The 251402-nt window shown below is 37.2% G+C and overlaps 2 protein-coding genes and 1 pseudogene across 4 annotated transcripts; 2 read left to right on the top strand and 1 right to left on the bottom strand.

Annotated features, from left to right (window-relative positions):
• The first annotated feature begins 43110 nt into the window (after positions 1-43110).
• LOC127788095 (putative receptor protein kinase ZmPK1) lies at positions 43111-51342 on the top strand (annotated as a pseudogene).
• An 18239-nt stretch (positions 51343-69581) lies between these two features.
• On the bottom strand, positions 69582-195083 carry LOC127787935 (DNA-directed RNA polymerase III subunit 2). Of its 3 annotated transcripts, none has more exons than XM_052316019.1 (39): positions 194731-195083; positions 194536-194629; positions 194242-194323; positions 193501-193622; positions 193032-193124; positions 187091-187166; positions 186881-186971; positions 186730-186782; positions 176147-176211; positions 175209-175314; positions 175001-175111; positions 173168-173227; positions 166942-166980; positions 166778-166828; positions 166544-166642; positions 164510-164569; positions 164327-164419; positions 144102-144203; positions 143900-144010; positions 143655-143771; positions 140242-140358; positions 140082-140162; positions 136681-136785; positions 136507-136587; positions 136270-136401; positions 136121-136165; positions 134876-134953; positions 134669-134808; positions 134441-134531; positions 131099-131226; positions 130881-131016; positions 130654-130784; positions 113943-114068; positions 113808-113863; positions 101500-101570; positions 74069-74153; positions 73881-73984; positions 71295-71423; positions 69582-69867 (listed from the first exon to the last, which is right to left on the bottom strand). In XM_052316019.1, exons 2-39 carry the CDS (start codon positions 194580-194582, stop codon positions 69817-69819), a joined length of 3465 nt encoding a protein of 1154 aa, XP_052171979.1. In that variant the 5' UTR covers positions 194583-194629; positions 194731-195083; the 3' UTR covers positions 69582-69816. The 3 variants fall into 3 exon arrangements, with proteins under 3 accessions (XP_052171979.1, XP_052171977.1, XP_052171980.1); XM_052316017.1 differs by having other exon boundaries at positions 194760-195083; XM_052316020.1 differs by lacking the exons at positions 143655-143771; positions 143900-144010; positions 144102-144203 and having other exon boundaries at positions 194760-195083.
• On the top strand, positions 83018-86734 carry LOC127787936 (uncharacterized). The gene is made up of 2 exons (XM_052316021.1): positions 83018-84916; positions 85006-86734. The coding sequence occupies exons 1-2, from the start codon at positions 83878-83880 to the stop codon at positions 85827-85829; spliced, it is 1863 nt and encodes a 620-aa protein (XP_052171981.1). The 5' UTR covers positions 83018-83877; the 3' UTR covers positions 85830-86734.
• Positions 195084-251402: the final 56319 nt, after the last annotated feature.

Genomic DNA, 251402 nt, shown 5'->3' with positions numbered 1-251402 from the left:
TTAGCTAGATTATGGGAGATACGCCTATAGGTCTCACATTGAAGTTTCATGTAATTAGTAAAAATTATTAATTTGTGCAGCGGCAGAGCAAAGAGGTGGGAATCTGCTATTAAAAGGCAAGCTCTAAACCCCCTCTGTAAACCCTACAATTTTTGTGTAAGTCCCTGTTGTTTCTTGTATATTCTTGCCGTCGACTATTGGCCACCTGCAAGCGCGTCTATAATCGCCCAAATCTCCTCTACAAGCCTTTGATGATCATCGTCAGTCGACTTGCCTTCACCGATCTTCTTCTTCGCTTTGGCAGCCGATCCATCAGCACCTTCATCATCGATCTCCGACCACCATTGACCCATCTTGCTCTTGGTCAGCCATTGAAGCAACAACCAAGTTTGTTACCCAGATCTTGGCCCATCTCACCCAGATCTCAATCTGGATCTGGTCCGACCTAATTGACCCTCTTCAGATCTATCAACCTAGTTTCAGATTTGATTTTTGTCTAGATTTGGCCCAAATTCAATATTTTTTGGTTTGTTTTAATTAGGTTTCTTATTTAAGTTATTTGATATTATTTGCAGATATTTAATGGCTATGTTGAAATACGATATTCTTCTATTAGATCGGAATATCATATTTCGCTATAGCAGATTAAGATGCATGTAATTTTAGCACAAATAGATTTAGACGATGCATTTTTGGGTTTTGAAAAAATTTCACAATCATGGAGCATTGAGGAAAAACAATGTAAGGATCGTAAGTCCTTATCTCATATACATCTGCATTTATCGAATCAAATTTTGTAAGATGTTTTGAAAGAAAAAATTGCTGCTATTCTATGGTTGAAACTAGAACAGTTGTGTATGACGAAGAGCTTTATAATACCCGAAAATTTTGTAAATAAGTGTTTTGGTGGAAATATGAAATTTTGTGGAAAATGGATATCAAAATACCATGAATAAGTGACCGAATCAACTACAAGGAGTACTCTGGAGCTTATATTTCTAAGGAAAAGAATATGTGGTTGACGAGTTCCTGAGCTAAGATTTATGGCATAGAGACAAATTGGATTAGAGATAGTTTTTGGTATAGTTATGATTCAAGCTAAGAAACAGAATAATGGTAAAGGACTGCCGGGAAGTCGATGAAACCCTGAGAGGATTTAAGTTTTGCCTAAGGAACAACCTTAAAGTGGCTTTGGGGTAAAAAAAAAAAGGGATTCACGATCAAAACGTGATTTCAAAACATGATTTTTGCATACTTTTCAGCCTAAATGTAATTTTTGAATCTTAGCTAAAAGTGGTAAAAAGAAACTTGGGGGATAAAATGTGAAAGAGAAAATTCTAAGGTTCATTGTGGAATATTCAAGAACTCAAGTGGTTGCATGGAAAGGCCTAAATGAAGTTTAGAAATTTAAGGAGGCCCAAACGTAATTTTAAAGAAAATAGCCATGGCCGCCGCTGGCCACCATTACCACCACCGATCAGGCTCCTGCCATGATCGAGAGTGTCGTTTTAGGGTCCAGAATGGGCCCCAGGGCATGGTGGATCAATTGGGATGTGTATGGGTCGAGTATGATTGTGATTTGTTGGAGGGATGGTGAAGTACAGCTGTGAGTCACCGAAAAATCAGGAGAGGGGTGTTCGAGGCAAATTACAACGATTTGAGATGATTAAAGGGCATATCAGAGCATTAAAGGCTTTGATTTAACAACGAATGGCTCAACATGGCTAAAAATCAAGTATAAATAGGGGTTAGAAATGGCTGAAAATTTTAAAAATTAAACTCGAGAATCCGAGAGTTTGAGAAAAAATTGAAGGAGAAGGATAAGAGGCTTTTGTTCCCCAAGTCTAAGGGGCCATTTCTGGGGAATTTGGGAGGTTTTCAAGTTCATTTGAATAGGTTTCGAGTGGGTTGTTTGAGTTGGTCTAAAATTAACCAAATCGAGGCACCTCCGATGATGTTTTTAGGCCAAGCATTGTGCTATTGAGACTGACTTAAAGAGTACTTCAATATAATGGGATCAGATTATTGATCGGAGCCTCGTCGGTGATCGAAAAAAGATTGAAGACGATCGGAAAGTTGAGCGAGTGTAGTACACGCACAGGCAAGCCACGCGGGGGCGCGTGAGGGCGCAATAATTTCTTAATTTTTTTAAATAATTTTAGAAAAATATTTTATGAATTATGATGGAGAAAAGTTTTGAAAAAAATCTTGAGGATGTATTTATTTTAGAATTATTGAGGGAAAAATATGAAGAAAATAAGGAGAAATCATGAGAATTTTATGAAAAAATAGATGTTGATATGATTATTTGAGGCCTGACATGAAAATCGAGGTTGGCATGAGAATTGAGGTGTTCTGAATTATAGTTAAGGTGAGTGTTCGCCTCTATAACTTGGTTTATTGTGAGAGTTTCTTCTTCAACTTGGTTTATTTTGGGTGGTTTGACCCTATACTTGATTTGATTTCATGCAAATGGTTTAACTTGTGAATGGTTGGTTTTATGTAGGAGGTTCATCCCAAAATGTTTCATATATGTGCATTGAATTTCGTGCGTTAAAATACATACATTGAAATGTTGATTTTATATGATGCATGTTATGTGTTGCGACATTGACATGTTTATGTGTTGTCCATGTGGGATGTGGGATGTCAACCTAGGATGTAGCCCTTGAGTCATAGCATTAGGGATGCGTGCCAAGGAGTACTAATGCCCACTTGTGGCAAGCCTAAGAGTGAACACCACCCCAGATCTGGCTCAAGTGGCAGGGCTTAGAGTGGACACCACCCCATGTTCCTTTGAGTGATAACATTATTTTCGAGGTGGACGTTGATTCCAGGGATAGTGCTGATATGATCTTCTTGTGGCCAGGGATGTGTTGAGATCCGGAATGATTTTGAGTAGGAACATAATGCTTGACACAGTAGTGGAGTGATACCTGGGTTCATGCATTGATGTTACCCCTCTTAAGCAGGATTGTGTTATACCAATGTGTCGATGTGGCTATGTTGCCTTTACATAGAATGCTATTTTCCCGTGATATGGGTTAAGCGTTGTATGGGATTCTCTTGGACTGGGACTTGTCAGGATATGTCAATTGTTCATGGTCTTGCTTATATTCACAAAAAATTTCTAAACTCTCACTTAGATGATTCAACATCTAATTTAGACTATGTCATTGGAATATTCAAACATTCCAAGTGAAAGTAATGACGCTAAGGGAAAAGAGGTATTCGAGATTGTAACATCCCACATCGAGTGATAGGAAGGACCGGAAAAACTTACTCTGATGAGTCTATGATTAGTGGTTAATTTTGTAAAAATTTTGTTATAATTATACCCTTCTTTTGATCTTAAAAATGGCTTAAATTAGATATTAATATATATTTTATGGTTATATGCAAGTTTAAATTGAAAGATGAATGAAATGAAGTTCTAAAGTACATAATAAGAATAATATATAAAATTATATATAATACATATACATCATTATATGCATGCATGTAATATATATAATATAATCTAATATATATGTGCCATGTGTAATACATATATATAATATATAATTTATTAATAACATTAAATTATTATTTTTTTGTAGCCATGAAGACTTCAAGTCCATGAAGAATTCAAGTCTATGAAGAATTAAGGCCCAATTTGAGCAACCCATGGAAGATATTATTTGGAGAATGCCCAAGGATTATTTTTAATCCTAATGAAGATTAAAAACCAATTTATAGAAATCTATTTTTATTTTTTTATGTGAGAGCTTTATTAGGTGTGTTTTTTAGCTAAAATCCATTTAACTATTAGGTGGATATTATAGCTAAAATTCATTTAACTTTATGAGTGCTTTATTAGGTATGTATTTTAGCTAAAATCCATTTAATATTAGGTGTGTATTATAGCTAAAATCCATTTAACTTTAAGCGTGTGAGTGCCCATTAGATATAATTATGTCTAATTGAATAATTGAAATTATGTGGTTTGTATTGCATTTTGTGGCCTATAAATAGCTACTTGATTGCATTTGTAAGTGTAATTATTATTCTTGAATCAAAGTATAGTTATTTCCTTAGAATTCTCTTTTTGAGAATTGCTTTTGTTCTTACTTTTTTTCTCTCTTATTTTCTCTTGTGATCTTACTTCCATCATTTTTTCTTTTAAATTCTTATATCATTTATTGTTACTTTATTATTCACCGCCTAAATGCCCGGTTAATTTATGCCTTTAAATTTATGTAATTTTAATTATTGTCTTTTAATTATCCACCGCCTAAATGAACGGTTAGTTTATGCCTTTAAATTTCTGTAATTTTAATTCTTGTCATTTAATTGTTCACCGCCTAAATGGACGATTAGTTTCTACTATTTTAATTCCCGTCATTTAAATTCTGTTATTCAAATTATGTCATTTAAATTCTTGTCAATTAATTTTCAAATGGAGATGAGTAGCTAAATCTAATCTTGGGTTAAGGCAAGGACAGTGTCCAACGCCAATAATTCCCAAAGAAAGCTGCGCTTTAAATGAGTAACATTAATTTAAATTTCAGTATGAGTGTGTCTTAATTATTAAGAAATCACTAGGTTTGGATTGGAGCGTAAGCCTAACTTAGAGCTTTCATGCCATGTATGAGAGTTACTAGAACTGGAAACGCTATCATACCCAAACCCGGATGATTAATTTAGTTATTTTGTATATTAATTGTAATTGAATTTATGGTAGTTGCTTAAATTAGAATCCCACATATCATGTATGGGGATTGCTTAAAGTAGAACTATCATCATCTCTAATTGCATTTAATAACAAACCCTCATATCTGAAATTAAATTAATATTGCTAATCTTTTATGCTAAAATTTGGGAATCAACAGGTTAGTACTGAAATTGTCTTAACTCGAGCACTATCCAAATTCATATTTTTACGTTTAATGTTTATTTCAATTTCTTCCTTACTTTATTTTCTAGTATCTGTTGTCTAAAAAATAAAACCATAAAAAAAACCTTGTTGCCAATTTGTCCAAATGTGTGTGCGTGTGTGTGACATTCTTTTTCTTTTGCCATAAATAAATCTCTCAGTGGATGATCTGAATTCATCTAGAAAATATAAATTTAAATTTGGACTACAACTGCACTTGTACACTGGCGAGTATAAACCTCTCACCAAAATAAAAAAAAATATAAAAGTTTTATTATGATTTGTTTTTATTGTGTTTTAATTGCAGGGTGAGAGTGCAGTTAAATTTTGATGCCCCTAGGACATCAAAACTCATCATCAAAAGTGAAAGTCAGGAGCAGGACATAGGAGTGACTGTCTTAAGGAATGGAGAAATAATTGAGAAACTTGATGCCCCTAGGACAGTACACCCTTTGGTGCAAGAAGAGAGAGTGGTTGATCATAGTGAGGTAGATGTCAATGAAGTCTTGGAGGAAGAAAAAGACCAAAATGATGTGAGAAAAGAAGAAACCTGGGAGGAAGAAGAGGATAAAATTCGAGATCCAAAATGTGAAGATGTCATAAGTTTATCCACATTTAAGCCTAAATTTCTATCTTTTAGGCTAGTCGATATTATTGGAGATCAAATTAAACTAAACATGTGTAAGGTGTTTATGCAAATTAATGTATCGTACTCTGATGTAATAAAACCAACACCGCCAGATGATATATTTTCAAAATATGTATGTGCATTCATGAGAAAAATCAATTTACATAATTTTGAAAATAACCTTAAAAGTGGTGTAGTGAATGAGAGATATTATACGATTAGGTGGGCAACCACTCATTTGATCCTTAACTGGAAAAAAAAAAAAAAAACTCTAAAAAAAAGAATAAAATAAAAATATAATAATTTTTTTTTTAAAGAAGTATATATATACATATAAGTTGTTTCTTTTCTGCATTACTTAAATAGTGTTTCTCTGTGTGCAGTCTAAATAAAATTCTTGCATACGAGTTTATGCATTGAAGACCGCCAAGTATGCCTATCTTTTATCCTTTTATTGCCAATTGAGGATAATGCGCAATTCAAGTTAAGGGGTAAGGTGTACTTAAGAATTGATTTATTGGTGTTTGAAATTGATCCGTTGTGCAAATAATTTTGTTTGACTTGATAATATTGTCTTGTGTGGTATATATGATTTTATAGGGCCCCTAAATAATAATAATAATAATAATAAAATTAAAAAATTAAAAAAAAAATAGAGAGAAGAGGGAGACAGAATTGACGCTGGTAGTAGTCATTTTTCTCGGGCAGTGCAATCACATTGCCCTAAAGAAAAAGGCACACTGCCAAATGTTGAAAAAGGAGGCGTAGCGTTGAAAAAAAAAAGGCACATTGCCAAATGTTGAAAAATGAGACGCTAGAGGACGCCAAACCTGACGGTGCAATTATGGCATATCTCGAGCCGTGTGTAGAATAGTGATGCCCATTGCTCTATAAGAGACTCCATATCTGTATGAGGCAAGTCACCATTCTTAAGCTCAATCTTTTCTCCTTTGTGTTATTCTCCGATCAGGTACTCTTATCTCTTTTGTAAAGTTTATAGTTCTTTACTTTCTTCTTAGTATAGTTTTTTTTTTTTTTTTTAAAAAAATGGATCTTTATCTCTCAAAAATTCACAAGTACTATCCATCTCTCCCGCAGAATGATTTGAAAAAAATTTATGCTGCTAGGTGTGAAAGACTTAGCCTGTTGATGCGTAATAACATCCATGAAGATATTCGTTGGCTGATCGAAGCAAACGTTCGATTAGCTGGTGAAACTTCGCCTAGTTTTAAGCATTTTCCAGGCTTAGGGAAGAGTAGTTTTGCGAAGAAAAGAAGAGCGAAAAGAGTGAATGGTTGTTACAAATGTGCTCGATGGACCTGTAACACACAATGTAAATCTGTGGGGTTTACGTCCATAAATCGAGAAGATAAAATTAGTTTCATAAAGGATGGACTGAGTAAGGAGTCTTTGGATGATATCCGATTGACTCTTGAGACGCATCCATGTGGAATAGTGCAATGAGAACTTCTTGCTTTATGGACCCAGTTCAGAAGTGACCACCAACGTTATAGTCTTGGGAATCTGACTAAAAACGACCTTGTTTGCCAATCTATAAAAAAATTGGATGGGAAGCTTATCCCCACTTCATAGAAAGTGTTTAAGCCGTTTCTGGACGTAAAACCAGAGGAAGATGTGAGCCACAATCACAACTACTTATACATATGCATGATTTTTGTTTGTATTTATTTCTTGTTAAATTGTTGTATAGCTACTTTTGATCGCCAAACTTCTTTTCAGGACATACAAAAGGAACAAACATGGAAGGCCAGTTAGTTCGTCGAATCAATACCGTATGCGTACTTTGTGGCTCTCAACTTGGGAGCGATATTTGTTACGCACTTGCAGTGAGCGAACTTGGTAAAAAATTAGGAGAGAAAAAAATTAATTTGGTATATGGAGGGGGAAGTCGTGGATTGAATGGTTATGTTTCATAAGCTGTACATCTTGGAAATTCATTTGTGGTAGGTGTAATGCCAATCCCTTTAGCTGAACCACATATTTCCGGGATTACACGCGGTCAACTTATAGAAACGACTTCTATGTCTGAGCGAATGGCTTGTAAGATTTATCAGTCAGATGCCTTCATTGCTTTACCAGGAGGTTTTGGAACACTTGAAGAAATCTTTTGTATAATCTCCTGGGCCAAGAGTAATCTCCATATCAAATCCATTGGACTTTTAAATGTTAACCATTTTTTCGATGGGTTACTCTCTTTTCTTGATCAGGCTGTGGACCAACAGTTCATTTCTCGTTCAGCAAGAAAGATTCTCATTTCTACATCCACCATTGATAAGCTGCTAGAGAAATTACATGCTTATGTTCCACAGTACGATCCTCATGAGCCTTGGATAGACTGGTCTAAGGCAATTAGTAACAAGCGCCAAAGGGGTCCGATTAATTTAGATTTATCACTATGAGAAATGCTCTTTATTAAGATGGCCGAGTAAGGAGTACTTTTTGTACTCTTGAGACGCATCTAGTTATTGTACAACTTGCAGGATTTTTCTTGGTTGTGTTCTTAAAAAAAAAAAAAAAAAAAAAAAACTTTGGAATGTTGTTAGCAAAGTCTTTGATAAGATGGCTGAGTAAGGAGTATTTTTTGTACTCTTGAGATGCATCTAGTTATTGTACAACTTGCAGGATTTTTCTTGGTTGTGTTCTTAAAAAAAAAAAAAACTGTGGAATGTTGTTGGGCAAAGTCTTTGATAAGATGGCTGAGTAAGGAGTACTTTTTGTACTCTTGAGACGCATTTTTTTTATCTTATGACTTGCATCAATTTTTATTTTGGTATGAAAATATAAATATATATATGGTGTGCTCATTTGTTGTTTAAGTTTTAGCAGTTCACAACAAATCTATGGACTTGTGGAGTTACAAGTATTCCTAACAACCCTAATTTATTACTGCAATTCAAGTTGGGGGGTGTAAGGTCTAGTTATGAATTATCTGGTTCATATTTAACTGTGAGTTTGCTATTGCTAGTTTGTAGTCTTGTGTGAATTGATTATCTTTATCCGCTCTTAATAAAAAAAAAAATTGTGTTTTAAATAACGCTATTCCTAAAGTTTTGAATTTATGCACTGATAGCCGGTTAAGTTTGCAATATGAAACATGAATGCATTGATTTCTTATTCGAAAACGTATATGCATTAGAATAAGTAATTTGCATTCATTTAGGTTTCAAAATTTAAAAATTGGTTATCAGTCATAAAGTCAAAAGGTAACAGTAATTAGCTAATTAGTACATTGTATTATCCCTCAACAGAAGTGGAGACTATTACCCAAGTAAGTGTTTGAGCCTAATAACCGTTAATTCTGAGTGAAATAACACTTACTCTAAATATGCTCTCTTGTTTATCTTATCTTTTCAATGGCTTCAAAATATCAATTCGCTTTGAATGTCTAGTATGATAGCGGATGAATTTGACTGGTTTCAAACTCCGACTTAGATGACTGAGAAGCATGATAGGGGGATCAATTTCTTTCATTTTGAGCCTATTAAACCTTTTTCTTTCTTTAAATCAACCTCTCTTGTTAGCCCATTTGAGCCATTTGTAGTACAACTTCTTTCGTTACCCTTGTTTAACCCATAACCATATGAATTTTATCCAACCTGGTGTGATTTTGGGAATTAGTTTGTCTAGCTATTTTCATATTAAAACCAAAAAAAAAAAAGAGAAAAAAATTAAAAAAAAAAAGAGAAATTCTCTTAGCTATTCAGCACAATTGTTTCAAAATAAATGCTGAAAAAAAAGAAAAGAAAAGAAAAAAAAATCCCTACACACCATTTACACACTCTACATTTTCTTTGACAACCCGTATTAATCTCATAGCCCCATTACAACCCAATCTGGTCCCTCTTGATACTATAAATCATGTGATCTCAGCATTCGAGTTTGGAGTAGGGAATCATGTTTAAATTCAGAAGTTACTCGTCTAGAGCATTATTCCAATCATGAAGCTATGTCAATTTCCTTGTTCTTTCATGAAAATACGTTCCTTGTATTTGGGATAGTACCGAGTTTTGAACTTGTTCTGTATTTACTCTTATAACGGTGCACCCCCTTGTGTGTACACCTGAGGAATCCTTTTTATTGGAAAGAAAATCCATAGTGAGATTTGAAGTCAAAACTTCGAGGGAGTAAGTCTGTGTGTTGGTTATCCTAATTGCTATTCCTGAGATTGTATGACCTTTAACCGAAAATCTGATTTAGAATGCTAAATTATTTATTCGATTTTATGCATTTTGGTTTCGAATTTGAAATTTTTACATTCATATAGTTATTGTGAATAAAGTTTGGCAGGTGTATAATCTAATTGCTAAGGGACTAGCAATGTTCAAGTTGGGGGGTATGATTAGTGGTTAATTTTGTAAAAATTTTGTTATAATTATACCATTCTTTTGATCTTAAAAATGGCTTAAATTAGATATTAATATATATTTTATGGTTATATGCAAGTTTAAATTGAAAGATGAATGAAATGAAGTTCTAAAGTAAATAATAATAATATATAAAATTATATATAATACATATACATCATTATATGCATGCATGTAATATATATATAATATAATCTAATATATATATATGTGCCATGTGTAATACATATATATAATATATAATTTATTAATAACATTAAATTATTATTTTTTTGTAGCCATGAAAGACTTCAAGTCCATGAAGAATTCAAGCCCATGAAGAATTAAGGCCCAATTTGAGCAACCCATGGAAGATATTATTTGGAGAAGGCCCAAGAATTATTTTTAATCCTAATGAAGATTAAAAACTAATTTATAGAAATCTATTTTTATTTTTTTATGTGAGAGCTTTATTAGGTGTGTTTTTTAGCTAAAATCCATTTAACTATTAGGTGGATATTATAGCTAAAATTCATTTAACTTTATGAGTGCTTTATTAGGTATGTATTTTAGCTAAAATCTATTTAATATTAGGTGTGTATTATAGCTAAAATCCATTTAACTTTAAGGGTGTGAGTGCCCATTAGATATAATTATGTCTAATTGAATAATTGAAATTGTGTGGTTTGTATTGCATCTTGTGGCCTATAAATAGCTCACTTGATTGCATTTGTAAGTGTGATTATTATTCTTGAATCAAAGTATAGTTATTTCCTTAGAATTCTCTCTTTGAGAATTGCTTTTGTTCTTACTTCTTTTCTCTCTTATTTTCTCTTGTGATCTTACTTCCATCATTTTTTCTTTTAAATTCTTATGTCATTTATTGTTACTTTATTATTCACCGCCTAAATGCCCGGTTAATTTATGCCTTTAAATTTATGTAATTTTAATTATTGTCTTTTAATTATCCACTGCCTAAATGGACGGTTAGTTTATGCCTTTAAATTTCTGTAATTTTAATTCTTGTCATTTAATTGTTCACCGCCTAAATGGACGGTTAGTTTCTACTATTTTAATTCCCGTCATTTAAATTTTGTTATTCAAATTATGTCATTTAAATTCTTGTCAATTAATTTTCAAATAGAGATGAGTAGCTAAATCTAATCTTGGGTTAAGGCAAGGACAGTGTCCAACGCCAATAATTCCCAAAGAAAGCTGCGCTTTAAATGAGTAACATTAATTTAAATTTCAGTATGAGTGTGTCTTAATTATTAAGAAATCACTAGGTTTGGATTGGAGCGTAAGCCTAACTTAGAGCTTTCATGCCATGTATGAGAGTTACTAGAACTGGAAACGCTATCATACCCAAACCCGGATGATTAATTTAGTTGTTTTATATATTAATTGTAATTGAATTTATGGTAGTTGCTTAAATTAGAATCCCGTATATCATGTATGAGAATTGCTTAAAGTAGAACTATCATCATCTCTAATTGCATTTAATAACAAACCCTCATATCTGAAATTAAATTAATATTGCTAATCTTTTATGCTAAAATTTGGGAATCAACGGGTTGGTACTTAAATTGTCTTAACTCGAGCACTATCTAAATTCATATTTTTACGTTTAATGTTTATTTCAATTTCTTCCTTACTTTATTTTCTAGTATCTGTTGTTTAAAAAATAAAACCATAAAAAAAACCTTGTTGCCAATTTGTCCAAATGTGTGTGCGTGTGTGTGACATTCTTTTTCTTTTGCCATAAATAAATCTCTCAGTGGACGACCTGGATTCATCCAGAAAATATAAATTTAAATTTGGACTACAACTGCACTCATACACTAACGAGTATAAACCTCTCACCAAAATAAAAAAAAAATATAAAAGTTTTATTATGATTTGTTTTTATTGTGTTTTAATTGCAGGGTGATAGTGCAGTCAGTCTACCCGAACTTCCCAGGGGGTCACCCAACTTTGAACTTCCCCAACTCAAGCACGGTTAATCCCAGAGTTCTTTGCCTGCATTCAGCCCAAAAGATATCCAGTTGGTGTTGTTTCCTTCTTTACTTATCCTCGATATATACTACCCGTCTTTGGGCTCTCGGGATATTATTACATTCTCCCCCCTTGAGCACATGACGTCCTCGTCATGCGACCTTACAATCGGTTCCAGATCTCCCCCATTTGCATGGCCGATGTGGGATTCGCCTAAGATGCCTACACTCACCCTCCTTAGGGACTCAGCGTCATCGCTGAGGCTTGCCCCACCACCGTGCTTAGAGGCTCGGGGGTCGGCTCTGATACCACTTGTAACATCCCGCATTGAATGATAGGAAGGACTGGAGCAACTTACTCTGATGGGTCTACACGAACTTCCCAGGGGGTCACCCATCCTTGAACTTCCCCAACTCAAACACGCTTAACCCTGGAGTTCTTTGCTTGCATTCAGCCCAAAAGGTATCCAGCTGGTGTTGTTTCCTTCCTTACTTATCCTCGATATATACTACCCCTCTCTGGGCTATTGGGGTATTACATTCTCCCCCCTTAAGCACATGACATCCTCGTCATGCGACCTTACAATTGGTCCCAGATCTCCCCCCTTTGCATGGTTGATGTAGGATTCGCCTAAGATGCCTACACTATTCTGATAGGTCTACGCGAACTTCCCAGGGGGTCACCCATCCTTGAGCTATCCTAGCTCAAGCACGCTTAACCCGAGAGTTCCTATCGCTCGATGCGGGATGTTAGAGAGATGTAGACGTCATTTACATATTAGATCTTTAATAGGTCTTTTGACTATGTTGAGATATTCGGTTGATATGTATATTATTTTGATGATGTCATGTTTGTTGTTTTACTTTTGTATACTTAGTTTTGATGATGAAAAATAATATTTTATTTAATCCCTAAGTTATGTATCAAGGTTGTGGTTTTCAACATAAATCAATTTCAGTATCAAGTATTACTTTGTGAGAATGAAAACTAAATGAATTTCAAGTATTGAGATTTTAAAGTCATATTTTTCTAAGTCTAGAAGGTTAGCACCTTATAAGGAGACATATATGAAAATGTTTTCTTTTTAGAAAACTAACTCCTAGTATTTCAATAGCTAACATTCATTAGTGATAAAATGATTTTTAACGAATTTTTCAAGAAATAGAAAGTGTATATCTTGGAGGTGGTAAAATCACAAAATCCTAAATTTGTACTAAAACCCAAATTCTACTTTCTTATTCTTATGGATTTTGATTTTCTAGATATTTTTATTAAATCCTGATATACCCTGCAAACTTGGAGAATCACAAGAGCTAAAAAAGTCGTGAGACATAGACATGAAGCCCAAAAGCCCAATGGGTCGTAGGAGATCAAGGAAACAAGTCGAAGGAGCAAGAGGTCGAGCCGAGACCAAGTAGGGAGGACCCACTCGGTTATGCTGAGTGGGTACGACACTACTTTTGTTTTTCAGGCATAACTCTCTCATACGAGGTCTGATTGAGCAGATTCAAAGTCTTATGGAAAGATAAGAGAATTATCTACAATTTCATGTTTTGAGTTTTGAGAGATTCATACTTCATCAAGGCTAAAATTAGGCTCAAAGTTAATGCACCTGCACTATTAAGGCTCAGAGTCAAGTATTGAAGGAAAATGGATCCAAACTAAGACAAAAGGGAAAAGGAAGGCATGAACGAGTGGCCCCCCACTCGGTCATAACCGAGTGGCCCCTCACTCGGTCATGGGGAGACCAATTTTCTCTCACTTTTCATAACCCATTCAGTTATGTCAAGTGGGTACGACACTACTTTGATTTTTCGGCCATAACTTTCTCATATGAGCTTTGATTGAGGTGATTCAAAGTCCTATGGAAATATAAGAGAATTATCTACAACTTTCATGTTTTGATCTTTAAGAGATTCGAGCTAAATCAAGGTGTAAATCGCACATGAAGTTGAGGTACGGGAACCACTCAAAATTGAGCCAAGGAAAAGGGCAAACGAAGGCATGACCGAGTGGCCCCCCACTCGGTCATGGTCGAGTGGGCTTGGGCTAATCTCTCCTTTTTTCCCTCTCGGATGGGCCGTGAAATCATCAAAACGGGCCACGAGATTCTCGCCCTGATTGTCACACGTCTCCTCTCTCCTCCGCTATAAATAGGAGACCATGCCTTCATCACAAGGTACAGACTTTTGGGCTCCTCAACACAATTCCATATTTTTGGCTCTCGAGAACTTAGGCATCAGAGGGTTTGCGCGGGGACCCCTACCCGTGCCTTAATGTTGCTCTCATTTTACAGGTCACTCGGTTATGAGGCTACTCGGTTATGGAGGGCCACTCGGTTATGAGGGCCACTCGGTTATTGGAGGCCACTCGGTTATCTCAGGCCACCCGGTTATCTCAGGTCACCCGATTATCTCAGGCCACCCAGTTATCTCAGGTCACCCGGTTATCTTAGGTCACCTGATCATTAGACCCTCAGCGCGCCTTGGTGACGAGACCCTCGGCGCACCTTAGTGACGAGACCCTCAGCTCACCTTGGTCATGAGACCTTCAACTCACCTTGGTCATGAGACCCTCAGCGCGCCTTGGTGACGAGACCCTCAGCGCGCCTTGGTGACGAGACTCTTAGCGCGCCTTGGTCATGAGACCCTTAACACACGTGCATGTTGGAGACAAGATTCTACTCTCATCACACCTTGGCGACAAGACTCTCGAGACACTTGACTCTCAAAACCCTCAAGACTCGCAAGTCTCTAGAAACTCTCGTGGTCAACCACGCACCTTACATTCTCCCATGTAAAAAAAATAAAAATAAATTGTTGTATTTTGGCAACAACAATCGGCGCCGTCTGTGGGTAACGCAAGACAAAAAGTCAACTTAAGAATGACAAACACCCGTGGACACCGACGAACTCTCTTTCAAAACGTAAAAACACGTCTACCACCACGGAACTCTCAACAACAGGGAGCACCTCCACCCCCTCATAATGCTCAACCCCAAGAAGGTAATCGCTTCGTTTCCCCAAGCTAGCAGGTGGGGAACCAATTAGTCCCACCTCCACTTAACATCGGCTCAAGGCCACTTCCCGTTGATCAAGCTGGGACTTCACGACAGCCACCACGTACAGTCCTGTGGGAAAAGTATGAAGCATTGAGACAACAACATGTTGAGGGCATGCAAGCACTTTGAGACATGGCTGGTATACTCCAAGGTATGATGCCTAGAGGGACGTTGCCCGATACCTTGAAAAAGTTTATGCCACCGCCTGAGCCTCAGCTCGAGGTGGGAGCTAATTCCTATCAAGAGGCCACTCTCGATTCTCATTCCCTATCTACTCCTTATTAGGAGGATAGATCACCACCACCAAGGAAGAATCCTCGCGCCACGCCCCGAAGAAATGAGAGCCCACGAAAGGAAAATCGAGTTAGAAGCCCCCAAAGGCGGAGGTACCATGAAATTGGAGCTAGCATGCCAACAAGACCTGATAACCAAACAACAGCAAGTATACGAGATGACATGAAACGGGTAGTGAAAGAAGTACTTGAACGAAAGAAATTGATCCCAGCCACAGAGGAGCAACAAAGCAGAAAATGTTCATTTACTACAGATTTATTGGAGAAGCCACTGCCTAGAAAATTCATAATGCCTCAAATCACTTCCTATTCCAACAAGGATGATCCCTATGATCACATTCAAAACTATGAGTTGTTAATGATATTGCACGGATTGGACAATGACATAATGTGCTGAGCCTTCTCCTTAACTCTACAAGGGCATGCCTGAACATGGTTCAACAGTTTACCTAAGGCCTCTATCTCTTCATTCGGTCAGCTCAGAACAGAATTTGCTAAGGTATTTACGAATAATAGTTGAAGAAAAAAGGATGCCATATACTTGCTCAGTATTTGAAAAGGGAACAAAGAAATTCTGCGTCAGTATGTAGATAGATTTCGGAATGCCACCCTCGAAGTTCATGATTTACCAATTGTAATGGCAGTGTCTGCTATGTTACAAGGAACACGGTTAACTTCCCTACAAGAATCATTATCTTTGAACCCACCAACATCCCTAGCAGATTTGTTTGCTAGAGCAAATAAATACGTGCACCATACGAAAGTTATGAGAGCTATAGGTGGGAATCAGGACAGAGAGCGAAAAAGAAAGGAACGTGATGTTGAAGAAGACTCTAGACGGGTTAGGGGATCAGATGTACCTCGACCCCAGTTCCACCATTACACAAGACTTCTTCAACCTCAATCGACCATACTTGTAGCCATCGATGGGTTAGGTCTCATTAAACTCCCAAAAAAGGTTAACCATCCCATGGGGAAGAATAGAGAAGAATATTGCAGGTATCACAGAAATCGTGGTCATTCCATTGACCAATGGAAGGAGTTGAGAGATCAAATTGAGATGCTAGTTCATGAAGAACACCTTCGAAGGTATGTATAAGTCAAAGACAGGGAGCCTCGAAGAGGAGAAGATAGACAGGAAGAATGGGAGAGATCAAATCAGAGACATTAAGAGAGAGGAAGGGATTACGGAGAGAATCCATCTCTAGACAATGAACCAGTTCTTGAGCCCATACATGTCATCTCGGGCGATGAAACTATGGCAAGGCACTCCTCCTATTCCACCAAGACGAGCCACGAAAGGACATGCCCTTACAAGAAGGCAGTCAGCCACCATTAATGCCCTCAAAGAGAAAATTGGAAGTAAAATTTAGACACATCCAAGAGAGCCTATGTTAAAGATCGAAAAACTAAACTGTTTGAAATTTTGCTTGACCCGTGTATTTCGAGATCAGAGGCAACAATAAGACCAAAAATGAAATAGTGGATGTACTCACTTATTTCAAAAAATGTTAGCATTTTAATTACACATTGCTTTATGAAAGTTTGTTCGCTACGCTCTGCTTACAGGAAATAAAAACAAACTCAAGCTCGTTGCCCCGCTCACAGCCTGGAAACGAGGGAAAAATAAATTCAAGCATGTTGCCCCGCTCACAGCTCGGCAACGAGGTAAAAGTACACTTAAGCCCATTGCCCCGCTCACGGCCCAGCAATGAGGGAAAAATAAATTTAAGCCTGTTGCCCTGCTCACAGCTCGGCAACAAGGTAAAAGTACACTCAAGCCCATTGCCCTGCTCATGACCCGACAATGAGGTAAAAGTATAGTTGTATAGTCAAACCCATTGCCCTGTTCATAGCTTGACAATAAGGTAAATGTACATTCAAACCCATTGCCCCGCTCACGGCCCGGCAATGAGGTAAAAGTACATTCAAACCAGTTATCTCGCTCATGGCCCGACAATGAGGTAAAAGTATATTCAAACCCGTTGTCCCACTCATGGCCCGACAATAAGGTAAAAGTACATTTAAACCCGTTGTCCCGCTCATAGCTCGGCAACGAGGTAAAAGTACATTCAAGCTCATTGCCCTGCTCATAGTCCAGTAACGAGGTAAAAGTACATTCAAGCTCATTGCCTCGCTTATAGCCCAGCAACGAGGTAAAAAATACATTCAAACCTGTTGCCCCGCTCATAGCCCGACAACGAGGTAAAAATACATTCAAGCCCATTGTCCCGCTTATAGCCCGACAACAAGGTAAAAGTACATTCAAACCCATTGCCCGCTCATAGCTCAACAATGAGGTAAAAGTATAATGAACCCGTTGCCCCACTCATAGCCCGGCAACGAGGTAAAAGTACATTCAAGCCTGTTGTCTCGCTCATAGCCCAGTAACAAGGTAAAATTACATTCAAGCCCGTTGTCCTGCTTACAGCCCGACAATGAGGTAGAAGTACATTCAAACTCGTTGTCCAGCTCATAGCCCGACAACGAGGTAAAAGTACATTCAAGCCCGTTACCCTGCTCATAGCCCAACAACGAGGTAAAAAATACATTCAAGCCCGTTGCCCCGCTCATAGCCCGGCAACGAGGTAAAAATACATTCAAGCCCGTTGTCCCGCTTATAGCCCGTCAACGGGTAAAAGTACATTCAAACCCATTGCCCCGCTCATAGCCCGGCAATGAGATAAACTTATAATCAGCCCGTTGCCCCGCTTATAGCTCGGCAATGAGGTAAAAGTACATTCAAGCCCATTATCCTGCTTACAGCCCGACAATGAGGGAAAAAACCAACGCGACCCCGTTGTCTTGCTTATGGCCTGACAACAAGAGGAAAAAATAAATTCAAGCCCATTGTCCTGCCCAATGCCCGACAACGAGGGAAAAATGAAGTCAAGCCCATTGTCTTACTCACTGCCCGACAATAAGTGAAAAGAAAGTGAAAAACTATTGTCCTACACACAACACCAAAATTAGGAGCAGAATCAAACTCATTGTTCGGTGCATAGTTCAATATCTATGGAAAGCAAACTTACTAGTATATCTACCTCATACTTCTGCAAAGGAATTGAAAATCCTTAGAGCCCATAAATTTAAAAGCATGGTGTGCAAACAAGCTTGAGAGGATGTGTTAAAGATGAAGCAGCTAAAAGAGAAGTAATGTTCAAAAGTTTACAGGACAAGATACTCTTTCACCCGGAGCTCCCAGCTAAAAGAGTAGGGAGCAATTGATATGCCCTGCAAACTTGGAGAATCACAAGACCTAAAAGAGTCACGAGACATGGACATAAAGCCCAAAGGCCCAATGGGTTGTAGGAGATCAAGGAAACAAGCCGAAGAAGCAAGAGGTCGAGCCGAGACCAAGAGGGGAGGACCCACTCGGTTATGCTGAGTGGGTAAGACACTGCTTTGGTTTTTCAAGCATAACTCTCTCTCCTCCGCTATAAATAGAAAACCATGCCTTCATCACAAGGTACACACTTTTGGGTTCCTCAACACAATTCCATATTTTTGGCTCTCGAGAACTAACTTAGGCATCGGAGGGTTTGCGCGGGGGCCCCCACCCGCGCCCTAACGTTGGTCTCATTTTGCAGGTCACTCAGTTATGAGGCCACTCGGTTATGGAGGGCCACTCGGTTATGAGGGCCACTCAGTTATTGGAGGCCACTTGGTTATCTCAAGCCACCGGGTTATCTTAGGTCACCCGATTATCTCAGGCCACCCGGTTATCTTAGGTCATCCGGTTATCTCAGGTCACTCGGTTATCTCAGGTCACCCATTTATCTCAGGTCACCTGGTTATCTCAGGTCAGTCGGTTATCTCAGGTCACCTGATCATTAGACCCTAAGCGCGCCTTAGTCACGAGACCCTCGGCGCGCCTTAGTCACGAGACCCTCAGCTCACCTTGGTGACGAGACCCTCATCTCACCTTGGTCACGAGACCCTCAGCTTACCTTGGTCACGAGACCCTTAGCGTGCCTTGGTGACGAGACCCTCAGCGTGCTTTGGTCACGAGACCCTTAGCGCGCCTTGGTCACGAGACCCTCAACGCACGTGCACGTTGGAGACGAGATTCTACTCTCATCGCACCTTGGCGACAAGACTCTCGAGACACTTGACTCTCAGAACCCTCAAGACTGGAAAGTCTCTAGAAACTCTCGTGGTCAACCATGCACGTTACATTCTCCCATGTAAAAAAAAAAAAAAAATAGATTATTGTATTTTGGCAACAACAAATCCAAATAGGGGGTACTTTCTTATTTATATTTATGTATTAAAGTAAATGGAAGGTAAAATATAAATTAAAGAAATGTAAATATGTTTTAATGTTTTCAAGCTTCATTCTGTTGACTATCTTCTTCATCTGTCAACTATGTACTTCAATCTGTCGACTATACCCATAAATAGTCGACTATGTTCCTAAGGATAGTTGACTATGCTTGATGTTCTGTCGACTATGTATGACTTTTATCGACTATATTCTACTATGTCGACTATTATGCAAAGATAGTCGACTATGATTTTTCTTCTGTCGACTATGTATGTATATGATATTCAAAATTTTCTTCATATTTTCGAATGTGTCGACTATGTGAATGTGATAGTCAACTATGAATAGTTTTTGTTAGACAATAGTCAACTATGCTTTATTGTCTGTCGACTATGCCTTGTTTTATTTATGAATCTTTCGACTATCTATTGTCTTCTGTCGACTATCTCTTTTCGTAGAAAGCTTCCAACAGCTAGTTTTTCAAATCCCAACGGTCACAAACGGCTACATTTCTCTTTAATCTTTTGGGAAGCCTATATATACAACTCAAGGAGGATCAAGAGACGACTAATGGAAGGGAATGAAATAATTTGAGCTTACTGTTACTCTCGTTTGTATTTACAGTGATTGTGCTTCATTTTTTTCTCTCTTCAAGGCTTTGATTTTAACTTGTATTAATTTATTCAAGCCTTGTTTTCATTTTGAGAGAACTTATAACTAAGAGTGTCAACTCTTAGCTTCTCGTTTACATTTGTATCACTCTTATTTTCCTAGCTTGTGCTAGAGGACTTGCTCGTTGAAGCAAGGGGTGTATTACCTAGCTGGATGCTTGAGGGCTTGCTTGTATAAGCAAGAAGTTTGTAATTTCCTAGTCTTGGACTGGAGGGCCTACTCGGTTAAGTAGGAGGTTTTAGTGGATTGTTTGAAAAATCCTTAGTGAGGAGTTAAGGTAGTGGATTAGGCTTGGATTAAGCCGAATCACTATAAATTCTTGAGTTTTCTTGTGCTTACGCTCTTTAATCTATTTATCTTTCCAAGCATTTCATTATTCCTCACTTGGTTCACATTTTTATCTTTGTAAACTTGCATCTGTCATTTTATATGCTTCACGTTTTAAATCCTAAAACCTCAGTTTGTATCAAAAAGTTTTTCAAGTTCAATTAAGTTTTTAAAATAACTAATTCACTCCCCCTCTTATGTGTGCCATAGCACCTCTTGTTCTAACAATGTTGAATATTGATATAGTTACTTGGTTATAAATAAGAAATTGACGGTTATGTACCATTGAGGTTTCGATCTTGCTTCTGCATATATGATCATTACTTATCTTAGCTTATTTATTTTTAAGTTTGATATGCTGAGAAGGTAAAATGGGATTATTGGGAACAATTATGTTTAGTGTATGTTGAAAAAAAAATATCCAAAATCCCTGGTTAACACACGCTTGGGAAAAGTGGGGTGTTACAAGCTTAACCAGTAATTTATATCTCAAGCAAAGGCTATATTCTCATTGAATGGCTGGAGGTACGTTAATCGAAAGCCATTTAACCATTTTTAAAGAAATTGTTTCTGATTTGAAAAGTATAGAGGTTAAGTATGATAATGAGAATTTAGGTTTGATTTTGTTATGTTTTCTATCGGCCTCGTATTCAACTTTTAGAGACACCATACTTTATAGTCGTGATACTCTCACCCTAGATAAAGTTTATGATGTTTTGTTCTCAAAAAAAAAAAATTGATAAGCAATTATTGGGAAATTTTGAAAATCAAGGAGAGGGAGATGCTTTTCTAATAAGCAATTGCTAATTAGAGGGAGAACACAAGATATAAATTCTGGTGATTGAGGGAAAAGTAGATCCAAGTTTAGAAACAAAGAAAAAACTTGTAATTACTATAAGAAAAAAGAACACATAAAGAATGAGTGTTATAAATTGTAGAACAAACTTAAGAGATATGAATCTAACAAGAAAGGGAAACAACTAGAAACTTTTGGTGAAATCAATGTTGTTGAAGATAACAATAATGATATGGAACTTATGGTGGTATCTAATAAGGTTATTAAACTTAGTGAAGATTGGATTCTTGACATAGCATGCACGTTTCATATGTCTCCTAATAAAGATTAGTTTTCGACATATAAAACTTTGAATTCTGGTGATGTATTGATGGATAATAATTATTGTAACGCCCCGCCTCTTCAGGGCGTCGTGTCTCATATATGCTAGGATTTATATATATATATATATATACGAATTATGCTAAAATCCTCAACATATCATATAAGAATAACACTCCCAAGATAGAACTAAGGAAATGAAATACTTAAACATAAGCGGAAGCAAGATCAGAACCTTAAGAAGCCTCAAAAAGCATAACATGTATAAGTTCATACATATTGTTCGCCCAATATAATATTATAATAATAGTTTAAAAACTGTACGATAATAGGTACAAACTAAAATACAAGGTCATCTGATACAGGGTCTTGGCCTTGGCATAGGGCCCACAAAACCTCCATCATACTCATGCATTGATCACCCATTTTCCTTTTTGGCTGCTAATCTCGCCTGGAACGTGGAATATTCTAGGGACAGATGCCCAACATTAGAAGATGAATCTTTTAAGAGAGGATTAAAATAATCATGAATGAGTGATGCATGGACATGAACAAACATATACCCTAGTATAACTTCTCTGGCCCACCAACCTGGCACGGAACCCTAGGCAGAATCCCAACCTACTTTTTGGATAATCCTAACGTTGTTTCATCAATTACTCTTGAAAAATTACGGCTACACTATCAGGGCAACATCCCATCCCGACACAAGTATAGATATGCCAATAATATCATGTCAATGAAATATCACGAATAACGATACAACGATACATGCACATGTATGACAAAAGACATATAACTTAGCCACTTTCGTGACTATCACGCTCAACATAGGCAATTCATATCATATATAAGCTTTTGGGGAAAACCACTCACCTCTTTCTCAAAGTTCAGAACATCTCGAAAAATGTGCACTGCCTCGATTTTCGTGCCAAACCTAAAAATTTGCACAAATCACTTCACAACAAGCCCAAAGCACCATATCCATTATATTTATTCAAATAATCATTAAAACCCATTTTGTCATAATTTTCTTGCATTTTTTTCTATTTTCTTTATATTTTTCTTCTCTAATATTCAAAAATAAATACCTACTCAATTATTTTTCCACCAAAAATTATAAAATATTTTTCTAAGAAATTTAAAAAAAATCAGAAATTACCTGAGCCTCATGCTCCCGCATGCGCCTGCATGTGAAACTAAGAGTAAGATTGGCCCATGATCTTCACGTGCCAGTTGTCTGGATTTTGATGCCATTTTTCTGTACTCCTTTAGTCGATCCTAGTGGTACCCTCTATGGCTTGAAATGATGACTGGAGGTACCCCAACTGGGGGTTTAAAGTTTTGGCCAAACCCACTGCCTCGCTTTCTGGCGAGGCTTCGAAACCTTACCAAATCTACACGAAAACCCTCCAAATTTTCAAAAAATGATCCTTAGCAACTCAAGAACAAAATCCCCTTATCCTTACCTCTCAATTCATCCCAAAATGAGAGTAATTTGAGTCCCAACCTTTGAAAACCCTCAGCCAAACTTCATCTATTTATAGCCAAAATCGAGCTTTTAACCGCTAATGGTTGTCTATATCAGGGTCCCTAGCACCTCCAGTTTTCCTAGATGAGTCCAAAAACCTCGATCAAAGCCCCAAAATTTTGATCATAGTAGTTCAAATTTTTTGGCCACTTTCGGTCAAAAGTTAGCCATTTTCGTCGATAACAAGGCCGATTGTCGGCCTAGGCCTAGCCCTAAGGTCCCTTATCCCACTTCCTCGAGTCTCTCGTGGTCAAATTTGGTGATGGGATGTGTGGCCGAAAGCTTGGTCAGCCATGGCTACCCAATCTTTCAAAAATGTCACTTTTGTCCCCCCTCAAGATTAAAATTTCCATTTCAACCCTTTCTATGAAGCCCCTAATCTTTTCATCACTTCCATTGAGACGCTCACGTTCTAAAATTCTCATTTGACCCCTGAAGTTTTAAAAACAACGTCATTTCTGTTGAGTTCTAACCTAGTCAAGAGGGGGGGTGAATTGACACCTTTTAAAAACTTTAATGCAAAAATTATGCACGTATATATATGAGAAAACAAATTTAATATAAACCAAAATTGTAGTTGAGAGTACGGGAGCACTTAAATACTAGATGGATAATATGATATCCTCCAGCTGTGTTAGTATGTGCTTAGATCCAATATACTCTTCAAATTACAACTTGGTGAAAAACATGTGATTTGAATGCACACATTAACAAGACTTTAAATAAACCAAATGGAATATTGAATGAGTACAAAGAATGATCAATTAAAGCAAATCAGAATATAATAGCTAACAAGAATGTAGGCCTTAGGATTTGGCCACACAAAAACAAAAACAAACAAGTATAATCAAGCAAGAGTAAGTAAAGAGTGAAGAGAAGAAGGACACAGCGATTTATAGTGGTTCGGCCCTTATGGCTTACATCCACTACCTAAGGATTCCCTTCCTTAGGATTTTCAATCAAATCCACTATATGAAACTTTTCTTACAACCACCAAAGCCTTCACTTGGCTTCACCACCACCAAACTATTTCTAGAGTCTCACACTCACTAGTTTGGATTTTGTACGCTCTTTACAAGATAGTAGAGATTGAGAAATAGGGTTCTCTCAAAAATAATACAATGAAGTGTAGAGAACTCTCTTAGTTTTCTCTCAAGAAGATAGAGGAAAAGAAAGACTTAGAGAGAATGAAAATCTTGGCCAATGATGTAGAGAATAATAGGGCTTCCAAAAGTTGTTCCAAAGGCTTCAAGAGATCCTTTTATATAGTGTTAGAGTTGGCTTTCCTTGATCAATCTCAGCCCTCCATGTGTCAAGTCTTCAAGCCAATCTTAGCCCTTCGTTTTGAATTTTTGATTTACCTTCTATAATCAGCTAACTTGATTGATCTTCAAGACCTTTGACTTTTGTAGATCTCCAATCAGCCTTGAATGAGCAAATCAATTCCAATAATGCATGGCTGATTTCAAGGATTAAAAATATCATCCAAACCCTTCATAATTCTTGCAAAATCGAAATTAAATAACAAATGATCAATTCTGACTTCTAGTTGATCTTCAAACTCCTTTGATTGTGCAATTGGCCCCTTAGCTTCCATAACAAGCATAGCTAATTTGAAATTCGAATTTAAACCTCCAAATGGTGTAAAATCCTTCCAAATATTCTCAGATAATGAAGCAAATTTGTCCAATAATGAAGATATCAATTATAACTTCAAAGGCAAGGAATTGATCAAGTTTCCATACTAAAAATGTTGACAACAAGAAGAGAATCAATTTGTGTAGCTGAATATATGCAAGATATCCTTAGAATATTCTCCCATAATGAAGATATCAATTAGCTATAATGAGGATATCAATTAGTCATAATGAGTAGGATAATTGATTCCATGATTTGAGTAGAGGATCCTTTTAATGAGATAGAATCAGCAATAAAGGAAAGTAATATCATTCAAGGTTTAATGATTTTATTCATGTGAATTTAATGATTTTTGCAGGAAAGAATGAATTCTAAGGCATTTAAAAGTTTCAAGTACGCCATAACAAAATGGTGTAGCTGAGTGGATGAACAAAATCTTAATGAAAAAGGTACGATGTATGCTATCTAATTCTGATTTATCTAAGTCTTTTTGGGCCGAGGCTGCTTATGTGGTATGTTTTCTAGTTAATCGATCTCCTTCATTCTCTATTGATAAGAAAACTCCAGAAGATTTATGGTCAAGTACTCCTGCGAATTATTCTGATCTCAAAATTTTTGGATGTCCTGCATTTATTCATGTTGATAATGGAAAATAAGAACCAAGGTCTAAATGGTGTCTCTTCCTTGGTTATAAATTTGGTGTTAAAGGGTATAAGTTATGGGATCCAGAAGCATCTAAAGTTGTGATTAGCAGAGATGTTATTTTTAATGAAATTGTTATGGTTTATGGTTCTTCTGCATAAGAATCTAACTCTATAGTGATATTTTACTCTTGTGTTTAGTTTTGATGATGAAAAATTTCAAATGTATTTTTTTCTCAATCAAAGCATATGGTTTGGAAACAAAAATCAATTTCAAAGTGCTTTGATCTATGATCTTTTATATTAGTTGGAGATTAGCATAAACAAGTTTTACGATCTAAAAAGAATCTCCTTGAAATCGTTGGTCAAAACAATTCTAAGGCAAAAGACCAACTAGAACATGTTTTTGAAAGTGTGTTCATTTTAGAAAACTATCTCTTGGTATTTTGATATCTAATATCTCTTGGAAATGAAATGGTTTTGATAAATGTCTATATGAATGGTTTTTGATAAATGTCTATATGAAAATCAATTTCTACTATGTGGATTATATGAATGAGAAAATGAATTTTTAGTATATAAGCTTTGAAGCAAGATATGAAAACTTATAGAAGAAATATTGAGTATGGTTGAGAGTGATTTGAAAAACTTGCTTGTTGAGAGTGATTTGTTTCAAAATATACTTTTGATAATCTCAACTTGCTTTCAAGATAATCAAAATGAGGTTTTAAAAGAATCGAATAAGGATGTATTGAAAATTCAAGTTTTTCTAAAGAATAGTCGACTATCAGGTTCATTCTGTTGACTATGCTTCAAAATAGTCGACTATTTTTGATGTTCTGTCGACTATTTAAGCATTTGTCGACTATTTTAGCATTGGTCGACTATCGAGTAAAAATAGTCGACTATGCCTTTTGATCTGTCGACTATTTTTGTTCATAAGTTTCAAAAATTTCTTCATATCTCAGCATCTGTCGACTATTGGAATGTGTCTGTCGATTATTGAAATTTTGTGTTATAAAATAGTCGACTATTCGTTTTGTCTGTCGACTATTTCTTGCTTTAGTTATAAAAATAGTCAACTATATATTTCTTCTATCGACTATTTCTTTTTGCAGAAAGTTCCAACGGCTATTTTTTCAAATCCCAACGGCTCCAAACGGCTATATTTCTCTTCAACTTCGTGGGACACTTATATATACATGTCATAGATGATCAAGAGAAGGCTAATGGACGGGAACGAATTGAATTGAGCTTACATTTTACACTCGTTTCTATTTACTTTCACTGTGCTTCAATTTTCTCTCTTCAAGGCTGTGATCTTAATTTGTTTACATTCATTTAAGCCTTGTATTATTTTTGAGAGACATTGTAACTAAGAGATTCATCTCTTAGATTCTCTCCAACTATATATTTCTTGTTTTCCTAGCTTGGATAGCTAGAGGGCCCATTTGAGTGGGAGGTTTTGTAATTCCTAGTCTCGGACTAGAGGACCTACTTGGTTTAAGTAGGGGGTTTTAGTGGATGGTTTGAAAAATCCTTAGTGAGGAGCTAAGGTAGTGGATTAGGCTTGGGTTAAGCCGAACCACTATAAATCTTGGTGTTCTTGTGTGCTTGTGTTCTTTAAATCATCTTTATCTTTCCAAGCATTCCTCACTTGATTCACATTTGTCATTTTATATGCTTCACGTTTTAAATCTTTAAAACTTCAACCTGTATTAAAAGTTTTTCAAGTTCTATCAATTAAGTTTTTAAAATAACCAATTCACCCCCCTCTTGGTGTGTGCCATAGCATCTCCCGTTCTAACAATTGGTATCAGAGCCTAACTCCCTGTTTCAAGGTTTAACAACCTGAGGAGAGATCCATGGCTCTTAAGGAAGGGTATCCTACTAATGTGGCACCTTATTTTGATGGCTCATTTTATGATTTTTGGAGAAAAAGAATCTGTATTTACTTGCAATCCATTGATTTTAATCTGTGGTATATTGTAGATAAAGGATTCGTTTCAAAACCAAAATGCATTTGGAGTGAAGATGATAAAAATCATTTTGTTTTAAATATCAAAGCCATGAAAATTTTGCATCAAGCTTTGCATGAAAATATTTATGCAAAAATTTCTTAGTGCACTAATGCCAAAGATATTTTGAATACTTTTGATTCAATTTATCTTACTAAGAAATGTTGTGAGCATGTTGATGAAAATTTACAGGATAAAAATCACTTGAATCATCAACAAAGAGAGGAAGAAGAAAGCTCAAATCCCATCCCGTGCTTCATAGCTCAAAAAGAAGAAGAGGTAACCTCTACTTCTACTGTCAATTTTGATGATTGTCGTGATAGTGAAAATGATCATGAGTCTAGTTCTTCGTATGCTTATAATGATAACAATGAGAATGATTTTTCAAATGAAGAGTTATTGAATGCTTTTAATGATTTACATGCCAACTTTGAAAAACTATGTTTGAAAAACAAAACTCTTCAAGATCAATTAGACTTGTTGTCAAATGAATTGGAAGCTTTAAAATCTAAAAATGAATATTTGCTTGCTTCCAATAATGAACTATCAATGAAAAATGATTTGAATGAAAATCAATTGAAATCTCCTAATGTTCCTTTAAATGAGAAACCTATTTCAAATAGGAAGATTTCAAATTCTTGTGATCATGTTAAAGGTGTTAAAAACTTTCATAATCAAAGAGCAAATTTCAAAAGCTCATCTATACACATCTTTCATGATATTAAATGTTTTCATTGTAACAAGTTAGGCCACATTGTATCTAGTTGTCCTTTTAGGAGGAAATCATCTAGTGGTCCTAAAATGAAATGGATTCCTAAGGGAACTAAAGTATCTAATACTTCCTATATTAAACCCCAAGGATCCAAGTATGTTTTGAAACCTAAAAATGATCATTTTAAGAGAAATGTGCATAAGGATAAAAGGAAAATGAATTTCAAACGAAAACCCTTTGCTACACATCCTAGTCATTGGTATCATTTTGAACATAAAGGTTTCATAACAAAACATCCACATAAGCTAAAACAAGTTTGGGTTCCTAAGGAGGAGCTCTATGCTAACATGGGTGAACCCAAGGTGGTTTGGGCACCAAAAGCTTGTGGATAGTGTTTATATAGGTTGCTTGACATCCAAATGAACTTTAAAGAGAAATCTTTATGGATGGATCAAGCATGAAGGAAGGAGGAAGTGGACAAGAAGATCACTCCTCATTTTGCCAACCAAGTGTAAGAAAGATTTTATTAATCAAAATCTTGGTGGTATGCTTCTATCCCTTAACTCCCTATGCTTATTAGTTTTTGATAAAAATGAATGATATGCTTGCACTCTATTATGTTTTGATATGTGCATTGAGTGAGGGAAGAACGAAGTTTGTTGATATATGCTAGAAATACTTTCTTGATAAATGCTCCTATGCATAACCTAGCTAGCATAAGTCAATTATGTGATAAAGATATAAAGTATGCTTTAATGATAATTCATGTGAAAATATCTTGTCACAAATAAAATGAAGATCATAGAAAATAGGATAGAATTTGTGCATAGACTTATTCTTGTCTAGTATAAGAGAAATGCCTAGTATAATTCATATCTCAAATATTTATCTATGGCATAATAGACTAAGTCATGCAAATATGAATATGCTTCTATAATCTATCCAAACATGATCTTGTTGAGAAAGTGCCTAAAGCTTGAATATGAAAAACATTTGTGAGGCATCCATAAAAGGCTAATAATAAGTATATCATTTAAGCCTTCAAATAAAATCTCAACCTCTGGGTCTCTAATCTCAATCTATTTAGATCTTATTGGACCTATGAGAACCCAAAAGCCTAAATTGAAAAACATTTTATCCGTGTCATTGTAGATGACTATTCTAGGTAACTTGGGAAATATGTCTTGTATCTAAAAGTGAAATATTTAGCCCATTTGAAATATTTTCAAAAGATAAAAGTATGTGTATTTCAAAAATTAGAAAGTGAACATGGGGATATTTTGAAATGAACAATTCAAGCACTATTGTGATAAAAATGGTATTGACCATAATTTTCTAGTGCTAGAACAAAATGAGGTAGTTGAAAAGAAAGATAGATCTTTACAATAAATGGCTAGAATTGTGCTATGTGATAAAATTCCTTTTTTGTCTAAGCCATTAACACCTCATGCTATATGTTGAATAGGATTTCTATAAAGCCTATCTTAAAGAAAACCCATATAAGTTATAATTGATGATATTCGTGTTGAAGCTCCTAAACCTATAAGAAGAATGATCTCAATATGAAAAATTCTCATTAGATCAAAAGGGATTCATAGATCCCATCTTAAAGAAAACCCCTATGAGTTATATAGAGAAAGGAAACCAAATATTCTATATTTTCATATTTTTGGTAGTACATGTTTTATCCTTAACAGTGGTAAAAACTCTTTAGGAAAGATTTGATGTTTAAAGTGATGAAAGAATTTTCTTAAGATATTCTACTCAAAGTAAAGCATATAGAGTATTTAATTATAGAACTCTAATAGTAGAAGAATCTATTCTAGTTATAGTTAATTATGTGAGGGTTGAAGTTCCAAAACCCAAAGAAGGTGGTGATAAAGAATTAGGATAAAGATCTGAAAATTTCTCATTAGATCAAGGGAATCAAATCTATCAAATGATATTTTGTTTAAATGCCTAATGAAGAAAATGTAGCTCATGAAAAGAGAAAATTATCATTTTTAAGAGAGAAAATATGTAGCTTGTCATTGATCGGGGCTGTCGAACACCAATAGATTAGATGAATAAGAATTTTGATTTGCAGCAAGGGTGCAACCCTAAGTCGTCTCCCAACAAACCTCAAGCGTATCTGTCAAAACAAGGCTAAACGGGGGGGGGGGGGGGGGGGAAGTTTTTGATAAAAAATAGAAAACTAAACAAGCAATAACACAAGAAATCAAGATGCAATCAATTGCAAACCAACCTTCTATCCCAGTTTTCATCGCCTTCTCAATAAACCAATTGTTTAGTTTCAATTCTCAAATCAAAAACCAGAATAATCCTTTAACAACCGCCAAAGATTGGAAAGAAAACCAATAAACAGATTTCAGAAACCTCTTAGTTCGATTTATCAGTTTTGATTCCCCTTATTGCACAGATTCGAGACTGATTGTTCTTGCTTTTAGTTAAAGCCTCAACCGAGCACAAAAACCTTGGATTCTCAAACAAAGACAATGCATGCATTCATCCAACCGGCATCAACACATACACAGATTTAAGAGAGAACAGAAACAAGAGAACAACAAAGTTAAAACTAAAAAATGATTTCCATTAAAACCAAAGACTCAAACCGGGAACAAGGATGGTATTGCAACTGATTACAGAACCTTAGCCCTCCATCTTGACAAGAACAATGGGGAGAATGAAAGCTGGCTACTGTTCACGCCCTCTCCAAGAATGCTCTCCAAATCCTCCACTTAAGGTGCTTAAGTAGGGCTTAAGGAGGAAACCCTAGGTTACTGCCACTTCACAGCCGATTTCGGATAGGTTAGAGCGCGTTATGGGCTTAGGCCTCTTCATAAGAATTGTAGATCAGGAAGATTAGATTAATTTGGGATTTTGAATCACTTGATTTGGATATCGGACGCCCAAGATATGTCCCTTTTAAGGAATCAGCATCTGTGCAGCTTTCCTAATTTGACCCAACTTCCTAGCCCCGACTTTGAAGTGCTGTTTGAAGGCCCAAACGAACTCGGATTTGGACAAACAATACCTTTCTAGAAAGACCTAGAAGTCCTCTACAATATCTCTGAAGACATCATCTTCATTCTGGAACTTTATCTTGGCCAAAATACTGAAGGAAGTGCAGGAGGTTAAATCTGCTAAAATTGCCCTTACTTCTCTTTCTCCAATTTCCAAGATATCTCATTGCCATCAAGACGTTTTCATGCCCCATCTCATGCTCCCATAGTCCTAAACCTGGAAAAATAAAGTAAAATAGTGTGAAGCCCAATTCCTATAAAATAAAACCAAGATGAATAAAAAGGACACAACTAATGTGCAAAAAGACTAAATTTGAGGGCTAAATAATATGAAAATATGTGTTCTATCAGTCATTTCTCAAATAGAAACCAAAAATATTAAGGAAGCTCTAATGGATAAAAGAGGAATAGAGCTAGATTAGTAGCTTAAGGGTATAGTCAAGAAAAAGGAAAAGATTATGATGAAACCTAGGCTCCCGTAGTAAGTCTAGAAACCATAAGAATGTTGTTGGCATTAGCATGCCACAAATCCTTTAAGCTCATCAAGAGAATGTCAAGAGTATTTTTAAGTGGTTATAAATGAGGAAGTGTATGTGGAACAAATTCCCAATCTTAAGAATCCTCAATATGAGAATTATGTGCTCAAACTCTCCAAGGCACTATATTGTTGAAAACAAGCCCCTAAGTCATGACATGAAAGTCCTAGCAAGTTTATTCTAGAGGAAGAATCTAAAAGAGGACAAATAGATATAACATTACTCTAAGCCTCATAGCAAGGACATTTTATGAATCTACAAATAATCTATGTAGATAACATTTTATTCAAATCCTCAAATAAATCCCTATGGAATCAAATTGTCATTATAATGCCAAGGGAAATTTGAAATGAGCATAATGGGAAAGTTAAAAACTCTTTTAAAGATTGCAATCTAGGCAAGAAGATAAAGGAATTTATATATCTCCCTTCAAAAATACATCTTCTTAAGAAATCTAATTTTCTTCAAAGCAAATTAGTAGCTACTCAAAAGAGTAGTACATCAAGCCTAGACAATTATGAGAAATGCCAAATGGTGAAAAATGAGCTATATAGAAATATGATTGGACAATTGCTATATTTTATAGCTAATAGGATGAACATTGTGTTTAGTGTTTGCCTATATGCTAGATTTCAATCCAATCCTAAGAAATCCCATCTTGGAGGCAAAATAGCTAGAAAGAACACTAGTGGCTCATACAATTTATAAGAAATTTCCTAGTGTCTTTATTTAGAAGGAAGTGAATTTCCATTCCATTCTCTTTCACTAAAAGTGATTATATAGTTGCTCGAATCCTATGAATGGAACAAAAAGACTATGGCATAAATCCCCACAATATTCCAAATCAAATGTGCCAATACAAATGCTATAGCCCTATCATAAATTCTAGATTTCATGACTCAACATATGAAAATTAATCATATATTCATAAGGGATCTTGCTCAAAAAGAAAATATCAATTGGTACCATTGATAATCAAAATCTAGATAAATCCCAGTCAATCGTTGAGTTCAAGTGCTTTTGTATAAAGAAGTTTAGATCCTTCATGTCTCCCATATCTATCATTGGTTAAATCAAAGGACTATGCCATCAAGCTCTTAGATGTTTTAAAAAGTTTATTAACGGCATATATTATTCATGTCTTGAATCATTTATAATGCTATTTTTCTTGTATGAAATAGCTTGATTATCTTTGTGTGACAAATGAATACTTGAGTATAAAATCATGCTTTATTTGCTAAAGGATCATCTTGCTTCTTGAAGTTATCTATATGTAATGATCCTATGTGATTACAAGTATGGCTAATATTATCAAAAGACAAATGTATGTTCTTAAAGCCTATCCTTAATATGTCTTGCATTAAATTTGCCATAACTTGTTTAGATTTATGTTTTTGGATGACCACTTATTCTTTGAATATATATGTGAGTGCATGTGGTTCATTCCTCAAATTTATGATCATTGTTATATTTTACTCTTGTGAAAATCATTTGAATTGAGACAAATTACTATTCTATTTTTATATGAAAAATGTCTTTATATCTTAAAACCTCCCGTATAAGTTTAAGGGGGAGTCTTTTTCAAAGAGAGTCTTTCTATTTGCTTGAAATGATTTATTTCACTCCTATATTGATCATTTAATGTATATGCCTCTTATATGATGAATGGCTATGCATTTGATCTAGTGCTTTGATTGTTTAAATATGAGTGATTTCTTTGAAAGATATAGATTGGCTCTGATATGATCATGAGTTCGCAATATGGTATGAAAATTCTTTTTTGGCATCTCATGAATTTTTTTTATATATATATATGACGTGCTCAAAAATTATGTTTGATATTAATAATGTCATCTTAAGGGGGAGCTATCTCTAGTTCTTCAAACTATCTTTTCTTGATTATGTTTATCTCCAATTCATTTCTATTGAAAAGATTTTTGGTTTAAGGGGGAGATTATCTATTTTAAGATTTGTGAAATCATTTGAAATATTTTTATTTCAAAATGAAGTTTTTCAAACTCTCGTTAGGGGAGAGTTAAAAATGGGGAGAGAGATTATCTTTTGATTCCAGGAAGAGTCCATTTTTTCAAAAGACTTACCTTTTTTGATTTATGACAAAAAGGGGGAGAGATATATGTTGAAATTGATTTTAAGTTTTGTCATCATCAAAAAGGAGGAGATTGATATTTTACTCTTGTGTTTAGTTTTGATGATGAAAATTTTCAAATGTATTTTTTTCTCAATCAAAGCATATGGTTTGGAAACAAAAATCAATTTCAAAGTGCTTTGATCTATGATCTTTTATATTAGTTGGAGATTAGCATAAACAAGTTTTACGATCTAAAAAGAATCTCCTTGAAATCGTTGGTCAAAACAATTCTAAGGCAAAAGACCAACTAGAACATGTTTTTGAAAGTGTGTTCATTTTAGAAAACTATCTCTTGGTATTTTGATATCTAATATCTCTTGGAAATGAAATGGTTTTGATAAATGTCTATATGAATGGTTTTTGATAAATGTCTATATGAAAATCAATTTCTACTATGTGGATTATATGAATGAGAAAATGAATTTTTAGTATATAAGCTTTGAAGCAAGATATGAAAACTTATAGAAGAAATATTGAGTATGGTTGAGAGTGATTTGAAAAACTTGCTTGTTGAGAGTGATTTGTTTCAAAATATACTTTTGATAATCTCAACTTGCTTTCAAGATAATCAAAATGAGGTTTTAAAAGAATCGAATAAGGATGTATTGAAAATTCAAGTTTTTCTAAAGAATAGTCAACTATCAGGTTCATTCTGTTGACTATGCTTCAAAATAGTCGACTATTTTTGATGTTCTGTCGACTATTTAAGCATCTGTCGACTATTTTAGCATCTGTCGACTATCGAGTAAAAATAGTCGACTATGCCTTTTGATCTGTCGACTATTTTTGTTCATAAGTTTCAAAAATTTCTTCATATCTCAGCATCTGTCGACTATTGGAATGTGTCTGTCGACTATTGAAATTTTGAGTTATAAAATAGTCGACTATTCGTTTTGTCTGTCGACTATTTCTTGCTTTAGTTATAAAAATAGTCAACTATATATTTCTTCTGTCAACTATTTCTTTTTGCAGAAAGTTCCAACGGCTATTTTTTCAAATCCCGACGGCTCCAAACGGCTATATTTCTCTTCAACTTCGTGGGACACTTATATATACATGTCATAGATGATCAAGAGAAGGCTAATGGACGGGAACGAATTGAATTGAGCTTACATTTTACACTCGTTTCTATTTACATTCACTGTGCTTCAATTTTCTCTCTTCAAGGCTGTGATCTTAATTTGTTTACATTCATTTAAGCCTTGTATTATTTTTGAGAGACATTGTAACTAAGAGATTCATCTCTTAGATTCTCTCCAACTATATATTTCTTGTTTTCCTAGCTTGGATAGCTAGAGGGCCCATTTGAGTGGGAGGTTTTGTAATTCCTAGTCTCGGACTAGAGGACCTACTTGGTTTAAGTAGGGGGTTTTAGTGGATGGTTTGAAAAATCCTTAGTGAGGAGCTAAGGTAGTGGATTAGGCTTGGGTTAAGCCGAACCACTATAAATCTTGGTGTTCTTGTGTGCTTGTGTTCTTTAAATCATCTTTATCTTTCCAAGCATTCCTCACTTGATTCACATTTGTCATTTTATATGCTTCACGTTTTAAATCTTTAAAACTTCAACCTGTATTAAAAGTTTTTCAAGTTCTATCAATTAAGTTTTTAAAATAACCAATTCACCCCCCCTCTTGGTGTGTGCCATAGCATCTCCCGTTCTAACATATAGGTCACCAGAGTTCTAACATTCAAGTAGAGCTTGACATCAACAAGAGTCAAACGGCTGAGTCGTTGTCATATCAGACCAAGTCAAGCCTGGAAGAAAGTGCCGATCCATTAGATTATTGTATTGCTAAGGATAGTCCTAGAAGAAATATCAAGCCTCCTCAAAGGTATGTTGAAGATGATCTTGTTACCTATGATTTACGTGTGGCTGAAGATATCGACTGCAATGAAAAGCTTTCCACTTATTCTGAAGCAGTTAGTTGTGTTGAATGTGGGAGATGGATTACTATAATGCATTAAGAGATGAAATACTTACACAAAAACGATACTTGAAAATTGACGAAACTACTTGAGGATAAAAAAATAATTAAGTGCAAATGGATATTCAAAAAGAAAGAAGGTACACCAGGAGTTGAAAATGCGAGATATAAAGCCAGAGTCATACCAAAGGGACATAGTCAGGTTCTAGGTGTGGACTTCACAGACGTATTTTTCCCAGTTGTAAAACCCAATTCCATCTGAACACTCCTTGGTATTGTGGTTATTCAAGATCTTGAATTGGAATAGTTAGATGTTAAGACATCGTTCTTACATGGGAAACTTGATGAGGATATCTATATGCAACAACCATAGGGTTTTTCTAGGCAAAGAAAACTATGTGTGTTTATTGAAGAAGTCTCTATATGGCCTAAAATAGTCTCCTCAGCGGTGGTATAAAAGGTTTGGTTCCTTTATGATTAATAACAGTTTTAATAAATGCAGTTATGACAATTGTGTTTATTTTAAAAGGAACAATAATAGGTCCTTAATTTATATATCTGCTTTTATATATTGATGATATGCTAGTAGTATCGAAAGATAAAGAGGAGATAAGGAGATTGAAAGCTCAGCTCAACACAAAATTTGAGATAAAAGATTTGGGAACAGCAAAAAAGATACTTGGAATGCAAATTTTAGGAGACAGGGAGGCAAGTAAATTGTATCTAAGTCAAAAGAGATATGTTGAGAAAGTTTTGACTAAATTCAATTAATATGTAGAAGGCTAAACCTGTAAGTACTCTGTTGGCTACACATTTTAAGCTTTCATCGAGCTTATCTCTTTAGTTAGATGCTGAATTTGACAAAATATCAAAATTTTCATAGTCTAGTGCAATAGGTTGTCTTATGTATGATATGGTTTGTATATGCCTTAATTTGGCTTATGTAATAAGCATGGTTAGTAGATACATGGTTAACCCCTGCTAAAGAACATTGAAGGTAGACCAATGGATTATCTGATATTTGTGTGGTACCATTGATGCCTGTTTATAGTTTAAAAATACTAGAGATAAAGTTTTTGGTTTTGTTGATTCTGATTTTGCAGGTGATCTTAACAAGAGAATATAGCTTACTGGGTATGTTTTCACTATTGGTGGTTGTGCTATCAGTTGGAAGGCTACCTTACAGTCCACCATTGCCCTATCAACTATAAAAGTAGAATAATTACCAATTATTGAGGCCGTTAAAGAAGGTATTTGACTAAAATGGTTGATTGGTGAAATCATTGAGAATCTTTATGATAGGATGAGGTAACCACTTTGAAGTTGGATGAGTTAACCACCATCTTAAGGGAGAATGAGAGGATGATGAAAAGTGATAGCTTGCCTACAGGAGATCATACACTAGCTATAGAGAGTTTCGAGCTAGGGAGGACTCAATCTAAGCGTGGCTCCAGATGAAGGTCAAAATGTTAGTTGAGAAACAAAAAGAAAGATATGAGAAATATATAATGCTACTACTGTAACCAGTTGTGCCATATCCAAGGCCATTGTTAGAAATTGAAGGAAGACTTGAAAAGTTTGAAATTGCTACAAGTGAAGCTAAAGAGCAAGGAAAAGATTGAGGATGAGGATGAGAATAATGTATGTTGTTTCCTAAAATAAAACAGTTGGATTTATAATGTATGAAAGTCAAGATAAGGTAGAGCTAGGCAAAAAGATGAAGGTGACTGCTTGTCTAAGGCAAAGGGAACTACTGTTGTTGGTGTTGGAAATGTATGCCCTAAAGACATGTTTTGTTTAATTTATGGTAATGATGCTTCTTTTAGTCAGTTTATGGCACATATATTATTTGCATTTAATTGTTGGAAAAGTGTCCATGCTATTAAGTAAGTGATTCATGTGATGGGTCGTTCTTCACAGTTAGGCATGAATCATGGGTACTTAATAAGCAAGAAAATATTACTCTTGATCTTTTGATAGAACTGGGCATTCTATCATGATAAGATCATTGTGCAATAGATCCTAATGGAGGATGGCTTGCCTTAGCCAGTAAACAGTTCGTTTACTCTAATTGTACAAGCGCATTCGGAATGCGTAGAGTGGACCTGTGATAGAAACTAATGACAAAGTACTAATTATCATGAAGCTAGTCTATCACTGCTACTACGTGGACGAGTACTCTAATACTTGAGTATTAGTTGGTGGTCTAGTGAACCTAGAGCTATATTCTTAGATTCACTGTAGGTGAGGTCTATCAAAGATCAATAACCTTTTGAGTTGGGAGTATGGTTTCTAATTAGCTAAGGCAGACTAATACAAGATAGTTTCTGTGATTCACCCCCTTGTGATTATCCAAGAATAATCAAATAATCCAGGGCCCTGGGAACGTGACTTAAGAGTGTGTGCTTCTGGGTAGCTCCCAGTGATAAGCAAGTACATTCGAGTAGTCACGGATTATTGGACTAGTGATCTAAGGATGGTAGAAATCATTTAGAGAGGTGTTAGTACATTATTCCTTTCTAAATGATGGGTGTTACGCAGAGGGGTATTTTCGTCATTACACTAGTAGGTCAAAGACATTGCATATGCAAAATTATTCGTGGGGTCAGTGTTACCATATGGTGATAGTTGGAACACTTAGAATGACAAAATATAGCTACTAGGTAGCAGGGATATTTTGGTCATTTTAGTAGTCGTGAATAATTTGTCTTTTGGTCCCCGGGGTAGCTCGATATAACTCAGGTATTATTTAATACATTTGGCTTGTTGGGTGAATTACATTGAGAGAGAATTATTTTATTCAGAATGGTCCATAATTAATTGGGCTAGAATAAAATAATAGTTCATTAGTTTTTAATTAATTAATTGGGCTAACCCAATTAGAAAATTAAATAAATGGACTTGGCCCATTAGGGTTTGGCCCACTAGGGTTTTAACCCTAGGGTTCTCCCTATATATTCTCTCCTTGGTTGTTTTTCATCTAAGTCGATTTTTACTCTTCTTCACCGAAAGAGAGGCCACGAGTTCGAGTCATACTTCGGAAGATTAAAAGAGAGCCTTCAAGTTCTGATGCGAAGGAGCCGTAGGATTGCAGGACAGCCGTCGTCTCCACCACGAGAAGAAGCTCCCGCCCATCCTCCGCCTGTCGCTTCATTCCATCTGGTAATCCGAAGGAAAAGTAAGTTTCCTAGATTCTAATCAGTACGTGGAAAGTTTTTATTTAAAAACGCTTCCGTTGCATGCTATGTATCCTTGTGATGATCCTTCAGTTGGGAAGAGAGGCCTTAACACCGTTGTCTAGGGGAGAGCTCAACAAGTTTGAGTCCATTGAAGAAGAAATTATGAATTCAAATAAGCAACAAAATGTCAAAGTGAGAGAGAAGTACAATGCTGCCCCAGAGAAAGCTCCATTATTTGGGAGATAGCAGCTATAAGGTGATGAGAAGTTAATTTTTCTAAATTTTAATAAATTATATCCCTATTTTCTTATCTTATATTAATGTTTAATTTGAATAATTATGCACATTATGTACTATTGTCAGGATGATATGAAGAAATTGACATTTACCGAGTAATTGAAGATGTTAAAGAGTCAATCGGATGACCAACGTTACTACTCAAAATCTAGTGCAATTGGGTCAACTATTCAATGGAGTCCAACTAAAGAAGGCCCAAGCATTTTAATTCCAAAGAAGGCCCAATCATTTTAATTCTAAGGAAGGCACAATCATTTTAATTCCAATAAAGGCCCAAATCCAACAGAAAGAAGACCCAAAACCCAACTTGTAAAAAATATGTTTTTTTTTTTAAATATATGTTTTATGAGTACTTTATTAGGTGTGTTTTTTTAGCTAAAATCCATTTAACTTTAGGTGTGTGAGTGCCCATTAGATATAATTATGTCTAGTTGAATAATTGAAATTGTGTGGTTTGTATTGCATCTTGTGGGCTATAAATAGCTCACTTGGTTGCACTTGTAAGGGTGATTATTATTCTTGAATCAAAGCTTAGTTGTTTTCTTAGATTTTCTCTTTGAGAATTGTTCTTGTTATCTCTTCTTTTCTCTATTGTTTTCTCTTGTGATCTTACTTTCTTTCTTTCTTCTCTTGAATTCTTATGTCATTTATTGTTACTTTATTATCCACTGCCTAAATGGCCGGTTAATTTATGCCTTTAAATTTCTACAATTTTAATTCTTGTCATTTTATTATCCACCGCCTAAATAGCCGGTTAATTTCTGCTATTTTAATTCCTGCCATTTAAATTTTGTTATTTAAATTATGCCATTTAAATTCCTATCAATTAACTTTTAAATTGAGATGAGTAGCTAAATCCAATCTTGGGTTAAGACAAGGACAGTGTCCAACGCCAATGATTTCCAAAGAAAGCTGCACTTTAAATGAATGACATTAATTTAAATTTCAGTATGAGTGTGTATTAATTATTGAGAAATCACTAGGTTTTGATTAGAGCGTAAGCCTAACTTAGAGCTTTCATGTCACGCATGGGAGTTACTAGAACTGGAAACGCTATCATACTCAAACCCGGATGATTAATTTAGTTGTTTTGTGTATTAATTCTAATTGGATTTATGGTAGTTGCTTAAATTAGAATCCCTCATGTCATGTATGGGGATTGTTTAAACTAGAATTATCATCATCTCTAATTGCATTTAATAACAAACCCTCATATCTGAAATTAATTAATGTTGCTAATATTTTCTGCTAAAAATTGGGAATCAACGGGTTGGTACTGAAATTGTTTTAACTCAAGTGCTATCCAATTTCATATTCTCACCTTTAGCATTTATTTAACTTCTGTCTTGCTTTATTTCCTATAATCTGTTATTTAAAAATCCATAAAAAATCTTGTTGCCAATTCGTTCAAATGTATGTGCGTGTGTGTGACATTCCTTTTCTTTTGCCATAAATAAATCTCTCAGTGGATGACCTGAACTCATCCAGAAAATACAAATTTAAATTTGGACTACAACTACACTCGTACACTGATGAGTATAAACCTCTCAATAAAATAAAGAAAAATCTATAAAAATTTCATTTTATTTTTTTTTTATTGTGTTTTAATTTCAAGGTGAGAGTGCAGCCACAAGGCAGAACACCTTTAGAAGGCACACAGGGATTCCTCCATCATTAGCCCTCCAATGTTTAAGTTAGAAAAGTTATGGTGATGATGTTAAATAAGTAGCTCAAAGTGGCTGGGAAAAGAAGTGTTCACTCATTCAGATAAATAAGTAGGTTAATTAGGTGCTTAGGTTTAATTTTGTGAGAAAAGATGCAAAAGATCCCTTTAAATGAAGGGGTGAGGGTTATTTATACCCCCTAGAATGTCAGTAGTGGGACACGTGGCACACATGCATGAAGGGTGCATGGAGTTATCCTAGGTTAAGTACAGATGCGAAGCAAAATGAAATGGCCTATGCGAGCAAGTATGCCCTTACCTGGGGTCAGTGCGAAGCTAAAGCTTTTAAGCATTAGGAGGGAAGGGCAAGAAATGAAGAATCAACTGGACTTGTAGTCGCCCACATTGGACTTCCCATTTGCCCTGCCCTGGGGAAGGATGGCTTTGTATGGTGAAGGACGAGCTGCCAAATAGTACAGCCCGTCCTTAGCACTCTTAAAGGAAAAGAGAAATTTGACTAATTTTGGTGATGGGGGAGGAAGTTTTTTCCTAAGAAATAAGATGGTTATGGAAGTGAGTTGGGTGTAAGAGTTTGGGGTCAGTTGAAAAGGTGCGAGCTTGAGCTCATTTAGAAGATTGAGAAGGTAAGGTGCAACAGGAAACCTAAACCCAGACTCGAGGTATTGAGGGCTAATGGTTATGAAGCCAGTTGTGGGATAAACCATATGACAGCTCAAAGAAGGGATATAAACCCGGCAATCCTTCGGGAGACGAAACTCCCGGGTGCAACTCCCCACCTCGTGGAACTTAGGCTTGGAAAGGAGTTGTCTGAAGACCTTTCGCCCCTCACTTCCCACAGCGGCTTGTCTGTTGACAGTCAGAACAGATTCTAAAGACGCCCCTAATGCGACCTTATCAGCTCGCGAGCCCACTCTCTCGGGGTTATGCATCTCTATCACTAGGCAGTCTTCGAAGTTCGAGGTATCATCTTTTCCTATGATGTGGTTGCAGCGCTTTTGATCCTAGTTCCTGTGAACAGAATCAAACATCTACAGAGGAAGAAAAGAACAGTTAGGCCGCAGCTCGCGGACCAAACCTCGGAGAACTGAAAAACCCTATAGGTCATGTGCTTTGCAATGGGGTACCGCCTAGGGCAGAGGGGTAGAGACTACAAGCCCAGTATTCCGTGGAAAACTAATCCTAAGGTCGTTAAGCCCGAAGGCTAAGTGAATACCTAACAAATCGATTCAAATTGGTGCACCAGAAAATAGAGGTGACGCCGACAGATTTCTGAAGACCAATGAACCATCAACAGTAAACTGATGATGGACGACCCAAAGAAACCTCAAGAAAATGGGACAAGTGTAGCCGAAAGTTTACCTATCAGAAAACCTCTTGCTAGTGCTGGAAGCTAGAAGCAAGCTTTGAATAGTAATGGATGCTTGAGCAACTGTAGTCGAGAAAGCTTCATCGTAGAGACTGTGAGCTAGGGGGCTTGTGTTATGAGTATTTCCTAGACTACTCCTTATGGGCTAGACTCGACCTAGCGAGCTGACTCCAATCACCTCAAGCCTAGTAGGCCTAATCCGAGCTCGTCAGAATAAGTTCACACATTACTGAAACCTGAGCTCAGATCATGGAACCAAGCGAGATCCCAGCAATGCTTCCAACGAGCTCTCAGCGTTATACCCAATGAGCTTTCAACAATGCTGCTAGCTTAATGGCCTAATCGTCCAGCTCGCTGGTCAAACTATTCAACTCGCATAGCAATAAGATTGTGGAACAACCGGAGGTAGGAACCCACCTACTTTATCTGAGGCATCCCAAATCCTTGATAATGCGGAGCCCACTCTCGATTTTATGGATATGATAATGACACATTATCTCCCATAATATCATCTTTATACTTTTGTATTTTAATACAATTGTAAACACCCCTCACTATAAATAGGGGTCAAAAACACCATTGTAAAGAGGGAGAGGAACGAAAATGCTATACTGTTACTCTGCTGGAATAACCAAAGAACAGTAGTGGAGTATGCATCGTTCTAGCCGAACCACATAAAAATTTCCTGTGTCCGTTCTATTTTGTTATTCCTCGTTGTATTTTGGCTTATTTATTCATTGCGGGCCTACGAATCACTGTCAGCTGATTCTGAATGTCGACAGGGATTTTACTACTTCTATGCATATCTGTAAGGTTCAAGGTGTGTTTCAATACTTCGTACACAAATGAAGATTTTGGCTCTATTAATGTGGAGAACAATCAAAAGTTAAAGATTGAGGGCATGGGAATTGTTTGCTTGGAACTCCACAATGATAAAGTCATGACATTTTACAACGTGAGACACGTATCTACAACGAGTGTCAACATTATTTTATTGGGTAAGTTGACATTACATGGTTACAAATATGTTGGAGTTGGAAAATTGTGTAAAGTATATAAGGGTAATAACTTGATTTTTCATAAAAAAAAAGATGGGAATAATATTTTCTACATGGATGGAAACCATGCATGTTTAAGAAAGACCCCAAGGGTGACAAGATTGACAAAGTGAAGAAGAAGATTTCCTTTTGCAATGTTGTTGAGATGTTTCGAGATTTAGGTTAAACGAGAAAATATTGTAGGGCTCCCTAAATCCCAAATGAAAGAGGAATTAATAGAATCTCACATAAAGTATGAATATAAAATAGGGAGGCAGCTTATCTTATAAATAGATCATATCCTACTTTATTTTATATATATGAGAGAGAAACACACATCATTTTAAAGAGAGATTTGAGTAACAAAATGGTGTACTTGGGTATAAGGGTGGTGTGTGAAAGGTACGATTTTGTCAAGTCTATCCATAAAAAAATTATAATTTTTGATAAATATAATAAAACATCCATTGGAGTTTGCAATCGTGGATGAAGATTTGTTGTGAAGACAAACCACATAAAATTTTGTATTTGTTTTTATTATGTGATTGATTTATTATGCCTCCGTTTTTCATTAATATTTATATTGTAGCACAAAACTCATGTTCTTCTATAAATATTCATAAATTCTAAATTCTAAATCCCAGGGCACGTGTCAAGTGGTTGGGTCATAATAAGTTAGGATTCGCACTAATAGGTTGTGGGTTCAATTCCTTGTCCTACATAGTGAGACAAAGCTTCCACTTGTGATTTACCTCCTTTGTCAAAATCAAGGGCATGAGCTGTTGAGCCAACTTTGTGTAATCTAAGTTTATTTTTGGTGTTTTGATGAATTACAAAAACGCTCAATGATTGAATATGAAAATTAAGGCGCCTAAATGTTTATCAAAATATTTCTTATATATTTAGAATTATCAAACATTAATGTTTTTATTATGTTCATGTTTTAAGGTGTTTTTAAATAAGTTAAAAATTATTTTTTGAAAATTGGACCAATAAGTCAACTTAATCGTAGATAGGTCGACTCAGCAGAGAGCTTGTTTATGCAGGTTTTGGTTAAGTCAACTCGGTAGAGAGGCATTTTCAGCTAAGTCGACTTAGGCAAAAAATAAGTCGACTCGTCGTGAGGCTAAGTCGACTTAATTTGTTCTGCGGGCAAAAATTGTCTAAATGTTATGCAAGTCACCCTAGCCCCTATATATACATCATATGCATGTCAAGGAAGACACTTATGTCATTCTGAAAACTCAAAGCAACCGGAAGAACTTTCAAGAAGATCTATTGCTTTTCAAAGGCTTACACTTTCGATTCCGTATCAAACGAAAAACCTATTATTGTTGGAAATCGAAGTCCTGAATATTCGTCTCTCTGTCTGCGTTTGATCTGAGGGTATATCTATTATATTTGATATTATTTTGTAACTACTAATATTCATTACTTGTTTAAAGTCCAAGTGTGGACAAGTATTGTAATCCTTAAATTCGATTGTGACTTATATTAGTTGCCTAGATCTGGATTTATATCTAGGCGTGTATGTGTGCTTGATCTAGTTTTCAATGTAAGGTAAGGGGAAATTTTGGCGTTGATTGGATTTAGTGGAACCCCAAGGGTGGTTAGATATTGGGAGAGTAGATTAAGTATTTGAGATATACTGAACCACTATATATCGCGGTGTTCATCTCCCTTTATTGTTTTGTTAATTATTGTGTTGATTTCAATTTTTCAAGACTCATTAAATAAATTGATTGCAATATTTTAAAATTGATTAATTAATAATTCATTTGATCAAATCAATAAGGTGTAATAAAATAAAAATCATTCACTAATAATTCTCCTCAAAAATTAAATAAAATGAGCAAAGTTAATTAAAAAGTTTTTAACCACTCAATTCACCCCCTCTTAAGTGGCCGTTTATTAAGGCACCAACACAAGCAGCGAGAGACCTCACAAGGGCAGTAATTCTAAAAAATTTTAAAAACTCATATGATTCCCCAAATCCTATTAATATTTAGCAATTTTTTTTAAAATTTGAAATATATTTTTAATACTTAATAATAATATTTAACATTTAACAGTTATTTGAACTAATTACAAGTTGTTGCACCACTAAATCTATGAACCCAATAAATTTTCCAGGCTAGATCTTACTCCAAAATAAGCACGCCTTGTACCATAAATGCCAACATGTTGAATTATAAATACTTTTAAACTGTATCACAGATATTCATACATATTTTATACACACCTCTGTGGTAGTGTAAAAGATAAAGATTTTTCTTCAAAAAAAATTGAGACCTCCATAATGTATAGTGGAAAACCACGTAAAGTTGACACTTTATTATTATATACATTGAACGAGGAAGCCAATGTGATCCAGAGTATTGTTTTGGTAATAACTTGGCAGATGAGTTTAATTTTTAAAGAGGTTTTAGAATTAAAAAAAACTCATGAATATCGATAAAACTTGAGAATATCACGTAATTTGATGATGCAAAGTCGATCATCTTTTTTTGTCTAGGACCAAGTACCTGTAAAAAGGGTGAAAACTTACTCCCCGTGATCACTTCGACATTTAGCTCAGTTCACGAGTTTTCGAAGAGTATAATAGTAATGGAAAATAATAGAAGAGTCCATTAGGAGTTAGATTCTCATACCTGTAGAGAATATCCTCTATTTATAGATATCTCTTGACATTTCCCTTAGGAAATAAGATATCTTTTAAAAATAGAAATCGATTCCCTTTCCATGGAGAGAAAACATAATCTTCCCCAATGAAAATAATTCTTGGAATGTTAGAGATATTCTTGTGGTGTTGGAGATATTCTTGATTAACTGAATCTTCATTTTTGTCTCTTTTTAGTTCAAAATCATAATAGAGATTATAAAGACACGTGTAACTCTTAGGACTTGACACGTAGTGATCGCATATTGGCCTTTACTGGCACACAAAGCTCTAAGTTCATGGTAATCTCCCAGGGATAGTACAGTAAAATTATCCCCTTATAAATATTCTCTCATCATTATTCTTAAAAAATAAGAACTGTTTAATTGTTTAAATAAAAAAACAAAGAATGTTAATAAAAGATGGAAAGATTGTTGAGGATTTTATTCAGAAAAAAATAAGGTACCATAGTTAAAGTGAATAAATTATATATATATATAATATGTGCATATTTATTAAAAAAATTCACATTAAAAATTAAAAAAATATATTTTCGTGATGTATTAGAATTGAATGATTTAGTCCGATTGGGTGCAATAATTTTAAGAATTTTAGTCCAGTCTAATCAGGTTTGAATCAGATGGACCCCCTATCCACCACCTAAAGTTAGTAAAATCCAAGATTGTGGAAATTTAATAAGTGTTATTAATTTGGCATGGCATCAAGGCCCAAATAAATTCTGTATTTGAAAGGAGCAGATAAAAACATGACTCTGTAGTGATGTAAGTTGTCACCATCTGGTCCATCTCCCTCCCACTCAACTTGCAAAATCCAGCATATATATATAATATTTCAAACTGTTGTTTAATTATTACTATAGAAATTTAATAAATTATTAATTTGGCATGTTATCAAAATTCCATGCCCAAATAAAGGCTGTAAAATTGAAAAGTGCCTATCAAAATAAGTTTTTAGTGAAAATGATATTGGTACATCTTGAACTAAATAAAGGTATATTAATGTCAAAAAAATCTTTCATGACATACATAGAGACGCGTCAAGCGTATGTAAGGCGAAGAATATTTTAGTCATAATACTCCTTTATATAATTTAAAATATAAAAAAAATTATATATCTAACATGATTCATCTTTTTAGTGCCATAGTTATCCCCTTTAATTAGTTTTTTTTTTGGGGGGAAGGGGGGGGGGGGGTAGTACATGTATTCCGTACTAAGATCATTTAATTAGCATTGTACTGATGTAGCATCTCACCATCTCCCACTCAACTTGCAATCCGAGATAGGGACTTGAGTGGTGGAAATCATGGAATGGACCAGTTCAATTGCTCGCCCGACAAAGTCTTTAATAAGAAATTTGTACTGGAAATCGTCATGTATATTTTCTTCCAAAACAAAGAAGAAAAACGTTGTGGAAATTCTGGCGCATTGCTTCTACTAATACTGCACTTTGCTCAACTTTGTCCTTGCAAACAACCAAAGCCAATCGCTTCAATTTCAACGATGAGAATGTAAGGAGCTCTGCTTGGAGGATTGTCGTTGTGAAGCATTTGGTTATAGGCTACAAGGAAAAGGGGTGTGTTTCCCAAAGATTGCCCTTTTCAATGGCTACCGGTCTCCAGCTTTCCCAGGAAGCACCTACTTAAAGCTGCCTGCAACTGTGGAAGAATCAGAACTCCCAATTTTCAATGCTACCAATCTCTTATGCAATCTCAGTGATGTTGAAATTGTTCAGAATTATACTTCTGTGTATCTTGTATCTAGAAAGAGGTTCAGATGGGTTTATTTGTACTGGTTTGCTTCAGCCGTCGGAGCAATTGAAATTCTTCTAATAGTGGGCTGCCTTTTTGGGGGGGACAAGGTCTGCCCTCTTCAATCGAAGATGGATATCATGTAATAATCAGTCAATTTAGAAGGTTTACTTATCGTGAGCTCAAGAGTGCCACTGGAAACTTCAAGGAAGAGCTGGGAAAAGGAGGTTCTGGAGCCGTTTATAGGGGTGTTTTGAGCGATGAAAGAGTGGTGGCAGTGAAGCGACTGGGAGACTCCATTCAAGGGGAAGAAGTGTTCTGGGCCGAAGTGACCACAACAAGGAAAATCAATCACATCAACCTAGTCAGAATGTGGGGATTCTGCTCTGAAGGGAGACAGAGACTCTTGGTCTACGAATACGTAGAAAACCGCTCGCTGGACAGGCACTTGTTCTTAGAGGATTTTCTTGGATGGAACGAAAGGTTTAAGGTTGCAGTAGGGACTGCCAAGGCCTTGGCCTACCTCCACCATGAATGCCTAGAATGGGTCATCCACTGTGACGTGAAGCCGGAAAATATACTTTTAGACAGGGACTATGAACCAAAGGTTGCAGATTTCGGGCTAGCAAAGCTGTCTCAGAGAGGTGGGCCTGGTTCTGAGTTTACTCGTATTAGGGGAGCAAAAGGGTATATGGCTCCAGAGTGGGCTCTGAACCTGCCCATCACAGCAAAAGTCGATGTCTACAGCTATGGAGTCTTGATCTTGGAGATAGTAAGGGGCATTCGACTCTCCAATTGGGTGGGGGACAATACTGAGGAGCAGGAAGCAGAGCTTGCAAGGTTTGTGAGGATAGTGAAGAGAAAAATTCAATGTGGAGAAGAATGGCTGGAGGATGTAGTGGATCCCAGACTGGAAGGCCAGTTCAACAAGAACCAGGCGATAGCACTGGTTGAAACTGGTCTTTTGTGCATCGAGGAAGATAGAAACAAGCGGCCAGCCATGGGTTCAGTCGTTCAAGTTCTAGTGGAGTCCGAAAACGAAAGTTTTAACCAAGAATTTATACTGTGAGTATTAATAATTATTCTGAAGAAGTTGGTAGTTTAATTCTGATCCTCATGAAGATATGTAAATAATATATTTGATATTAGGGATTTGCATAATTTTGGTTAGACTGGACTAATCGAATCTAATTAGGGGTGTTCGCGGTACGGTTTGGCCGGTCTGAATCATTTTCAGCACGTCAAACCGCTAGTGCGGTTTTTCAACCAAACTAAACCGCGGTCTGGTTTGGTGCGGTTTACCGCGGTTTGAAATGCTATTTAAAATCACTAAAAAAGATATTTAAAAATGGTAAATAAAGACACAAATATTGATAAATAAAGACAGTTAAATGTAAATAAATAGGAGCAAAAAATAAAGACAAAATAGTGTAAAAAATAAATAGGATGGGCTGCCAATTATTAGATTTTTGTAATAATAAATTTTTTATAATTTTTTTTATTATTTTCTTGGGCAGTTCGGTTTAAAACCGAACCGCAAACTGTCCAAACCGCAAACCGCGCGGTTTGGACAGAATCCAAACCGTTTTCGACCGCCAAACAAAAAAATCGATCAAATCGGTTTGGTTCGGTTTGGTTTGGCCGGTTTCTGTGGTGCACCGATTTTTTTGAACACTCCTAAATCTAATTGATCGAACTAGTCGATTCGATTTGGTTTTTCAATAGTCGGTTAGCGGTTCGATTATTTTTTAGTATAAATTTTGGTTAGTTTTAGTCAATTCAATTATTGTGGTTGATTTAACCAAACAAATCGAATTGATTGAAATTACAAAACGACGTCATTTTGGGTGCACTATAAAAGCAAAACACTAGATAGAATCACAAAATGGGGGAAGACCGACTTTTGCTTGTTCAGTCCTTTTGTTCTACCTTTTTCGACCTTTTGCTCTTGTCCCCAACTCCCGCCAGCTAACCTTCTTCCTACTATCGTCATGAATCTCTCTTTTTTAGTTTCTCCATTTCAAGACATAAAATGCAGATGTGGTTGCAGAAACATCTAAGAAGATTTACAAAATAAGAAAGTTCAAGAGCAAGAATTGGAAGAACTCGAGAGTGACGACTAAGGAAGAACATAAAGATAAAAAAAATGAGCAAATACAAGAACCACCACAACAAAAGGTGGTTTAGATAAAACCAATGAGAGTCACATTGGTGGAGAGAGCGTTGCCAGGAAGTATATGGGCTTAGGCCCTATTAGTAAGTTTTCCGATAACTTCTTGTAGGTTTGTATTCAACATTAAAATCTAGATCTACTAAAATTTATTTATTAGATACTTTTGATTTTTAGATATGTGGGTCACTAAGTGAAGACGAATCTCATAGTCAGTTCCAATCGTTAGAATTCATCGTGGATGGTGGCCGACGACGTTTTTCTAAAAACGAATTTTGAGTTTTTTTGATAATAAAATTAATTTTTAAATTTAAAAAAAATTAATCATTGAATTAAACTCATTTTTAAATATATAAATCACTGTAATTAGGGGAATCCGATAATCGGTTCTGATAATTAGAATCACCGACCGACAGCAACAGTAAGACCATCGGTTTGTTCGGTTATTTTATGAGTTTATTCAATTTTCAGTTTAGTTCGATTACCATAATTTAAATTTTAGTTAGTTCAATTTGTTAGAATTAGTCAATCAATTCAATTTGATTATTACATATAATTTAATTCAATTCAATTATAACTGAATTTAATATTATTTATATTGACATCCCAAATTAGATTATGCTTCTATCTTGTCGTTGAAAGCCCTTTATGATTATTTTCTAAAATTATTTTTAACCATATTTTTTCGACGAGATATTTTATACGAAGAGCGATTTTTGGTTATTTGTTTTCTTCATAAAATCCTCATCTGTGGGTTACATAATATATATATATATATATATATACATATCTATTCTTCTTCGTCAGCACTGTGCTATGGGTTCGCCGGAAACAGCAATTGCATTGCCCGCGAGTTGCAGATCCGGCGACCGTTCGTCTTCCACGCTGCAGGTAGTGTTTTCGCCAGAAAACAGAAAGTCGCGGTGGTCGCAACCTGCAGATCCGCCACCCTTCGTCTTCCCCGTTCCTGGCGCCCGACGGCGACGGGAAGCAGCGACGCGAAGTGGTTCAGGGACAGCGGAGGATGCAGCCAGCAGATCAAGGAAGCCCCTTCGCCTTCCGATTCCGGCGCTACCCTTCGTCTTCCCCGTTCTGACGCTTGACGGCGACGGAACAGTCGGCAGGTATGGACTGAAGCGGCGACGGGCTACCCACCTTGGGTTTTTCATTGTTATTTCGTTGTATTATTTTTTGGGCCAGGTTTTTTTAAAAGGACCTGGACCAAATTTTTTTTTGCTGGGCTGGGCTTGGCTTTAATTATTTCCTCGGACTAGTCCATTAAATAAAATAAAAAATAAAAGATTAAGACCCATTATATTTAAGGGGTGAAAAAAACATAAATAGATAGCATAATTAATTCTAGAAAATTATGCACATACATGAAAAGTTTAGAAATTAATTTTTTTTTGCCTACATGAGAATTATAGTGCTATCTTGAAATGTTTTAAGGCACATGCTTGGATTAGATTTATTGTAAATGTAATAAAATTTTATAATAAAATTGTTAAACCTAGAGAGACATACTAGGGTATACCTACACTTTAAATCCTTGCATAATTACATATTGAATTATGCCTTAATACTCTTTATAATAACACACTAAAAATATTCAAAAAATAATAATCGTATTTATAAAAATATGTCCTTTGGATATGGTCGAATTCTTTCCTCCAATAGCCTATTTATAGAAGTGCTCAACTAATCCCATTTAGTCACATGTCGCCCTTAATTATAACTCATCATTAGTCTCATATCCTTTGCCATGTGTCACCACAAGATTTGGCTACTTGGCCTTGAGATTTGAGCCTCATAATTGCTTTTCCACATGTCCCAATCCCATGGTGCCAAGTGTTATCTAGATCATCATTACTTAGATTTGGAGATTTGGCTTTATCGCGCTTATGCCACTTGGTTCAATAGGATGGTGGCACTTGTCCTTAAGATTTGCGCCTTAATCATGACTTTTCTCTCCTTGTGACGAGTAGCCCTAGAGATTTGGGCCTAATCATGACATATCAAACATCTCGACGAATAGTTTTACGCCACGTGTTATTGGAATTTGAGCCACCATCATTGCTTTTATCTTATGGCGCCATGTGTCCATCGAGATTGGGGCTGCCATCATTACTTTCATCTTATAGTGCCAAGTGTCTCTTGGGATTTGGCCACCATTATTACTTTCTCAAATTTATTTTCCAAGAATTATGTATGCATCCTGAGACCCTTAAATTTTCGAAAGATATTTCATTTATTCAATGACAATAGCTTACAAAATCTTTGAGTATTACACACTATCACTAGTATCACCATCAACTTTATTGTAGAACCACTTCTAGTACTTGGCAAAAGTCAAGATTTGTCAACCGATGACTCCAAGCTGTCGACCAACAGTGTAGCATCGGTCGATAGCCTTGAAGAAGTTGTCGACTATTTCAAGTAAAACCAAGAAATCGGTCAACAACTTGCTTAAATCGATCGATTCCTTTGAACTGTTGACCGTTTTAGGCACTATCAGAAAATTTTGAAATTTTTGGTTTCTGTTTTTATGCAATGAGATTATTATGGTATAAAATCGATTAATGCTCATGATATGAGATATCAGTAGCTCGAAAAATGATGCATATTATATTAACACGGATTTTATATTTAAATCACCATATATTTCAATGAGATTGAATAAATGGATGATTGTGGATTTAGATGCAATGTGATTGTATAAATGGATAAATGTTATAGGTACTTAAGAAATGGTTTGTAATAATTTATTTTATTCTATTCGGGATTGTAATGAGACATAAGCCTTCTTGTTATTTTCATTTTTGTCTTAGAAAAAATATATAGTATGTTTCTCTATGTAAAATAAAGATAAAGCCATCAAGAATTGGTGATGCCAAGGAGTAGGAAGGCTAAGAGAGTGTTGTAAGCATGAGATGCGCGCTGTGCACATATGATGTGCATTGAATGAATGTCTCTAGGAATGTTACTAATTAAGTCCTGAGGCTCGGATTTAATTAATAAGCATAAAGTCTATGAAACCTCCAAAATAAATTAGATTTATTTTTAATGCATGAGTTAGTTATGTATGTGATACATAATGAAAAAACTTTTTTTTTTTTTTTTTCTGTAAGTGAAAGATATATAGAACAAAAACCAACGCTGAATCGGCTACAAACCAAGGCCAAGGCATACCCTGGACCAACCAAAAACTAGGAGCAAGAACACAACAACGATCACCTTCTAGGCCAAAAGATGAAAAAATAAACTAAAAAAAGAAAATATAGGAAAAAGCAAAATAAAAGACATTATGTACAGAAAGTAAACAAAGTTTGGGTGTGATCAAAAGCAAGAACAAGTCTGTTGTGCTGGTCACGAGCAAGAAAACTGAAAACATAGTGAGCCCCAACTGGAGAGGCTGCATCGAACACAAGGCACCGAAGGGACTAGCTCTGAACAAGAGACTCAAGGAACACAGAAACCATCCCCCAACAACAAGCAAGTAGCAACTCAATGGGGAGGGAAAACCTAGTCCTTCGGAAGCCGCCAAACATGACGAAGAGCATAACTCTAAATAGACAGTCTAAATCAGAGAGTCGTCAATAAGGCCCACATAGCACACTGAATCCGATGAGCCAACTGAGAGGCAGATCTCTCGTGATCACGAAAGCACCTGTTATTGGACTCCCTCCAGATGAAATACACTAAAGCATGAAGCACCAATTTGTTTGCCACCTGCCACAGACCCTTGCTACTCCATCTTGCAGCAGCCCAAAGCACACCAGTATCCCATTGATGCCAAGGCCAATTGGGTTTCTATGATCTGTAGAAGCATGTCAGCACCTTTCTGGAATAAGGGCACTCGAAAAAAATGTGACTATGAGTTTTCATATTCATCTTGTAGAGGAAACGTCTATTCGGAAAAGATAAGAAAAGGTTAATACGATCAAGTGTAGAAAGACGCTCCTTAATCGCTAACCACAAAATAAAAGAATGAGTTGGAATACACTTCGACGACCACATGAGCCTATGCCAAGGAACTTGGGGACGTTGTTCTTGAAATTCCTTAAGCGTAACCCTAACTAAAAAAACACCATTTGCAGCCGGGAGCTAAAAATTCTCGTCCTTGGGCTGAAAGTGGGGAAGGCTAGGAAGGTGATTCCTAATAAGATCGTAAGCGGAACAGGGGAAAAGGTCAGGCCAATTCCAAGAGCCATTTTTAATGAAATCAGAGACCTTGGCCAAGGTATAGATGCCTAATTGCCAAGGCAATTGGCGAGAGAAGTGATTAATAAGTGTAACGCCCCGCTTTTCCGAGCATTAAATAACTTAGGAATTTCGGGAATATAAACCATTTCTTGATAATCCCGTTTTACCTTCCCAGCGTACTAAACAAGAATCAATAAGGCAAGACAGGTAATCATCATAAATGCGGAAGCTAAAATCGAAACCTGATATGGTACATACCTGAATTCACCTTATATTATATCATAAAGAATCCGTACCATATATTACATCATATTCTTAAATATAAAATACATGGAGATGAAACTTCTAGTGAGGATCCAAAATATATATATACAAATGCATGATGCATAACATGATCAACATGTGCCCTTAATGTAACTTCCCAAGCCCACAAGCCTGGCACGGAATCCTAGGCAAATCCTGAACCTTTGTAGGATAAGCCTAACGTTATTCCATCATTGCCCTAGGGGAATTATGGCTACACTCTGGGGGCGACATCCAATTCCCATGCACAATTATCAATGTGACAATAATATTGTGCAGTGCAATTATCACGACTTTCCATGTAATATGACAAAATGAATATTACATTCATAAGTAGCATGCTTATATAATAATCATATCATAAATATAATTTCTTGTGAGAAAACCACTCACAAAACCATGTTTAGGATAAAATTACTCACATTTTCCCAAAGATCAGGACATCTCGAAAAGTGTACGCCACCTTAATATGCGTGCCCAACCTCGATTTTCGTGTCAACTCTCAAAAGTTGTACCAATCACATCATCTCGATCACTTCAATCATAAAAATGATATTTAATCACTAAATATCCTCAATATTCTATTTATTTTATTTTTCCTTCATTTTCTCTCATTTTTCCTTCTAAATATCCCAAAAAATACCATCGAGACTTTTTTCTCAAATCTAATTCCACAATAATTCATAATATCCAATGAACTTCAAGGGAAAAATACTGGACTTACCCAGATGTTGCATTTTCACGAAAAATGAGGATCTTTGATGCTAAAACCGAGATATCGGGAATCGCAAATCCAAAACTTTTTATACGAACCTCCATAAAACATTTTTCTCTTTTTTTTTCCAACATTTTTCCAGATTTTTCGGCCCAGCCACGTGCTCGCACACGCTTGCACGTGGCTAGGGGGACTGGTGGCTCATGGAGACCCATGCGTGACCAGCTCGCGCCAGTTATCTTCTCCAGCCAACTTTTTTCGACAACGGCTGATTGCTCCACTAACCTCTTCTCCTTCCTCAATCGATCAACATGGCACCTCTTGTGCCTCGAAAGGAGCTCGGGAAGGCCGTCAACCGGCCAGTAGAACTCTCGGTTAAGGCGTCCGCCACCTTCTCCGGCTAGCCTTTGAAACCCCATCAAACTTTAACGAAAATACTTGATTTTCTCCAGATATCATCTTTAGGCTATGGGCAATAAAATCCCTATGGTTTGGAAAGCTAATTCGTTCGATAAGGGGGTCGATTTGAAGCTTCATTTTCTATAAATTTTTGGCCACATGAACGCCTATTTATAGGCATTTTTGAGCGACCAAATGCTCGAGATCGGCCAACCCATTGCCTTAGGAGCATATACCTACCCTATATCGACTTTCAAATGTCTTTAACCGACCAAAAATCCCATTTGCAGGTGCTCGATCGCGAGATCAGAAAGTTGGTTAGAAATTCTCGAAATTCGGCCACCCCGGTGGCTTTTTGTCAAATCTTCCTTTACAAAAGTTGCTCCTCGACCATCGCTCATGCAGCCCTGGTGCTCCAGATGGTCGTTCGGCGACTTTCAGTGGGTTGATCGAATCCTATGGCCAAACTTTGCTGATTTTGCACTTTGGCCCCTCCTAGTTTTGGGTTTCTCACTTTGTCCCATTTCTACTTAACCCCTCAACATTTCATAATTACCTTTAAAGCCCTCATGTCCTAAAACATTCATTTGACACCTGAAGATTCCAAAAAATCATCGTTTCGGCCTCCTTCTAGCAATTTCATAAAACTATACTTAGGCCCGAATCTTCATTTTGGCCCTAAACCTCTTTGTTTCTTCCTGAAACCACTAAAGAATTGTTCCTTATGAAAAACCGAAGCCCCTTCAAGCTTCCGTTGACTTCCTAGAAGTCGTTTATAACAATTCGGTATTGCAGCCTAGTTGGCAACTGCCATTTTGCTGTACCGAAAACTGTTCCCGATCCAATTTCTTTCGGAACCATAAATCCTATCTCGGGTCCTTGTTAATGTCACATCATTTTCCTTTGGTATCTCGGCTCCAGGACACTCCCGACAGTTGATTCGGTCATCTATATGGTAATAAATTACCGTTATACCCTTAATTTATCCTTAAATTTCATTTTTGTCCCCAAGATAATTTACCCTTGAGTCCTTTAAAATTTATCAAGTATTACAATAAGCACACCCAAAGGGTGCCATTGATTATGCCAAAGGAACACGTTACGACCGTCCTCAATTTTCCACCCCACTCTAGGACGCACAACTCCCCTGAGAAAGTGCAGCTTCCTCCAATACCACGGACAAGTGAACGACACTTTAAAGAGCCAGAAGCACGCCCCCTTAACTCGATAGGTATGCACCCACTTCACCCAGAGAGACTCCCCATTGCCTGAGAGCAAACGCCATATTAGCTTGGCGACAAGTGCTTGATTCTAGGCATAGAGAGGCTTGAGACCCAGACTCTCTTGCACCTTGGGGTAACAAATCTCCCGCCAAGCCACTTTAGCTCTATGGGGGTCAGCACCATCACCACTCCATAAGAAATTACGAATTAATTGCTCAATCTCATGGACCACCCGTTTTGACAAAATAAACGCATAGGCCTAGTATACATAGATAGTAGAAAGAACAGATTGAGCTAATTGAAGGCGGCCCCTAAAAGAGAGCAACCTACTCTGCCAAGAGCAAATCTTATTCTTAACCTTATCAATGATAGGCCGACACTCCCCATATGATAACTTAGTGGAAAGAAGAGGCATCCCCAAGTATTGCATAGGCAACACGCCTGTTTGGAAACTTGTAACAATCAAAATATTCTCCCTCAAGGACTTATCTCTACAAGAAACGAAGCAATCACTTTTTAAAGCATTGGCCCTAAGGCTAGACAAACCAGAGAATCTCTCCAAGCAAGATTTCAAGATACCCACCAAAACAGGATGGCCATGGGAGAATAAAATGAGATCGTCTGCAAACATGAGCATCACCAGCCAAGTTTGCTCACATTTCCAGTGAAACTGAAAATATGGAGACCTCGTCTGATGGCTAACAATGCCATGCAAGATCTGCATCATGAGGACGAAGAGATAAGGAGATAGATGGTCCCTTTTCCTAAGGCCCCGACCCCCAGGGAAGAAATCGTTTAACTGCTCATTGATTTTAATGGAGTAACGAGGAGTAGTGACACACTCGCAAATCCAGCTATAAAACTGCAGAGGGAAATTCATAAGATGAAGGACAATCAAGAGAAAGTCCCACTCCATAGTGTCATAAGCTTTCACGAGGTCCACTTTCATCGCACATCAAGGAGGCCCCTTATGAATGTGATATTGGAACACGAGCTCCTGGGCGAGCAAGACATTATCCCCAATCGAGCGCTTAGGAACGAATGCTGCCTGAGCCTTATTCACAAGACCAGAAAGCATAGACTTGATTCTATTGGCCAAAATCTTGGGGATGACTTTATACAAGACATTACAACAAGAAATAGGCCTAAATTAGGACGACGACTCGGGGTGAGGGACCTTAGGAACCAAACTAATGATAGTTGCATTCATCTGCCCTAAAAGATGGCTTGAGGAGAAGAAGCTCCTGACAACCTTCACCACATCAGGCCCCACAATCTCCCAAGCCCTCTTGAAGAATTTAACAGCAAATACGTCCGGACCAGGGGCTTTATCATCCCCCATACTAAACAAGGCTCCCTGAATTTCCTCTGTTGAGACCATGGGATCACCATTAAAGGAGATTGCAGGATGGCGGGGAATTCTTTTTTATTTCCTCTCGGTGTTGTCTATTGACATTACTACTCGGAGGTGTCGTTTCCTTGCTGAGCTTGATTCTCCTTCGCTTGCAAAGCCTCCAGAGATGGTGTCAATGACCCCAACTACCGAGTTTCCTAGGGCGGTCTGGCGTTTTACCTGTTTCCTGCTTGGTGCCACCTCTTAGGGCTACAGCTTCTTTGCCTTTTCAGGTTGCCCTGTAGGGATCGCCTTCGGTTTGGCCTGTAAACGTATTGATGGAGATACCCCTCCCTTACTAGCCGTTCTATTTGGTCCTTTAGGGTGGTGCATTCTTCAATCGTATGACCAAACATACGGTGGTAATCACACCGCTTGCTAGTGTCGGTGTTGCCGCGAGGGGGCCGTTGCTCGCTGATATCCGAAAGGGGAATGACCCTGGCGCTGTAAACTTCTCGGAAGATATGATCCCGCCTTGTTGTGAGGGGGGTGTATCCATTGTAGTGCAACCGGGGCAGCTCGAGGGCCTATGGTGGTTCCCTCCACCCTTTGTTATGATCCCGGCTTTCTTGGTTTTGGTAGGGGTCCCTCATGTGGCTTTGTTGATGCTTGGTAGGGGGCCCCACCTGGGGGTTAGGGCGAGGCTGTACTTGTAGCTTGGCTTCTTTATACCAGGCGGCCGAGACTTCTTCCATGTTGATGTACCTTACCGCGCGTATTTTGAGATCGACTAGGGTGGCGGGGGGCTTTCGGGCAAGTGAATCAGCGAAAGGGACCTACTCTTAATCCATCCATAATGGCATGTAAGGATACCGCAGGGTTGAGTTCCTTGATCTGGAGGGCTTCTTGAAAGAACCTATTCATGAATGCCCACAGTGGTTCGTACTCGCCCTATTTCAGGTTGATAAGATTGGTCGAGGTCCTGTGATGGGTCTGGCTAGTGGAGAAATGAGTGAGGAAGTGAGTGGCTAGCTCGGAGAAGTCGTGGATAGGGTTCGATTCCAAGGATGAGAACCACAACATGACCAACTTTCTCAGGGTGCTAGGAAATGATCGGCACATAATCGGGTCTGAGCCTCCACTTATCAGCATGGCGGCGTTGAATGTGGTGAGATAATCCTGAGGTCAATGGTGCCGTCATAAGGTTCCAACGTGTAGGGGGGTGGAAGCCGTCGGGTAAAGGGACGACCATGATAAACACGAAAAATGGGTGACTGTGGGAGTACAAGGGTGTGGAAGGTGAGGGAATAAGAGTATGCGTAGTCTGGTGGTGTTGGTGACGACTGCCTTCTACATCACACTCAACCTGCTCGTTAGGTTGGTCGTGCTGTTGGTTTCGGGTTAATTCCGTGACTTGATTCTGGAGCTGTTGGACCGTCTAAAGAATGACTTCTATGACAGCTGGGTTTTGCAGGGGATGGTCGGCGTTATTCGGCTCTTGGGCGAGAGCGCTTTTGGTTCACACCATGGTATGGCAACGAGGAGGTCGGTTTGAAAGGCTCTAGTGAAATTATAGGGTAGGTAACTTTTACAGAGCCACTCGATGGGTGCCAGATGTTCCTTCTTGACTAAAAGAGGACGATCGGAGGCGGGATCGCAACTGCAGGGCGCGGGCTCCGACGACGGGTCCGTTTGGAGGACAGCTGGCACCTGCAAGCACTTCGACGCTCGAGTGAGTAAGAGAGTAAGGAGAGACAGTGTATCAGTAGGTTAGAGGTCAGAACATACTTTGGCTTTGAATAGAGCTGGTTGATATAGGAAAAGGAGATGTCCTCCTACATGCATGCGTCGTGCGTTTGCAGGTGATGGGACTGACTATTCGGGGCCGGTGGAGATTCCTAGGTGGTAGCATGGTGACGACGAGACCCTCATTAATGTGGATGCGATTTGCCATTAATGAGAACAGGATCTGAGGCGACCACACGTATACCCAGTAGGAGTCATAATGATGCCGTGGCAGGCTAGTGTTGGGCCAAGGTTGGGTCCAAAAGGAGGACCAAGATTAGGCCTAAGGAAAGGGCATTGTATTTATGAATGTTTCTTTTAAATCTTTCATTCTTAGTTTTCACTGCATGAATATAGATTTCCTAATATTTCTTGTTGCATGTAAAGCTTTTCAAATATACATAGAAAATTTTTTATTGGCAATTTTACCAGTTTTCTCAATCTAAAAAGATATTTCTCATTCATTCATATTCTTTCTATATTAGAAAGTATGTTGGCCGTGCTGCTGGTTTTGGGTTAATTTAGTGACTTGATTCTGGAGCTGTTGGACCGTCTAAAGAATGACTTCTATGACAGCTGGGTTTTGCGGGGAATGGTCGGCGTTATTTGGCTCTTAGGCGGGAGCACTTTTGGTTCACACCATGGTATGGCAACAGGGAGGTCGGTCTGAAAGGCTCTAGTGAAATTATAAGGTAGGTAAGTTTTACCGAGCCACTCGGTGGGCATCAGATCTTCCTTCCTGACCAAAAGAGAATGATCGGAGGCGAGATGGCAACTGCAGGGCGCGGGCTCCGGCTACGGGTCCGTTCGGGGGATGGCTAACACCTGCAAGTACTCCGACTCTCGAGTGAGTAAGAGAGTAAGGAGAGACAATGTATCAGTAGGTCAGAGATCAGAACATATCTTGGCTCTGAAAAGAGCTGGTTGATATAGGAGGAGAAGATGTCCTCCTGCATGCATGCGTCTTGCGTTTGCAGGTGATGAGACTGACTATCCGAGGCCGGTAGAAGTTCCCAGGTGGTAGCATGGTGATGACGAGACCTTTATTAATGTGGATGCGATCTGCCATTAATGAGGACAGGATCTGAGACAGCCGCACGGATACCCAATAGAAGTCGTAATGATGCCGTGACAGGTTAGCTTTAGGCCAAGGTTGGGTCCAAAGGGAGGACCAAGATTGGGCCTAAGAAAATGACTGAGATTGGGCCTAAGAAGATGGCCGAAATTTGGCCTGGACGGTCCAGTTTCCTATTTTTATCTTTAAATGCTACTTTTCATTTTTACATAATTTATCCATGATTGAAACAAATTTTAATTTGATTTTCATAAAACCGTTTTATTTTATACAATGTTTTCTTAATTTATCTCAATGATCATTAACCATGCTAGCATAAGTTTTCATTGCATTTATGAATGTTTCTTTTAAATCTTTCATTCTTAGTTTTCGCTGCATGAATATAGATTTCCTAATATTTCTTGTTGCATGTAAAGCTTTTCAAATATACATAGCAAATTTTTTATTGGCAATTTTACCAGTTTTCTCAATCTAAAATGATATTTCTCATTCATGCATATTCTTTCTAAATTAGAAGTATGTTTGTATTATCTTGTATGAAAATGTTTTATTGCATATAATTTCATAGTGAGTTGCTGCAACAATTTTAAGTCATGAAAAGTATATTTTAATTTAGCCTTAATGCAAAATATTTTCTAATATCTCAGAAATAGTCAAAACATCCATTTCACCCCATCTGAAATGATAATTTAGTTGGTATCAGGGCAAGTACTCTTATATTTAGCTTAATCTCCAGGAGTGATCCTTGCCATCCTTGTGTTTCATTGTTTTTATAAAAGCTAACCTTTTGAGGTAATGCTTATTTTTCTAATGGCATCATCTGTTATCAATGAGTTTTAATACTTTCTATCTATATGATTATATGAGTCGGATTGATATGAATTGGGTGATTTTAATGTGTTTTGATAAAATCATTTTCTTTGTTGTACATCTATGTATGAAAATAAACTTCCAAGAATTTTGATTCAATTAAAACTTTTCATATGGTTTTATCTGTTCTAACTTTTATGTGAAAAAGTTGCAGCAATAAAAGGTAGTTCTCCTGAAAAGCATAATCCAAAGTAAGTGTGCTTAAATGGAAATGAAAAAGAGCAGGTTGACTCTATTTCTTCATTCGCCATCAATCATGAGTAAAGTGCTTAAATAATTATACTGATATATCTCATGAAGTTTCAATGCTAGCTAATTGCTATCAGGGAATGCTGATTTTGAAAATTGCATTTCATCTTACATGTGTTCAAAACCAGTTGCATCATTCATGATGAAATATCTTTCTCAAAATGAATTGCATATCAAATCTTTTACCTTGGCATATGAAAATCAGATTTTGGTTAAAAGAAGTATCAAAATTTTTTCATGTTCCATTCTCAACATTTTTATTTAAAAGAGTTAGGCCACATTACATGAACTTTTAAAATTCTCTGTGTGAACCTAAATTGTTATGAGATTGTTAAAAGGGTTGTTCTTATTCGATATCTATCATACTAACCCTTGAGGACCAAAGCAAATGGGTATCCAAAAGTCCGTTATGTGCTTTACAGTTTCAAATCCAAGAAGGACAGCATTAAAGGATGATCTTGCTGACAGATCCTCTTATCTGATCAAAATTAAGGAAGGTATTGCAAAGCTAGAGAATGCTTTAAGGGATATCTTAATTCTAGCAAAGATGATCTGCTAAAGTGTGCATCCTAGGTAGAGTATGCCTACGATATACCTCTTACACAAAATCCCTTTAGCAATGTTCAAAAAGAATGCTAACTAACTATTCTTAAATTTGTGTGCTCTAAAGCAAGTCATTAGCATATTTTACAAATAAGATTTCTCAAAGATCTTCAAAGAGTATTTTATTCTAATGATAAATGGGAAATCAAATTATTATTCTCCCAGATTTTTAAAGTTCAAATCATCATCTGTTGAAGGAATTTTTTTTCTAATTGTTCCTCTTATTGTGCTTCTAGTATGTTATCATTTTTTGCCTATCTATTTAAGCTTTACTTTTAATAATATTTATTGAATTGATATGATAAATATATAATTCTTGTACTTTAATTTTTGTACTTAATTTATAATTGCTTCATGACAGTGTCTTTTATTTCATGTTCATTTAATTCATTGTCATTTATTTATATTCATTTAAATAATGCTGATTTAATTTATTGTTATCTGTTCATCTTTTTTAATTTATGCAGTTTATTTTGTTTCTCTATTATCAGTCCTTGTTTATAGAACATTAAGTTATCCTTATTAGGATATATTTCCCCTAGCTAGGTTCAAAATTAGAGTTAAAGAAATTAGAAGGAGTAATATTTATTACTCAAACAGTTATTAGCATGGGTATTTGTCAAAGGGTATCTACCAGCATCTATAGAATACTCAATTAAAGTTAAAGTTGAGTATATAATAAAATTTATCAATATTATAGAATTAAGTTTCTTACTATAGTCTTATATTAGTTGTTATTATTCTTAGCCTATTTATTTCATTTATTCGTCTTTAAATCTGTTATTGATATATTATATAGAGTCTCTATTTCTCACTCATATGGATTCTTAGGCATTTGGAGAATCAAGATGAGTATAGGCTAGATCACGTAAATAAGTCAATATTTCCAAGGTAATGATTGTCTGATTAGAAAATCTAGTAAAAAATTATGTAATAATCTAAGGTTCTAGTGCTTCAGCCCAAAAGCATCTAGGGTAGAATTTCTCTCATTTAAGTGTTAATGGCGAGTCTAGATGCAAATTTGCATAAATTAGTACAAGAGACAATTTCAATCGACTGGCTCTTGGGTTCGGTTGACCGAACAGTGGTGGAATCGGTCGATCGCTTCCTCGAATTTGGTTGACAGTTTCCTCGAAATCGATTGACCATTTCTTGTAGCGATGGTCGTGTTCGACACGGTCTCTTGTTGTTTCTACAATTGTTTTTGGACACGTGGCTAAGGAAAGACGATGGAAAGGATGGCGTGTGTCCAACATGCCTCTCTCATGTCCTCTCTCTTTCTATCCTTGTTGTTTTGTCCGATTTAGGGCATTTTAGGGTTGATATATAAGGCAATATGAAGAGAAACGCCTAAGTTGTGGCTAGCTGCATTTGATGCACTATTCTCTCTCGACTGTGAGCAATTTTTCTCTTCTTCCAGAGCCTTCAATCCATACTTGACCCAACTCCCATTTACTCCTTGTTTCATTCATTGCAAAAGTAGCAATCCAATCCAAAATAGAAAATTTGTTTGGATTTGGAAACCACTTTTCCTAAACCTAATAGCTTAATCATTTTGCAAGCAGCTTGGCTAACATGTAGGCTAGCTTGTAGAACTTAGCCATTGCTTGGAGCATGGACCGACTAGGGCCTTTGTGTTCTCAAAGTCATTTGAGGAGTCGTTCGGGAGTAATTCAGGGAGCAACAGTTGCTGTCACGGGAGGAAGTTCAGCCTTTTCATCGGAATCAAAACCACCAGTAAAGTATACGTTTATAATGTCCTATGGTTTGGTTTCAATTTGTTATGTATATAGTTGTTGATACCGGGTCTTGCAAGGTGATTGTACCTTTATTTCCATTGCATTTATCATGTGTTTTCAAAAATGTTTTAAAAATGGTGAAACCCTTGCAATGGTACTCCAATAGATGGCGTTTCTCTTTAGAGTCTAGCTTAACTCTATTTGAGCTTGACTATATTCGAGCTCAACTTGTTTATTTTTGAAAGCGTTCAAGCTTTACTAGTTTATTAGTCAAGATCTATAAGAAGTGTTTGAGCTTAGTTCGCTATTGTTTTTAATATTTAAGTTGGACTTGTACGCAACTCGTTTTGTTTAAACAAGTCTAAAACGAGTTGAATTCTAATTTGTTATCAATTTCGTTTGAACACAAATATATTAAGCTTGGTCATGAACAAAAAGAATTATTGAACTTGTTCATAAACAAGAAACAAGTTTGTTTGTGAACAAAAATATATAAACTATAAATTAACTTTTTTAATGAATAGACACAATTATATTTAATTAAATTAGTAAAGTCATAGATACAATGCTCCATCATGATACAATTTTTTTCCTTTTAAAGAGTTGAGGAATCATAAAAAAAAAAAAAAAATTGTTAACATGGTATTTGATATATATTCTATTTTTGATATATAATAAACATCTTAATAATCAAGAGTAAAAACAAAACTTCCAAAATGCACCTTAAATATAAAAGTCTTAATGTAAGAAATAATATACACTCAAGAGGGGCTGAATTGGGCATTTTAAAAATATTTTTAATTTAAAATCCTTTATAAAAAGAAAACTTTTTAATCTTGTAGAGACTTTGAAAAATAGTTATAAAATATTTTATTGAAAATTTTAACTTTTGGTGCTTAAACAAATATTGATGCATATATGACTCAATGAAAATAAGCTTTACAAAATTAAATTCTATAGTCGTGACTGTAAATTTTAAATGATGAAAATAAAAATTTGACTTGCTAAAATGAAAGACAAAAATAAATAATGCAGAACACATAGATTTTATAGTGGTTCGACTCACATGACCTATTTCAGTACCTTGGCTCTTCACTAACGATTTCAACCAACTCACTAAATAACTTTTTAAATGGGATCAACTATAACCATTTTACAACAAATTTCACTTAAAATTGTTGAGCCTTGAAAATGGGGTTCCACTAATCTCACCAAAGTTTCCATACTAGTTCATATTGGAAACTAGATACACTCTTAAATTACAATAGATTCTAGGAAAATCACCATCAAGGTTTTCACCTTAACTTACCTTGGAAACTAAATATACTTTTAAATTATAACGGGTTCTAGGCAACCACCAACACTAAGATTTCTTGAAAACTAGATTTACCTAGATTTTAATGATTTTAGAAAATCTATACAATCCATAATAAGTTTATGTGAATACAAAACTTTGTCCACTTTTAGACACAAATAAATAAAAAATTAAGTACAAATATACAAGGCAAAGAAATATAAATAAATAAATAAATAATATGTGACCTTGATTTGAGTGGAAAATATCGAATTTGATTTTGCGATATTTTTTTCTCCATTTTCCTTGCAAGCCTTTGATGGATGTGCAATGTAGCATTGTGAGTCTTAGATTGCTTGGAATTTTGCTTAAGAACATTAGAGAGTTTTCAGGTGTTTTGAATACGTAATACGTGCAATAAATTATGTTACAAACGAGTTTGGGGGAATATTTTTAGGCATTTTTAAAAATCACTGTTCACAACAGTCTGATTATTGTTTACAATGATCGAATCATTGTTCATTGTTGCATTTTGAAAAAAATATAAATTTTTTTAATGTATTTTAAAATTATTTAAAAAATAATTTTAATAGAAAATAATAGTTTTGGTAGTACATATACTATGACAAAATATTTTATAAATTAATTAAAAATAATTAGGTACAAAATATTATTTTTGTTAATCATCAAAACTTAATTAAAAATTAAATAGAGCAAGTTGGCTCAATAATTTTAGGTTTTAGCACATTTTTATTCAAGTAAAAAGAGTTTGTAATCGACTATTTTTTAACATTAGTCGAGTAAAAAACATCTATAATCGATTAATTTTTTACTACACTTGAGTAAAAACTTATTTACTCGATTAAAGTTGTAGAACCAGAGACCCATTCATTTTTAGCTAATATTTACTCGAGTAGGCATTTTTTCTAACTGGATTACAAAAGAATAATACTTGATTAATTTTTGCATTTACTTGAGTACAAATTGCTCATACTCGATTAAAATTTTGAAACAAAAAATTGAAAAGTTTACTCGATTGGAAAACTCTATTTAGTCAAGTATAACTAAACTTTTACTCAATTACAAAATAGATTTAATTGATTACATACATGAATTAAGACTAAGCTCTTTCATGAGGTATAAAGTCTTTTATGTCTATACTGATTACGAATAGAATTTTGTTGACTGTAAAAGATGTGAAAAAATAAATAAAAAAGATAAAAGGGCTTATTGTGATTCTTTCAAAAGGGATGCATCAATGCCACCTCCCAAGTAAAAAAAAAACAAAAACTAGTCTCAATAGCTCAACAACTTTAAAATTACAATAATAATACAATAACATATACAATTACCATGCTTTTATAACAGGACATGCAAATTCTGTAGGTACATACATACAGTTACATTAATTGAGAGTAATAGACCCACAACATCTGCAACCGCAACATTCATTGTTTGATTAAGAAGACCAAATAAAACACAACACATTTATTAGCAATTATCATTTTCAAATAAAACTAAATATATTGTTAAATAGGTACAAGAAGATCTGCACCTCCCACAAAACTACAAGGACAGATTTAATTTTTCAACTTAATCTCAGCATGAGGAATATATCTTAGAAGAGATGGCAACCAACATGCCTACTAATTAAGGTCAATAAGGTTTTTAAGTGTAATTACACACTTGAAACAACATATATATATATATATGATCCATATGGCAATGGCAATTTTAAGAGTTAATGCTTTCTATTACGAGTCAAAATGATGTAATTTTTCCATAGATAACCTTAATAAAGTTAAATTGTAATTAAGTTATATATTTAATTAAAATAAAAATAGTTATATATTTAATTAAAATAAAAAAAGGTAGGTTGCCAACAAAAAGATTCTAGTAACTCACCTAATTAGGGTCGGCTCAAGGGTTATTGAGGCCTTAGATAGTCTGGCGGTCGACGGTTGGCATTTGCAGCGGGCAGTAGCGCAAGTGACCCTCTCTCTCTCTTGTCAGTTGCTGTCTTGGATCTACATGAACCCTAATCAATGACTCTGTGTCTACTGCATCTTCTTCTTTCTGCTTGCGACCATGTCCCTTCAACGTTTAGCATTTACTTAGGCTAACTATAAACAACATTTTTTTCGAGCAATAATGTGTATATATTCGTGCCTCTAGTTGCCCATCTGGTAGTTGGTTAAGCAGTGGCTATGGCGGTAGAATTCAAGGACGATGTGGCCGTGGAAGAGCTCTTGAAAGAGATGGAGAAGATGGTTTCCAAAATTGATTTTATCTTGTTTTTTTTTTCCTTTTTTAGCATAGTAAATGTTTGATAAAAGTTCTATGACAATCAACTTAGTGTAAGAATTGAGAAGGTTGTGCTGCTTGATTTTTCAGCTATTGACAAGGTTGTGGTGCTTTGGCTGTTCTTGCCAAGCTGCCCAGTTGTTCTAGCCAGAAGTAGTGAAGCTTCTGTCTAGCAATTTTTTTGAGGTCTTTTCTTTTTGAAAATCTTAGACATAGGATTTAGTGACTCATATCTTAAATTGGCCTTGATTGTTCCTTCATTGGTATCTCTATTTTTCTATAATGCAACTTGAGGTGAGATGAGGTGTGTCGAGACGGGACAATCTTGAGTGCTAAATTGAAAGACGATCCCAACAGAGAGGTTCTTGACAATAAAGCAAAAACATAAGAATCTTTTTGACCAAAACCAAAAAGACCATAAGGAGGGGTGTTAGTCATCAGTTTGTTTCACAAAAGGTTCACACGAAAAAGATGCAAATGATTCTATCTACCCACAAAAGGCTAAAAAGGGTCCTTATCTTTAGATAATATATATATTTATTATATATATTATTTTTTGACAAGCTTATGAATTGATAATATATAAATGCATCATATTTTAATATATTTAATTAATTAATATAATTATTTAAAATTTAAAAATAAAATACAACAAATATATCTTATCTTGACTTAAGCAATGGTTAACATTACCCAATTATTATATATATTTATATATGCTTTGAAGTTTGTCCATTTGTATAAATTTTTTTTTTTTTTTTGTATTCTATTATTTTGTTTTCTTTTTTATATTTTTTAGTATATAGAAACATGAGAAAAGAAAATGCAAATGATTAGACAGACTTACAAATAAGAGGAAAGGAAGAGGTTGGTGTTTGTTTATCCAATTAAAACGCAAAATACTATGGAATTCATATCATTCAACTCATCCCCCAAAAGGCCTTCATTTCCCACTTATTTTCTAGGTCCAAAGCAAATACCTATAGTTTCCTCAAGTCTCTGGGTTTCAAAATCTCTCGTATAAAGTTGCAGTATCTTGCAATGCGTTTTTAAGCGATCAAATTATAACCAACCATGTATCTTGCAATTTGGGCAATTTGAGAGTTTGAGTTTGATTTGGTTGAATTGAGTGGGCTTAGGACAAACATCACTGTTTAATTGCTATTGAAAATTAGTTTAATTATTATGAGTATGACCAGGTACTTCTCAGGTCGACTTGCTCAAACTTAGGGTGGGAGCCCCTAGCAGCCGCCTTTTGGGGAGCGGACAACGTGGCGATAGCTTATTTATTGGCGGCTGCAAAGAAATTAAGAAACTAACAAAAAAATAAGAAGAAATTTAGAGAGAAAAACATCTACCACCCACCCACTCAACTAACTAACTAACTAACAATCCCCATTTACATCATCAGAAAGTGTCCAATTTCCTTTTTGCTTCAACTCAACTTTGAATCTTTAGTATTATGAATCCGTTCAAAGTCGCAACATTTGGAATGATTCAGGGCGGGCGGGCCTTGTTTTCTGAAAATCCATTCCATTCAGCTGCAACTAATCTTTTATCTCACTATGCCACTACTCTTGACAAATATTGATTAACCTACAAATCACCATAATACTAATGTTGATTGATACATTACAATTTTGATTTTTTTCTTCATTCTTTTCCCCGGACAGAAGAATGACAGACACACAACCTTCGCGCTGTACCACATTCGTGAAATTCAAGTATTGAGAGGGAAAAGCCAGAGATCAAGCTTCGGTCAGTTTTAAGCGGGGAACAACATTCATTGATTGGAGTTCCTGCAACCACCCACCACAACAAGACAAGTTTTAACCAATCCAGTGCTGTTTATGCCACCCAGAAATTAACAGGGAAAAGAAAACACCATTACAGAGCATCTTTTTCTACACCCCACCAACCCAATCCCTATTTCTCAGGAGTAGAATGAGAACTTTCCTGATTCATTTATTCCATAAAACTATCATCTTCATAAAAGAACATAAACTCAAGAAGTGAGTGAATGTAGAAACTCATTTCAACATTCTGATTTAAGACCAAGAGTGAAACTAGCAAAACAAATGATCAAATCCAGCAGATTTTAGACCGTCTTCGACAGAATAATGACAAGACAAGACGAGTGCTTATGGCTTTTCATAGTTATGGTAAGAATAATCCACGATACAGGTTGCCAAGATTATTAATTCATATCCAACAGTAAGTGAATGCATTAACTATGTTGCAAGCAGAAACATAGATATCAAAAAGGCTTTAATACCATGAAAAGCCCTGGTGTTTATCTCTTTATCTAGATCACTCTATCACAAATAAATGATTGAAGATGTTCACGATTGTATGAGCAAACCAAGCATGTATAGCATGCTGTTTCATTTTCAGAAAAGCAATTGAAGTTTATTTGAGCAAAGAACATTGTACTCGATTATGTTTCTGCATGGGACATGCAACAGGTTGTTAACATTTTATCTAGGGCAGTCTTATTAGGGTTTGACATTTTATGTACATGGAAATCAAAGAGGCTTCTAGTTCACATGACGTTGACATCTTACCAAGCCTGAGAAGTTGTTAGTAGAATGATTATTACCGTGGGGGAATCAAAAGTGAAAATAATGTGACCTCCCCACATGCAAAGCTCATGCACACCTCTCTCCCTCTGTCTCTCATTGACTAGCTAAGCCATAAAGAATAGGCTTGAGAAATCACTATAATATACCGAACAAGCTGTCAGACTCAGAGAACCCCATGAATAACTTGTATGAGGATATCTTTCAACTTGCGCGTTGGTATGAATTATTGGAGAAAGAAGTATGGATTAACCATTTGATCACATCAATCACACTAAATTTATAAAAAAGTATCCTCACACAACCTCCAATGTCCAATCCTAGGCCAATAATCTGGTGCTAGAGTCTAATACTTCACTACAGACAAATCAACAGTGTAACCGAAGGTTATGACAGGGGGTTTACTGCAATGGTATGGAGACTTCCTGTGATGTAGCAATGGCATATTCAACTTTGATCAGAATCAGTTCATAAATTTTATTTTAAAGATTTGTAGCCTTATACAACATTTAAAGTGCTCAAGTCCTTATTCCATCACATTCAACATTAATCTTGATAACAAAGAATCACCAGAAAATAAAGTGCAAGTAAATTTCCTAATAGACAAGCAACAGTGAATTTTAGTCAACAGAATTTGTTGCACATACCTGGAATAATAACTTGCATGCATATGGCAATTTCATGGTAGAAACATTTTCACCATTCTTACATGTTGAACAAACACTGGTTTTTAGCTTCTGGTTGTAATATCCTAGCAAGCCACACTTTCGGCAAACCTGCAACAAAAAGTTATTGTGCTTTGCTATCTCACATTAAAAATCACCAACAATCAATACTCAACTTGACAAATGGTAATTCATTTGTATAACTGGCAGATTTGGCTCACCAGAGATTACTTTGTTTAATAGAAATCGGATAATTTGGCCCATTCACAAATTACAGTGTTTAATACAAATAGACAATAGTAGATAACATTACGATCACCTACTAGTGTAGGCATTTATACTGACAACTTTGAATGAGAACCATGATGGATATTGATAAGTTACTACATTTAAATCCAGAAAACATTTTACTGATTTGAAATAGTGCCAGAGATCACACGAGTTAGTGCTTTTCAATGGTTGTTCACTGACTGAGTAAACCAAGAAAGTTAGCAAGAGAGTCCACCATACTGAGTTCCTCACATATGCTGACCACATGGGACTGATTGGTTACAGGAAGAGTCCAGTAAATTAATTTCATAAAGAATGAAACAGCTGTAATCTTGTCTCCTATTCTTTTCACATTCACTACCTCATTGTTTAAAGTTATATCTACTATAATCCCCACCCTGTTCCTTTTAAGATATTTTTCTGAGTACCAGAGTTTATCCAGATTATGTCAACATTTTAGTGTTCTCTAAAACCAATCTAGTCTCTTTGAGGCACATAATATTAATTTTTCTCCTAATCATCACGCCCACCATTTCCATAGATTTTTCCTGTCAAAGTATTGATATTAACGACTCAATCCTTAACCTATGATGCTGGATTAACTTTACTCGCATCTGTCCATGTAAATGTGAGAATCTTCGTAGATTTAACACCACACTCAGGCACTAATACAATGGCCCTAGCTCATATTTCACTACACTTGGCCATACACCAAGTCACCAAGAGGGTCATGCCCCAACAATGTTCTCATTTGTCTTAAAAACCTTGAAGGGAAATTTTAATTTCATGACTCTTTTAGCTGATACTAAGTCCATACTTATTTGCTTTAGTAATGAATGAACTCACTAAAGATATTCAGACAGAGGTGCCATGGTGTATGCTATTTGGAGACGACATAGTGTTGGTGGATGAAACAAAAGAAGGAGTGAACACTAAGCTTGAGTTATGGAGAAACAATTTAGAATCTAAGGGATTTAAATTAAGCAGAAATAAAACATAATATATGGAATGTAAATTTAGTAAGAATGCAAGAGTGGGGGATGTTATAATAAAATTGGAAGACCAAATCTTACAAAGAAAAGACCATTTTCGATATTTGGGATCAGTGATTCAAAAAGATGGAGAAATTCACGAGGATGTCACACATAGAATTAAGGCAGGTTAGCTAAAATGGAGAAATGCATCGGGGGTGTTATGTGATGGTAAAATCCCATTAAAATTGAAAGAAAAATTCTATAGGACAGCTATAAGACCAGTTTTGTTGTACGGCTCAGAATGTTGGGCAGTCAAATACCAACACGAGCAAAAGACGAGCGTAGCAGAGATGAGGATGTTAAGATGGATGTGCGGCCATACAAGAAAAGATAAAATTAGAAATGAAGTTATTCGTAATAAGATATGAGTAGTGCCAATAGAGGAGAAGATGAGAGAGACTAGACTAAGATGGTTTGGTCATGTGAGAAGGAGACCAAGAGACGCTCCTGTGAGGAGAGTTGATGAAATGGAACAATTAATCAAAAAAAGAGGTAAAGGCAGACCTAAGAAGACTTTGGGGGAGACATTAAAGTTTGATATGAAGTGTATGGATCTCAATGAAGATATGACAAAAGATAGAAATACATAGAAGTCTAGAATTCATGTAGCCGACCCCACATAGTGGGATAAAGGCTGGATATGTTGTTGTTAACTCTTTTAGCTGATACTTCTAGAGAAGCAAGGGGATGCCTATATTGGAAAACTACTCTACTTCTGAGAAAAATGCAACACTTTTAGATTTTGAAACATTTACAAAATTGGAAGTATGACAGGGGGAGGGAAAGAGAGAACATGGAATAGTATGCTAAGCCACTGAAATCCTTCATTTTATTTGTCCAACAGTTTGTGAGACAAAGAAGAGCTTGGTCTCTTCTCCCAACTATTGTCTGATTGCATGAAGGGTCCTCTAGTTTGGAGTTCCAAAAAGGAAAAAGGAGAACAATGCCTCATTCATACATCCATTTGCACTAGTCTAAATCTATTTTTACACATCTGAGTAAAGAAATAAGGTATAAATGAAACAACCTTAATATGGATGAAAGCAAATAATTTCAATACATGTATGATCACATTCCAACAATACTTTATTTTTTGGCAACTTAAGTGTGAAATTCATATTCTTTTATTATTTTATACATATATATTGCACACTTTTAAACTAATTGAGATATGCCTAAAAAATAGTGCCAAATTGTAGAAGTTGAAACCACAGAAAGCACAATCATGTAAGTAACCCACAAATTTGCATAGAATTTGACCCACCTGAACCTCGAAAGGATCACTTGAAAGCATTAGGCGTTCAAAGATCAACATGCTAGTTCCATAAGCAATCAAGCAATCACGTTCCATTTCTCCCACTCGAAGCCCTAAAAGGACATCCATGTAGTTAGAAGATTCCTTCTTGAGTGAACCAGTATCAAAGTATGTTGAGGATCACAGAAAATTAGAACCTCCATTTCGACTTCTGCCTTCAGTTGGTTGTCTAGTAATCATAACACGTGGTCCAGAACCCCGAGCATGCATCTTATCAAGTACCTAAAAGGAAAATGCAAAAGAAAAAAAAAATAAGGCACACTAAAGATTCCTGCTATGAGCCATAGTTTGTCTACGTATCTGCTATTTATACAGCTTAGTATCTGAACAGAAGGCAGAATCCTTTCTCATTCCGTAAGTTATGAAATAAAATCTAAAATCGAGGAAGGATGAAAATCAGATGGTTCATTTAACAATTAACAATAAACACTATCTCTTATACATCAATAACAAAGAGTTAAAAGCCATAATTTAAAGGCAAACATTTGTTCCAGATATTCAAACAAACCATATTATATGAATTAAAATTAACAACAGAGCGAAAGATGCAATCCTAATAATTTTTACATTATCCAGTTAGTAGTCCAATCACATGATTATCCACGGCATAAAATAGACTCACAATTAGTGAGGTAAAGCTTTAGTATATATATGGTCATGTAATTGGGAAATAAAAAATTAGTGACTTCAGGTAAGGAACAAAACCACATTTTTGCCTGAAAAGGTAAGAGCAAGCTACTATAAATAATAACTGTTGATAGCCATAAACTTGGGATGACGGACAGCTACAATTCTTAATTGATTGATAGCTGTAATTTTTCTATTATTGATCCTGATGTAATCTTTCCTTACTTGAAGTAATAGTATAAATAAGGAATGTAGAGTTGGAGACAAAAATAACCTACAATCCTTTCATCATCATTCTTCTTCCAACTTTTCTACAAATTTTAATTAATTTCACTTTTCTAGTTGGTATCAAAGCGGTTATACATTTCTTTTCTTTTATGTAACTAAGTTTGGCTGTCCTATTGCTGGATTGAAGGCTATTAGTCATTATTCCTCTACACACAAATTGTTGCTTTCTTTTTTTTTTTTCTTTAATCTGACACTATAAAGCCTAGTGGTGTCGGTTGCTCATGAGTCATGATAAAGAGCCTCACATCTATTACATGCCTTGAGGACAGCTGATTGAAGTTTATATGATTGCTTAAAAAAAAAAAAATGTCGCAACTTCACAACCTGAGAATTCCTCTTCCTTCTTGGTCTAAACTCTGTTTTTCCTTCTAGGTGTGACTCTTCTTTGAGCCTTTCTGGATCTACATGAGTTGCATTTGAACTCTTGATCCCACAATTGGCTATACTCTCTAGTTTGAACCTGTGGGTGCAAAAATGTCTGAACTCAGTTCTAGTGGGAAACATACAACCTCCAGCACTGGGAGTAGCGGGCTTAGAGCTAACACTCCTAGAGGTATCCAATTCTCTGGATTAGCCATGTGAAATTGGAGGTAGCAATTATCTTCCCAAGTCATGTTCAAGTTTGTTAGTTATCAAGGCTCAAGGGCTATATCAGCAAATCTCTGGCCAGAACACCAACTAGACACTGATGACCCAACCAATAATTGGTAGGATTTTGATAACTCACTAATTATGGCCTGGCTTATCAACTCTATGCACGCACAAAATGCTCAAGGTTATCTACTACTAGATTCTACATGGAATATTTTGAAAATTTCAGCTTAAACTATTGGAGAGAGTCCTAGCCTATGAAGAAGTCACGGGAAGCAGATAAGAGGCTGATACAGTGATAAGCCTCCAGCAGTTCAAAGAAAGAAGATAAAGAAGCAGCTAGATAAGTTCCTAAAATCTAGGAAAAATAATAAGAGAAGATAGAAGTTTTCTTATCTTATTTTCTGTTGTATATTAGCTCCTAAATTCTAGGATTAGATAGCATAGAAACTTGTATAAGTAGGTTTCCTATCTATTGAATCAAAGTAAGCGAGTTCTTTGATCTAAACTCGACTTGAATTCGGGTTCCCTAATCTAGGGACCAAATCTGTTCATGGTATCAGAGCTCGGTTTTCATAGCTGAGTATCTCGATCAAGATGGCTAGCCCTAATTTAGTAGCCATTCTAGCGACTGAGGAATCTTCTCTCGGATCAGTGTCCCAACAGTCGAGCATGCAACCTACTGTTATTCCAGCCAGCACCCTCTCCATGGATAGCCAAACTCTGCAAATCACACAGCACAAGTTCAACGGCAGGAATTTCCGGGAATGGTCTTAGTCCGTGGCTTTGGTGATTAAGGGCAAAGGAAAATTCGGCTACCTCTCTGGGACCGTCCCAACAGCTCAAGAAGAGTCCAGGGATTACCAGCGATGGGAAGTAGAAAACTCTATTCTCATGGCGTGGCTAATCAACTCGTTGGAAGCAAAGATAGGCCGAACCTATTTGTTTTACAAGACTGCAAAAAGTATGGGATGCAGTCCATGAGCTATATTTCGATCTTGAGAATACTGCTCAATGTTTCAAGATTAGAGCAGCCATTCGGACTACAAAACAAAGTGGACTCTCTGTTACTGAATACTACAACAATTTAGTAGAACTGTGGCAAGAGATGGATTTGTACTATGACCCAAAGTGGGAATGCTCAAGTGACAGCCAGAAATATAATAAGATGCAGGAAAAAGAGCGAGTTTTCGACTTTCTTCAAGGCCTCAATTCAGACTTGGATGAGGTTCGGGGATGCCTCTTAGGCATCAAGCCACTACCAACACTTAGAAAAGCATTCGTGGAAGTTAGACGTGAGGAGAGCAGAAGGAGAGTCATGCTTGTTTCAGCTGAACCCAACACTGGATCTTCCCTTGCAGCAACAAAAAAAGAAGAAAATCTGAAGGCTAAACAGTGGTGTGAACACTGTAATAAGCCCTACCACACAAAAAGCAGTTGCTGGAAACTTCATGGAAAGCCACCGAATTGGCAACTAAGAAACAAGAAGGAGAAGGAGAAGGAAAGATCAGCCTATACAGCTACAAGTATGCCTGCAATTGCAAGTGCTCCTAACAACGAAAGAGGTATGGGATTGAATCTAACAGCAGATCATGTAGATTTCTTGCAGAAATTACTGAATGATGCACATATTCCAAAGGAATTAGATGGACCAGCAGCAACTACTCCAGCACCATCCTTGACCCAAAGAGATAACTCAGTTTTTTCCTTAACTACTAGGAGGATAAGCAACATCAGTTGGGTTGTGGATATAGGAGCATCCGATCATATGATCGGATCCATGGCTATATTTGAAAATTTTCAATTGGAAAATAGGGATCTAACTGTGTTAATGGCAGATGGAACAATATCTTTAGTTAAGGGAAAAGAAAAAGTGTGTGTGGCTGGTTTAGTACTTAAATCTGTCTTATATGTGCCAAATTTAAAGTGTAGCTTGTTATCTGTGAGTAAACTCACTAATGACCTGAATTGCACCATGACATTCTCTTCCTCACATTGTGTTTTTCAGGATCGGTCCACGGGAAAGATGATTGGCAGTGCTGAGGAGAATGATGGGCTCTATTGGGTATTAGACAACAAGGCTTTTCTTAGTCAATTGACTCATAGTTTTTCCTTTTCGGTTAGTTTGAATTCAAAAATTTTGTTATGGGATAAACGTCTTGATCATTCTAGTTTTCAGTATTTGAAACATTTGTTTCTCGATTTATTCATCAATAAAGCTAATTTGGAGCTCAAGTGTGACCATTGCATTCTTGCCAAACAAACTCACAGTTCCTATTCTCAAAAGGCATATATCCTCCCAAACCATTTCATTTGATCCATAGTGATATATGGGGTCCAACTAGGGTTTCAAACTTGAATGTTACCAGATGGTTTGTGACGTTCATTGATGATCACACTAGGGTATGTTGGGCATATCTAATGAAAGAAAAATTTGAGGTATGTGCTATCTTTCAGAATTTTCATAAGCTTGTTCTAAACGTATTTCAGTCCTTTATTTGCATCCTTAGGACTGATAATGGCTGAGAATATTTCTCTTACCCATTTACCCAATATCTCACTACAAATGAAATATTTCATCAAAGCACATGCCCCTACACTCTCCAACAAAATGGGGTAGCTAAGAGAAAAAACTGTCATTTACTTGAAGTGGCTAGGTCCTTGATGTTCACAAGCTCCACTCCTAATAGGTATTGGGGGGAGGCAATTCTAACAGCCATTTACTTGATTAATAGGCTCCCAACCAAAGTTCTAAAATACCAAACACCCTTGAACAACTTGATGACTACCTTTCCTTATGTTCGGATTCTCAATACTCTTACCCCAAAGGTGTTTGGATGTGTGGTCTATGTCTATCAAACCAGCCCAAATCGTCACAAACTAGAACCAAAGTCATTCAAGTGTATTTTCATTGGTTACTCTCCTACCCAAAAAGGATATAAATGTTATTGTCCTACATCACAAAAATTCTTTGTTTCTTGTGATGTAATATTTGATGAAACAGTCTTTTATCACACCGGTACTGCATCACAAGTGGAAGAAAGTCCTTGGGATCCCACAATTTCGATGCCTATTACATTGCCTATATCTCCCACTACTATTGGTGATGATCCTGCAGCTATTTGTTTACAGCCTGCAACGATTGAACCTAGCAATATCCAACCATCAGCTGCTACAAGCCCAAAATTTGATCACAGTCCAGATGAACTAGGGGATGAACTAGGGGAGACTGACCTAAGGGAAGAATTGAGTTCAAAAAAACAACTTAAAGTGTACTCAAGAAAGCTGAAAAATCCTGCTCAAATCAGCCAGTTGTTGGAACCTGAGATTGGTCCAAAAAATGAGGAAAACGGTGTAGCAGCTAAAGGTGATTTGGATTTACCTATTGCAGTCAAAAAAGGAGTAAGATCCTGTGTGAAATATCCCATACCGAATTATCTAAATTATTCTAAATTATCCCCACAGTTTAGGGCATTCACTGTAACTATGGATGAAGCTTCCATTCCCAGCAATGTACATGAAGCTTTGGGTGATACAAACTGGAAGAATGCTGTGATGGAAGAAATGAAGGCTTTGGACAGCGACAATACATGGGAACTGGTGGACAGATCGAAGAATAAAAAGGTTGTAGGCTACAAATGGGTATTTATTGTTAAATATAAATCAGATGGGAGTATAAATCGGTATAAAGCCAGGTTGGTAGCCCAAGGGTACTCTCAAACCTATTGAATAGATTATGAAGAGACGTTTGCTCCAGTTGCAAAGTTAAATTCCATTAGAGTACTTCGATCCATTGTTGTTAATTTAGATTGGGAGCTATTTCAGTTCGACATCAAGAATGCTTTTCTAAATGGAGAGCTGGAAGAAGAGGTATATATGAAGATTCCAATTGAATTTGAAAACAAAAAAAGAATTGGGAAGGTATGCAAACTACACAAATCTCTCTACGGTTTGAAACAATCCTCTAGAGCATGGTTTAAAAGGTTTAGCTCAACCTTAACAAAATTTGGTTACAAGCAAGGTGAGGCTGATCATACTCTATTTATTAAACACTCAAATGGAAAAAGGTGCATATTGATTGTGTACGTGGATGATATAATTGTTACAGGGGATGATGCCAATGAAATTGCAGCTCTTAAACGAAGATTGAAAGAAGAGTTTGTGGTAAAAGACTTGGGAAATATGAAGTATTTTTTGGGAATGGAAGTAGCAAGAAGTAAAGAAGGTATTCTCATATCTCAATGAAAATATACTCTTGATCTTCTAAAAGATACATGAATACTTGCATGCAAACCAAGACAAACTCCACTTGAGAGGAATTGGAAGTATATGAAGAAGGATGATGATCCACCAGTAGACAAAGAGAGGTATCAAATGTTAGTTGGGAGATTGATTTATCTGTCTTTAACACGTCCAGATATAGCCTATTCGGTGAGCATCATAAGTAAATTTATGCATGCCCCAACTCAACAACATTTGAAAGTCGTATATCACATTCTGGGATACCTAAAGGGCACACCAGGTAAGAGACTGTTGTTTAGAAAGACTGATGAAAAAGGGGCAAAAGAATTTTCTGATGCAGATTGGGTAGGGTCTGTGGTTAACAGTCGGTCTACATCAAGTTTTTGTACAAAGCTATGGGGTAACTTAGTCATGTGGAGAAGTAAAAAACAGTCTGTTGTAGCAAGAAGCAGTGCTGAAGCAGAATTTAGGGCGATTGCCCAAGGAGTTTGTGAATTAATTTGGGTGGCAAGATTGATGGAAGATTTACAAATGCCACTAACTAAACCAACACGGCTCTACAGTGATAGCAAGTCAGCTATAAGCATTGTTAACAACCTTGCACAGCATGATAGAATGAAACATATCAGGATTGATTGACACTTCATCCAAAGAGAAATAAAAGATGGAGGTATAAAACTTACCTATGTTCCCACTGCAGACCAAGAGGCAGATATATTAACTAAATCCATGGCTAAACCAGGTTTTGAAACTCTCATTAACAAGCTAGGAATGAGAGATATATATTCCTTAGCTTGAGGGGGGGTGTTGGAGAGAGTCCTAGCCTATGAAGAAGTCATGGGAAACAAATAAGAGGCTGATACAACAGATAAGACTTCAGCAGTTCAAAGAAAGAAGATCAAGAAGCAGCTAGATAAGTTCCTAAAATCTAGGAAAAATAATAGGAGAAGATAAAAGTTTTCTTATCTTAGTTTTTTGTTGTATATTAGCTCCTAAATTCTAGGATTAGATAGCATAGAAACTTGTATAAGTAGGGTGGTGGTTGTTGGCAAGGAGGAGCAAAACCAATAAAATAATACAACACAAGATATCATGCTTGGAGATTATAGCGGAACACACCATGTGACCCCTGTTTGACTAGAGAAAGATGATATGGTAAGATATGCTTAATGCAAGTAGACCATCAATAATACTCTACCTAGTCAATCGTATCCTCAAGCCTTGCTTAAACACAATCTTATACTCCATCATGTAGTAGCCAGTAGATATATCATTCCATCTTCTATATCTCCTATTGATGATTTGGATATTTCTATTGCTCTTAGAAAAGGAATTCGATCTTATACTCAACATCCAATTTCTAACTTTGTCTTATCAGATCTCTTGCACCCTTTCATTCTCATTGTTGGTTTTTTCTCACCCCATATGATGGTGTCAAATCACCGATCTGACCGAAGGAATTCTTGTCTATTTAGAGGAGAATTAGACGGGAATTATTGATGGGGGAAGGGAATTGAAGAATTAAGGATGAAGAACGAAGAGGGAGAGGGAAAGAGAGAGAAATTAAGAGGGAAATTGAGAGAAAAGGCAATTCAAATGTTATTTGATGCCTTTCAAATGAGTTAGGACTCGGCTTTTAAAGAGTTCCATGGCTAAAAATAGGCGCCACAAATGATTACAAGCCATACAACTTGTTTTGCCTACTACCTCCCCAATTACTATCTTGCCCTTACAATATCCTCCTTATTACAATCTAGTAGTCTAGGTACATGACAATTATCCCCCCCCCCCTTTGAAAGATTTCTTGTCCTCAAGAAATAGGCAATAGGTTGGCCGAGCTCGGGAACTACCTGAGGAGATCTGGAAGATACTCCTAGGTGTTGTTATCCGGATGAAGGGTTGACCACTGCACCAACACTTTGGTTAAGGGGATTCCTTGTTGATAGAGGATCTGGTTATCCAAGATGGCTATTAGGACTATTGCAGGTTCTTCGTCTTCTGTCATAGGGGGCAGGGCTTGGCTTGTCACATTATTTTCGATAGATTTTTTGAGTAATGAGACATGGAACACTGGGTGTATATGTGTTCCATTTGGTAGCTGTAGCTTGTAGGCAACCTTCGCTACCCTAGAAATGATTGGATAGGGCTCAGCTTGGAAACCAGTTGCCTTGATAGTGACTTGAGGTGAGTAGGATTGAGTTTCAAGTACACCTATTCTCCTTGTTCAAACTCCCTATCAGTTCATCTTCGATTTGCCAATTGTTTCATTCGATTTTGAGCTTTGACTAGCTTAGTTTTGAGAGCCTGCAGGTTGTGCTGTCGATGGTGTAGGCAATCATCCACTGCTGCCATTATAATAGGTCCCTTGACTGCCAGTAGCAAGTTAGGTTTGTATCCATACAATGCTACAAGATAGGTTATGTTGATAGAGCTATGGTGGCTTGAGTTATACCACCATTGGGCCAATGCAAGCCATTTGTCCCATTCCTTGGGCCTTAAGAAACATAAACATCTCAAGTATATTTCTAAGCATTGGTTAACTCCTTTTGATTGGCCATCCGGTTTTGGATGGTAGGTCGTACACATGTGAATTTCATAAGTGTTTGCCAAAAAAGACTAGTGAACACCTTATCTCTATCGGATATAATGGACTGTGGCACTCCATGTAAACTAACCACTTTATCCACAAAGAGTCTGGCTACTTCTTAGGCAGAAAATGGATGAGAAAGGCCTAAGAAATGACTGAATTTTATGAGTCGATCCACCACTAAAAATACAATCCTTACCTTCAAACCTTGGTAATCCCTCTACAAAGTCCATGGTAATGTCAGCCCATGCTTGAGCGGGTACTCCAAGGGGCTGTAGGAGTCCAGGGCATGCAATAGTTTTATGTTTGCACTGTTTGCATATATCACAATTAAGGACAAACAGTGTTATTAAAGGCGCGCCTAGGCGCGCCTTGATACCAGGCGCAAGCCTGGCGCCTAGAACCAAACTAGGCGTGCAACATCTGCCCAGGTGCGACTGGGCGCATCCAAGCCCTCAGGCGCAGCCTTGGGCTTAGGCGTGCCAAGGCTGCGCCTGGTTGGTTTTAATTGAATTTCAGTTTAATGTAGTTTAATTTTAGTATTTCTTGCTATATTTAATCAAATATAATCCTAATTCAAATTAAACCTAAATAAAAGAAAGCAAGATATTTTGAAAAGCTGAATTCAAAGAGACTTATGATAGAAGAAATCTCAAAAGTCAAGTTTGCACTTGTCCTCTCCTCTCCCTTCTTGGCAATTCTCGACTATCCTCTCCACGGCAGTCACGGCACAGCAATAAGACAACCAGAACTCCTCCTCCTTCTCGGCTTTCCTCTCCCTCTTCAAACGGACGGCTGCAACAGCACAACCCTCCCTTCTCGCTCGGCTCTCCTCTCCCTATTCAAACAGATAGGACCGGCTGCACAACCACCCTTCTTGGCTCTCCTCTCCCTCTTCAAACGGACAACACCCATCTCGGCTTTTCTTGCTCTCTTCAAACGGACAACACAGCTTCACTTCACAACTTATCTCCCTTCTCGACTCTCCTTTCTCTTCTTCAAAGCTGAAACGACAGCATAGCTATAACCTACTGCATCATCTACCTTCTCGGCTCTCCTCTCCCTTCTTCAACGGTTTCCAGGTATGTTCATTGTTGTTTCCTCTCTTTATTTTTTTTCTAGTTTTGAGTTACAAGTTTCAACAAAAAAGGCAGCAAGCTAGCTGCCAGCAACTGTTGATTTCTTATTGTTGTTGGATATTTGTTTGTTCTTGGAGGAGTTATTTTATTACTCCAAACAGTTTATTACTATTCTATAAAAAGAATAGTGGTCAACAACTCTTAGTACTATGAGTTGCATGGCTCCAATGACCCTTAAGCCAGCTGCCAGCAACTATTGATTTCTTATTGTTGTTGGATATTTGTTTGTTCTTGGAGGAGTTATTTTATTACTCCTAACAGTTTATTACTATTCTATAAATAAAATAGTGGTCAACATCTCTTACTAGCATGAGTTGCATGGCTCCAATGACCCTTAGGCCTTAGCAATTATGCCAATTCAATACTGTTCATAAATAGAACAGTGGTCAACTGCATCAGCAATCAGCCCCATGAGCTGCATAGCTGCAATGACAAATGACCCTTTGCGGTATTTTTTTTTTTTTTTCTTAAGATGGTCTTTAGAGTGGTATTGTTGTTGACAAGTTGTGAATCTTGCAGGAATCAAAAATTTAAAATGTCATCCAACACTATTGATCCTAATCTTGATAGTAGCTCTGCTGGTAGAAGAAAAGATCCAGCATGGAAATATCATAGTTTGGTAAATCCCAAAGACCTTAACACTTTCAAATGTAATTTTTGTGGGAAATTAACTAAAGGAGGTGTATACCGAGCCAAACAACACCTTGCTGGAGGTTATAGGAATGTTGAAATTTGTTCAAAATGTCCTCCTCATGTTAGAGACGAAATTATAGAGTTTATGTCAAAAAAGAAAAGGAAGAATGACTTTGATGATATGCCAGATTTTGATGATATAGACACACTAGGAGATGATGTCGATGAAATGGACGTAGGGGCCTTCCAAAACCGTGGTAAAAGGCCTATGCAAGGACAAGCATCATCTATGCAACAAAAAAAACAAAGGCAACAGCAAAAAGGGCCTCTTGATTTGTTTTTATCTACTAAACCTAAAGTGAGTAATCAAAAGGATGCAAAAGGAAAGCAAACTACAATAGAAAGTCATGTCAACAAAGAGTTGAGAGAGAATGCATGTGTTTGGTTCAGTAGATGGATGTATGAAGCTGGTATACCATTTAATGCAGTCAATTACCCTAGTTTTAAGCCAATGATGGAGGCTATTGGGCGAGTTGGTCCGGGAATGAAACCCCCAAGTTTTCATGAGGTTAGAGTACCTTATCTTAAGAAGGAGGTGGAACACACAAAAGAAATTATGAAGAGTCATAGGGAGGAATGGGCAAGATATGGATGTACAATCATGTGTGATGGTTGGAAAGATAAGCGAGATAGGTCTTTGCTCAACTTTTTGGTAAATAGTCCAAAAGGGAGTGTGTTTATTGAATCTATTGATACATCTTCCTATGCTAAAGATGGAATGAAACTTTATCAATTGCTTGACCGATTCGTGGAGGACATAGGAGAAACAAATGTTGTTCAAGTTGTAACTGATAATGCTTCAGCTAATGTTCTAGCTGGTAAGTTTTACTTTTACTAATTTATTTTTTTCTTTTTAACTTTTACTGAAATTAAGGATGATTTTTTTCCTTGAATTAATGTCTTGCAGGAGAGTTCTTAATGACTAAGCACAAGAATTTGTATTGGACGCCGTGTGCTGCCCATTGTTTGGACTTGATGTTGGAGGACATTTTTAAAATTCCTAGACTTAAGAGCACATTTCAGAAGGCATGTTCAGTCAATGGGTACCTATATAGCTTTACACAAGTATTAAATATGATGAGATCATTTACACAAAAAAGAGAGATGCTAAGACCTGGAAAAACAAGGTTTGCCACAGCTTTCCTCACCCTTTCAAGATTTCATAAACAAAAAGCTAATTTGAGGAAGATGTTCACTTCAGAAGAGTGGACTAACTCTAGATTTGCAAAGGAAACACGAGGTAAGCAAGCAGCTCAAACAGTGCTCCAGGAATCATTTTGGAAAAATATTCTTTTTGCTCTCAAGGTGTCTGAGCCTCTTGTCAAGGTGCTTAGAGTGGTGGATAATGAGGACAAACCTGCTATGCCTTATATTTATGAGGCTATGGATAGGGCAAAAGAAGCCATTGCAAAATCTTTTGATGATGAGAGAAAATATGAGAAAATATTTGAAATCATTGATGAGAGATGGAATGTTCAGTTGCATCGTCCTTTACATGCAGTTGGATATTATTTGAATCCAGAATTTTTTTACTCAAATGAAAGTATTAGAGAAGACAACGAGGTTATTGAAGGGTTGTATGCTTGCATAGAGAGGCTGCTTCCCACTGCAGAAGTGCAAGACAAACTTTCGAAGGAGTTGAGCTTTTATAAGAATTCTGAAGGGTTATTTGGCAAACAAATATGTATTAGAGGAAGGAATCAATTATCACTAGGTAACACGGTTTTCTAAATTATCTAATTTAGATTAGATCAATAATCTATAGTTTTAATTGCTAATTTGTATGTGTTTTTCTCAGTTGAATGGTGGTCTCAATTTGGTACTGGAACCCCTAATTTGCAAAAGTTTGCCATGAAGATTTGTAGTCTCACTTGTAGCTCTTTAGGTTGTGAAAGAAATTGGAGTATCTTTGAGCATGTAAGCATTTCAATCTTATTAGTAATATTAAGTATTAAGTATTAACTAGATGATTTCTTATATCTTTTAACTTACTCTAATTCTAATTTAATTATAATGGAAGCTTCATAACAAAAAGAGAAATCGATTAGAGCAACAACGTCTTAATGATTTGGTATTTGTGAAGTATAATAGAGCTTTGAGACATCGCTTCAATTTACGTAAATCAATAGATCCCATTTCCTTGGATGAAATTGATGAAAGTAATGAGTGGTTGCTTGGGACAATTGACCAACTTGATGATTCAGATAATGAACTTGTACATGAGGGCGATGATTTAACATGGGCTGATGTTTCTAGAGCTTCCAGTGTTGAAAAAGCTCACTATGCAACTAGATCAAATGCTCCAACTCTAAATTTGACAAAGAGTAGAAGAAGCGCTACTACTTCAAATGCTCCAATTGAACCTGATGAAGATGAAGAGGAAGAGAGATATGAAATGGAAGAAGAGGATATTGGAGATGATGTTTCTGATGATGGGAATATGGAAATGTTAGATCTTGATGTTGACAACGAGGATGATTTTTAGATTATCTAATCTTAATTAGGATTTAAGATCTACAAACCTCTTGTGAATTTAATCTAATTTTAGTTAAAGACTTTTCTTACAAATATTTTTAACTTCTGTGATACTTATATATTTTGGTTGCTGAAATATGTTTGGATTTGTTGTGCTGGAATTCACAGGTATGTAACTTGTTTTAATATTTATTTCTCTTAGTAGTTAGCATATGTTGAATTTTTTATTTTTTTTATAACATGCTTGTTAAAATATTATTAGAAGTTAAGACTTATTTTATACATTTTTCTTTAACTAGGACATATATATATTTATTTTATTTTTTTTTTATTAATTTGCACCTAGTTCCACCAGGCTCGCGCCTCGCCTTGCGCCTTGCGCCTCAGGCTCCAAGACCCTTGTGCGCCTTAGTGCGCCTTGCGCCTTTAATAACACTGAGGACAAACTCCATGACAAATTTCTTCAAGTTAGGCCAATAGAATACTTGCTTCACCTTCCTGTAGGTATTCTGGATGCCCGAGTGCCCCCCAATAGGCGACTCATGTAAAGTTTGGAGTATTCTCTTCCTTAGTGGTTCACACTCTCCCATCACTAACTGGCCTTGGTGTCTTAGTAATCCGTTAGTCATAGTATACCTTGGTCTGTTGTTTCCATCTATGCTCAGTTGTTCCACTAGTTGTCTTATCCACTTCCCCATTTCATAACTAGCAGCCACTTCTTGATACTAGTCCGGCACCACTGCAGTGATGACTGCATTTAATCCTTCTTCAAAGCATCGTGAGAGGGCATCAACTGCCACGTTTTCCTTTCCCTTTTTGAATTGGATCACATAATTGAGACCCATCAACTTTACCATCCCTTTTCTTTGGAGGTGTGTATGCAGCCATTGTTGAAGGAGGAACTTAAGGCTCTCATGATCCGTTTTAATTATAAATTGTCCTCCTTCTAAGTAGTGTCTCCACTTCTCAACTAGCATAAGTATTGCTAGTAACTCTTTGTCGTAGATGTTGAGGCCTTAGTGTCTTGGGGCTAATGCTTGACTTAGAAAGGCTAATGGATGACCATCTTGAACTAGGATCGCTCCCACCCTTGTGCTACTAGCATCTATCTCCAAAATAAAAAGCTTGTTAAAATCAGGAAGTCCTAAGATAGGGACCTCACTTACAGCCTTCTTTAGCTGTTCAAAAGCTCTGTCAGCCTTCTCATCCCACTTGAACCCATCTTTCTTCAACAATTCCATGAGGGGCTTGCTTATTACTCTGTAATTCCTCACAAAACGTCTGTAGTATCCGATTAAACCCAAGAAGCCTCTTAGGGCCTTGACACTAGTGGGTCTTGGCCAAGTAGTCATTGTAGCTATTTTCTTTGGATCTGTGCTAACTCTAGCATTAAAAATAATATGCCCCAAGTACTCTATCTGAGGTGGGGCAAAGGCACATTTGGATCTTTTGATGTATAGCTGATTGAATTGAAGGACTTGGAATCCAGCCCTAAGGTGGTCTAGATGTTTAGAAAATGTAGGGCTACAGATTAGAATATCATCAAAAAACACCAGCACAAACTTTCTGAGATAGGGTTCAAATATGTGGTTCATTAAGGCTTGGAATGTCGCTGGGGCATTGGTCAATCCGAAGTGCATGACTGTGAATTTATAGTGGCCATGGTGGGATTTAAAGGCCATCTTTTGGACGTCATTTGGATTCATCCGGATTTGATGATAACCAGACCTTAAGTCAAGTTTGGAAAAGATTGTAGCGTATCTAAGTTCATCTAATAGATCTTCAATAATGGGGATGGGGAATTTATCTTTGATTGTGATGGTATTAAGCTGACGGTAATCAATGCAAAAGTGTCAGGTGCCATCTTTCTTTTTAACTAGAAGGACAGGTGATGCAAAAGGACTCTTGCTGGGTCTAATGATAAAATTGGCTAGCATATCTTTCACCATTTTCTCAATTCCAAATTTGAGTTTTGGTGGGTATCGATAGGATCTAATATTAATAGGTGCTGAATTGGGTTCAAGGTTTATAGAATGATCAAAGGGTCTGGTAAGAGGTAGTGCCCTAAGTTCTGCAAATAAGTCCTGGAATTTAATCAGCAATATATCTAACAATTCCAATTCATGTACCTGCCATGGCGATGGTTTCTGACTGCTGTTAGTCATCATGCATTGTCCTCCTAGCCCCTCCTGGTTTTCTTCTTCTTCGCGGGCCTCAATTAAGAATAGTTGGGCTACTTGGGCTATTTTGTACTTGAACAACTTCTAAAGTTTCTTGCCCTTGATCATCTAACAGATTCCACTCTCCACATTCCCTTGCAGGGTTACTCTCCGGCCTTCCTTCTCTAATGTCACCTCTATTTTGTTGAAATCAAAACTAATCAGGCTCATTTCTTTCATCCAAATCGACCCCCAAAACTATGTGGCACCCCCTAAGTTTTAGCAATCTCAAATCAGCCATAAAGGCTTCCCCTTGCATCATCCAACAAAACCCCAAGTAGGCCGACCGGCTTAGGATCTTACTTTCGTTAGCAACTGTCACCAAGAGTGGTTGAGTATTGGATAGTTCACAATTCAACTTCTTGGTGATTCTCTCATCAATGAAACTGTGGGTACTCCCACTATCAATCAACACCATGAGAATGCTATCTTGAGACTTTCCCTCCACCTTAATGATCTTGTTGCCTGCCATTCCCTTAATTGCATGAAGCGAAAAAACCCCATTGTCTTCTTCTTCTAACTCATTGGTTACGGCTATTGTGTCTCCTTCTGCAACTTTGTCAATCTTCCCCCCTTCCAACAAGAGAAGTTGTCTCTTGCACCAGTGTCCTGGAATGTATTTATCTCCACACTAGTAACATAATCCTGCTGGCCTCTGGTGTTCCCACTGCCTAACTCCTTATTGCCCTGGTGGAGGGTTTGCTGGAGATTTAGATCTTATCTCGGATCTAACTATCTCCTTCCCTTGTACCTTTCCTCTTGGGGAATTTACTTCGTAGACACCTCCTCTTCCTTGGGTTCTCTGTTTTCTTAGCAGAGCCTCAACCGTTAGTTCCTGTAGCAAGGCATCCTCCGTAGCCTCCTGTATTGTTTGAGGCCTCATCATCTTCACCATAGACCTAAGATCATCACTTAGACTGCTGATGAAGCTCAATACGAAATATTCCTCTGTCATATATGGATTTCAACTGAGCATTAATGATTTCAGCTCCTTAAAGCTGAGCTGATACTCCTACATCGTGCCTCTGCTTCAGCTTATTAAATTATTCCACGATATCCATTGTTCTTCTTTCTCCAAACCTTTCACATAATCCCCTTGCGAATTCCTCCCAATTGTAATCACCTCTCATGCCCGACTATCCTTGGAACCAAATATCTCCCACATCATTCAGGAAGGCGACGGCTAGAGTGACTTTCTAGTCATTAGCTACCCAATGGATGTTAAACAATTTTCCACACCTTCTAATCCACCATCATGGCTTCATTTCATCGAAAACAAGTAATTCCAACTTCGGTACTGGGAAATGTGTATGTCCAACATTTGTCGAAGCTTCTGTCTCCTTTCTACTCCAATTTCTCCCATACCTATCGGATCACCCCCCAATTCCAAAGACCCTACCACTCGCTGGCTCACTCCAATACCTGGGAGTATCGGATTCGAGTGTTCTCGAGGAGGAAAATCGGGGGATATTCGTGCTTGAGCTTGGTTCGAGAACATCAACATGAATTGTGTTACAACCCTTAGGTAGAACTTGCCCTCAAAAGCTAGCTATTAAGGGGAGGGTGCCCAAGAGGTTATAAACCCCACACTAGGAGCATTAACTTCCAATGTGGGACAAGTTCTATACCTAGCAGTGGACCATAACATACCACCACGCTCCGCAACCCAGCGCCCACGACGGCAGGTTGTGCACTAGCCACTGCTAGTCCCGGGCAAACACTGCAATTTCGACGTCACCTCCATTGCCACTCGCTTGCACTGGGAATCATGGGGCCGGCTTTGATACCACTGTTACAACTCTCGAGTAGAACTCACCCTCAAAAGCTAGCTGTTAAGGGGAGGGTGCCCAAGAGGTTATAAACCCCACACCAGGAGCCTGAACTTCCAATGTGGGACAATCTCCTGGTGTGGGGTTTATAACCTCTTGGGTACCCTCCCCTTAATAGCTAGCTTTTGAGGGTGAGTTCTACCTGAGGGTTGTAACAAATTGCTGCATTTGTTCTCAAACCATATTACTTTGCTTTCGCATTTTCATGCGAATTTGGTTGCGCATGTCCCTTTGCAACCAATCTGCCACCACCTCTAACCTCTTATCCACAACAGCTCCAATTGTATCATTCATGGATCCCATCCGCTGCTGTACCTCCATCACTGTAGCATGCACTTGTTGCAGTTGCATTTCCATCTACTTCATGCGAGTACCGTCGGCCATAATAGAAGGTCACCGGAACATTGGCCAAGAAGGAACTCTGATACCAATTTGTCATATCACCAATCTGACCAAGGGAATTCTCATCTATTTAGAGGAGAATTAGGGGGAATTGTAGATGGGGGGAAGGAAATTGAAGAATTAAGGATGAAGAACGAAGAGGGAGAGGAAAAGAAAGAAATATTAAGAGGGAAATTGAGAGAAAAGGCAATTCAAATGTTATTCGATGCCTTTCAAATGAGTCGGGACTTTGCTTTTAAAGAGTTCTATAGCTAAAAGTAGGCGTCACAAACGGTTACAAGCCATACAACTTGTTTCGCCTACTACCTCCCCAATTACTATCTTGCCCTTACAATATCCTCTTTATTATAGTCTAGTAGTCTAGGTACATGACAGATGAGTGTTAAATTGTTAACCACCACCTCATCTAAAAGCTTAAACTTTTAGATAGAGTGTTAACTTTTATCTTTTAAATTATCATTTTTACTCTCAACAATAGGAAAAAAGGTTCATTAGTAGGCAGCATTCACATTTGGAAGAGGAACCAGCACCATGAAGTTGGGGGCTCTAGAAAAGAGGAAACCAAGAGATGGGAGTTGGGGAAGGTCCAAGGATGGATTTATGGCAGAAAATCAATTCACAAGATGATTACATTTACCCATTCATAGGAAGCCACCAAAGCATTAAGCAATCAATTAGTGAGCAAGGGGAAGTGAAGAAAGGAGTCTTCGTGTTGAAGCTGCTTGTGGTGTGAAGGAGGTTAAAAGGAGAGGAGAAAGAACACTGATTGGTGCATCGTCCATGACGAATTATGTGAGAACTCCTTTTCGTTGCTTGTTTTCTTTACTGTTTACCCTGTTGAATTTTAGAACCCTCATCAACGCCTTTGGCCAGCTTCAATGACACTAGTGATGCTCTTTGGCCTCCAATCAACACCTTGACAACCTTTTGTTAAATCTTTTAGGCTTGGGTTGGCTTGATCAAAATGTTGTGGGTAAGGGCTGGTGTATGATCAGATAAGAAGAGGTTGTTTAAGCTCAATTTGGCAACTCAAATAACCAATTGATGGACCCCATAGAAGAATCTAATGTTGTGTTTGGATAGGGTCATTTGGAACTGAAATTTCAAATCCACTGTTTGCATATATAGTTGTTGGAAGCATTTGGGTTTAGCTCCAATTCAACCTGAATTTCATCTCAAGAAATAGAACCGTTTGAAATGACAGCTACATAGGTGTCATTTGAAATGACAAAATTTGAATGCATCTCAAATGAAAAAATTTGAAATGGCATCATTTGAAATTCCTCTATCCAAATGCAACTTAACACTATGTTCGGAATAAATGATTTTAAAATGTGGAATTCATCTATAAATGTAGAATTCATTTGCAAATGAATTCTCATGTTTGTTATGGCAACTTAAAATATGAAATTCAATTGAATTCGACAAACTTATTTTGGAATAAATCCAGAATTGAAGTTTCATTTTCCCTTACTCCTAAGATACCCTTGATATAATAACCTATTTTGGAAAAAGAAAGGTTGTTAAGGGGCATTTTTATCCACAAAATTTGTTTACGAACAAAATGTGAAATTCATTTGCAAATTTCACCTGTTTTGGTGGAATTTAATTTAGTTATCTTCAGTTCATGGAATTGAATTCCTAGAATTGAAATGAAGATTTTTTTTCTTTCTGGACACAAACATTTGGAATTGAAATGAATTCCACAATTTTGCTGAATTCATTCGTTCCAAACAGGCTGTAAGTTATTCACTCTTTGATCCCTACAAAAAGACCTTGAAGTTTTGAAAATAGTACAGAAGTCCCTCAAGTTTCTGGAAATTACAGACAACCCCCAACTTTATGAAAATTACAGCAAACCCTGAAGTTTCTAAAAATTACATAAAATCCCTCAAGTCTCCAAAAAAATATGGGAAAAGTCACTTAATCTTTTGAAAATGATAAAAAGGCCCTTAAATTTACCTTTAGGCCATATTTTGCAAAGTTAGAATCGTATTGACATAGACTTGTAACAATGATTTAGGTTAAGGAGTTATTGTGCAATTAAATAGCACAAGGACTAGGTGAGTGGTTTTTGAAATACGTATACTTTTCAGAAAATTATTCCCATGCATGTTTGAAATGTTTTGGTCATGGATCTTATGTTCTCAATGTGTATTTTTTCATATTATATGGCAAGTTAAAGTTTGAGAAAAATTGAGAACATGAATTCAATAATTGATGCCTTCATGGTGTTAGCATTTGGTTATATGTTATGGTGGCACCATTGTGCCTTGGCATGGTTCCATAGTGATGACTTTGGCAGATAACTCCAAAGTCAAATATCAGTTGGGAATGGCACCATTGTGGCAAGCCTTGGCATAGTCCCAATAATGGAAATCTACAACAGCCTATTGCATGCTCATTAGTGGCAGCACTTGGAGAAACAAGAAGCAAGCTGTGGCAGCAAGATCAAGTGCTAAAGCAGAATTTAGAGCAATGGCCCATGGTGTTTGTGAACTTTTATGGCTTAAGAAAATCATGACAAACTTAAGACAATTAAAGATAAACTTCTCATCCTATTCTGTAACAATAAGGTTGTGATCAATATTGCAAATAACATAGTTTAGGTTGAGAGGACAAAGCACATTTGAGATTGTCAAACACTTCATCGAGAAATTAGACAACTGTCATCTATGCATACCTTTCGTAATATTTGAACATCAGTTTGCTAATATATTTACTAAGGGTCTTAAAAATTTTTCATTCTAGTGCGATAGATGGGCATAAAAAAATATCTACATACCATCTTGAGGGAGAGTGTTATTTACATCTTCAATTGATTGATTTGTAATTTTTCTATTATTGATCTTGATGTAATCTTTCCTTATTTGAAGTAATAGTACAAATATTAGTTCTAGACAAAAATAAGCTATTCTTCATCATTCATCTTCTTGCAACACAAATATTTCTTAGTTTCATTTTTCAACTACAACATTGAACAAATAGCTGACAAGGGAGAAGTAATGCTCTTAAAACAGAGACCAATTATTGTAGTACACAACATATTACTGTCAGGACCCTAGGTTTTGAATCTAGGATTTCTGGTTGACAGTCATGAAAGAAGGAAGAAAGGGGGAGAAATGAGAAAATCTAGGGAGAAAACAGAGAGAAGCAGAGAATAGAGAGAAATGAGAGAATTTAGGGAGAAAATAGAGAGAATAACAAAGGGAAATAGAGAATAGATAGAGAGAAAATGACAGAACTTCAATATATTTTCTTGATAATCTCAGATCTAAGTGGCATAACTTTATATATGGCTATTCACAACAGTTATTTACATCAGTTAGCAGTTATATACAACAATTTTGGCATCTATAGCAGTTATTTGGTTATATTAACAGATTATGCTAACAGTTGTAACTATAAATTAAAACTTCAATTGCTACTTTCTGCTATCTCCTAATGCTTCAGGTCACGATTTCCCTTCCCTTCAAAATTTTCTTGTCCTCAAGAAAATCAAAGAAATTGAGCAATTCGAGGAAATTGAGCTAGGAGATTTGGTAAAAATTCCCAAGTATTATTATCCGAGTGCAAATGGGTGCAACATCTTCAATGTTGGCCTAAGTTCTTCACTAAAGCCACTTATAAAACTCGAAACAAAAAAATGCTTTCGAAAGAGAGGGGATGGTAATGATAATTAGTGATTTAAGTTCTTCAAACTTGGTTTGATATTCCAAAACTGTTCCAACCAATCTCAACTTATTGAATTCTTCTATAACATCAGTCATTTTCTTGTCCCCAAATCTCTCGCAAAATTTTTCCACAAAGCCCTGCCAAACACATTCTTCTCTAAGCCTCGCCCAACCTTGAAACCATGCATTAGCTACATCGTTCAAGTAGGCTGAAGCTAGGTCAAACTTTTGAGACTCTTTTATGTTGTAGAACTGAAAAAACTTCTGACATCTCTTTACCCACCATCTAGGGTTTTTATTGTTGTGGAAAAAGGAAACAGTATTCCTTGATAATTTTATTGATGTAAATAATAGAATTTATATAAGAAGGTTCCTAAGAATTCTCCTAAGTTTTAGAACCAGATTACATTCCTACTTTTTAGGACTAGATAATCTGCCTTATATTTAGGACTAGATTGCATCAATTTAAATGAACAACAAATAGATAAAACACAAAGATAAACACAAAATAGATACAATAGATAACAAAATAAAAAACTAATCTCTATCTTTATCTCTTTCTTGATTCTCGGCCATAGCATCCCTGTTCCAACACTCCCCCTCAAGCTGGGAAGTAGATATCAATCATACCCAGCTTGTTGATCAGGACTTCAAACTAGGTATTTGGCAAACCTTTTGTAAGAACATCGGCTACTTGATGGTTGGAAGGAATATATGAAATCTTCAATAGCCCACTATCCAATTTTTCCTTTAGGAAATGTCTATCAATTTCAATATGCTTGGTTTTTTCATGTTGCACCGGATTGTAGGCTATGCTTATAGTTGATTGATTATCTCCCAAGAGTTCAATAGGCTTTTGTATCGAAATTTTTAAATCTTCTAGGATAATCTTTACCCATAAGAGTTCGCATACACCTAGAGCCATAGCTCTAAATTCTGCCTCGGCACTGGATCTGGCCACTACTCCTTGCATTTTACTCCTCCAAGAGATTAAATTTCCTCCTAGAAATACACAGTACCAAGTTGTAGATCTTCGGTCAACCAGAGAGCCACCATAATCAACATCTGTATAGCCTTGAAGCTTTAAGTCTGTCCCTGGAGTGAATAAGATCCATTTTCTAGGCATAGCTTTAAGATAGCATAGAATCTTCCTTACTGCTGCCATATGTTCTTCATTAGGATCATGCATGAACTAGCTGACTAGACTGACAACAAAAGATATGTTAGGCCTAGTATGTGATATATATATTAGTCGCCCTACCAAGCGTTGAAATCTCCCTTTGTCTACTTCTTGACCACCCTTATTAGCTTGTAATTTCATATTGGGATCAACTGGTATTCTTCCTCCTTTTCCGCTTAATAGCCCTGTTTCATCAAGCAAATCAAAGACATATTTTCGTTGTGATAGAAAAATACATTCCTTTGAGTGTGCTACTTCTATACCTAAGAAGTATCGTAATTGGCCAAGATCTTTGATTTCAAATTCACGAGCTAGATTTTGTTTGAGACGAACTTGTTCAATTGTGTCATTCCCTGTCACCACAATATCATCCACATAGACAAGTAAAACTGTTACCTTTTTTCCTGTATGTTTGATAAATAGGGTGTGGTCTCCTCGGTTTTGGTGGTATCCCATAGAAAGCATGGCCTTTGAAAATCTTCCAAACCATGCACGAGGGGACTGTTTGAGTCCACATAGAGCTTTCTTGAGTTTACAAACCTGATTCTTCCCATCTCCTGCATGTGTAAAACCTGGAGGGATGTCCATAAAAACTTCTTCCTCTAAATCTCCGTGTAAGAAGGCATTTTTGACATCGAATTGTTGCAATTTCCACCCAAATTTAGCTGCCAATGCTATTAGAATTCTTACCGTAGTCATTCTGGCCACAAGAGAAAAAGTCTCTAAATAATCAATACCATAAGACTGAGTATAACCCTTGGCCACTAGGCGGGGCAAGAGTTCCATCGGCCTTGTATTTGACATTAAAAATCCATCTGTAGCCCACTGGTTTTGTTTCTCTTGATCTAGGAACTAACTCCCAGGTTTGGTTTTTCTCTAGAGCATCCATTTCTTCTAACATGGCCTTTTTCCAATTATGATCTTTAACAGCTTCTTCTACTGATTTGGGAATAGCAATTGCATCTAATGATGTTAGGAAGCTTTGATGATGAGTCGATACACGGTGGTATGATAGATAAGAAGCTAATGGATGTTTGGTGCAAGTTCTAACACCTTTTCAGATGGGAATTGGAAGGTCCAAGTCTAGGGATTCTGGCTGAGGTTGAGGTATATTGGAGTTGGTGGTTGAGTCCTTACTTGGTGTAATTTCAAGGCTAGTATTAGGAGCTGACGATTCGCTTGTCTGCAATTCTTCAATGGGTTGCCTTCTTTTGTACACATAAGGAGAGCCTTTATATCTTGTAGGAGAATTGAGCCTCAAGTGAGCTTGTTCCATAGAGTGATCAGTTGGTGAGAGTTGGGGTGTCATAATAGGGCTGGTATCTTGGGAAGAATGACCTTGACTAGCTGCTCTTGTTTCAAGACTTATATTTAAAAACTCTCAGTCCATATCTACAGGATTTATATCTGCTGGCCTTGCAGGAATGGGAACAAAATAGGGCTGAGATTCACTGAATGTGACATCTTTTGAAACATAAAACTTTGGTGTTTGGGTGGTAGCACTTATACCCTTTTTGTGTTGGAGAATATCCAAGGAATATGCACTTAAGGGCTCTAGGGTCCAACTTGTCTCTATGGATTTTGAGTATGTGAACAAAACATACACATCCAAACACTCTTAAGGGAAGCTGGTTATGAAGATTAAAGTCTGGGAAAAATGAAGTTAAACATTGGAAAGGACTTTGACCATTGAGAACCCTAGATGGAACCCTATTAATGACATAAGTAGCAGTTAACACTACTTCCCCCTAAAAATATTTTGGCACATGATGATGATGAAGTAAGGTTCGAGTGACATTGAGAAGATGACACATTTTTCTTTCTGTCACCCCATTTTGTTGGGGTGTATCAATATAAGATGACTCATGTATGATTCCCTCTTGTTGGAAATAATTGAGCAAGTGAGTGTTAAAGTAATCTTTTGCATTGCCTATTCTAAGTCTTTTTATAGTGGTCCCAAATTGAGTTTGAATCATTTTGCAGAATGTGATCAATACGGACCCAATAGTACCTTTATCTTTTAAAAGAAATACCCAACACATTCATGTACAATCATCGATGAATGTAATAAACCATTTTTCCCCAAAACAGTTGGGTATTCTAGACGGTCCCCAAACATCAGAATGAATCAAGTAGAATGGTTTTGAAGATAAAATGTTACTGATTGGAAATGAGACTCGATGATGTTTAGCAACAATGCATTCATCACACCTAAGACTACTAGGATCTAAAGACTTAAACAAACCTGGAAATAATTGTTTTAACAATCTAAATGGAGGGTGACCTAATCTAAAATGGTGTAACCAAATAGAAGATAAGTTAAAGGCTGACTGGAAGGAAGAAGAATAAGCCATAAGTTGCTGCTGTCTCCTTGTAGAACAATCATTCTCCTCATACAAGATATAGAGCCCATTTCAAACTTTAGCCACACCAATCATCTGCCCCGTTTTCTTGTCCTGAAACTTACACATTGAAAGTGAGAAAACAGCCAAACAGTCAAGATTTTGGGTTAGTTTTTATATAGAGATTAAGCTGGTAGTTAGTGCTGGGACATAAAGAACTTGTTCTAGGGAAAGCTGAGAGTTTAATGATACTTTGCCTTTACCTAGGATAGGGATAGTGGTTCCATTGGCAATCATGATATGTTTGGTAGGCTCAAGGGTGTCATGAGTCACAAAACAATGAATATTAGGAGTCATGTGGTTGGTAGCCCCTGAATCAAGGACCCAACTGCTATTCTTACCAGTTTTAGAAGCTGAAAAAACTGTATAGGAAGGGAAGTTACCTTGGGAGTTACCTTAATGGGATAAGGAGCAGGTTCCTCCATCTTGAAATGTCTGGAGGAAGGCCTTTAACTTACCTAACTCCTCGGTATTCAGTTGAGTGAAATTACCTTTTGTTTCTCCTTTATCAGCTTCCTCTTCTTGTTCCTTGTAGACATGAAAACTTTGGGATTTCATGTTCTTGAAGCCTTCGATCCTGCTCAAGACTGTTTCCTTCCCATGTAGTTTAAAGCACGTTTCCCTAGTGTGACGGGGCTTTTTGCAAAAACTACACCACTGTGAATCTCGATTAGTACTAGGGCTATGGTTCGGGAAGCCTGATCCTAATCTGCCGGGGTTCTGAAACCCTGATTTCCCAACTTTATTTCCTCTACCTTCCTGCTTGCTGATCACTAGGATTGATCCCTCGGTGGTATGTTCAGTTAGCATAGCATATCTTCGATTTTCCTCACTCCTTACAATTGCAAAAACTTCATTCAGCTTTGGGAGTTTCTCCTTACCAAGAATTTGCACCCTTACTTGGTTGAATTCAGGATTGAGTCTAGCTAAGAACTCTACAATCCAATCTCGTTCAATTATCTGATTGAGTGTTGCAGCATCTTCTCGGCATACCATTTTGATGGGCTGATATTGGTCAAGTTCCAGCCATAATCCTCTCATCAAGTTGTAATAATCCGTGACTGTGAGTTGGCTTTGTTTGGTAGCTGTAATCTTTGTTTTGACTTCAAAGATCACGAAAGCATCCTGGATTTTGGAGTAGGTCTGTTGCGCTGTCTCCCATACGGCTTTGGCTGTACTTAGGAACATAAAGTTCCGACTAATCTTTGGTTGCATAGTTCCCCATAACCAAGACATGATGCAGGAGTCATCTATGTCCCAGGCTATGTAAGTCGAATTTGTCTCCATGGGAGGGTTTCCAGTCAGATGGTTACCCTTCCCATGGCCTTTAAGGAGAGTCTTCACTAATTGAGCCCATTGGATAATTCTTCTCGTCCAACCTATAAGATGGATGGACTATAGGTAATTCTGAGATCAGAGGAACTTCACCTCAGTTTGAGGTTAGAGGAACTTCACCAGGGTGATCTGGCTGATGTCCTTTAATTAAGTTTGTCTAATCAGTTGCAACATTTGATACTTTTGCCATTGCGATCTTAGGAGGGCCGAAATCTGGAACTATTGCAGGATACAATCTGAAATGTTGCGGAAGTTTGGAAGAATCAGGTTTGTGAGTGCAATAAAGGCACTCGGGTGTAAACAAGTCTGGCCAAGAATTGTGTAATGAAGGCAGAACCAATAGATGGATCAAATCGAAATTGTGCGATGAAGGCACTAGGTTTATGATGTATCATACTAGGAGGCTTGATACTCTGATACCATGTGGAAAAGGAAACGGTATTCCTTGATAACTTTATTGATGTAAATAATAGAATTTATACAAGAAGGTTCCTAAGAATTCACCTAAGTTTTAGAACTAGATTACATTCCTACTTTTTAGGACTAGATAATCTACCTTATATTTAGGACTAGATTACATCAATTTAAATGAACAACAAATAGATAAAACACAAAATAGATACAATAGATAATAGAATAAAAAACTAATCTCTATCTTTATCTCTTTCTTGATTCTCGGCCATAGCATCCTTGTTCCAACAATCGTCAAACATAGGAATCTCCAATTTTGGCATAGGAACAACACTATGAGTATACAAATTATTCACTAAATTGTTTTCTATCCTTCTATCATTCATCCTATTAGCAATAAACTCCATGTCATGCATATTTTCAACTTCTATTACAAGAGTTCTAATTTGTCTGAGATTTAAGCCATTACTTTCCAAGATTGGATCCCCATTCTCCTTGTGCAAAAAATCCTTCGGTAGGCTTAATTGTGGAATCTAGGAAAACATCTACAAGAATCTGTCTAGCCCCTTGGCCAAACCCTCCATCGAAGCATCCAACTTGTTTTCCAACGACATATTACTTCCTAAATTCTTGCTTGCCACAGACTCCAATGCTTCCATTTGAGTCTGCAAATTAGTCACCAGGGAGTTAACCTGGTTAACATGCACCTCCAGTTGTTTCATTCAAGTACCATCTATTATAGCTCCAAAACTTGTAGATGCAGGTTGTCGTGAATAGCAATCCAAGAATTGACTGCTTCGATACCAATTGTTTCATTCTAGTTCCATCTGCCACCTCTCATAGATTCAAACTATCAAATTAGCAATCCAAGAATCCATTACTCTAATATCAATTGTCAGGACCCTAGATTTTGAATCTAGGATTTCTAGTTGATAGTCAAGAAAGAAGGAAGAAAGAGGGGGATAAATGAGAAAATCTAGGGAAAAAAACAGAGAGAGGTAGGGAATAGAGAGAAATGAGAGAATTTAGGGAGAAAATAGAGAGAAGAACAAAGGGAAATAGAGAATAGATAGAGAGAAAATGATAGAATTTCAATATATTTTCTTGATAATCTCAACTCTAAGTGGCATAACTTTATATATGGTTATCCACAGCAGTTATTTACAGTAGTTTTGGTATTTACAACAGTTATTTGGTTATGTTAACAGATTCTGCTAACAGTTGTAACTATAAAATAACACTTCAACTGTTGTTTTTTTCTATTTCCTAGTTCTTCGGGTCAAGACAATTACAAACCAAAATCCTCTATATATGTATGAAATATTTTTTTACTCTTAGTATTCAAAAAGAAAATATAGCCTCACATCAGCCAGCTATCGCAGACAAAAATAGTTGAATTACACGAGGGTACTTGGGCCTGCATACCAAAGCATTTTGAAGTTAAAACATAAGCTTTAGAAAATATAAGCCTCACCATGTGTTTCAGTTTTTGGTAATAGATAGGGCCCATGAAGATGTATGCTTGTAGTGGTAAACCAGTAATTCCTGAAATAGAACGATGAGCTCAGGATGATTTAAAAACAAAAAGAAACAATAATTACACAAGAAAATTGATAAACTTACCCATCAAAAATTTGCATCTGAATGTATTAACCATCATATTCTATGTGAAGTCATTATGGAAAAGAATGTGTGTGTGCTCAGTGGTTTAGGTGGCATTAACACATACAATTAACGTATATTGATGCAGTGTCCATATCGAATTCAAAAAAAGTTGCCAAAGCAATGCTTGGGTACAAAAAAAAAATGCACAACACTTCAATAACTTTTTCAGCAAGAATTGAAACAACTAATCCATCTCTTAAAACATTATCACATGGTAGGAAAAACACTAGCAGACTAGCAGTACTGTGGTTCAATATCAGCTAGAATGAGAGGAATATTTCAAATAGGAATGTACCGTATTAAAACACTAATTATTAGGCTAGAAATTTGGAGTGAAGAGGATATAATTCAAGCAGCTTGACAGTATACTGTGAGTTTTTAAAAACCTGGACATAACTCTGTGCAGCTATAATAACACAAATGGCAATGCATAACATTTCAATATCATTTTATTGTGAAAACAGGAATAAGTGAGAAGCCATCTGTCACGATTAACACAGGAAACACTTCTGTTATTACAGATTGAAATTAAGGGATGATAATTTCATTGGGGTATATTCAGAATTAATGCTAAATATAATGCTAGAAATTGGATGTCTATTCCTACTTTTATGCAACTGCAGGATCCAGTTTTCTGTTTCTTGTTCCTCTCTATCCAATTAGGGGAGAAAAGGTAAAACTTCAGTGGAGCAGGGATAGCAGTAAGACAATCTAGAGCAGAGTGAAATCAGAATATTGCCCCAGCGTCAAGGTGAGGCCTACTCGTATAAGATGTTGAAGTAATTTAGCCATATTGTAAAATGTGAGAAAACAATTATGAGAGAAAAATCTAAGAGATTAGTCTCTTAGCGTGTTATTTATAATAGGCACAACGGGCCTAATAACCTACGGGTTTAGTCTATGGGCTTAGCCTAATTACACATAGTTATAACAAATAAATAAATAAAAACACATACAACTATATGCAATATATCTAATTATACTAATAATTCTAATATAGACTATAAGTTCAAATGCAGTTTAAATTTACAATTGAATTATTAGTTCATATTTTACATATCATTGGATTGGGCAACATTTTAACAAGGATTCATATCTGAAGCTTGAGATTCTATCCAGGATTCATGGAAACTGGATACTTTGCTTACTAAATCAAATTAGATTCAATTAGTCTGTGTTGAGGAAGAAAATCTGATGAAAAAGAAAAATTCCGAAATTAAAGGGGATAATTTCAAAATAAAAGGGATCAGAACAGCTTGTTTGAATAAAAGACAAAGAAGAAGAAGGATGAGATCAAAAGAAGACAAAGACTACAGCTATTCCTGAAAGTTAGGACAAGATTTTTCAAAGTTTAATTCTATCTTTATCTGTTGTTGTATTGTAAATTTAAACTTGTATTTTAAATTCCTAGATTTTAGGAGATAGATGATAGAAGGTTTCTGTATTTAAAAGCATCATGTCATCTAATGAAAGGTGTGAAACTGTAAGTTCCATTCACCCCTGTCACTTAGAGTGTTTTGTTCCTAAGTCCTCTAAGTTTGTTCAGTCTGGTCCAGATTTGTTCCACTGACAGGTTGATTTATGACTTTGAAGCTCTGGTGGGGGACAACTAAAGCAACCTTCAAGTATTTATGTAAATATCTTGAGATAATTGAACAAGCCTGTTCTTAGACTATAGTTGATAACATAGTATATTCTCCCTATCTCACAAGTTTTTAACCTAGGAGGGCATGGAACCAACTAGATCTATTATCTCAGTTGTTCTTTTATCATCCCTTCCTGACCAATGCATATGGTGTCTCTCTACTTACACAGCACATTCCTGATATTTGTTGTTTATTAGTTTCAGATGCACATAGTTTGGTATGAAAATGTCAAAGAGTCGAAAGCATTAGAGCACATCCTTTTTTTTTCTGAGTAGCTGTAAATGATCCCTTACTTTATTAGTGATATTATTGGTTATCTATGGCACTAGAACCAACTCATGCACATGAAAATGTAGGCTTTGGCCATTAAAACATGGGGTCAGAGATTGTTTGAGGGTCATAGTTATATTTGTGATTGGCTATGGGCCTGCCATAAGGATGCAGAACAGTGAAAGGCTAGAGCATAAAGGAATGAGATTGTAATAACTTGACGCCAGGCATCTTGAGTGCATTGATCACACATCAGAAGTTTAGATGAGGATCTCCGTATATTAGTTCAAGAATGGATCCAAATCTCTGTTTTAGTGAGTCCCTGTGATGTTACTTCTTTGCTGCAAGACAAGAGAGATCAGGCCAACCATGAGCAAGCACATGCACAACCAAGTTAAAGGATATATGGGCAAGGATGTAGGAGAAGAACCGATATCAGGGTTTCTATGAATTATAATTGGGGTACATTTGTGGACAGGGCAGTAGAGATGAGCTTTGACAAAGATGATTGGGATCAACCTAGGAGGGTTGGGCCGATGTTCCCAATCCCATGGCTGTTTAAAGAGACTGGTCTCAACCAAGCAAAAAGTATCCTTTCCAAAAGGAAGATCTTACTTAACTCTCATTCAGGGGCCTCAACTTAGCGCCCAGAAAAACCTAGACTGACTTTAACAAAGATGGAACAGATCTCAGAAAATAAAGTGTTGAGTGCCTAGGTGTATCTACATAATATTGGCTCACGTTAACAATGGCTCCTGGTATTTCAGTTTTGGAAAGAGCATGGGGCCCAATAACAGCCATACTGAGAAGGCTTCCCTCCAGTTCAATATCACATCTGCAGAACAAGCAATGAATACAAAGAAAAGGAACAAAAGAATAAGATGGAAGAGAGTATAATGCAAGTGTCACGACCTGAAGGTAATTTTGTAATAAAATTCGTAGATGCAAAAGTGGTTGTACTAAGCAATTACTGCTTTAGCTATTTGCACCCATTCGGTTACGCCTAACAAACCGAGGGTGCTAGCCTATAAAAGGCCATGTAAAGAGGATGGGAATCATCAATGAAGAGATTGGTTCTTTCCCTCTAAATTATTTCCCTCTCTTTTCTCTCTCTTACGTCTCCCTCTTTCAAATTCTCCCTCAACTTTCTTCTCTGTTCCCAATTCCCGAAATTAGGCACACCTCAAATTCAAGGTGAGACATTCTAGTATCAGAGTTGATGGTCCTCGGTGATGCTTCCGCGACGGTGGTGTAGTGAATTGTGATCGGTTGGAACAATGAGTGTGTGATCGAATCTAGAGATGGTGGAAGGAACAAGTCTCAAACAATTGGAATCGAGAATGGAAGCACTAGAATTTGGAATGACTCAAGCGCATGAAGGGGTCACCCAGAGTAGGGAAGATGTGGCAGCAATCAGAGAGGGGGTGCGGGAGGAATTGGCAACCTCTTGGGAGAACATGCAGTGTGAATTGGAAAGGCATGGGGAGGCTATGGATAAGTATGGCCAGCAAATTACCAACATGTTCAATATGTTGTCGTCCCTACCACAATTTCGGTTGTCACTGGAATTCCCTCCCAGATCTATAACTAATCCAGATCTGACTGGTCAAGGCATACTCCCATGGCCTCAAGGAGGAACAAAGGTAGAGGAGTTACAAGACATGAGATCCGGTATCCAGGTAAGGGATCTTAACTAGCATACTAGTACTCACACACCAATGCCAGGGTTAGAGATACTTTTGTTTGACGGATTCAAGCCGAGATGGTGGATCCGTCAGTGTGAACATTTCTTTTAGTTCTATAATGTGGTAGAACCCCAGAGAATTACCTCGACAATAACCTATCTCAATGATACGGCTGATTTATGGTTTCAAGGATGGTTTCGATCAAGGGGAGTGGAGACACATTGTATTAACTTTGCTGAGGAGTTGTGTAAGAGATTTGGGGAGAAGAACATGGTTGATGTTATTGAAGAATGAGCCCAAGTAGGAAAAATTTGAGGAGCTAGGGACTTTGATGTGGAATGCTCAGTCATCCCTCACTGAGCAATACTTTGTGTCAAGTTTTATCAATGATCTCAAGGATGAGCTGAGATCTATCGTAAAGATGGTGATACCCTCCACTGTTAGACAAGCGGCTAAGAAGGCCAGGTTATAGGATCTGACCTTAGAGGCAATCTATAAGAGGAATAGGGTCCAATCCTGGACCCTTCCCTTGATTAGCCTATTAGCAGGAGGAAACTCTAAGACCATGGGATCCGGAGTGGTTTCATGCCCACAAAAGGAAAATCAACAAGCATTGGCAATCAGGAACCCCACCATGGAGCAAAGGAGGCGGCTTGGGTTGTGTTATACATGCGGGGATCGTTATAGCCCCATCCATCAATGCCACAGACAATTAGTGAACATGGAAGGGACAGATGAGGAGAAGGGAGAAGAAGAAGTAGATAATGGAGCTATTGTGGAAGATACCCCTGAGGAGGACCAAGGAGATGAAGAGGGAGAAATCTCATTTCATGCCCTCGAAAGGGGACCTACTGGAAAAATTATCAAGGTGAGAGGACTGGTGGGGAAGAGGAAGATTATGGCGTTGATAGATAGTGGTAGCACCCACAACTTCTTAAATGAAGCCACTGCAGTGAATTGGGGTGCAAACTCACAACCACCACTCCCTTGTCAGTAATAGTGGCAAATGGAAAGAAGATGTACAACCACTAAAAGTGTGGGGCCTTTAAATGGGTGATGCAAGGGCAGGAGTTCAATGCTGATTTGAGAATTCTGGAATTAGGGGGTTGTGATGTAGTCCTCGAGGTGGATTGGATAAGGATGGTGGGTCCCCTGACCATTGACTTCAACAAATTGGGAGTCACACTAGACATTGAAGGGAAGAAGCAGACATTGAGTGGCAGTCAGGAGGCAAGGAAGTGTAAGGTGATCACTGGTAAGAGGCTGCAAAAGCTCATAACTAAAGGAAAGGGGTAGAAGGGGAGCCCTATTGCCAATGACTACTTTGCGGAGGTAACACACTCTAAAGCTTTACAGTCATTACTATTGAAATTTAAGGACTTGTTTGTTGAACCCCTGTCCCTACCCACAAATAGACCTTTTGACTATTCTATTCCCCTTAAACCCAACTTGGAATCGGTAAACATCCGTGCCTACCATTACCCACCTATCTAGAAGGCTGAAATTGAGAAGCAAGTAAAAAGCATCCTCAATGCCTCAATAATTTAGCCTAGCCAAAGCCCATTTGCATACCCCATCCTACTTGTTAAGAAAAAGGATGGCTCCTGGTGTTTTTGCATAGACTATCGACAACTCAATGTCCTTATTGTGAAAAACAAATTCCCTATACCCTTAATTGAGGACCTATTAGATGAACTCAAGGGGGTTGCCCATTTTTCCAAACTAGACCTACGTGCAGGGTACCGCCAAATCAGAATGAACCCTGTTTATGTCCCAAAGATAGCCTTCAAAACCCATCAGGGCCTACATGAGTTTAAGGTAATACCCTTTGGGCTTACCAATACTCCAGCCACCTTCTAGGCTCTGATGAACCACTTGTTTGCCCTGTACCTACTAAAATTCCTATTGGTTTTCTTTGATGACATTTTGATCTACAATCCTGACTTGAAACAACACCTGTCCCACCTCAAAACCATCTTTGAAGTCCTAAGATCCAATCAATTATAGGTAAAGCTTTCTAAGCGTACCTTTGCAAAGAAGGAGGTGGAATACTTAGGGCATGTGATCTCGGGAGGGGAGTAAGCACAGACCCAAAGAAGTTATCAGCCATGCTGGAATGGCCAAGGCCCTCAACTATCAAGGAATTAAGGGGATTCCCAGGGCTGACCAGGTATTACAGAAGATTCATACAACACTATGGGATCATAAGTAAGCCCTTAACAGAGCTACTCAAGAAGGATAACTTTAAATGGAACCGCCCAGGAGAGGCAACATTCATTACCCTCAAGAGAGCTATGACACAAGATCCAGTCTTAGCCCTACCAGATTTTTCTAAACCCTTCATGGTTGAAACAAATGCTTGACAGTGGGGTGGGCACGATATTGGTGTAGGAAGGGAGGCTAATAGCCTATATCAGCCAGCCACTTTTGGGAATGAGTGTATATGATAAGGAGTTGTTAGCCATGATACTGGCTATAGATAAATGGAGGCATTAGTTGGAGGAGACCTAATTCATTATCAAAACTGACCACAAGAACCTAAGGTACTTACTTTAGCAACGACTACATACCCAATTGTAGAAAAAGGGGGTGTTCAAACTGTTGGGCCTTGACTACATAATACAATACAAGAAGGGCAAGGAAAATGTGGTAGCAAATGCTCTATTGAGAAGAGAAGAAGTGGGAGCTTACCAAGCTACTACGACAGTGGTGCCGAATTGGGTGAAGGACCTTAGTGACAACTATGAGAAATCAGAATGGATAAAGATCCTGTAGGCTCAATTGGCAGACAGATCCACTACTGCACAAGGGTACTCTATTTCCAATGGATTGATCAGATTTAAGGGGAGATTGGTTGTGAGGGATGATAGGGAATTGATGGCTAAGATCCTACAAACATTACACAGATCCCTCTTGGGAGGCCACTCGAGCATCAAGGCAACCTACTACAGGGCAAGACATTTGTTCCATTGGCCAAGGTTGAAGAAGGAGGTGACAGACTATGTGTCAGCTTGCACTACTTGCCAACGTTGCAGCATGAGCAAATGGCATACCCCGGCTTGTTGCAGCCCCTTGCTATCCCAGACTAGGCCTGGGAAGAAATTTCTATGGATTTTATCCAAGGACTTCCAAAGTCAAAGGGTAGGGATGTTATTTTGGTGGTAGTTGATAGGCTGAAAAATTATGGCCACTTCATCAGCCTCACTCATCCTTTCATGGCTCAGGAGGTAGCTCGACTATTCTTGGATATAGTGGCCAATATATATGGAATTCCAAGCATATGTCCACTGCATATCACCCGGAGACAGATGGATAGACTGAGAGGGTCAACCAGTGCTTGGAGTCATATCTAAGGTGTATGTGCTTTGCAAAGCCCAAGAGCTAGAATAGATGGCTATCCCTAGCCAGTGGTGGTATAACACAAGCTACCACAGCTCAATCAAGAAGGCTCTCTTTGAAGTACCATTCGGGTATAGAACTCCTATACTACCAGCAGTAACAGACTGCCCTGAAGCTCAAACTACTGCCAGCGACTACCTAAGAAACAAACAGGAGATGTTGGCCCTACTCAAGAAGGAGTTGACAACAACTCAAGACAGAATGAAGCAAAATGTAGACTGTAGGAGAAGTGAGGGAAATTTTAGTGCGGGAGAGTGGGTGTTTTTGAAAGGGAAGAGATTCTTGCAGCACTCATTCTCTGCCACACCCCCATCTAAGTTAAGTCCAAAATATTTTGGACCCTTTCCCATAGTGGAAAAGGTGGGTAAGGTAACTTATAAGCTATAATTACCTGCAGGAGTGGTGAGCCATCCAGTGTTCCATGTATGATGTATCTCTTTTAAAGAGGTCTCTGGAGCCTAATGCTGCCATCAGCCTTGACTTGCCTCTAGTAGATGAAGACGTGGAAGTGGAAATAGAGCCGCAGGCCATTGTGGATAAAAGGGTGATACATCAGGGGCCCCTTCACCTCAGGTGCTAGTGCAGTGGACACACTTACACCTGGACAACACAACCTGAGAATACCTCCCTCAACTGCTGAAGCAATTCCCATGAGCTGATCAATTACTTACCTTCCTTGGGGACAAGGAAAATTTCAAGAGAAGGGGATTGTCATGACCCTGAGGTTATTTTTGTAATAAAACTCATAGATGCATAAGTGATTGTATTAAGTAGTTACTGCTTTAGCTACTTGCACCCATTTGGTTACGCCTAACAAACCGAGGGTGCTAGCCTATAAAAGGCCATGTAAGGAGGACGGGAATCATCAATGAAGAGATTGGTTCTTTCCCTCTAAATTCTTTCCCTTTCTTTTCTCTCTCTAATTCTCCATCCTCTTTCAAGTTCTCCCTCCACTTTCTTCTCAGTTCTCAATTCCTGGAATTAGTGCCTCAGATTCGAGGCGTGACAGCAAGGAGATTTAAGCAAAAATGACCATGGACACAAACAAAAAGTCTGGAGATTGGTGAATAGCATCAGGTACATGAACCAAATAGGGGTCGAGGCAATTTAAGGTAGTTGCTCTAGTTCCAAATACACATAGAAAGCCAACTGCATGTGTCCAATACCACCTTGGCCCTTGTTATCAAATATTGAGAGGATAATGCCCCCAAATGGGCCAGTGGGGGCAGGGAGGAACAAAATTGAATGAGAAGCATAAGAATATCTTTCCAAGCTATATTTCAGAAAGCAAAAGATTTTTCCAATGTCAAAAGTCCAGCTTGTTAAAATGCATTGGACATGACGATCACTTTGTCACTAGTTAAGTACTTTATACCATCTCATTTACCAATAATAGATATCTTAGGAGGGCTGAAATTGTTAATTTCTTGACTAACACACATGCACATACGATAAGTGAAAACCAATTTTCGTTTTCTACAGTAATTATAAGCCAAGCATGCTAGAATTCCATATTCATTGAAGTGGATATTAAGGCACCAAAACAGAAAATTCTTTTGATAGAGATTTGAACATACTGATACATATGTTTTTCATATTAGCATGGAACTTTCAGAAACAAGCACATATTTGGCCTGGAATTTGATAGATGGTCGTAATAAAGCATAATTACTACCTATGTATATAAAAGCAAATTTGTAAAAATGAAATATAAATCAGTTGAAAATGCCACCCTTAAAACAGAACTCAATCTATTGGGAATGCTACTGCTAAAAGTGAGTGAATGAATGAAAATGAAATATAAATCAGTTAAACAACATACAACAACAACATATCCAGCCTTTATCCCACTATGTGGGGTCGGCTACATGAATTCTAGACTTCCATGTATTTCTGTCTTTTGTTATATCTTCATTTAGGCCCATACATTTCATATCAAACTTTAATGTTTCTCCCAAAGTCTTCTTGGGTCTGCCTCTACCTTTTTTTTTTTTTTACTAATTGTTCAATTTCATCAACTCTCCTTACAGGAGCGTCTCTTGGTCTTCTTCTCACATGACCAAACCATCTTAGTCTAGTCTCTTTCATCTTCTCCTCGATTGGCACTACTCCTACTTTATTACGAATAACCTCATTTCTAATTTTATATTTTCTTGTATAGCCGCACATTCATCTTAGTATCCTCATCTCCGCTACGCTTGTCTTTTGCTTATACTGGTATTTGACTGCCCAACATTCTGAGTCACACAACAAAACTGGTCTTATAGCTGTCCTCAAGAATTTTCCTTTCAGTTTTAATAGGATTTTTCCATCACATAACACTTCTGATGCATTTCTCCATTTTAGCCAACCTGCCTCAATTCTATGCGTGACATCCTCGCAAAATCCTCCATCTTTTTGAATTACTGATCCCAAATATCGAAAATGGTCTTTTCTTTGTATGATTTGGTCTTCCAATTTTATTATAACATCATTCACTCTTGCATTCTTACTAAATTTACATTCCATATATTATGTTTTCCTTCTACTTAATTTAAATCCCTTAGATTCTAAATTATTTCTCCATAACTCAAGCTTAGTGTTCACTCCCTCTTTTGTTTCATCCATCAACACTATATCATCTGCAAATAGCTTACACCATGACACCTCTATCTAAATGTGTTTAGTGAGTTCATCCATTATTAAAGCAAATAAGTATGGACTTAGTGCAGAACCTTGATGCAGTCCCATTGTAATTTTAAATGGTTCAATATCCCCTCCGCATGTTTTGACCCATGTCTCTACACTGTGATACATGTCCTTAAGAGCTTGTATAGAGGCTATTCGAACTCATTTCTTCTCTAAAACCCTCCATAATACTTCTCTAGAGACCCTATCATAGGCATTTTCTAGATCTATAAACACCATATGTAAGGCCTTCTGATGATTTCTATACCTTTCCATTAGGCACCTCAGTAGGTATATAGTTTCCATTCTTAACCTATCAGGCATGAAACAAAACTCATTTTCCACGACGTCTGTTTCTTTTCCAAGCTTTTGCTCTATTACTCTCTCCCAGAGTTTCATGGTATGGCTCATTAACTTAATTCGTCTATAATTTTCACAGTTTTGAACATCTCCTTTGTTCTTGTATATAGGAACCAAAGTACTCTTCCTCCACTCATCTGGCATCTTTTTTTATTTAAGGATCGCATTAAATAATTTCATTAGCCAGGAGATGCCATCTTCTCCCATGCATTTCCATACTTCTATTGGTATATTATCCGGTCCCACCACCTTATGATTTTTCATCTTTTTTAATGCTTGCATTATTTCTTTTAAACTTGTGCGTCAATAAAATGTATAGCTCACGTTCCCTTCGGAGTTACTATGATGTCCCAACCTAACTCTTGTGTCCCCACCATCATTAAATAATTTTGTAAAATATTCCTTCCATCTCTCCTTAATCGCTTCCTTATTCACTAATACATTTTGGTTTTCATCTTTTATGCATTTCACTTGGTTTAGATCCCCTGTTTTTCTTTCTCTTGCTTTAGCTAATTTATATATATCCCTTTCTCCATCTTTTATATTAAATCGTTTATATAGATTCTCATATGCTTTTGACCTTGCTTCACTAACAACTCTTTTTGTTGCCTTTTTCGCTTCTTTATAATTTTTTAGGTTTTCTTCATTGCTGCACTGATATACAGCCTTATAGCAAATTTACTTTTTCTAATTTTCAATTGTACCTCTTCATTCCACCACCAAGGCTCCTTAAGATTTGGGGCTCTACCATTTGTCTCTCCAAAGACTACCTTTGTCGTGCTTCTCAGGGCAGTAGCCATTTCCCTCCACATTTGGTTTGCATGTCCTTCTCCATTCTATTCCCTTCTACCTCTTAATTTTTCTTTGAAGAATAATTATTTCTCCTCTTTTAAATCCCACCATCTAATTCTTGGATTTTGTTTTCTGTGATTTTTTCTCTTTCAATTTCTTACTTGGACGTCAGGTACCAAAAGTCTATGTTGAGTAGTCAAACACTCCCCTGGTATCATCTTACAATCCCTACAACATAACTGATCCTCTTGTCTTATGAGGAAGTAATGTATTTGGGTGCTTGATGTGATATTTTTATATGTGATTAAGTGTTTGTCCCATTTTTTGAACCTAGTATTGATTATAATGAGCCTATATGCCATAGCAAAATCTAGAATAGACTTACCCTCATTATTAATTTCCCCAAATCCATACCCTCCACGCACCTCTCTATAGCAGTTTCTATCTCTACCCACGTGACCATTTAAATCACCTCCGATAATCACTTTCCCTTCTCTTGGTATCATTTGTATGAGTCCCTATAGGTCCTCCCAGAATTTTGTTTTTATCTCCTCACCTAACCTTGCTTGTGGTGCATATGCACTAAAGATATTCAGTTATTCTTCCTAGACCAACCTTCACCATAATAATCATATCCCCTGTTCTCTTTACATCCACTACCTCATCTACTAAGCTTTTATCCATAATATCCTCACTCCATTTTTTGCTCGATCATTTATTGTGTACCATATTTTATATCCAGTTTCTAATAAAGTTTTTGCTTTTTTCCCTACCCATCTCATCTCTTGAAGGCACATAATATTAATCTTTCTCCTAATCATCACATCTACCACTTCCATAGCTTTGCCTGTTAATATTCCTATGTTCCATGACCCAATCCTTAATCTATGATTTTGATTTTAGCTTTGACTTTGAATTTGATTTTGTTTTTGATTTTAGACTAGCTTCTTCACCCGCATCCGTTCAAGCAAATGCAAGGACTCTTGCTCATTTGTCACAACATATGGGCGCCAAAGCAGCGACCCTAGCTCACTTGACACTACACGCGGTTGCTATGAAGGGTTACGCCTCATCGGTTTTTCATAGTTTGTCTAGAGTAACAAACATCACAAACTAGGAGACAAACTACAGTTGTTAGGAAATTCCATAACCTAACATTAGCCTTTATGCAAGTACTTCCGAAATATCCAACTTACCATCTAGGTATGTTTAAGGGAAGCTGATATTCATATATTTGCATTTAGTTTTTTGCCCCAAAAATGTATAAATAGAAAGGTTTTATGAAGAAACAAGTTAACCTGAATAAATGAAGTCCTTGCCATTGTAGCTGAAGCCATGCTTCACAAGCGTTTCACTGCCAACACAGAAGGCATGAGATTGATTTTGGAAACACAATCATGGTAAAAAATGTCTCACAAGTAGAAATAAAGCACCTTATAGCTTCAACTCTATCAGCATGACCACTTGGCTCCCCAAATGCACTGCCATAATGAAATCTGCCACATGAAACTCCAGCTTTACTTCCAAGGAGCTCTATCATCTTCCCGACTGTCATCCGGCTGAGGATAACAAAATATTAGAAATCATTAAATACTCATGCTGAGAAATTCAACTACAGTCAGATAATAGTAACCCTCCAATTGTAAACAATAGGATTGCTATTAATGGAAAGAAATACGGAGCATGCCAAACACTACTGCCAGCAAAAGTAGTAGAATCCTCGTAAATATTAAAAGTAAAATCCAAAACAGAAAGTTTGCAGTTTTAGGTTGGCAGCTTATGTCAAAGCATATATAAAGACATTAACATAATGTCAAAATTTTTGCATGCCCTTCAACACTAAAGAAGTTTCATGTTTGCATAATTAGAAACACACGTCCATGAACACAAAATAAGAGAGAAGAAACAGACATCCGCAAAGTGACATGAAAAATGGAAAAGCCAAAAAAGGACATCTGATAACTTGTTGGAGTTACTATGACCAGAAACTTCTTGTTATCGAGAAAAGAAGAAAGAAAATACAGGCCCCAAGTGGACGAATAGGAATCTATTTATTCACTGACAACAAATATTACAATGTTGGTTTTCAATTGCAATCTTCTATGTGTAAGCATGTTCTCCTAATTATACAGAAATAACAATACATTGCATATTGACAATTTCTAACAAATTGTCCCACATTCTCCGAATCCCATACTGAGAAACTACTCAGTATTTATCCAAAACCATCGGAACCATCTGATCCAAATATTCCCCAGATTTATCCCATGTAACAATGACCCAAGGGAACAGATACTTCATGATCTTTTATCTCCTCATTAGGAATTTGTTTGGAATATGAAGATGTTAAATAGCAACTACAAATCTCCTATAGCAACTCAATGACAGAATTCAGTATTGTGGCAACATACGATACAGTGTTGATAAAAATTGTGGTGGTATAATGATAAATATGTTGCAATAACTCAAAGATTCCAAGGCACGAAAACTCGCTTTCCATAAGATTTTGTTTGTCCCAAAATGCAATGCACAAGGGATCCAAACAAGCCTTCAAGATACAATGGAATCAAGAATAATGCTTGTTGACAAATGTGCAATTTTCGAAAACAAACCCGAACACACAAAATTAATAACAAACACAAAAAGCTTTGTATTCTAATTTTGCAGTAAAAGAATACAAAGAATAGGTTTTTGTATGCACAAAAATTATGAAGTTTTATGTAAGAATGTAGGAGAAGAACAAGGAGAGAGAAACCACATGAATTCTCAAAAATCTATTTATCCAACAACACACCAATCTATTTATAGATAATGTTATAACCCTTCACCAAAGGTATAACCAATCATATGTATTACAATCCTTCACAAAGGATATAACTAACTCTTGTGTGTTACAACCCTTTACCAAAGGTACACCCCTTCACCAAAGGTTATAACCACTTAAATTAAATTTAAAACAAATGAGGCACAATCCTTTACTAAAGGTTACAATCATTCATGTGTGTAAATAGAATTTGAAAAGTTACAACCTCTAGTTCCTTGACTTGGATCTCTTCCCAAACAAGTGAAAGGTTGCAACCATTCTTTTGAAAATCTCTCCAACATTCCTCCACCATTTTCAAAATGAATGAAGTTTTGAAAAACTCGTGTAAGTTAGCTAAACTTATGCATAAATGAAGGTGTCTTTTGGACTTGAATCTTCACGTAGTAAAGGCATTTCAAATGTCAACCAAGGTGGCATGGTAGACAAGCTTTGAACCAGCGACCCTATCTGATTGCCCGGAAATACCTCACGCACTCGTTTGAACGTCTTTATTGTGTTCACAAGTATCGACACGTGAATAGGCCATGTGTCCCATATCTTGGTTTTCCTTTCATGAATATCTTGAGTAGTTTGCCAAACCACTTTGGAGACGGCGCCATCCCCGATATTCATATAAGTAAGCTTATCGAAAATGCCAACGTATCTAAAGCATTTTATAGATATCTATATAAGCCTATTAAGAGCAAATTAGCTCAACCTCCCATTATTGATCTCTACCTTGGGACTAACTTAAATGTTTGCAATCACTCATATGACGTACTTTACTCATTGAACCTAAAATCTTGATGTTCCAAGCGTTAGGTCGAGTTTCCATCATTGATGATTATGAATTGGCCACAATCCCATTCCCTTTGACGTTTTAGAAACTAAATCCCTTGCAAGGCCTTTCGTCAAAGGATCCACCAAGTTTTGACTTGACTTCACATAGTCCACGGTAATGACTCCATCTGAGATCAATTGTCTAACCATACTTGTCTTAACCCAACGTGTCTAGACTTGCCATTATATATTTGGCAATATACTCTAGACAACATAGCCTCACTATCACAATGGATAGAAACCAGAGGCATAAGTTTAAGCCAAATAGGAATTTCAATCAACAAATTCCTTAGCCATTTCGCTTCTTTACTACACGAAGCTAATGCTATAAACTCCTCGGCCATGGTGGAATCCGCTATACAAGTTTGTTTCTTTGAACCTCATGATATAGCACCTCCACCAAGTGTGAAAATCCATCCACTTGTTGATGCATGATCTTCTCGATCAGTGATCCAACTAGCATCTGTGAATCCTTCTAAAACTAAAGGATAACCAAAGTAATATATGCCATAATTCATGGTTCATTTTAGATATTTCAGAACTCTATAAACTCCTTGCCAATGTAATAGGCTTGGATTGCTCATATACCAGCTCATTTTCCAACGGCGAAAGCAATATCCAGTCTTGTAGATGTCATAGCATACATAAGACATCCAATAACACGAGCATACTCTAATTGAGATACCGCTCTACCGGTGTTAGAATACATTCTAACATTTGGATCAAATGGAGTAGATACAAACTTGCAATCAAAATGATCAAACTTTTTCAACACTTTTTTGATATAGTGTGATTGAGTAAGAATGCCCAAAATCACATCTGCAAGTCCCATATCTTTCATATCAAAGTTGGATGATAACAATGACTTAGTAGTTTTTATGACTTCCAAGTCCGTTCCAAATATTAACATATCATTCACATACAGACAAATGATAACACCCTTGTGCCCTTTAAACTTGCTATACACACATTTGTCTGATTCATGGATTTTAAATCCACTGGCAACAACAATTTTGTCAAACTGCTCATGCCATTGCTTAGGTGCCTGTTTAAGTCCATACAATGATTTAATCAATTTACACACCTTTTTTTCTTGTCCTAGTAAGATAAACCCTTCTGGCTACTCCATATATATTTCTTCATCCAATTCTCCATTTAGGAAAGCTGTTTTAATATCCATTTGATGGATTTCAAACTTATATATGGATGCCAAAGCAATCAATGTTCTTATAGTAGTCGTCCTAGCAACTGGTGCGTAGGTATCAAAGTAATCAAGGCCTTCCTTTTGAGTGAAGCCTTTAGCTACTAACCTTGCTTTAAACTTGTCTAAGGTCCCATCTACTTTCATCTTCTTCTTGAAGATCCACTTACAACCAATAAGTCTAGAACCCGGAGGAAGATCTACCAACTTCCAAGTCTTGTTATTCATAATAGATGACATTTCTTCATCTATTGCTTCTTCCAAAAGGTGGAATCATTAGATTTCATTGCCTCTTCATACGTGAGAGGATCAAACTCAATTGACTGCGTAATTGTAGTTTGATTTATGTGTGAGTCCCTAGTACCTTCCACTAGATGCATAATGAAATCGGGTCCAAAAGTTTTCTCTTTTCTAGCCCTTTTACTCCTCCTCAACTTTGGAGGTTCTTCATTAGCATTTCTTTTATTATCCTCTCTTACTACCGGTTCAACGGCATTTGAATCTGTAGGTTTAGGAATAGTAGTAAAGTTATTCTCATAGAATATAGCATCTCTAGACTCTATCACGGTATTAACTTCAACCGAACTATTAGGTTCTATAACTAGAAACCTGTACCCTTTACTATGTTCTGCATATCCTAAGAATATGCATTCTATTCCTTTTTCACCCAATTTTTTAATCTTTGGATCAACTAACCTAACAATAGCTCTACAACCCCAAACACGTAGACAAGACAAGTTATGTTTTCTATTCTTCCAAAGTTGATATGATGTAACTTTATTTCCTTTACTAGGTACTCGGTTAAGAATATGACAAGCCGTTAGCAATGCTTCTCCCTAGTATCCTTTACTAAAACTCGAGTTACTAAGGATAGCATTAACCATTTCCATTAAAGTCTTATTTTTCCTTTCTGTTACACCATTTTGTTGAGGGGTGTAAGCAATTGAAGTCTCATGTACAATTCCTACATCTTCACAAAATTTAGGGAAATGATATTCACCACCCCTATCATTTCTAAGGCATTTAATTTTAGTATTGCACAAGTTTTCTACTTCAGCCGAATATATCTTGAATTTTTCTATTACTTCATCTTTAGTACGCATAAGATACACAAAACAAAACTTAGAAAAATCATCAATAAAAGTCACAAAATAAAGTTTCCCTCCTCTAGTAGGTGTACTATGTAAATCGCATACATCACTATACACAAGTTCAAGTAAAGAGGTTTTTCTTTCAATTTTAGGAAATGGTGTTTTTGTGATTTTAGTTTGTGCACATACTTTGCATTTCCCTTCCATGTCATGTTTGCAATTAGGAATTAATTCGAGTACACTCATATCATGTAACCTTCTATTGTTAACATGTCCTAAACGTGAATGCCATAAAGATCTTTATCAACAACAATGTAAACGAAATTTGTAGTTTTTTTCATAGTATTGAGTTTGAACATTCTATCACAATAGAATCCTTTCCCAACAAAGACACCTCCCTTAGACAACAAAAACTTATTTGACTCAAATACAAGTTTGAAACCAAACTTATTAAGAAGACTACCAGACACAAGATTCTTTCTAACTTCCGGCACATGGTAAACATCGGTGATAGTGAGAGTCTTCTCAGAAGTAAATTCTAATTTGATGTTGCCTTTGCCAAGCACAGCTGCGGTGGTGGAATTTCCCATATAGAGGGTTTTTCCATCTTCAATAGATTCATAAGTGGCGAATAGGTTTCGATTCTTACATACATGCTTAGTGGCACCCGAATTGATCCACCACTCATTTTCATTCTCCACCATGAACACCTCACTTATCATAGCCATGAAGTTGGAGTTTCCATCTTGCTTTTGCTTCTTCAAAAGGCGGCATTCCTTTTTGATGTGACCCATCTTACCACAATTGTAACATGACCCTTTTTTCTTCTTCGAGTCCTTGTCCTTGAAGTCAAATTTTCTCTTCTTGCTATTTTTTGAAGAGTTTTGTTTTCCCTCCTTCCTTTTGTTGGTACCTTTTCATCCTCCACCACATGAACATTAGAAGATTAGCCATTGTTTTCATTAGAGTTATTCAATCTAAAGTCCTCTTCTATTCGAAGATGCCGGCCCAACTCCTTAAGGGAAAGATCATCCTTTCTATGTTTGAGATTCTTTTTATAATCTTTCCAACCAGGAGGAAGTTTATCAATGATAAATGATACAACAAAGGATTCGTCGATTTTCATGTCATGTTGTTGAAATTGGTTACAAATGTGAACTATTTCATGAAATTGTTTAATTACCTTTTGATTGTCCACCATACGATATTGATGAAATTTAGAGGCTAGAAATTTCTTACTCGTGACATCCTCGGACATGTACTTAGCCTCCAAAGTATCCCAAATCTCCTTTGCACTCTTCTTGCTATGGTATTGGTCAAACAAAGCATCTGACATAGCATTGCAAATGTGCCCTTTGCAAATGTAGTCATCTTGATCCCATTTTTGCCTTGCCCTTGCATTTGCCAAACTTTCTTCTTCAGTTTCCTTCGGTCTTGGTGTTGTAAGCACATATACCACATTAAGTGTGGTAAGGAAAAAATGTAGTTTATTTTGCCAACAACGGAAATTAGATCCTTCAAATCTCTCTAATTTCATAAAATCAACAGCAAAGTCTCGTAGAGAAGAAGTCGGTGGAGCCATCACAATTTCAAACAACAAAGTCTTAAGATTGTTGATAAAAATTGTGGTGGTATAATGATAAATATGTTGCAATAACTCAAAGATTCCAAGGCACGAAAACTCACTTTCCTTAAGACTTTGTTTGTCCCAAAATGCAATGCACAAGGGATCCAAACAAGCCTCAAACATACAAAGGAATCAAGAATAATGTTTGTTAACGAATGTGCAATTTTCGAAAACAAACCCGAACACACAGAATTAATAATAAACACAAGAAGCTTTGTATTCTAATTCTACAGTAAAAGAATACAAAGAATAGGTTTTTGTATGCACAAAAATTATGAAGTTTTATGTAAGAATGTAGGAGAAGAACAAGGAGAGAGAAACCACATATGTATTATAGACAATGTTACAACCCTTCACCAAAGGTACAACCAATCATATGTATTACAATCCTTCACAAAAGATATAACTAACTCTTGTGTGTTACAACCCTTTACCAAAGGTATACCCCTTTACCAAAGGTTATAACCACTTAAATTAAATTTAAAACAAATGAGGCACAATCCTTTACTAAAGGTTACAACCATTCATGTGTGTAAATAGAATTTGAAAAATTACAACCTCTAGTTCCTTGACTTGGATCTCTTCCCAAACAAGTGAAAGGTTGCAACCATTCATTTGAAAATCTCTCCAACATATAGTTGGTAGTACTCTGTAAGTTCACAATATGGCTGAAACTCTATAGCGAGTGAAACTTCCACCAATCTACCATCTGCAACAAGGAATACTCAAGTCCCACAACCTCCAATCAGTCTCGATAATCATTCTCTCCAGATCACTTAGTATAACCTGAATGGAACCAACTTCAAAGAATGGTTCTAGTCAATTTTGCTGGTGATCCGAGGAAAGGGCAAGATTAGATATCTAAATGGGATGGTTTCTAACCAAGCACTAATTTAGCAAATCATTGTGTGTGGGAGGTTGAAAACTCTATTGTAATGGCAGGGTTAGTCAATTCTAAGGAGCCAAAGATTCCAAGGACCTACTTATTCTACAAGACAACCTAGGAGATTTCGCGAGCTGTGGAAGAAATCTACTTGGACATGGAGAACACTACCCACAGCTTTCAGATTCATTCTACCATCCGGACAACAAGGCAAGGTAATAGTTTAGTCACTGAATATTATAATGCCTTAATTGAATTGTGGCAAGAGATGGATCTATTCCACGAGATTAATTGGGAGTGTGCTGAAGATGGAAAGAAGTATGAAAAGATGGTAGAAAAAGAGGGTGTTTGATTTTTTGTATGGTCTAAATTCTGATCTTGATGAAACCAAACCCTTTCTATCAATAAAGGAAGTCTTTCCATAAGTAAGAAGAGAAGAAAGCAAGAAAAAAGTGATGCTTAATCCTTTAGGGGTAACCAATTCTGTTGTAAACTTATAGACATCAGCATTGGTGTCCTAAGGATAAAAACATCTAATCCATCCAAAGGAGAGCCATTGTCAACAAGGGAGTAGCCAATCTTGTCCTTATTCTCAGACAAGATCAGACTAGCAGTGATTGGGATTGATTGGCAATGATTGATATTGGTTTCCTAAAACCAATGATGTTTCTTCTAGAAGATAGATTGTTGTATATTTCTATGATTTGTTGTATCCTAAGTTTCCAAAATCAGATTTGGAAACTTTCTTATTTTGTTTCTTAGAATCTTCCTAATTTAGTAGGAAGTCTAGTATATATTTTACATAACCCTTCAAAGGGAAAGAAGATTGACAACAATTTTTCACGTCTTCCTTGACATGGTATCAGAGCCATAAGAGTATAGGCGCTGTTTTTGATTATCGTGGCCTTCATCAATCTTCTTTTCAAGACAATATGTCTCATAATCAAAACCCTATACCAGACTCAGCTGATTCCAGCAACACAACAAAAACTCTGTTTGCTAGAATCAATAGTGGAGGATCAAGGGTGAGTTACAGAACCTTCAAGCAGCTTCTCGGTTGAATGGTAAGAACTACTTGAAGTGATCCCAATTAATTCGTATGTTCCTAAACGGAAAAGGGAAGTTGAGCCACTTGTTGGGAACAGGTCCCATGGAGGGAGATCCAACGTTTGCAGCATGGGTTGAGGAGAATTCCTTGGTGATGTCTTGGTTATGAAACTCCATGGTTCAGAGATCAATGATATGGTGATGTTCTTGACAATAGCCAAGGACATTTGGGAGGCAATTAAGCTTACCTACTACAAGGTTCATGATGCAGCATAGATCTACGAGATAAAGACTAAAGTGGCAGCCACCAAGCAAGGAACAAGGACCATTACAGAGTATGCAAATCTATTGTCGAATTGGGTCATTACTTGTAAAAACTGAGAGCTAAAATAATTTCATTCCTACTAAATTATGTACACGATTAATCCTCGTATAGAGGAGGAAAAGATACAACATAGGAAACTTTATCAAATAAGAAAGGAAAGAAATATGTGTAGCCTTTTAGGTAAGTTTCCTAAGCCTGATTTAAGCAAGTATCCTAAATAGATTTGGAAACACCTAATAGGAAACTTATAAATACAACCACAAAGATCAGCACAACTCACGCCTTCACTTCTTTCAACTATTCACGAGATTCAACACCCCCCCTCAAGCTGGAGAGTGTATATCTATCATTCCCAACTTGCATGTTAGATCCTCAAATCTCTTAACTGCTAGCCCTTTGGTTAACACATCTGCCACTTGTTCCTCGGATGGAACATAAGATACATGGATTAGGCCTCCATCCAAATTTTCTTTAAAAAAGTGCTGGTCTATTTCAATATATTTTGTCTTGTCATGTTGGACAAGATTGTGGGCAATGTTGATGGTCGATTGGTTCTCACAAAAAAGCCTAACTAAGCCTTGACCCTTGATCTTCAAATCTTTTAGGATGATTCTTAGCCATAATAACTCACATAGGCCGAGAGCCATTGCTTTAAACTCTGCCTCTGCATATGATCTTGCCACAACACTTTGTTTTTTGCTCCTCCAAGACACAAGGTTTCCACCTCAAAATACATATTACCCACTTGTTGATCTTCTATCAATAAGTGATCTAGCATAGTCTGCATCTGTGAACCATTTAATGTCCAATTCTCCCCCTGACTTGAACAAGATTCCCTTACCTGGAGTAGTTTTTAGATAACTCAAAAAAATTTTCTCACTGCCTGCATATGCTCTTTTGTTTGGCAATGCACAAATTGGCTCACTAGGCCGACAACAAAGGCAATGTTAGGCCTAGTGTGAGAGAGATAGATTAGTCGGCCCACTAGACTTTGGTACCTTCCCTTGTCAACCGGTTGACAGCTAAGATTAATCCACAACTTGCTATTAGGCTCTACTGGAACATTAAATCCTCTTCCACCTGATACTCCCGTTTCAACCAATAAGTCTAGCACATATTTCCTTTGGGAGAGAAATATTCCAACCTTAGAATAGGAAACTTCAATTCCTAGAAAATATTTGAGAAGACCAAGGTCTTTAATCTCAAACTCCCTAGCTAACCTTGTCCTTGAGAGTATTTTTGTCTCTAACAGCTACCCTCCTAATTAACAGACTGCCCTCACAATCTCTTGAGTCTCATAGTCCAATTCAATTGTTAATCAAACACTTTCCCAATGTTCATGTGTCTAGCCACTGGAAACCCAAGATATTCGGGTGTGTCTTATGTTCATGTCCCAATTGCTAATAGATGAAAATTAGATCTTTGGGCCCTAAAGCGCATATTCATTGGATATTCCCCTACTCAAAAAGGCTATCGATGCTGTCATCCACCCTCCAAGAAATTCTTTGTGTCAGCCAATGTAACCTTTGCAGAGACTGATCCTTACTTTAGCCATTCCAATTCTCAGGAACAGAACCTATCGATGGTTACCCCTTATTCTTATTGATCCTGATTTATCATCCTTCACAATTCCTTCACAATTCCCTCAACTATTTTGAAGGACTCACTGGGTATGACATCAAAGGAGTCTTCACTAGAGACTCCACAACCACTGCAGGTGTATTCAAGAAGGAAAAGGCTAGATCTTGCTCCTATGCAAGCCTCAACATCCAAGGCAAGCCCTAACCCTGCTCTAGGTAACACTAACAATTTAGACAATCCTACAGACGAATCACCAGGTAACTCCTTTAATTATTCTTTAATACCTAATGATGGGCCTACTGAACCTATACTCAAAACAGAAACCTCTAAATTTGATCTTGACTAGCCTATTGCACTTAGAAAGGGTACTAGAGCATGCGCACCAAACATCCCTTACACTTGTTCCTATCTTATGCTAAGCTTTCATCCCCACACAAAGCCTTTCTTACCAATCTTCATACCATTCCTATCCCCAAAACTTTTTCTGAGGAAGTAAGGAATAAGAATTGGAAGAATGCTATGGAGACTAAGATGGCAGCCCTAGAAAAAAACCAAACGTGGGAGCTTGTGCAGTTGCCTAAAGGGAAACATCCAGTAGGCTGCAAATGGGTGTATACAATGAAATACAAGTCTAATGGGTCATTAGATAGATACAAAGTTAGGTTGGTGGCTAAGGGGTATACACAAGTATATGGGATAGACTACGTAGATATCTTTGCACTGGTTGCAAAGCTAAACACAGTCAGGGTCCTTCTATCTTTGAAAGCTAATCTAGGCTGGCCACTACAATAATATGATGTAAAAAATGCATTTTTTCTTTTGAAACTAGAAGAGGAGGTTTACATGGAAGTAACACTAGGATATGGCCCAACAACGAAGGAGAAGGTAGTTTGCAAACTAAAAAATGCAAACTGAAAAAGGCCCTATATGGACTAAAACAATCCCCAAGGGCCTAGTTTGGCCAGTTTACAAATGTAATGCTTGGCATGGGATATAAGCAAAGCCAAGGGGATAATAACCTATTTATCCATCACTCGGCCACGAGGGGAGTGACAATTCTCATAGTATATGTGGATGACATTGTGGTCACCAGCAATGATGAGGAAGGCATGAGCAAGTTAAAGGAGTGTTTGCTAAGTGAATTTGAAATTAAGGATTTGGGGAGATTGAAATATTTTTTTGGGCATTGAAGTGCACATTCAAAAGAGGAAATTTTCATTTCTTAGCAAAAGTATATAATAGATCTCCTAACCGAGACTGGAATGCTTGGTTGCAAGGTAATAGACACCCCCATTGAACCAAATCACAAGTTGGGGGAAGTTTTAGAAGATAGTATGGTTGATAAGGGGTCCTATCGAAGGTTGGTTGTAAAGTTAATTTATCTAGCTCATACTCGGCCAGACATTGCCTATGTAGTGGGAGTTGTCAGCCAATTCATGCACAATCCCAAAGAGGCTCACTTAAGGGCAATGTATAGGATCCCAATTTACTTGAAGGGAACAACCGAGAAAGGTATTTTGTTCAAGAAGGGAGAGGCTATGTCACTTGAAGCTCACACGAATGCTGACTATGCAGGATCCCTTATGGATAAGAGGTCCACATTAGGCTATTGCACCTTTTTAAGAAGTAATTTGGTGACATAGAGCAACAAAAAACAAAGTGTTGTGGCTCGGTTTAGCGCAAAAGCTGAATTTAGATCTATGGCACTAGAAATGTGTGAGCTATTGTGGCTGAAAATACTACTAGATGACCTTAAGATTGAGTGGATAGCACCTATGAGGCTTTATTGTGATAATAAATCAGCAATTAACATTGCTCACAATCCAGTTCAACATGACAAAACAAAGCATGTTGAAGTGGATAGATATTTTATTAAAAAAAAGTTAGATAGTGGCAATATGTACTCCTTTATATCTCCTCAAGTGACCAATAGGCGGATGTGTCGACTAAAGGACTACCAGCAGCTGGTTTCCACAAATTGATGAGCAAGATTGGGATGTACGATATCTACTCCTAATCTTAAGAGGGACTATTAACGAGGGAGCAACCAATCTTGTCCTTATTCTCAGGCAAGATCAGACCAGCAGTGATTAGGGTTGATCGGTAGTGATTGATATAGGTTTCCTAAAACCAATGATGTATCTTCTAGAAGATAGATTGCTGTATATTTCTAAGATTTGTTGTGTTCTAAGTTTCCAAAATAAGATTTGGAAACTTTCTCATTTTGTTTCTTAGAATCTTCCTAATTTGGTAGGAAGTCTTGTATATATTTTACATAACCCTTCAAAGGGAAAGAAGATACATTTTTCACGTCTTTCTTGACAACCACAAAAGGATAAACCTTGGTGTGATCACTGCAATAAGCTATATCACACAAAGGAAACTTGCTGGAAAATTCATGGAAAACCAATAAACTGGAAGCCTAGAAATCAAAAGAAGGGAAATGAAGCAGCCTATGGAGGAGAAGTGGAAACCGAAAAATCAACCAACCTAATTCTATTTACAGATCAGTTGGAGATGCTACAACAACTATTGAGCCAAACCAAGATGACTAAATTTGAGACAAATGAAGCTCCTAACCCAGTAATGTCTCTTGCCAAACAAGGTATACCTAGACACTCTCTAATCTCTTTCAAATTCCCTATAGACTGCTGGATAATCGACATAGGTGCCTCAGATCACATGACTGGATCTTTGAAAGTACTATCAACCTATGAACCTTGTGATCAAGGTTTTCCAATCTCAATGGCTGATGGTACCACATCCATGGCTCAAGGGAAAGGTACAGCCAATGTGGCAGGCCTAAAATTGAAATCAATATTGTTTGTGCCTAATCTAAAGTGCAACCTGCTATTAGTAAGTAAGTTAACCAAATAAGAGAAGTGTTTGGCAACATTCTTTCCTTCCTATTGTGAATTTTAGGATCTATCATTGAGGAAGATGATTGGCAATGCTGACGAGAAAGGAGACCTCTACTACATTTCAAAGAATGGTCAATTCCTTGGATTTAGCTCTCAACTCCAAACTTATGCTATGGCACCAGCGTTTAGGACACCCTAGTTTCAATTATCTCAAAGTCTTCTATCCCTATCTTTTCATTAATAAAAGAAGTCATTCCTTTCATTGTTAGCAATGCATCCTTGCTAAACAAACCAGAATTTCTTATCCATCTCATACATATAAACCTACAAAACAGTTTTATTTGATTCATAGTGATATCAGGGGGACAACAAGAACTTCTAATTTGACTAACACTCAATGGTTTATCACATTTATAGATAAGCACACAAGGGTTAGTTGGGTGTTCCCAACCCTTATTAACAGGCTTCCTCCCAAAGTAATTTCATTTAGAACCCCTTTGAGTGTCCTACTTGATTCCTATCCTGGTTATAATCGGGTTCTAAATTCCCTATCACCAAAAGTCTTTGGGTGCATTGTGTTTGTTTATAAACATCAACCATCTCAATCTAAACTTAAACCTAAAGCCCTTAAATGCATATTTGTTTGGTATTCTCCCACTCAACAAGGCTACAAGTGCTACCATCCTTCTACAAGACGTTTCATTATATCATGTGATGTGTCATTCCTTGAACATCAACTATTTTTTCATACCACTCTGCAGGAACAAAGGCCCAGTGTAGAACAATGGGACTCTATTTTGCCTTTACCCATGATCCACGATCTTGAACCTCCTATTGTCATTAAATCAGCCACTAGACCTCCTATTCCTATTGAAACTTCAATGTCTAATTCAGTGGGAGATCAAGAAGACAGGATTCAAGAAAATCTAGCCTTGGATAAACCATTTTTGGTATATTCTAGAAGGCCTCATGATCCTCTGCCAAACCCAATGTTTGATCTAGAGATAGGTCCAAAAATTGAGGGCAGTGACAGCATGAAAAAGGCTACTTCCAATAGGTTTGATGATCTTGATATCCCTATAGCTCTAAGGAAAGAGGTAAGATCATGTACAAAGCATACTATTTCAAATTTTGTGGGATATTCAAAGCTATCTCCACAGTTCAAGGCCTTCACAATCAGCATTGATGATGTAGAGATTTCTAAGGATATACATCACGCATTGCAAGATGAGAAGTGGAAGGAGGAAATAATGAATGAGATATAAGCCCTAGAAGCTAATGGCACTTGGGATATTGTCAATCTACCAGCTGGAAAGAAAGTTGTTGACAACAAATGAGTGTTTATAGTCAACTATCAATCTAATGGCATCATTGATAGGTATATGGCAAGATTAGTAGCCCAAGGGTTTACCCAAACCCAAGGACTAGATTATGAGGAGACTTTTGCTTCGATGGCCAAACTTAATTTGAGTGTTCCTTTCAGTGGCTATTAATCTAGATTGGAAACTGCATCAGCTGGACATCAAGAATCCATTCTTGAATGGGGAACTAGAAGAGGAAATTTATTTGACGATTCCCTCGAGTTTTGAGACAAAAAACACAATAGGAAAGGTATGCAAGCTAAATAAGTCACTATACGATCTAAAGCAGTCTCCAAGGGCCTAGTTCAAATGATTTAGTGACACCATTATTCAGTTGGGATACAAACAAGGGCAAACATGCCATACCCTTTTTACAAAAATTAAAGCAGATGGAAGGAAGACAATTCTTATTGTCTACGTGGATGATATTATCATCACAGGAGACAATGCACTAGAAATTGAGCATCTAAAAGGAAAGCTAAGGGCTGCATTTGAAGTAAAAGATTTAGGAGAATTAAAATATTTTTTTGGGATGGAAGTAGCAAGAAGCAAGAAAGGGATCTGTATATTTCAAAGGAAATACATGATTGATCTAATACCCCCTTAGAACCTAATTGGAAGAATAAAGAAGACAACAAATAGATGTATCAAGTTGACAAAGGGAGATATCAGCGTTTAGTAGACAAGTTGATTTATTTATCACTCACAAAACCTGACATTACATATGTTGTAAGCATAGTAAGTCAGTTCATGCATCACCTACAAAAAGGCATCTTGAAGCTGCCCATCATATTCTCAGGTACATAAAAGGAACACCCGGGAAAGGACTCTTGTTTAAGAAGAGTCAAGATAGAAGAATTAATGCATTTGTGGATGTTAATTGGGTTGGTTCTATTGAAGACAACAGGTCTACATTTGGTTTTTGTACAAAACTATGGGGGAATTTGGTAACCTGGAGAAGCAAGAAGCAATTAGTAGTGACAAGAAGCAGTGCAGAAGCAGAGTTTAGAGCTATTGCACAAGGGATATGTGAGGTTATTTGGGTGGAGAAAATGATGGAAGACTTACAACTTTCAGTGTCCTCGCCAAAATTTTTTTACTATGACAGCAAGTTGACCATTAGCATTGTGAATAATCCGGCACAACAAGAATGGATGAAACGTGTGAGAATTGACTGGCACTTTGTCAAGAAAGAAATAAAAAGAGGAGATATAAGTCTAACCTATATCCCTATTGAGTTTCAAGAGGCAAACATTCTTACTAAAGCAATACATAAGCAAGGATTTGAATCTATTTGAGGCAAGTTGGGAACGATAAATATCTATTCACCAACTTGAGGGGGAGTGTTGGAGAAGATAAAGGAGAAAATTTAAGCTATGGCTGAGAGGATTAGAAGAGAAGATATTAAAACTAAAGATGAAGGAGATATCCAATTGGAAGGATAGGATATTCCCTTAAATCAAACAAGGAATTCCTGGTTTAAAATTGATCTTAATCTAAGGTATGTTGTTGTAATCTATACCTAAATATTAGGAGTGTAATCTAGTCCTAAATACTAGGAGTTTTCTTAGGAAACTTTGTGTATATATTTGCATATCACAGTTCAATGATATTCATGGAAGTTATTCCATTCATTAAACTTCCACTAAGTTTACTTTTCAAGATGAATAAAACTAGGTACCGCACAGATTAATAATTACAAGATGGATCCAAACCTATAGAAAAACAGAAGGTTCTCACTCAAATATGAATGATACAGTCAGCATTCCCCTAACATTTACAATTTCTGTAGCCTGTTCCAAGCCCAAGGAGAGTTGCCACCGATCCTAAGAATTATTCAATGGGGCATTCTTCTATTAAACAGCAAGTGTATAACCAATGTAAGAAGATATATAGCAAGTTGATACTTCATTAAGTTAAACAGAAAATTAATTACCATATAATAAAAATGTTAGGTCTTAGTTGATTTCAGGAAAAACTTAAGGTCATCATTTTCAAATGCAGGTGCTACTTCAGGTTTTCATATTATTGGAAATTAGAGCTTGCAGATACCGTATTAGGTTACCACTGATTCTAAAACTGAACTTGCTATACATTATTAAACGGGCTTAACAATGTATATCAAGCATTCTAACATAAAAAACCAATACAATCTAGGAGAAAATAGTTAGAAAAATGAGAGGGTCTAAGATAATAGATCTATCAAGAAGCTGGGCATGGCACTGACCAAATACAACAATTAAAAAATTCATTTCAGATGGTTTCATTAATGATAAAATGAGTTATTGCCATTTGAAATGATAGAACAATGCACATCCTAGACCACTTGATGTTCCTGTAAACGTGTAGGGTGGCAAAACAAATCGAAGGCTGAAGCACCAATCAAGGAGATGTAAAGGACACGAACACCTCAAACTGAACAAATGAAATTGATCCATGTATGAAGAAATAGGTGAACTGGGCCAAAGGTTGATGAGTTTAATAGAATATTAGAATAGAACCAAACTAGATTAGATTAGATTACCTTGGAAATCCATGAGGGTTCATGATCAAATCAGGGCAAATGCCACGTTCAGAAAATGGGAAATCTTCTTGTTGGATGATGGTGCCACAAACACCTTTCTGCCCATGTCTACTACTAAACTTGTCACCAACCTGAATAAATTAAACAAACTATCCATGAGAGAGAGACGAACCATACAAAACAATTCTCACTTTTGTGCTATACCAAGTTGAAATGGATTTTCTTACCTCTGGCCTACGGGTATGACGGATCATAAATTTTATACATAAATTGTTATTCTTATCAGAGCAGAGAGCAACTCTATCCACCACAGCTGTCTCCCCTTCTGGACCTTTGTATGTTTGTCTGCTGGGCTTATACTGACTGCATGTTCTTATGGTTAATTAGATTTTTTTGCTACCAGCACAATAACCAGATTATTCCATCATAAAGCAAGAACACCGACCTATCTGATAATCCCATTGTTGATGTAATTGGTGGCCCCCTTGTAACAACAGGTGACTGCTTATTGATATAGATGTCATGTGGTCTTATTATTTCTCCAGGAGCAGCCAGTCCATCATCATCCAGTATCTGAATAAGTGGGAATATTTTCAGCCACATAATAAAAACTTATGTCTGAGATTTGATCAATATTTAAAAACGAAAAAACAATAAAGGTATGAAAACTTATATTGAAAAACCAACTATGAATTTCATCTCATATATGCACTGGACACTCAACTGGACAACAATAGCAGTTCCAAGTGAACATTCCAGTTCTGACAATGTAAGAATCCCAGAGTTAATATAATAGATGATTATTGGACTGGCACAACTAGTTCTGAAGTCAGTTTGGCCACCCAACAGCAAAATAGAAGCCAGCATATCACGGTAGTTTAGAGGTCCTGTAAGTATGCACCCTGGCTTGCAAATCTAATATTATTACCATATGGCTACTTTTTCATTTCTATTTTCTGATAAGAAGCCTTTATGCCTAGTGCAGCCAATAACATGGTGAACAGAAACCTGGAAGTTTAAAATTTTGTGCCACCTTTTGGGACTTGCTTGGTGATTAATACCCTGAATATATTTTTGTGAACTTTTTGACTTCATTGTTTTACCAAGTTGCATCCTAACTTGCGCTATCTAGTAACTTGGGAGTATAGTAATTTAAGTTATAAAGGAATTTTGGATAGTCAAAATAGTATTTTGTAGCAACTAGAAAGTTGTATTTTGATTAAGTATTTTTATATTTGAAGATATACAGCATTTAATAGGAGTTGTAAATCAAATCAAGTTTCATATACCCATATTAATATCCAAGGAAATGAAATTACTGGAAAACTTGCTCAAATGCAAATATCTCCTAAATAGAAAATGTAGACCTCGAAAATGCTTTTCTCCAAAAATGTTTTGAATGTGGAAAACTCCTAAATTAGTTTTCCAATTTTTCCTTACTGATTTGAAGATTTAGAAAATATGGTTCACTAGAAAATATTTCCCCAAATTATCTCCATGTCCTTCTCTAACACAAGCTACACAAGAAAAACTTCTCTCTCTCTCTCTCTCTCTCTCTCTCTCTCTCTCTCTCACACACACACACACCCACACCCATGTGCCAATGCACATACTCCAGTTTTCTAGGTTTGAAATTAGTTGTTTGTACTTCCAACATTTGAATGCATTTTACAAATTTTCTATAGAAAATGAAAGCTAGAGATTTTAATGAAAATTGAAGATAGAAAAATGGAAAACATTTTCCACAAAAACACCCCCTTGGATACTTGAATGGCTTTTCTTGAACCTCAACTAAGTTGGAACTCAACTCATATATGATATATATAATGACTATGGTTCTTAATTGTCCAACTCCTACATTTTTTTTTAATAGAAGTCTAATGTCTTCACAACAAAGTGGAGTATTGAACAACATGAAGTTATGATTCACAAAGGAAGATAATAACTGAAGAACAAAGGCTCACAGGAAAATTTAGCATTAGTGTAAAGTAAGGATATTAAAATTTTAAGTGCCCCCTGAAATAAAACCTTGCGACGATTTTGTTAAAAAGAATAATGGAAATAGCTGCAATCAACAAAGTAAAAGATTTATGGAATTATTGAGATAGATGCCTTACTTGAGAAAAAAAACTTTAGGCAGGACATAAAATTGAAGTCCATTTTTTAACAGGCACAACAAACCAAACAAGAAATGAGCTATTGGAATTCAAGTTATGTGGAGGAGAAAATGAAATCAAGTAAAAATGGAAACAATGGCATGCCAGTGTTCAATTCAAACAAATATTACAACAATAATTTGAGAAATGCTTGACTTCGTGTGTCAAAACGATTATATTTCCAAAAGAAATCACAATAAACATGCACCAGTTTTGCAAAATTATCAAAATCAGTCTTCCATTACATAATATTATAGATAGAAAAGAGTAAGCAAATTAAAACTTTTTGTACACATGCTCATGAAGACTAGCATAAACTTGTCCATTTCTCTAGAAGCAGGGAGTCATTGATTTCTTTCAAATTTATTAGTTTTTTAATCTCAAGTATTCAGAAGACCACTGCCATAGGATTCTCAATTTTTCCCTATTTTCAAAATATTGTTTGCACAGGAGACCTCTCTTGTAATTCTGGCTAGACCTCTCTTCTACTTCAAATAAGAGACAATTGGTACCTCCTAACCCAAACTGTCTCCTTAATACAACTGCGACCTTTTCAATGGCCAATCTCCCTAGATGATTAACCATTATTAAAATGCACACAACTCCATGTTCATAAAAGCATCTCATGTTGAGAATTAGCTCATGACGTTTGACTTCTACACTTGCATAATTTGCCATTAGAACAATAAAGTTGTCAATTGTTGTACGGAAAAAGATATGATAAAAAGTAACTGCTAAATATCCACTGATGTGTCAACATGGAGAGAACTGAAAATACAGAATTGAACTTCCAATAATAATCCAAATAGAAAGAGGACATAGAATAAAAGTAAGGAAAAAGCAAAGAACAAAGAAAGATTTCAAAGAAGCCCCATTGTTATTTTATAAAAGATACCCAAAACAGTTTCTGAAATTGCAGTATAACCACAACAATGTTCAGGTTGTGTACTATTTTGGCACACAAATGCCCCAAACATACTGACAATGTGTTCCCAGCATATGACAACACATGCTCAACGCATGTTGCATCTGTCTGTGCCTTAAGACAAAAAAACACCTGTAAGTTGCCCTCCCATGAAGTGTCTGTCTGTGTAGAATATATCTCAACTTTCAAAGAAATGTAAAATTTATATTTTTTGTGCATCAATTACCTTGGAATTGGTGTATTATGTAAAAGATTAACTTAAAGAGATTTTCTATCATTTTACATAAAAATAACTCAATAGCAGCAACTGATTATTATTAGTATATATAGTTAATAACCAACTTCCTGTATTAGTATATAAAGAAAAGAATTTCAGATAAAAATATCCTAGAGAGGATGAGTCTGGAGCTGAACATCTTAATAGGTTTAGACATGATTGCAAACAAAGTTGGTCTTATTTTCACTAGAACACCCATTTTTTCAAGGCAATTAATTGATAAGAACCAATTAAACCATTTAACCATGTAAGTTCCGTTTCTTTGTCCTTACAGGTAAGAGTTAATTTCTTCAGTTGTCTCTGGAAATAACATTTCAATTCAAGTATGCATCCATTTTTTTTTTTTTTTTTTTTTGAGAATATCTTCTATTGGATACATCCAATACCAGTAGGTTTATGAATTTTTAGTGTGTCCATGCAATATATTACCTGCATCCGTTCTGCATCATGCCCCTCCCTTTGGGGTCTAACTATTCTATCTGATGTGTTATTTTCATACTTCTGATTTATTGCAGACATCCTGTATAAAGAAAGAATCTGAAATGATTATCAGAACATCTTAACCAAATTTATCTAACAAGTAACTTGAAGTTCGCATATGTAGTGCAAATCTAAAGAGAAATTTTATCAGATTAAAGGGTTGACATATTCAGGTACTTTTTCATCACAATACAACGACCAAAACCACGATCCAAAGATGATTTATTCATCACTATTGCATCCTCTATATCATAGCCACTGTAACTCATAACAGCCACAGTAGCATTCTGGCCTGCTCCAAGTTTATCATATCCAACCTGCAAACACATGTTTTCAATTTAGATGCCATAACTACCCACACATGCAAGAATTCAGCATACTAACCAGCTCGATTGTTCTTGTTGTTAGTAGTGGTCGTTGAGGATACACAAGAAGGTAGATTAGAGTGTCCATGCGACACAACTGCAACATGAAGAGTTTTGGGTAACATTAATCAGATGAAATCATGTTTAGCAATGCTATATTTGTGATGCAAAACCCAAACCAAAAGAAACAAGAGTAATCCCAAGTACTCGAACTCAAATTCATCAAAGTCTATCCTTCAATACTTCACTAAAGGATTATTTGTAGAAAATTAATAGATAGAAACCTATTCTAACGAGGATTCATTTCTAACTAGGATTCCTTGGTAATTAAGCTTATAAAGGTAATCCTAATCTAATTAGGATTCTAGGACATAAAAGAAATTAAAAGAAACTAGGAAAACAAATTTAAATAAAAAAATTAATAAAGCAATATTAATATCTACTTTTACACCTAAAATATTGTTTCCCAAAATATTTGTCTTTAGGATCTTCATCAATTTAGAAGATATGCATCAAACATGACAAAGGGGAGATATGTTAATAAATGGGGAAATCCAGGGTCGCGCGCACGCGCGCGCGGGGGGGGGGGGTTGAAACTTTGTAAAGAGTTATCAAATTTCCCCATACTGCCACATCCAATCTAAAAGTATAAAGGATTCTTTGAGTACATTAAAAGCCAGAGTGCATACTAAAGTCATACAGACAGAAATTTTGAAGGGAATGAAACCAAATTGTAACTATTTAAACCAGCAGACAGTTACAAAGTCATCATGTCCAACTTAATAAGCAGTCTGCAGAACAAAGCTACTTTCTGGATGTAATTGTGATCTTAGGCGTGAAAGAATAAAGATTCTATAGTTGCCACTAGTTCGATTGGATTAGACAATCTCTCCTTTAGATAATCAAACGTGTCTTCTCATATTATCTTAACTGAGCTAACCCATAACCTCTTGTTAGGTAGGCATACAATCAGAGGGAATTCAACAATGATAAATATTGAATCTTCACCATAATTGCCATATGTTGCATTAGGTCAACTGAGAGATTACACTTTGCCCATTATCTACCCAACAATATGGAAGGCTACTGATTGAACTTTTTGCACGCGCACACACATGTTAAAGCGATCAACATTCCAGCGTAGCGAGTTAACAAGAGCAGCAGAGGATATATGGCATGTCACATTCCTACAAGCATCTTCAAGATATAGAATCCTTTTGGAAAGAAAAACGATTTGACTACACTAATTCACATGGCCACTTACCTGGTTATATGCGATATTGCCCATAGCTTGCTTCCCCATGGCACACTAGAATGAAAGAAAATAATAATAATAATAATAATAATAATAAAACAAGTGGAAATTACCTTTATTGCTATGAACAATACAAGGCTTCCATGAAAACAACAGACCTGGTAGGTATTTCTGGGTGACTGGTTATGATGAGGAAAAGGAATTAATCCAGCACAAACACCTAAGATGGTGAAGGGCTCTATTTCAATATGTGTTGTCTCAGAAGTAGCCTCTCCTTCATATAAAGCTATCTGTTAGAGACACAAGTATGCAGTATTGAGTTCCTGTCAAATAGAGTATGAGGTCTGGTAAGATACACAGTTCTAGAATTTAGATATTGTTGGAGACCAACAAACCAAAGCATTATTCTCCTCATTAACGTCAAGATACTCTATCAAACCCTCACGTAAGAAGTCATCAAAACTGCGAACTCCATCCTTCAAGAGAAAAATGCTCAATCAGGTAAGAAAAATGAATACTGTTAAGGATAAAACACAAAACAAAAAAAGAAATACAAGAAACCCAAGTACCAACAACTCCTTCATATGATGTTCCTTGATTCTTGATACACCTTTATCAGCAATAACAAGTGGACGGCAAACACGGCCTCCATCTGAAGCAATGTAAACACAACGCTGCCAACATTTTCAAAAGATGAATCAATAGGGAGATGAATCTTTGATAGAATATGAAAGAGAAATATAACAGATATGACTCATTAAAACTTTATGCACAAACCAGTACCAACAGGACATATACAATACCGAAGGAAGATTTATTTAAACTATAAAGGAAAACATATTTTAAGAAGAGGAGGAAAAAGAAACAAAATATGTAAGCAATTTATTCTGTAGTCACAAAAACAGGAGAGACAAAAACAACACAGTACAACCCAGCTTCTAGTCTTTTTCAGAACGTGACTGCCATTAAACATCACCAATCTTCCACAATTTAAAGCATGATATTACCTAGTAACCATACTCGCAATATGGTCAAGTAGGAAACACGAACATTTTGTAACTACATACCACAATTGTGATCTGTATTGCATACTAAGACTACTGCAGGTAGTCAATTTCAATTTTATCTATCATAAATAAAACAATAGAAAGTATAACACTTGGAAAGCAATCAACAGAGGAGGAAGCCCCAAAAATCATCAGTTATGAACAGATAACAAGTCAATGAAATAAGCATAGAACTATTCATCACAGAGTTTCCTCTGAAAACACAAGTACAACCAGAGTGTTCCATGATCTTGCTCCTTTGACATTAGGTTGGAATGGCTAGGGACACCTTCCTTCGGAAGTAGTTATAGGAACTAAGACTCTATGAGATTGTTGAAAATTGAAAGAAAAAGAGTCACGGCGATCCAAAGAGAGGGAAAAGTGGAGAAGTAACACAAAGTGCTTAAATATATCTTCTATAATGAGAGGAGGACCCTCTTTGTGGACAACATGACCTTCGAGATCAAGCTCAGCTCATCCAGAGATGAAACAACCTAAGGAATGGCAGTTCATCCCCTTCAGCAAAATAACATGGTGGGAGAGTTGATATTTAGACCTACAACATAGGGGACCTTCTTTCCTTAGGCTGGTAAGGCACCGGGTCCAAATTTTGCAGGGGGTAGTACAGTGCATTCAAGAACAGAGAGTTGCTTAAAATATGATGTTTTATCTTTTCTCAAGTTCTCATTATGGACCAATAAAGATGAAGACATAGTTGCTATAATCTTGATCCAGATCATATGATCATAAGAAGCTATGACCCATTTTCAAGGGATCAATCAAGATAGCAGATAGCCTTCTTTTATCTCATCTAGTAAGTCACTGATATTTGCAAATATTATACGCTAAGGAATTTCTTTTTAGATGGGCTTAGTAAGTTTGTCCATCAATACAGCAAAGGGATATAAGAAAAAGTGCAGAGTCGTTGATGTAATGCAATTATAATTGAAGAGCCTCAATATCTCCTCTACAAGTCCTAACACATGTTTCTACTCTATGATGCTTGCCTTTAATATATGTAAATTGGATTTCTTTCTTAAACTTTTCACAAGACTTCTTAGGGAATTTACATAGTGCTTTTTTTCTTTATCACATGTAAATCATTTTAGTTATTGCAAGAACTTCTGCCAAATGTCTTAAGTATTAGACAATTTTTGTTATTGACCTACTAAGCATGAAACTATATTGCTTTTTTCCCCCTCAAAACACCATGCTTGCTAGTTTTCAGACACATCAATTTCTCTTCTTAACTTTCGATCAACCAACCTCTCCCAAAGTTTTATTCACACATTAACTTGATCCATTCTTAATTTTCACAACTTTAAAAATCTCATTTGTTCTTTTCACGAACGCTTAAGTGTTGTATCTCAAACTATGAAGCATCCTTTTTATTTAAGAATCATGTTAAGTAGTTTAATTAACTATAAGATGCCGTCTTCTCCCATGCATTTTCATGCTTCTAATTGGATGTGATCCAGTTCAATCACATTCTTCTTCTTCTTCATGGCTTGCTTCACTTTCATTGAATGAATACGTGTAATACCCCAAGAGCCCAAAGAAGGGTAGTATATATCGAGGATAAATAAGGAAGAAAACAACACCAGCTGGATACCTTTTGCGTTGAATGTAGGCAACGAACTCCCAAGTTAAGCATGCTTGAGCTGGGGAAGCTCAAGGATGGGTGACCCCCTGCGAAGTTCGCGTAGGCCCATCAGAGTAAGTTGTTCTAGTCCTTCCTATCGCTCAATGCGGGATGTTATAGGTGATATCAGAGCTGACTCTTGGAGAAGGCGGTCCGATGAGGGTGGGGAGTGGCGCCGGGGCGCGAGGGCCTGAGCAAGGAGCGACTCCTGGCAAACTTTTAGGATAGCAGCATCCAAAGGGGAGAAGATCTGGGACTAGTTGTAAGGTCACATGACGAGGACGTCATGTGCTCAAGGGGGGAGAATGTAATACCCCAAGAGCCTAGAGAAAGGTAATATATATCGAGGATAAGTAAGGAAGGAAACAACACCAGCTGGATACCTTTTGGGCTGAATGCAGGCAAAGAACTCTCGAGTTAAGTGTGCTTGAACTAGGAAAGCTCAAGAATGGATGACCCCCTGGGAAGTTCACGTAGACCCATCAGGGTAAGTTGTTTCGGTCCTTCCTATCACTCAATGCAGGATGTTATAATACGTCTATAGAACATGTAACTCCTATTTTCTTTGGAATCACAAAGATGTCTATAATAGCCCAAGAGCCCAGAGAAGGGTAGTATACATCGAGGATAAGTAAAGAAAGAACTCACACTAGCTGGATACCTTTTGGGCTGAATGTAGGCAAAGAACTCTCAAGTTAAGCGTGCTTGAGCTGGAGAAGCTTAAGGATGGATGACCCCTAGAAAGTTCGCGTAGGCCCATTAGGGTAAGTTGTTTCGGTCCTTCCTATCGCTCAATACAGCATGTTACAATGTCCCAATATAATATTTGTTTTTCTACATTCATTGAATAGCTTGCAGAAATACTCTGTGTCTCTTTTAAATTCAATAACTTAATAGTTGAATAAAATTGTGTTAAGGTACCTGCTCATTGTCTATATTTGTTTTTCCATGTTTTTATAAGATGGGATTGCATTCCTCATTTCTATATCAAATACCATTTTGAATTTATGGCTGGAAATATATTGCAAGCAGAACAAACTAAGTTTGCATTTATTGACTTGTTAATACTCTGTGTTTAGTTCATAGACATTGTGCTTGTTAAATTACCTCTTTTAGCCATAAATGACTTGCAACACCAAATGCATAATCAAACATTGAATAATGCCCAGAATTCAAACAAAGTTTATGGTGAAAGGAATCTCAGCCCATTTCAAAAGTATGCATGAAGTTAATTTGACATAAAGACTACTACTTGATATTTTTCACAGAAAGAAAAGCTTACTTGCTTCTCATTGACAAAGATGCTTACAAACTCGCCAATTTTGCCAGCTCTTCGTAACTTTCTCATTGCATTAGCAAAACGCTTACATGAAATGAATAGCCGAAAATGAGTGAACATATACAAACAGAAAGAGCATGCATATGCATAAGGTAACATATACCTGTGGCTTCCTGTGCTTGCCAAGAATAAGCCCATTTAATATAATCAGGAATGAATCCACTGCATGTAGTTCCTCTCCAGAAAGTAGCTCCAAATCTTCAACTCCCAAACAATAGCACTAGAATGCATTTCACATTATCATATGTTAAAAGAATGAAATAAAACATAACGTAGAGAAACTACAAGAAATTAGACATTTCCAATTATCATACACAAAGAAGTGAATTTTAGAGAAAATGCATTTTAGGACATTCTAGTGAAAGTGTCAAATTCCAAAAATTCATTTTTTTTTATTCTTTATTTATTCATTTTGCATTGAAGCACAACAGGGGAAGGTTGGTTCTAGTACTAGAGTTGAACAATAAATGATATAACATCACTACATAAAATCAATTAACAAGCCGAGTAGAGCCCAGTTTGGGTTCACCTTGTTTACTTATGAATGTGTTCAAGAGCTGAGCTTTGTAAAGAATGCTTGAGCTTGGTTTGTTTACATATTGTCATGTCCATGTTTGGTTCGAACCAAACTCATTTTAACTTAAACGAACCCAATTTGAGTTTGTTCATGAACAATAAGCCAATGTATTCAAAAGACAAATATTCTCCTTCGAAAAAATGAGAAAATGAAAAGAAACATAAATCGATTAATTGATCGAGAGAGCCGGGGGGGGGGGATGACTTTCACAAAGAAGTTAGATGGTTAATTGGTGGCAACAATGCAAGTGAAAGGAGAAAGTGATGGAGTCAGACAGAGATGGAGAGAGCAGAGGTGAGGGTGCATGGTGTTGGTCGATGATGGAGAAAAAAACTATCAATAGAGGTGGTCAATCATGGAGAAAAGGTTGTCGTGTTGGCAACAATGATGACAAGCAAATGTGGTGGTCATAAAAGTGTCTCCACTGTACTGAAAGCAAGATAAATACAGGGAGAAAGAGAAAGAAGAGATTAGAGAGAGTAGATGGTGAGAGGCAATGACTAACAGCGTCAGCAAAACAAAAGGATGTTGAAAGTTAGTTTAGATTAGAAGGTGAAGATTGAAGAGTTTCTCTACAAATAACCCTAACAACTCTTAGCCCCCATTTTATAAATAGGATTGGGTGCTCTAATAGGCCAACTATCTTGGGCCCTAAAAATTTATATATATATAACCCTCTTAAATGACCAACAATAAATAAGCTTTACATAAATTTATAAACGAGTTTATTTATGAACGTAAACAAGTACGTTCATGAATAGTTCAACAAGCATATTTGTTCGTTTACAACCCTAAAATCATTTAGCAAAGACAAAGGCACTTTATAGGGTGGATATTCTTAATCTTAGATGATTTGACTTAGTACGTGTGTTACTTTCAACTAAAGGTTGATGCTCCATCCAAACTAGACCACCCTAAATTGTTTAAGAAACATCGTTGCTTAAAACTGAATCCAGACCAAATCAATTGGTTGTTTTGGTTTTGAACTGCCATTCTTTACTATTTTGGGGATCTAAATCATTCCGATTAGCATATTTGTTGATTACTGAAGATGTGTGTGATCCGCATAAGATATGGAGATATGTATGTGATATGCAGTTTTATATGATATGGAAATATGCAGATTTTAGTAGCTTCCTAATCTAGAATAGGAAAGGATCTTTCCTATTCCAGACATAGGATGTAATGACTCGTTAGAGGGCCTAGATTTTATTGAGATTTATTTGCATTCAGAATTTTGGGTTAAAAAGGATTTTTCCAAGTAAATATTTAATGGGCAATATGGGAATTGAAATAGAAGGGATACTTAGGAAATAATAAATTGGAAGATAATTAGAAAAAATGGGAGATTTGAAGATAATTTGACGTGTGAGATTAGACAATGAGTTTGAAAATTTTTAAGTTATTAAAGGATTAGGACTTATGGGCGTCCAAGGTTTTCCTATATATATACCCATATAACTCATATTTTCCTCACGCCGCAAGAGAAGAGAGTTCAAGAAATTGCAGCAACTATGAGGATTTCCATAGGAGGGTTTGCGTTGCAATTGTTGAGTCCAGTCAAGAAATATTGGGCAAGTTTCTCCCCCTATAATCCTCTTCTTTACAGGATTCATGTTTAGTGCAGTGATCTCTGTATACTGCAAGTTTTTTGTTCTCAGATTCCAGCAATTCAATAGATATATATGTGTGTGTATATATGTCCAGTGAGTTTATCTCCCTCGTTTGATGAGGCAAGTCCTATATTTTTCTTCCAACGATTTCTCCCAAGCGATCGTTGTATCATCTTAAATGTTGTTTCATATCAGTTGGGTTTTGATTTCCCAGGTTTCTTTTGGAATGGTGTAGCATGATAGGGTTGTTTTCGTATAAGATTTCCAAGTTCAAACAGGTTTCATGTATATATCAGTGGTTGACATGCAAATAGATTCAAGGGATATCCGGATAGCTCCTAGGCGTTTCTGTGAGTGATATCCGAATGGCCTGGGAGTCATCCAAATGGGTGCAAGTTCTTTTTGTGAGTGATATCTGGATAACCATTAGACACATCTAAATGAGTGCAAAGTTGTTTCCAAGTGATATCCGAATAGCCTATAGTTATATCCGAATACAACACACAAATGATTGAGCACCATATTCGAATGGCCCATGCCCTATTCGAATGCCTCTCTCTGTCTCATGTTCAAGCCTTAATATCCGAATGTCCACTGTATTATTCGAATAGCTCCTTGCTCTTTCAAGTGACATATCCGAATATTGATCTTAGCCTATCCAAATAGCCTTGTTTAATAAGCCTTGATATCCGGATAGTTTCCTTAAGCTTCGCATATTGATATTCGAATGTTATGAACCATATCTGGATACTTTGTGATTACATCCGAATGCTTCACTATGATATCCGAATGTTTTTTGACTTATATCCAAATACATGCTTGATAATATCCGACTACTTACGTATCATATCCGACTACTTACTTGAGAACATTAAATAATTAAAAACCCAATGTCTCCATGAACCCATGGCCAAGTTTGGGATATATGCATGAATATCAAGGATCTCAGCTGTCCAGCATAGGATGAAATCCCACTTGTATATCCAATTCCAAAGGATTATAACAATGCATAAGCCTATTTCAGCCATTTTCCATCCATAAATTGTGTTATCTTCATTGGTGTTCATGTCTTCACTAACCAGACAAAACTGAATAATAAAGTTGCTTTCTTGAGGAAACTTAAGTATAGAATAATTTCCAGTAAAAACTCAACTTGCGAAACTTCCCATGGTCATTCTGGAGTCTATTTTTTTTTTTTAAGTACTCATAGAATTTCAACTACTAAGCAGTCATTCCATGCTCAAGTGATTCTAACAACATACAAGAGCAAAAATAATTCTACTTAGACAGCCATGAAAACCAACTTCAAGACCCAGAAAAACATACCAGAGAAATTATTGGAGTTTCCTCTTCATCAGTTGTAACATGAGTCATCAGGGCAAGGTTTTTCACCAAGCCACAGGCTTCACCTTCTGGAGTATCACAAGGGCAAAGCATGCCCCACTGCAATTCAAGCAAGTAAGCACTATAAGTTGAACAAACAGACAAGGGGTAACCATGTGAAATCTCAGAGGATCACATTGAACAATCTAATATTAGGAACCATACACTTAAAGACACATCAGCTTTACCTGGCTAGGTTGCAAGGCTCTAGGTCCACTAACTTTCCTAGACTTCTCAAATTGTGGAGAGATCTTTGTCATATGGCCCAACGTTCCTATAAAAGATAACCTAGCCACAACCTGTAAAAAAAGGACCTTCTGTTAGCCTGGATTTATCTTGGAAAAAAAACAACAAAAAGGCAATATGAAATCTATGCATAACCAATTTAACCTGTGTCATTCCTTTCCTGTGCATCCTGAACCTCTTGACATCCCAATTACCAGTAGAAAGTGTCCTTTCTAACCCAACCGTTATACTATCTCTCACGATAAACTAAAAGAGAAAGAGTTTCAAACATAAAATCAGATAATATTATGCAAAAGTTCAAAATATAATGATAACAAAACAAATGTTGAATTAGAATAGGGATCAAATAATATAAAATGTCTGTTCAGCTTAAAATGCCATAATTTCTTTCAGATGGTATACAAACAATAAAATTTTTCCTCAAAGCATAATATCAAATCTATAATTACTTCTACTAAAGGTGCAGGGATCTTGATGATACCCATATTAAGTCAAGAAAATTCTCAAATAACGATCGAACAAAAAGTTAAAACATTAAATTTGACCATTTTCTAATGCTTGACTATAATAATTTTCTAGTAACTTGATAGAAGACAATTGTGCAATTATAATGCACATAACATAGGTTTATATTTTATCCATCACAGTGATAATTTATTTTTGAATAGAAAGATATTAAAAAAAATCATTTTGGGAAAAAAATATGAAAAATTTGTTTGTTCCACGTTGCTCAGTTTGTAGGCATCACACATATTTGTAGGAGTATTGAAGAGATGAACAATATGTATCCGAGCTAATAATTGTATAGGCTAACAAATAATTCATTAATTATACCTCTTAATTAACCTGTGCCATGATGATACACAGGCCCTTCATTAATTACCTATTACTTAGAGGAGAATGTTTATATAAAAAGTAAACAATGTTAAATACTTATAGGAAAGCAAACAAACATACAATATAATATAAAAATTCACACAAAAAATATAAGTTAGATAATTTATATAAAGTTATATAACATATAATATTAACATACAAAACTATATTATATATGAAGTAATAAGTTACGGTATTACAAGCTTACAATTATAGCAAGCATATTGCCAGATCTCTATTCTGACAAATGCCTCTCCCCATGAAGTAATAATTCATGAATTGCACGGGAATTATGAATTGGAAGAGAAAGAAATTGAAGGAATAGAGAGAGAGAGAGAGAGAGAATAAGGGGGGAAAATATGATCCAATTCTATTCCAAGATTATCTCCTTCAACAGCATGTGTTGGCTTATATACCCTCCTCAAGGAGTGGCGCCAACATTTGAAATACATGCAGCTAACTACCAAGCTTCTACATACTTTTATACTTCTAACCACCTACCTCCTTTATTACAATGTACCCCCTTCTACTAATAGACTATTACCCGGTTGCCCTCCCCTGCTCTTATCACGTGACAATTCTCCTCCCCATGGAATTATTCTTGTCCTCAAGAAGAGTTTAGAGGAGTCCTACTACTCTCGGAAATTGTTGGAGTAAGTCTGGTAAATACTCCCATGTGTTGTTTTTTGGATGAAGGGTGGACCAGCGAACCAGCACCTGTGTAAGGGGTAGTTTCTGTTTGTAAATCACTCTCTTGCCCACGATAGCGATAGGCTCAGCTACCTGTTGGGATGCTGGGACAGCAGGAGGTAGGGTTGCACTCACCGGGCTAGTGCCAGGAGAGGGTTTGAGGAGAGAGACATAAAAAACTGGATGGATGGAGGTCTCTATTGGTAGTTGTAGTCTGTACACTACTTTGCCCACCCGAGCTAACACCTCATATGGCCCATAGAACTTGGGACTGAGTTTGGACACTGCCTTTGGAGAGAAAGTTTTTAATTGTGCTTGCGTCAGTTTCAAATAGACCCGATCCCCAATTGAGAAGTTTCGTTTGCTCCTCTTCTTGTCAGCATATTGTTTCATTCGGTTTTGAGCACTTGCCCATTCCCTCCTTAAGAGTCTGCATAACTTCTTGTCTCTGATTCAGATAGTCATCCACTATAGCTACCAAGTTAGGGCCTACACTAATAGGTAACAGTGGTGGTTTGTAGCCGAATAGAGCCTCAAACAGAGTCATCTTTAAGGATGAATGGTGGTTGGTGTTATACCACCATTGTGCCAAGGGTAGCCACTTGTGCCACCCGGTTGAATGCACCAAGAACACACACCGAAGGTAGGTCTCAAGGCATTGATTCACCCGTTCCGTCTGTCCATCTGTTTCCAGGTGGTATGCTAAGCTAATGGCATATGGAGCTTGGTACCTAGTGATTTCATGAGTTCCCTCTGTAGTTAGCTGGTGAAGACTATGTCCCAGTCTATCACAATAACTTGAGGAAATCCGTGCAATTTACCCACCTGGTCGAGGAACACTCATGCCACTTCTTGGGTCGTGAAGGGATGAGCGAGGCTTAAGAAGTGGTTGTACTTTGTGAGTCTGTCCACGATTACCGATATGCAGTCCTTGCCCTCTGACTTGGGCAATCCTTCCACGAAGTCCATGTTGATGCTAGACCAGGCTTGCTCCAGCCTAAGCAATGGTTGTAGCAGCCCTGGAGGGTGAATGTTCTCATACTTACACCGGCTGCAAATGTCACAGCCCTTCACGTAATCTTGCACTGCCTTCTTCAACCCCAGCCAATAGAACAACTGATGTACCCTGTTGTATGTACTCTGGACCCCGGAGTCGCCTCCCACTGGCGAGTCATGTAGGGCTGTTAGGATCTTCCTTCGTAGCAGCTCATCACCTCCAATCACCAACTTCTCTTTGTACCTTAGCAGTCCATTCTTTAGTGAATAACCCGATCTGCTCGTGGGGTCTAAGGTTAGTTGCTCCATTAGATCATTGGTCCAGTCTTCTTTCTCGTAACTGGTTGCTACTTCTAAGTGCCATTTCGATATAACAAAAGTCATGGCCATCGTAGTCCCTTCTTCCATGAAGCGGGAAAGGGCATTGGCTGCTTTGTTCTCGTGTCCCTTCTTGTATTGGATGATATAATCAAGACCCATTAGTTTAGACATACCTTTTCTTTGGAGGTGTGTTCGTAGTTTCTGCTGCAATAGGAATTTTAGGCTTTCATGATCTGTTCAAATAATGACCTTACTTCCCTCCAAATGATGTCTTCACTTCTCTACTATTATCAAAACAGCTAGTAGTTCTTTCTCGTATACACTGAGGCCTAGGTGCTTTGGTGCTAAAGCTTGGCTAATGAAGGTTATGGGTCTTCCTCCTTGTGCCAACACCGCTCCAACTCCATAGTTGCTGGCATTAGTCTCTAATATAAACGGTTGATTAAAATCAGGGAGGTTTAATGTAGGAACCTCACTCATGGCCTTCTTCAACCTATCAAAGGCGGCTTCGGCTGCTTCACCCCAATGAAATCCCTCTTTCTTTAGTAACTCAGTTAATGGCTTACTGATGATGATGTAATTTTTAACAAATCGTCTATAATAACCTGTCAGGCCTAAGAATCCCCACAAGCCCCTCACATTAGTTAGTCTTGGCCAAGCAGTCATGGCTACAACCTTTTGGGGGTCCGTGCTCACCCCATTTTCGGATATAACATGGCCAAGATATTCCACCTGGGTTTGTGCAAAGGCACATTTGGACTTCTTGATGAACAACTTATTGAATCGAAGGATTTGCAAAGTCATCCTTAAGTGCTCTTGTGTGTTTAGGGAAGTTGGGACTGTAAATTAGGATATCATCGAAGAAAACCAGAATGAATTGGCATAGATAGGGTTCAAATATCTTATTCATGAGGGCTTGGAAGGTTGCTAGTGAGTTGGTCAAACCAAAAGGCATTACTAAGAATTCGTAGTGCCCTTGGTGAGTTCTAAAGGCTGTTTTATGGATATCTTGGGGGCTCATACGAATTTGATGATATCCTGAACGGAGGTCGAGTTTGGAGAAAACTTTGGCCCCATGTAACTCATCTAATAGGTCCTTTATGATGGGAATAGGGAATTTGTTCTTTATGGTAAGGGAGTTGAGTTGGCGATAGTCAATGCAAAACCGCCAACTGCCATCCTTCTTTTTGACTAAGAGAAGAGGGGAGGCATATGAGTTGATGCTAGGTTGGATAACCAATTGCTATAGCATTTCTTTTATCATGCGTTCAATCTCAACCTTCTGTTTTGGGGGATACCGGTAAGAACGAATGTTAATAGGCTCGGAATTGGGTTTAAGGTTTATGGTGTGGTCCAAGGGTCTAGGAGGTGGTAGAGCCTTAGGTTCTTCAAACAAATCCTTAAATTCAGCTAAGAGTTCATCAAGTCCAGTTGGTTTACCTCCTAGGGAATAGAGCCATCCGTCATTGAGTCCAGTATAAGTTTCCCACCATAGTCTAGTTCCTCCTCCTCTTGATCAATTGCTTGTAGAACAATTAAGCCACCTGAGTCCACTTGCTCTTGAATAGCTTATTATGTAGTCTCTTCCCCAAAATAAGCTTGCAAGTTCCAACCTCTACACTGCCAATGATAGTCATTCGTTTCCCCCCTTTTTCAAAAGTGACTTCCATTTTCTTAAAATCAAAGCAAATGGGGCTTACTTCTCTCATCCAATCCACACCCAAGACCATGTCATAGCCTCCTAACCTAAGGAGTCTTAAGTCAGCTTCAAAGTCTTCCCCCTGCATCTGCCAACAAAATCTCATACATGCTGACTTACAAATCACCTTCTGTCCATTAGCCATAGTAACAGACAGTGGATGAGTCCCTGTGAGTCAGCAATGGAGCCTCTTAACTACTCTTTCATCAAGGAAGCTATGTGTGCTTCCACTGTCAATGAGTATAGACAGGTCATCCTCTTGTGCCTTGCCATCTACTTTTACGATTTTACTTGTGGATACTCCCCTTAGAGCATGAAGGGAGATCTCCATTTTCTCATCCTCTTCTTCTTTCTCTTGGTTCTCCGCTTCTCCAACCTCTTCTTCCCCATCCTCTATTCCTTCTAGTAGCAGCAATTGGCGTTTGCATTGATGGCTTGGAGTGTTCCTACTAACCTCCTCTGTTCTCTCAAACTATTCTCAAATGATGGGGATGGAGCTGATGAAGCTAACGCCTTACCGCTTGGTCCCCCTATTCCTCCTTCCTTATTCCACCCCCGATTACTCTATTGCAGAGGCACTGCCTGCCATCCCTTGCTCACCCCTTTCTGCTTCTTCGTTAATGCCTCTACTGCTAGCTCTTGCAGCTTAGCGCACTCCGTAGCCTATTGTACTATTTTTGGTTGAAACATTTTCATGATGGGGCGAATTTCCTCATTCAAGCTACTGATGAAACTTGATACGAAGTAACCCTCAGTAAGTGTGGGATTGGAGATCAACATGAGGGCCTTCAATTCCTCAAACCTTTACTGGTAGACCTACACGGATCCCCCTTGTCTAAGCTTATTAAATTCTTCCACTACGTCTAACATTCCTTTCTCCCCAAATCTTCCACGACTTCTTCCTAGGAGCACTCGTCTTTCACTCCCATCCACCCCTAGTACCATGCATCTCCCACATCATTAAGGTAGGCAGCGACAATTGTTACCTTCTGTTGTTCGGCCATATTGTAGAGACAAAACACTCTCTCACATCGCCTCACCCACCATCGCGGATTCTGGCCATCAAATAGGGGAATCTCCATTCACGGCATCTCCATTTGTGAAGGAGGTGATACACCTACACGAGGTGCCTTGATCTATTGTGTCTGACAAGGACAAGGGTTTCATGAGCCATTTTTGGGAAGAATTATTTCGCCTCCAGGGCACAAAGCTATGCAAAAGTACAGCGTACCACCCCCAATCGGATGGGCAGTTAAAGTACTAAATCGGACACTAGAAACCTACCTCTGATGCTTTGCATCAAGAAAACCAAAGGCTTGGTTCAGCTGGCTACCATGGGTAGAGTTATGGTATAACACTTCGCACCACACGGCTTCCAAACTTACTTCCTTCTAGGTAGTTTATGGACGGGAGCCACCGGGGTTATTGAGGTTCAAAAGGGGTTCTACCCCAGTATCGGTAGTGAAGCAACAACTGTTTGCAAGGGATCAGATGTTGGAGGAGCTAAAGGCTCAATTGCTGTGGGCTCAAGCTCAGATGAAGGTAGGGGCGGATGGGAAAAAACGAGATGTTCAGTTTGAAGTGGGAGACATGGTTTACTTGAAGATCAGGTCATATCGCCACAAGTCGCTGGCAGAACGGCCTCATGAGAAGCTAGCACCTCGATTTTATGGCCCATTCATTGTGGAGAAGAAGGTTGGACAAGTCACTTACAAGCTATCCCTGCCTGCAACTTGCAGCATACATCCCATCTTTCATGTATCCCAATTACGCAAGGCCAACAGTATATTCACTGCCCTAACTAATATCCCTAGCCAGCTCAGTGAAGAACTAGAGATATTAGTGGAACCGAAGGCAGTCCTTGTTGTAAGGCCAGGAACGGGTAGGAACCTCAGAGGCTTGGATGTACTCATTCAGTGGAAAGGGTTGCCACCTTTGGAAGCCACTTGGGAACCCTATGACATGCTCCAGCAACAATTCCCTAATTTCCACCTTGAGGACAAGGTGAGTTCTATGGGTGGAGGTATTGATAGAAGACCCATACAATTCAGTTACCAACAATGGAATAAGCAGGGGCAAAATAGTGATAAGAGTAAGGGAGAAAGTAACAAAAGTAGTTAAAGGGTATTATGGGTAGAGCAAGCAGGTGGTATGTGCGGATAACAGAATCGGTTAGAGGAGGATGGCTGGAATAACAGTTAAGTAGGAAAGATAGTAGAGTGGAGAAGGCATCTTTTGAGTAGTGAGGAATTCGGGAGAGTGTGGACCTCTCGAAAGTCCACTTTCTTTTCTTTTCATTTGTTTACTTTTTCAGTTGTATTTCTCTCCAAATTCAATAAACCCAGATAGATTATCTTCAATAATCTATCAGTGTGTTAACAAGCCAAACCAACCAATTTTTTTAATTTTTAAACTATTATATATTTTTTTTATTTTTAAATACTTTTACATTTAAATTTGAAAGGAATATTTAAACATTCATATCCAATTCAAAAATCTCAAATGTTACATATTTTAATGAAGGCAAGGCATGTGTATGTATGTAGTAATTCAAATTGTCAAACTTACTAACCAAAAAAAAAAGAATGCATAGTAAGAGGCCTGCTCATTTGAAATTTAAATATTTATATCTATTTACTATTTATGTATATACTTAAAATTAAAATTTCAAATGTTTACATCCCTAAAGTTTAAATATTTGAATTAAAATTAAAATTTAGGAAAATAATTACATATATTTTCACATAAGTAAAAGTTAAGTAATTAAGCTTGTTACTTGTTCACTGAACAAAGGTTTTATCGAATGAATAGCTTAATTTTTGACGCAGCATGTAGTGTATGTGTGAAAAAAACACACCAAAATAAACCCTTAAAAGAACAAATTTCAATGGTCGAAGCTTGGCTTTCAAGAATACGCAAAAACAAGACTGTTGCTAAGAAAACCCAAATAAGTTGTCAAAATTTGTATTGAAAAAAACTTATTACAAATTCTAGGTTTTAGGCATATTTATAGTGTTTGGTCAATCCAAATCCATCTGATATTTGTAAACAAAATCCAACTTGAATTCTAATAAAAATAAAATCCTAATCAAATATGAAATAGAATTAAAATCCTAAAACATATGAAGTAGAATAGAAGTAAAAAATCCTAAAAAATCTAAAATCCTAAAAACTTATGGAGTTCTACTATAGTGTACTGTAGCATTACTGTTCCGGTTTAGGCCAGATCGACCTTGAGCCGGGTCTTGAATATTAGTGACCGCATCAATTTTTATTCAAGCAATCAGAATGTACAATACATAGAAATGGATCATTAGGATCCCATTATTCTAGGATATACAAGAATAGGAAAATACAAAAAATAGGAACAAAAAGTTTACCTAAATCAATCCCTCAAAATCTAGATTTATTCTAGGATTCTATCCCGTCAAGCTAATGAATAAATGTCAATCATTCCCAACTTGCTTACAAATGACTCAAATCCTGGTTTTGACAAAGCTTTAGCAAGAACATCAGCTTCTTGTGATTTAGTAGGGATATAGGATATGATAATAGCTCCCTTTCAATCTCTGTTTTGATGAATTCCAATCAATTCTCACATATTTCATTTTGTCATGCTCAATTGGATTATGTAAATTGCTGATGGCTAATTTGTTGTCACTGTACAACATCATAGGTCTTGACAACGAAACATTTAGGTCCCTCAATATTCTCTCCATGCATATCAGATCACAAATGCCTTGGACAATTGCCCTATACTCAGCTTCAACACCCCTTCTAGCCACAACAATTTTCTTTTTACTCCTCTAAGTAACCAAGTCGTCCCATAATTTTGTGCATTAGCCAACTGTAGAGTTGCCATCCTCGATTGCACCTGCCCAATCTGCATCTACACAGCCTTCAACTTTCTTATGATCATTCTTCCAAAACAGAGGTCTTTTTCTTAGGGTCCCTTTCAGATATTGAAGGATTCGGTTTACAACCTATAGTCATTCTTCTAAAATATAGGTCCTTTTCTTGGGGTCCCTTTTAGATATCGAAGGATCTGGTTACAACCTCTATGTCTCTTATGTGTTGATGAGTGCATAGATTGACTCACAACACTAACACTAAAGGCAATACAAGTTTGGTAAGTGAAATATATATCAACTTTCCTACTAGACGTTGGTATCATTCCTTATTCATGAAAGAATCACTTTCGATGATCTTTTGTTTCTAATTTCATTATTGTAAAAAATAGATTAAAAGATGTAGGAACAAAGAATAATAATTCTCTCGATTACTTGAACTAAATATTACATCCCCTATTAAAAGGGAAGAAGAATACAACATAGGAAAGATAAACAATACGGAAGGATAGTTGTACACTATAAAAATTTTAAAGATATAGAAAACAAGATTAGGAAATATCTAAATCTGTCCAATTTCTTTCTAAATACTGAAGATAGAATCTGTGCTAGGTTGGGAAGATTAGACCATGAAATCATAATCCAATTCCCTCCATAATCAAGTGAATCAGTTAGCACTCCCCCTCAAGTTGGTGAATATTCATCTATCATTCTCAACTTGTCTATAAGCTCTTCAAACCTTTTGATAGGAAGACCATTTGTCAATAAATTAGCTAGCTAATTTTCGGAAGTAACAAAGGATATGCAAATTTCTCCAGACTCTTAACTTTTCCTTGATGAAATGGCAATCAATCTCAACATGCACTGGATTATGTGCAATATTGATAGCTGATTAATTGTCACAAAACAACTTCATTGGACCATGACAAGGGGTTTGTAGATCATCTAGCACAATTTTTAACCACAATAGTTCACATAAACCAAGAGTTATTGCACGAAACTCAGCCTCTGCATTAGACCAAGCCACTACATTTTGTTTTTACTTCTCCAGGACACTAAATTTCCTCCTAAGAATACACAATAGCCTGTAGTAGATCTTCTACCCACCAAAGAACCTCTATAATCAGCATCTGTGTACTTTGTAACTTCCAATTCTTTTCCTAATTTGAACAAAAGACCTTTCCCTAGTGTTGCCTTTGGGTAATACAAGATTCTTCTCACTACTTGCATATGTTCTTCGGTTGGATTGTGCATAACTTGGCTCACAAAGCTGATAGCAAAAGCAATGTCAGGCCTTGTGTGAGATAAGTAGGTTATCGGGCCACTAACCTTTGATACCTTCTTCTGTCTACCATTGGACCATCAGATTTTCCTAACTTGAGATTTGGTTCCAATGGAGTACCAGTTGTCCTCCACCTAACAACCCGGTTTCTTCCAATAAATCCATGGTATATTTTCTTTGGGAAAGAAGGATACCGTTCTTAGAGTAGGCTACTTCTATGCCCAAAAAATACTTAAGCTTGCCAAGGTCCTTTATGTCAAATTCTCAGGCCAAATTCTCCTTCAAGTCCTGTTGTTCATCAATATCATTTCCAATGACAATAATATCATCTACATACACAAGTAAAGCTGCTAGATTACCCTATTTAGAATGCTTAGTAAACAGAGTATGATCTCCCCTACTTTGCCAATACCCCTTTTGCTTCATAGCCTTTGAAAACCTGTCAAACTAGGCCCTTGGGATTGCCTTAACCCATAATGAGCCTTTTTAATCTACAAACTTTGCCTAATACATCTTTAGTGAAGCCTAGAAGTGGCTCCATAAAGGCTTCCTCCTCAAAATCAACATGTAGGAAGACATTTTTTACATCCAATTGCATCAATTTCCACCAACAACAACTAGCAAGAGATATAAGTATTCTAACAATAGTCATTTTTGCCACGGGTGCAAATGTTTTCAAATAATCAATGCCATAATTTTGTGTATATCCCTTAGCTACCAACTGAGCCTTATACCTTTCTAATGTACCATCTGCATTATACTTCACATTAAACACCCACCTGCAACCTACAGGTTGAATTCCATTCGGTCTAAGCACCATCTCCCAAGCATGATTTTTCTCCAAGGCTCTCATTTCTTCTTACATGGCCTGTATCCAATTCTGATTCTGTAATACCTCCTCTACTGACTTAGGAATGGTTATGGAATCAAGGGAAGACAAGAAACTCCTGTGTTCCAATGAAAGGCAATGATAGGAAATGAAATTGGCTATAGAATGTTGTGTGCAGCTCCTAACTCCTTTCTAATAGCAATAGGCAAATCTAAATCTTTGTGAATAAGTTCAGAATGAATAGAAGACTGAGATAGTTTAATACGTGACCTTGGAGTAGATGTTGGTCCTTGCTTTGCAAATGAAATAGGCTAAACGCTTCTCTTGTAAACATAGGGTGAACCTTTAAATCTGGCAAGAGATGGCATCACTGATTAATCTAGAATAGAAGGACCAGGAGATGATGATAATAATTCTCCCAATGCTCCTACATCCAAGGACTCTAGTATAAAGAGAATAGGTAGGGTAGATGAGTTAGATTCTTGCGTAGGGTGTGGCTAGGAATCCCAAGACAAGTCCAAATTAGGCAGATCAGGCAGAGCAACATTAAGTAAATGCCTCATTTTCCGTTCAGCAACCCATTCGGTTGTCGAGTATCAACGCAAGAGAATTCATGGATGATACCTTCTTGTTGAAAGAACAGATGTAGGTCATGATTAAAATAGTCTCTTGCATTATTAATACAGAATCTCCAAATGGGGACTCCAAATTAAGTAGAAATCATCCTATCAAACAATGGTAGGATGTTACTAATGGTTGTCTTATCCTTTAAAAGATGCACCCAACTCATATGTGTGCAATCATCAATAAATGAAATGAACCATTGAGCCCCAGAACAATTGGGAATCCTAGATGGCCCCCAAACATCAGAATGTACCAAAGAAAAAGGAATGGAAGAAAGTTGATTGTTAATAGAATAAGACATGATGTTTAGAAAACTCACACACATCACAATGAAAATCAGTAACATCTAAACCATGAAATAGAGAAGGAAATATGGTTTTTAACAAGGTGAAAGGAGGATGGCCTAATTGAAAATGCTAAAGCCAAACTTTAGTCTTGGTAGGAATAGGTTGTGACGAACAGGCTAGAATAAGGTGATCCCCCGTAGGAAGCTCACAATCTCTCTTCAAGTAGTACAACCCATTCCATTCCTTAGCAACACCAATCATCTTTCCCGAATCCTATTCCTAGAACACACAAGTATGAGGAAGAAAACCACACAGTAGTTAAGGTCTTTAGTAAGCTGATGAAAAAAAATTAGGTTGGTGGAGAGGATAGGCACATGAAGGACATGTTGAACAAGAAGTGAGGAGTTCAAAAACAAACCTCCCTGGCCTACTATAGAGACTGTATGACCAATAGCTACTATTATTTGTTTCGAACTAGCTATTGGTTTATAGGTTGCAAAAGCATTTAGGTCATAGGTCATGTGGTCAGTAGCTTCGAAATCCAAGATCCATAAGTCATTCTTAACAATGTGTGAGGCAGTAAAGGATTCAAAGTTGAAGCACATACCTGTTTGGGCAAGAGAGCACGACCCACCTTGGATAGTTTTTAGGAAAGACTTTAGCTTACTAATCTCTTCAGCATTTAACTCACCCAGATCAAAAGTGGTAGTAGAATCTGCCTTTTCTATGGTTTCCTCCTGCTCTTTGGTTGTAAGGTGAGCCACTGCTTGATTTCTTAACTGCAATTTTCTAAATCCTCCCATCTTGCTTAAAACAACATCCTTTTCATGCAACTTGAAGCATGTCTCTCTAGTATGCTTCGTTTCTTGCAGTATAAACACCATAAACCTTCCCAGTTCTGCTGCTTAAGAGTGAAAATCATTCCTTCCTTGGTGTGACTTAGACCAAGATCCCTGCACCTTGTTGGACACCATAGCTGACCCCTCAGGATTAGGATCATTAAACATTGCTATCCTTCTATGTTCTTCAATATGAATTATGAAAAACACCTCATTCAAAGATGGCAATTTCTCTAGGTTAAGAATCTGTACCCTTACCTGATCATAATCAGGATTAAGGGCAGTCAATAACTTTACAATCCTATCTCTTTCAAGCATGTAAGTAAGAATGACAGCATCTTCACTGCACACCATTTAAATGTCCTAGTAATGATCTAACTAAAGCCAATATCCATTCATCCTATTGAAGTAATTAGTTATTGATAGTGATCCTTGCTTGGTACAACTAATTTTTGTTTTAATCTCAAAAGAGTTCGGATACATCTTGCACCTTAGAATAAATCCTCTTAACCGTTTCCCAAATATCCTTGGCTATAGATAGAAACATACAATTCTTGCTTACCTCTGGTAGCATAAAACTCCAAAGCCAGGACATCAGCATCGAGTCCTTGATATCCCATAGAACGAATGTTAGATTAGAGATCTTGGGCGTTGGTCCAATAAGATGGACTATTTTCCCTTGACCCTTCAAGAATGCTCTCACCAATTGTGACCATTGGAGGTAATTTTTGCCATCTAAATGGTATGAGTGATGCATCCCTAGTAGCTCATTAGCAAGAGCACCACCAGATGATTGCTCGAAAGGTCTAGCATCTCCCACAAAGATAGGAGATGTTGTTTCAAATACTTCTGACATGATATAGGGCTATAGAGGCCGACAAAGAAACACAGCAAGGGAGACGATAATGTGGCGATGAAGGCACATAGTAGACAAACCAAAGAAAAAAGACCCGGTTATGGCTTTGATACCATGTTGAAAAATAGATTAAAATTCTATCTTACTATTAGCATTCAGAGAATTCAAGGTGATATGGGTTTCCTAAAATCAGTTTAGGGAATCTGGCGTAAACCAATCTTAGGAAACTCTCCTAAGTATACAACTGTTATTCTTTCCTATTGTATAGTTTCCTATTGTGTGTAGATCTATAGTTTCTTATTGTATAGATTGATTGCTTTCCTTTTTATGTAAATATCTCTTAGATTGATTGCTTTCCTTTTTATGTAAAAACCTCTTCTATAAAAGAAGAGTCCATGTAATTAGATCTAAGACAGAATAGAGAAAGAGTTTTTATTCTATTGTTTACATGGTATCAGAGCCATCACAACCCTACAAACCCTAGTGCCTTCATTGCTCCTTTCAGCGCTGCAACACCTTCTGAAACCCTACTTGCATCACACGCATTCTTCCTGTCTTGCTGCCAGCCTTCTTGCATTTCAATTAAGCTCTCTGCAGCATGTCTGAAATATATGAAGCAATGGTAACTGAAGAGACCTCGCTAGTAGTAGATCAAGTTCCCGAAGCAATCCTAGAAGCTGGGCATGGAGCAGTAGCCGGGGAGTTGCCCAATATCCACCTATCTTATAGACTAAATGGCAGAAACTACATGCAGTGGGCTCAATTGGTAAGGACATTTTTTAAAGGAAGGGATAAGATCAGTCATCTCACTGCCTCTCCTCCAATGGCAATCGATCTATGTACCCAAAATGGGATATTAAGGATTCCCAAATAATGTCTTGGATGTGGAATGCTATGCTTCCAAAGGTAAGTAGGAATTACATGTTTTTGGGCATTGCTAAGGAGATTTGGAAAGTTGTGAAGCGAACTTACTCCAAAATTCAAGATGCATCAGTCATCTATAAAGTAAAAACTAAAATTAGTGGTTCTAAACAAGGGGGCTATCTGTCACCGAGTATTATAATCATATGAATGGTCTTTGGCTAGAGTTAGACCACTACCAAAATATAAAGATGATTTGTAGCATGGATGTTGCAACCCTTAACCAAATAGTCGAATGGGATAGGATTTTTGAGTTTTTGGCTGGCCTTAACACCCAATTTGATCAAGTGAGGGTGCAGCTACATGGTCAGGAAAAACTTCCCTCTCTTAATGAGGTATTTGTTGTGGTAAGAAGTGAAGAAAATAGGAGGCTGGTGATGCTAAGGAAATATGTCACTAATGGATCAGCAATGGCAATGAACAAAAGAGAGGGGACACAACCTAGATTTGGGCGAATAGAGGCTCAAACTTGAGCCAATGGAAGAGAGGGACTATGGTGCACTCATTGTAAGAAATTCGTGACATGTGCTTCAAGCTTCATGGCAAAGAGGCTGTCCTAAATAAGAGTGGAGGAGGATTCAAGAATCTGGCTGCAAGAAACCAGGTTTATCTATCACACAAGGAGCAAGAGGGGGACTAGATGGGAGTGAAGGCCAAGGCTGACAACAGCTTAGATCTCACTCCATTTAATGCTGAGGAGATCAACAAGCTGAAGTCCTTCGTCCCTAGCACAATTGGAAATCCCAGGTAAATGCACTCATTTTGCATTCTGTTCTACCTTAAATACTGATTGGAATAATGTTTGGATCTTGGATTCGGGAGCAACATACCATATGACACCTAACCCCTATGTATTTTCCACCTATCAACCTCTCAAGACCACCAAAATGATCACAATTGCTAATGGCACGACAATTCCTATTGTTAGCCATGGCAGTGTGGATCTTAGACCTAATCTCTCCATTAAATCAGTTCTTTGTGTCCCACACTGATCAGCTAATCTCTTATCCATTCATCAACTCACTAAAGATAGGGACGAGGATTGGTGTTGCTAAAGAAAAATGTGGGTTGCACTGCTTTGTAGGGAAGGCTTCTTATCCATCTAGAAACCAGCCGTCAGTGGCTTGTTCCTCTCAAACTACAGCAGATCATCACAATATACGGCTGCATCATTACTGCCTTAGTCACCCTCCATTTACTCTATTAAAAGTTATGTTTCCTACTTTATTTCATTCTATTCATCCCAATATCTTTCATTGTGATGCATGCATTCTTTCCAAATATCATCGTGTTCTTTATCCCATGAGTAATAAAATCAATTCTAAACCTTTTTCTCTAATTTATTATGATGTATGGGGGGCCTTATAAAATTCCTAATTACTCTGGGGCTCGGTGGTTTATCTCCTTCATTGACGATTACACTCAAATGACATGGGCGTTTTTGCTAAAAGATAAGGCTGCCATGGGAACAATGTTGCCAAATTTTTGTAAGATGATTACTACTCAATTTGGAACACCTATACAAAAACTTAGAACTGATAATGCTCGAGAGTATTTTAATCACTATATGCATTGATTTTTTCAACAAGGAATTATCTATGAATCTTCTTGTATAGATACTCCATAACAAAATGGAGTAGCTGAGAGGAAGATGAGACATCTCCTTAATGTGGTCCATACCCTACTTCATCATCATAGAGTTCCTAAGAGTTTTTTTGGGAGAGGCTGTCATCATTGCTGCCTTTCTTATTAATCAAGTACCCACAAAACTCCTTCACCAACAAGGCCATCTTACTTGTCTAACCACTCATTTTCCAGATTTTAATATGCATAATCCTCTTCCTCTTAGAGTGTTTGGGTGTGTATCCTTTGTTCACATATCCAAACAACATCAAGATAAGTTGGATCCAAGGGCACTCAAGTGTGTTTTCCTAGGGTATTCTCCTACCCAAAAGGGATATAAGTGTTACCATCCTTCTACTCGCATGTTGCATGTCTCCAAAGATGTTACCTTTGCTGAGTCCCTTCCTTTTTTTGTTTCCTCTCCAGTTGGTCCCCAAGGAGAGAGAGACTTTCCTATGTAGACTACAGCTTTGATGATACTCTCATGTCTCCTCTCAACATACCCCTCACTCCAGTTCTAATTCTCTTGACCAAACCAGCCCTACTACCATTTAAACAACTCAGTCATCACCAACCCAACCTTCTCATCCTCTCATTGGTCTGTCCCTTGGCAGTCACAAAGAAGGGCATGATCAGGCTGAGTTGGGTGAACAAGCAGCCATCAAAAGACTGCCCTCTCCAATTCGGTACAAGGGGTCTCCTTACATCTACAAGCAAAGGTAGCCTATCCAAGATATACAGCATACACCACCCTCGGATTCTAATCCAGGTATGAATCTCACACAGGATACTTTCACTTCTAATGGCCCTATCTTTGATGATTTAGACCTACCTATTGCAGTTAGAAAGGGGGTTAGGAGTTGTACACAACATCCCTTAACCAATTTTCTTTCCTATCATCGTCTCTCCCAAAAGCATAAGAGTTTCCTAGTTTCCTTGGATTCAATTATCATTCCTAAGTCAGTAAATGAGGCATTACAAAATCGGAACTAAAAACAAACTATGTTGGAGGAAATGAGTGCCCTAAAAAAGAACCATACATGGGATCTTGTGTCCAGACCCAAGGGGATCAATTTGGTGGGGTGTAGATGGATTTTCAATGTAAAATACAAGGCTGATAGCACCCTAGAGAGATATAAGTCTAAGCTGATAGCTAAGGGATACACACAATCTTATGGAGTTGATTATCTTAAGACATTTGCTCTAGTCGCAAAATGATCATGGTACAAATCCTCCTCTCATTGGCAACCTATTTTGGATGGAACCTACAGCAGCTAGATGTAAAAAATGCATTCCTCCATGGGGATTTGGAGGAGGACACGTATATATGGAATTGCCACCAAAGTTCCAAGAAGGGCGGGTATGTCAACTCAAGAAAGCTCTATATGGGCTTAAGCAGTCTCCTAGGTCCTAGGGCTTGGTTTGAACAGTTTTCCAAAGTTGTGAAAGTTTTCGGGTATGACCAAAGTAGGGGAGACCACACTCTCTTCATAAAACACTCCGAAAAAGGTAAAGTGACAGTTCTGTTAGTACATGTAGATGATATGATTATCACAGGCAATGATAAGGAGGAGCTAGGAAAACTCAAAAAAAGGTTGTGCAAGGAATTCGAGATCAAAGACTTGGGGGTTCTCAAGTATTCTCTGGGAATTAAAGTTGCCTATTCTAAAGCTAGGATCATTCTTTCTCAAAGGAAGTATGTGCTAGACTTGTTGGCAAAAATAGGGTTGATAGGTGGAAAAGGGTCTAAAATCCCTATTGAACCTAATAGTAGGTTGTGAAACAACCCTAGTAGCCAACCAGTGGACAAGGGAAGGTATCAAAGACTTGTTGGAAGGTTGATTTATCTCTCCCACACAAGGCCTGACATCGCTTTTACAATGAACCTTGTGAGCCAATTCATGCACAGGCCAACTGAGGATCATATTCTTGCTGCAATGTTATTAAAGACGCGCCTTGATACCAGGCTCAAGCCTGGCGCCTAGAAACAAACCAAGCAGGTGAGATTTGCCCAGGCGCGCCTGGGCGCACCCAGGCCCTCAGGCGCAGCCTTGGGCTTAAGTGTGCCAAGGCTGCGTCTGGTTTGTTTTAATTTAATTTTAGTATTACTTTTAAGATTTTAAGAAAATACTAAATTGGAATTGATTTCTTGCTATATTTTAATCAAATCTAATCCTAATTCAAATTATACCTAAATAAAAGAAATCAAGATAGTCTGAAAAACTGAAACAAAGAGACTTAAGATATAAGAAATCCCCAAAAGTCAAGTCTACAGAGTTATCTCCTCTCTTTATTTATTTTCTAGTTTCGAGTTACAAGTTTCAACACAAAGGGCAGCAAGCTAGCAACAGTTGATTTCTTATTGCTACTAGATATTTGTTTGTTCTTGGAGGAGTTATTTTATTACTCCTAACAGTTCATTATTGTTCTATAAATAGAATAGTGGTTAACAACATGAGCTGCATGGCTGCAATGACCTTTAGGGCTTAGCAATTCAATACTATTCTTATACCTTTTTCTTCAACTAGGACATACATTTTTATTTTATTTTTTTTATTAACTTGTGCCTAGTTCCACCAGACTCGCGCCTCACCTTGCGCCTCAAACTCCAAGACTCTTATACACCTTAGTGCGCCTTGGGCCTTTAATAACACTGGCTTGCTATAAGAAAAATTCTAAGTTACCTCAAGGCCACTCCATGCTAGGGAATTCTATTTAAAGCAGGGAATGAACCGGACATTAAGGGTTTCTCAGATGCTAACTATGCTAGGTCTATCATAGATAGGTGGTCAACAAGTGGTTACTGTGTTTATCTAGGCGGGAACTTGGTCTCAAGGAGGAGTAAGAAGCAAAGTGTTGTAGCAAGATCAAGTGTAGAAGCGAAATTTAGGGCTATGGCCCTATGCTTATGTGAAGTTTTGTGGCTAAGAATTATCCCTGAAGACCTGAAGATTCAAGCCCAAGGACCAATTAGGCTTTGGTGTGATAACCAATCAGCAATCAACATAGCCCGTAATCTTGTCTAACATGATAGGACTCAACATGTTGAGATAGAACAACATTTCATCAAGAAGAAATTGGAAGCCGACCTAATACATTTACCCTATGTGCCATCTGAAGAACAAGTTGCGGATATCCTAACCAAAGGGCTACCAATGAAGAGGTTTGAAGACTTGGTAAGCAAGCAAGGAATGTGGGATATACATTCTCCAACTTGAGGAGAGGTGTTAGCATTCAAAGAATTCAAGGTGATATGGGTTTCTTAAAATTGATTTAGGAAATCTTGCCAAAACCAGTCTTAGTAAACTCACTTAAGTATACAGTTGCTATTCTTTCCTTTTGTGTATAGATCTATAGTTTCCTATTGTATAGATTGATTGCTTTCCTTTTATGTAAATACCTCTTAGATTGATTGCTTTTATTTTTATGTAAAAACCTCTTCTATAAAAGAAAAGACCGTAATATTAGATCTGAGACAGAATGGAAAAAGAGTTTTATTCCAGTGTTTACACTTACATTTCGTATGAATGATACAACCCTATTAATAGGATAAGAGATTACAACATAGGAAAGATTACACAGCTAAAAAATAAGGAAAGCTAAGCTAGGCAATGTACAAATGGATTTCCTATACCAAGGATAGGAGAGTATCTAAATCTAGACAAATAATCACTATCAATAATTTCCAAAAAAACTAAAGATTAGATCAGTGTCTAAATCAAGGATGATTTGACTAATGAATCTCTTGAGATCATAGCTAATCATCTCGTGAATCAACATTTATGTTATTCAAGGTTAAAAAATATATTGGAATACAATAATTTTAAATGTTTTACATAAACAAGCCTAATGTCAAGCTTATAATGACTTATATTTAAAAATTATGAAAATGTTTGCATGAAGCTCACTTAAAGCTTGTTTGAAGTTTGTTTAATGCTAGTTTAATATAAATGAGTTGAGCTCAATCCTAGGCTCAAACTCAACAAACTTTCAAATTAACAAGGTTGGGCCCCATTCTTGAGCTTGATTCAAGCTTGAGCCCAGTAATATTTTTAACAAACAAGCCTAAGCTTATGGGCTCAACTAAGCTCAGCTTGACATGTTTGCAGCCCTAAATCCCACTCCAATAGATCACCCACTGGAAGAGCATGTCAAAAATCAACATTTCTACTAAAGGTTGGTTACACTTCCTAGAGATTACATACTTCTATCCCAATCAACTACCATCACCTTTAGTCTAGCCCAAACCTCCTCACAAACAGTCACAATGTTTATCTAACATGCAATCGTAGAAGCAATAACACTAATTACAAATTCATAGACCAAAATGTCAAAAAGAGTCCATGTAGACAACCCAGGTAGTTGGGAAAAGCCACAATGGAGTTAGTGTTACTACTCTGGTCTCAATCAGGTCTGTGTAATATGACTTGCATAATATCCAACTCAACCAAAGCTTTTCCCAACTAATCTAGGCTAGATTAACTGGACCCTTTTCAGCTTCCACTATATGGACATAGCAATTTTATCATTTCACAAACCTTATATTTTCTTTTGTATTCTTAGAATATTTTTCAAACAAAAGAATTCAGAAGACAAAAACTTAAGCGCTTCATTTTATAATGCATCATAGAATACTGTTCTATTTGAATCAGCTAACCTCAAAAGTCAATTGACTTACCTGAGAAAAGTCAAACCGGCTAGATCGGCTAGGTTTTGCCAGGATCGCATCTACTGTCTTCCTGACCTCATCATTCATTGTCTTGAACAAATCCTGCAATATAAATCCCATTCAATAAGAAGTTATTCTATTAACCAAGATACAGAGCAACCTACGTACTTTGTTTAGTTAATAGACTTTCACCTCAAACAGGAGAGACAATAATTGGCCAGATAGTTCCAACCGCTTGTTACCGACATAGTCCTACATAATCAAATTAGGAAAGAATAACAATTAACACCAAGAGCAGGCAAACAATGAGAGTTTGACCTAATAAGCATGCTTTAAAGAGCATTTTGGTCATCGTTATCATTAGGTAAAAGAAACAGACTAAAGACCAGCTAAATTACATAGAAACCTAAATGGGATAATCAAAGCTGAGAGTTTTTTACCCTTGAAACTGGAAGATCTTCCATAAAATAATTCTTAAAAGAGACAAAATTCTAGAGTGTAAAAATAAATAAAAGTACTAACAACGCGGCCTGTATGAAGCCTACAACCAGTGTATTTATATAAAGCAATACACATTTCAAGAATAGATCCTACTCCACAGAGGCATTTGCTAAAGATTGAAGAATTGAAAATGAAACAATCCACACAAAAAATTCATGAAGCTAAAAAAGTAGTCAAATGTGTGATTTATTGAGTTTAGGGAGGAAGATAGCCCCTGGATGCCAGTCACCATCGTTTCAGTCAAAAAATTAGATTTTCTGTTTTTGTTTTCTATTGGTTGTAAAAACTACAGAAAAGCAAATGCTATGCAAGACAAGGGTCAAACGCATATCATCATTTTCTTGATTTGGGACACACCAGCAGCTGAGGTTGCAATATCCTCATAAAGACATGGAAATTCTGAGTCGGGAGAGAGAGTGCACGTTTGGCAACTAAGCTATAGTATGATGGAGATAGGGCATTCACTTTTTTTGCGGTAAATTAAACATTGTGGCGACAAAATCACATACTAAGAAAGACAATAAATTTGTGTTGCATGTATCATTAGTGAAGCTAGTCATTCAAGACAAGATTTTTGGTCACTAAAAATAGATATGTTTTGGGAGGGCAAGTCTTGGAAGCAATAGTAAGATTGGTTGTTAGACATGTTTCCTGGGTATGCCCAGTGATTGCTTGTACATTTGATCATTTATACATATTTACCGATTTGATCAAAAAAAAAAAAAATTCAAGAGTTGGAGTTGTAGAAATAGGCTCTTTGTAAATCAAGGGTAAGACAATGTACCAAATGATCCTCCCCCATCCCCAGAAAGCATAAAGCCTCATGCACTGGGACAACCTTTTTTATAGTGTACATGACTTGTGTTGATTAATTTTCTTTTCTTATTAACAGGTACACTTATGACCAATATGATAACTACTTTTTCTTGATATGTAAATGAAGAAGAACCATTAATTAGGAAAAAAAATTATTAGAATTTACTTCCGAATCCAACTGATTATCCCTTAGTTGACCTAAGCTTAAGGTTATTTCAACCCATTTGCCACCTGTTCTTCTAATTGATAATGTAATATGAACAATTTGAAGGGAGCAAGAAGAGACGACCAAGTTACTACAGTATCAAGCTAGAGTACAGTGTACCTTCCCCTTTTTATGTGGGTGTGCATACACGTATTTTTCCTTTCATTCATCCCAACGGGACCAGTGAATCTGTAGGAATGTTTTTAGAAAACTAAATCATTGAGGCCAATTTTAAACCAACATTGCCTTGTATTTAAACACCATTATTCGAAACTTGAGTAACCTTCCCAGGATATACTAGACTGAGGATTAAGACAAACAAAACATAGTTGTGATTAGAAATTTACCATCTGGAATTGGTTATCGATGTGTAACAAGAGTTCAGGAAGTATAAACATACCAAAATATTCAAGAGAGAGAATTATGAGGAATTATATATCTCAGGGTGCAATCTTCTGAACAACTATGTAGGTTCTCACGTGTAACCCACCCCGTGGAACCTATGTCATCTTATCCCTTGCATATGCTAGAATTAACACCACCATCATATAGAACTTAATAAGAACATCAAGGAAAACCTAAACTGTTACATCATTATACATCTTCCATCACTTAGGCATTGTCGTATTTTAGATGCAAGTCAAATTAAAAATGATGACAAGATGAGCTAACAATAAATTCTTTACCACTAGAGGTTCCATTACCTTGTCATCAATTGCATCCTTATTCAAAATTGCTTCCATCATGCGCCTCAGCATTACAGCAACATATATGCATTTTGCACGAAAATTATTTTCACGCACCTTCAAATGGTGATGGGGTAATTAACAACTTAGTATACTTTACAATTTTAAAAATGAAACAACATTTGAAAAAATGATAAATGTGAAACAAAACTAGGAATTACTTTAAACTATTAAACAAAAAATAAAACTTACAGGAATGTTAGCAACAAATACATCATGAAGGATGCCAAAAGCTTTTCCTTCCTAATGATGATAATGATATCAACGTGGTTAGAAATAGACATTCAAAATAAAATAAGCATCTCAAAAGGAACAAGAAAATAGAGAACAACTAAAAAAGAAATACAAGGCCAAACCTTTTCAAGTGAAGGTGTAGAAAAAGGTGATTTTTTAACCTGCCAAAAAAAAAAGAAATATAAATAAAAAAATACAACAGAAAAATGGAGCATATTACATGAAGTGATACAGCTAGCCTCATAACTATCATATGAAATTGAAAAACATATAATCACAACATCAGTATAAAGTAATATAAAGCAACTTCATAATTGCATTTTATCCCTATGTACCTTTCATAACTTAAATTCCACAACAGGGTCTATGTGTGCTTTACACTTAAGCAACCAGTAAAGGGACACCTGTTAGCTTGTATGAACAGCTTTCATAAGCTTTGATCTAAAGCTTGGAAAGGATATTGTTTGACATCTTGAGGTATTTAGAAGCCATGAACACATTTCATGTCTATCGTACAAGAACAAACGGGACTTATCTTTCCTGAATGTCTCGGAATGCACCATGGAACTTCACTACAATAATGATGATGCGAGGGATAAAGACAAAGGATTCCTGATGGCAATACACCTTCATGGTCTAGCAGCCTTCAGGCTAATCCAACTAGAATTATCAACAGAGGCACAGCTTATTATCATTGGCACTTAGGCAACACGCTAGCCAGAGGCTCTTCACTTGGGGCATGAGGTGCTTGCTTCATGCACAGGCAAGAGATGTGCAGCTCATGGACCTTATATCATAGCTCTGACTGGCTTGCTTTTGGCTCTTCGGTTTTGCACTACTTTTCTTCTTCTTCTTCTTCTTTAATCCCTTGTTATGTCTTCAATTATAGTGCTATGTGATTAATATTCACTGTTTCACACTGAATATTCACTGTTCACCACTTCAGCTGTTCTTATTTTTCTATTTTGCATCAAGTTTCTTTTTTATTCTCTAAATTTCTTGTTCTGTAACTTCTGTTTTTTTGTTATGCTCTGTGTGTGTGTGTTTTTACAGCTCTGTGAAACTAATTTTTATGCCATTAGGAAACTAATGGCTAATTTATTTTTATTACATTTAAGTTGAATTTCATTTTGATAAGGATTGAGAAAGAGTATAACCTGTAATTTTTGCATATCAATTTAGATGTTAGAACCGTCATCACGAACTGCACCTTATCCAAATCAAGTTAGGATCGGTAGCATGGCATTCATAATATCACTTCACTTCTAAAAGTCGCATGGACAATACAAATCCATGTAAAACAACAATGTGGCAAAATTTTACCCTAGGTACCCTTCCTGAAACAACCCTCTAGCAGGGAATGATGAGATAAAAGTCCCAACACTGTTTTCATATGGAAAAGTTTCATAAGATGGCAATGGGTGAAGATAATTGATATGGTCCTATTCCATCACATAGTTGTTATTGTGAAACCAACCTATACAACATGGAAAGACAACTATTGTTTGTTAGAATATGATTTAAAAATCACTTTTGATTTGTTAGTTTGCAAATTATGTTTCATTTACCTTGCTTCTTGTTGATGGTCTAGACTTGTGGTACTCAGTTGAAATACTATCGATTGTTATTATAGTGTTGGTTAGTTTCATGATTTTATAAGTTTGCATATAGCACCTTATAGATTTTTTTTTTTTTTTTTTTTTTTTGGGGGGGGGGGGGGGGGGTGTTGTTTGTAAAAATTTTTTGGGTAATTTACTTGCTTATAATCATATGATGAATATGAGGGTGGGTGTGTAAGTAATTTATTCAATTTTGGATAAATGTGCTTCTTGCCCTATGAGGCGCATGCCAGCACCTTGCACTTATGAAGCGTGTGCGTGTTCCTTGCACCTTGCTCCAAGCACTCTTAGCGCCTCTGACAACAAGTGAGATACCACAACATACATGGATATCCTATAACCTTTAAGAAGCACGGCTTGGTAGTCTCTAGAGAAGGATCTCCTTAACCAACATTGACAATATGGTCATCAATTTACATGCGGATGCATACCTGCTATAAAAATACCATATTCATCCTGTGTAAACTTTTTATAACTGCTACAACTTCAACACACTTTAGATTATGCAACTATGTACCTGCAAAGAGATTTTTATGTTCTACATCTTTAACTCATTGTTTAGGATATTTTGGCCATAACCCAATGGCATGACCCCAAGGATATAATAGTAAATATAATAGTAGTAGTAGTTTAATGCATTTACTGTATTGTACGCTAGTGTAGCAGTTTATATTGTAACTTTCAGTTATAACTAAAACTGAGAGATAGAGAGCTATAAATAGGCTATTAGTTAGAGGATTGTAATCAGTTGTTGAATGAAATCCGATTTCTTTCCCCCTCAAATTCTCTCTCCCTCCCTGTTCTTTCTAAATTGTCCCTCCATTCTTCTGATTTCTCCTTCCCCTTCTATTCTCTTTTCCCCAATGTCTTCCAAATTCCATTACAAACCCTAGGTTAAGATTTGGTATTAGAGCAAGTGGTCCTCGATTGCTAAATTGTGACTTGGCGATTCAGGAAGGCGATTTCAGAAGCAGAGGCGATTTTTGAAGGCAAATCAAAGCCAGTTGATTCCTGGCTGTAATTCTAGTGATTCAGAGCAGTCGAGCCGATTGACTCATGGGAAATGGTTTCAGATCAGATCGATTTTGTACATCTAGGAGACTCCTTCAAGCAATTTCTGAGACGGATTCAGGTTTGCTAAATTCAGATCTAAGCGAGTACTGGAAGCAGTGTTAGAGGAGGTCCTTGGAAACTGATCAAGAGGTGATTATCAAGAATGATGCGGTCACCAATCAAGACTCGGCCCAAGGCTGACCCAATTAAACCAGAATAGTATCACCAAAATAGTAGTGCCATAATGTTATTTTAATACTTCTTAAGTTTTAGAATTCTACTTGATTTAGGATTCTATTTTATATTTCTACTTGATTTAGGATTCTATTTCATGTTTCTACTTGATTTAGGATTCTACTTCATGTTTGATTAGAGTTTTATTTTTATTAGGATTCTAGTTGACTTTTATTTAGGATTTATTTCTATTAGAATTCTAGTTGGATTTTGTTTTCCAAATATTAGATGGATTTGGATTAGCCAAACACTATAAATATACCTAGGATCTAGAGATTGTAATCAAGTTTTTATTAATCAAATTTCAGCAACCTATTTGGGTTTTCTTAGCAAAACAGTCTTGTTTTTGCGTCTTCTTGAAAGCCAAGCTTCGGCTATTGAAGTTTGCTCTTTCAAGGGTTTATTTTGGTGTGTTTTCTTCACACTCGCGCTACACGCTGCGTCAAAGAAGCTATTTCAGAGGCTAATTTTCAAAGGATTTGAACTCTGGAGATGGACAAAGGGACTGTCAAAGTGTACAATCATTGGAGAAAACATTCGAGGAAGGTTTTGCTAACATCAACTGAAAGTTGGACGAAATTCTAATTTAGTTTTCAAAGAAGTTTCGGGTTAGTATACCAGTGGATCCTTATTCAAGATCTACTATAGAGTTGATTCTTACAGGAGCTGGAATCCTACCTAAGACCTCCGATCTTCAAGAAGTTGATGAATTACCTATAATGGATCAGGAAATCCAGGATGACAAGAAAGGAATTATAGTTGCCAGAAATGTTAATGATACACCATTGGAGGAGAAATCTATTGAAAGTGAACCCCTAGTGCACACCGACAAACAGGAAGAAAAATATATGCTTTAAAAGCGCTAGAGTTAGTAAATGTTGAATCCAGTTAGGCAATGTAACAATCATCAATGACAAGTGACCTAGAGAGCGTGAAGATCTATTCAAGAGCTACTTGGTGGATCTTTAGAAAAAGGAGAAGGAAAAAGCTCAAGAGGAGCAAGGAGGATGCAGAAGGAACAATTGAAGCGAGATGAACAGAAGAAAGGTGATGAGTTTCAAAAGATGGTGGAAGAGCTTTTGGTGGACGAAATACTTACTACTAAAATTCACTGGTGTGATTATTGCAGAAAGGTCAAGGATTTTGCACCTTATCAAGCTGTTTCACGAAATACATCTGATTCTACACCAGAAGATTTTTTGAGAATGCTACTGAAGAATTAGAGAAACAATATCATGATGAAAAAACTCGAATAAACAATGTTGTGAAGTTGGGGAAGGTTACAATTACATCAATTTTGGATTTTGAAGATTTTAAGTCTATACTTCTTGAGGGAATAAGTATCCCTTCAATACCTACAAACCTAGTAAGTGAGGATCTACTTGAGAGAGCTTTGCCAAGGAAAGGCCAAAAAGGAGAAAGGAAGGAAGGGAAAAAAAAAAAAAAAGAGGAAGGAAAAAGAAAGGGCGAAGGGTTAAAGCAGGGATTGGATGGAGAACAATGGTCAATTGTTGTAATTTCTTAGGGATGAGAAATCTCTCAACGAGAGGGGAATTGTCACGACCCCAAGGAAATAATAGTAACTGTAATAGTAGTTGTAGTTTAATGCATTTACTGTATTGTACTCTAGTGTAGCAATTTATATTATACCTTTCAGTTACAACTAAAATTGAAAGATAGAGAACTGTAAATAGGCTATCAATTAAGAAGATTGTAATTAGTTGTTGAAATCTAATTTCTTTCCCTCTCAAATTCTCTCTCTGTCTCTGTTCTTTTCGAATTCTCCCTCCATTCTTTTGATTTCTCCATCCCTTTCTATTCTCTCTTCCCCGATTTCTTCCAAATTCCATTACAAACCCTAGGTTAAACCTAGGTTCCTGGCACCCAAACACCCACATGTTTGGTGCCTTAACAACTCGTGTTATCCAACATCTTCATCAATACTTTAATATCACGTCCAATCACAAAAAATTGATGACACTATTCTCACGACCCCAAGGGCTGCATTGTAATTTTCATTTTCATTTTTAAATTTTCAGTTATAGCATTGGAGGGAGCTAATTGATTCTATTAAGGTAGCTCTTCCCATAATACCCTCGGTTTGAATGTAACCGCTGGGAACAACCTATATAAGGCTCTTACGCAGGAGGATGGGAATTCATTGTTGAATGTGAATTGAATTCTTTCCCTCTACTTTCTCTCTCTCTCCATTTCTCTCTCTCATTTTCCCTCTTAATTCTCTCTTCAATCTTCCCTTCTCTCTTCTTAAACTAGCCAAATTCAAGCCTCTTTCTCGAGGCTTGACAACTATTTTTTAAGCTTCGTGTCACATGCAACACTAGGAGCTTGCAGGGATGAAAGGATGGTGCTCAAGAACTAACTACAAAGTGCTTAGGTTGATGTGCTACTTAGCTATGAATATGCTTTATGTGCTTACCTATGACCCATCACACAACAACTACAACTATGGGAGAATATGTGCACATTTTTGTGCACAGCAACTAGCCTATTAGGAAACCTGGACTGTTATAGCTTAATTCTGGCCCTATCTAGCATATAGCCTAACTCTAAGTGATGTATTTTATTTTCTAAAGAGCTATTATGGGGCTGTTCAATTGTGGAAGAAGTTTTCCTGGAAATTTTTGCACAGAAAATTGAAAACGTACTCAAATGATAAAAAAATTTCATTTAGAAAAAAGAGAACTCGTGTTTCAAAAGATTTACACTACCAATTGAAAAACACAAAAAATATGTTTTTTGGAATTTTCTTGACATTTTTACCAGAAAATACAAGACACTGCTTTCGCTCCACTCTCCTACCAAACAAACCCCACTCATCTCATAATCATCTCCTTCAGTCTCATATCCCTCTCTGCTCCCCACCCCCCCGCATCTCTGCTCCCTACCCCCTCATCTCCATTACTCACATCCTGCTCCCTCCTCCTTTGTCTCCCTCAGTATAGAATCTCCTTCAGCATTGCTGTCCTCCTTGTCAAACACCTCATCAGTTCTCTAACCTTAGTTTCACAGATCTCAGAAGCAGATATCTTTGACTGTGTTGTAGATTTGTTCCAAAGCAGATCTCACTTTCACAGTGCTACAGATCTTGTCATCATCTACTCTTCAATGTCCTCAGTTTCGCAGATCTTCCTCTTTCTCAATTCTACAAGGTAACTTCAGATCTAAAATATACCATATTGTAGCTGATATAAAATTGGCTCCACTACATTCACTATATCCTTACTTAAACTGGATTATTACTTTGACTATTATTTTTGGTTGGTTTCTAGATATTGGTAGTGCTAACTAACTTCTCTTTTTTTATCTTTGTTTTTCTCTTCCATGTATATTCAAATAGAAAGTTGAACCATTTGCCTAATACATTGAGTAACATCTCATGGCCAATTAACTACTTCTACCAATATATTAACAAATGACATACCTTTTTCTCAAGAAATTCCAGGGCTTGATGTTGAGTATATACATCATTGCTAGCACATTCCTGAAATCGGATTTGGAGTATCAAATTAAAGAACCAAGAGCATGAACGAAGTATGAAAATGAAGCATTACAAAGGAAGAAAAAATATATTCAAAAAAAGGGGCACGAGAAAAAGGTCTCTAGGAGTGAGATTGAAATTTGGCCATAAAGAATAAGGTACCAAGCCTTAATAACACAGGAGTTGGCTAAATGGACTCTAGCTCAACAATGAAATTGGAAATTGGCATGAACCAAAGAAAATAAAAGGCTAAGCACAAACACGCACACTGAATCAACTAATTTAAACTGACCATGGAAAAGAAATGCCCAGAAAAAACTATAGCAAATGCCATGAAACAGAAAACTTTATTTTGAACAGAGAATGCAATCATAATATTTCAGTTTGATTTATCAAGTCACGAAACTAAATTCAACTTCCAGACATGCATGTTACCTGGATGTAGTTTGTAGTTTCTAATGTCAAACTAAATAAAATTGGTGCAATCAGACTCCATTCCAGACATCAAATAGAAAAGGGTATGAAGAACTTATCAATGGAAGGTAAATAACAAGACATGAAAAAGAGAGACGGTTTGCTCAGGCTTCCCAAGGTGTAAGCCTAACTAATTTACATGTCAAAGATGGAGTCCTTGTCAAGTCCTTCAATTCCCCTGACTAACAGATAGAAAAGGAGGGGAGGAAGAGAGAGCCATCCCATCTTAAGCATACTCAATCAGATTCAAATCGAGTTAAAAGTATGGCACATTATTGTTTTAACATCTCATCGTCATACTTTTTAGAATACCAATCCCATGAGCTTTATTCAATAAGCTATCTTAACCTCCTATGCCTCTGCATCTATACTTCCTGAACATGTTTGAAGATGGGCAGGCTTGCATAGATTACTATCAGGCTCTAAGTTGCTTCCAAGGCAATTTCATTTTAGTACTCAAACCTCCATTGATCCTCACTTCTAACAGCATTCTAAGTAGAGGGAAGATCATTTATCTTCGTGTTTCATGTGCAACAGCAATCAACTAACTCCTTCATTGTCAAGTGACAGAAGACATCTGATGTCCTTTTCTGCCCCTTGTCAGTATGCAAAGGGGGACATTGGCTTAATGTTAGATATTTTGCTGTCTTGGACCGAGCTGAAGTCACCAATTAAAGCAGAGGCATGAATAGCACATGTTCTGTTTTGTGTGATGCGGAGCCTGTGGAAATGCTACAGATTTCAAATGTAGAGGATTTCATTCATTGTTAAACGGGACCATTCTCATTCAGCAGTTTTCCTAGTTGAAGGAGGCAACCATTTTGTGGAGATTTCAAGCAATATCTGTCTCGGCAATTGTCGAGTAACTAACTTGGTTAGTCGACTAATTAATCCATTTGCTTGACTAACCAACCAGTTAGCTGACTAATTAGTTAGTCGACTAATTAAGTCATTAGCTAACTAATTAGCTTTGTTAGCTGGCTAATTATTTTGTTTCCTAGTTTCTTAGTTTCCTTATTTTATAAAGTCATCTTCTTTCCCAGTTTGAGTAGAGAATAAATCAATCTCTCAAAACTAGTTGTAGGTTGCCTAACTTGGATAGATGTAATTTCCTAATTAAGTGTTTATAATAGGAAATTAGCAAGGATGCATTCTATATATATTCCGAGTAAGCTGATGAATAAAAGGAGCTCTTCTTCCTAAATCTTTCTGCATGGTATCAGAGCCTTCCTAAATCACAACACAGTCAAAAAAAGCAATTTATCTTTGGAAGAAGTAGTGTTAAATGCTTGAGAATGTTACCTCAATTGACGGTAGAAGCAATGCACCATATTGAGGGTCCCTTCCAATCATCTGCACCACCTCTTGATCACTCTCCATGCCCATTGCTTTCATGACCACCATGATAGGCACCTACAAACAAAAATGATAAGAATTCTTAAGAAAATCAATTGGTAAAAAGGAAGGTAATATTAGAACAACCAACAATAAAGGGCTGTGATATGATGACCTTGGTAGCAAACTGATTCAGATACAAATATATCTTCTCTTTCTCCATTTTTATAACTGTTTTACTTTTTGTTGCTTCTGTGCTGCTCGTAACGGATGCTTGTATACTGGAAGCAGAGAAAGAATAACAAAAACCAAACATTAATGCTAATTGCTGGTTGCAATACCATGAGAGAAGCCAACAAAATAACCACTAAAGAAGCAAAGAATATTGTTCAAGAAAACCTACATTGCGAAGAGTGCTAATACAACTGAAGGAAAAAAAAAATTGGTGATGAACCATAAGCACCATCACATAGATGGCCCAAATGGTTAAGAAGCTGAACATAAGAACAATCCTAAACAGTAATTCCAGGCATCTAACATTTGATTCTCATGATGTACAAAACACTTTAACTTAACTATAGTATGGTTTATGGGTGATTCTTTGCCTTGTATTGGATGAAAGAGAAGTTTGGTTAGAGTTCTCCATCATCAAAGAAGTATAATACACTAAGCACTGACAATTTTCAAGTGCTGAGCATTCAAGATTCGAAAGCTAACCATAAATTTGCTAATCAATATTATAAGATGGAATCAAAATATTAAACCATAGGCATCCATTTTGAATCTTGGGCCTTTTATAGGGGATTTTCAGCATTATTTAGTAATTTATTAATTAGCATACGCACTAAATATAAGGTAACTTACCCAATTCTGAGACTTAAAGTAAAACAACAGATTACAAATCCATAAAGGAAGCAATCTATAAAAAAGGAAGCTGACATTATTAAACCATAAAAGTATTCAGTTATCGACATAAATACAATCTAGTAAAGGGGACATTGTTATCAATAACACCAAATGCTGCTTTTACAACACACAGAAAAGAAGGTATAAAGAAATTATAAAGCATAAAGCAAGGTAATTGAAGTGCAACATGAGCTGATAATTACAAACCATCCTTTCTTGTCAGTATCAATAATTATTCTGTTCTTGGAAAGTTGTTCCTGTATTAAGATCACCTGGTGGAGACTGAAAGTTAGAATCAAGTTATCAACAGACACTGAAACTAGAGATAATAATCAGTTTATCAGAGAGGACAAAGAAATGGTTCTAACCAAATCTAACACATAGTGGAGAGTCTACAGAACTTAGATCATAAACAATGAGAATATGCTAGCAAGACAAACAAAGAGTTATGCAAGAAGCCCTTCCCGTGTAGGGGGAGAAACAAAAGAAGAGAAGAGGAAAATTGCCGACTACAAATTAATTGCAAGGCAAGCTACAATAAATGCCCATTAATCATGGCACTACAACTCAATATGACCATTCTAACCATAGCAGAGGGGAAGAAACTTTCAAATTCTGAGATGAAAAATGGAGTGCATTAGCATTTTCAAAGAAACACTCACTAAAAGGATAGATTGTAAAACTCTTTGGGACAAGTGAAAAGCTAAGAGACTGTTTAGTTGTGGAAAATAGTCCTAATTTTCCAGAACTATTTTCCAGAAAATTACTCCACAGAATGGAAAATTAGAAAACTTGTTCAGCAAAAAATTTTCGAATATAAAATGGACATTTAGAAAATCCGGTTTTCAAAAATTGAACTAAACAAGGAAAACTTCTAAAATGAGTTTTCTAAGTTTTCCTTATTAATTTGGGGATTCGAAAAATGCAGTTTTCCAAAGATTTTCCTCAATCATCCCATCTCCTTTAACACAAGTTAGACAAAATAAATTAAGACATCTCTCCTTTTTCTGAACATATGTCCTAATTTTTTAGATTGGAAAGTAATTTTTTGTATTTCTAACATCTGAACACATTTTTCAAAAACTAGAGATTTTATAGAAAATTAGAGATAGGAAACTGGAAATCATTTTCCACAACTAAACAGCCACTATGTCTCTGTGCTATATTCAAGTATATGAAACAGGGAATAGAAATGTGGTCGCATGAGGTAAATATTCCTGGAGTGATTTATGTAAGTCCAGCTGCAAATATTGCTCTCTTAAACAAGTCATGAATAGTGAAAGCTAACCTTACTGAAAAAAAAAAGAAAAGAAAATGCCGAAGTTAAGATGTTCTTTGTTTGATGACACAAAACATAACTTTACAGTAATTTCATCTTAGTAGTAATGCAAAGAGGTCTTCCATGAATAGTGGCGGTTAGCATCCACAGTGTACCTATTCTAATCATCTTGGCCATACAAGAGACCTCTCCTACTCTCTTCATGGCAAACATCCTCACATTACTAAAACATATTTACTTTAATGATTCAATATACCTATCATTAGCACTAATATTTGGATCTTGAGCTAAAAGAATAAATTGAAGCCACAAAATTGTATGACAGAGCTAATAAGAAGTGAGGCCATGAATGTTTGTCTCAAAATCTAGGCAAGATGCATATGAATTCTATGAAAGGTCCCTATAACCCTCCTCCTACTCATGATGAAGATATTAACAAAATACGACCTTCTTGAGATCACAAAACAACTAGTTTAGGTTCACCCTATTAGTTTAGGCATCTCAAGAAGATATCCATAATCTAAGATCAACCAACTCTCAAGACTACAAGAAGATCAAAATTTCACTCACAGTGTCACCTCAAATATGCTTTTAACTGAAAACGCAAGAGAAAACAAAGAAAAACTATTAAGCACAGAAGTGCTAGAGAGAGAAAGAGTTTCAGAAAACTGGTTTTCTCTTAATGAAAAATGAGCTCAGTGAATGAAAAACTGAATACAACTGACCATTAAATAAAGGTGCTCTGAACTGAAACTAAAACCCTAACTGAATAAGAAACTACAACAGAACATAGCTGTCAACACAGCTTAACAAATACAGAAAAAGCCAAGTGTATAACAAGCTACAACTACCTCAAAAATACTGCAACTTATACAACTAACACTTCTTAAGAGTTTCATTGTGTGTTTTAGGATCAAGTCTTGGGGAAGATGATTAAATTTGCTAGAGAATGTGATGGGTTGTACTATCCTGAGGATCTTGGCAATGGCTAAATAAAGGGAAACCAGACTCCTTTCTCTCAAGCCCTTTTAACCACATCTAATAAACAAATGATCTGGGCACATCATCTTCATCTTGGTCATCCAGCTTTTTCTCTCTTAAAACATATGTTTCCATTGTTGTTTAAAGATATGGTTGTCAGATTTTAGTGTGAGGTGTGTCAATTTGCTAAACATTGTCATATTTCATTCCCTATAAATTCAACGAAATGTAATCAGCCTTTTACATTGATACATTCTGATATTTGGGGGCCAGCAAAAATTCCTGATATTCATCGAGTAAGATGGTTTGTCACTTTTATTGATGACTACATTAGAGCTACTTGGTCATTCTTAATGAAAGACAAATCTAAAGGTTCAGTGCTTCCTCAATTCCAAAAAAAAATGTTTACTCAATTTGGAGCAAAAATAAAATGATTTCGTTAAAGATAATGCCAGGGATTATTTCAATCAAAATCTCTCTTCTTTTTTATCAAGAGAGGTATTATTCAGGAATCTTCATGTTGAAACCCCACGACAGAATGGAGTGGCAAAACGGAAAAATCATCATCTCCTAAAAGTCAATCATGCACTTCTTTTTCAGTCCAATGCTCCAAAATTCCTATGAGGGGAAGCAATTCCAATAGTTACTGTCATGACCCTAGGGTTTAGCTAGGGTCTAGGAAGGAATTTGGATAAGAGTTGGAGGAAGATAGAGCAAAGAAGAGGGCAAGGAAGAATAGAACAGAACTGAGGGGGAGAGAGAGAAGCCGTGGGAGAGTATTGAGAGAGGGAATTGAGATTCAAATTATTCATTAAGCCTCCTCCTCTAACTACTCGAGCCTATTTATAGGCTTACAATTGAAAATGCTAACAACAACAAAAAATACAACTAATAAGGAAAACACGACATGTATTACTAATATATCCTTGGGGTTCCTTGGGGTCATGACAATCCCCACCCCTTCAAACAATTCTTGTCCCCAAGAATTGGCTGCTGTTAACCCTATTATTCAGCCAATTCCAGCCTTAATAATTTGTTTTCTTCTTCGCCTTTTCTTGTTCTTATCTCACTTTTCTTTTCTTTTGTCTTGCCATGTCTTTTCCTCCGAGAACAGCAGTATCATGATTCGCTGCAGCCCCTGTTCCAGCCATCCACCCATTCCTTGTTGCTCTCAAAATTAATTCCATTTGACCTATCACACCTTCCACTATAATCTCTCTAACTGTAGAGAGTAAGTCAAATTGCTTTGTAGGTCGAAATTTGGTTCGATGATGCTGCTTTCCAATGGAAATGAGAACTATCAAAGCAGCAAAAGTCTCGTTTCCTTCCACAAAGAATTTCCCCACCATCTTCCCAATGTCTTCTTTCTCTTTAGTAGAGGTATCCTCAATTGTGGTATCTTTAACTTCCAGCAGATTTTTCTGGAAGTTACCACTTCCAGCAGATTTTTCTGTCAGTGGAACCTTGATAGCTTCTTCAACAATTACCATTACTTCCTTGGCAGCCTGAATTGCCTGATCCAATTTAGGTTTTTCCTCATTCTTTACAGCTACCATCATTATCCTTAGGTCTTTATTAGCCTCATACTTTTCATTAGCTGCAAGGACACTATCACCATCGCCATCCTTCCTTTCTAGTGCTGATACATCAACCTCCAGCATATATGAATAGTGATCCCCACCGATAGCATTGTCCAATCTCTCTTCCTTGCTGAAATCTTTAGTTACAATTGGCCGGTCCAACCCCAATTTTTCCTCCGATTCATGCTTGGCATGATTTGCAGCCTTAGAAGCTTCCTCAATCAGTTGTCTGCCCTTAATATAACTGTTAGGCTGCAACTCTTGCTTTCTAAAAATGGCTTCCAAGGCAAGTTCTTGCAGCCTTGCTCTCTTGGCTGCCTCTTTCACAGTTGTCGGCATCATCATCCTGACCATTGACCTCAGTTTGTCCTTCAAACCACTAACAAATCTTGATACAAAATAGTGCTCCGTCAAAGCTGGCTGATTACTCCACAATAGGGATCTTAACTCCTCGAATCTATTCCAATAATCTGTCACTGATCCCTCCTGACTTAATTGGTTGAACTCCTCAGTCACCTTAATCATGTTCTTTTTCATCCCAAATTGGTCATGTAAATTTCCAGCAAGATCAGCCCACCTGATCTCCCCTTCCCTAGACATTGAAGTATGATTGGCAGTGTGGGAAGATGAACATCTTACCTGAATTTCCGGTTTCAAGGCCAATAGTTCCTCGGCCTCTTGCAAGCCATAGGTCATAGGAAGGGTGCCTTGACTAGGTAAAATTGGATCAGCTACTGCCCGGGGAGGAAAATTCGGTGATGGCCGGAATTGTAGTAGCGAAGACAGCTTGTTCAACATGCTATTGATCCACTGGACATATTGCTCCATCATCTCCTGATGCCTCTCCAAGTCTCTCCGCATTCCTTCTTGAGAGGCAACTATATCCTCCCTCATGTTTTCTCTGTTGACTGCATTGTCCTTCAGGCCATGGGTCATCGCCTCCTGCATTACCTTGGATTCCTTAGCTTCCGAATTCAGCCTCTTAAAATGACCAACAGCCTCCAAATCCATTGCAGAGTCCACCTCAAACAATCTGCTAGCTCTGAACAGTTTCAGACAACCTGTTCTAAGCAACTTCAGAAACCAACCAGGCAACTTCCAAACCCGACACTTCCCCTTCGCAATTACTTCCGCAGTGCAACACTGAAACCAAACTTATGTTGCGCACTTACTTCCGAAAATCGCTGATCTAAATAGCTTCGATCAGCTTTCAAGAAATGGCAGGCTTTTGCCGTCCGCCTGAGAATTTTTTTTGTCTCAATCGATGTCCACCTAAGTTCCAGCCAACTAACAATCGACTTCCCTCTGAGTTCGCGTTCAAAATTCAAGCCGCCGACTCTCAATTTCGCCAACTGCAGCTTCCTTCTCGCCTCAACCTCACTTCAGCAATCGAGGATCGAATTTGTGTGGCCTTCAAGTTCGCCTACTTGCAGCTTCCAACTTCACCAGAATTCTGTCACTAGAACCTCACGAAGCAGCCTCGATCAGCCCTATCCTGCTTCGCTTAACTCACAAGCAGCAACCGAGATTTGAATTTCGCTCCCGATCGCTCCTGCCTTTCGCCTCAATCACATGCAGCGAGTTTGCTAGAATCAAACTGATTTAAGGCTAGCCCTAGCGGAATCGACACCCAATCACCGTCCAACGTCTTGCTTTTGAAATCAACTTCCGCTGCATAACTCCTCCTTGCCTGATTTGATTTCGTTACTAAGAGCAATAGCCTATGGCCACATGCAGATCACGATCCGCCCGTTCCATATCAAATTCGTTGTGGATTCCAGCATCGCGGATTCTTATGGTAATCGCTTGTAATCACCCAAGCCTGCGTCCACTTACCCAATCACCGACCTCTGAATGGAATTCTCCTTAATTCTTGATTCACTCATTGCTCTGCTTCAATTCTTCGAAATTCACTGCTCCTTGAATCGCCTGGGTTGCTCGTCCTCAATTCCGAACAAAATCACTAGAATCCTAGCCGAGCCAATCCGCCTACTTCTCCTTCAGATCCGAGCTGACACTCACCACTATCAATTTCGACAATTGAAATCCAACCGTTCGGAAATCTCCTGAGTCAGTTTTGGAACTTGCTTCTATGATTCCCCGAGCTTTGCTGATACCGCTTGTGGAATTCGCTTCTGGACAAGATCGCTTAAATTGCCACTTGCGAAAATTGCCTCTGAACAGTTATCTCAATCGTTGAAGGATTTGCTCCCGATCGCGACAGCCTTCCAATTCCGAAAATCAACCTTCGGAATTTTCTGCACGGAATCGCCTATGCTGCAAGAAATCACACAAGTCACCGCTCGATCAATTTTGTGGCCTTATGTTGCTGAATTCAGCTATTACAGTAGCCTTCTAATTCTGAGAAGCAACAAAGAAAGTCATCGCCGAGGAACGGGAGCTCTGATACCAAATGTCATGACCCTAGGGTTTAGCTAGGGTCTAGGAAGGAATTTGGATAAGAGTTGGAGGAAGATAGAGCAGAGAAGAGGGCAAGGAAGAATAGAACAGAACTGAGGGGGAGAGAGAGAAGTCGTGGGAGAGTATTGAGAGAGGGAATTGAGATTCAAATTATTCATTAAGCCTCCTCCTCTAACTACTCAAGCCTATTTATAGGCTTACAATTGAAAATGCTAACAACAACAGAAAATACAACTAATAAGGAAAACACGACATGTATTACTAATATATCCTTGGGGTTCCTTGGGGTCATAACAGTTACTTATCTCATCAATCGTCTTCCTTCTGAAATCCTAGCCAATCATAGTCCTATACATATCTTGTCCAACCATTTTCCAAACATTGTGTATACTAGAAATTTACCCCCAAAAGTATTTGGATGTGTTCCTTTCTTGCATATTCACAAAACTCAACGATCCAAATGGGAACCCCAAGCAAAGAAGTGCATGTTTGTTGGTTATTCTTCTACCCAAAAGGGTTACAAATGTTATGATCCCTCTAGTCGACGCACCTATGTTTTTCTTGATGTCACATTCCATGAGTCTCAACAATTCTATAGATCTCCTCACACCCATCTTCAGGGGGAGCAATCCAAAGACGAAGATGTGTGCCCAGGTTCCATCTCCTTTCTAGAGCTACATGCAAACCTTCTTGAAAAAACACCACCATCATCATCATCTCACACCTTTCTCAATGTTATCATCCCAGAAACAATTAAACAGGTTGCAGAAACAAATAAACAAGTTGCAGATATCACTGTTACAAAAGACATTGCAGCAACTAATACTCACAACATTGAACCTGCCAATGACACTACAAATGTCCTTGAACCTACCAATACCATTGAACCTGCCAATGTCCGTGAATGTGTTCAAGTCCATACCCCTTTAAAGCCACTAAAGCAGTATTAAAGAAAAGTACAACCCTCACAACCTCTCAAGCAAGTCCAAGAATCAACTCCAAGCCTAGGTAATGAAAACACTTCAAATTTGTTCAATTCTGAAACTAACAGTACTATTATTTGTGATGTTAATTCAAATAGTGATCTCTACCTTCCTATTACCTGGAGAAAAGGAACACGAAAGTGTACCCAACATCTTATAGTTAATTTCGTCTCCTCACATAAACTATCCTCCCAACACAAAAGTTCTCTCTCCACCTAAAACTCAATTGAAATACCCAAAACAGTATATGATGCTTTAAGGGATAGGAACTTGACATATGCCATGTAGGAGGAAATGAGAGCTTTGGAAAAGAACGAAACATGGGAGATTGTGGTGTGTCCCAAGGAAAAGAAAGCAGTTCGTTGCAAATGGGTCTACATTGTTAAATTTAAGGCAGATGGAACTATTGAACAGTACAAGGCAAGGCTAGTTGCAAAAGGCTACACACAAACCTATGGGGTGGATTATCAAAAAACTTTTACACCAGTGGCAAAAATGAACAAGGTGAGACATCTATTATCTCTAGTAGTACATTTTGGCTAGGAAATCTAGCAATATGATGTAAAAAATGCATTTCTTCACGAAGACTTAGAAGACAAAGGCGTACATGGAGCCATCACCAGGTTTTGATAGCAAGTATGGTCCTAATAAAGTTTGCAAACTGAAAAAAGTCTTGTATGAACTAAAACAATCTCCGCAAGCTTGGCTTGGGAGATTCACTAAGACTATGATGCAGTTCAGCTATAAGCATAGTCATGGTGACCATATTCTATTTGTGAAACACTCAAGTAAGGGAAAGATTACAATCCTACTAGTACATGTAGATGATATTATAGTTACTGGAAGTGATGAGGAAGAAAAACTGATGCTGAAAAAACAATTCGCTCAAGAATTTGAAATGAAAGAACTAGGGAAACTGATATACTTTCTCGGAATTGAAGTAGCATATTCCAAACAAGGGATATTTATATCCCAACGAGAGTACATTCTTGACCTGCTCAAGGAAACAGGTACCCTTGGATGCAAACCAATGAGTACACCTATTGATACAAACCATAGAACGAGCCAAGAAAGCAAAAAGGGAACAATCATTGATAAACAATGCTACCAAAGGCTAGTAGGAAGATTGATTTATCTCTCACACACCATACTTAACATCACTTATAACATGGGAGTAGTTAATTAGTTCATGCATGATCCTAAGGAAGAACAACTACAAACAATTCAGAGAATTCTCAGATAGCTACTCCAGTGAAAGGAATTTTGTTCAAAAAATGAAGTAGTCTGACAATAGAGGCATACACCGATGTTGACTATGCAGGGTCTCCCAGAGACAAGAGGTCAACTACAAGCCATTTCACTTTCGTAGGAGGAAATTTGGTTACTTGGAGGAGCAAGAAGCAAAATGTGGTAGCCAAATCAAGTGCAGAAGCAAAATTTCATGCTATGGCTCTAGGTGTTTGTGAACTTCTATGGATCAAAATACTTCTAAAGGATTTGATGATTGAAAGTGGATCGATGACACTATACTGTAGTAACAAATCAGCTATCAATATAGCGCACAACCCACATAATTGAATGAAGCATGTAGACGTGGACAAACACTTCATAAAAGAGAAAATTGATAGTGGACTCACTACTATCCCTCACATGATATCAGTAAACCAATTGGTTGATGTTTTAACCAAAGGGTTACCCACTTCTAGGTTTCAAGAGATTGTTGGCAAGCAGAGAATGGAAGATATCCACTCACCAACTTGAGAGGGAGTGTTGAAATAATGGAAATGGAAGACTTACTTGGCTAATGGGCTCACCATTGAATAAAGAAGATTATGTTTCCTAATGTAGATATGGAATCTACAGTTAGCTTTCCTATGTTAATTAGCTGCCTAATTAGTTAGTTTCCTAATTGTATAAGTTTCCCTAATAGCTAGTTTCCTTAGAAGATAGATTGATAGTTTCCTTACGAAGGTGTCAAGATTCACCTAAATATAACTGTAAATCTATGTTGTGAATGAACAAGAATTCTGAGAATTTCTACAGAAATATGGTTTATCTTATGTTGAAACACTCCCATCAACAAGCTCTTGCTCACAGGCAAGTTTCTAAGCTAAGTCCAAAATTTTATGGCCCTTTTCCTATTGTAGATAAATTTTGAACTGTAGCTTACTAGCTCCAGCTGCCTCTTGACACTCAAATTCATCCGGTATTCCATGTTCCATTGATTAAAAAATCAATGGGAACACAGCCAATTAGTCCTTCTTTCCATCATTTGTTCTTGATGCTCCTCCTACAATGGAATCGGCTTTTATTTTGGACAAAAGAGTCATTTACAGGCATGGAACTCCCTTAACGCAGGTTTTGGTTCAATGGTCTCACCGCCATCCTAATAATAATACCTGAGAGTATTTACCCGATCTGCTTATTCAGTTTCCTCAAGCTGCCTGCCTTCTCTCCATTTCTTGAGGACAATAAATTTTTAAGGGGGGGTAAATTGTCATGTGCCTAATGTTTGTAAGGGTTTCTTGGTATTTTTACAGCAGTTGTACTGTAACAAGCTGCTCAAAGTTGTATTTTGTATTGGCAACCTTGCTGGCACCAAACTAAAGCACTTGGATTAGTATAAAAACCTAATCCAGCTGAATGCAAAGACATAGAAAAGCATTTTTCCAGAAATTCTCTGTTTCTCTCTCTCAATTTCTCTCTCAACTTTGCTTTCTCTCTCGCCTACTTTTGTTTCCCTCTCTTTCTCCGAATCTTCCTCTCATTTCTCCCTAAATTCTGCACTAATTCTCTCAATTAGCATAGAATTGACCTTATCAGATCTAAGGACCAGACAGATTCGCAGGATCTCAATCAGGAAGATACTTAACAGGAGGTTTCTCCAATGAAAACAAAAAATTGAACTAGATCAAAAGCTCGAACAGTGGCTAGGATCTGTGCTTCCCAGAACAGATAATTACGTGATTCTAGTTTGATATGTCTAAAATTGAGAGCTTTTGCAATCAAAGAGAAATCTATGTTCAATAGATGATTCAAAGAAACTAGAAGATCATTCAGAGAAGTTGAGTTTGAGGAATTCTCTGGATCTCTGGACAGATTTTCTTTCTTGTGTGATAAGCTGGGACTAAAATTGTCACCTATGCACACCTTATTAACTGCAGCATCAGTTGATCCTAAACTCAAGTCTTCTACGTCTGCCAGGGAGTCTAATTTGAGAGGGAATGTAGAAGAGATTAATGTCGAGTAGTTTGATTTACAACTGTAATTAGTCTGTTGTTTTATTTAGAAGGCTGTGTTAGTTAAGTTGTTAATACAATTCCTGTAATTTGTAATAGTTTGTTAGTAAGGATAGCTGGTGTATATATATATCCAGCTATTTTATTTCTTCATTCAATCAATTCAGACCTACCGAAGTTCATTTTCAACTTCTTCTTCTCGTCACTTTCTGTTTTATACCTTGAAACCCTAACTTTACAATAAATACATATTAATTGATATTTTCTCCTCAATAATGTCAGTTTATTATGATTATTAGAAAATCACCTTCTCAGTTCCCTTGATAACAAAATATCCCCCAGGGTCAAGTGGACATTCACCTGGATCAAACAGAAAAATGAATTAGTAAATGAAGCTACGGTCAAATATTGCAAATAGAATGGAAACCCTAAGCTATTACATAGTAAGCATAACAAACCTAGTCTTGCAAGTTCAGCTTCATCTTTCCCATGGAGTACACAGGAGCGACTTCTTAACATGATGGGCATTCTTCCAATAATAACATTGTTCTGCAGCAAAATATCTAATATCATGTCTGCATGGAAGTGTTTTGCAATTCACTCAACACTCAGATTCTACTTCCCCCCCCCCCCCCCCCCACCAATGAGAGAGAGAAGAATAGCAGTACCTTGGCCATTGGGGGAGCTTTCTGCCCATGGCTCCCAGAAATGTACTCAATGTTGACATAAATTGGCGCAGCATACCTAAATTAATCGTAATCAGTGGGGGAATAATTAAATTAACCTTGGGAATGTCAAGCCTAAGTCTATAAATTTATTATGATAGCCACAAGAACTAACTGGGATTGAATAATCCCCTCAATTCTTCTAGTTTTGATGATACTTGTCCCTAGTCCAAATAAAGGAGGGTGGCATTGGGTAGCTAACAGCCAGCATAAGACTCATCAGATCAAGTATCATGAATTCTAAGACAAATAAGAAACAAGTGCACACAGAATAAAGTTGGATTAGCACCTACTAAAGATAAGATGTGGGAGTTGAGACAAATATGGTTTGTGCATGTGAGACGAAGATCAATAAATGCACCGATGAGAAGACTGGAAAGTGGATGAAATGAAGAAACTTTGTAGTAAAAAATGGAGAGAAGACTAAAGAAAACTTGGTCAGAAACCCTTAAATATGACATAGGATATAATAGCCTTATAGAGAATATGGCCATAGATAGATACGGTCGGAGGCCTAGAATTCACATGGACCCCACCTAGTTGGATTAAGGTTTACAATTATTGCTTTAACAACAATGAACTCGTCCAAAAAATCTTTGGTGTTCAAACAAATTATAGTATGGTTAACTCAATTCAGAAAAGTAAAACTTTTCCAAACAAATAAGATCACCAAAATAATAAAGAAAGAGATACAACAATTACAGCAACATAACATGTGGTGAGAATCTAGAAAAGTGCCTTTTCTGGAACAAAAACGCTTCCATGGGTGTTTTGTGGTATTTTGCCAAAATTACAAAAGTGTTTTTACTAACAGAAAAAGTTATTTTTCTGCTGTGAAGCAGAAACAAAAATTTGGAGCTCTTCTATGAGGCAAAAACAAAAGTGGAAACTAAAACTATTTTCAGAAAAAATTACCCCATCAACATTTAAAATTGCAAAGATTACACCTATCAAATAATATTAATTACATAAACATTTTCATTAATACCTTTTAGACAATTTTATTGTTCAAAGCACTTTTTCACATCATTGATCAAATACATCTAGCAACACTAAAAGCATTTCTCATATGATCAGGCCAAACACTAAACTAATTTTACTTAAAAGTGATTCTTGAAAAAATGTTTTTAACAAGAGTGATTCTCACAATAGTACAAATTTCACAGCAAAGCCAAACAGACACTTAATCCCACTAGGTGGGATCAGCTACATGGATTATAGTTTGTCCATCATCTCTATCTATGGCTATATCTTCTGTAAAGCCAACAAAGAAAGACATAAATGCATGAAAAAATGACATTAAGACAGCATAGTTGAACACCAAAGGTCAAATTGAAAACTTGTAATCGCTCTAGTCCTAACAAAGACACCCTATAACAACAACAAACGGCAACAACATATCCAACATTTATCCCCACTAAGTGGAGTTGGCTACATGAATTCTAGACTTCCATGTATTTCTGTCTTTTGTCATATCTTCATTTAGGCCCATACACTTCATATCAAACTTTATTGTCTCTCCCAAAGTCTTTTTGGGTCTACCTCTACCTCTTTTTTTGACTAATTATTCCATTTCATCAAATCTCCTCACAGGAGCATCTCTTGGTCTCCTCCCCCACATAACCAAACCATCTTAGTCTAGTCTCTCTCATCTTCTCCTCGATTGGCACTACTCCTATCTTATTACGAATAATCTCATTTTTAATTTTATCTTTTCTTGTATGGCTACACATCTATCTTAGCATCCTCATCTCAACTGCACTCGTCTTTTGTTCATGCTGGTATTTGACTGCCCAACATTCTGAACCATACAACAAAACTGATCGTATAACTGTCTTATAGAATTTTCCTTTCTGTTTTAATAGGATTTTACCATCACATAACATCCCCGATGCATTACCTGCCTTAATTCTATGCGTGACATCCTCGTGAATTTTTCCATCTTTTTAAATCATTGATCCCAAATATCGAAAATGGTATTTTCTTTGTAAAATTTGGTCTTCCAATTTTATTATAACATCCTTTACTCTTGCATTCTTACTAAATTTATATTCCATATATTATGTTTTCCTTCTACTTAATTTAAATCCCTTAGATTCTAAATTGTTTCTCCACAACTCAAGCTTAGTGTTCACTCCCTCTTTTGTTTCATCCACCAACACTATGTCATCTGCAAATAGCATACACCATGGCACCTTTGTCTAAATGTGTTTAGTGAGCTCATACATTACTAAAGCAAATAAGTATGGACTTAGTGCAAAACCTTGATGCGGTCCTACTGTAATTTTAAACGGTTCAATATCCCTTCCGCATGTTCTGACCCTTATCTCTGCACCGTGATACATATCCTTAAGGGCTTGTATATAGGCTATTCAGACTCCTTTTTTCTCTAAAACCCTTTATAATACTTCTCTAGGGACCCTATCATAGGCTTTTTCTAGATCTATAAACACCATATACAGGTCCTTCTAATGATCCCAATACCTTTCCATTAAGCACCTCAGTAGGTATATAGCTTCTGTTGTTAACCTACCAGGCATAAAACCAAACTAATTTTCTAAGACATCTGTTTCTTTTCTGAGCCTCTGCTCTATCACTCTCTCCCAGAGTTTCATGGTATGGCCCATTAACTTAATTCCTCTATAATTTTCACAGTTTTGAATATCTCCTTTGTTCTTGTATATAAGGACCAAAATACTCTTCCTCCACTCATCTAGCATCTTTTTTTATTTAAGAATCGCGTTAAATAATTTCGTTAGCCAGGAGATGCCCTCTTCTCCCATGCATTTCCATACTTCTATTGATATATTATCCAGTCTCTCTGCCTTATGATTTGTCATCTTTTTTAATGCTTGCCTCATTTCATTTGAACTTATACGTCTATAAAATGTATAGCTCACGTTCCTTTCAGAGTTACTAAGATGTCTCAACCTAACTCTTATGTCCCCACCATCATTGAATAATTTTGTGAAATACTCTTTCCATCTCTCCTTAATTGCTCCATCATTCACTAATACATTTTGGTTTTCATCTTTTGTGCATTTCACTTGGTTTAGATCCCTTGTTTTTATTTCTCTTGCTTTAGCTAATTTATATATATCCCTTTCTCCATCTTTTGTATCAAGTCATTTATATAGATTCCCATATATTTTTGAGCTTGCTTCACTAACAACACTTTTTGCTGCCTTTTTCGCTTCTTTATAATTTTTTAGGTTTTCTTCATTATTGCACTGATATACAGCCTTATAGCAAGTTTTCTTATTTCTAATTTTCAATTATACCTCTTCATTCCACCAACAAAACTATTTAAGGTTTGGGGCTCTACCATTTGTCTCTCCAAGGACTATCTTTGTCGTGCTTCTCAAGGAAGTAGACATTTCCCTCCACATTTGGTTTGCCTGTCCTTCTCCATTCCATTCCCTTCTACCCCTTAATTTTTCTTTAAAGATTAGTTATCTCTCCCCTTTTAAATCTCACCACCTTATTCTTGGATTTTATTTTATGTGATTTTTTCTCTTCCAATTTCTTACTTGGACGTCAAGTACCAAAAGTCTATGTTGAGTAGTCACACACTCCCCCGGTATCACCTTGCAATCCCTACAACATGACCAATCCTCTTATCTCATGAGGAAGTAATCTATTTGGGTGCTTGATGTGACATTTTTATATGTGATTAAGTGTTCGTCCCGTTTTTTAAACCTAGTATTGGTTATGATGAGCCCATATGCCATAGCAAAATCTAGAATAGACTTACCCTCATTATTAATTTCCCCAAATTCATACCCTCCATGTATCTCTCTATAGTCGTTTTCGTCTCTACCCACGTGACCATTTAAATCACCTCCTATAATCACTTTCTCTCCTCCTGGTATCATTTGTATGAGTCCCTCTAGGTCCTTCCAGAACTTTGTTTTTATCTCCTCACCTAACCCTGCTTGTGGGGCATATGTACTAAAGATATTCATAGTCATTCTTCCTAGACCAACCTTCACCATAATAATCTTATCCTCTATTCTCTTTACATCCACTACCTCATCTACTAAGCTTTTATCCATAATAATCCCCACTCCATTTTTCGCTCGATCATTTCCTGTGTACCATATTTTATATCCAGTTTCTAATAAAGTTTTTACTCTTTTTCCCTACCCATCTCATCTCTTAAAGGCACATAATATTAATCTTTCTCCTAATCATCACATCTACCACTTCCATAGCTTTGCCTATTAATGTTCCTATGTTCCATGACCCAATCCTTAATCTATGATTTTGGTTTTGGCTTTGACTTTGAATTTGATTTTGTTTTTTATTTTGGTTTTGGACTAGTTTCTTTACCCACATCTGTTCAAGCAAATGCAAGGACCCTTGCTCATTTGTCACTACATCCGGGCGCCGATGCAACAGCCCTATCTCACTTTACACTACACGCAAGCAGTGTAGCGCATCACTATGAAGGGTTATACCCCAACGATTTTTCATAGTTTGTCTAGAGTTCATGTTTTGAATCCGACTAGATTTTACATTGGCTGTTGGCTACCTAACACAACCCTCCTAAGAGAAAAAATCTCCCGAACCTAAAAATCACCTACCAGCCTCTAATCAGGCACTTTCATAAAAAATATGAAAAATAAAAAAGTAGAATGTGATACATCACACTACAATCAATATACCTAGAGGACTAGAATGGACAAGCAAAGATGAGTTCCGCTACAAGAATGGTTAACCACTCTAATTTTACAGAATTTCCTGCTCTCTCAATTGTAAAGAACTTCCTTTTTAATTAATGAGTGCCACATTTTTTCATGAAGGAAAGGTCAAACATTGAAAGTCATCAAACAACAAGACAGTCAAAAAACTTACTCACGGAGCTATGAGATGGTGATGGAATTAAAATAACACAATAATTAAAATGTATTTACTTAACAGCATCAATCAAACAACTCTTTTAACAGTAGATTTGTGAAGTTAGGTAGCCAGTCTTTTATGTTATTAGGGGATAACTATTATCAAGATAATTAAGTGAGAATTCTATTTACTTGGTAAGTGGGTAATGTAATTATATTATATGTCAGGTTCCTAAACCTTACCTAGGGTTCTGAAGAAATTAGGAAGAAATCAAGAGAAAGAGAATCGAGAAAGAGGGAGAAATCAGAAAGAACAGAGAGAACGAAAGAAAGATGGGGGAGAAAACAGAGAGAAATTAGGGAGAGCATTGAAGAGAGAGAAGAATTCAATCTGTTATTACTCAAAATTCTCCCAAAACAGTCTCGAATAGCTTATTTAGCTACTCTTAAAGACAGTTCTTTCAGTTACATATTGTAACTGAAAGTTTACAGCTGTCAATTAGCATAACAGAAGTGTAACTGAAAGTATAAGGCAATTACTGTATTAACCCTAGGGTCTTGACAATATATAATTAGGTGGAAGTCTATGGGCATGATTATAAATTGTAAATATTCAGCATTAGTACAAATACAACCAGAGACATCCTAGATGGTTGTCTAGTCTTTATCCCGCTCTATGGAAACTTAATATGGTAGCAGAGCTATAGTTCTAAGAGATTTCAACTATTGTTATATGTGTTTCTTCCACATTATTTCATGTTGGATGTGCACTCTTGTTTTGTGTATTAGAGTTAAACATAAGAGAGTGTTGGGAAGCTTGCTGTACATGCACCTTTCTCCTAACTTAAAACTTTTGGGGCTAAGGTGACTTGACATATTTAAACTGTAAAAAAGGACAAAAAGTGTACCAAGGTGTGCCAACATCACTGTCTATATAATTTGGACAAACAAGATGATCTAAATGATTTGTGAATAAATAAATACTTATAATATGTCCTCCTATTTAGAAAAATATAATCAACAATAAACTTAATGCAACTTACGTTATGTCAGATAGACGACATTTGTGGGGACTGAGCTTTTCAGTTATACCATCAATTATCATTGAAGGTTCACCAATCCAAACATCTTTGTACCTGTAACAAGGAAAAAAGACACATACAAGGAGAAGATAGCAGATGAAAGGAAATAGTGATAACAAATAACTTCTATCGATTATATCTATAAAGCGAAAGCATTTGAAAGATCAAAAGTTACTGATTACATTTAGGTTATTATTAACTGGGCAACAACCTCCTACTTCAAGTGGGAATGAAGAAGATGAGAGTAACAATCAAGGATGAAGTGAAGAAAATAAAGTAACCACTACTAATTGCTATGTAGTGAAGCAACTCTTAACACTGAGGGATACAGGCAAATTTGGGTTTGTAGCTCCGAAAACTTTGGATTGATGCAGTAAAAAAATTCAAGTTTCATAAAGAGGAACACGCAATCAAGAAATGAAAATTTTACCTGAGGTAGATTGTTGGATCAACTTTTGATGTGATAAGATCATTGGCACGGACAATTTTTTTTATTTCAGTCCCAACAAAGTAATTAAATGAGTCCAAATGTTGCTTAACCAGCCCTCTCACCTACAGCACCAAAGACAATAAAACACTTAAGAAAGCACATTTCTATCACCTTGCCAAAGCATCATATGTGACACATAAACTTTGAAGCAAATTATAGTCTTAACTCCCCCGCCCCCCCCTCCCAAGCCCCACACAAACAAAAAATGAAAAATGAAAAATAAATAACAAACAAATAATTCTTTACTATTTTAAGTTGAAAGTGTAATATTTTGGCCGTTAAATCCTTTGATAGTTAGCACAACACGCTAAACAGATCCTATTTTGCAATTTTTGTCCTATCAAGGGTCTGATTTCACATATTGCAATGTATGCTCAACAATTATCTACACAGAGCCAGTCAAAAAAAGACCACATAGAAGAAGGTTGCTTTTGATTGCTAAACGCCCACATAAGACTGCCAGCTCTCCTGGGAAGGTGGATCCCAAGAATTTATGCATAATGATAGCATACAAACAAAAAACTAGGCACAAATATATTCAATTGACAGGGAAGGGACCATTAGTTTTCTCCTTCAATTTAGACCAATATTACCATTACCAAGCCATTATTAACTCCAAAAGCACATCTGTTACATTATGAAGAACCTCATAGAAAAATCAATGTTCAAAAAAGTGAATACCTTCAAGAACTCAGGAAGGAGTTGGAATTTGTCAACTGCAGATTTTACTGGAGCAGCCAGGAACTGCTTGTCAACATCCAATCTAAACTCAAAGCACATAAAATAAAAAAGAGTGACTTTCGACAAACTAGTTAATCAGTGCACGTGAAAATTAAAGAAAAGGAAAGGTAAAATCTATATGGGCAATCATAATATACATGTTTATATATAATAAAGAAAAACCGAGTGACAATTCAGTAAATAAAAAGGGCCCTGAATAAAATCCAAAACTTTGGAACAGTAATATGAGCATACTCTCGTTTTTGGCTGCCAGGCCCAACATATTCTTCTCTCACTCCCATGACAGAACAAATCAATCTCGCTCTTGCTCTCCTCTCTAATTCAGGGACTGCAATAACAACCGAAATAGAGGCACTATAACCAATGATACCAGATATACGCATAATATGACGCGGGAGAATTTTCAAATACTATAAGGACACTACATACAATGCACGTGTGCATGTATTTTATTACACCTTGCAACTCAAATTTGCAGCTTTATTTGTTTAACCCTTAAGCATTACTAGGCAGCCAATTTGTATATGCTTTGCGTGAAGAACAAAAGTAAATTGACTGCTAATTTTGGAGTTTTGAATCGACGGCGGCACCGAGCAATCGGAGTTGTGAATCGAATCACGGAAACGGCGGTACCGAGCACTTAAACGTCGATTCGTGTTTGGGAATCGACGGCGGCTCAGCCCAGTTTGTGGTTGTGAATCGACGGTGGCACCGAGCAATCGGAGTTGTGAATCGACGGCGGCACCGAGCAACTAGAAACCGGGTGGCAAGGGGGAACGATGGTAGGGGGATGGCCAGAGACAGACTAGGGCAGAAAATTAATATATGCTAGTTAGAGACGGAATTTATTCCGTCTCTAAGCTCTTTTATTTTCAACTCATTACAGAACGGCCCGAAATGTTATCAAAATTATAAAAATAACCCAAAAAGATTTTTCAGCATTTAAAAAATGTTGAAAGAGTGCCTTCAAGATATTTCCGTGCACCATAACTGCCAAGCTCGAGATAAGATCAATTTACACCTAAATAAATAGGTTCTTAAGCTTAAATACTCATATAAAGAATCCTTTGCTAAAAATAAGTATAATTATTTATATAAAAAATAAATCTATACATTAACACTCACAAAAAAAAGTACAATAACTTAGCAAAAAAAAGGTTAGGATCTTGTTTAGTTTTAAAAAATATTTTCTAGTTTTATATTTTAAGATTTTTTAACATTTTATGATTTATTTAATTATATACCATTCATTTTTAAGCAAATTTAATAATATAAAAAAATATTTTTAACTTATAATAATATAAGATGTTTCCCTCCTTTAACCTTTATTGTGTTTGCTAAATTATTTTTTAAGTAAAAATCAGAGGAAGCCCAATACATATATCTTTGGCAAAACCAACACTTTCTCTCATATAATCTATGGACACTAACCCAATCATGCAATCAAATCAAGCTAAGTAAATCCAAGTTGAAAACCTATGCCCGTGGCCCCTATAGCAAATGCAATACCTATTGCGTTGTCCAAGATTCAAACACTCAAACTTGGTATACCCAGCACCTGAATCACATGCAGTCAACCGCTCGAGCTATCTCGAAAAAATTTGTTTGCTTATTTTATCATGCACAGCTTTGCAAATATGAAATCATCATATGTCTGAAAACATGATGAATTAAGAATGGGTGAATTAAGTGGTTAAATTTTTTTGAACTTCTCGCTTATTTTATTTGATTTCTAAAGAAAATTATTAATGAAGGATTTTTATTAAAAACTTTATTTTATTACACCTTATTGATTAGATCAATTGAGTTATTAATTAATCAATCTTAAAATATTGCAATCGATTTATTTAACTAATCTTGCAAAATTGAAATCAACGCAATAAATAACAAAGCAATAAAGGAATATGAACGCAACGATATATAATGGCTCAGTGTATCTCATACACCTAATCAATGCTCCCAAGATTTAACCATCCTTAGGGTTCCACTAAATCCAATCAATGTCAAGGTTTTCCCTTAACTTACCTTGGAAACTAAATCAAACACACATACACGCATAGATATAAATCCAAATCTAAGCAGCCGATACAAGTCACAATCGAGTTTAAAGGTTACAATACTTGTCCACACTTGGACTCTAAACAATCAATGAATATTAACATTTACAAGACAATATTAAATATGATAAATATACCCTCATATCAAATGAAAACAAAGAGATGAATATTCAGCACTTCGATCTCCAACAATGGTAGGCTTTTCGTTTGATACGGAATCGAAAGCATAAGCCTTGAGAAGCTAAAGATCTTTGAGAGAGTTCTTCGAGTTGTTTTGAGATTTCAAAACGACATAAGTGCTTTCGTTGACATGCATATGATGTATATATAGGGGCTAGGGCAACCTACATAACGTTTAAAAAAATTTGGTCGCAGAACAAATTAAGTGGACTTAGCCTCACGGTGAATCGAATTATTTTTTGGCCTAAGTCGACTTATTTTACAATAAATAGACTTGTTTTCAATTAAGTCAACTTAGCTAAAAATGCTTCTATGTCGAGTTGACTTAGACAAAACCTATATAAAACATACTCTCTATCGAGTCAACTTATCTACGATTAAATCGATTGATTTGTCCAATTTTTGAAAAATAATTTTTAACTTATTTAAAAACTCCTAGCAAGATGAACTTAATAAAAACATTAATTTTTGATAATACTAAATATATAATAAATATTTTGAGAAACATTTAGGAGCCTTAATTTGCATATTCAACAATTGAGTATTTTTGTAATTCATCAAAACACCAAAATAAATTTAGGTACACTAAGTTGGCTCAACATTCTCCTCATTTTTTTATGATGACAAAAACATGATTTATTTTGGTGGACAAAAAATATATTATGATATCTCTCTTAATCATATAGAATAAACTCCCCCTAACTAAAAACACTTGAAGCATAGAAACCTTGATATATAAAAAATATTTCGACTAATAGATGCAAACGAAGTAGAGAAAAAATAGTAAAATTCTAACTTGCAGAACTTACAAAGATTATTTATGCTGCGGATCCTTCTCCCATTTTTTGTCAGAATAAAAAAAAACAATAGGTAAACAGAGAGAGTATAGTAAGATTAGGAAAATATGCCAAAAGAATAGTATCTATATCACTAGCATGATGCGCAAAATATATGCAGACATAATTGAAAATAAGTCGACTTAGGCCCAAAAATAAGTTGACTTGCAATAAGGCTAAGTCCACTTAATTTGTTTCGCGGCCAAAATTTTTTAAATGTTATGCAGGTCGCCCTAGCCCCTATATATACATTATATGCACATCAACGAAAGCACTTATGTCGTTTTGAAATCTCAAAGCAACTAGAAGAACTCTTTAAAAGATCTATCGCTTCTCAAGGCTTATGCTTTCGATTCCGTATCAAACGAATAGCTTACCACTGCTGGAGATCGAAGTGCTAAATATTCATCTCTCTGTTTTTGTTTGATATGAGGGTATATTTATCATATTTAATATTGTTTTATAACTGCTAATATTCATTGATTGTTTAGAGTCCAAGTGTGGATGAGTATTGTAACCTTTAAAGTCGATTGTGACTTGTATCGGTTGCCTAGATCTGGATTTAAATCTAGGCGTGTATGTGTGTTTGATCTAGTTTCCAAGATAAGTTAAGGGAAAACCTTGGCGTTGATTGGAATTAGTGGAACACCAAGGGTGGTTAAATCTTATGAGAGTTGATTAGGTGTTTAAGATACACCGAACCACTATATATCGCTGTGTTCATCTTTCTTTACTACTTTGTTATTTATTCTGTTGATTTCAATTTTGCAAGATTAGTTAAATAAATTGATTGCGATATTTTAAGATTGATTAATTAATAACTCAATTGATCTAATCAATAAGGTGTAATAAAATATAGTTTTTAATAAAAATCATTCATTAATAATTCTCCTTAGAAATCAAATAAAATAAACGAGAAGTTCAAAAAGTTTTAACCACTCAATTCACCCCCTTTTGAGCTAGGTTGCATGAAAACGAAAATGAGAGGCGTTTCCGATAAAAAAACGGAAATGCAGAAACGATATTTTTCTAAAAAAGTAAGAAACGAAAACGCGGGATAAACTGTAAATTTAAAAAATATAGGGTTTTTTTTGTAAATATAATTTTTAATACAGAAAAAAATAAAAAAAATCAAATATAAATAATAAACATAAGTTACATAATGTATTCAAACAATCACAAACATAAAGTCCACAATACATTCAAACAACTATCAACAATATTTAAAAAGTTCTATTATTCTTACATGACTTAGTAATTAAAAACAAACAGTGAATTTAAATAACCAAATAAAACATAATACAATTAATAAAAGTTCATTAAGTTCATCACTCTCTATTTCTATAGACTGGCTAATATCTTCACTTTATAGTACGAACTCTAACTCTGGTTTATCTAATGAGAGATTAGCAAATTCGAGAACACCCACATCTTCTATACTCCCAAATTCATCTCCACCTACATCCCACATATTTGTCTTCTCATCGTAATATTGGGAGGTGCTTCTCGATAAAAGACGAAGATTGTTATGAACAAAGACTAAATTCTCTACACGTTTTGGAGTTAATTTATTCATTTTAAATGAATGAATGAAAGAATAAGTACTCCAATTCCTTTCAGAACAGGATGAAGAAGTAGGTTGTCCAAACACCTTAAAAGCTAACCTTTGAAGCAAAGGAGCACGTGAACTATAACATGCCCACCACTTCCTAGATTCCCTATCATAGCTATTCAAGATAGCATTTGGGGTCTCCAAATGGCCCACTTTTGAGAGAAAAATCGACAAACTCATCATCAACAATAGCACGCTTATCTGGATTAGGAAAAAGTCTCCTAAAACACTTCATTCTTTGTGTGGAGACATCTCCATCCATATGTGGAGGCATTCTACCTTCTTTTTCTTGAAGCCATTTATCACTATAATACCTTCAAAAGACAAAATCAACAAAAAATAAAAAATAAAAAAATAATACATAGAGTATTGAATTAATAAGAAATAGAGATTGAATTTGAAAATTACCTTGGGTTCAAAGAATGAGCTAGGCAATGTAATGGAGTGCTATGTTTTGTCCAACGAGCAAAAAGAATACGATGAATGACATAAAAAATGATGAAAAATCACTTGGCAGCTTGCCTTCATGATCATAAATAACCTTCTTCATGTTGAAAATCATAGTATCCCACATCTCATAGACCAAATGAAGGCATGGTTTGTTTGTATCACAAACTCTAATCATATCATAAATAGGTGCTGTGAAAGCGAGAATATAATTAATTTTTTTCCAAAAAATCTCATTCACAACCAATTCACAAACAAATCAAGCTTTTCCTTGGTCATCATCTCAATATTGTGCCCATTCATCACTCATAACCATTGCTTCAAGTGCATGTCTAAGAAGTTTAAATCTTTTAAGCATAACAATAATAGAAGCAAATCGAGTGTCAGCAACTGCAAGCAACTTTAAGGAACTAAACCAATTGAACATAGACAATCTCATTGAATGATTCATTATAAAAAAATTTATGACCAAAGAATCTCCATGCACTTCATTGATCCAATGACACTTATCATATGTCTCTTGATAACTTTCTAAATTCCTAGCTGCACATGTATTCTTCAAAGCAAGATTAAGTGTATGGATAATATAAGGAGTCTAATAAATATGAGAAAACATACCCTCAATGATTTCTTTAGCTCCCTTGCAATTAGCAGCATTATCAATAATGATTTGTATAACTTTTTGGTCACCAACTTCATCTATTACCTCTTTCATCAAATTAACAATAAATTGTTTATCCTTTACTTCACCTGAACAATTCACAGATTTGATAAGCATTGGACTATTTTTAGAAACAACCAAAAAATTAATCAAGGGTCTTCTTTGTGAGTCACTCCAACCATCGGTAACAATGCTAACATATTTTCCCAACCAAGTGCTTTTAATAGATTCTAGCAATTTTTCAACATTTGTTTTTTCTTGCTGAAGTAATATGGTCCTCAACTTATAACCCAAAGACACATAACCACATAATGGATGTTTAGCAGAAAATGAATAAGAACTCAGATAATATAGGTTTCTAACAAGATTAAAAGGCAAACCTCTAGTATAAAACACCCTAGCAATCTTAGCATCTAATTGTGCTCTAGTGTTCATGTCAAAAGCTTTAGCAATATGCAAATCCATGGATTTTCTTTTCTTCAAATGTTCTAAAACTCTTGGTTCATGTAAAGACAAAGAAGGTCCCAAAGAAACACTACTAGTCGGTAATGACACTTGCTTATGTTGTAAACTTGATAACTTTTTTGCAACTTTTCTTTTAACTTTTTTCATCTTAAGTATAATTTCAGGACTTCCCTTTTTACAACAAGCAATTCCTTTCCCACTAATACTCAATAGATGAGCCATAACTCTTGTGTATGTCCCAAATGTTTGCAAACCACAAAAGTTGCAAGTCTATTTCCGACCACCCTTTCCTTATCCCATTTTCTCCATTATAGTCACATATTTCCATAACGGATTATTTTCTTCATCCTTATTTTTTGATGAAATACTGCTGTTAGATCCTGAACTTGAAGTTGAGTGAGCCATATGACCTATGAGTTAAATTAATAAATCAATAGATGATCAAATATAGGGTTCATAATATAAGATCAAATTTCTCCAAATTTATAATCCATGTAATAAGCAAACTTTGATTTTGGATAATTTTCACAAACTTGGCATGTCTAGATGTTTTTGGATTGATTTTTAACAAATTTGATGCATTAGGCACGAAATGTTTTAGATAAAACATATTACACAGCATGTTAGGACTTAAAAATTTCATTTGCATTCGAAGAAGACTTAAAATTTCAATACAAAGTGAAAACATGGCGACTGGCAACTTTCATAGGATCTATTGAGGCAAATTGTAATGACTCGCTCCCACTTATAGGTGCCACCAGTGAATAATCGACCGAATTACTCACACGAAAAACCAACAACTAAAGGGTTGGACTATGTTTCATCATGAAATGCCCTAGGTGGCTTTAGCCTTCATCCTTCCCTTCGCTCTACTCGAGGAATCGGTCCCAAAACAAACAAGAAAACATAGCAGAACAGGACCTGAAACCCGAGTGAGCTTCACATTTTTTCAACTCGCCTCGCAGCAAGCTAAAGCTGACACAGGCACAAAACTAGCGCATCAAACATTCACTGAGTACTGGGGATTTATGGGGACATACCTTCTCTATCCTTACCTGATCCGAACCCAGCTCCACCAACTAAAGCCATAAACAGCAAGCAATCTCACAAACATCTCTCGCATTACAATGAATACAACTAGATATATCTAGTATTCATCAACGTTTACATTCAATCACATGAGCACATACGAGAATATACATATAGAACTCGGGCGAAAACGCTAGTCACCATATCAGCCTTTCGACACCATCCCTACTTGCATCTGGACTTGCAACACCTATAGCATGAGGTAAAAACTCATGAGTCATAAAAACTCAGTAAGGGTGCAAATGCATAAGTAAATGAAACATGAATGAGCATGTGATGCGAAAATTCAATACAACTTGGGTAGTCTTCCATGCCCTTATAACCTCCATAGGTAAGGCATCAACCAACCCTTCCTACAACACTAGTCCTCCCTATGGAGATAGGTACACTAGAACACATATCATGCAATGCTGACTACTACATGCAATTCATAAGGAAACACTTGCAAATGCAAGTAAGACCCCCCCACTTGGGATCATCCTTTACCTGGCTCGAAACTTCATCTCTACCTCGGCACGAACTCCATCCTAAGTCTCGAACTCATCTAGGATCACCGTCTTCTTAGTCGAACCTACATGCAAACACACACAAACCCCACTCCATTAACATCCGACATTAACCCAATGCTTTTAATTTCACCATACACTGCAACTATCCGGGAACAACTTCCAATCAACCCCAACAGAGGGAATAATCCAAACAACTCATCACATTGCATTATTTCACAACATTTCACATAAAGCATTTAACTTGAAAAGAAATGATTAATTTACCTTTACTCATTTTGGAGGAGAAATTCTGAAATATGCCCATATCGGCGTTGCTTCCTTGGCCGTAATTTTTGTGCCCAAATCTCATTCTCGGGCCTTCGGCATGCTCTTCGATCCCCAAAATAATTTTCAAAATTTTTTGGAATTTCCTACTATTTTTTTCTTCATTTTCCCATATTTTTTAGAATTTATTTATTTATTTATTTATTATTATTATTATTATTTCTTTTCTTTTTCTTTTTTTTCTCCTTTCCTCCCTTCTTCTTCCTCATCCTTCCTGCGCCTTTTTCTTCCTCCATTCTTTTTCTTCCTCATGACACATGGCCACCCGTACGTAGTGGCACCGCCCGCCCTTGTCGGCCACTCCCGTTGCCGGCTCTGCCACCAATAGCCACCGCTGACCGTACCGCGCCTCCTAGGACCATCGCGAACCCGCTTCCAGCGCTAGCCTCCCTTGTGCACAATGTTGCCATGGCTGACTCCACTGCTTCAAGCCGCCATTGTAGTTGCCAACCACCACCTCAGGTGCTGCTTCAACCGCTGCATGTCGCCACCACCACCAGCAACCTTCCTCGCTACTTAAAGCATCGCCCGACGCCACAGTCGCCATGGCTGCCTCTGCTCGCTGCATCACGCCGCCTCTGGCCGACCATCTCTCCTTCTCTCGATCTCTCCCCATCTCTCTCTTTCTCTATCTCTCACTCTCTGCCTTCAACTCTCTCCCTTACTCTCTCTGCCTTTCTCGGCCCTTAGCCTTAAATAAGAGAAAACCCATTTCAAATTAAATGGGTACTATAGCAAGCTTGGACAACAATCCACATATATATATATAATTATACATTTGTCCCTCATAAATCTCGTTAATTCCACTTAAGCATCACTTTAATTTCACTTAAGAATTTTAAAAATACACTTAGACCCTCCAAGCCAATAATTAATCATATCAAGATATACAAAAATCTTAATTCTTCAAAATTAATTATCGGCATCTACTCGGGAATTTCGATTTTGTCCCTACTCCTACACGAGACCTAGATTCCACCAGAAAATACTTTAGGGTAGTCTTACTCCCAAAATCGGACCACCCCTAGTGTCCCCTTAGCTTCCCGGAGGTCTCTTGTAACCATTCGATACTATCAGCTATTCGGGCTTATGCAAAATTTATTTCGAAAATTATTCTCGATCAAAATGCTTCCAACGTCATTAGCCTCATCACGAGACGCTTAGCAATCTCATGCCCTCTCTCCTGGACATCTAAGTCTCAAGGCACTCTTTGCCATCGATTCGGCAAATTTCATTAATTAATTTCTTGAAACTAACTTTTGGGCTTCCCGGAACACTTAAGATCCTTTCAAAATCACTAAAAATTATTTATTTTTCAATACCATGTAATACAGGGTTTTACACAAATCTTAACTATTTATTGTACTGTAATTCCCTTGATAAGTCATGATAAAATTGTCGATTAAGGGAATAATGGTATATGAAAATTTTCATAATTGCCCTTGAATCAAAGAGAATGCACATATATATAGGATGCCTTAAGAAGGGAAAAACGGTAATTTGGAGTCCCGTCCCATAAAGGTAAATTATTTTTGTGGAGAAAATATTTATAAATTGGGGAATTGGTTTTGTTGGGAGAATTTAATTCTTGTTTAAATGCATGGATAATTAGGAATTAAAATGGAAGCCAAGTAGGTTAGATTAGTGACACTTTGCATGATCTTGTGAAGCAAGAGGGAGATTAAAAGAAATTCAAAAAGAAAAAGGAAAATGGTCTCTCAAGCATTAAATGAGAGTCATCATGGTGTGAATTAAAGAAATTATTTATTAAATTGGATATTAGTCATGCATTTATGTGGAAAAATAGTGGGAATAAAGTAAATGCAAATATAAAGGATTATGTCTTTCAAGAATGATTTAAAGTAAATCAAAAAGAAATAGAAAGTAGTCTCCATTAAATGCTTGAAAATCTAGGGGATTTAAATTAAATGAGAAATGTTGGAAAATAGTCAATCTTGAAATTAGTCAATATTTCTTAATTTTGATAATTAAGTAATTATGGGAATTGGAGCCTTGATCCAATGGTTAAGGATTTAGCTTGGAGAGGATCAAGATCTAATGGCTTCAATTGATTCTTGGAAGTGGCATGGATTGCCAAATTTGTAAATAAATAAATATCTAATGAGCCTAATAAAAAGAATAGATGATGGAGATTTAATCTCTAGTTTATCGTCAAGGGTGGAGATTTAAAGAGACTAGATGGCAAGGATTGTGCTTTTCTTTAAGGGTGCAGATTTAATTTCATCTTGATCTATGGCTAAGAATAAACCCTCTTAAAGCACAAGGATTGTGCTAGTTTCAAGGGTTAGGATTTGTTCTTTAAAAGAATGATCAAGGGCTAGAAATTAGTCTTGAACTTGTGAGATGTCAAGACATTTGATGTAAAGAAGAAAAATCTCTAAGTGAAAGTTTTGCTTGGTGGAAGAAATTAGAGAACATGGGAGAGTTCTCTTGTGAGCTTCCAAAGGAAAGGAAGGTAAGCTTTGATCTAAATCTTTTCTAGAAGAAAGAAAGAAAGTCTTCATTTCTCTTTTCATTCCTCTAGTCTTCAAGATCATCTAATGCTCTAAGAATCATTTTCTTAAGGGATTGAAAGCAAAAGAAGTCTTGGAAGGAAAATCTTGTCAAAGCTCTCAAGGGAGAAGAGGTAAGGGATGACCCCAAGTGGTGGGGTTTGCTTGCATTTGTAAGTGTCTTGTATGAGTTGCATGTAATGGTCACATTTGCATGATTTGTGTTCTAGTGTACCTATGGCCATATGAAGGACTAGTGATGTAGGAGGGGTTGGTTGGTGCCTTAATCTATGGTGGTTATGAGGACATAGAGGTCTACCCATTTATTGCATTGCATTTTGCATTACATGTGTTTCTCATTTTTACATTTACTTATGCATAACACCCTTACTGAGCAATGGCTCATAAGGTCCTTTGACCTCTTTGAAGGTGGGGAATCTTCTAAAGGAAAGAAAGTTTTGGGAAGATTGAAGGAGATGGAGCAAGAAAAGTGCATGTGAAGTTGAAGGTGTTTTGGCTTGTGTAGTGTATGATGATGTATTTATTTAGTTGATATGTATGTATGCTTTATGTGGATGTGTGGAGGAAAACTTTGATGTTTTGGAAGGTATTTGAGGTGTTTAAGTATTCTGGAAAATTTGGGTTAAAAAGGAAAAAAAATATAAAATAAATAATTTTTTTGGGTGGATATCGGCTGGCGAGGCTAGGCGCGCGCGCGTAGGGCTAGGTGGCCAGCCCGCGCGCGGGCGGCCTGCACACCGAGGCGCGACTGGTGCGGCTGCTGCCCCTCCCTGCTGCTGTTTTATTTTTTTATATTTATTTATTTATCCTATTTAGAATTTCTGGGAATAAGGCATATTTAAAAATAAATAAATGAGGATTTAAGTCTCCAAATTAATTGTTAAATTAATGAAAATTTTAAGGCATTTGTGGAAAAATTCCTATATTTTAGAAAATAAATAAGAGAGTATTTTCCTTGAATTTTGGAAAATGGATGAGGAAGCTTGATGTTTGAATTTCAAAAAAAAAAAAAATTTACTTCCTAAAGGTTGGAAATTTAAGGTATTTTTGAAATAATTAAGAGGGAAATAAATGGAGATTTGCTAAGGAAACATTTATTAAATTTTTCAATGGAAGATTAACCTAAATATTTTCAAAAGGATTTGGAAGTGAGAAAATGGGTTAATAATTGGGCCAAAATTTATTTTTTAATAATTAAGGCCTTGTGCCATAATTTAAATGAAACAGGTGTGATTTGCTTATTTTGTCGTATCTTGGGAAATGTCATCCTTAGCTCTTCATTAAGAGCTAGAGAAGGGTGACGCTTCACCAAGGTTTTGGGTTTTATTTTTGCGAGATCTTTCGATATTTTCCCGGATCCTTGAGTGGAGCGAAGGGAGGGGCGAAACCTAGTTCCCACCTAGGGCGTTTCTCATGAAAACATAGCCCGTCTCTTCATTTTCGTCTTAGCGAGTGAATAGTTAGTTGATTATTCACGAGCAACACTTGTAAGTGGGAACGGGGCGTTACATGTACCCTGCTTAATTTTGAAACACGATCAACATTATTATGTCCAAAGATGCTATTAAATTAAGTTATGTGTTAAGCTAGAGATGCGACATTAAATCTTGCTACAAAGCATACCAAGCCATGCCTGTGGAAGCAAACATTGACGGATAAATAGTAAGGATTTGAAAAATTAAAAACACAACCCTTCATAAATCAATCAAGATTAGAAAACAAGAATCCTTAGCACGCAATTTTACAATGTTCAAGACATAAAAAATAAGATGACCATATCATATACACATATATATATGCAATTTTCCTAGTACCCATTACACAACCTTCAAAATCTTCCATTTTTTGTTTATTCCCTAAAAACCTTTCATGATAGGAAGATAGATCAATTATGGTTACAGTACAAGAAAGCATCAATTTACCCAAATAAAATCCATCAACAAATTGTTTTATACTAACAAATAAAAAAAAAATAACTGCAAAAAGGGTGCAGTACTATCACTTTTGTGGCCATTAACTAAAACCTTATATGCCATGTTAATAAGATAAATAAATCAATAAAAAGTACATTACAAAGCAACAATGCCCACCAAATAAAGCCTATTAACAAAATCATTTTTTTTTTTACTAAAAAATAAAGTAGCGACGAAAGGGAAGGGACAACTGGCGGCCAACGAGAAAACAAGGACGCTACTTACAGTCTTACAAAAGAGAGGGACAACTGGCGACGAGGGAAAACTACAGCAGATGGTGGCGAGAGGCTCTAGAAGTAAACGGCGATGAAATAGACAACCACGAAGCAATTGAACTGGAAACAGATGGCGAGGACGAGGGAGATCGAACTGGAAGAAGAAGAAGAATAAAATGAAGAGAGGGAATGAGCCAAATCTAATCTCAATTTTTAGGGCTTGACTGTTTTGTAATTGTTCACTGGAAATGTGTTTTCGATTGGAAACACAAGTTTTTAAAATTATGAAACGACCTTTGAAAATTACACAAACAGCTTGAAAAAAGTTTGGGGTCATTTTTCTCATTTTCAAAATGGGAAACAGTTTGGAAACGCCGAAACGGCATCTCCAAGCCATTTTCGTGCTTCACAACTCTTGAGTGGCCGTTCATTAAGGGACCAACAATTGGTATGAGAATAGAGTTCTAAAATAGTTGAGTCTATTGTTTTAATACCTAACTTAGAAGAGATCCGAAAATGGCATCATATACAAGCCAAGCCCTAACCGAAGGACCATCACCCTTTTAAACCACATTTCTTTAATGGAACTAGTTATATTTATTGGAAAATGAGGATGGAGTTCTATTTGTTTTCTATAAACTATTAATTATGGAAAATAGGTAGAGGCGGTTTTACTACAACCTCAACGAAAGAAGTATAATGAACTGAGGAAGACATTAAGAAGCACCAAATGGACCATAGAGCTAAATATATAATTTTTTGTTCGATTTTATCTAGTGAGTATGAAAAACTCTCTGCTTGCTCTGCATCACATGAAATTTGGTTGAAATTAGAATTTATCTATGAAGGAATCGATCAAGTGAAAGATACCAAGATAAATCTATTAATGTCACAATATGAAGAATTTAAGTTACTTCAAAATGAGAATATTGGTGATATGAATGATAGGTTTCAAAAGATAATAAACAACCTCAAGATGTTAGGAAAAATCATTTCCGAAGAGTATAGAGTAAAGAAAATACTTAGGATGATGGTTATTAATGTATCTCATGCAAGCACATCAAGAGTAGTTCGAACATTTGGTTTTGATGAAGTTAGACATAAGGGACTCGTCCCTAGATGGGTGCCCAAAGCTAAGATATGATTCTATATGTGCAGATGTGTGTGAGGACCACAATAGGCAACAAGTGGTATATGGATAGTGGATGCTCACGTCACATGACCAATGAGAGAGGTCTATTTATAGATCTCATTCCCAAGGATGGTGGATTTGTCATTTTTGGAGATAATGCTAAAGGTAAGGTGGTTGGTATTGGCATAGTTGGTCAACCTCAACACACCACCAGTAGAAATGTTTTGTTAGTAGATGGTTTAAAACACAACCTACTTAACATTAGTCAATTTTGTGATGATGGTTATGAGGTTATCTTTAGACAAAAATATTGCCTCATTATTGATAGTGATAAATCTTCTATTATTTGTGCTAAAAGATAAGGCAATGTGTACGTTGTCGACATTGGGGAAATTAATGCAGAATGCCTAATTGTTAAAAATGAAGACATTCTTTTGTGGCATAGAAGACTAGGACATGTTAATCCCGTCTTAATTAGAAAAATTTCTAACAAAGACTTAGTTTTAGGGCTCCTTAAGATGAAATTCCGTGAAGAAATTTTTTGTGATGTTTGTTGTCAAGGGAAACAAACTAGAGCATTGTTAAAGTCTAAGAATGAAGTATCAACACTCTCAGCGTTAGATGTAGACTCAACCCCCCCACTAGACTTTCAACATCAGTTAGGGGTTAACCCTTACTGTTACTTTGCTAATCAACTTGGCTCTTCCCAACAAGCATCGCCTATGGTTCCTTGGGCCAAATATGAAGCCTTGCGACAATGTGTTCAAGGAATGTAATCACTTTGGGACATGGTTAGCATATTGCCAATGAAACTTTGCCTGCCACTTTGAGGAAGTTTATATTAGAAAACACCTAGCCATAAGGAGCCCGAAGAGGGGATGTGGAGATCAGCTCTTACTATGAGGCCACACATGACACTCACTGTGACGACCTGCTCCCACTTACGGGCGCTACTAGTAAATAATCGACCGAATTACTCACATGATGAACCACAACTAAAGGGTTGGACTATGTTTCAATAGGAAACGCCCTAAGTGGGAACTAGGCTTCGTCCTTGTAACACCCCGCTTTTCTTTTACCAAGTGTGTCACTATGCTGGGGCCCAAAATATACATAATTTATTTTTTTCTTTCTTTCCCGGTACATAACTTAAACCTTAAGTACCGAGTCCCGATCAAAACCCCCAGCAAATCATTAAAAATGTGGAAGCGATAATCGAAACCTAATATGGTACATAATCAAATCATTTTATTTATAACATAAGAATTCGTACCATAATTAACATCATATCCTCAATATTGAAATACATAAATACATGGAGATTTCATAATATTCTAACAAGACTAATCATCAATAAAACATCAGCTAAAACATCTCCGAGACAGCTCGCTGAATCATCGGCCATGCCATCACGTGCCGTCATATCTCAACCTGCTCCCTGCTCTAACTGCAAGTCTAAAACTGAAACGTGGAATGTTCCAGGGTTATAACCCATTAGAAGATAAAACTTCTAGTGAGTGTCCAAAACATATGTACGAATGCATGATGCAATAACATGAACAACATTTTCCCTTAGTGTAACTTCCCTGGCCCGCAAGCCCAGCTAGGAATCTTAGGCAAATCCCGAACCTCTGTAGGATAAGCCTACGTTATTCCCTCAACGCCATTGGGGAATTACGGCTACACTTTGGGGGCGACATCCCATTCCCATGCACAGATATCAATATGACAATAATATCATGCTATGTAATTATCACGACTTTCAATGTAATATGACAAAATGAACATTACATTCATAAATAACATGCATATATAACAATCATATAAATATAAGTTCTTGTGAGAAAACCACTCACCAAATCATACTTAGGATAAAACAACTCACCTTTGCCCTAAAGATCAAGACACCTTGAAAAGCGTGCGTCACCTCGATATGCGTGCCCGCCTTGATTTTCGTGTCAACTCTCAAAAGTTGTACCAATCTCATCATCTCGATCTCCTCTATCATAAGATAATATTTAATCACTAAATATCCTCAATATTCCATTTATTTCATTTTTCCTTTCCAAAAATTCCAATAAATACCTCGAGAATATTTTCTCAAATCTAATTTCACAACAATTCATAATATGCCATAAACTTCAAGGGAAAAATACTGGACATACCCGGATGTTGCATTTTCACGCAAAACCAGGCTCTTTGGTGCAAAAATTGAGACATCGGGAATCCGAACTTCAAAACTTTTTGCACGAACCTCCGTAAAATAATTTTTCGGATTTTTCTATATTTTTTTCAAAATTTTCCCAAGCTGCACGCGCCCGCACGTGCTAGGGCGACTGGGCGCGAGTGAGATGCAACGCGTGACCGGCACGCGCCGGTCATCTTCTCCGGCGCTCCGGTCGCCAAAAATATGAGATTTTCATGCCATCTTAAAGCCTTCTTCTAGTCGATCCTCTTGGCCAAGTTTGAGCCTAAAAGGAGCACCGGAAGACCTCCCATCGGGGCCTCGAACATTCGGCCAAGGCGTCTGCCCCAAACTCCGGCGACCTGTCGAAACCTCAACCAAAATAGCTGAAAATCTCCACAATTATTCTACCTCTCATGGGCTTCAAAAGCCCCTTATTCCCATTGCCCAATTCGTTCGATTTCGGCCTCGATTTGAAGCTCTATATCTTGAAACTTTCGGCCACTTTGAGCTCTATTTATAGACGATCGTCGAGCTTCAAAATGGCTTTGGCCGCCTTGCCCATCACCTTAGGAGCATAAACTTCCCCTGGATCGACCCTTAAACGACCCTAGCCGACCAAAATCTCGATTTGCAGCCTTCGACAAATCGGCCGAATCTTTTGGTCGATTTTTTGCTTTTTCAGGCCACTATGATGACTATTGTCGACCCATCCATTTACCAAAAATGTTCCTCGACCATCCCTCGTGAAAACCCAGTGCTTTAGATGGCCAAAATCGTCCATGGCCGACCAGCCATGTGCTGGCCATGCCCAACTTTCGAAAAATTGCAGTTTAACCCCTTAACTTTTGGTATTCTCTTTTTGGCCTTTTTCCACCTAGCGCCTGAACTTTGGATAATTGTTTTCAAGACCCTCAAGTCCTAAAACATCAATTTGACCCTTGAGGATTTCGAAAAAATATCGTTTCGGCCTCCCTCTAGCAATTTCCAAAAACTACACTTAGGCCCGAATCTTCGTTTTGGCCCGAAACCTTCTCGTTTCTTCCTGAAACCACTGAAGGGTTGTTCCTTATGAAAAACCGAAACCCCCTCAAGCTTCCGTTGACTTCCGGGAAGTCGTCTACAACAATTCGGTATTGCAGCCTAATTGGCAGTTGTATTTTTGCTGTACCGAAAATTGTTCCCGATCCAGTTTCTTTCGGCACCATAAATCCTATCATGGGGTGCTTGTTAATGCCACATTATTTTCCTTTGGCATCTTGGCTCCAGGGCACTCCCGGTAGTTGATTTGGTCTATTTTTTGGGCTATTCAGATACCAATTTTCTCCGAAATCCCATTTCTCTAATAAATTGCTTCTTTTTAATTAACCCAAATTTCTCAGGTATTACAGTCCTTCCCTTCGCTCCACTCAGGAATCGGTTCCAACTCAATCAAGAAAACACAGCGGATCGAGACTCGAACACGAGTGAGTTTCACCTCTCTTCAGTTCGCCTCATAGCAAGCCAAAAGTGACCCAGGCACAAACTAGCGCAACAACATCCATTGAGTTCTGGGATTTACGGAACATACCTATTCGATCCTTACTTGATTTGAAACTCGGCTTCTCCAATTAAGCCATATATAACGAAAAATCTCACAATCATTTATCACACTATGCTGATTACAACAATTAGATACATCTAACACTCGAAAACACATATATTTTCTCACCAGGGTATACATACATAACACCACATGGCTACATACAAGAGATAATAAAATACACAACTCGGGCAACACTGCTAGTTGCCACAATAGCCTCCAGGCGCCATCCTTGCTTGCATCTGGACTTGCAACATCTACACATGAGGTGAAACCTCATGAGTCATAAAGACTCAGTAAGGGTGCAATGCATGTAAATATGAATATAACCATGTTTATGTATGCCAATGCATACAAATGAGGCTAGGCCCATTCATCCTCACAACCCACCAAGGTTTGAGGCATCAACCTATTAGCTCCCACAACACTAGTCCTCTATATGGCCATAAGTCCACTAGATCTCACATCACGCAAGTGTTAACCACTACGTGCAAATGCAACATAAATAATTATCAAACATATTTACCAACTTGCAAGGCCACCTTCACATGGGGCCATCACTTACTTGGCTTGAAGCCTCATCTCTGCCTCGGCGAGAATGCTAACCCGAACTCCGAGCTCTTCTCGGATCACCGCCTCCCCGGTCGAACCTAGATACCACACACACAAAAACCCCAATATCAACATTAACCAATGTCTTCATTTCCGCCAATCACCACAAAACCACCCATTAACAAATTTCCAAACAACCCCACCCAAGGGTTCAATCCAACAACACTACACAATTCAATATCTTACATAAAGGAAATATTCTGAAAGAATTTATTTACTTATCTCAGACAATCTAGAATAGAAAATTGGACAAACGCCCCTACTGACCTTGCTTTCTATATTGCCATCTTGCACCCAAAATCTCCATTTCGAGCTTCCGGCACGCTCCTTGGGCCCCGAATTAATTTCTAGACTTTTTCTAGAATTTTCTGGAATTTCCTCCTATTTTTCTAGATTTTCCCAAAATTTTCTTTATTTTCTTTTTCCTTTTCTTTCTTTTCCTTCATTTCTTCTCCCGTGTGCCCCTATTCTTCTTCCTTCTTTGCGTCTTCTTCTTCCTTGGCGCGCACAGCGCCTACACGCTCCAGCAACCGGCCACTCCTCGTCACACAACGCCTGGCCATGGCTGCCATTGGCGCGAACTGCCATAGCTGGACCTCCCTTGCACGCTGCCATAACCGTTCGCCGCTTTGGCCTTTAGCCACCGTGAGCCACCAGCTCGTTTTCGATCACCGACACTAGCCCAAGACGGCCTTACTGTGACCCTTCCAACTGCCTCCGCAACTGCTGGTCTGCTCGCGTCGGCCATGGCCGCCATCGCTGCAACAGCAACGGTCGATGCTGCTGCTTCTTTCTGCAAAATCGGCCAACACCAGCCTTCTCCCTCTCTCGCGCACGAACTCTCTCTCGGCCCAGCTCTCTGATCTCTCCATTTCTCTTCTCTTATTCTCACTCTCTACTCTCTCATTTCAAAATACAGAGACACACGAAGCTTCCTGGAAGCTTCCCTCGCCCACACTGTATATATACGATTTTTACACATTTAACCCCTCAATTTTTTTTTTCAATAATATCACTTGAGGGTTTTACTAATTCCACTTGGAGATCTACTAATTACACTTAAGCCCTCCAAAGCTTAAATTAATTATCATCAAACCACTTAGATTTTTGATTTTTCCAAAAATTAATTACCGACACTTACTCGGGAATATCGATTTCGTACCTGTGCCTACACGAGACATTCATTCCATCCGAAAACGCCTAAGGGTTATCTTATTCGCAAAACCAGGCCACCCCTAGGGTCCCCTCAGCTCCCCAGAGATCCCCTGCAACCATTCGGTACCGACACCCATTCGGGCTTATACAGAATTTATTCAAAAAATTATTCCCTATCGGACTGCTTCTAGTGTCATAAATCTCACCTCGAGACGCTCATCAATCTCTTGCCTTCTTCCTTGGACATCTAAGTCCTAGGGCACTCTCTGCTGCCAATTCGGTAATTTATTATTAATTAATTACTCAAAATCGACCATTGGGCTTTTCGGACCACTCGAAGTCCTTTCAAAATAATCGAAAATTATTTATTTTCAATACCATGTAATACTGGGTATTACACTCACTCTCAATCCTTTCCTCGACTGGGAAATCAACCAAGGCCCCCACTACGGAGAACTAACCCTTGAGCTTTTCCTCCACGACGAAATCAAGATCATGGGGAATATCACTGAAGAGTGGGAGATGATAGACGAAACCCTAAAAAAGAAGGTATCAAGAAATTGTAGCAAGCATGCCTACGAGGGGGAATTCAAACCCCACAACGAGTTTAACAAAAAGGAACAAGAAATCAAATAATCCCATAATGCTTAGTGTATGGGGAACAATTAACATGAGAAAGGTGATTGAAGAGGTGTTTTAACAAAAAAGGTCACTGCCAGCTACAGACTATAAAACTTTGTTAACTTAAAAGGGTGACGAATTAAGCTTTTCACATTTAAAAAAAAAAAAAATTGAATAACTTGAAGCTAAAAATAAAAAGAAACAGAAAGAATGCAACACACAAGATAAATAGTGATTCAGCTATGTCTGCTGCCGGATTGCATGTATGATGGTGCAGGTAAAATTAAAATTTTTGACTTGCATTAAATATACACAGTGGAAGCCATTAAACACACACCATACATAGCTTGAATATTTAACCAACACGTTATTTTATCACATGAAATATAATAGATGAACACCTAAAGTCTAATGTCAGCCTAGGGTACAGAAACAGTTTATGTACTGAGATCGATTCCACCTCACGTTATAGTAGGCATAGACTGTCCACACTTAGCGTACATTCTGATACTGTTTCAATTGCCTATTCCCGTGCTAGATTGAGGATTCCGTATCACCAGTATTCTTGTCTCAATTGTCCATGTGACATTCATGCCTAATTAATTTTACGAAAACATAGCAAAAAAAAAAAAAAAAAATAGAAACAGATGAGAGATAACATAGAGCCAAGTAGTAATTTCTCTGTAATTTCAATTGCTTCTTCACGTACCATTGGCTAGGGCAATGTGGGAATTGACTGGCGACCACCGGGAGTCGATTGTTGCAGTAGTCAATTCCTTAAGCCGAGCAATTGACTCTCCTGTTGAATTTAGAAGATTTCACATCCTGATTCACTAACTCTTAGGAAATCAAATATCTAAGACACAATGGATGATTAGTATCGATACCTGATGCAACACTATATGGTTGTGACTTTCTAGGTTCACGAGCAATCAGATAGCACCAAAACCTGTTTTGGTACCAGCTAACACCTTAACCCATCACAAGAATCTTTTCATATCCTGGTGATGATCTGAGAAGTCCTAGATAACATCTAGCAATGGTTAATAATTCAAGACAATATAGAAAACGAAAAAGTCTAACTTCAAGTAAGTCTATTATAGTTGACGATTATCATGTACTATAATCCTTTCATAACCTAACATCCTAAAAGAGCAAGAGTCATGTAGTGATAAACTCATAATCTCAATAACTATGTGTTTGATAATATCAGTGTGACTATATGACACCTCATGAAACACATTTCTCAATAATTTATCTGACTTGGCTAGGGACTGTCCTGTCACATTAACAGTAGATCATATAAAATGTTCACCTCATCAATAACATCAAGGGTGATGAATCCTATTTCCAACACTTGTCTCTATACACTAGTAATATAGAACCATATAAATGAACATGCCCACATCACAATTGGATAGTTTAGCGCATTAGAAAATCTCACACACTAATATACAAAACAACCATACCAGTTCAAGTCTAAGGATTAGCTATACTATCATAACTTAGACGACTTGACCATTATCCACAATGCCAAGTGGTTAGTCATCAATGTCACATTTACTGGATTGTTCTCCAACCATCACCCACAGGTTTACTAGAGACATTCTCATGTTATATGGGATGTGACACATCATCCTTACGTCAGTATCTAATACTGAACAAGGTAGTAAATACTGTACTAGTGCATGCTCAATAACGACTAAAAATTTCCTTAATTTGTTTTATACAAGCTCTCATACTAACTTATCATGGCCCATTTCCCGGAAGTCCTGCTAGCATAGGAGTTTGCAGAGCTAGTCCTATCAAAATGAACATAGATGCAAACTCAAGATACATTCTCAAATTCCCTTCTTACTTTACACAATAAAAGCATAACAGAACATAATCCCCAATTATTTTACACAATATTCAAGGCCATTTTCCCAATAGACATAAAAAGCACTACAATTTAACAAAATGTGATAATGCCCACCTTGGACATAACAAGCAAAACAACCTAGGAATGTTTCGATTAAGGGATTTCTGTACACATATTACCCATGAAAGACTAAGCTTTGCTAGACCAACCCTTGACTTTCTCTTTGCCCTTACCTAGAATGATGTAAAGAAAAAGTGAGTCACAAGACTCAGCAAGTATAAAGAAACAAAAGGAAGTAAGGCTAAAGATAAACTTCCCCATACACCACACACAAACCATGCCATGAAGCAATACTCAACCTACTAGTCACAAACACATCAATGCACATGTAATGAACTAAGGGGCCCACATAAGACACACACTGGCACCCAGGGTTCGGTATACAAACCTGCCTATAGCCATGAACTGGTTATCACATTATCATGAACTAGAGCTCCCATACCATTCCATGAGCTGAAGCTCCCATATCATCATCATCATCCCAAACTCTCATAACATCATCATTAAGAGCCAAGGCTCCAATAATATCATCATCATCAAAATCCAAATCTCCCATAACTATTGGGTTCTATAGATCCAAAAACAACGGAAATTTTAAAAAAAAAATTGATCAACCAAACTCTTTGGCTAATGTTGAAACCCGAAAAAACAAAATCTAGTTTGCAAATATATAATCTCTTTAGGAACAAATAACATATAATGAAAAATCAAACCTTTTGGTTGTGCGACACAAGTAAATAGGCTTGTGCAATTTTTTGATTAAATTGAATCCATCAAACAAAATCGACTGAACTGGCTAGTTCAGTTCAGTTATTTATCTTATCAGTTAGTAGTTCGGTTAAAGGGTTGGTGGAAGTTTAGGTCTGTTTATCAGTTCGATTAGTTTCGACCGATTACCCAAAGAAATCGAATTGGATATATGGAACGACATCATTTTATCTTAAAATGATGTCGTTTTGCGTTTAGAACCATGTATACTGTATATCCCAACCCCAGTTCAGTTTGCGTGCCATTGCCATTTGCCATTTGAGAGAATTCCCAAGTTGAAAGAGAGAGAAAGAGAGATTGAGTGAAACCCTAACCCCCTTCTGTACCCCGACTGTCGTTGTTGCCGCCGTCTGTCGCCCTTAGTTCCTTTGTCACCTGCGCCGTTCGTTGCCTTTCCCTTTGCTGTTAGACATCGACATAGTCACATAGGTGAGTCTCATCATAGCTTGCTCTCTTTATCATTCTCCAGTATTTAACTTTGTTTTTGGTTATGCAGATATCAATGCCGATCGTCCTCCGTCTGTCCGCCTTCAGACCATCGTCCGTTCACTCCTAGGTGTTTTTTGATTTATTTTGGTTTTCATGTGCTGCTCAACTTCATGTACACTATTGTGAGCCACTTATGTTGACCGAACAATGAAAATGTGCTATAGTTGTGGAATTTTCGTGTTTGGTTCGGTAGAATTAAAGGTTTATTTCTATATTTTGTGTTGTCTTGAGGTTCATTATTGATGAGAAAAGTTTGCATTCTTAATTTGTTCTCTACTTCCAAATAAGGGTTTAGCTTCCGTCTTCATTTATAATCAACCGATATGCATGATTTATGTTAATCTACATAAAATTGAAAGAACTCATTAGAACTAGAAACTAGGGTTTTCTGCTTTCTATTTTCTTTTTGGCTCTCTCTCTACAACCTAACAGAATACATTTAATTAACAACACTATTTTAATTTATCCTTCAAAGATCATCCAATTAACAACATCATCAATTTATAACAATCGAATATGTTTGCACAATTACACAAAACAGTATACTACTTATGAACATAGGTTTTTACGGATACTAGTGGTGGTTTTTTTTTAACTTCACTAAGGTTATTCTTCCAAGTCCATTCAAATAATAATAATTATAACATTGCTATTATTAGAAAGAGACTAATTTTGATGATATTATTACAATGTAACAGGGAATAAAAGTATTATTACACTAGTACTTCATTCGAAATGGCAGCCTCAATGTCCTCTTGCAATGTATGTAAAGTCATGCTCCTCTATGGTATTTTTTTAATTGGTCCTTGTTTTCATGTATTGGGTTTCCTAATTTATGTAAATAGATACCCTTTCCAACTATAGTCTTTAAAAATATTTAATTTAAATTAAAATTACTCTTTAGTCTTTAAATACATTTAAATTTAAATTATAATTATCAATTGTATTAATCTAATTTTAGATGGCAATAGAAGAAGACATGACGCACACCATAAATATCCCTAGTGTGAATGATAGTTCAAGGCCTGCATTAATAGCACCAACCCAAGATTGCCAACTTGAAAATGATAGAGGTGCAACATCACTTGGGAAGGCATATAAAATCTCATCAAATAGAATTGCATTTTCAATCAACAATAGTAAAGGGTGAATGAGAGGGTGGTGATAATGTTATTGCAGTGGTTAATTAGAAATTTGATCAAGTACTTGCAAGAAAGGCTTTAGGTTGTATGCTGATGGTAGATGAGCAACCTTTCATGTTTGTTGAGCGTGAGGGCACTTCATGAATGTTGGACTATGGCTTGTGATTGTTTTGAGTTATTCAATAAAGAGAGGTTAAACATGATGAATGAGTTAAAAAATTCTTGTCAAAGAGTTTGCTTAACCACTGACACTTGGACTTCAATTCAAATGATGAATTATATGTGCTTGATAGCGCACTATATTGACAATACTTGAATTTTAAAGAAAAAAATCTTAAACTGTTGTCTAATATCTTGTCATAAGGGTGATGCCATTGTTATGAGAATTTAGAAATGTCTCATGGGATGGGAATTTGATAGAGTTTTTACTTTGAAAATGGATGATGCTAGTTCAAATGATGTTTTTGTGGCTAATTTCAAGAAAACAATAGCAAAATGGGTTACTGGCATTTTGAATGGGCAATATTTGCATATGAGGTGTGTGGCTCATATTATAAATCTAGTTGTACAAAATGAGTTGAAAGACCAAAATGAATCAATAACAAGAGTTAGGGATGCAATGAGATATGTTAGACAATCCCTAGCAAGATTGAGAAAATTCAAACAATGTGTTGAAATGGAAAAAATTGAATGTAAGGGCTTGTTATCGTTGGACGTTGCAACTAGATGGAACTCCACCTTCTTGATGTTAGAGACCGCTCAAAAGTTTGAGAGGGCTTTTGAGAGATTTGATGAAGAAGATCCTTGTTTTAAACTTGATCTTAGTACAAGTAATTAGAATACTGATTTGAATCAAATTATTACTATAGATGGGAGACCAAAGCTAGAGGATTAGAATATCATCAGACTTATCGTCAAAGTGTTGAAACATTTTTATGAGCTAACTTTGTGAGTATCGGGTTCATCATATGTCACCTCCAACACATTTTTTCATGAGCTTGGTAAGATGCATTGTCTCTTACAAGGGTGGTTGGAGAGTGATGATTTTGAAATGGTGGAAACAGTGATAAAAATGAAGGAAAAGTTTTATAAATATTAGGGGCATCTGCACAAAACAAATCACTTAATTTATATTGCTGTGGTGCTTGATCCGAGGTACAAGTTAGAATATATGAATTATGTACTGAAAGAGATGTATCGGGGTGAGAGAGGAGTTGGTGTAGTTTTGTTATTAAAAAATCCCTACATGCTTTATATAAGGAATATAAGAAAAGTTAGGACCTTGAGGTGATGCTAAAGAGCCATCTAAAGTGTCTACTCCAACTGTTGTGACAGATGATGAGAATGACTCTGAAAATCTATTTTTTTCTCACTTCAAAAAACTTAAGTGTGGCGGTGGTAGTGGACCTACAATTGTGCCTTCGAAATTGGATAAGTATTTCAGTGAAGTGTGTGAGCATCCAGCTAAAGAATTCAACATTTTGAAATGGTGGAAAGCAAATTATCATAGGTTTCCTATTCTGTCTTCGATGGCTCTAGATGTATTGGCAATTCAAGTTTCTACTATTGCGTCTGAGTTTGTATTCAGCACTGGCGGTCGAGTACTTGATCCATTTAGGAGCTCTTTATCTCTTAAAATGGTTGAAAGCTTAATTTGTACGCAAGATTAGCTTCGGTCATCTACCACCCCAATAAGTCTTAGAGAAGATTTGGAGTATGTTGAACAACTTGAAGAAGGTAAAACTCAGTTTTACTCTTTTTAAATTTACCCAAGAGTTAGTTCATTACATGTTACTTTGATATTAACTAATCATTTTGCATACTGATTTTAGAATTGTCAAAGGTTATCACAAACAATAGTAGCTCAACGTTTAATATGGAAATTTAGATTTTTGATTTTGAAGATCTCGTGCATTTGTAAATATATATGTTTTTACTTTCTAGTTGTATATATTTTATATTCTTTAAATTAGTAAATGTCCGCTTAGATAATAACATTTGTAATACCCAAGAATTTTGGGTTATTATTTTAAAGGAAAAATAGAAATTTGAGAAAATTAGGTATTTGAAAAGCCCAAAAAATTTATCGAATCAGCTGACGGGAGTACTCTAAAGCTTAAATGTCTAAGGAAATAGGAATGCCTCTAACGAGAATCTCGAGGCATGATTTTTAGGAGCGAAAGAATGGAATCAGGAACGATTTTCGGTACAGCAAAAATGCAGCTGCCATTTGGGCTGAAAACTGAATTCTTGTAGGAGACTCCCGAAATAATGGCAAAAGCTAGGGAAGCTTCGGTTTATCGAGTAGAAGAACCCTTCAGAAGTTTCAGGAAGAAACGAGTAGGTTTAAAGCCAAAACAGAGAAACAATCCTAAGTGCAATTTTCTAAAGTTGCCCGAGGGGGGTCAAAATGACATTTTTTCCTAAAGTTGCAAAGAGGAAGTTGAAAGATTGGAACTTAAGGGGATCAATTGAAATTAAAGAAAGTGTAGGGGTTGTGAAAAAATGGGCCAAAAAGGGAAAACCGAATCTGAGGGGGTGAAATTACAAAAAATCGAAAAATCCATAGCCATGGATTCCGATAGTGGCACGCACAGTCTCCGACTGGCCATTTCAGGCAATGGGCTAGCACAAGGGATGGTCGGGGATCTCGTAGGAGCACTCATGAACCGTGATTGGGCATCGGGGTGGCTGAATTTTCGAGAAATCTGACCAAGAAGTTGGTCGCGATGTCGGCACCTGTAAATTGGTTTTCTGGTCATGCGAGGCTGCCTCAAGTTCGATCCAGGGAAGGTATGAATGCTTAAGGCATTGGGCAAAGCGGCCAAAGGAAAATCGGGGTTTCCCATTGCCTATAAATAGAGCCCTTTGAAACAGAATATTTTAGAGCTTGGAGCTTCAAATCGACGCCTATTTTGAACGAATTGAGAGGAAAGGATAGAGGGCTTTTGTTGCCCATAGCTTGAAGGTCATATCTGGAGCATTTGGTGAGCAACGGAGCAGAAACGAAGGCAAATCGAGCCTTACCGGAACCCTAGGCGGACCGCCTGGCCGAGACTTCAAGCCCTCCGTTGAAGCACTTTCCGACCTCCATTCGAGCCATCTTAGGTACCCTTAGGATCGATTAAGCATAGGCTTTCTTGTGGTATAAATTTGCAATTTTTCGGCAAGCCATGGCTGGAGAAGATGATAAACGCGTGGGCCCCACGCGCCCGTCTCACTCGCCTTAGCACGCGTCAGCGCGTGCGGGCTTGGTTTTTTGTGCCATTTTTTTTAATATCTTGCAAAAATAGTTTAGAATTTCCTATGTGAAAATATTTGGAGAAAAATAGGTGTAGGTATTTATTTTCGATTATTAGCGAAGAAAAATTGAGAAAAAAAAGAGAAAATGCAAGAAAATTGAGAAAAAATAGTTTTATTGATTTTTTAAATAAATATCTTGCCTAGGGTGCTTTGGGAAGTGAGGTAAAACATTTGGTGCGAATTTCAAGGTTGGCACGTAAATCGAGGCAATTTGTACATTTTTTGAGGTATCCCGATAATTGTGAAAGGTGAGTGGTTTTGTCCCTATAACCCATATATGATATAATTTCGTTCCTATGCATGATATTTTTCATATGTTATGATCATTTTCGTTCATATACTGTTGCATTGGAAAATGTGATATATGCACGACATGATATTTTTGGTTATATTGAAACTCGTGCATGGGGTTGGAATGTTACCCTAAGAGTGTAGCCGTAATTCCCCTATGGCAATTAATGGAACAACGTTAGGCTTATGCTGCAGAGGTTCAGGATTCTGCCTAGGGTTCCGTGTCGGGCTGGTGGGCATGGGAAGTTACATTATGGGTATATGTTTATAATTGTCCATGCATCATGCATCATTCATTCATGTTTATGTAGCCCTCACTTGGAAGATTTCATCTTCTGATATTGGATTATGTCCTTGGAATATTCCACGTTCCAGGCGAGGCAAGCAGCTGGAAGGGCAAGGAAGTGATCGAGGCATGATCGTGTTGGAAATTTTGTGGGTCCCATGTGGGACTAGAACCATCTATTTTATTCGGATGTATTGTTTAGATTTTAGTATTGTTTATTATGTTATGTTGGGTGAACGATATTTATGTACCCACATATGTTATGTTTTCGGGGTTCTTACAGGCTCTGATCTTGCTTCCGCTTATGTTTAAAGTGTATCATTCGTTTACTATGTTTGGGAGTGTTATTAAATAAAAGTTATGTTGCGGATTTATTGCCAATTTATGTTTGATGTAAAAAAAAAAAAAAAAACCTAGCATATATTAATGCCCTGGAGGCATTCTCCGTGTACATCCTGAAGAAGAAGAGTGTTACGTATCTGATGACCTTGCAACTGAAGCCTAATGAATCCCTGAAGTAATATATCGAGCGATTCAGAGCCACAAAGCAGAAAGTGAGGAATCTCCCGACCAGATTGGCGGCGTCAGCCTTGCTCAACCGAACTACATACGCCCCGCTCAAAAGATCCCTAGCTTTCTCCGAGCCAAATTCTATGACCGAACTATATGCATGAGAAGAGCAGTTTATAGTCCAAATGAAAATTTTGGATGCATGGGAAGGTAAAAGAAAAAGAAAGGAAACTCAAGCTGAATTGGGAAAGACCCTATAGAGTCCAGAAAATGTTGGGGGTCCAACGTGCATACTACAAACACTATTAGGCGAGACAATGGGAAAAACTTGGTACACTATGCACCTCAAAAAGTATTTCTTGGCTTTACCAATCATGGATTTTAGTGGAAGGAACGAAGCACGAGACACAAGGCTGTGCCTGTCACCAGAAGCCCTGCTTGAGTCAGTTGAGGGCTAAGATTTTCTTTAATTTTCCATTATAATGATATCCCCAACGAATAAAAGAATACACCCCATTTATTTCCATGGAATAGGCAAAACTATAAGCTAAACCTCGTAAAATCTTTATGCGCCCCAATTATTTATTTGTATCGTAGACTGTAATGTAGGTACAATAGCTTGAGCACAACCCGCTCCCGAAGGTCAAGTCACCTAGTGGAAAACTGGTGCCCATGATCACGAACTGGCCCGTTATCACTAGAAGATCCGATGCTTACACCCGCAATCTCACTTGGATCCCTTGTTTAAGTCTGGTGCTATGCCTTTTGGCTAGACCCGACTCCTTGGTTGATATAGCGCCTAAACCTCGTAGCAAATTTGAATCTCTGGTAGGAATCTCGTACCGGACCACTGGCAAAACACAGATTCCCTGAGGTAGACTGGCCCTAGGAAGGCATTGAAAGAGGTGGAGCAATTGCATGACAACTTTAACATGATTTTGTTCCCGAAGGTCAAGTCGCCTAGTGGCAATCTAGTGCCGATGATCACAAACCAACCTTGATATCACAGAAGATTCAATGTCTATTATCGCAGGCTCACCCAGATCCATCGTTTGTGTCTGGTGCTCTGCCTTTTGGTTAGACCTAACTTTTTGGTTGATCTGGCGCCTAGACCTCCCGGCAAAGTCGTGTCTTTGGCAGGAATCTCGCGCTGAACCACTGGCCAAACCCAGATTCCATGAGGTAGACTGGCTGTAGGAAGGCATTGAAAGAGGTGGAGAAATCACATGACAGCTCTAACATGATTCTGCTCTTGAAGGTTAAGTCGCCTAGTAACAATCTGGTGTCAATAACAACGTACCGGCTCGATATCTCTAGAAGATCTGACGCCTATTCCAGCAGGCTCAGCTGGATCCCTCGTTTGAGTTTGGTGCTATGTCTTTTAGCTAGACCTGACTCATTGGTTAATTTAGCGCCTAGGCTTTCTAGCAAACTCGGATCTTTGGTAGGAATCTGATAGCATGCATATTTACTCTATATTTTGGCATTTCACCTCAGTCTTATTACGCCATTTGAAGTAATTTTTGCTGATCTTTCATTGTTTCTATTTTATTATACTTCAAATCATCCTTACACTATTTTCTATCTTACTTCTATGGATCCAAGCTTGCTTAGCTTTAGGGAATATTGGATGGGCTAGAGAAGTAGCTGGAAAAGACTTGAAGTGGCTCATTTCGGACTTCATGAGGGTAGGCCAGCCTTGGGCAATTGTGGGACTCATCTAAAGGAGCTTGGGCTCACTTTCAAGGAGTAGATTTGGGCTGCTCGATTTTGCTGTTTTGGGCTCACTTATCTCTCTTTTGTTTCTTCTCTTTTCTGTTGGGCTAGGCCCAACCCTAGCCTTCCTAGCTTCTCCTTTCTTAGCCATGTATTTAAGGCCTCTTAGCACTTATTTCCAAGGGATTGGAGAGGAGAAAAAGAGAGGAGATTCTGGCCGTTTTCTTGTTGTTAGCATTTTGTTGTTTTCTTTATTTTGTCTCCATTTTGTCTTCCTTGTTGTAATGAAAGGCTAGAGCTATTGTAACTGGTTGTGTATCTTGAACCCGTGTGGAATGTGAGTCCCGGATGAGCTGCAAAAACCTGGTTTGTTTGTTTTAATCTTATTCATTTCCATTTGGTTTAGTTTGAGCAGATTTTCGAATGCATGGAGTTCATGGCAGGTTTGTGTGAATTTGCATGGATTCATTTTCTGTTAAATGCTTAAGAGAACAGAGTGTTGTAGCCGGTTGGTATAACATCTCAGAAATGAATATAATGTGCTTGAATGGTTGTTCTTGCATAGCTCCGGATGAGTTGAATAGAGAGTGAATGGTTGCATTTTGTTTATAAGAGATTTCTGTATTCATTTTGTTGTTCCAATCATTCTAATCCTTGGACGGTTGTTGGGGATGCTTTAAGTTTGATATCCGGAGATTAAAACATCTAACAAGCCAAGATTTATAGGTTGGACGAGGAAGATTTCACCGAGGGGACAAATACACAGCCGGTTGCATTTCATTTACTGATTTTCATCTATCATTGTTTTTCTGTTTTGGTACTTAGTTTTCTGTCAAAACCCTCCCCCTAAACAAACTATTGTTTATATTGGTTCTACTTGTTGGTAGAAGAAAGTGAGGCTCCTTGTGAGAGATGACCTAGGGTGCACTTTGCTGCAAACTAGAGAAGAGATACTAATTCTGGAGTGGTTCGACAGCCGCTGGCCAGAATCTCACGCCAGACCATTGGCCAAACCCAAATTCCCTATGGTGGACGGGCCCTTGGAAGGCGTTAAAAAAGGTTGAACAATCTTATGACAACTCTAACATGATTTTGCGCCCGAAGGTCAAGTCACCTAGTGGCAATCTGGAGCTAATGATCACGAACCAACCCGATATCACCAGAAGATCCAATGCCTATGCCCACAGGCTTACCCGGATCCCTCGTTTGAGTCTTGTGCTATGCCTTTTGGCTAGACTCTACTCCTTGGTTGCTCTGGTGCCTAGGCCTCCCGAGAAACTTGGATCTCTAGCAAGAATCTCGCACTGGACCACTAGACAAACCCAGATTCCCTGAGATAGGTCGGCCCTAGGAAGGCAGGAAAGAGATGAAGTGACCACATGACAGCTCTAACATGATTCCGCTCACCAAAGTTTAATCGCCTGATTGTAATCTGATGTCGATGATCTCGGATTGACCCTACATCATCGAATGATTTGATGCCTATGCCCGCAGGCTCACCCAGATCCCTCTTTTGAGTTCGGTGCTATGAATTTTGGCTAGACCCGACTACTCACCTGGTCTAATGCCTAGGCCTCTCGACAAACTTGAACGCCTAGTAGGAATCTCTGACCAGACAATGAGTTAAACCCAGATTTCCTGAGGTAAACCATCCCAGAAAGACAAACATGAAGAACACAACAACCAGTGTGCCATGATCTGTGTTAGGATTACCAGATGCTCCAACGTCTATGCCCGCGGGCTCACTTGGATCGTTGGATTGAGTCTGGTGCTATGCCCCCCACCTAGACCCGACTCCTTAGTTGATTCAGTGCCTAGGCCTCCCTACAAACTCGGATGCCTGACAAGAATCCTGCGCCGAACCTGTAACACCCCCTCTCCTAGAACTGCCCGAGAAGAGGTGCTACGGGGAAAATAAAATAAACCAACTGATAACTGAATTCTGATACCAATACTGTATATATCAACTAACTGTGATAAGACTTTGAGTCATCAAAAACTGAAATCATAATTGCATCTAAGGGAAATTCCCTAAACTGGAAATTAAAATGAATCTAAACTGATCAAGCACTAACTAACAACTAATAACTCCCAGACATCTTTGGTCTTGAGCGGCTCCACGTACACACACTACTGGACACTGCTGCTAGGCCCCACGTCTGGTACTCCCCCACTAGGACCTGGAATGGTGAAGAGTACAAGGTGAGCTACAAAGCTCAGCAAGTAATAAACTAGAAAGAATAACCGAAGCTGAATCGAAGAATATCGATACTGATAAAAATACTTACTGAACTTGTACTGAGAGATATAATAATCACTGGATGGCATTTATAAGATGTAATGCACATAAGCTGTAAACTAAATGCAGGTATGCAACTTTGGCCCATAGGCCCACATAACTGTAACACATACCTGACTGATCTGAGTCCTGCAAACATAAAAACTGTAAGCACATACTTTGGGCAATATGCCCCTAGCTCCCTGGTCGACATCAGGCGAGCAACTCATAACTGAGATATAATTGTACTGATACTAGTGGGATCCCCGCGGACAAGCCGCCTGGCGCGCATAATGCAATGCTCATATAAATGCTAGCACACGATATGTAGTGCTCCACATAAGTCATGCTCAATGCTCATACAATGTGTATGCACATAATCTCACAAAATAATGTTGACCATGTCATAATGAACTGCTAAACATGGTATATGATTTTTTACTAGAAATGTTGAGATTCAAATATTCTGAAATTTCTAAGTATAGGCATGGCATATTGGATTTGATGATATCTTGGCATAAAAATTCAATATTTGAATAATTGAATATTCATATTAATTTAAAACTTGAATCAAGAATTTATTGGAAGCTATTTGAATGCCATTTGATACTATTTGGATGATTGAGAAAGTCTAAGGAAGCAATTTGAATGAAAAACAGCTCATCCGAATGAAAAAAATGGATTTCAGCAAGCTCATTCGAATGGCAGAAAAACTCATTCGAATGACAGAGACTCATTCGAATGACAAAAGGCTCATTCGAATGACTGATGATATTTCAAGGCTATTCGGATCTGATCTGGGACTCATTCGAATGACTCTCAAATTCATTCGAATGAATTTTGAAAATTTCCAACTTTTGAACTGGCAAAACTCGACTCATTCGAATGCAACAGTATCCTTATTTGAATCAATTTGAAGGTCATTCGAATGACAAGAAGGCTCATTCGAATGCTAAGCTATACAAAGCAACAACTTACTCACATCTTCAAGGGCTCATTCGAATGACAACAAGGCTCATTCGAATGACAGTCAAAAACCTCAAAAATACATACGAATGATATGATAATCACATGACTCATTCGAATGACCCAAAAACTCATTCGAATGACTGGAATATTATAGGGGAAAAGCCTACGATAACACTGAAACTTATTCGGATGCTTTGAAACTCATTCGAATGACTCAAGGCTTATTCGAATGACTGGATTCTTATCAGGTATACAGCTTACGATAACAGAGAGCAAATCTTTCATTCAAAACTTATCTTCACTACACCATTCCAAAAGAAATCTTGGGAGAACAATCCCAATTGATATATAAACAACTTGAGGGATGATTTACTGATCATAGCTAATGAAAAACGTTGCAAGAAACATGCCTGAACTGATTGATACTCACTGTAAGCATGTAAATACATATATAAACATGCACTGATCTGATATAACTCACTGTAACGCACATATTTGAATATATACATGCACTGGAACTGATATAAATTCTGAAATATGATATCAACTCAATCAAGACCTGTAAGAAAGGATTACAGGGGAAGGATACTTGCCTTATGATCTTCTTGATCGACTTAATGATCTCACGAGAGCCTCCTATGCAAGACTTGAACTCAAAGCTCGTGCCTATATATATATATATACACTGACTGTAACATAAATCTGAAACTTAAACGAAGAACTGCTAGAACTGATGATCGAATGCTAATATACGATCTCGTAAGAAAAGTTTACAGGGAGAATAACTTGCCTTTCAAACTCTCTGATCAATCCAATGATCTAACAGAAGCCTCCAACGCAAAGCCTTTAATTCACTGTTGAAGCTTCTTCTTCTCTCTGTTGTTCTTCACACGGCGAAGACAACATGGCTAATGACTATTATATATATACATATGCTTAAGAGAAACCCTAATGCCATCTCTCTCTCCTAATATAACTAGGAGTCTTTCAAACCGAATCCTTCTCACGGCTGGGTTAATTAATCCCTTAATCACACTAATTCTGTTTAACAATTAAACTCTAATATCAAATCCTTAAATGACCAACACGTCCTTGCATTTAATCTTCTCAATAATTAAACATAATTAAATGCTATTTTCTCAATTAAATCTCTAAATTGCCACATTAACAATTAATTGGCAAAAATTCTCCAAACAAAACTAATTAAGAAATTCAATAATTTCTAAATAAAAATCTAAACCCTCTAATGGGTCGTTACAGAACCTTATCCCTAGAGGGCCTAAGTCGCCTAGAGATAATCTGGTGCCTATGACCATGGACCGACGTAGGATCTTCAGGTATTCTGACACCTATGCTCGCAGCTCACCCGGATCCCTTAATTGATTTTGGTGTTATGCCCCCAAGCTAGGCTCAACTCCTCGATTGATCCAGTACCAAGGCCTCCTGGGAAATTCGAATGCCTAACGAGGATCCCGAGATGGACCCTGGGATTAACCTAGATTACGTATGGTAAACGAGGCCATAAGAGGAAGGCGGACGCCCCTAGAAGGTTCTCTACTCAGAAAATACATGTTTTTCCTCAGGATGTCTCACGAAGGCTTGACAACAAGACGCCCCTCGAACCAGAACACCTGGAGAACTCGAGGTTGCAGCACGAGTTCCATGATTTAAACCGGGGACACAACATTCATTCCTCGTGATGAATGGTTTTTAAATATTAGCCATGATAGGGAGCAGAAGATGTCCAATCATAGAAACAGTTAAAGAAAACCCTAAATTTAAACCATCCTAACTCCAAAATAGAAGAGTGTCGGAAGCATGATAGGCAAAAACCAAGACAGCGGTAGTGCACCTCTACGCCACCCTCAATTCGGCTGAAATTTTCTTAATCTTCCATTTTGCCTAAAGACAAAAACGAAAGAGTGGGGGTAATTTTTGTGCCTTTAGAAAAATTAGGATTTTTTAAAGAGAATTAAAATTAAGTCTTGCAGCAAAGGGCTTACCACAAGGGGGCTTGTCCAAAGGGAGCTTGCTAAAATTTAATTGTTGCATTTTTTGGCAACAACAAGAGGGAATAGTCGTGAAAGGTTCTTGCTAAAACATTAATAACACTGGCAAAGGCTTCTTTTTGAGGTCGGCAACAACAATAACAATGAGTGAGATAGTTCTTGTGCAGGACCTTTTGTGTGTTAGGCGTTAGAGCTTGACATGTCTGTACGAAAATGAAGAAATCAAGAACAAAATGACAACATTTGGCATAAATAAACAGGCTATTGCGAATAGCATACTATGGTTAAAGACGTTATTCCTAGTAGAAATATATGAGGTAATTGTGTTGATTTAATTTTTTATGATGAGTATTTTCACACAACTTTAATAAATACTGATTGAGCAATGTCGAAAATGATATTTAAAATTGCTTCTCAATGAATGAAAATATAAGGCTGCGTTTTCTTTCCTTTTCAATTTTTAGTTTTGAGTTTTGAATTCATTTTTAGTTTTCTGTTTTTGTAGTTTATTTTTAGAAAATTGAAAACGCGTTCTCTTTGTTATTTTGAAAAATTATTTCTCAAAACAAAAAATTAGAAAAAGCGTTTTTTTTTAAATTTTAAAAATATTTTTTAATGATATTTTATTCAATAAATTTGACTTTTCAGTAAATTATAAATATTTAATGTTAATATATTATTAAAAAAATATATACATTTTAAAGTTAATGAATTTTGTAATATTTTTTCTATTATAATAATAAAATATAAATAAATAAATACATAAATCTGTTTTGAGTTTAGAGTTTGTTTTGGATAAAAACACTCAAAACAACTTTTTATTGTTTTGAGTTTTCTTTATAATTTTTTTTTTTTGTTTTCAAAAATATATTTTTAAAAATAACAAATAGAACGCGTTTTCATTATTTTAGAAAATTAAAAATTAAAAATGAGTTGAAAACAACAAAGAGAACGCAACTTAATATTTTTAAACTATTTTTAAATGTAAGGAAAATAGCTTTGCAAGGAGGAAAAATGCATAAGTGTTTTTGAACATTGAAAGAGTAAATTGTCAATTGATCAAATTGAATGCTCTTTGTATTTGACTATCAATAATAACTACATATAGTTGAAGTCTAGTAGACTATAGATTGATTCTATCAAATTGTCAACTGCTTTTGGTAAGTCTTAGAAGAACAATCAACCACCTTTTACATTTTTAAAAAAATTATCAACTGCGTTTTTAAAATGTCAAATAAGCTGTCAACTTCTTTATAAAACAATTGATCGATTATGTTTAGAAAATTATTAACGCCTACTTTTATATAGACTATCTTTTTTCATTTTGATCTCCAACGATTAGCTATTTGTAGGGGAGGTTGAAGTTTATAAATATAAGCAATTTTGAAGTTAAAACAAGGAGAGAGATTGGGCTTATACAGTTTTTTCTCTTTGAGCTTCATTGTTTTTATCTTATATTATGTCACATCTTGTTCTTTTTTTGAAAAATTATTCTTGATTTGTTGCAATAAGATCTCGTTTTTTATGGAATAGTCATATGGTAGTATGTGTGAATTTAAAATATTCTGTGTATCTGATATACACAGCAAAAACAAGATTCTACACTAACCATATTCATTCTAAATATTTATGCAACACGATATTACTTCATAAGTAACATAATAAACATCATACCTAAAAGCCCAATATCAGGTGGGCGTAGAAACTACTTCTACATTGAGACCCAATCCTCCTTAGACTATGGAAGGCCTAATCCATCCACACCGAGCAAGCCTTCCAGTTTCAACTTGTTTTCCTCGTCCCATGCTAGCCAAAGAACACTAAGTTACACCCGTCTATATCTTTCGAACTATATGGAATCTCATAACTCAATGATTGAGCCATTTATAACAAGAAGCGGAGAATGAGCAGAAGTAACGAAGAACAAGACAGAAAAGAACAAAGCCAAGAGGAAGAACATAACCTTTGTTCATCTTCTCTTCTCCCCGATTTTTTTGCCTAGTATAGAAGAATTTAACAGCCTCTCTATGCCACCCAAAGGACAACCACTAAGACCATATGTGTAAGCCACTAATCTGAGCTATGGTGGCAAAAACAATCGATCGTTTCACCTGGTTTGCAGATTATTTCCTAAATCTTTGGAAAAGCGGTCGATCATATTCTTAAATTGTCGACTGTTTCACTTGAGCTTTTAACTGTTTCTCAATTCTTTGGGAAAATGGTCGACTGTCTTCTTAAATTGTTAACCATTTCTCCCTTTAAGGAAAACCAGTCAACTGTTTATAGAAGCAGTCGATAGTTTTGAGCTGCATGTTGCATGGTCCCATATTTAATTGCAACTGATTCATTAACATGATTAGATGACATTGGTTCACCTAATGTCTCGATCGAGCGAGAGTCATGGTACGATAAACTCACAAACTTAGTAACTATGTGTTTAATCTAATTAGCATGACTAGATGACACTTTTTCCTGATTAATCATATTGCCTCGGTCAATGCCTTTCCCATCACATTAATACTAGACCACATAGGATGTTTGCCCCAACTTAATAAGGGTGAAGGATCCTATCTGTGAACACTCGCCTCCATGCACTGACAATACTGGACCACATAAATGAACATCCCCACTTCGCAATTTGATGGTTCATCCCATTAGCAAATCTTGCACACTAATATACAAGACAATCATGTCACTTCAATTCAAATGATTAGTTACACGATCGCAACTAGATGTCAAGATCATTATTCACTATGCCATGTGATCAGTTATTGGTGTCAGGTTCAATGCGTTATTCTCTAATAACTACCCACGAGTTTCTTGTTAGCAACACATGTTATATGGTATGTGACTCACCACCCTTAACTATTTGTATCTCATAAAGAATGTAGTAAACTACGTGTGTTGGTGCCAAAAACAAAACAAATAAATTTTACGATGTGGGGTTCACTCGAGCTTGGTGTTGGGTGAAGTAAGGTTACCGTGACAGAAGTTGTCGCAAGGGAGCTTGCTACAAGGGTGCTCGCCACAAGGGTGTTCGCCATAAGGATATGTGTCGCTGCAACGATTTTACCACTAGGGTCTGTCTCGCGATAAGGATTTTTGCACTAGGATCTGTCGCCACCGCAACAATTTCAACACAAGGATCTTCCTCTCCACAAGGATTTCGCCATAAGAATTTGCCTTGCAATAAGGATCTATCTCGCCACGAGGATTTTGCCACTAGGATATATCTCGCCGCAAGGACTTCGACACAAGGATCTTCCTCATCATAAGAATTTGTCTTGCCACAAGGATTTCGCCACAATGATCGGTCTCACCACAAGGATTTCATCACAAGGATCTCCTCGCCACAAGGATTTTGCCACAAGAATTTGTATTTCCCTAAGGATTTGTCTCGCATCGAGAATTTTGCCACTAGGATCTGTGTCGCCACAAGGACTTCGCCACAAGGATTTCACCATAAGAATTTATCTTGCCAAAAGGGTTTTGCCACAAGGATTTGTCTCGCTACAAGAATTACGCCACAAGGATCTTCCTCGCCACAAGGATTTCGCCATAAGAATTTATCTTGTCGTAAGGGTTTTGCCACAAGGATCTGTCTCACCGCGAGGATTTTGCCACTAGGATTTGTCTCGTCGTAAGGACTTCACCGCAAGTATCTTCCTTGCCAGAAGGATTTCAACATAAGAATTTGTCTTGCCATAAGGGTTTAACCATAAGGATCTATCTCGTCGTAAGGATTTTGCCACTAGGATCTATCTCGCTACAAGGACTTCGCCACAAGGATTTCACCATAATAATTTGTCTTGCCACAAGGGTTTCACCACAAGGATCTGTCTCACCGCAAGAATTTTGCCACAAGGATCTTCCTCTCCATAAGAATTTGTTTTGCTCTAAGAGTTTTTCCATAAGTGTAATACCCCGAGAGCCCAGATAAGTTACTATATATCGAGGATAGTGTAAGAAAGGAAACAACACCAGCTGGATACCTTTTGAGCTGAATGTTGGCAAAGAACTCCCAAGTTAAGCTCGCTTAACCTGGGGTAATCCAGGGATGGGTGACCCCCCTGGGAAGTTCGCGTAGGCCTATCAGGGTAAGTTGTTTCGGTCTTTCCTATCGCTCGAACGGCATGTTACAGGTGGTATCAGAGCCGACCCCGGAGCCTCTGAGCGCGGTGGTGGGGCAAACCTCAGTGAGGAGGTTGAGTCCCTATGGGGGGTGTGTGTGTAGGCCCCTATGAGGGGTGCGTGTAGGCACCTTAGGCGAATCTTACATCGGCCATGCAAATGGGGAGATCTGGGACTGGTTGTAAGGTTGCATGATGAGGACGTCATGTGCTTAAGGGGGGGAGAATGTAATACCCTGAGAGCTCAGATAAGTTAGTATATATCGAGGATAGTGTAAGAAAGGAAACAACACCAGCTGGATACCTTTTGGGATGAATGTTGGCAAAGAACTCCCACGTTAAGCGTGCTTAACCTGGGGTAATCCAGGGATGGGTGACCCCCTTGGGAAGTTCGCGTAGGCCCATTAGGGTAACTTGTTTCGGTCCTTCCTATCGCTCGAACGGGATGTTACAATAAGGATCTGTCTCGCTGTGAGGATTTTACCACTAGAATCTGTCTCGCTACAAGGACTTCGCCGTAAACTGCTTCGTCGCTAGAAGGATTTCTCCATAAGAATTTGTCTTGCCATAAGGGTTTTGCCACAAGGACCTATCTTGTCACGAGGATTTTGCTACTAGGATCTGTCTCACCGTAAGCACTTAGCCACAAGGATTTCACCCTAAGAATTTGTCTTTCCATAAGGGTTTAACCACAAAGATTTGTCTTGTCAGATGGATTTCCCTACGAGGATCTTCCTCACCGTAAGGATTTCGCCACCAGGATTTGTCTTCTCGCAAGGGTTTCGCTACAAGGATCTTGCTGCAAGGATGTATCTTCACTAATAGGACCTGACCCTATTAATACTCAGAAATGGGTAAGAAGGCTTGCGAGAATCCTCACCCGGAATGACCCTCTAATGCCTGAGTTAGTGCTGGATCAAGATAACTATTCACAAGAACAGTAAAAATACTGTCAATATGTAGAAATTTTACCCAAATTGAAAGTTCTTTTCAATGTCCTATAGTTGGGTACTTATAGGGCACGATTCTCAAGGATGTTTGGTGTTAGCACATGTCATTGGATGAGTGGGAGTGTTAGTTTTAATGGGAAGAGAGCCTAGTTGTGAGGCCCCTTGCCGCAAGATCCCTTACGGCAAGCCTCTTTGCTTGCGACAAGGCTTGTCGCAAGACTTTTTATCGCGAGACATAATTTTATTTTTCTTTAAAAAATTCTCATTTTTCTCATGGCACAACAATTGACCCCCACTCTTCTGTTTTATCTTTAGGCAAAATGGAAGAGTAAGAAAATTTCAGCCGAATTGAGGGTTTCCTAGGGGTGCATTACTGCTAGCTTGGTTTTTGCCCCTAGGTAATTTCTTCATCGCCCATCATGCTTCCGGCACTTTCCTGTTGTAGAGTTAGGATGCTTTAAATTTATGCTTTTCTTTAGCTATTTTTATGATCGGACGTCTTCTGCTCCCCTTTACGACCCATATTCAAGAACTATTCGTCATTAGGAATGAGCGTTGTGTCCTTGATTTAAATCATGGAACCTGTGCCTACCTTCCTCTGACGAGCTTGTCTACCATAGGCAATCTAGGTTTGCCCAGGGTTTGACATGGGATTCTCGTCAGTCATTCGAGAGTCAAGCCTAGCTTGGGGGCATGGCACCGGACTCAATCAAGGGATCCAGGTGAGCCTGCGGGCATAGGCGTCGAAGCAACCGGTGATCCTTGGAAAGGTCATGTCACACTGATTTTTGCATCCTTCATGTCCGTCTTTCGGGAATGGTCTATCTCAGAAAATCTAGGTTTGGCCCAATCTTTAGTCGGAGATTCCTATTGTGCGTTAGAGTTTTTTAGGAGGCGTATACGCCAGATTAGCTAAGGAGTCGGGTCTAGTCAAAATGCATAGCTCCGAACTCAAACGCTAGATCTGGGTGAGCCTGCGGGCATAGGCATCGAATCATCCGACGATCTAGGGCCAGTCAGAGGTTATTGACGCCATATTACGACCAACTGACTTAACTCTGATGAGTGGATTCATGTTAAAGCTATTATTGTTAAATTTGAGATGCTATGGCACACACTAAGAGGGGGTGAATTGGTATAAACAAAATTATGTTTGCTTAAAAATTCTTTTGATAAAAAGAGATGTCGTACATGAAGACTACAACTTCGTTAAATCTCAAGACCTTGAATTGGCACGATGATGTATCAACCGTATAAAGACAATCACGTCTTAATAATGGAGAACAAATTTGAAAACCATGAAATCTTTTTCAATGAAAGGTTAAATATATGAATTAAATGAGGAATATAGGATGCTTGAGAAGATAAATAAGTAAAGAACACAAGCACAAAAGAACAAAAGGATTTATAGTGGTTTGGCTTAAACAAGCCTAATCCACTACCTTTGCTTCTCGTTGAGGATTTTCAAGTAAAGCACTACAACTCTCCTATCACACTGGATAGGCCCTTTAGCACTAAGTTAGGAAGATACAAACCTCTCTGTTAAACAAGCAAGCCCTTTAGCAAAGATAGCTAATACAAACCTCCTACTATGACAAGTGGGTCCTCTAGCTATGCAAGCTAGGAACAAAAGAAATGATACATGAGACCAATTTCCAAGAGTATGTCCTCTTAGTTACAATGTAATCAAGAACAAATTCAAGGCTAATAATATGATTTTAAACAAATAAAGTACAAGCCTTGAAAGCGAAGAGATTTAGGGCACAAAGGAAGCATGACAATTGATGAGCACTTGGGAGCTTGTAGATAGATCACTTCAGTAGTTTGAATTCTCCTCCTGACTTGTATTTATAGAGTTTTGATAGCCCATACAAGAATCATCGCATTGTAAGTGGAAAGAGCACTTGATGAGTGGTGGACACATTAGGCATTGCAAGATGTTTGACAAACCGGTCAACAGTTTCAACTAACCGGTCGACAAGTTAGTTCAAAAATTTGAACACTAGTTGACGAGTGTATCAAGACGGTTGATTGCTTCAGAGTACCAGTCGACAGGTTGAGATACAGAGGTGGTCGACAGCAAACAACTAGGAGCATGATGCTCAACTGGTTGACAACAAATATTAAGCAGTTAACAGCATGAGGCAACACTGGTCGACAGGTTTATAAAATCGGTCGACAGGTTACCTTATGTTTTGTAAAAAATTTGCTAACATTTTTCATTGGCAATTTGAAATGATTTTTGAAACTTAATATGACTAATGAGTCTAAAACAAAATATAATGATTTTACAATCTCTTTGTTAAGAAACTATGCCATAGAAATGAGATAGTTTATAGATTTCATAAGATATCATGTTTTCATAAAATGGTTTGAAATTGATTTTATGTTCATGATATGTAAAGTTTTGTGAACCATCAAAAAGAAAACCATCAATACCATCAGTCATGTGGTCGTTTCACTTCTTTCCTGCTTTCCTAGGGCCGATGTACCTCAAGGAATTTGGGTTTGGCCAGTGATCCAGCATGAGATTCCTGCCAAAGATTCGACTTTGCTGGGAGGCCTAGGTGCCAGATCAACCAAGGAGTCAGGTATAGCCATATGGCATAGCTCTGGACTCAAACAAGGGATCCAAGTAAGCCTGTGGGCATAGGCGTCAGATCTTCCGGTGATATCGAGTAGGTTTGGGCTACTAGGCAACTTGACCTTCAGGAGTAGAATCATGTTAAAGCTGTCATGTGATTGCTCCACCTCTTCCAAGGCCTTCCTAGGGCCGATCTACCTTGGGGAATCTGGGTTTATCCAGTTGTCTGGTGCGAGATTCTTGCTAGAGATTCGAGTTTGCCGAGAGGCCTAGGTGCCAGATCAACCAAGAAGTCGAGTCGAGTCGAGCCAAAAGGCATAGCACCAGACACAAACGGGGGATCCAGGTGAACCTATGGGCATAAGCATCGAATCTTCTGGTGATCTAGGGCGCTACATGGTCATCGACACCGAATTTCCACTAAACGACTTGACCTTTAGGAGTAGCTTGTGCTTGAGCTACTGTACCTGCATCACATTCTATGACACATACAAATAGTCAGGCGCGTGAAGATTTTTCATGGTTCGGCTTATAGGTTTGCCTACTCCACGAGAATACATGGGATATAATTTTTTATTCGTTGGGGGATATTATTACAATGAAAAATTAAAGAGAACCCCGGCCCCCGGCTGGATTGGGCAGTGCCTTTAGTGATAGGCTTGGTCTTGCATCTCGTGCTTCGTCCCCTTCACTAGAGGTAATGACTGGTAAATCCAGGAAGTACCTCTTGAGGTGCATGATGTTTCAAGTTTTGCCCATTGCCTCGCCTTGTAGCCTCTATAGTATACACATGGTTGGTCCCAACATCTTCTAAATTCTATAGGGTCATTTACAATTTGGGTTGAGTTTGCCTTCCTCTTTTATTACCTTCCTATGTGTTCAAAATTTCCATTTGGATGATAAATTGTTCTACTAGAGCAAATAATTTGGTCATAGAATCCAGTTCGGAGAAGGCTAGGGATATTTTAAGCGGGGTGTATGTAGTTCTGTTGAGCAGGGTTGATGCCACCAATCCAAGTAGGAGATCCCTTACTTCCTACGTCGCGGCTTTGAATCACTCGATATATTGCTTTAGGGGTTCGTTAAGCTTTTGTTTCAAGCTTATTAGATACAAAGCAGTTTTCTTCTTTGGGATGTAAATGGAGAAAGCCTTCAAGAATTCTTTCTTCAACTGTTCGAATGACTATATATACCCTACTGGTAATTTAGTGAACCACTGTTGAGCTTGTCCTACCAGGGAGAGTGGGAAAGCTCTACACCTAGTGACCTCATTCCACCCATGTAACACGGCCACTACGACGAAGTGTTGTAAGTGTTTCTCTAGGTCCTCATTTCCCAAGTATACCGAGAGTTATGGCAACTTGAACCCTAGTTTCACTAGTTGCCTTTGGAGTTCTTCAAACAGAGGAAATCCCTTTTGGGGCATTTCCTTTGGCACCATCATTACTTGCTTCTGCTCTAACACATCTTCTATGAGGCGTTTGAAGTCAGACTCCTTGAGTGTTTCTTTCTTTACTTTGTGTTCGCAAGCAAATAAGATGTAAAGAGCTCTTGAGTGGATGCTTTCTGCTCTCTCTTCATATACCGGAGTTTTTCCTGCCCCCCTTGTGACACCTTGAACTCACATGAACATAAAAACAAAGGGCAGGCGGTCATATTTCTTCATATATTATTTTTTTTCCTTTTCTTTTGATATATATACATATACATATATATGTGCTAAATATAACTCTTATACTTTTTGAAGAATAAGAGATATAGGTACATATGTAACTTTAAGAAATCAGGAATATAAGAAGTTAAAAACTTTGTTTGAGGATCTTAGATGAAAATTCCAAAAAAAAAAAACACTCTCATTGTTTCATGGCTTCAATTGATTAGAAAATTAGAGCTTAGTGTCGAAGGAAGCGGGATTTTTCATTCATAAAGGAAAGATAAGGATATCCGAATTTGTCAAGATAGAAAACGTAACATAAACCACAAAAATAGTCTTTTAAACAAACTTTCTCATAACATTTAGATTTCAACTTCAAAAACTTGTTTCAATAAAGGAAAGAAAGACTAATTTTAGGAAATCCAAATCTCTTTTTAAAGAAGCCACCACGTTTCACGTTCGTCCTCCAATCTCCTTATTCGCTATCACCTGGGGTGAAAAAATATGGGATGAGATTCATGAGAGTCTCAGTAAGTAAAAGTGAACCATCATATGTATTTAAACAAGTCATGACGTAACATAACATAACATATCATATGGAGACATGAGAGGTTCAACCAACTTGCAGGGGTAAGAACCCTCGTGCGTAGCGCTACCGAGCTCTGGTCCTGAAACTTGCGTCAACATAACATAACATGAGGGATCACAAAACATAATTCATAGTCATGCTTAAACATCATAAATATTTCATAATGTACTTACCTCAACTTGGTTGGATGAGATTCGAATGTTTAAGGCTTCACATCTTATCGGGTTTGTTTTTCTGCAGACAAAATATGTATTTTCGTGAACTAAACCTCAAATAATCTTACATGGTATTGTAGGTAATTAAAAAAGGGGGTGATATGTGAAGTATCAGGGGAAAAGGGGCTCCCACACGCCATCACACACCCCAAGAAGAGGAGGCGCCTATTTTCACGCCTTGGGGGCAGATTTGACATCCTTTCGTATTTTTGCCATATCTCTCTCATTTTAACTCTGAATCGACTTCCGTTTGAACCTAAGGACTCCTATTTCAATTCTGTACATGATTATGGAAAGAAATCAGACTTAACTCTCCAATTGGTGGACTTTTATAGTAGATCTTTGCGGCTATCTGCTTTCCATCAAGCCTTTGCCTCTCCTTCACTTTCTCCCTTGTTTTCCACTGACTTCCTCTCCCTCTTCGTACAGAACTTCCTTCTCACAATCAAGACCTTATTTATCTCTAAAAGTGATCTCAAAGTGGCATGGATTCGGCTCACAAATTTTAAAATGGCTTGGGAAGTTAGATTTCAAGCCTATTTATAGAATTATCCATCAAATCATAGCATGCCATGTGCCACCTTAATTATTTGGGATCCGTCATTACTTCCATGTGTTACCACCCAAATGGTGCCATGTGTCCCAAACTTGGAGGTTAAGTAAAGGCTTGGAGAAGACTTATCCATGTGCTTCCATTCAAATAATGCCATGTGTCCATAATCATTACTTTCATGTGTTTTCCTCCAAATGGTGCCATGTGTCCTATAATCGTTACTCCCATGTGAGGCCAATGAAAGCTTACCATAATGCCCAAATCAAATCTTGACATATGTCTTAAGCTATATTTAAATAAGCTTTGGGATCCAAAGTAGAATTTAAGACTTATTTGAAATCTGAACCAATAGATTTGTGCCACATCATCATTGATCTTATCCTCAAACACCCAATAGGATGCTTCCACCTCACAAGGACACTTGGAGGGTGTGGATTGGCTAATCCATGATATTTTGACTAGTTTACCATTATTACACTTATGCCCGAGTTTTTCCAAAAATTTCACTTTTACCTGGACTTAGAAATTACGATTTTGCCACTAGTTCAAAAACTAAATTTTTATCTTAGCACTTTCGTAACCTCTTGAAAATGTCTCATTTCTTCATATATAAGAACTAAAAGATCCCTGGTATATATCACAATTTAAAGTTCTTGGATATTACATATTTAAACTGAGAAAGAGAAGAAAGAAAAATGTCTGGTGTTACATGCCTATCATATTCCCTTCTCGGGTTTGTCATTCTTGGGACTTGGTTATTTGGCCTTGGAGTTTTGATCCTTATCCCCTGTCGCGTGGTATTTGGAGTGTTGTTTTGGGATGTCCAGTGCTCTCTCCTCGTGTTGGTTTGTCCCATGGGGGGAATGTGCATGTCAGGCATTAGTTCATGTCGCAAAGCAATGATTCCACGTAGTCTTCTCATACTCTCCTCATTACTCATTCTATGTTCATTATTCTGACATTTCAGCTCCTCAAAATTCTTCTACAATTGTTCATAATCTGAAAGTAGGATTGTGGGTGGAGCTATCCCCGAAGGTCCTGGAGGTAATGGAGTTGCCATGAGGTTTCTTCTTGGAATTGAAGATTGTTCGAGGGAGTGTTGTTCTTGACTAGCAAGCGTTGCAGGTGGGACTTGCTTCCCCACCCTGCCACATGTCTCCTCAATCCAACTATGTGTACCTCTCCCTGTTCTGAACGGTCCATGCCCCCCAATCCAGCGATTTGGTTGCCTTCAAGCATAGGAAGGTTCCCTGAGCACACTTCATTGTCGGGGTGATCTTTAAAAATTCTAGTACCATAGGGTTCACCTAATTGGAGTCTCCTATGGCTCCCGTCTTGGTACGAGAGCTCCTTCGGGTAGGGTTAGGCCGGTTTACCAAACTTGTTGATCTTATCTCTCTTGGCATCTTGTGTGCTAAGATTAGCGTTTAGTTGCGTTTCACATAGACGTCGCCAAATTGTTGTTGCTAAAAATAATACAATTAAATTTTATGATGTGGGGTCCACTCGAGCTTGGTGTCGTGTGAAGTAAGATTACTGTCAGATAAGTTATCGTAAGGGAGCCTACCATAAGGAAGCTCGCCGCAAGGGTGTTCGCCACAAGAATCTATCTCACTGCAAATATTTTGCTACTAGGGTTTATCTCGCCACAAGGATTCTGACACTAGGATCTGTGTTGCAGCAAGGATTTCGCCACAAGGATCTTCCTCACCACAAGAATTTCACCATAAGAATTTGTCTTGCCACAATGATCTATCTCGCCGCGAGAATTTTGCCACTAGGATCTGTGTTGCCATAAGGACTTCACCATAAGGATTTCACCCCAAGAATTTGTCTTTCCACAAGGATCTGTCTTGCTACAAGTATTTCGCCACAAGGCTCTTCCTTGCTAGAAGGATTTCACCACAAGAATTTTTTTTCCCGCAAGGATCTATCTCATCGCGAAGATTTTGCCACTAGGATCTGTCTCACCGCAAGGACTTCGCCACAAGGATTTCACCACAAGAATTTGTTTTGCCACAAGGATTTTTCTTGCCGCAAGGGTTTCGCCACAAAGATCTTACTGCAAGGATGTATCTTTGCAGCAAGGACCTGACCTTGTTGATACTCAGAAATAGGTTAGAAGGCTCATAAGAATTTCCACCCACGATGACCCTCCAATGCCTAAGTCAATGCTGGATCAAGATAATTATTCACGAGAATAGTAAAAAAATAGTCAATATGTCGAACTTTTACCCAAATCAGATGCTTAGTGTTGACATGTGTCACTTGCTGAGTGGGAGTGTCATTCTTGTTGGGAGGAGACCCTAGTTGCAAGGCCCCTAACCGCAAGCTTCCTTGCTTGCGGTAAGGCCCTTGCCACATGTCGCCTTTCTTACTGCAAGGCTTATTGTAAGCACCATGTGGCAAGACCCTTGCCACAAGCTACCTTGCGGCGCAAGCCTCCTTACTTGCTACAGGGCTTGTTACATGCCTCCTTTCATGTTGATAGGCTTGCTGCAAGTACCATACGACAAGGTTTGCCACAAGCCTCCTTGCTTGTGGCAAGCCCTATTCGGCAAGCTCCCCAAGGCTTGCCGCAAGCCCCTTATGGCAAGCCTTTTTCCGCGAGACTTTCTACTGCAGGACTTAATTTTATTTTTCTTCAAAAAAATCTCATTTTTGTCATGGCACAACAACGTGTTAATTCGTGATCGATTAGTCTGAGTTCCCATTTGAATAATTCGTAATATTTAAGAAATCTTGTTACTAGAGAATCTCGTAACATATTCTTAACACTTTAAGGGGGCATTTGGTACAGGAGAAGTTTTCACATTATTGGGAATGTTAGGTTTGGAATCTACATTCCCATGTTTAGTACAACTTCTTTAAAAAAGAATCCTAGAAAAATAACATTCTCAGGATTTATTTTTAATGAAGTTTCCCATAAAAAGTTTTCCATTGGGGGAGGGGGTTGAAAATCTTAGACTCCCATGGACTTGAAAATTTTTTTCACAAATAAAAAGTCTAAAATACTCCTTACTCTCTTATAACCCCACATAGCCCTTTCATGATTATCTTTGTCATAACTTGCTTCTTCCAAATATATATATATATATATATATTATATACTCACACACACATACACATATATACATAATGTGTAAAAAAAATGATATTTTTTAATCACCTAAAAGGATGTGGGTCCTAATATTTTATATAGTAGAAAGAATTTATCATTATTAAACAAAAAATCAAATAAGGATAAATTTGACAAAAAAAAATGAATTCCCTAGAATGTTGCATTTAAACTAAACATAAAAATGTAAGTTTTCTAGAAAAGAATACTCAACATTCTTGATAATGTTTAAATCTAACCAAATATAGAATTGCATAAATGTTGGGAATCATTGATTTCCAAAAGTATTTTCAGGAATTATGAATCCCAAGAATCTAAAAATTTCTCTCGTATCAAATGCCCTCTAAGAATAATAATTTCACACAAGAAAATCAGGGATTCATTCATACAACAAACTTGAGAGTAATGAATGATGGAAATTTTGCCTTTACTAATATATACAAAGATATATCAAATGTATTTACATGCATACTAGATATCATCATTGCCGCCTTTAGCAGATCGGTCTCTCCTCCAGCCCAGTGCCGTAACCTGGATTTCTTCATTCGGCGTCCATTGTCGCCTCCTGGATCTCTTCCTTCTGTCACCTCAACCACCACATTCTCTCGTTGTCGCCATCTGCCCTTCACTATATATATATGCTAAATATATATATGTATAACGTTATACATATATATATATTTAGCACATATATATATTAATGTATCTAACATTTTTATAAATTAAACCTATGTTTAAATATAAAATAGTGTATTTATATTTTTTAATAATTATATAAAATTTATTAACATCTAATAGTAAAATTTTATCACTTGAACATTAATTTATAATTTTATTTTATTAAAAATTAGTATTTTTATATATTTTATTAGTATTATTCAACAACATTTGTATTTTAATTTTTTTATTAAGTTCTGATAGCTTAGCAATATTTTCAAACTAAATATATAATTATATTGATATGAACAGAAAATTGAGCCAATACCTGGTTGAAGGTGGGCCCAGCGCAGTAGTAGAAATAGAGCTAAAGCAAGAAGAAGAGCAAAAAGAAGGCGTCAAAGGCAAGTGGAAGAAGGCCACTCGGTTATGAGCGAGTGGGTCCCATCTCGTTGCCTCGCAAGTCTTTCCATTTCATAACCAACTTAGTCGTGACCGAGTGGGTCTCCTCGTCGTCTCACAAGATAACCAAGGCTGAAGCACCCCCGTGCGCCTAGATGGATGGGCTCTGAGATTGTTGGATGGGCCGCGGAATCTCCGGAATGGTCCGTGAAACTCTCGCCGTGGTTGCCACGTGTCTCCCATCTCCCTCTACTATAAATAAGAGGCCTTGCCTCCAACACAAGGTACACACTCTTGGGTCCTCTCAACATGATTTCTTACTTTTGCTCTCGGTAATTGACTTAGGTATCGGAGGGTTTGCGCAGGGACACCCACCCGCGCCCCAAATGGTTCTTTCGTCTTTCAGGTCACTTAGTCATCAAGGGGCACTCGGTCATCTTGGACCACTTGATTTGTAATGACCTGTTAAAGGGTCTACAATTTATTTAGAATTATTTAAAAGCATTTTTATCAATTAAATATTTAATGTGTCAATTTAGAGATTTTTAAAGGAGAAGGATAACATTTAATGGCGTTTAATTATTTGAGAAATTAAAGCAAGGACATGGTCATTTAAGAAATATGTCTTTAGAAATTTAATTATTTAATTAAGAGTTATTTTGTGATATTAAGGGATTAGGAGAATCCATACGTGAAAAAAAGTTTGAGAGTCTCCAAGTTATAGTAAGATATTGAGATGGCTTTAGGGTTGTCTTTCATTTATATACATAGCCATAAGGTGCTTATGTTCTTCGCGCCATGGAGAATAGAAGTTAAGAAGCAACATCAAAGAGTTCAAGTTGCAATTGTTTTTGATTCTCATCGGAAATGTTTGATCTGATCAATGATAAGGTAAGTATCTTCCTTGTAATCCCTTCCATTACAAGTTCTTGTGAGTACGATCTCAAATTATTCAATTGCTTCGTTATGTTTTAGTTTTCTATCAGTAAACATATACGTTTATAAATCTATATATATATATGTATGCATTTAATAGTGAAGTCATGAGCAAGTATCTATCCCTGTAAACCATTCTTACGGGTTCATGTTTTAGTATTAATCTCAGTTTTAGTAACTCTTTATTTGAGTTTTCAGATTGATTAGACATTATGTTTATATATATATATACATGCAATATATCAATGTATAGTGAGTTTTGATAAGCTAAGCATAATTTTCTCGCAAGCGTTTCCTTTCCCAATATGATTGTTGATTCATCTTCATGTTATTCTATATTGATTGGGATTATTCTCCCAAGATTTCTTTCAGAATGGTGTAGTAATATTCAGCTTCGATCCAAGATGTAGTCTCTGTTATTGTAAGTTTATTCTTATGATGTGTCAGACATTCGAATGAGCTTTGTGTCATTTAAATAAGTGCTGGTGTTATCCGAATGAGTTCTTAGTGTTATCACATCATTCGAATGAGTTTTTTTGTTATTCGAATGAGTCCTTGAAAGATCCGAACAGCTTTTGCTTTGTTTCATCTAACATTCAAATGAAACTTTATGTCATTCAAATGACCAATGTGTATTCCATTTATTTCATTCGAATAAGGTACTGTTGCACTCAAATGTCTTCCATTTTACACATTTTAATGCTTCAACTTTGCCAAATTCATTCGAATGAATTTGTGAGTCATTCGAATGGCATTAGTGTGCAAGTCACTCACACCAAATTTTCCATACACGACGTTCCTTTTAACAACCAATAATGCAAGAGCTCCAAAGTTAATTGTGCTCTAGTGGGAGTAGTGATAGGATGGGTGACCCCCCTAGGAAGTTTTCATGTTGCACTGTTAAAAATAAATAAATAAATAAATATCAGTGAATTTTGTAATTCAAGGGAAAATACGAGTAATATGTGGATTCTAATAATAATAATAGGAACAACTTGTGCATTTTATACTTTTGTGTGAAGTTATGACATGTTGATCATTATTTCGTGAGATTATGTGCATACATCTTGGTATGAGCATTGAGCATGACTTTATATGGAGCACTACATATCGTGTGCCAGCATGTATTTGAGCATTACATTATGCGCTCCAGGTGGCTAGTCTGCGAGGATCCCACCAGTTTTAATTTCAGTTTTATGTGTGGCTCACCTGCTGATGACTAGGGGGCTAGGGGCTTATTGCCCACAATATATGCTTAAAGTTTCTATGTATGTAGGATTTAGATCAGTCAGGTATATATGACAGATTGTGTGGGCCTTATGAGCCAAAGTTGCATACGTGCATTTAGTTTACAATTTATGTGTATTGCATTTTTATGAATGCAAACAGATAGTAATTATACTCAGTACAAGTTCAGTAAGTAATTTATCAATATCGATATTCTTCGATTCATCTTCAGTTATTCTTTTCAACTTATTACTTGTTGAGCTTTGTAGCTCACCTTGTACTCTTCACCATTCCAGGTCCTAACGGGGGAGTACCAGATATGGGGCCTAGCAGCAGTGGTCAGTAGTGTGTATGCGTGAAGCCGCTCAAGATAAAAGATGTCTGGGATTAGTTGGTGTCTTGTCAGTTTAGGTCTATTTTATATTTCAGTTGAGGGATTTTCCCTTAGATGTAGCTTATGGTTTTTAGTTTATATTTCAATGTGATTGAGATGTTCAATTATGGTATCAGATTTCAGTTTATCAGAGAGTTTGTCTTATTTTATCTACTTTCCCTGTAACATCTCTTATTGGGCAGTTCTAGGAAATGGGTGTTACAGGGTCATCTTCGGCCACTCGGTCATTAGGGGTTTCAACGCGTTGATGACAAGACTCTCAGTGCATGTTGGTGATGAGACTCTTAGTACGCGTTGGTGACGAGACCTAATACTCATAAGACACTACACTCTTGAGATTTTTTCAATCAAACACGCACCCTTCATTCTCCCATGATTACAAATAAATTGTTGTATTTTGGCAGCAATAATTGGCGTCGTCTGTGGGAAGAAGGATGAAAAGTCAATTTAAAGTATGGCAAATACCTGTGGACATCAACGAACTCTCTCTCAAGGTATAGAAACACGCCCACCTCCATGGGACTATCAACAATAGGGAGCGCACCTACCTTCGAGGGACTTTATCCCACAGGGAGCACCTCCTCCCCTTCCAAACTCCCAGCCACAAGGATGTGACTATTTTGTTTCCCCGAATCGACAAGTGGGGTACCAACTAGCCCCACCTCCGCTTAACATTGGCTCACGGGCACCCCCCACCAATCAAGCTGGGACTTCGCGACAGTCACCGCACATGGTCTCATGGGAAGAGTATGAAGCATTGAGACAGTAACATGTTGAGGGCATCCAGGCACTTCAAGATATGGCTGGTATACTCCAAGACATGATGCCTACAGGGATGCTACTCGACACCTTAAAAAAGTTTATGCCAAAATCTATACCACCGCTCGAGCCTCAGCCTCAGCTCGATATGGGAGCTAATTCCTATCAAAAGGCCACTCTTGATTCTCATTCTCGATCCACTCCTCATCCGGCTGGTAGGCCGAGATCACCACCACCCAGAAAGAATCCTCACGCCACGCCTAGAGTAAATGAAAACCTGCGAATGGAGAACAGGGCTAGAAGCCCACAAAGGCGAAGGTACCATGAAATTATGGTTAGTATGCCAGTAAGGCATGAAAACCAAACAACAATAAGCATACGGGATAACATGAAAAGGGTATTTGAAGAAGTGCTTGAGCGAAAAAAACTAATCCTCTCAGCAATGGAACATCAGCGCAGAAAATGCCCCTTTACGATAGATATATTGGAAAAATCTCTGCTTAGGAAATTCAAAATGCCCTAAATCACCCCATATTCAGGAAAGGATGATCCTTATGATTACATTCAAAACTATGAGTCGTTGATGATATTGCATAGATGGGACGACGACATAATGTGCCGGGCCTTCTCCCTAACACTATTGGGGCACACTCGGAGATGGTTTAATAGCCTGCTGGAGACCTCTATTTCCTGGTTTGGGCAGCTTAAAACAGAATTTATCAAGGCTTTTGTGATTAATAGCCTAAGAAAGAAGGACACCACATACTTGCTCAGTATCCGACAGAGGAATAAAGAAACTCTATGACAGTTTGTGGATAGATTTCGCAATGCCACTCTTGAAGTTCCCGATCTACCAGCCTAGGTGGCAGTATTCACCATGCTTCAAGGGACACGACTTGCCTCTTTTCAAGAGTCACTTTCCCTAGATTCTCCAACATCCATGGCAAATTTGTTCGTTAAAGCAAATAGATATATATTTCACACTGAGATCATGAGAAATGTAGGAGGAAACAAAGATAGGGAGTGAAAGAGAAAAGAAAGTGAAGGAGAAGAAGATTCCATAGACGACATGAGAGGGTTAGGAGAACGGATGCACCTAGACCTCAGTTTAATCATTATACTAGGCTTCTACAATATCGATCAGCTATACTAGTAGCAGTAGAAGGGGAAGGTCTCCCTAAACTGCCTTGAAGAGTTGATAGACTCATGGGAAAAAATCAAGAGGAGTATTGTAGGTTCCACTAGACTTGAAGACATTCTACAGATCACTGTAGGGAATTGAAAAATAAGATTGAAATGCTCATTTGGGAAGGACATCTACAAAGATATGTGTAGAATGAAGGAGAAGAAGGTCGAGAGCCCTGGCAAAGGAAGATAGGCACGAAGTGCATGAAAGGCAAAACCAAAAGCAACAGGAGAGGGGAAGGGATCACATGCAGGACCTCTCTCTTGATAACGAACCAACCCACCAAACTATCCATGTTATTTCAGGAGGACAAACCCTACCTAATGACACTTCGGCCTGATGAAGGGCATATGCCCGTCAGGCCTACTAGGTTAATTCAGTGATGGAGGTTAGAGATGATGAGGAGCCAATTATATTCACTTCTGACGATAGAGGTGATATAATACTTCCGCATGATGATCCAATGGTAATTTCTACAGTCGTTGCCAAACACCCCATTAGAAGAATCTTAGTGGATAGCGGTAGTTCTGTTAATCTGATCTACGGAATTGCTTTGAGCAAATGCATATATCTCATGATTGATTAAGTGTCCTCCCCCCTATATAGCTTCACCAGGGAGGCTGTCCTAGTGGCAGGGTCCATTCAGTTACCAATCTCATTAGGTATGGACCCCTAAAGCTTAACTCAACATGTGAACTTTATAGTGGTCAAAGCCTTTTCAGCAGTGTATAACATGAGTTTGGGCCACCCACTACACAATGATATGAGGGTTGTAGTGTGATCCTGCTACTTATTGATGAAATTCCCCACATTCATAGGAGTAGGACAGGTTCAAGGAGATTAAAAGAAGGCGCAGACTTGTTATGTGTCATCTACAAAAGGAAAAAAGATGGAGGAAATCTTATCTATCGTCGAGAAGGCCATACATAATTCCTTGGAGGAAGGAATCGCTCACAAGCCTCAACCTGTCAAAAAGTTAGAGGCAATACGTTTAAGCGAAACTGATTATGAGAAATTGGCATATGTTGGCTCACAACTTCCGGAATCTGTAAAAGAAGAGATTGTAAAGTGTTTTTGGGAAAATTTAAACGTCTTTGCTTGGACACTAAATGACATGCTTGGGATCAGTCCATAGGTGATATGTCACCATTTGAATGTAGATCCCCAGTTTAAGTCAGTTAGGCAGAAGAAGTGAAACATTGCTCCTGATAGGCTATAAGCACAAGAAGAGCAAATCGACAAACTACTAAAGGCGGGATTCATTTGAGAAGTGTTGTACCCTAAATGGTTGGACAATGTTGTCGTGGTCAAGAAGCCTAACGAAAAATGGCGTGTGTATGTGGACTTTACCAACCTCAACAAAGCGTGTCCCAAAGATTCTTACCCATTACCTCGAATTGACCGTCTAGTAGATGAAACGTCTGGGTATCAACTACTGAGCTTTTTAGACGCCTTCTCAGGGTATCACCAAATAATGATGTATCCTCTCGACCAGTAGAAAACATCGTTTATCACCAACAAAGGGATGTATTATTACTAAGTCATGCCATTTGGGCTCAAGAATGTTAGGGTCACTTATCAACGCATGGTGAATAAAGTTTTTAAGGAGTTATTAGGCGATATAATAGAAGCATACGTTGATGATATGATTGTGAAAAGTCAGGAGGAAGAATCGAACGTAAAAAAATCGGCACAAGTGCTCGAAGTCTTTAGACAATACAAAATGCGATTGAACCCAACAAAATGAGCATGTCTGGAAAATTCTTGGGGTATATGATCACACAAAGAGGCATCAAGGCAAACCCTAAAAAAATTCAAGCGATATTAGATATGGAGCCCCTGACATCAATTAAGGACGTACAACGGCTAATAGGTT

This window comes from Diospyros lotus, chromosome 13, assembly GCF_014633365.1.
Source record: "Diospyros lotus cultivar Yz01 chromosome 13, ASM1463336v1, whole genome shotgun sequence".
Classification (NCBI taxonomy): Eukaryota; Viridiplantae; Streptophyta; class Magnoliopsida; order Ericales; family Ebenaceae; genus Diospyros; species Diospyros lotus.
Note: the sequence above shows the minus strand (reverse complement) of the source record. Positions and strands in the feature narration are given on the sequence as shown.

Excerpts from the sequence above, each read along its gene's own strand:
- LOC127787936 (XM_052316021.1), top strand. The coding sequence starts at position 83,878 with ATGGTCTTTAGAGTGGTATTGTTGTTGACAAGTTGTGAATCTTGCAGG. Across the intron at positions 84,917-85,005 it reads TTCAGCTAATGTTCTAGCTG|GAGAGTTCTTAATGACTAAG; the intron begins GTAAGTTTTACT and ends AATGTCTTGCAG.
- LOC127787935 (XM_052316019.1), bottom strand. The coding sequence starts at position 194,582 with ATGGGAGTGAGAGAAGAATATGTTGGGCCTGGCAGCCAAAAACGAGA. Across the intron at positions 140,359-143,654 it reads AAACTCCAATAATTTCTCTG|TGCTATTGTTTGGGAGTTGA; the intron begins GTATGTTTTTCT and ends AATGCATTCTAG. Across the intron at positions 131,227-134,440 it reads ATGATGCAGAACGGATGCAG|ATACTGGATGATGATGGACT; the intron begins GTAATATATTGC and ends CCACTTATTCAG.